Below are 254,200 nucleotides of genomic sequence, written 5' to 3'. Positions count from 1 at the left end.
AGCCCTGGAATCGTGTGGAACAGAATAAAGTGTGGTCAGGTTAAAACACATCACATTTGGTCCTTAAAAAACATTTCTCTCAGTTGGGCGCGGTGGCTCACACCTGTAATCCCAGCACTTTGGGAGGCCGAGGCAGGTGGAACACGAGGTCAGGAGATCAAGACCATCCTGGCTAACACGGTGAAACCCTGTCTCTACTAAAAAATACAAAAAATTAGCCGGGTGTGGTGGCGGGCGCCTGTAGTCCAGCTACTCTACTCTGGAGGCTGAGGCAGGAGAATGACGCAAACCCAGGAGGCGGAGCTTGCAGTGAGCCGAGATTGTGCGACTGCCCTCCAGCCTGGGCGACTCAGCAAGACTCCGTCTCAAAAAAAAAAAAAAAAAAAAAAAAAATTACTACAAACATTCAATTAAATGTTTCAAGTTGTCTGGTAAGGCATATTTTCATTATTTAAAAAAGAAACCTCAGCTGGGTGTGGTAGAATGCCTGTAATCCCGGCACTTTGGGAGGCCGAGGCAGGTGATCACCTGAGGTTAGTAGTTTGAGACCAGCCTGGGCAACGTGGTGAAACCCCGTCTCTACTAAAACTACAAAAAAATTAGCCAGGCATGGTGGTGGGTGCCTGTAATTTCAGCTACTCTGGAGGCTGAGACAGGAGAATCGCTTGAACCCGGGAAGCGGAGGTTGCAGTGAGCCAAGATTGTGTCATTGCACTCCAGCCTGGGTGACAAGAACAAGACTCTGTATTTAAAAAAAAAAAAAAGAAACCTCATGAGTCACATAAAACGTTACCTTAGAAGAGTCCACACTTAGGCTTTGGAGGTCATATGGCCTATTGTAACTCCTGTGTTGCTGCAGGGAAGTGTAAAGCTGTACATGAGCGACTGTGGCTATGTTACTAGTAAAACTATAAAAAGTAGGCAGTGGCCGAGTACGGTGGCTCACGCTTGTAATCCCAGCACTTTGGGAGGCCAAGGTGGGCGGATCATCTGAGGTCAAGAGTTCGAGACCAGCCTGACCTACTAAAAATACAAAAATTAGCTGGGCATGGTGGCAGGCACCTGTAATCCCAGCTACTCAGGAGGCTGAGGCAGGAGAATTGCTTGAACCCGGGAGATGGAGGTTGCAGTGAGCCAAGATCACGCCATTGCACTCTAGCAAGGGCAATGAGCAAAACTCCCTCTCAAAAAAAAAAAAAGAAACCAAAGTAGGCAGCATGCTAGGTCTGACCTGAAGCCTGTAGTTTTCTGACCCATCAACTAAACTGTCAAATTCTCTAGCACTTGAATTAGGACTATTTGTGGGTTGCATCACTTTCACTTGTTTACATATACCTGCACTTAGGAAACAAAATATTTAATGGCAAATGATCTTTTATCTGTGTAATGAATTACAGACCCTGTTTTTTAAAAAAACGAAATTAGCTTCTCATCTGAATCTGAAATCAAAATCACTTAAAATGTGTCTGCGAACTGCTAGTACTCATCAATCGTGACTATGTAAGTGAAAAGTAACTCTCTTGTGAGCTGCTAATGATGTGGACGCTATTATAATTTTTTTCCCAAGGTGGATTCATTAAAATACTGCATTTTTTTTTTTTTGGAAACTTTGAACTGAAAAGGGACATATTATTTAGAACCTCGTCCCAGTACCTGCAAACCCTGAGTCAGTGTTTGAGGGGAGTGCTGGTCACCATCGTCTCAGCTTTGAATCCCCTGTTCTGTGTTCTGCGTTGTGATTCTTGGGCTAGACCCTCTGCAAACCAGCAGGAAGGGGATTACAGCTTGGAGGAGAAAGCGACAGGCTCCCTGCATCTGCCTCTGTTGAGCAGTATTGTCCAGGCAAGTCTGCTTCCAGTGTGCAGTTTCCCCCATGCTCCTAGAATCAGCCTCAGCACAGCCCCTTAGAGATACAAGGGCCGGAGGCAGGCCTCCCCCATCTTCCCACTGTGCCCTCCTTCAGAATTCTAAATTCTATTCATCCCAATCTTTTCCCTTTGTTCCCCAACCCCTAAGGGATGGTATCTGCTCACTGTAGCTACTACCTCAGTGAGACTCCTGATTTTTTTTTTTTTTTTTTTTGAGATGGGAGTCTTGCTCTGTTGCCCAGAGTGGAGTGAAGTGGTGTGATCTCGGCTCACTGCAACCTCCACCTCCTGGGTTCAAGCAATTCTCCCACCTCAGCCTCCCTAGTAGCTGGGATTACAGGCACCTGCCACCACACCTAGCTAACTTTTGCATTTTACTAGAGACAGGGTTTCACCATGTTGGCCAGGCTAGGCTGAAACTCCTGACTTCAAGCAATCCACCCACCTCGGCCTCCCAAAGTGCTGGGATTACAGGCGTGAGCCACCGTGCCCAGCCAATTTTTTTGTTTCTTTTATAGCAGTACTTTCATTTTTCCTTACACAATGACATGTTGCCGGGGCCTGATGTTCTCACATAACGGTAAAAAAACAAAATGTGTTGTCATCTCAAAGAATCGAGAATTGCGTACAAGAAAACCTTACATAAATTAAAAGGATGAAAACATTTACAGATGGAAATGCAAACTGCTTCCAACTCAAGACAAGTAGCAGCTCATGGTGTTCTGGCAGGAAAACATCAGCTAAGAAAGGAAACTGGGTCCTACGGCTTGGACTTTTCTAACCCAGATAGACCGGCAAGATAGAAACAATTGGTTCAGGAGCCCTTACCAGGCTCTACAGAAATCCCAGAATACTCAGCTCTGACACATTAATACACTGCACAGATCGGAGACTGCTGGCCACACAGACTCACCAAGCCACCGACCTGTCTTCCACAAGCCAGTTCTTACCTTGGCCACGAAGTCACCAAGCCACATGTACTAAGGCTTGAAATCAAAGATATGTACAGGGTATTAAACAAATACCAAGAACAGTTAACTTGAATACAAGGTCAAAATCAGCAATAAGTTTTACAATCCAGTGCTGATACTGGATACAAACCTTAAGGACACATTTCTTTTCGAAGGCTTATTCCAGTTTCGTGAGGCTAGTATGAGGTGTGTGCATTTGCCAGGGACATGTTTTTGTTTTTGTTTTGAGATGGAGTTTCGTTCTGTTGCCCAGGCTGGAGGGCAGTGGCACGATCTTGGCTCACTGCAAGCTCCACCTCTTGGGTTCACACCATTCTTCTGCCTTAGCCTCCCAAGTAGCTGGGACTACAGGCGCCCACCACCACGCCCGGCTAATTTTTTTGTATTTTTAGTAGAGAGGGGGTTTCACCATGCTAGCCAGGATGGTCTTGATCTCCTGACCTTGTGATCCGCCCACCTCAGCCTCCCAAAGTGCAGGGATTACAGGCCTGAGCCACTGCGCCCGGCCTCAGGGGCAAATTTATACTTCAGAATTAACCTATGCAGCAAAAGCTACGCATCGGCTCACAGTCCGTTTAGAAGCATTTGTGGTAGACAATGGAGGGGCCCGACTTGTCTTACTCCTGCTTGCTGATCCACATCTGCTGGAAGGTAGACAGTGAGGCCAGGATGGAACTGCCGATCCAACCGAGTACTTGCGCTTGGGGCGGGGCACAATGATCTTGATCTTCATGGTGCTGGGTGCCAGGGCAGTGATCTTCTGCATCCTGTTGGGATGCCCTGGTATATGGTGGTGCTGCCAGACAGCACGTGTTGGCATACTGGTCTTTGCAGATGTCCACGTCACATTTCATGATGAGTTCAAGGTGGTCTTGTGGATGCTGCAAGATTCCATGCCCAGGAAGGAAGGCTGGAACAGTGCCTCCAGACACTGGAACTGCTCGTTGCCAATGGCGATGACCTGGCCATAGGGCACCTCACAGCTCTTCTCCAGGGAGGAGGAGGATGTGGTGGTGGCCATCTCCTGCTCAAAGGGCAACACAGCTTCTCCTTGTCACGCACGATCTCTTGCTCACCCGTGGTGATGAAGCTGTAGCCGAGCTCGGTGAGGATCTTCGTGAGGTAGTCAGGTCCTGGCCAGCCAGGTCCAGACACAGGATGCCATGGGGGAGGGCATAGCCCTTGTAGATGGGCACCATGTGGGTGACCCCATCTCCAGAGTCCAGGACGTCAGTGGTATGCCCAGAGGTGCAGAGGGACAGCATGGCCTGGATGGCCACATACATGGCCCGGGTGTTAAAGGTCTCAAACATGATCTGAGTCATCTTCTCTCTGTTGGCCTGGGGGTTCAGGGGGGCCTTGGTCAGTAGCACTGGGTGCTCACCAAGTGAGGCCATATGCAGCTCACTGCAGAAGGTGTGGTGCCAGATCTTCTCCATGTCATCTGTATTAGTCTAGTCTTGTGCTGCTGATAAAGACACACCTGAGACTGGACAATTTACAAAAGAGGCTTAATGGACTTACAGTTCCAGGTGGTTGGGGAGGCCTCATAGTCATGGTGGGAGGCAAGTCACGTCTTACATGAATGGCAGCAGGCAAACAGAGAGCTTGTGCAGGGAAACTCCCATTTTAAAAACCATCAGATCAGCCAGGCACAGTGGCTCATGCCTGTAATCCCAGCACTTTGTTTGGGAGGCCAAGGTGGGCAGATCATGAGGTCAGGAGATCGAGACCATCCTGGCTAACATGGTAAAACCCCATCTCTACTAAAAATATGAAAAATTAGCCGGGCGTGGTGGCATGTGCCTGTAGTCCCAGCTACTCGGGAGGCTGAGGCAGAAGAATCGCTTGAATCCGGGAGGCAGAGGTTGCAGTGAGCCGAGATCGCACCACTGCACTCCAGCCTGGGCAACAGAGCAAGACTCCGTCTCAAAAAAAAACAAAAATCACAAAACAAAAATGAAGTTTTGAGTTTGTAAGTCCTAAGTTTCTGGGTTCCAACCTGAATTAGTACCCACTTTGTGGAAGGTGATGTTATTTGCACCAAAGTCTGAGCAGCTGCAAAGGGGCCAGAGAAAATGACTAGGTAAATCAGGTATCTGTGAATAAGAAAATGTGATGGCTTTTTAAGTAAATTGAATTACTTAACGATAGTGAACAAAGACAAAATCCTATCTGTATCCTTTCCTGACATCAAAGGCTGAAATCAGAGAACTTTAATTGCAAAAACATTTAATAAGTCTGAATCCATAGACTGGCTCTATAGTTGACTGTTAAACTTTCTACACTTGGTATTTAATAGGCACCTAGCAGTAGATTAAAACACAAAAGGCATAGCAGATGAATTCTAATTGGTGGAGAGAGGTTAATTTTTAAAAGCTTACAGAAATTGCTATGGTAAGAAATATTAAATTAATACTAATCGCCTTTATTGGACCACTAATAATTCATACCTCACAACTGACCGGACGCCTTATGTGCAGAGTTGATTGTCTAATTACCTAAAACCTGAATTTAGAAATTGTGCATGGGCTGGGTGCAGTGGCTCACGCCTGTTATCCTAGCACTTTGGGAGGGCAGATTACGAGGTCAGGAGTTCGAGACCAGTCTGACCAACATGGTGAAACCCCCATCTCTACTAAAAATACAAAAATTAGCTGAGCCTGGTGGCATGTGCCTGTAGTCCCAGCTACTTGGGAGGCTGAGGAAGGAGAACTGCTTGAACCCAGGAGGCAGAGGTTGCAGTGACTTGAGATCATGCCACTGCACTCCAGCCTGGCAACAGAGCAAGACTCCATCTCAAAAATATATATATATATAAAAGAAATTGTGGCCGGGCGCGGTGGCTCACGCCTGTAATCCCAGCACTTTGGGAGCCCGAGGCGGGCGAATCACGAGGTCAGGAGATCCAGACCATCCTGGCTAACATAGTGAAACCCCGTCTCTACTAAAAATACAAAAAGAAATTAGCCGGGCGCAGTGGCGGGCGCCTGTAGTCCCAGCTACTCGGGAGGCGGAGGCAGGAGAATGGCTTGAACCCGGGAGGTGGAGCTTGCAGTGAGTGGAGATGGCGCCACTGTACTCCAGCATAGGAGACAGAGCGAGACTCTTGTCGCAAAAAAAAAAAAAAAAAAAAAAAAAAAAAAAAAAAATTGTGCATGAATCTCACCTTCTGAGATGTTACTCATTGCTTGCTTCCTTTCAGCAGCTGACCAGACTCCTAAACTGTTCAAAACATCTAAAAACGGAATGTTTTCTCAGTCGCTGGAAGAAACAAAAGCTTAGATCACAATTTTTGTAACAGGGAATCTATTATAGTCACTTTAAAATGATGAGATGTGATTAAAAATATTAAATTGAAATGCTTATAAATGAAATACACCCTTTCTTCCTGAAACGGGAAACTAAGAGTCATTGACATGTGGTTTGACTGAAAGATAAAGCCCAGGTCTATCCTACAGCTACATGAGAGCTCCTGTGGCTAAGGGTACATATAAAAAACTCTAAAAGAAATTTCTGAATGAGATGTGACTTTTTCCCACCACTTGGCTCTATGGTACTGGCAACTGATGGCTTACAAGTGATTGATCAGTTTGGATACTTAGCTGTAATGAAGCCTCTTGGTTTAGCAGTAGTAAGAAGACAGAAAAGCATCAAGAAATCTTAATTCCGACTGAGCCTACTTTAGTGGTGGAAAAAACACGTTCTGGATTGTATGTGTGCCAGGCAGTAACATATCCAGAGCTTCTGGAATCATTTCATACAATTTCCACTATGGGATAGAAGCTTTGAGATTAGCATTGCATTTCATTTGGTTGTGAATGGTTGAACATTATTGATATCTGTGCTTTCTGAACATTACTGCTGAGTTTCGATTCTTTCCCATGAGAATGGGTACATTTTCCTACTTCTAAGACGTCCCTTTTGTTGCATGTCCTTGAAAGTTTATACCCCATGAGAGCCCAATTTAACTAACCTTTAGTACAATTCACTGAGGCAAAGATTTGGCAGTTGTTAATTTTGTTTTTAAGATTTATAGGTTTGTGAAAGTACCTCCAAAAGAGGTAGGTGGCTGAAGCCAGTGGTGTTGGGAAAGATGTTAATGGCCTAAATTGAGCCCAGCTGTGGTGAATGCACATTGCCTTTTACTGAAAATGCAGTGGTTGAATAACCTTACTCCAGTAGCCTATCACCATGGAAATAAGGATAATCTGAGCAAGGTGGTGACCTCCACTAACAAACTGAAAATAAAATAAAATAAAATAAAGTAAAATACAATACAATAAAGTAAAATAAAATAAAATAAAATCACCCTGTAGTAACTTACTACCTCCTCACAAATTAAGTTTGCGCTGTCCAACAGCGGGAGGAATTCACTTGGTAAGAATAATTAAACACATAAAGGCAATGCCTAACCTCGTAACGCCACCTCATATTCCTTAATCTTTACCCGGCTACTATAAGACGGCAGAAAACACAAGCTGCAATTTCGTTATTTTCTCGTGTCCCTTTTTCAACAGAACATGGAATTTTTTTTTTTTTTTTTGACGGAGGCTCGCTCTGTACCGGGCTGGAGTGCGGAGACGCGATCTCGGCTCACTGCAACCTCTGCCTCCCGGGTTCAAGCAATTCTCCTAACTCAGCCACCCGAGCAGCTGTGACTACAAGCGTGCGCCACCACGCCCAGGTAATTTTTTTTGTATTCTTAGCAGAGACGGAGTTTCACCTGTTGGCCAGGACGGTCTCGATTTCTTGACCTCGTGTTGACCTCGTGACCCGCACACCTCGGCCTCCCAAAGTGTTGGGATTACAGGCGTGAGCCACCGCTCCCGGCCAAAACAAGGAAATTTAAAAGGAAAAAAAAAGTGACCTCTGTGATTTCAAAAACACAACCACCCATTTTTCTACTGTATTCCTGGTAAGCACACTCTGGAGACCTTGTGGCAACCACAGCCTCTGCCGCGGTGGAAGGCTCCCAGGCGGCCGCATCCCAGGGGACAGCGCGCGCAGGCGGGTCAGGCTCCGATTCCCATCTCCCTCCGGTCTTCGCTGGAACGACCCACACTACATCACGAACTAATGTCTTTCCAATTAACTTCTAAGTAGATAAATTTAGTAATAGGCGCTCAAGTTTTAAAAAATATTATTCAGGCCGGGCGTGGTGGCTTAAGCCTGCAATCCCAGCACTTTGGGAGGCCGAGGCGGGTGGATCACCTGAGGTGAGGGGTTCAAGACCAGCCTGGCCAACAGGGTGAAACCTCGTCTCTGCAAAAAATACAAAAAAATTAGCCGGGCATGGTGGCGGACGCCTGTAACGCCAGCTACTCGGGAGGCTGAAGCAGGAGAATCGCTTGAACCCGGGAGGCGGAGGTTGCAGTGAGGCGAGGTCGCCCCGCTGCACTCCAGCCTAGGCAACAAGAGCGAAACTCCGTCTCAAAAGAAGAATATTATTCAATAACTGATTTTCACATTTTTAAGAAAGACGTACTGAGGGAGGAAGACCGAATACCAAACATGCGCGCGCACACCGATCCCGAGTTCCGCAACCAACCTCCCCCGGGCGCCGCGCCTTCCCCGCATCACGTGACGGCTGTCGCCCGCACCTTCCATACTCTCAATATAGGGAGAGGCCGGGTTCCATCAGCAATGTAATAAAAACCATTGGTGAAGCAAAAAAAAAAAAAAGGCCTGACAACCCCTTATAACGTTTTTTCTTTATTTTTCTCTTTTATGTGGACAGGGAGCCTTACGTTGATTATATTTACCCTCAAATCTCTTTTCGAAATGCTTTTTAAGTTTCAGCATACTCCCGCGCTTAAGGAAATGGTTTCCCCCAGCATCCCCAGCCGGTGCGGTCTGAACCATTGGGAACTTCCCCGAGGGGGGCACCGGAATAGGGGCGGCGGAAAAGGGTAGTTGTCGGGCAGCGGCCCCTGCTTCCCCGTCAGACCTCGGAGTTGCGGTACTCGGACTGTGTTCCTGGGCTTGCGGGAGCTGGCGAGGCTCGGCTCTCCTCGCGGTGGAGGACGCGCTCGGACGGCGCCTGCACCCCCACCGCAGGGCTGGGTGGTGTTACGGCCCAGAGAGTCACGCGCCAGGGTCTCGGCGGGGATGTGGGGCCGCGAGTGAGTGTGGTAACTCTTGGTTCTGCCAGCTCCCCGAGAGCCCGAACCGGGGCTTGAGAGCCTCGCCACCCCGGCTGACGTTCCGGCCGTGGGCTCGGGGGCTCTGTGTGTGATCCCGCCTGTCTGGGACCCGCAGCGACCACCTACCCAGCGCAGTCAGGGGCGGGGCTGAGACCCGGAGCGGGACCCCGGCTGCCGAGTCCAGGTGTCCCGCGGGCCTCGATTCGGGGAGCAGGTCGGCGGGGGTCTGAGGGTTTGGCGGAGGGGCATGTCCGAGTTTGCGTTGGTCCCAGGTGGACCAGTAATGGGGGAGGGTTTAGGGCCAGAGTCCAGGGCGTCGCCGAGACCCTGAGATTTGAAGATAGGTTGGGGGCACGCCCATTAACCAAGTTTCTGGGGATGAGGACTGTGACCTGGGTTCAAACCCCGGGTTAGGGTCGTTGATTTAGTCTCATTTGATCTTGCCATGAAACGGGACTGTTTCCTTTTCCTTCTCCCAGGTTTTGTCTTCGTTCTGGAGGAGAGGGTGTGTGATTTCCTCTTCTCTCAGTTTGGCGTTCAGGAGGGTCCTCTGATAAGCTAATAGGGTAGCACCGTGTCCTCCAGGGAGGGTGGAAGACCGCGCTTCTCTCCAGTGGAGAGTACTGTCAGATGCGTCCTTGTCACCTGGAAAGAATGGATTGGCTTGTGGATTGACGTCCAAGGTGTGGTTAGCAGCAGTCTCTTCAAATGGGGACGCAGGGCAAGGAGGAACTTGCTGGAAGTAGGTTCTGGCTCTCCAGGCTTTGGCCACAACCAGTTTAGTGCCAGATTATCACCGTGGTCATCAAGTAATTGAGTAATAGTGGCAGGTGACACTGTTTGCCCTTCTAGTGTCCTATGTCAGGGAGCTCTGTGAATGGAAATCCAGGGAAACGGTGGAAATAGAGCCACAGTGAGAGTGGGTCTGAGCTGGCAGTCATCCCCTGCAGAACTTTTCACCCTGGGCTTGTTGGGATCCCAGCTGCTGACTTAATGAGGCTCCCCAGTGGGAGACTAGTTTTAGAAGCTGTGTGTCCACTGCTGGTTAAGATCCGTTATAGTGCCTTGTTTATCTACAGTGCCCTTACTTAGTGGCCTCTAATTCTCCGCGGTGCTATGAGAAGAGCATAGGAAGTAGGGGTGAAATGGGCCAGGGTCAGGGCGCACCACGGGTGGTGGTGAGGTCACTGTCCAGGTCTGGGACTCAGCTATTGTGGGAGGAGGACATGGACAGACACTCTACCACATCAGGGAATTTGAATACTGTCTTTGGGTGTGATGATGAAGAGACTGTCACCCAGGGGATTTCGGCTTCCCCTGTGGGTTCTGGAAAGCTTGCTGGAAACAGACTCGTGAGACATATTCAAATCAGTTTGTTTTCTTAAGCAAACACCTCCTAGAGATTGGGATTGACCAGTGAGTAAAGAATGACCTCACGCTGCCCAGAATTCTGATTCCATGTGTAATGCAAATCTTGAGAGGCGTCTGTTTCTCAGCTCTTGGGTGGTATTCAGAGAGGTCTAGTAACATTTGGTGTCACCTGGCTGGTGAGGGTAGGCCCCAGTGACCGCAAAGCTAAATGTTCTCTAGGGCATCTCCCTCTCTTTCAGGGGCTGCCTGGGTCTCTGGCGTGCGTGATCCATGGAGTCAGAGTCGGAGCTCTTGTCTGACAAGTGCTTTTTTCTTTTTCTTTTTTTTTTTTTGAGACAGAATCTCACTCTGTCACGCAGGCTGGAGTGCGGTGGTGCGATCTCGGCTCACTGCCACCTCTGCTTCCAAGTTCAAGCGATTCTCCTGCCTCAGCCTCCTGAGTAACTGGCACTATAGGCATGCGCCACAAGGCCTGGCTAATTTTTATATTTTGTATTTTGTATTTTTTGAAATGGAGTTTTGCTCTTGTTGCCCAGGCTGGAGTGCAGTGGTGCGATCTTGGCTCACTACAACCTCCGTCTCCCAGGTTCAAGCAGTTCTCCTACCTCAGCCTCCCAAGTAGCTGGGATTACAGGCACCCACCACCATGCCTGGCAAATTTCTGTATTTCTAGTAGAGATGGGGTTTCAGCATGTTGGCCAGGCTGGTCTCGAACTCCTGACCTCATGGTCTGCCTGCCTTGGCCTCCCAAAATGCTGGGTTTACAAGCATGAGCCGCCGCACCCGGCAATTTTTGTATTTTTAGTAGATACAGGGTTTCACCATGTTGACCTGGCTGGTCACGAACTCCTGACCTCAGGTGATCCCCCCATTGGCCTCCCAAAGTGCTTGGATTACAGGCTTAAACCACCGAGCCTAGCGAGTGCTTTTCATTAAAAGGAAAAACGAATAAGAGTAGCCTATGTTTTGACCTGACATGGTGGCTCACGCCTGTAATCCCAGCACTTTGGGAGGCTGAGGCGGGAGAATTACCTGAGGTCAGGAGTTCAAGACCAGCCTGGCCAACATGGCGAAACCCCATCTCTACTAAAAATACAAAAATTGGCTGGGCCTGGTGGCGCGTGGCTCTAATTCCAGCTACTCGGGAAGCTGAGGCAGGAGAATCGCTTGAACCTGGGAGGCGTAGGTGGCAGTGATCCGAGATTACAGCACTGTACTGTAGCCTAGGCAACAGAATGAGACCCTGCCACAAAAATAAAAAATAAAAAAGAATAGCCCATGTTGGTGCTGAATGCTGGGAAGTGGCTTGTCAACATTGCCTCTGGTTTCCCTCTCCTGCTTGAGAAGGAAACTGCCAGGCCTATGGCCTGAAAGGTAAGTTGGTGTGATATAGATGCTGCCAGAGCACACCCTTATAACCAAGAGTAAGAAAGATGGGGACTTGGCTGGGTGCAATGGCTCACGCCTATAATCCTAGCACTTAGGAAGGCCAAGGTGGGTGGATCACCTGAAGTCGGGAGTTTGAGACCAGCCTGGCCAACATGGTGAAACCCTGTCTCTACTAAAATACAAAATTAGCTAGGCATGGTGGCAGGCACCTGTAATCCCAGCTACTCGGGAGGCTGAGACAGGAGAATCACTTAAACCCAGGAGGCAGAGGTTGCAGTGAGCTGAGATCGCGCCATTGCACTCCAGCCTGGGCGATAAGAGTGAAACTTGGTCTTAAAAAAGGGAAAAAAAAGAAAGATGGGGACTTGCTCAGTCATCCAGGCTGGAGTGATAAAGTCACGGCTCACTGCAGCCTTGACCTCCCAGGCTCAAGTGACCCTCCCAACTTAGTCCCCCAAGTAGCTTGGACTAGAGGCATGCCCGGCTAATTTTTTTTTTTTGAGATGGAGTCTCGCTCTGTCGCCCAGGCTGGAGTGCAGTGGCATGATCTTGGCTCACTGCAAGCTCTGCCTCCCGGATTCACGCCACTCTCCTGCCTCAACCTCCCGAGTGGCTGGGACTACAGGTGCCTGCCACCATGCCTGGATGATTTTGTTTTGTATTTTTAGTAGAGACGGGGTTTCACTGTGTTAGCCAGGATGGTCTTGATCTCCTGACCTCGTGATCCGCCTGCCTGGGCCTCTCAAAGTGCTGGGATTACAGGCGTGAGCCACCGCGCCCGGCCCGGCTAATTTTTAAAAAATTTTTTTTGCAGAGACAGGGTCTCACTTTGTTACCCAGGCTGATCTCGAACTCATGGGCTGAAGCAATCCTCCTGCCTTGGCCTCCCAAAGTATTGGGATTACAAGCATGAGCCACTGAGCTGGCCTCAAGACCCTATCTCTGAAAAAATAAATACAGAGATCCTTGATCAAATACTGGGTTAGAGTGCTTCAGAGGTGCAAGAGTCATCTAAAATATCAGCTCCTGCTCAGAAGATGAGAGGCCTGCTAAGCCATTCAGAACCCTGGGGAGTGTCTACATCCTCATCGGAGATATACTTACTTGAGACTGGCTGTAAACTACTCCCATTATTTTTCATGCTACGAAGGCCTCTAATCTTAGAATTAGCTCTTTTTTTTTTTTCTCTTACCTAGAAAACGCCAGGTCTTCAAGGATGTCTGCCGCCACCATGCCTGACCCATTTGGCTGCAGCCTCGTGTGTGCTGGTCTGGTGTGGACGGTGGAAGTGTGATTCTGCTGAATGTCAGGTTAGTGTGGGTGCTCTGCAGGTGGGCTGAGACTTGGCCCAGGCTTGCTGTCCTGTGCATGTCTTGCTAGAAGGAACCTTGTTTCTCTTCCCTGATGCCTCTCAGAGGAAGGCGTGGCCTCCTTTTTCGGGATTTAATGCCTTTACCTTTCCTTTGGGTCCTGCTACCCCTTATTCCATCAGTGGTTGCCCCATCTCCTCTTGAGCAGTAGATTGTTAAGCCACTCACCATAGTGAGCCCTGTGGGCCCTTTATTGAAACTCCGTCTGTTTGGTTCCTGTGCCACTAGACTCGGGCTCCGGCCTACCCCACAGCTGTGGCTCCTGAACCTCTGCCGCCTCTAGATTCTGTCCCTTTCTTGGCAACAGCTCTCATCTTTCCGAGGGCAACTTCTCAGTCCTCTCATTTAACACGTGAATTTGGTGCCTCCTGTGTGTCAGGAAGGCACTTTGGAGGCGCAGTTCTGCGATGAGGAGCACTATGACTCAAAGCAGGGCCGGGGAGGATGGAGGGGTAGAGGGGAACTCTTCTGGTGGGCTGGCAGGGGGTCCTCTGAGCAGGGGACCTGCAAGTGGAGGCCGAGTGGTGAGGAGTGAGCCAGGTGAAGGTGTGTGGAGCATTCCTGACCTTTGTCCCCAGCCCTGCCCTCTCCTGTCCTGCAGCCTGCATCTTTGCTGAGTCCTCAGGGCCTTCCAGCTAGAAGTTCTGCTGTCTGTTAAATGCTGTACGTCTCCTCTCCCGCTGCCTGCCTGCCTCCCTCTCAGAGTGCACCTACAGAGCACCAGCCCTGCGTTCCCTGCCGGCCATACTCAGGGTCTCTATCTCTGACTCCCACACCTGCCTCACTGCCAGCCCAGCTAAGGTTCTCTTCAAATGTCTGTTTTCTGTCTGCCTCTGCCGTTCCCAGTGTGACCACTCGTGCTCAGCTGTATCTCAGGGAGGAGGACAGGTGCTGGAGCAGCTCGTGCCAGCTGAGCAGCCAACTGCAGAAACGTCAGGTGGGTGGCAGCATTCATGGGCACGCTGGAGAAATAGTTCCAGGCATGGGCCACTGGCAGGGAGGCTGATGGCGGCCCCCCCCGCCCCCCACACTGTGCACATTCTGACTTCGCTTCTTCCTAGAGTTAGCAGTTTTGGCAGGCCATGTCTTGTTTGTGTCCACAGCCTGCCTGTCAGGAGTGAAGACAGAACATCTGACTTTTGGATCCGTAATGGGGGTGGGGGCTCCCCAGAAGAGAAGAGGCTTTGAGTCCTGGCCAGTGTCCACTACTCAGTCAAACATTCAGAAACTTACATGATTCTTCATCATCCCAAGCAAGTCTGACTGACCAATGGGGCTTTCTGTGAAGGCAGAAATATTCTGTGACCTGGGCTGTTCAGAGGGGTGACATGAGTTGCGTGTGCCTAGCAAACACTCAGGACATGGCCAGTGAGACAGAAGGGCTGAACTTTTGTCCTATTAATGTATTTATTTATTTTATTTTATTTATTTATTTTTTTTGAGATGGAGTCTCGCTGTCTCCCAGGCTGGAGTGCAGTTGCACAGTCTTGTCTCACTGCAACCTTCACCCCCTGGGTTCAAGCAATTCACCTGCCTCAGCCTCTTGAGTAGCTGGGACTACAGGTGTGCGCCACCATGCCTGGCTAATTTTTTTGTACTTTTAGTAGAAATGGGGTTTTGCCATGTTGGCCAGGCTGGTCTCGAACTCCTGACCTCAAGTGATCTGCCCACCTCGGCCTCCCAAAGTGTGGGATTACAGGCATGAACAACCACACCTGGCCTTTTATTTAATTTTTTTGAGATGAAGTCTCATTCACTCTGTTGCCCAGACTGGAGTGTAGTAGTACAATCTCAGCTCACTGCAACCTCCACCTCCCAGGTTCAAGCGATTCTCCTGCCTTGGCCTCCCAAGTAGTTGGGACTACAAGCGTGCGCCTCCACTCCAGGCTACATTTTTTTTTTTTTTTTTGAGACGGAGTCTCGCTCTGTCATAAAGCCTGGAGTGCAGTGATGTGATCTTGGCTCACTGCAACCTCCACCTCCCAGGTTCAAGCAATTCTCCTCCCTCAGCCTCCCAAGTAGCTGGGTTTATAGGTGCCTGCCAACACGCCCAGCTAAGTTTTTTGTTTTAATTTGTTTTGTTTTTGTTGTTTTGGGGGTTTTTTTTGAGACCAAGTCTCAGTTTGTTGCCCAGGCTCCAGTTCAGTGATGCGATCTCGGCTCACTGCAACCTTGCCTCCTGGGTTCAAGTGACTCTCATGCCTCAGCCTCCTGAGTAGCTGGGACTACCAGTGCACACCACCACGCCTGGCTAATTTTTGTATTCTTAGTAGAGACAGGGTTTCACCGCTTCGGCCAGGCTGGTCTCAAACTCCTGACCTCAAGTGATCCACCCACCTTGGCCTCCCAAAGTGCTGGGATTACAGGCGTGAGCCACTGTGCCGGCCTCTCCTAGCTAATTTACATTTTAAATTTAAGTTGTCACACATGGCTGTGGCCACCATATGGACAGTGTGGGTCTGGCTGCATGTGTCAGGCTGTGTCACATGTTAGGCTGTTGGCTGTGGCTGTCCCCACTGTGCACCTTTGCTTCTGCGGTCTCGTTTCCCGAACTTCTCTGCCTGTCAGAACCCCATGACACACCCCCATTGTAAAGCCTTCTCTGGCTTTCCTGCATCCGTTAGGAAGGTATATGGATGCCGCCGCGGCCAGCCCTCTGCAGTGTGTGCGTGGTGTCCCTCAGACTTTGTGCCTGTAGCTGCCCTTGGCCTTTGCATGGCTCCGCCAGCATCCCAGCCATACTGTGGCCAAGCTTGGGGCTTCCCTTGACTCCATGTCCGCACCAGGTGTCCCGTTGCTGGCTCTGCCACAGAAACTCTCCAAAGGGCTCTTTCTACCCACTCCTGTGAGCTTTTTCTCCACCGGAAACTGTGTTAAGGTCACCTTTGACCTCATCATTGTTCTGCAGGTTACCATTCCCCCTTTTTAAAAGATTGTGGTGAAATAATACATGACCTAAAATGCGCCATTTGAACCACCGTTGGGCGTGCAGTGCCGTGGCATGAAGTATGTTCACAGTGCTGTGCAGCCATCGCCACCTTCCATCTCTAGAACTGTGCCCTGCTCTTCCCTCTCCGCCCCTGGCAGCCGCCATTCCGCTCTCTGTCTCTGTGGCTTTGAGGGCTCTAGGTACCTCATATTTAAGTGGAATCCTACAGTGTTTATCTGTTTGTGACCACTGTAGATCACTTGGCGTAATGTCCTCCAGGTTCAGCCGTGCCATAGCTCTGGCAGGGTTTCCTTCCTTTTTAAGGCCATGTGACATTCCAGTCCCACCTTGCTAAAGTAGTTTGTTCACCTGGTCACTGGGGTGACCCTGGAGCTCCCTTCTGGCCTCACTGCCTGAGCTTGGTCACCTTGGCTAGCTGTCCTCCCTTCTCCACCTCTGAGCCTGCAAGGGCTGTACTCCACAGAGGTCCCATGTGCCATCCCTGACAGCAGCGCTTGGCTCTGCTGCAGTGGCCCGTCCCCGTGAAGGCTTCGCAGGCACTCACTGAGCCTCCTTTCCTCCCCTGCTCACTCCTCCTCTGCACTCTGCACCCCCACCCGCACTGTGCCGCTTCACCATCTGCCACCCTGGCCCGGGCCACTGTCCCTTCCTGTTCAGATCAGTCAGCAGGGTGCCTCAGCTTGTTCCCCACCTCCACCCTGGCCCCCGCCATCTTTTCTGCACATGGGCATGACTGAACATTTTCAAGTGAAATTCACATTCTCTCATGTCTCATCAGAACCCCCAAAGCCTCCCCAGTCTCTGATAACATATCCAGGGTCTTTTGGTGGCCTGGAGGAGCTGTAAGATCTGCTTCCTAAAGCCTCCACCCTGTCTGCTGCTCCTCTCCAAACACCGGACCCTACATGCCCCTCCGGCAGTACAGCACCCACCCTGCCCTTCATCTCTTGCTTGGCCCGTAAGCCAGTCCTTCCAGGCTCCTCTGGTCATTCCCCACGCGGGCCTCTCGCAGGAAGCAGTTTTCCTGTGTCCGCCCCCCACCCCCTGCAGGAGGTAAGCTGCGGAGGGAAGCGTTGTGTCACCTAGTGCCTCGCCTCACACGGAGCAGGTGCCCAGCAGATATGTATTGGGTGGAGGACCCTCTCCCCGTGGCCTTTTATCTGTTTGTTCCCACGGGGTTTGCCATGTTTGGCTGCAGTTCATGTCACTCGAGGACATTCCTTCCCTGTGCCATTGGCTTTTCGACTCTGGCTCTGTCACAACTCCAGCTGTGCTATCACTGGTCCACATCGTCCCCTCCCCTGTTTCCTGTGACTCCGGTGGGAAGATCCTGTCTCTGTTCCTCTCCTCTCGCCTGCATCCAGTGCAGCACTGGGGCAAAGCAAGGGGATGGGGAACTGGCGGGTGGCCTCTCCTGGGCAGGCAACCATGGCACCCAGGTGCTCCCTGTGCTCCAGAGGGGCTGGGGAGGTTTCATGGGGTGAATAGGCATTGGTGAGCTGACATGTCCCCTGTCCTCCGCAGGCCTCTCGCAGTCTCCAAGGCACCATGAATGCCATCGTGGCTCTCTGCCACTTCTGTGAGCTCCACGGCCCCCGCACTCTCTTCTGCACGGAGGTCCTGCACGCCCCACTTCCCCAAGGGGCTGGGAATGAGGACAGTCCTGGCCAGGGCGAGCAGGCGGAGGAAGAGGAAGGCGGCATTCAGATGAGCAGTCGGATGCGTGCACACAGCCCCGCAGAGGGGGCCAGCGTTGAGTCCAGCAGCCCAGGGCCCAAAAAGTCGGACATGTGCGAGGCAAGTGTCTTTGGGGTCTTCGTTTTGCGATCCCTGCAGTAGGTGTGGGATGGACGGGAGGACCTGAGAGCAGTGGATGGAGCCTCCCAGGGTGACACAGACTGCTTCTCAGGGGCCCTTCAGTTCCTTCTGCTTGTCCTGACTGTAGCTTTTGTTTGTTTGTTTGTTTTTGAGACAGAGTTTTGCTCTTGTTGCCCACGCTGGAGTGCCATGGTATGATCATGGCTCACTGCAACCTCCGCCTCCCAGGTTCAAGCAATTCTCCTGCCTCAACCTCCTGAGTACTGGGATTACACGTGGCTGCCACCACGCCTGGCTAATTTTGTGTCTTTAGTAGAGATGGGGTTTCACCATATTGGGCAGGCTGGTCTTGAACTCCTGACCTCAGGTGATCCACTTGCCTTGGCCTCCCAAAGTGCTGGGATTACAGGCGTGAACCATCTTGCCCCGCCTGTGTTAACTTCTTTAACCCACTCTGCCTCCCTGCCATGGCCTTCATGTTTGTATTCACACACTCCAGCCTGTCCTGGAGGCAGGTCCCCAAAGACCCCTGTTCCCAGCGGAGTTTCCTGCTCCCAGCGGAGTTTCCTGCTCCCAGGACCCCCAGTGTTCTCGGCGGGTCACTCCATCAGCTCTCGATCTCTTGGGAATGAGTGTGAGTTTTCCCCCGTGGGCCACTTGTTTGTGTGGAAGACCTGGGTCAGGGCCCGAAATCAGGGCTGAGTGTCGGACCTGTCACTGCAGTGCAAACAGGAACCCAAGCTTGTTCTTTTGGTTCCGCTGCAGAAGCAGAGGACGTGTGAGAGCTGCGTCCATTGCTGGAAACGCCTGTGAGGAATGGGGGGTGGGGAGCACCTCAGACCGGGGAAGGAGGGCACTGCCAGGCCGCTGGGGCGTCCTTGAGCTGGTGTTGGGGTTGCCCTTGGAGGAATCCTGTGACATTGTGGGGAGGGGCTTGCCTGACGCACTGCCACGCAGTCTTGGGGTCGGGGCAGCTCCAGGGCGTGCAGCCTCAGCACCGGAGTGACGGTGGCTGCAGTGGGGCAGCGAGGCAGTGGGGCTGCCGGGGTGAGCTGCCACACCAACATCCTGGAGCTTGGTGCCCGGCCTGTTCTTTATTAGGCCTCTCGCCTGTGCTGAGGCCCCTTCCAGGTGTTATTTCAGAGCCAATGACAGAGGCTGGGGGGCAGTGGGTAATGCTACCACCACAGAGCCCCTCACCCTCCGGCCAGCTGCTTCTCACCTCAGCCTCAGTTTTGTCTTCTGTAGAATGGGGCTTCTCACAGACGTTATCTCAGAGGGTGGCACTTGGGATTGAATGAGATGGAGCATGCAGGGCCCTTTTCATGTTGTCTGCTTCGTAAGCGCTCAGCAAGTATCTGTTGGGAACAGCCTCTGGCAATCTCTGTGATCGCTGTGTTCTGTTTTCCTCTTTAGGAAACATTTAAATCTTCAGATAAGTATAAATCTGGAAGCCAATTATTTTTATACAAAAATAGCTTGAGTTTTCCAAGCTCAGATTTGCATAAACCTAAGAGTTTGTTGCCCTGCTTTCCAACTAACAGATTTACTTTTCCTTTTCATGGACAGGGCTGCCGGTCACTTGCTGCAGGGCACCCGGGGTATATCAGCCATGATAAAGAGACCTCCATTAAATACGTCAGCCACCAGCACCCCAGCCACCCCCAGCTCTTCAGCATCGTCCGCCAGGCCTGTGTCCGGAGCCTGAGCTGTGAGGTGAGCCTCGCGATCACAGAACCTGTCTCTGTGGGAGCCCACATGCTCCCAGGTGCTCTGGATGGGCTCGGAGTCAGCACTGCACAGGGAGGCGGGCACTGGTCCTCTCTAAGGGCAGACCCGCAGATCAGCACAGCACAGGGTACAGGATGCCTCCGTTGTCCAAAATTGCAGAAGAAGTCATGTTGGACTTGCCGAGCATTTTCTGAATGGGTGCTAGCTTTTGCACTTTAAGCACCAAACTTTTATTATTTGTCCTTTTATTATTAGTGTTTTCTTTTTTCCTTCTTTTGTGGCAGGGTCTCGCCCTGTCGTCCAGGCTGGAGTGCAGTGGCGCCGTCATGGTTCACTGCAACCTCAAACTCCTGGGCTCAAGCGATCCTCCAGCCTCAGCCTCCCAGGTGGCTGGGACCACTGGTGTGTGCCACCATGCTCAGCTGGGGATTTTTTGTTGTTTCTGTTAAGACAGAGTCTCACTCTGTCGCCCAGGCTGGAGTGCAGTGGTGCAATCTCACTGCAACCTCCACTCCAGGTTCAAGTGCTTCTTCTGCCTCAGCCTCCTGAATAGCTGGGACTACAGGCGTGCGCCACCATGCCCGGCTAATTTTTTGTATTTTTAGTAGAGACGAGGTTTCACCGTATTGGCCAAGCTGGTCTCGAACTCCTGACCTTGTGATTCGCCTGCCTCGGCCTCCCAAAATGCTGGGATTACAGATGGGAGCCACTGTGCCCAGCCTTTTAAAAATTTTTTTGTAGAGATGAGGTCTCACTATGTTGCCCAGTTTGGTCTCAAACTCAAGCAATCCTCTGGCTCATCCTCCCAAAGCACTGGGATTACAGGTGTGAGCCGCCACGCCCAGCCCTGTGTGTCCATTCTTGATGGATGTATTCCTAAGATAGGAAGCATTTTTGGTTAGGTGGTTCATTGCATCAACATCACCTTTTTTTTATTATCTCAGTCCTCATTCCAAGTCTCGGTGATGGTCCCCTGCTGCTCTCAGCCTGCTGAGGTGTGGATGATTTGTTCCTAAATTACGTCGCTGCTGCTGTTGCTCTTGACCCTTAGCTCTTAGGTCTTTGTCTGTTACAAAGAATTCGTCGGCCGGGTGTGGTGGCTCACTCCTGTAACCTCAGCACTTTGGGAGGCCGAGGCGGGCAGATCACAAGGTCAGGAGATCAAGACCATCCTGGCTAACATGGTGAAACCCCGTCTCTACTAAAAATACAAAAAATCAGCTGGGCATGGTGGCAGGCACCTGTAGTCCCAGCTACTCTGAAGACTGAGGCAGGAGAATGGTGTGAACCCAGGACGTGGAGCTTGCAGTGAGCCGAGATTGCGCCACTGCACTGCAGCCTGGGCAACAGAGCGAAATTCCATCTCAAAAAAAAAAAAGAATTCGTCGTTCAGTTACTAAACTTCCTTGTTATCAGTTTCCACCCAGTCAGACACACCGAGCTCCCTTGCTGTTCTCATTCAGTGTGGCTGTGTGCCTGCCCTCAGCTGTCTTCTCCTTTTAATTTGCTACCTCTGGTCTGCTAGCAGGCAGCTCAGCATGTCTTAGAATTGTGTGTTAAGGAAGAGTAAGTATGTTGTGAGGAGGGACCGAAGTCCTCTTAGAAGAAGAAAGTATGTGGGGCCGGGCGTGGTGGCCCACTCCTGTAATCCCAGTACTTTGGGAGGCTGAGGTGGGCAGATCACCTGAGGTCAGGAGTTCAAGACCAGCCTGGCCAACATGGTGAAACCCCCTGTCTCATAAAAATACAAAAAAATTAGCCAGGCGTGGTGGCACACACTTGGAATCTCAGCTACTCTTGAAGCTGAGGCAGGAGAATTACTTGAACCCAGGAGACGGAGGTTGCAATGGGCCGAGATCACGCCACTGCACTCCAGCCTGGGCGACAAGCGAGACTCCATACTGCCTCCCTCCCCCCCCAAAAAAAGAATAAAATGTGCAGATTTCAGTGCAGGGAGAGTGCAGTGGCTGCTTTGACCTGCTGGTTCTTCTGCATGCTCCGGGTGAGTAAGCTGGTACATTTGAGTCTGGGAGAGGTGTGACATATGCATGGGAGTTATTTATGGCTCAAGGTGGGAAAAAAGCGGTGAACCTTGTTGCTGGCCCTTGCAGTCCACGATGACAAGTGGCGTTGGCACCCTGACCACAGGAGCAGAAGAGGACAGTCTTTAGCTCTCATGGTCCCCACCGTGCCACTCTCCCCTGTTATTAACGCTGGCTGATTTGTGCCAGCTGACTGAAAAGTCTGAAGAAGAGGCTTTGATTTGGTACAACTAAGTGAGGAAAGGGCTATCTGAGTCGCTGGTGTCCCTCCAGGTCTGCCCTGGCCGCGAAGGCCCCATCTTCTTCGGAGATGAGCAGCACGGCTTTGTGTTCAGCCACACCTTCTTCATCAAGGACAGCCTGGCCAGGGGCTTCCAGCGCTGGTACAGCATCATCACCATCATGATGGACCGGATCTACCTCATCAACTCCTGGCCCTTCCTGCTGGGGAAGGTCCGGGGAATCATCGATGAGCTCCAGGGCAAGGCGCTCAAGGTGAATGCAGAGGCGAGATGCCAGGGTGGCAGGGGCCCCTGCACTGCAGGAGTCGCTCTGTGCTGAGGTTAAAGCCTGGAGCCCGGGTGGCGTCTTCCTCTCTGCTTGCAGCCGCTGCACTGTGTGAATTGTAGTCTCTCGGCTTCAGGGCTGGAGGTCGTGGTGAGGAGCCTCCCAGGCCATCCTGCCTGCTTTACTGGTCTCTCCTGCCCCCGCTGTCCTGGTTCTAGCTGAGCTCTGGTTTCTTTGCTGCAGTCAGACCTCTGGTATCTTTGTTTCCTCTGGCCTTTGTCTCAGGGATGTCTATTAATCCCATTGAGTTGCACCACCGAACGTAGGCTCGGTGGAGCTGTGGAGCTGCGGCTCAGGCCAGGCCAGGTCATGCTCTGGTAACAAACAGCCTCCGGATTTCAGCACCTTCAAGCCACAGGGCCTGTTTCTTGCTCATGCTGTGTGCTTTCCAGGAGAGCGGGGCTCTGCTTCCTGTGATTGTCCTGGCAGGCAGAGTGGTAGCTGTATGAAAATGTCGCCCCTAGGCTGGGTGCGGTGGCTTACGCCTGTAATCCCAGCACTTTGGGAGGCTGAAGTGGGCAGATCACCTGAGGTCGGGAGTTTGAGACCAGCTTGACCAACATGGAGAAACCCCTCTCTTCTAAAAATACAAAATTAGCTGGGCATGGTGGCACATGCCCGTAATCCCAGCTACTTGGGAGGCTGAGGCAGGAGAAACGCTTGAACCCGAGAGGTGGAGGTTGCAGTGAGCTGAGATCGCACCACTGCACTCCAGCCTGGGTGACAGAGTGAGACTCCATCTCAAAAATAAAAAAAGAAAGAAAAAGAAAAAATGTTGCTCCTTCTGCCCTCCAGAAGCATGGACGGTGCTAGGAGCCTTGTTTCTCTCAGCTTGTTGGCCAGAGCCAGTCACGTGTGCGTTAGCCAAATAGTGTACCCAGAAGGGGAGGCGGAGACAGGTGGGGAGCAGCACAGATGGCCACTCACGAGAATCCCCCCGGGTGCCTTGGGTCGCTCATTAGGAAGGGGACAGGAGAAGCTCAACTGATTCCTGTGCTCAGGTGGCTCCTGATCTAGCCGGGGGCGGAGCTATGCTGTTGGGAACGATTGGACTGGTGGCACCGTGTGTGCTCTGCACGGAGAGAGTGCAGTGGGACTGAGCCTCCAGGAGTCAGGTCCTGGAGGTGGCTGTGAATGAATGGGGGTCTGGGCTGCTGGCAGCTTTGGCTAAAAGAGGCCGTCCCTTCCCTTTGCATTTCAGGTGTTTGAGGCAGAGCAGTTTGGATGCCCACAGCGTGCTCAGAGGATGAACACAGCCTTCACGCCATTCCTACACCAGAGGAACGGCAATGCCGCCCGCTCGCTGACATCGCTGACAAGTGATGACAACTTGTGGGCGTGCCTGCACACCTCCTTTGCCTGGTAACGGGCGCCTCCGCTTTTGGCATATCCGTTAGTGTAGAGCAGTCACGATACATTGGTTGGCTTGTATCTGTTCTGCCACAGATTTGGGAGAATAGTGCTTAGCCGAGTTTTCTTGCTGCCTCTGCGAGGAGCGCTGGCCTGTGGGCACTTGTCAGTGAGCACAGATCTGGGCCGAGAGTCCTTGTTCTCTGGGCCTCTTCCCCTGAGTGTGCAGAAAAGTTACTGAGGTTGGCCGGGCGCGGTGGCTCAAGCCTGTAATCCCAGCACTATGGGAGGCCGAGACGGGCGGATCACGAGGTCAGGAGATCGAGACCATCCTGGCTAACACGGTGAAACCCCGTCTCTACTAAAAAATACAAAAAACTAGCCGGGCGAGGTGGCGGGCGCCTGTAGTCCCAGCTACTCGGGAGGCTGAGGCAGGAGAATGGTCTAAACCCGGGAGGCGGAGCTTGCAGTGAGCTGAGATCCGGCCACTGCACCCCAGCCTGGGCGACAGAGCAAGACTCTGTCTCAAAAAAAAAAAAAAAAAAAAAAAAAAGAAAAGTTACTGAGGTGGAACTCGCTTCTTCTTGGGTTCAAGTTATTCTCCTGCCTCAGCTCCCAAGTAGGTGGGACTACAGGCGACTGCCACCACATCCAGCCAATTTTTCTATTTTTGGTAGAGACGGGGTTTCACCATGTTGGCCAGGCTGTTTGCAAACTCCTGATCTCATGTGATCCACCCGCCTCAGCCTTCCAGAGTGCTGAGATTACAGGCGTGAGCCACCGCGCCTGGCCCATTTTTTTTTTTTAAAGCAAATCTGAGTTGTATCGTTCCAGCCATAAATATGATCATAATACCGTGATCATGTCCAACAAAATGGACAGACTCCTGAGTGTTCTCCAGGCTGCAGGCCTTTGTGCAGTTTCCCTTTTGTCTCACAAGTGACTGCGCTGGCATCGGAGCAGCACCCCAAGTCTCTCTGGTTTAGAACAGCTCCCCCTTGCATCCCCTCCTGTCCAGGTTCCTCCCATCTGTCTTTTGAAGGACCTTAGTCATTGGCTTATGGAACTGCCTGCATGCGGGATCTGGCTGCTTGTGCCCTGGTGGTGTTCTTTTATACCCATGTTTTCCTTAAACTGGTAGGATCAGGGGCTGGGTGAGCGTCAGGTTTGCTTTGTCCTTTGGCGAGAAGGCTCATAGCTGGCGCTGTGTTCTCCAGGCTCCTGAAGGCGTGTGGCAGCCGGCTGACCGAGAAGCTCCTGGAAGGTGCTCCGACCGAGGACACCTTGGTCCAGATGGAGAAGCTCGCTGGTGAGGCGGGGTGCTGTTGCCGGGGCCTTGGCCCAGATGGCCGTGGGGCGGTACCAGCTCTCTGCTCTCCTGGCAGGAAGAGCTGAGGGAGGGAAATGCGGCTCTGAATCAGCCCAGGAGGAGCCTTCGGGGAGCTCACCCTCTGATCTCGGTGTGATGGTTGTGATTTCCTGTCTCATTTGCCTTGACCGCTGTGTGAAAGAATCTGTTCCCCAGCTAGGTGGGGAAAATTCACAGGTGGGCTGTCCCTAGAGAGAACTGGCTGATTGAAGGCTTCTCGTCCCGATTTTGTGATAGCCAAGTGCTTGGCCTGGTTGGACCCAAGTTTTCCATCAAGGGCAGTGGTTCCCTGACCTCCCAGGTGCCTGAGCTTCCCCAGATTCCTGATCTGGGGCTCTGGGTCCTGTGTCTGGGGATCCTGGCACTGTGTCGCCAGCCCAGAAGCACTGGGCCAGTCTTGGCCAAGCTTTCCATCAGGGATGATTTGATCTTGGTGCAACAGATCTGTGGTTACGACCATTGTTGCACACCGTGAGTCATTAATAATGCTTCCCATGCTTCTGCTTGCAAATGACCGGCCTTCCAAACAGCTGGAGCTATTCCGAGGTGTTTCTGCAGGCAAGTGCAGGCGTGCCCTCAAATAAGCTTTGCCAGTGGACTCTTAGCAAGAGTGGAACCCGGTCAGGAAAGACAAAGCCTGGGAATCCACTCCCATGCCCTGTGGGTTGGCTGGCCCTGGAGCCATTTATTATAGTGCCAGTCATGTTTCTAGGCAGGTGCAAATGGCAAGGGCAGTGTCTTGGTGAGCTTTTTAGCACAAAGAGCTGGGTCTGTCGAAGCCTTTGTGAGAGCTGGAAACGCAGGTGTGCTGGGCATGCGAAGTGTGGGGTTTCGGGCTCAGGGCCTCAGACAGACCTGGCTTCGCATCCTGGCTCTGCTTCTCACGTGCACCCTTCCCTTTGGGTCTCGTGATATGAAATGGAGATGTCGTCATTTGTGAGGGCTCCATGAAGATTCATTGAAATGGCAAATACTCATTTCTTCATCTGCGAAATGGAGATAATAGTGCTGACGTCAGAACAGCTGAGAGGACTAAATGAAATGATGTTGGATGCAGCCATAAAGAAGAGTGAAGTTGGGCACTGGTGCATGCCTGGAATCCCAGCACTTGGGAGACCGAGACAGGCGGATTGCTTGAACTCAGGAGTTTGAGACCAGCCTGAGCAACATAGGGAGGTCCAGCCTCCACAAAAAATATGAAAAGTAGCTGGGCGTGGTGGCACATGCCTGTAGTCCCAGCTACTTGGAAGGCTTCATTGGGAGGATCACTTGATCCCAGAAGATTGAGGCTGCAGTGAGCCGCGATCGTGCCACTGCATTCCAGCCTGGGCAACAGAGCCAGACCGTGTCTCAAAGAAGATGGGAATAGTAGACACTGGGGACTCCAGAAGGAGGGAGGGAGGGAGGTAGGGAGGGGAGCAAGGGCTGAAATACTTTCTATCGGATACTATCTGGGCATATTACTTCCTGTGGTTCACTGTCTGGGTGACAGGATTCATAGAAGCCCAAACTTTAGCACCACGCAGCATACCCTTGTAACAGCCGCACACGTACGCCCTCAATCTAAAATAAAAGTGGATTGGGAGGCCGAGGCAGGCGGATCATGAGGTCAGAAGTTCGAGACCAGCCTGGCAGATATGGTGAAATCCTGTCTCTACTAAAAATACAAAAATTAGCTAGGTGTGGTGGCAAGCGCCTATAGTCCCAGCTACTCAGGAGGCTGAGGCAGAAGAATCACTTGAACCCGGGAGGCAGAGGTCGCAGTGAGCCGAGATGGTGCCATTGCATTCCAGCCTGGGCGACAGAGCAAGATTCCGTCTCAAAAAAAAAAGTGGAAAAAAAAGAAACAATGTGTAGATCCTCAAGAACTGTGGCCGACTGGGTGTGCTCCGTAGACACACTGTTGGCGTTTTTCTCACTGGTTTGAGTTTTCTCACCAGCAAAGAACAGCTGACGGTCTTTCTGTAGGTGCTTCTAAGAGAGATGTGTGGTGCCCTGGGCTAAGTAGACAGCAACTGAGCCCTCCCTCCCACCCCAGGGCTCCCAGAGCAGCAGGGAGCATGGGACCTGGCCGCAGCCAGGAATCTACACTGACTGGCTCAGCCCACCATGTGCCTTGGGCTGAAGTCAGGGGACAAGACTGTTTGTATTTGTAACTGTCCGTGTTGTCTGTCTTGCAGATTTAGAAGAGGAATCAGAAAGCTGGGACAACTCTGAGGCTGAAGAGGAAGAGAAAGCCCCTGTGTTGACGGAGGGTGTAGAAGGGCGGGAGCTGACCCAGGGCACAGCAGAGTCCTCCTCTCTCTCAGGCTGTGGGAGCTGGCAGCCCCGGAAGCTGCCAGTCTTCAAGTCCCTCCGGCACATGAGGCAGGTAGGCAGCAGGGGCAAAGCACATCAGGAACTCGGGAGGAGAGCCCAGCCGTCCCTGCCCACACGCCTTGCCTCTGGACCCTGCATCTTCAAAACCCTGCAGGAAGTGACTGACAGCCTCCTCGGTGGGTGGCTGGGGGCACGGGGCGTCGGGGGTATTAGCCCTAGGATCAGTGCTCACCTTTCAATGATGACCTAAGTATCTTCAAAGAAAAGCCCACATAGTTGGCATCCCATGGTCCTCTAATCCTCTAAGAACCTCCTAAAGGCATTGAACAGCACCATAATTGGTTTGGATGCAGCCTGGACCCTGCCCATTGAAAGTCATGGTCATTCTTGGCTGGGTGCGATGGCTCACACTTGTAATCCCAGCACTTTGTGAGGCCGAGGGGGGCGGATCACGAGGTCAGGAGATCGAGACCAGCCTGGCCAACATAGTGAAACCCCATCTCTACTAAAATATAAAAATTAGCTGGCCATGGTGGTGTGCACCTGTAGTCCCAGCTACTCGGGAGGCTGAGGCAGGAGAATCACTTGAACCTGGGAGGCAAATGTTGCAGTGAGCCGAGATTGCGCCACTGTACTCCAGCCTGGGTGACAGAGTGAGATTCCATCTCAAAAAAAAAAAAAAAAAGAGAGAACCTGCATACAAACCATAGTAGTAAACAGCAGCCAAACCATGGAATATGATTAATTAGAAGAAATAGGCAGTGTGTGTTTAGGGTGATGTATGTACATGTGTGCCTGCCAGACATGACAGAATCTAACAGCGTTGCCTCCGGGTATAGCGAGTCAGATGCCGGGAGAGAGGGGTGCGGGTTGCTGGATTACAAGGGCAGGCTGCCTTCTTACAAGATTCTCCTGTGTGTGTTTTTCCAATGAGCACTGATTCATCAGAAGAGAGTTACTTGTTTTGGAAAATGGAGTGAGACTGATTTCATGGCAGATGTCCTTGGGGCTTCTGGATGAAAACACTCATTCCATCAAAATCCTGCATTCGGCTGAAACCTTCCTTGTCCATTGCTTATGTCGATGAAGGTTGGAAGGGCTCTGGAATTCCTCTGGAGGTGGGACTGCGTTGAGGCTGTTGGGGTTTGGTGAAACGTGGTATTGTGGTCTCTCTCTCACACTGTGTTTCAAAGCTGTGTTTGTCTTCTTAGAAGCCATGAGACAGCAGGCTGGACTTTCCTAAGGTGTCAGTGTCACGGAAGTTAATAATGGGGTGTGGGGAGAGGCTGTTCTAGGTTAAAGAGTAAGGACAGGCCGGGTGTGGTGGCTCACGCCTGTAATCCCAGCACTTTGTGAGGCTGAGGTGGGCGGATCATGAGGTCAGGAGGTCGAGACTATCCTGGCTAACACGGTGAAACCCCATCTATACTAAAAATACAAAAATTTAGCTGGGCGTGGTGGCAGGCGCCTGTAGTCCCAGCTACTCTGAAGACTGAGGCAGAAGAGTGGCGTAAACCCGGGAGGTGGAGCTTGCAGTGAGCTGAGATCGTACCACTGCACTCCAGCCTAGGTGACAGAGCAAGACTCCATCTCAAAAAAATAGAAAGAAAAAGGGGCTGGGCGCGGTGGCTCACTCCTGTAATCCCAGCACTTTGGGAGGCCGAGGCAGGCGGATCACAAGGTCAGGAGATGGAGACCATCCTGGCTAACAAGGTGAAACCCTGTCTCTACTAAAAATACGAAAACAAAATTAGCTGGGCGTGGTGGCGGGCGCCTGTAGTCCCAGCTACTCGGGAGGCTGAGGCCAGAGAATGACGTGAACCCAGGAGGCAGAGCTTGCAGTGAGCCGAGATTGCACCACTGCACTCCAGCCTGGGCGACAGAGCGAGACTCCGTCTCAAAAAAAAGAAAGAAAAAGAAGGAAGGAAGGAAGGAGAGAGAAAGAGCAGGGAGGAAGGAAAGAAAGGAAAAGAAAAGGAAGGAAAGAGAAAGAAAGAAAAAGGACATGGCAACGAAAAACAATCATGGTCCTGTAGTAGCTCCTGGATCCAAAGAACAGCAGCCGTCAAGCAGGCAGGTGCCCCGGGCTTGAGCACGCGGCTGGATATCAGGTGCATCCATCCGGGCCCTCCTGGCTGCAGTCATGGTCTCAGCTGTGGAGATGCCCTTGTTCTCCTGGGTGCTGCCATGTCGAGGGCCCTATAGCTTGCTTTCAAATGGTTCAGCAGAAAGTGTCTGTAGAGAGAAGGTGAATATTGCAGAAGGTTAACATTTTTTTGCTGCAAATTTTTAAAAACAAAATTGGGAGAAAGATCTTGGAGCCAGAGCTTTGAAATCGAGTTTCAGTGCAAACCTGGAGCTTCTGTCTCTGCCCCTTTAACCCTGGGCTGGGCATCCTGGGCTGGGGATCCTGGCACTGTGTCACCAGCCTGGAAGCACTGGGCCAGTCTTGGCCAAGCTTTCCATCAGGGATGATTTGATCTTGGTGCTACAGGTCTGTGGTTATGACCATTGTTCCACACCGTGAGTCATTAATAATGCTTCCCATGCTTCTGCTTGCAAATGACCGGCCTTCCAAACAACTGGAGCTGTTTCGAGGTGTTTCTGCAGGCAGGTGCAGGCGTGCCCTGAAATAAGCTTTGCCAGTGGACTCTTAGCAAGAGTGGAACCCGGTCAGGAAAGACAAAGCCTGGGAATCCACCCCCATGCCCTGTGGGTTGGCTGGGCACCTGCCTCCCTGAGAAGATGAGTGGCTTTTTCCTGAGCCCTGTCTTTGCTCTACAAAGTTTTATGAACATGCAAATAAATAACTTAATGGGAAGGGAGAGAAAAACCATTTCTGCTAGTCACGCCGAAAGCCCTGCACTCTCTTGTTTAGGTCCTGGGTGCTCCATCTTTCCGCATGCTGGCCTGGCACGTTCTCATGGGGAACCAGGTGATCTGGAAAAGTGGAGACGTGGACCTCGTCCAGTCAGCTTTTGAAGTGCTTCGGGTGAGAACGTCTTTTCCTTAGGTGTGCGGTGCAGGGCAGTACTGGCCTGGTGCCTGGTGTCGGGTGGGGATGCTAAGCTGCACCGACCGTCCAGCGCAGAACCGCGTGCACCACGCCGTCTCCACCTGGAGCACAGTGGGCGTGGAGACCCGGGTCTGGCCTGATGATGTTTAAATCATCAGAAGGATGAGTGTGCCTAGGCCTGAGAGAGAACAAAAATGCATATGACACAGTCTTGGAAAAAGCTTCTTTGTGGGATGTGGTAAGAGACAAACATCTGTGCAGGCAAAGATTAATATAAGAGTTAACACCACAGAGCCAGGGGCGGTGCAAGCTGGTGTGTGACTGGCGGTCCAGACAAGAGTTAGGGACCTGGTGGTGGAGGACCACCCCCCTCCGCCCTCTAGTGGGCTGAGAGTCTGGGGACTCCTCTGGCAGGAGGGAGGGCTTGGACTGGGCTGCAGGAGGCGTGTGGGGTTTGGGTAATGGAGCATGGACAGCTGGGGCTGAGGGCTTCCTCACATCCTTGGTCTGAGTCCTGTTGTCCTCCTCAGACTATGCTGCCCGTGGGCTGCGTCCGCATCATCCCGTACAGCAGCCAGTACGAGGAGGCCTATCGGTGCAACTTCCTGGGGCTCAGCCCACACGTGCAGATCCCCCCCCACGTGCTCTCCTCAGGTGCGTGCCACCATGGGCTGTGGGGCCATGCCCTGCGCTGAGGGTCCCCATGCCTCAGGCCCAGAGTGGAACCAGATCTCTGTCATGGGTTGTGGAGAGGAGGCCTCATTGCAGGGCCAGCTTCCCCCATGGCTCTGGGCCTCCGTGTTCTGTCTTCACACAGGCAGCAGTGGGTGAGTGGACCTGATGGGAAGGGTGGCTGGCAGGGACTGTCGTCAGTGGGCTGCAGGTCACCATCCTGGGGTGGGAGGATGTGTCCCTGGCTGGAGGATCCTGGTTGTCCTGGTGAGTGGGTGCCCATGAGACAGAGGCCTGCTGAACGCTGGGCGTGAGCCGCCTGCTTCTGTGGGCCCCACCGTCCTCTCCTTACTCTTCTACTGTTCCCCTGTCCAGCCTTCTGCTCTCTTCCAGCCTTTTTCCTCCTCTATGTGCCCGAAGTCTTCCCGGCCTTCACTGGTGCGGTCAGGGCTCAGCAAACCCCTGGTCTTTTGGTTTGGGGGATATCCAGGGGGCAGCCCCCAGGGGCTCGTCAGTGACTTCCTCCAGCACAGCTGTGCGCAGCAGCTGCTGACTCACGCGTGGTCTGAGTGGAGCTGCCCTGAGCCCCCGATCAGCACCCAGGCTGGGTCCTGACTCCCTGCAAGACAGTGTCTTTTTTCTGGGTAGCATTAGAAACACAGGCTCTGGTTTCAAACAGACTTGAAATTCTTACCACTACCAGCAGGTTATTTAACATCTCCAGGCCTGTTTCCCCATCTGTAGAATAGGGTCATGGTGAGACCACCCTCGCAGGGCTGCCTAGTAAGAGGTAAATTGATGTATATAAAGTACTTTGTGATTATTGTAATATAATAAATTATTAGTTTAACTGAGGCAAACGTTAACCCTTAACTATACACAAATAACCTGAAAGGTTTTTAATACCAAAGTGTTGATCTGGGCCAGCCTTTTCACCGGCAGCCTTTCCCACCGACCTGAGATGAGCCGAGTGGGGCCTGTGGTGGGCGAGCGCACGGGAGGTGAGGAGCGCGGGGGAGGTGAGGAGCACGGGGGAGGTGAGGAGCCACGGACCTTGTGTTGTTACAGAGTTTGCCGTCATAGTGGAGGTCCATGCAGCCGCACGTTCCACGCTCCACCCTGTGGGGTGTGAGGATGACCAGTCTCTCAGCAAGTACGAGTTTGTGGTGACCAGCGGGAGCCCTGTAGCTGCAGACCGAGGTGGGTGCCCCCAGGCAGAGTGTCCTTTTTGTGAGAAGATGCTCCCGCCCCGCGCTGACGCCTGCCCTTGCTCTGCCCCTGCCCTTCTTCCCAGTCGGCCCCACCATCCTGAATAAGATTGAAGCGGCTCTGACCAACCAAAACCTGTCTGTGGATGTGGTGGACCAGTGCCTCGTGTGCCTCAAGGAGGAGTGGATGAAGTAAGCGACAGTGTGGGCGAGGCCCCTTTGCTTGTGACCCTGGAGAAAACCTGGAGCTGTTTCCAAAAGAGGAGCTGGGCCATGGCCACTGAGGGAGGAGCTGAGAGAAGAGGTTGGGGGCGGGGTTCCAACTCCAGGTCTGCCCGTCACTTCACGGTGGCCTCGGGAAGGTGGCCTCGGGAAGTGGTCGTCATCTCTGCCCCTGGCTCCTGCATGGGGAGGTGGGGGTGGCGCCTGCCTCAGAGAACGGTTGAGTCTTGGGCAAGGGCTCTGAGCTCACAGGAGGGTTCGTAATGGAAGCTGTCATCTGCTGTGCAATTAACTTCAAAACCTGAAAGCCCAGTAACCCATGCCCCGCTGTTTTTTTTTGTTTTTTTTGTTTGTTTGTTTGTTTGTTTGTTTTTGAGTCAGAGCTTTACTCTTACTGCCCAGGCTGGAGTGCACTGGCATGATCTTGGCTCACCACAATCTCTGCCTCCCGGGTTCAAGCGATCAAGTGATTCTCCTGCCTCAGCCTCCTGAGTAGCTGGGATTACAGGCATCCACCACCATGCCTGGCTAATTTTTGTATTTTTAGTAGAGACAGGGTTTCAGCATGTTGACCAGGCTGGTCTCGAACTCCTGACTTTGTGATCCGCCCACCTTGGCCTCCCAAAGTGCTGGGATTACAGGTGTGAGCCACTGCACCTGGCCCCACTGCTTCTTTTTTTTTTTTTTTAAAGCAAATTTATTTCCTCCTGCCTCGATTCTTGGTAATTTTTTTGGTCAAATTTATTAATCAAACATTGTCTTGATTTAAAATCAGGCAGTGAAGCTTAGGAGCAACCAGTGTCTTCCGTGAGGTTAAGGAAGGTTTTTCTTTCTTTCTTGGCATCTTGACAACAGCTTGAGGGAGGGTGTGGGAAGCGCACAGGCCCCATACCCGACAGAGGGCCGAGGGCCGAGCCCAGCCCCGACAGCTTCCCTTCCTTGCTGGGACATAGCTCCTTTCAGCAGTTCAGGAGCCGAGCCCACTGCCCCGAGCATGTGGATTCCAGCTCTGCCTGCACAGCTCCTGCTGGTGCCAAAGCCGCGTCGCCCCCGCTGGGCCCCCGTGACCAGGGCTTGGGGGATTGGGCTGTGGCGTCTGAGTGTTTTGTTTTCGTTCTCTTCAGCAAAGTGAAGGTGCTTTTTAAGTTCACCAAGGTGGACAGTCGACCCAAAGAGGACACACAGAAGCTGCTGAGCATCCTGGGTGCGTCCGAGGAGGACAACGTCAAGCTGCTGAAGTTCTGGATGACTGGCCTGAGCAAGACCTACAAGTCACACCTCATGTCCACGGTCCGCAGCCCCACGGCTTCGGAGTCTCGGAACTGACCCGCCCCACACACCTGCCCGAAGACGGGGATGGCTGTCCACAGACTCCTCCAGCCCCGCGAGAGGAACTGTCCCTTGAGTTTCTGAACTGCTGGGAGGAGCTGTGTCCTGGTAAGGAAGGGAAACCGTCCGGGCTTGGCTCGGCTCTCTGTCAGGTTTGGGGCCTGTGTGCTTCCCACACCCTCCCTCAAGCCGTTGGAATCGCTGAAGATGGCAGTGAAAGGCGGAGGGATGGTGGACTCTGTGTTCAAACCCCTTGGAGAGACGCTTAGGAGGATAGCTTGTCTCTCAGGCCCCTTGTGGACTTAGATCTCAAAACCTGTTGGAGAAACAGGTCCAACTCGGCATGCAGTCGCAATGACATATCCTCTCCCGAGGTTAACATTCAAGCGTTTCTATTTTGAAATTCAGCAAGAGTTTCTGGGCCTCATGTTTGAGTGTACATTTTGCTGCGTTGTGAATATTCAACACATTGCCAGCTCTTGGTCACTGAGTGATTGAGTTAGGGCTCCGCGAGAGACTTTGGGGAGTGAAGTGGACCTGTTCCGCATCTTCCGGTCCTCTGAACTGTGTGTTCTGAAGCCATGGGCTCATCTTCTGGGGTGTTCCCCTGCAGGTACTGGTGAAGGTAACCTGGGGCTTAACAATGGAGCCCCTGATGGTTTATTTTGCTCAACATAGGTTGCTGAGGGTCGGAGCAAGCATCTGACTTGTGCAGTCCCCTGGATATGGCGAGGCCCACCATGCTTTTATTCTGTGTCGCTTTTGTCTTTACTGTGGCTTTCAACATTTACATTTGGCTACCAATAACTGTTTTCAGAGGGTGGTGATTGAAAACAATTTCATCATCCCACTGTACTTTTTTGTTTTTGAGACGGAGTTTCACTCTTATTGCCCAGACTGGAGTGCAATGGCGCAATCTCGGCTCACTGCAACCTCTGCCTCCTGGGTTCAAGCGATTCTCCTGCCTCTGCCTACAGAGTAGCTGGGATTACAGGCGCCCACCAACACGCCCAGCTAATTTTTATATTTTTAGTAGAGACAGGGTTTCACCATGTTGGCCGGGCTGGTCTCAAACTCCTGACCTCAAGTGATCCACCCACCTCAGCCTCCCAAAGTGCTGGGATTACAGGTGTGAGCCCCTGTGCCTGGCCCTTTTTTTTTTTTTTTTTTTTTTAAGAGATGGTATCTTGCTGTATCATCCAGGCTGGTCTTGAACTCCTGAGTTCAAGCAGTCCTGCTTTAACCTACAGCTACAGGTACCCCAACTATACATTTTTAATGAGGATTCATGGCTCAGAGGGATTTTCTGGTGGTTTTGCTGATTTGTTTCTAGTTTTTTGTGTTTAATTTATATTTAACATGAAGACCAAGTTTATATAACTAGGTATCTGTATAACACAACAACATTGGAACACAATAAAGATGTATTTTTGTAAATTGTTGACTACATGGTTTATTGGTTTGATGCCTAATATTTATTTATTTATTTGTGCTCAGGCACAGGAAATACTATGGTTAAAAAATACCAGTGAGTGGACCGGGCACAATGGCTCACACCTGTAATCCCAGCACTTTGGGAGGCCAAGGCAGGCGGATCACAAGGTCAGGAAGTTTAGACCATTCTGGCTAATACGGTGAAACCCTGTCTCTACTAAAAATACAAAAAATTAGCTGGGCATGGTGGTGGGTGCCTGTTATCCCAGCTACTCAGGAAGCTGAGGCAGGAGAATCACTTGAACCCAGGAAGCAGAAGTTGCAGTGAGCCAAGATTGCACCACTGCACTCCAGCCTGGGCGACAGAGCAAGACTCCGTCTCAAAAAACAGAACAAAACAAAATACCAGTCAGTGGCCAATTCACATGTTTAAGCTGCTGTAATGATCATAGACAATCTTTTCCAAGTTAGTCGTTAGAGTTGGTGTTGGAGAGAAGCAAACACTCATTTATCCCAAGGACCTCTGTTGAGCATCCATGCCTATGCGCTTGGCATTTTGTTCAGCTTTAGGAAATGGCTCATCCCTTAATAATGGTATTTAAAGATATGTCCATCTGAGAGGAAGATGGCTGGAATCACCCTGGGTGACCATGACAATCCCTAAGACCGCAGGGCTCCCTGTGGTTTAGTCATCTACCCGAGTGGGAGGGGACCCCCTGGCCTGTGTGGGTCAAGGGAAAACTAAAGGAGAGATGACCACCCACTGTCCTCCCCAACTTCGGGTACAGATTCCTCTTGTTTCTCATGTGCATGGCATTCCTGGGAACGCGGTTCTGTGCTCAGTCTTTGCCAGTTGTCTGCCGGTCTAGTGGCTGAATCCACTTGGCAAGTAGGAGCCCAGTGTAAGTTAGCTCTGCATTCATGTCAGGGGCGTGTATGACCTGGATTCTCCATGTCTAATAAAGCTCGCTGGCGAGGGGGCAGGCAGGGCCCTACGCCGAATGGTATTTCTAGGCAGCTGTGGGCTTTTTCTCCCCACAAGCATGCAGTTCTTGAAGATTTTTCCTATTGGTCATGAGTGCAGAAGAGCAGGAGGCTGAGCGGAATCTATGCCAGCCCAAGACCAGGCTAGACTCTGCTGCCCTTGTGAAGGAATGGGGGTTCCCGATTTTGTAGTTTCTCACACCAAGTGGAAGAGACAAAACAAATTCCAGATCCTGAACCTTCCCCGTGTGTTTGAAGGCAGTCAGGGGTTTCCTGATTTTACATTCAAGATACTTAACACTCAGGGCTAGGCACTGTGGCTCACGCCTGTAATCCCAGCACTTTGGGAGGCTGAGGCAGGAGGATCACCTGAGGCCAGGAGTTTGATACCAGCCTGGCCAACATGCTGAAACCCCATCTCTACTAAAAATACAAAAAAATATTGGCCAGGCTGGTGGTGTACACCTGTAGTCCCAGCTACTCAATAGGCTGAGGCAGGAGAATCACTTGAGCTCTTATATATTTTGGAAATTAACCCCTTATCTGATAATATACTTTGTATAACCTTTTAACCTTTTAAAAAATAAATTGTATTGTGTATATTTAAGGTACACAACATGATGTTATGAGTTACATACACACACATATATTAAAATGGTTATTATAGCGGGCACTGTGGCTCACATCTGTAATCCCAGCACTCTGAGAGGCCGAGGTGGGTGGCTCACCTGAGGTCAGGTGTTCGAGACCAGCCTGGCCAACATGGTGAAACCCCATCTCTACTAAAAGTACAAAAGTTAGCTGGGCGTGGTGGCAGTCACCTGTAATCCCAGCTGCTCGGGAGGCTGAGGCAGGAGAATCACTTAAACCAGGGAGGTGGAGGTTGCAGTGAGCTGAGATGGCACCACTGCACTCCTGTCTGGGCAGCAAAGCGAGACTCCGTCTCAAAAAATAAAAAATAAACACAAATGGCTAGGCACGGTGGCTCACACCTGTAATCCCAACACTCTGGGAGGCCGAGGTGGGTGGATCACTTGAGGCCAGGAGTTTGAGACCAGCCTGGCCAACATGGTGAAACCCCATCTCCACTAAACATACAAAAATTAGCCGGGCATGGTGGTGGGTGCCTGTAATCCCAGCTACTCTGGAGGCTGAGGCAGAAGAATCGCTTGAATCCGGGAGATGGAGGTTGCAGTGAGCCGAGATCATGCCACTGCACTCCAGCCTGGATGACAGAGCAAGACTACATCTGAAAAAAAAAAATAAAAAGTAAAAATAAAAAACTAGTAACTAAATGTTGCAACACAAAGGATAAATGCTTAAGGTGATGGATATCCCATTTACCCTTATGTGATTATTACAAATTCCATGTCTGTACCAAAATATCTCATGTACCCAATAAATACATATAACTTCTATATACCCACAAAGTTAAAAATAGAAACTGAAAGACAAAAAATAAATAAAAATCAAATAAAGCTTCTCATTTTGTTGTCTGCCTTTGGTAGATTTCCAGCCATGAAGTGGCTGTTTTTGACCATTTCCCCCAGTTTTATTTTTGCTTATCCCTCTTTGGAGGGATTTGAGTCCTTCTTTTTACTTCCATAACTACAAGTCCCTCCTCCCATTATCGTTTTAGATGAGGAAAGTGAAGTTCAAAGAGATGAATCAACTTGCCCTAGACCATGCAACTAGGAAGCCTGGGAGCCAGCACTAAACTCAAGTGCTTGTTTTCTTTTCTTTCTTTTTTTTTTTTTGAGACGGAGTCTCGCTCTGTCACCCAGGCTGGAGTGCAGTGGCCGGATCTCAGCTCACTGCAAGCTCCGCCTCCCGGGTTCACGCCATTCTCCTGCCTCAGCCTCCCGAGTAGCTGGGACTACAGGCGCCTGCCACCTCGCCCGGCTAAGTTTTTGTATTTTTAGTAGAGACGGGGTTTCACTGTGTTACCCAGGATGGTCTCGATCTCCTGACCTCGTGATCCGCCCGTCTCGGCCTCCCAAAGTGCTGGGATTACAGGCTTGAGCCACCGCGCCCGGCCAAGTGCTCGTTTTCTTTGTTAAGAATTTTATTGGCCGGGCACGGTGGCTCACGCCTGTAATCCCAGCATTTTGGGAGGCCGTGGCGGGAGGATCACGAAGTCAGGAGATTGAGACCAGCCTGGCTAACACGATGAAACCCCGTCTCTACTAAAAATACAAAAAAAAATTTAGCCGGGTGTGATAGTGTGCATTTGTAGTCCCAGCTACTCGGGAGGCTGAGGCAGGAGAATTGCTTGAACCCGGGAGGTGAAGGTTACAGTGAGCCAAGATTGTGCCACTGCACTCCAGCCTGGGCAACAGAGTGAGACTTCATCTCAAAAAAAAATAAATAAATAATTTTATTGACGTAATCACTGACATACATTTTACTTATTTAAACCATACAATTTGACACGTGTATACCCGTGAAACCACCACAGTCAAGTTGATAAACACACATCCATCAGTCCACTTCCTTGTGGATTTGTTGGCCCCTCCAGGCTACACTGGTCTGCTTTCCCTCTGTCTAGTTTGCGTTTTCTAGAATGTTATGTAAATGGAATAATACAGTATGTACTCTTTCTGTCTGGCTTTTCCCACTCAGTATTAATGAAATTCATCCACGTTGTAGCATATATGAGTACTTTTTTTTTTTTGAGGGGGGGGACAGGGTCTTCCTGTGTCACCCAGGCTAGAGTGCAATAACGGCATGATCTTGGCTCACTGCAATCTTAGTCTCCAGAGCTCAAGCGATTCTCCCACCTCAGCCTCCTGAGCAGCTGGGATTACAGGCACATGCCCCCGCACCCAGCTAATTTTTGTATTTTTTGGTAGAGACAGTGTTTCACCATGTTGGCCAGGCTGGTTTCAAATTCCTGAACTCAAGCTATCCTCCCGCCTCAGCCTCCCAAAGTTCTGGGATTACAGGCGTGGGCCACTGTGCCAGGCCACTTCATTCTATTTTACTGCTAAATAGCATTCCCTTGTATAGATATACAAAAGCTTATTTACCTATTTACCTGTTGATGTGCGTTTGGGTTGTTCTAGGCACACAAGCCTGCCAGGAACACTGGTGAACATGTGCATGTGTTAATGGATCCCATCCTTTCTCCTAGGAGTGGGATAGCTGGATCATATGAAAGGTGCAAGTTGAATATTTTAATAAACTTTTAATTTAGAATAACTTGATTTACAGAAAAGTTTCGTAGAACAGAGAGTTCCATTTACCCCCACCCAGCTTCCTTTGTTAGCCTTTGACATTCCTTTCATGTATTTGTCAAAGCTAAGAAACTGACATTGGTACAATGCGATTAAGCTCCAGACTTATTTGGCTCTCACCAGTTTTTCCGTGAATGCCTTCTTTCTGTTCCAGGATCCAGCCCAGAACAATACATTGCCCATTTCCCTATGCCCCCGGGCCAGTGCCCTCAGCTGCCTTTGTCTCTTCCTCTGTTTATGCTTAAAGCAGGGCAGGCCTTCCAACAACGCCAGAGATCCCGTTGGGCTGGGAAAAAACCTTTAGGGGCCTAGCTCTGCGCTTGGGCATCCCCACTCTGCCACCGCCTCCAGTACGCTGGGTTCCAATGCTGCCTCCAGCCGTGCTGATTCCCTGATATCTGTGTTCCCAGGTCCTTCCTCAGCCTAGCCTAGCTGCTCGGGCGAAGACAGTGAAGGTGTGACCCCACATTTCCGGAGCAGCTCTGCTGTGCTCCAAGCGAGGAGAGCCGGGGTTGCTCAGGTTTATAGAGCGGAGGGCGGTCTCTGGCCTGGGCAGGTGACGGGTGCGCTAGGGCCCGTGGCCCGCAGGTGTGCAGGTGCTGCCTGGTGGCGCGGGCTTGGGGGCGCGGCTTGGCACGTGGTGGGAGGTGGGACCAGGGGGGCAGGGCCGGGCGCCAGGCTGGAAGGAAAATGGAGGGCGCGGCCTGGCCTTAGGGGGCCTGTGGCGGGGGGCGTGGCCTGGTGCGTGGAGGGAGGCGTGGTCACCCGTTGAGGGCTGGGGGTGGGCTAGTGGGAGGGGTGGGTTCAGCTTGGTGAGTGGCAGTTGTGAGGGCATGGCGCGGCCTAGCGCGTGGCCCTCGGGGGCTGGGGGCGTGACTTTGCACGTGGCCGTTGGCGGGGTGTGACGGGGGCGAGGCATGGCATGTGACCATGGGGGGCTGGGCGTGGCCTGGCACGTGGCCGTTGGCGGCGCGTGAGGGGGCGTGGCCTGGCGCGTGGCGGTCCGGGGCTGGGGGCGCGCAGACTCGGGTGCGGCGGCGTGCCCCTGGGGCCCGGGTCAGCAGCGGCATGGGGCGGTTGCGGTGGCAGGTGGCGGCCGCGGCGGCTATGGGCCTGGCTCTGGCCCTGGAGGCGCTGCCCGGGGTGCTGCGCTGGCTGCGGTCCAGGCGGCGGCGGCCGCGGCGCGAGGTGCTGTTCTTCCCGTCGCAGGTGACCTGTACCGAGGCTCTGCTGCGGGCTCCGGGCGCGGCGCTGGCCGAGCTCCCCGAGGGCTGCCCGTGCGGCCTCCCCCACGGCGAGAGCGCGCTGAGCCGCCTGCTGCGTGCCCTGTTGGCCGCCCGCGCCAGCCTGGAGCTTTGCCTGTTCGCCTTCTCCAGTCCGCAGCTGGGCCGCGCTGTGCAGTTGCTGCACCAGCGCGGGGTGCGAGTGAGGGTCGTCACCGACTGCGACTACATGGCCCTCAACGGCTCGCAAATCGGCCTGCTGCGCAAGGCAGGTAGGCCCGGCGGGGGTCCAGGCGGAGAAGGCCGGCCTGAGCCACGCGGGGTCCTAGGCAAAGGTGGACACTTAGGGGAGGGGGTTTGGGAACGGGCTAAGGCCTCATTTACTTTCCTCGTGGCGTTGTGGAGTAGGGGTGGTGTAACGCGGAGAAAGCAGAGCCCCCACGAAAGGTCTAGCAGGCTGCGCTGGCATAAGCGAGCCGGGCCCTCGGTGCCTCCGCGGTGGGGGCAGTTTTCTAAGTGACCTGTCCTGGCATGCTGGAAGCGGGTGGGCCTGCGTGTGCCGGGTTAGAGGCAGAGCAGGCTCCCCTAGCAACTCCCCGGGCGCCGCCAGCGAAAAACTTTTTCGGGACTGCTGCAGCCCGGGCTCGCCCTCCTGCAGGCTGCCGGAGACCCCCGGACGGCCTGTGGTGACCTGGATCCTGCTGGCCGGGGACCTGGACGCCAGGGTTGTGCTTGGACTTCCAGACTGAAGGGCTCTGGGGAGAGGCGGCCACCTGCTGCCGAGTGAACCTCAGGCCACCGGGCTCTGGGAGACCTAAACATATGTTCCAGAAAGCAGCGCCAGGACGTTCGTTTTCCCAGCTGCAAAAGGAGTGGAACACATATCTCGCTGGCGGGGGCACCTCTCTCATGGGGTGGGGACAGAAGGGACCAGGAAGTGTGAATATTTGGGATCCTTGTCCCGCCTGAGAATTCTCAGTCCATCCTGGCCCAGTTCCGCGGCCCAGCCGACTCTTGCCTTTTGTGCACCCACAGACTCTTGGGCGTCTCTCTGTCTCCATCACTCAGGCACCCAGAGAGTCACACCTGCATGTGCTCCCGCTGGAGCTCATCAGTCTGGTGGTCGCAGTGACTGAGAGACACGTGGAGCCTGGCAACTGTCCAAGCTGGGCAGTGGTCACTGCCGCCCGTTCCTTCTGCACAGCCATGGCCTCTCGTTGACTTGGGCCGCAGAGCAGCCTCTCCAGAGTCAGCCAGGGTCCCTGCCTGCCCTGGGTGGTGTGGGGCATGTTGCACCCCACGTGGAAGCAGAGTGGGGCACGAGCCTCAAGAGCTGTCGTCCAATGCGTTGGTGATTTTAACGGGAGGTTTGGGGACCTCCAGGCGTGCACAGTACAGTTCTGTTTGAGTTGCTTTTCGAGTCGTAGAAGCTGAGATTGGTGAAGACCCTTCAAGGGCCCCTAGACCAAGGTCCCATCGGATTCCCTCTGGGATGGCCTCCCAACATCCTCGCTGACTTCGAGGCTGTCCGGTGGCATTCATCTGTTCAAGGAATGTCCCCTGCGTGCCAGTATTTGTGAGGAGCTGGAACATCCTAGGGCACAAGGCCAGGTTCCCATGGAGATGCCAACTAAGTCACGAATATTTCATTTAGGGCACTAAGAAGGGCCAAGAAAATTTCATAAAGCAGGGTAAGGAGGCAGTGGTGTGGGAGGAAGTGGCGTGGGCCAGGTCAGCTGCCCAGGGGCAGTGACACTCAGGGCAGGGGCCTTGCGGACACGCGTGGGCTGTCCGGAGGGAGAGGCGTGCAGCTGGAAGGGGTAGCAGCACAGACGCCCTGGGTCACATACTGACTTCCTTGTGAAGAACGGCAGGGAGTCCTCTGTGGCCAGAGGTGGTGGGCTGCGGGGAGGGGACGGGGAGGTGGGCAGTGGATCCCAGCGGAGGCGGAGATGTCGGCAATGGTGGGGTTTTAGATTGCCCACCATGTGGAGGAATGTGTTTGGAGGGCCGTGCCGACAGGACGTGCTGGCGGAGTGGCCAGAGTGTAAAAAGGATTGGATCCCCGAGGTAAGGAAGCCACCAAGTCCCCATCCTGCCAGGCCCAATTCGGGAGGCACAATTAAATGTGAGTTCCATGCACAGGGAGTGATTTTTAAGTTATGTTCCCAGTACTCCGTGGGACACGCTTCCCTTCAAAGATGACTCTCTATCTGAAATTCCATTTAACTTGGATGTCCTGTATTTTGATTTGGAAAATCTGGCAGCTGTGTTCCATGGCAGCCTGTTTAAAACTTCTTCTTTTTTTTTTTTTTTTGAGACGGAGTCTTGCTCTGTCACCCAGGCTGGAGTGCAGTGGCCGGATCTCAGCTCACTGCAAGCTCCGCCTCCCGGGTTTACGCCATTCTCCTGCCTCAGCCTCCCGAGTAGCTGGAACTACAGGCGCCCGCCACCGCGCCCGGCTAGTTTTTTGTATTTTTAGTAGAGACGGGGTTTCACCGTGTTAGCCAGGATGGTCTCGATCTCCTGACCTCGTGATCCGCCCGCCTCGGCCTCCCAAAGTGCTGGGATTACAGGCTTGAGCCACCGCGCCCAGCCTAAAACTTCTTCTAACCCCCATTTCTGACGGCCTCATTCCTTGAGCAGGTCATGAGTGAGGCAGGTCATGAGTGATTCCAGGGGAGACAGACACAGGCCCTTCCCAGGAGGAGTTTGAAAGCTGGGAAGAGCAGAGGCGGGGATGCCCGGTTCTTTGGTGAAGGAAACGGGGGTGCAGAAGAGAATTCATTTGTGCGTTGTTAGGTAGGGCCCTTCCTGCCTTGGTGGCCGAGGTTGTGCCAGCAAATTGGGCTCTGCTGCCAGACACCGGGGCCTCTCTGAGCAGAGTGGGCACGGCTCTCAGCCTTAGCTGTGGAGGAGTCAGAACCTGAAGGCTCACACTCTGTCTTTGCCCTGGTCACCTCTGACCGGGTTAGTGACAGCTTCGACCGCAAGCAGTATACTGGCTGCCATAGACTCGGAGGTGTGGTCTCACCCAGACCACGGCCCGCCCAGTCCCCCACGGCCTGTGTGTGATGCTCTGGCCCCGTGTGTAATGTCCCCTCTGTGGTTCTCAAGGGTCCCTCCTGGGAGCTTAGCCGCCACCATTCTGTGAAAGCGTGGCGGGCTTTCCTGGCCCACCAAACTGGAAGCACAAAGCCAGTAGCCCCCAGGAACAGTCCACACTGGAGGCGGGACTCCTGCATGGAATGAAATCACCACCTTGTCCTTTCTGCAGGGATCCAGGTCCGGCACGATCAGGACCTGGGCTACATGCATCACAAGTTTGCCATCGTGGACAAGCGGGTGCTCATCACTGGCTCGCTCAACTGGACCACGCAAGCCATCCAGAACAACAGGGAGAACGTTCTCATCATGGAGGACGACGAGTACGTGCGGCTTTTTCTGGAAGAATTTGAGCGCATCTGGGAAGAGTTTAACCCTACAAAGTACACCTTTTTCCCACAAAAAAAGAAAAGTCACTGAAGCTGTGCCCCGCCTGTCTCCAGAGCTGGAGGGAAATCGCTTTCATGGCACAGAACTTGCCGCACCTCCAGGCAAAACCAAACCTAACCAAGAATGGGGCTGAGCCCTCCCTGCGGGCTGCCGTGCCTTCTGAGGGAGGGAGGCCTCACGTTAAACCAAATTCTCATCTATTAGAATACTAAGTTGAACGAAAGAAGGTTAGGAAGGGGAAATTTCTGTTATTTCAGGTCAGTTATTTTGGGCCAGACCTTTTCTTCGGCCCTTTGCCAAAATAACTTCAGTCACGACCTGCCATGGGTGCTTTCAGAGTGTGGTCCGTATCTCGGTTTGGAATCGAAGCTTCTGCCACAGCACAGAAAAGGCACAGTGCCTTTTCCGGGTGGGTCCCATTCCCTTCCCTGATTCTAAAAAAGCCCCTTCTGCTTTGGCTGACGTGGCCCCTTTCCGCATCTCCCTGAGAGTTCTTGCCTCTCTCCGTGTGGCACGACTGGGGTTGGTTGGGGCCAACAGTCTCCTTGTCCCTCACAGTCTGTCCCTGTCAGGGCTCGATCCTCAGAGCGGGGAGAGGAAATGGAAGTCAGGAGGAAGGGAAGATGTGAGTGTGCGGTGTGGGTGGCAGAAGCAGCCTTCGGGGCAACCCCGTGAGCGCCGTTGCCAGCAAAGGTTGGCTGTTCCCTTGCTTCCTTGCATAATTCCTCTTTAAAACCAGTGTGCCCGCCAGTGCCAAGCTCTGAAGCAGCCTGTCCGTGGGTAGTAAGTGCCGTGGTCCGTCAGGACTGATGGCCAGCAGCTGTTTCTTTTCTGTGAGATGGAGTCTCACTCTGTGGCCCAGGCTGGAGTGCAGTGGCGCAACCTCGGCTCACTGCAACCTCTGCCTCCTGGGTTCAAGCGATTCTCCTGCCTCAGCCTCCCGAGTAGCTGGGATTACAGGCGCCCGCGACAACATCTGGCTAATGTTTTTTTTTTTTTTTTTTTTTGGTATTTTTAGTAGAGACAGGATTTCACCATGTTGATCAGGCTGGTCTCAAACTCCTGACCTCAAGTGATCCACTCACCTCAGCCTCCCAAAGTGCTGGGATTACAGGTGTGAGCCACCACGCCTGGCTGGGGTTTTAACTTTTAACGTCCTAATGTTTAAGGTAATTGTGTTGTGTGTTTAGAAGTGACCTTACCTTTAACACCTGTGGAGTTAGTGCATGCACATTGCTGGCTCAGCGTAACCCATCACGGGACTGGAGGAGAGGAGAGGAGAGGAGGGGAGAGGAGAGGAGAGGAGGGGAGAGGAGAGGAGGGGAGAGGAGAGGAGGGAAGAGGAGAGCAGCTTCAGGCTGTGGTGTCTCCCACATCGGTGTTCTTATTTTCAGCTCAGGGTTTGCATTCCCAGGTAGAACAGGTGTCATATGTTGTGAAGTGTTCCAGGTTATTTGTTTATAATGTGTGTGTCATATATAGATAGCTCCAATGACATCTGAAGTTGTGACTTCACTCTCTTGTCATATTTCTGTATGATGAGCCCCAGGGCCCGTCCTGCGGTCTGCTGGCCATGTGCTTGGTCTCACCTCCCCAGCCCACGCTGACATTACCACCCAGAGACCCTTCAGTGCTGTGTGTTTTTGCTTTTTAGGGTTACTTTTGACTCACAGTGTTAGGCAGGCCAGCTTGGAAGTTAAGTTTTAAAAAAATTCAATTGAAGCTGTAAAGCATAATGTACAGATGGGAAGTCACCAGAGATTTGTTTTAGTTTGTGAATTCCCACAGTGTATGTTCTGAAAAGAAAATGGGAGAGTGTGTAAAGCATCTCCTGCAGGCGAAGCTGCGTGACCCTGGACTTCTGGCTCATCTGAATAAATGTGTTCTTATTCTGAAATGTGAGCACTGTGTGTCTTCGCCTTAGCTTGCTGCTAAATCATTCAAATAGGGGCTGCTCCTTGTTAAATACAACTTTTTTGGGGGGCAGTATACAGCTATTTAGAAACTGTTGGTCAAAGAACAGGTGACTCAAAGTAAAACTTTAAGCTGTTACTTGGGTGAAGGAAATAAGGTATACAGTGGTTCATTTTTAAGACAAAGTGCCTTGAATTGGCTTAGGTCAGCAAACTACGGAAGAAACGGGATGTGCTAGGCCCTTCAGGCTAGCCGATGCCTTCTTGTCGGCTCCCCCTTCTGCCCCCTCCCCACTTTCTTAGTTGCCCTCACCCGAACCAAAAAAGTTGAGTCTAAAAGGAAAGTTTACTGGCCTGCAAAATAGCTTACTTTGTCTGTTCCTACCAGCCAGCCTAGCTACTTAGGTCATAAGTCAAATACTTGAAGAGCTCCTAAGTGGACTAAGATTGCAATGCACTGCAGGCTGTAACAAAATGCAGCAAGACAGTCCTAAAGAAAACGCCTAAAGCCCCTGGCTGACAACCAGTAAGCACCGTCTGGGAAGATTGTGACCCCATGGTACTCAGCCTGTAAGGAAGGAGGAGCGTGCACACTAGGGGATACGTTGCTTGTTGAAACAGTGCCGGGTGTGCCTGCTCATTAGACACACGATCTTATTAAAAGCCTCTTTCACTGTTGTCCGGGTCTCTGAGTCCATTCTTTGGGTTTGGACGGGTGAGTTTGCTCCTCACATTGGGTGCCTCCTAGATTTCAAATATTTTCCAAATGTCCAGACTTTGGGGTGGTCTCTCTAGACCAAAAGTTGGAGCGAAGCTCAGTCCCCGCTGTTGTCCTGACTTGTGTGGCATGCACCCTGCCACCTGGGGACCTGCCCCACTCCCAGCACAGGTGGAAGGCATTCCAGTGCCATCGGTGGTTGGATGGATACAAAGTAACCTGGCCAAGCTGCCTACAGGAATATTTTAAGAAATGTGAAATTATTTTATTTCATATATGTAATACTTTCTTATTTTTATCTTAGCAGCAGAGGGAGATTGAATCTCACAAGAAGTTTCAGATGCCAGTTAGCCTTTCTTTTTTCCTGAGACTGGGTCTCACTTTGTCGCCTAAGCTGGAGTGCAGATGCACGATCATGGCTCACTGCAGCCTCAACCTCCCGGGGTCAAGGGATTCTCCTGCTTCAGCCTCCTAAGCAGCTGAGACTACAGGTGCAAGCCACCACACCTGACTAATTTTAAAATTTTTTTGTAGAGACAGGGGTCTCATGCCCAGTCTGGTCTTGAATACCTGGGCTCAAGTGATCTTCCTGCCTCAGCCTCCCAAAGTATCGGGATTACAGGCCAGTCACTGCACCCAGCCCAGTGGGCCTTTCTGAAAAGAACTGAAGTGAGATGTCCCTTGAGGGAACGGGGTCTGAGGACATGCAGTGCTAAAATCTCCCTCAAAAGTGGAGGCTGTTTTCTGCCCTGCTGCCCCAGCCATGGGTATAGAAGATCCTTGGGCCACACACAAAGATTGCTGTGCCAGTAACAGGCAGGCATGCCCAGGAGACCCTAGAACTGCAGGCCGGCCTCTGCTCCAACACCTGAGGCGAGTGATGCTGGAAGGCAGGGGTTCGCTGAAGGTGAGGGCTGGGCAGGGGGTTGTATAATGTCTGTGTGTCACCTGAAGCCTCTTTTTGCCTGTAAGATTATCTTGGCTCCTCCCAGAGGGAAACTTCAAAAGAAGTAATACGTTCCCGAAGTAGGCTCAACAGTCACAAAAGAGGCTCTAGGAAGATTCCCCTCTAACTGCCTTATTCTCCTGGGATGGCCTCTCATGAGTTAGTGGTTTGGATTCAATGTTGTTAACTATGTGGGCAGTGATACAGCTTGAGAACAAAACATGATGTACATGTTAAATATTAGCACAATTAAATTTAAAATACTTTAAACTCTTGCAACACTTGTGATTTTAAAAATTGTGATAGTAGCTGGCCAGGTGCACCATCTCACGCCTGTAATCCCAGCACTTTGGGAGGTCGAGGTGGGTGTCAGGAGTTCAGGATCAGCCTGGGCAACATGGCAAAACTCCATCTCTACTAAAAATACAAAAAATAGCTGGATGTGGTGGTGCATACCTGTAATCCCAGCTACTCGGGAGGCTGAGAAAGGAGAATTGCTTGAACCCTGGGAGGTGGAGGCTGCAGTGAGCCAAGCTCATGCCACTGCACTCCAGCCTGGGTGACAGAGCGAGACTCTGTCTCAAAACAAAAAATTGTGATAGTACCATACGCCCTTAACAGTCTGCCCACACTGTTGAATATACTTAGGTTGTTGGAATGAACCAATGCAATGATGCCATATTTTAAAGCACTATGTTGGTTCTGTAGGGTTTTTGTTTGTTTGTTTTTGAGACGGAGTTTCGCTCTTGTCCCCCAGGCTGGAGTGCAATGGTACAATCTTGGCTCACTGCAACCTCCGCCTCCTGGGTTCAAGCGATTCTCCTGCCTCGGCCTCCTGCTTACAGGCATGTGCCAGCACCAAGCTCAGCTAATTTATTTTTTTTATTTTTATTTTTAGTAGAGATGGGGTTTTGCCATGTTGGCCAGGCTCGTCTCGAACTCCTGACCTCAGGTGATCCACCCGCCTCGGTCTCCCAAAGTGCTGGGATTACAGGGGTAAGCCACCACACCCAGCCAGTTCTATAGGTTTTTAAAGCAACCCACAATTTTTTTTTTTTTTTTTTTCTGAGACAGTTTCTCTGTCGCCCAGGCTGGAGTGCAGTGGCACAATCTCGGCTCATGGCAACCTCTGCCTCCTGGGTTCAAGTGATTATCCTGCCTCAGCCTCCTGAGTAGCCAGGATTACAGGCGCCTGCCACCACGCCTGGCTAATTTTTTGTATTTGTTTTTGTATTTTTTTTTTTTTTTTGAGACGGAGTCTTGCTCTGGTGCCCAGGCTGGAGCGCAGTGGCCAGATCTCAGCTCACTGCAAGCTCCGCCTCCCGGGTTCCCGCCATTCTCCTGCCTCAGCCTCCCGAGTAGCTGGGACTACAGGGGCCCGCCACCTCGCCCAGCTAGTTTTTTATATTTTTTAGTAGAGACGGGGTTTCACCGTGTTAGCCAGGATGGTCTCGATCTCCTGACATCGTGATCCGCCCGTCTTGGCCTCCCAAAGTGCTAGGATTACAGGCTTGAGCCACCGCGCCCGGCCTATACATTTTGTAAGCTTTTTGTTTTGTTTTTCTGAGACAGAATCTCGCTCTATAGTCCAGACTAGAATGCAGTGGTGCAGTCTCAGTCACTGCAACCTCCGTCTCCCGTGCTCAAGTCATTCTCTCACCTCAGCCTCCCCAGTAGCTGGGATTACAGATGTGTACTGCCGCGCCCCACTAATTTTTGTATTTTTAGTAGAGATGGGGTTTCACCATGTTGGTCAGGCTGGTCTTGGACTCCTGACCTCAAGTGCTCCACCTGCCTCGGCCTCCCAAAGTGCTGGGATTACAGGCATGAGCCACCATGCCTGGCCTCTTAAATTGATCTATTGGTAGAATCAACTTTTTTTCCATGTTATCTGGATAAAAGTTTAGATTCCCACAAATTTCACCCATTTCATTCTAAAGGTTGTGAATACATTGTTTAAAAAACCCAGTTTTTCTTTTTTGAGACAGGGTCTTGCTCTGTTGCCCAGGTTGGAGTGCAGTGGCATGATCTAGGCTCACAGCAACCTCCACCTCCCGGGTTCAAGTAATGCTCATGCCTCAGCCTCCTGAGTAGCTGGGATTATAGGCAGGTGCACGCCACCATGCCTGGCTAATTTTTGTATTTTCAGTAGAGACAGGGTTTCACCATGTTGGCCAGGCTGGTCTTGAACTCCCGACAAGTGATCCACCTGCCTCAGCCTCCCACAGTGCTGGGATTACAGGCATGAGCCACTGCACCCAACCTAAAAATCCCAGTTTGTTATTTTAAATTTATTTAGCAGATCACAATCAGAATTTTAAAAAGTGAACAAAATAAAGTGTATATAGTAAGGGTGCACTATTTTGTTAAATTTCAGGTTGTTGGTGTGTGTGTATATTGGGTCATGATGTAAAATGCATTTTCTTTTTTAAGCAAAAGGTAAAATTTTATTGTAAATAAATCTATTAATAAGAGGGACAGGGATGGGGAATTACAGGACCTTGATTAATAAAAGCATCACCACTATCAGCACTTCTCATCGTCCCTTTAGCCCCTGAAGGCTTCTTTAACTGAGGCAGTGTACCTTAATTAGATTCTGGATGTAAAGTATTTCTTACAATGGCTTGTGTGTGAACAGGTAAAATCCAAATTTTTATGTGAAATACCATAATTCTAAAATGCTGAAAACTGGCCAGGTGTGGTGGCTCACACCTGTAATCACAGCACTTTGGGAGGCCAAGGCAGGTGATTACCCGAGGTCAGGAGTTCAAGACCAGTGTGGGCAACATGGTGAAACCCCGTCTCTACTAAAAACACACACACACACACAAACACACACACACACACTAGCCAGGTGTGGTGGCACATGCCTGTAATCCCAGCTACTTAGGAGGCTGAGGCACAAGAATCGCTTGAACTGGGGAGATAGAGGTTGCAGTGAGCTGAGATAGTGCTACTGCACTCCAGCCTGGGCAACAGAGCAAGTCTCTGTCTCAAAAAACAAAACAAAACAAAAAAAACCCCCAAAATCCACTGTAATTCAAAAGGAGGTAATGAGGCCCCGGCACTGTGTTCATGCCTGTAATCTCAGCAATTTGGGAGGCCAAGGTGGGAGGATTGCTTGAGCCCAGGAGTTCGACATCAGCCTTGCCCACACGAGGAAATCCCATCTCTACAAAAAACGCAAAATTAATTGGGTGTGGTGGTGCATGCCTGTAGTCCCAGCTAGTTGGGAGGCTGAGGTGGGAGAATCACTTCAGCCGAGGAGGCAGAGGCTGCAGTGAACCAAGATTGTGCCATTGCACTCTAACCTGGCTGACAGAGTGAGACCTGCTCAAAACAACAACAACAAACGCCGGGGGTGGTGGCTTACGCCTGTAATCCCAGTACTGTGGGAGGCCGAGGTGGGTGGATCATGATGGAGACCATCCTGGCTAACACAGTGAAACCCCGTCTCTACTAAAAATACAAAAAATTAGCTGGGCGTGGTGGTGGGCCCCTGTAGTCCCAGCTACTCGGGAGGCTGAGGCAGGAGAATCGCTTGAACCCCGGAGGCGGAGGTTGCAGTGAGCCAAGATCGCGCCAGTGCACTCCAGCCTGGGCGACAGAGCGAGAGACTCTGTCTCAAAAAAAAAAAAGGAAGTAATGAAACTGAAATCAACCCATTCTAGAACTGGAGGCTACTGCTCAGTTTGACTTTCGACCTGCATGCTTATTTGCAGATGTCTCTCAACTAAACAAAATCCCATTACACAGCATGCAAAGGGTGATGCAAAAATAGTTTATTATGATATAGTTTATGTAAAGTTAGGTAATATTTACAAAATAAAAATGATCAGCTACATCCAGGGAATCTAGCATGTCACACAAAGGAATAAATATTCTGACAAAGTAACACTTCAATTGTAGTGAATAGTTGATCACAAACTTTGTAAAAAAAAAAAAAAAAAAAAAGCCTCAAAGTCCCCCCCCAAAAAAGAGAGCAGCAGCTCAGCTAATCAGGCTTTCTTGAGACACTGGCCTGACAGTGGATGGCTCACCCGACTCCAGGCCTCTACTTCTCAGAGCCGAGCACTGCGCTGGAACCTGGGGAGGCGGTACTCATTCAGCCCTTTCTTCTGCACATGGCTTTTAGTCTGTTAAGCGTTACCATTTAGCATTAGGACAGAAATGAAATGCCAGTTGGAATTACACAAGCTGCTTCTTATCATGTGACAGAACGTTTATCAGAACTGCTGGAATCACAAGCTGCGGCAGAGGTGACTGAAGCATTTCCACTCCGTTCACATACAGTGCCCCAGCTTGGCACAGTATGTTTTGTCTTTGATAATAAATTGAGACATTGACCCTGACAGAAGGGCACAGTTTTGTGAGAAAAATCATTAAGAATTGTAATTACTGAGGAGCCACTTGGATGCTTTCTACCTTTTATAAATATCACCCTAGGAAAACCACATGAAGTAATTCTTACACTTAACTGGTTTTGAATCCTAACAGTATGTCAGTAGATAAGTTGTTAATACTAAAAGTAAATCCTAAAATCCTTTAAAATCCATTTTAATTGAAGCTTGTGATATAAACATAACACAGTAGTGAACTGAGTGTTCTTCACAATCTATTCCTAGCTGTCTATAAAACTAAGTATGTGACACCACTAACTTCTCAAGGGGGGTGGGGGGCGGGGAGTGACGGACGTGACTGTGAGGCTGCAAGCGCTGTGTGTGTGTGTGGCTGCGCCTCTGAAACACCCTTTCCTCAGGTGACCAAGCTGTGCCTGGGGAAGGCCCCCACTGAGGCCATGCCCGAGGAACATGCCATGTCCACCCCTTGGGACTTGGGCATCCTCCCAGGCCATCCTACAGTACTAGAGTCTCCAATTCTTAAGTATTCTGTGACTCAGTGTTTCCTTACCAATCTGACAAAAATACGTGTTGTAAAAAACAGCTGCATCGAAGTTCTGCAGCCTCCATGGAATTCTAGGATATGACCAAAGGGCTGGGGAATCCAAACAGCTCCGGTGCTCCACACAGAGCCCTGCCCAGTGAGTGGTCTTGAAGGTTCTCAGAAACTTCACATTTAGGCCCCGATCCCAGAACTGTGCCTTGAACCAAGTCTCCCTATGATAGCCTTAAATTACTGTGCAGAAGTCTGGTCAAGATGGCGCCATCATTTTCTTCATTTTCCTGATTTTCCTTGAGGACACTGGCTCTATCAAGAACAGGCAATATAGAATTATTTCAATGAAACAACGTATGGATACAGGGCTATCGTTATTTTAGATATTATATACTTTAAAACCATCTGTTAGATGACCAAATGTTTACCAAGATGCAGCAGTCATTAAAAACATTTCCTTATAATGCTGGGCGGGGTTCAACGGTGCAGTCAACCCTGTTCTCCCCATCTTAAAAAGGGGTGTCTAAGATTTTTTTAAAAACCCATACAAACTTTGTCACAAAAATCCCTGCAGTAACTTCTCAGTAATATTTACATTGCTTGCTCTGAATAATATACAGGTTATTTTGAAGAAAATAAACACAGTGCTTTTAAATACAGAGAAATTGCAAGCTACACCAAGCATGCAGTAGCTTCAATATTCACAAAGTATTGCATCCAAACACCTAAGGACTCGGACCCAAGACGTGTTCAGACGGAAACTTGTCCCATCTCTAGGGACGTCTAGTGTTGAGCTACTGACTCCCCTACCCTGCCAAGAGTCTTTTCTTTTGTTGAAGGATTTCAGAGAAGGGAGATGTGTTCTCTTTACAGAGAAGCAAGAATACTTGAAGCTCACAGTTCTGAAAAGAGCAAGAGAATGAACGGGTCAACATTTGAGAGAACTGGTAATGTTCCTTTCCATACTGGGTTTATGCCAGGCTTTCCTTTTAAAGAGCCTACAGCACCGTGTTACTAGCCTTCGGCTCAGGGTGGTTCTTACTGCCATCGGTTGTGGACACACGCCCTTGCTGAAAAGTGTTCGGCCCAAGTGTGTAAACACAAGAACTGTACAAGGGTACAACGAACAGCCCCCTCTAAGGGGTGGCTGCAGAACAACCTGCCATAGCTGCTGTGCAAGGAACGCCCATCTCAGAACGCTCTGTTGCTTGGCATTGAGAACAGCGGCGGCCTTCACCTTTCGATGTGAAGATGACCTTTTATGGGATGAGAAATCTACTGAGTTTACATCTTTAAAGCGGATGGTGGCATGGAGAGGCCCGGGGAGGGAAGGAGTGTGCTTGTACATGGCCAACCTCCAAGCCTGAAGTGCGTGGAAAACCCACGTTCAGCTGCTGAGTACCCACTGAAGACGCTTGCGCTGAGTGGGCTAGGAACCTCTCTTCAGAAGAATGCTGGAGGGCAGGAAAGCCCAGGAAGGTGAAAGGTGGGAAAACAGTGTGTAGATGCCTTAATTCTAAGGAACTTTTTAATAAGCAAGTTACCAGCAGCTTTCTTCCCAAATCCTTTCAGAAATGGGGCTGTTTTGCCCGCACCGAGAACCTTCGCTCATTTCAGCTGAAAGGAGAAAACACAGGGCTGATGCCAGCTTGCAGGAAAGGGGAAACGAAACGTCTCTGGCCTGTGTAACCTCTTAGTGCTCCAACATGGACCTTCCGGCAAGTTACAACCTGTTTAGAACGCAAATTCCTTGTACATCAGACCTGTGACTCGCCTAGCCAGGATTTTCATCTCACACCCTAAAATGAATGATGCTCCCAGGAAAGTGAAGCTTTCTCACCAACATGACAAATTTTCTTTAAAATTTCAACATCAAATTCCTTCGAAGTATAATATCATACGTTTCCATTCTTTATAAAACTTTGACAATACTTAATTTCTTTCTCCCTTAGTGACAATGGGGTCACAGGTTTTTTTTAAAAAACTCTATCTTATACGCCAGGCACAGTGGTTCACACCTGCAATCCCAGCAGCACTTTGGGAGGCTGAGGCGGGCGGATCACGAGGTCAGGAGATCGAGCCCATCCTGGCCAACATGGTGAAACCCCATCTCTATTAAAAATACAAAAAAAAATTAGCCAGGTGTGGTGGCGGGCGCCTGTAGTCCCAGCTACTCGGGAGGCTGAGGCAGGAGAATGGCGTGAACCCGGGAGGCAGAGGTTGCAGTGAGCCGAGACTGCACCACCACACTCCAGCCTGGGCAACAGAGCAAGACTCTGTCTCAAAACAAAAAACAAACCAACAAAAAAAAGCAACAAACAAACAACAACTCCCCAAAAAACACTGTATTTTATAAAGGAAGGTCTTATAAATTCCAAGCTTCTTTAGGACCATGTTGAGCAAACTCTTTTTTTTCAGGAACAGTAAATGTTGATGTGTCGCATTCTTTTCTAAGTGCGACTGTCTTAGAACTCAGGCAAGTCCGTGAATGAGTAGCTGGGAGAAAGGGGTATGTGGCCAGCCATTAAAGTCACCCAACATACAAAGGAGCAGGGGACAGCAGAGCTTCCCCTACACCCCAAATTAGGCTGTAGGTCATGTTCAAAGCCAAGTAGGCCGAACAGGATTACTTGTTTGTGTGGGGACCTGGCTGCCGACAGGGACCCCACACAGAGTGGCCTTGGCCTCCAGGGCCCTGCAAACACCTAGCGGGCTCTGGTGTGTTCCAGCTCTGTGGCACCCAGCAGCCTCCCAGGAGACGGCCAGGCAGGAGTGATGATCAGGATTGTGTTTCTCAGCATGTTTCCATGTACCCAAAAGTTAAGAGTCCCATCTACCTCTGTAGTAAAACAAATGGTAGTAAACACATTCGATAAAAATGTTTTTCAAGCCATCAGTTTTGTTTCCAGCCTTATCTGTCAGTATTCCTTTCAGGCACATTCTGAGATTCACAACTGTGTTCTTTAAACAGCCAAAATTCCCTCTTCTCCCTGTATGGCTGCATGAGCTGGAGGGTCAGAGTGACAGGAGCTGGTGGCTGCTGCAGAAACAGGTTCTTGCTGGGCCTTCCACATCACTAAGCAGGCTGTGGGGCCTTGGTCTCCATGCTCTTCTGCCTTCATACTTGCTGAATCTGAAGGCAAGATCCTCTCTGATGTTACCTCTTGTTCAATAAACCCACAAGTTCGCGATGCTGCTATCTCTAGTCACCCTGGGATGTTCACCGCATCACCCACTTAGCACAGGCCCATTATGACTCCCTGAAGCACAGGCCTCCAGCTCACAGGGCAGCGCACTGTCCGCCTCCACCCCTGCCCCATGATCCACTCGGACCCGGGAGGCTGTGGACAGTGCGTCCTCTGAAACGCTGGTCTCCACACCTGCTTGGGGCTGAGGCACCATGTGTGGATAAAGAAACTGACCAGCAGAAAGTGACTATTCTGCACGTGCAGGTGTGCACACAAGGTAATTACGCACATGCCCGCAAAAACTCACACAAGCCTCACTTTCCCATTCATATGTGGGGCACAGCTTACCGGCTGGTGCTAGCATACTACACATAAATACATTTATAGGAAAATAATTAAAATGCTGAAGTCTTATCTATTTGAACATCTTCCTCATCGGTAAAGCTGGGAAAGCTCACTATTGTGTGGGTGGTGCCAAGGAGCAGCCTGAGACCCCGCCCGCAGCTGCCCCTAAGACTTTCCTCTCCCCACACAGAAACCAGTTCTACTTCTTCACTGTTCTTCTTTCTTCTCCCTGGAATTCAGGGGCTAAGACCTTTCCAGGGTATTTGGATGCCTGCAGGAAGGAAACTGGAGAGAGGGCCCAGCCCTGTGCAGCACAATGCTCCCTGCTCAGTGTGGCACCAGTTGGGTAGCCATCAACATCTGTGCCAGTGTTGCCATCTGGGCAAGTCTCTGTTCCTGGGGCATGTCTAGGTGGAACATGAAGAACATCGTCATCCTTTCTCGCCTGGTTCACTATCCATCGCAGGATGGAGCCCACCAGCAGGGAACCCAGACTTCCTTGACCCACATGGTGGCTGTCCCTTGTGAGGGCTCTTCAGAAACGCCAGGGCAGGCCCAGGGCATTTTCAGGAGCTCTTAGCAAAGCAGCCTCAGTCCATTTCCTGGCAATACCCTACACTAAATCAGCCCCGGGGGAGAGGCCTGTGGCAGGGAGGAATACAGATGCCCAGCTGGCCTGTCTCTGACCCCTTACATGCTGCACTCATATTAATTTTCTAGGATTCCTGAAGTCCAGCCTCAAGGGATACGTGATGGAAAAAAGTGAATCAAATGCTCTTTTGACCTATGGGCAAACTTGCTTTAATTTAAAGCACTGTGAGGGCTGAAGGCAGAGAGATCCTGTCTCCAAGCATGGACTCTGCCCAGAACCCCCTGGAGGGCAGAAGGCAGGAAGCTGTCTGCAGAAGGGCCAGCGGGTCTGTCCCCGGGGCAGAAGGAAACCACACCAGGCAAGGCAGGTGGTGGACCTCAGAGAATGGCACGAAATCGTAGCACCCAGATAACAGGCAAAAACTCCTGTCTGGTCAGATCCTGATGCACACCAGGTCCCTGTCTGTCCTGGAGCATTCGTGTGTCCCAGCAGTGTGCTGGAGACAACAATGGGGCTGTGGGGGACAGTGGGGTCCCGAACGTTCCTTCTGTATATTCCCATTGACACAGAAAGGTCATAGTGCATTTCTCAAAGCACTGCTAATCTAAATGGTCAGGGGGGTCTGATAAGTGTATCTGTATTTGATATGGGGCCTTGCTCTGTTGCCCAGGCTGGAGTGCAGTGACGTGATCATGGCTAACTGCAGCTTCAACCTTCTGGACTGAAGCGATCGTCCCACCTCAGCCTCCTGAGTAGCTGGGACTACAGCTGCGCAACTGTGCCACCTCAGAGAAGTAGATTTTAAAACAAACCCAATTTTCTCTTGCTGTTAACAACACTGAAGACTAGTAGCAGAGGAGTGAAAGTGTGGGTTAAGAGCCTTAAAAACTTGTGGAAAGGGCTCGATGCCAGTGGAGAGCACTTAGCTATTCCAGTGAGAAGAGAGCACCTAAACCTGGGTCTTAAAACACATGAAAACTCCAGGCCTTTCTCCCAGCCTTTCTGCACATTGGGGGCGGGGCCAGAGCTCCACAGATAACCATGCTCATGACTTCATCTAGAAACTGAGCAACAGGATTTCTAGATTTCTACTCCCAAAGCATCCACACACCCACAGAGACCATCACACCAACTCAAGCATGAATACAAAGTGAAAGCATGTTCTTGGCATGAAAATCATCTGCTCACACCCCACCTTGCTCCTAAAGTAGCAGAACCTATTCCACCAGCCAGGGTTTATACTCCTTATCTTAATGGAATTAATGCTTTTCATGGGGCCATAATAGAGACTCCAATTTAGGAGATTTTCAAGAATTGTTGTAGAATGTTTTGTGGTAGTTAAAAAGGTCTTCCTCAAACTGTCAGAAAAAGCAAAACTGGTAGTATAGGTTTACTTTAAACAGGCTCTTTTAAAAGTAAATGTTGCAAGATAGGTTTCCAGAGCGCAGATTAATTAAATGAGAGTTAAGATCAGAGTCTGAATACACACTAATGTGCTGTTCTCATCAGATTCTGACATCCTCTGTACTTTCTTCTTGACTTAACAGGGGTGTCCTCTCAACCTTTTCCAAAGCAATGTGACGGTTTCTTCTCCAAAAGGTTAAAAAAAACCCAAACCCCCCAAACCTTCCCCCGCTTTGAATGATTCCTGGAGGGAATTCACTTTTTGCAATCAGAGTCTGAAACCTGGGCTGCAGGTCAACAATCTTGAGTAGTTATGAAAAGACCAGGGTTACTGGAGACCAAGAAAGGAACGAGCAGAGGAAGGAAGGAAGGAAGGAGAGGGGCCGGGGGTTTTGTGCAAGATTTAATAAAAAACAAACAAAAATAGGAATGGTTGCTTTCAACATTTTCCAGGTTGTGAAAGGTTTGCCACGATTCTCAGGGGTGTGTGGTTCTAAGCTGCATCAGTGGAACAGATACAAAATGCTGTCTTCCTCCCAGGCTGGAAGGCAGCGCACCTTCTCCTCTTAACAGCCAGACTAGCGGGTGAGGAGTCAGTGCTGTGACCCAGGCCAAAAGCTGGAGTGTCCGCATGGCTTTTTCTCTGACCAGTGGGGATTCCATCTACCTTGAGGCGTGCTGGCTGGGCCCTGTTTCCACACCAGCGCGTGGTGAGACAGAGTAGCTTATCAACAGGCTGCTGGGCCTTAATACTGACAGTGAGTGCAGCGGGTCACAGCCAAGAAGGGACTAACACAGATGCCCTCCCAGCCCCCACTGCTGGCCTAATTTTAGAATACCACGGAAAAGAGCTTTGATGAAGACAACAGGAAGTCAACACAGCAGAGTGGTGTGGACAACCCAGAAGCCAGCCTCACACATTCCATGCCCACAGTTAACGATGACAACAACAGCAATAATAATAATAAAACAAAGGTACAGGTGAAAAGCAGCGCTCGGGGTGTGCTGCTGCAAGCTGGGGAAGGCGCGTGCTCAACTTGGATGGGACACAGCTAGTCTTTCTTCAAGTCCCTGGATTCAAAGAGCTTCAACCGTTCTTGCACCGTCAGGCCTTCCTTCAGACTCTGGGTAGAGACAAAGCAGGAGGAGAAAATAAACACACCGTTAGACCTCCTGCACTGGACCGGACCGGACCGGACCAGACCAGACCGCTGGTGGAGCCGGCATCAGTCAGAGAGCCGGGTGCAGGTGCGGTTAGTGGGCATGCCAGGAGGAGAGGTCCCGGGAAATGCTGTTATTGGTGGAGGATGTTTTCCCCTTCAGAAAATTACTTGGATGAAAAAGGAAAAAAAAATCAGAGAGACAAGACCATGTGTTTAAGCAGCTAAATTCTGAGCTGAGGGCTCTTTAGACAAGCAGTGATCAGACGAATCCAGCCAGGGAAAACAGTGCAATGAGCGAGGAGACTGCCCATCCCCGTGTCTTGTCTTGTGTGTGGATTTGTCCACATCCAGCTCCAGAGAGACTCTTCACCTGACAGCCTCCGCTGAGGAGGACCAGATGCTCCAGGGCATCCCCAGCAGGATGGGTGTCCCGGGACAGGGCCTCGCTCTCACAGCGCCTCTGCAGCGCCCGCTGCCCTCAGACCCATTTCTGGCATTCCCTGATCAGAGGCCTGTGTTATGGGGATTTGGGAACACGCCAACATGTATAGTAAGATTTTCAAAACGTAAAACCAATACTCTGTTCACGTGGGATCTTGCTAAAGCTTAAATCTGTATGTCCAGAGACGAATGAGATCTTACTAACTGGGGGACAGAATATTTTCCATCTCATTCTTAGACTTTCTTCAATGATTCAATTTCTGAGTAAGAAAAGGAAGAGCACTTTTCAGAGAATGACTGGAAATGAAGGGCATTCCAGTACTGACTGGAAAGTGCCGTGGCTCCTCACTCATCTCCCTCTTCACACTAAGTGTCGCCGTCAGACAGCCCTGCCGACTCCCCATGGCTTACTCTTGCCAGAGCTGGTGCAGGTACAGGCTTTACTGAGAAATCAGAAGCTGAAGGGATGGTCTCTAGCTCAGGGTCTGCATGATTCTACCGGTTTTTTTTTTTTTTTTTTTTTTTTTTTTGAGACAGAGTCTTGCTCTGTCACCCAGGCTGAGGTGCAGTGGCCAGATCTCAGCTCACTGCAAGCTCCGCCTCCCGGGTTCACGCCATTCTCCTGCCTCAGCCTCCCAAGTAGCTGGGACTACAGGCGCCCGCCACCTAGCCTGGCTAGTTTTTTGTATTTTTTTAGTAGAGACGGGGTTTCACCGTGTTAGCCAGGATGGTCTCGATCGCCTGACCTCGTGATCCGCCCGTCTTGGCCTCCCAAAGTGCTGGGATTACAGGCTTGAGCCACCGCGCCCGGCCGATTCTACCAGTTTCAACCAAAAACCTGAGCAACGTGAAACTGCAGGCTATACCCCATCTACTGGGGAGTCTCTAGCTTAGGCTCAGGCACACTCTGACACCGTCCTGGAGGCCCTGGTGTGATGGACTGGGGACTGAGCATGGGCTGGCCAGCTTGAGGCTCCCTCCAAAGCTCAAGGGAAGGGGGAGCTCCAGGGTCCCCCACCCCACCCAGCCCTACCCAGAACAGACCTGCTTGTTTGTTATATTCTGGAGCTATGTGTCTGTGTAAATAAATAAACAATGTTATTTTTAAATAAATGGTTCTGCTGCTAAGCATTTTAAAACTCACTGGTCCAGGTGAGCCTCACCTCAAGCAATTGGTACAGCTTGATAATTGTGTGTCTGAGAGGGTTTCTTTGGAAGCTTGCCACAGAGAGTGGGTAGGGGAATGGGGAGAAAATCCATCTCCCATTCTGAGCCCAGATGTGCTTCAACACCCATGCCTGCTCCTAGGTGCCCTTGGGGTCCCTCCCCGCAGAGTGCAGGGTTCTCACAGCAGTCAGTCTTGCAGAGGACCTGTGTAGACATCTGGTCACCACTAAAGGGGCTGGGGCCAAGCCAGGCAGGCAGCCCGAAGCCTAAGTGCTACTCAGAGGCACGCCCCGGAGCATGGCTGGGGGATGTCACTGTCATATCCCGGTTCCTGCTTGCTGAGGACTTTCTGTCAGGACTGTAGTGAGTTTGGACACCCCTAAGGCCTTGGTTTGCTCCTTGCAGGCACTGCATGAGAAGCCCCAGAATTCTGCTACAGCAGGCCCAGGGGAGGGGAGCGCCCTGACAGCCATAGCACCCAGCATGCTCGCTGCTGGCTCCTGCCCCAGTGACAAGGGCAGAGCTCAGGCTCGGGTGATGCTGGGCTTGCTACAATTCCAAGGGTGGGAAGTAAGCGAAACCCCCTACGCTATTTCCAAACTGGCTCCGGGAGGCTTTCTCTCTCTTTACGTCCTCTGGATTCTCTCCTGGTGGCTGCTCAGCCCAAGGACCCCTGCACAGGTTCGGCTGCCGTGCCTGGCCCTCGGGGCTCAGTCAGCTCCCTCTGGGGTTCATCTCCCCCAGGCTGGTCTCTCCACTGAGTGCCTCCTGCAGCCCCGCATACTGAGCTGAGCACTAACACAGGGGCCCCTTAAGAACCCCAAGGGAAGCATTCTCTGGTCTCAATCCCAGAAGAGGCTATGCTGCTCTTAAGCAACTTGCTGGCTTTGATTTTGTAGCAGCTGAAACTTGTGGTCCTTTTCAGTGAGACAGGACAGAACAACAGAATAGAACGAAAGACACAGATCAGTGCACATCAGATGCCATATCAAAAACACCAATGAGAAGTACGGTTTCTGGGCAACTTCATTCCTGTCTTCTTAAAGGGTTGGGTGGAGTTTTCAGATATAGTTGAGGAAAAGGATGATACCCACCCATGCCTGTGCCTCCTAATGTCTCCTGGGAGCGCCAACAAGGCCCCATCCTGCCCCGTTGCACCGCAGACATCTGTGAAGTCCTTGGACTGGCCCTGCACTCCAAGGACTTTGTTATTACAGAAACCCAGCCAAGCCAAACATCAACTTAAAAACACATCAGGAGCACCCCATCCTGGGGTTTCTCTCCATCCTTTTCAGTCCTCCCTGGGGCCCAGACAGTCTGCTCCCTCATCCCTGCTCTGGCTGGTTCCCAGCCACAGTGAGAGGCCCCCACCCACTTACTGCACAGAGTTACTGTCAGGGGCCCGTGGGTGTCACACAGCCTCCCTGGAAGGGTCCTGTCAGTGACAGCTGGTCCCCTCCCCTGACTGTCACTTATAGGCATGGTCCAAAAGCCCAAATCACTAATAGTAAACTTCAAACTCCTTCAAGAAAAGCTCAAAGATACTAGCTAGAGTTTAGCCTCGAATTAGTAGTAGAATCTTCAGTAAGAAAACCATGAACCAAAAAACAAGTTTCCTTTTGCTAAACAAAATGTTCTTTATGTTTAAAGAAAAACGCCCAAGCTAAGTTTTCAATCAACCCTAAACCATATTTGGGTATAGGTGACTTAGGACTGTAGAAAAATAAAACCAAACTGACCAGGCTTAAAACCCTCAACTCTTTAGCCAAGCCTCAGGCTGAAGTCCCTCGGCCGGCAGGGTGCTGTGGGTACGCTTGAGAAAGGACCAGCATAAGGAGGAAGACATGGTTCTTGCTTTCCTCCACGTTCTCATTCCGAATGTATGAGATCAAGCCACTGAGCCAGCAACTACTCATTCTCAGGGTATCTCCCACCATGGGCCTGCCCCCACCTCCTCTCTGGGATAGAGCCTTCAATGGCACCTAGTGAGAAGCTTTTGTTTTATTAAAAAAGAAAAAAAAAAAAACAAAACTGGTAAATATTTTGCCCTTATTGCTTATAGTTATCATGCTCTTCTGAACCATCTTCACCAAGCTCTAGTCCTGGTTTATCCATTCCTAGAACGACCAGCCTGTTAGCCTTGACAGAGGCCACTAAGTGGGTCACTAGGTGGGCGAGCCCCTTGGTGATGGCAGACTTCTCTTGCCAGTGTGGACATCTGTAAACTACCTCGTGACAGAGGGCAAGACAGGTGTCCCCTGAGAGGGTGGAGGGAGTTCAGCCGTTGTGCACAGATTATCCAACATGCATATGCTGATGGGTGCCTGGCTCTCTGCCTGCCCACCAGGCTACAGGAGTGCCTCACTGCCAGGGTCATCTCTGTTAAGAGGTTAGAGTGCCAATTAACTCCCCAGAGCAGGTTAAAGAAACCTCACTTGGATTTGGTATGTTGGAGCAGGATGAATTGAAATAAAGTAACCATGACGCAGGCGTTTGCCATGGGGGTGTGAGCAGTGCATGCAGGCAGTGGGAGAGGCGGTTTACCTCCTGCATGGGCCGGGAAGCGGGTGCATTTCAGGTATCCCACGAGACCTGCTCAATTACGGACTGTCAGAGGAGAGAGCAGACATGAGACACACAACCAATCCCTCACACACGCGGTGCCGCTCCCACCTCTGCCCGCCCTCCTGTGCATGACTGGCTCTGGACAGCACACTGAATATATGCTGCTTCCTGGCTGGGGAAGGAGAGCAGGCAGCATCGTCTCCTGGAGGCAGAACCAGTGTCACAACAGTGACATGCAAGGAACACCACAGGCACAGCTGACAGCAGGCCAACACGAGCGGGGCTGGGTGAAACCCGGCCTCGAGGCAGGAGCCGATCATGCCAAGCACTGCTCTTCACAGCCCTGGCCTCTCAATGTCACTGCCAGGAGGTGGCTCTAAGACAGACAGAGCTCAAAGCCACCAGAACCAGCCCAGCAGGGTGAGCTTGGCCTGGCTGAGTGCTGGGCCCTGGGCTTTCGCGGCTGCGGCCCACAGGAGCACCCTTACTTCAGTTTGGGCTCCTCTCCCCAGTGTCCCTCAAGCCCTTCCCACCAGGGGGCTGGACCCCAGTCTCACCTTGGACCTGATGTTTCTGAGTTGCCGGGTGACACAGGATCTGTCTTTCTTCAAGAAGTCAGGATTGCTTTTAGATTTCATTATATCTGAAGTATATAATGAAAACAAACAGACCTGTTATCTTTGCTTTCTAAAACCCTATGGAACCTGACTGAATCCTGAAACATTTCCCAAGCTTCCTACTGCAGCATACTTAGGACACTTCCTTAAACAACTCTAAGGGAATTAAAAGCCAATAACCATAAAACATGCTAGATCTTTTCAGACCACCACAAAACACCAGCACAATGGGAGAATGTGTATGTGGGGCCCTGCCAGGGCTTCCTGCACTGTGACTGTAGCCCAGAACAGCATTCCCTCCAAAGTGACTTGGTCTTCTCACTCCACTGTGGGATCTCAATGCTGAGCAGACCCCTACCCCCATTATCCATGATTCTCCACCTTCCTCCTGGTAGCGCAGACTGTCTAAAGCAAGATGGTAAGGCCAAGGCCTTCTCATCATCCACCCACCCAGACAGCAGTCCTTTAGGCTTCTTACAAATGTCTACTTAAATACCTGTAACACAAACATATATTGAGTCATAACACACATCCTGTGCATGTGTGAGGTTTTTTGTTTTGTTTTCTCTATTTTTTTTTTTTTGAGACGGAGTCTATCGCCAGGCTGCAGTGTAGTGGTGCGATTTCAGCTCACTGCAACCTCCACCTCTAGGTTCAAGCGATTCTCCTGCCTCAGCCTCCTGAGTAGCTGGGACTACAGGTACGTGCCACCACGGAGAGCTAATTTTTGTATTTTTGGTAGAGATAGGGTTTCACCATGTTGGCCAGGCTGGTCTCGAACTCCTGACCTCGCGATCTGCCCACCTCGACCCCCGCAAAGAGCTGAGATTACAGGCATGAGCTACCGCGCCCGGCCCTCTTATTTCTTTTAAGAGACAGATTATTGCTGTGTTGCCCAGGCTAGAATGTAGTGCCTATTCACACGTGTGATTCCACTACAGCTCACCACAGGTTTTTTTTTTTCTTTCTTTCTTTTTTTTGAGGCAGGGTCTCATTCTGTCACCCAGGCTGGAGTGCAGCAGTGCAATCATGGCTTACTGCCACTTCCACCTGCTGGGCTCAAGTGATCCTCCCACCTCAGCCTCCTAAGTAGTGCTGGGACTACAGGTGTATAAATGCCAGCAGTCCCAGCTAGTTTTTTTGTACTTTTTGTACAGACAGGGTTTTGTCATGTTGCCCAGGCTGGTCTTGAACTCTTGAGATCAAGTGATCTGCCCACCTCAGCTTTCCAAAGTGCTGGGATTACAGGTGTGAGCCACTGTGCCTGGCCAGCACAGGAGTTTTGACCTGTTTCATTTTGACCTGAGCCAGTTCACCCCTTCTTAGGCAACCTGGTGATCCCCTACTCCCAGGAGGTCACCATATTGATACCAAACTTAGTGTGGATACCTGATCGACTTAGCTTTGTGCGTGACCACCCAGAACTCCTGGGCTCAAGTGATCCTCCCACCTCAGCTTCCTGGGTAGCCAGGCCTACCACCAAGTCTGACTACTCAAGGTATTTATGGAAAAATGGAGTCTTCCTCCCAGCATCTGTCAGTACCACCATAATCACTATTCCTTGCCTGACAGAAAAAAAGCTGATTTTTTTTGGGGGGGGTATTAGTGAGCTAGCACATCTTTTCCTGTTTGTGGGTCTTTATATAAAAATCAAGATGAAGGTGAAATGAAATTATGTATAATCTGGCCAGGTGCAGTGACTCACACCTGTAATCTCAGCACTTTGGGAGGTCAAGGTGGCTGGATCGCTTGAGCCCAGGAGTTTGAGATCAGTCTGGGCAACATGGTAAAATCCTGTCTCTACTAAAAATATAAAAATTAGCCAGGTGTTGTGGTACACGCCTGTAGTCCCAGCTACTGGGGAGGCTAAGATGGGAGAATCCTTGAGCCTGGGAGGCGGAGGCTGCAGTGAAATCACGCCATTGCATTCCAACCTGGGCAACAGAGCAAGACCCAGTCTCAAAAAAAAAATTACGTATGAGCTGAAAGTGCTTGATAAAATGTTAACTCTTTCATCCTCCCTGCCATCTATTTTTCACAGGGTACCTAAATGTTTTTAGCCAAGAAAAAAAAAGTCCTGCTGTTCATTTCAGAAAGCAGGGGGCTCCCTCCCATTCTCCACTCTATGGCCTTTTACAGATATTATAGTCAAATCCTAGGATCAAGCAGCTAGTGAGAGCTACTTCGGCCCAGTGGTTGAGTTCTTTAGAAAAATAAGACTTGTTATTACTTCGAAAATATTATGCTGATATTATGGGTTCTCCCTAGAGCAATCAGCACAGCATCCACTGCTGCGCTGGGGAGAGCATGGCCTGTCTGGGGCAGCTGTGTGAGGCTGGTGCTCCTGCTCCACTGGGATGCCTGGGTCTACAAGCATCACTGGGACTCTTCTGCCTCGAGTCAAGCACCGGGAAACCTCCATGACCAAACCCCCAGAAGCCCCCCAGCAATAGCCCAGAGGGCATGACCCAAGGACACACCGTATCCGGACACCGTGGCACTGTCAGGGGACTTTTCCCCCAGCGCTTCCGTTGCAGCCTTGAGCTGCTCCTTCAACCTGCTGATGTCACAGTCAGCCTTAGCCTTCGCGATGCTGAGCTCTGTGTAGATGTCTTTGTACTTGTCACTTGCGTACTTCTTGTCCTTGGGAGTGAAATGACAGAGAATGGTAGTTAAATCCAGGAAAGAGGAGCACGCACAACGTGGCCTGTCTCCCTGGGGACTGAATACGGTGGGGAGGCTTGCTTTGGGCAGGAGAGGAGGCTTGTTCACCTCTGTCTTCTAGAGGCAGAAAGTGGACAGAGAGGAAAAACCATGGGGCCTTAGGACACAGGCACAGCCATCAGGACGTGGAAGGATAATCTCCAGGCCCCGTGAGTGCAGGAGGCAGTTCCGGGATTACCCGACCAGCCTGGTGTGGCCCTGAGTGCCCAGGCCCCTCCCTTGTGGGCTTTAGCCTGGAAAACCGTCTCTGTGTCTTGGATTCCCTAGGTGACTGAGTGACCACCAATGATTCTGTCGTCTCCCCTGATTCCAGGTGTCCCTGGAGGAGGCTGGTGAAAGCCAGGAGGTGGCTCAAATGGAAGTCAAGCCTTGCCTCACTTCACAGGCCTTTTCTCTGGAACATTCCTCCCAAAGGACACAAAAAGCACATACACACTGATGCTGGAGCCAGGCCAGGCAGGTTGCTCATGTCCACGTTCCCATAGCACCTGCCTGCAGGCTGGTCTTTCAAGAGAACTTGATTTTGGAAAGTGCCTTCCTCACAAGAGTAAAATCTGCTTCAGAAGAATCCACGCTGAGCCCCAGCCTGAGTTCAGGAGGCGCATGTCACCTAGAGCCTGTTCCTGTACCCGCCCTCCTGCAGTGCGGTGGCCTTACCCGCAGTGCCGTCTGCAGCTCATCCTTGAGGGAGCTAATTTCCTGTTTCAGGTACTGTATTTCCGATTCCTTTACCCGCAATAAGACCTAAAATGACAGAGAGATTAGGGACCAATATTCAGGAGTAAATGAACCAGGGTCTCCAGAGCAGGCTGAAGCGTGCAGAGGGCTCTCCAATCACCAGTGAGCAGGGCAGCCCCGCAGTGCCCAACGCGGGGAAGCATTGTTTAAACACCGCTCACAGCTTCAGCCTCACATACAGAAACAGGAAGAGGAAAGAAACGGCCGTGATTCCTCCCAGTGCCAAGACTCCCTCCTCAGCCTGGGGTGCTGTGAGCTAGACCTGCTTGTCTCTGGGGACCAAGCCCGCGAGAATCAGGAAATGCTACCACTGACACTTGTGTCAGACTCACTCAGCCTCTCCTGCCCGCCTTTTTGGTAAAGCACTCATTTAGTACAAGGCACAGGCACAGCAGACAGAGGCCCCACACCTGGACTTGTGGCAGGAGCTGATCACACCAAGCACTGCTCCCTCCCAGCCTTGGCCTCTCAGTGTCGCTGCCAGGAGGTGGCTCCACTACAGAGACGAAGCTCGAAGCCACCAGAACCGGCCCAGCCGGATGAGCTCTGGCTGGCTGAGTGCTGAAATTTTAGCACATTTTAGGGTGAAATTTTAATTGAACGTGGAGAAATCTAAGTGCCTTCCTAAAAGGACACCCTATACTCCAGAATCTATCATTCTGACATAAAGCGAGCCTCCCTGACCTGAGCTGCAGCAGCCACATGGCTACAGAACGTGTCCTTTTGAGTGGTCAGTGTTTGCGGCATGGCAGAAATGGAGAGGAGTGGGTGGGGAGAGTGAGATGGGGTCAGGATCCCCACAGCCTCTCGAGGGCCCCGCTCGGCTAGTGGCTCTCACGCCACTTGGCAGCTCACTGCTCCTCACCACCTCCAGGTGACTTGGATCGTCCTGGACCCTGCAACTCCTGCTGTCTCAGGTCTGTCCCTCCCACAACCCTGTAAGGGGCCATGCCGCACTCCCCTGGGGCTCCTGGGTGCAGAGCTGAGTCAGGCAGGGCCTGGCTCCTGATGGTACCTCTAGTTCATAGGCATCCTTGCCCTGTGCAAGGGGTGACCCAGTGGCCTCCCCACCGCCGTCCCCAGTCAGCAGCGTCCGTAACCGTGTGATCTCTGCAGCCAGGCGGTTGTTCAGCTCCTGGGGGACAGCAACACAACAGTGACACTCCAGAGCTGCCTGGGGCCAAGTCGCATGACACGACCCGGGAAGGCCATTTCCCTGGGTTCTTTGTGTCTCTGTGGAACTGTGTAGGTGTGATCCAATTGATAATCCTTAATTCCTTTCTGTCACAATAACTAGTGTCAATCTGTTCCATGGCTGGTCCCATCTGAGCTCCTGTGGGGTCATCTTTAAGCCACAGCAGTAATGAGTGGACCCAGTCCTGCCTGAGTAGCCTCATACACAGCCCTGTGCAGCAGCCATACCCCTTGGGAAGGCCTCAGGTGAGGATGAGACTATGTGCCCAGTCCCAGCGGGTGTTTGTGCAGGGCGGGGTCATAGAGGGCTGTTTAGTTTGGTGCCCACATAAAAGCCAATATTGAACGAATCCTGACTCGAACCTTTCAATTAGCCAGGATTTAAATGCACCCCAATTAACTAAGGAACAAGCAAATTTTTATTTTTATTATTTTTTTTGAGACTCCTAGGCTGGAGTGCAGTGGCATGATCTCAGCTCACTGCAAGCACCGCCTCCCGAGTTCACACCATTCTCCTGCCTCAGCCTCCTGAGTAGCTGGGACTACAGGTGCCCGCCACCACGCCCGGCTAATTTTTTGTATTTTTAGTAGAGACAGGGTTTCACCGTATTAGCCAGGATGGTCTTGATCTCCTGACCTTGTGATCTGCCTGCCTTGGCCTCCCAAAATGCTGGGATTACAGGCGTGAGCCACCACACCCAGCCAGAGCAAGCAAATCTTAAGAAAAAAATCTGACAAAAATAAATGTGAGCAGTAAGCCTGACCCTGAACAGTGTCAGCTCAGTCCCTGAGGGACAGGATCCTGGAGGACTAGGATGACCCTGCCAGGCCCTGCCCAGAAACAGTGAGCCAGAGGTTCAGAGGAGCAGAGAGAAGACACCAAGACACCCGAGAGTCTCGGAAAGGGTCAAAGCTAGAGTGACGTCATGTGTATGCAGGTGGTGCACGTGGCAGTACAGCCTTGCTCTAGCTATCCGCGGTGACGATTCTGACAACACAGATGGCCACGCTGGATGGCAGGGAGAAGCCTTGGGGCAGGTGACCACTCTGTGGCTCAGGGACCTTCATGCCACTTTGAAAGTGAGGCCTGGCTCTAGCACTGGCTCACCTGACTATGGGTCTACCTGACCTTGAGTGCCCCTGACTAACCTTGGGCTAACCTGGCTGCAGGCTCACCTGGTTGTGGGCATTGAGCTCTTGGTTCTCACGCTGGCACTGCCGCAGGGCCTGCCGCTCGGCTTCCAGCGCCTGGGCCAGGTGGGCATTCTCCAGGCACTTCTGCGAGTACTGCTCCGAGAGGACCTCCAGTTCCCGCTGTACCGACTGCAGCTCCTCCCTGGGGAGAGGGCAGCACTCACTCCTCTGCCTGCTTCAGTAACAGGCCTCTCAGAGGCCGGTGTCCCTCCTTGACATCAGACACAGCCAAGCACAGGTCAAGCCTGCACAGCCTGTTGTCTTAATCAGCCTGGGTCATATAGAGCAAGGGATCCCTTACAGAGATGACCTCACCCTCACATCCCTCCCTGGTCCTTTCTCACAGTCTGACAGTCCTACAGCTAGCACTTCTCTGGAATGCCAGTCAGGACAGAATCCAGTCTGCGGCCACACAGACCTCCCATTTCTAGACTCTCTTCTGACTCAGAATTTGTTTTCAGTAAACCCACTTTCGAAGCCATCTGTGTCTGACAGCCAGGACCAGGCTCTACACAAGACTCAAAAAACCAAGCTTCCTGAGGTTGTTCTGCCACCCTGGATCCAGGAGGGCCATCTCTCATGCAGGTGAACCAGGGATGAGGGGCTTCCAGGTGAGCCACCCTGCTCTGACCGAGGTCAGCATGAGCCTCTACAGGGTGCCACTGACCGCTGCCAGCTCCTGAGGCAGGACCCCTAGCTTCAGCTATACTATAAAGGCTCCTGGTAGAGCCTGAGTGCCGTGACGTTCATGGTGGCCAATCTGTGGGCTCTTGGCTGTGTCAATTCTACCAAGTGAAAAAAGTTTACAGTAGTTACTCTAGTATTGTTCTATCCTTTTGCCTGTGCAGAGGGAATCAGCACATGTGTGGTTTTAAACCTCAGTGCTAGTTCTCACTTCTGCCCGGTACGACTAAGTCCAGCTGCCTAGCTCCTGGTGGGCTAGCGGGGCAGCTGTTGAGGAACATATCTGGGTGGTCGCTGGGATCAGCCCTGGACAAGAGGGGAATTTAAGATTTCGTTTGTTGCATCTCGTTCTTGGCATTTCAAGAAACAGTCTCTCTGAATAGAGGAGGCCCCACTTGGGCCACATCCTGCACTGGACAGGAGGGCATCTGAGTTGCTCCCAGCACCCATGGGCCCCAGGCCCCAACTTTTGGAGGCCTCTGCAAAGACACAGGAAGGGCCCAGCTGTGGCCTGGCCAGCCACCTTCCAGAGGCCCTCCCAAAAGCAGATGGGCAGGCCCAGCCACTTACAGGTACTGGCGCCGCAGGGCCTCAACGTCCGAGTTGACGCTGCTGATCTGGGACCGCTGGCTCTTCTCCAGCTCCCGCTCCATCTCCTCCCGGTGGGCATTCTTCATGGCTTCGATGGCTGCAGGCAAGGACACGGCCTCAGCACCAAGGGGTCATGCCCCTCCTGCTGGCAGGGGTGGGGGTGGGGAGCTCCATACAATGGAGTGGCACTTGCCACTGCTGATGCTTGCTTACTCAATCAGCAGTCGGATTTTGCATGACAGGCTGGCCCCTCATGAACCAATTCTCTGAGGTGGGCGCGGGCTGGGAGAATTCTCCATGAACTCCCCCTGGAAGGAATGCACGTCTGGCTTTTTTTTTTTTGGTGTTAGAAGAAAACCAAACTGATTAAATAAATGTCAATGTTAAATGCCAACATGAGTTTATAAAACAAGCAAGCTTTTGTGCTGGTGTATTTTATTCCTTGGAACTAAATTAACAAACCACTGAGGTGGCGATTACATAAAGAGAAGGCAGCACAAGGCACAGGGGACATGCTTGTTTAGGGCCACCTGCCGGTGAGGCTACATATCCTCATGCTGAGGGCAGGGGCACTCTGGCCAGAAGTGGTCCCACATGGACAGGAGTCTGTCAGGGGGTAAGTCACTGGCTGGACTGACACTAGTCAGTCTACTTGTTGGGACGGGAAAGTCACAGGTTGGGACAGCTCCTTGTGTGCAGCTGGCCACGACGGGGCTGTCGGGTTGAAGTGTGCGCTCTCAGCTCACAAACTCTCAAAAGGGACCTGAAATTGGCCTTTGCCTCAGAGTGAATAGTCAAAGAACCCTTCAACAATGAAGCTTACATCTCAGCCAAAAGGCAATTCAAAAGCGGCCATTCCTCTGAGTTGTGTGTCTGGCTCAAGAAAAGCTGGTCACCCTGCCCTCAGAGTTACCCTACCCCCCACCTGAGATGGTGGCCGCTGTCTCCTCGGCCAGGAGGCGGTCTTTCTCCTCCCGAAGTTTCTCTAGCTCCCGCTGGTGCTGCCTCTGCAGATCTTCAATCTTCTTCTGGTGCGTTTCTTCCATTGCTGCAAACCCTCGCTCGCACGTGGCCTGCAAAATGCAAAAGGGGCTTCATCGACTTCTTTACCTCTAAGTTGGGGCCCTTTTTAGTAAATGAGCCAGAAATCCCACCCCATCCAGGCCCAGCTGTGACTGGGCACTCACTGAGCGTGCTTCACCATGGGCCTCCTGAGCAGGATCCCTGAGGCTGTCTGGGGATTCTCAGTGATGCCATCAGAGCCTTCAAAAAAGGGTGTTTCTAGTCAACTCTACATCTTATTTCTGTGATTGTGCTGTGCCCCATTTCTTCCTGGAAGAAGTTGGTATGGTGGGTTGGGAGAGGCTGCTATGAAATGGAAATCAGCCAATCCCGGACCTTCCTGCGTTGCTGCCAGGTGGGTCCCATAGGAAGGAGGGAGGAGAGAGCATGTGCGCAGGGGCTGGCTGCGTCTGGTATGGAGGGACACAGTGAAAGGCCCGTAAAACAGGGATGAGGGACTTGTCTGCTGGAGGGAACCAAGGCCATTCCACGTATAGGGAGTGGCCTGGCGGGCACCAGGCTGGGAACCTCTCAACCCACAGTGGGTTGGGGGCACACACAGTCCACTTCTAGGAGCTGGGGATTGGGCTCTGCCACTAGCCAGCTGACAACCTCCAGCTGGTCACTTAATGCTCAGGTGTTGACTGAGGGAATAAGATGAGGCTACAGGATCTCCTTCCTTCTAGCCTGTGTCTTCTTTCTTTTTTTTTTTTTTTGAGACGGAGTCTCGCTCTATCGCCCAGGCTGGAGTGCAGTGGCGCGATCTCGGCTCACTGCAAACTCCACCTCCCAGGTTCACACCATTCTCCTGCCTCAGCCTCCAGAGTAGCTGGGACCAGGCGTCTGCTAAAAAACCACGTCTGGCTAATTTTTTGTATTTTTACTACAGACAGGGTTTCAACGTGTTCGACAACATGGTCTCGATCGGCCTCGTGATCTGCCCACCTCGGCCTCCCAAAGTGCTGGGATTACAGGCATAAGCCACCGCACCCGGCCCTTTCTTACTCTTTTCTTAAAGGAGAAGGGCACCAATGACTTAGTACCTCTGCTAACTCCAACAAGACAGGAGACCTGCTTTCCAAGCTCTCCTGTACCTCACTAGAGCGACACATGCATGCCCCAGGATGGGAGCAAGTCACACCAGGAAGCCCAGGCCTGGTTATCGGAGCTGCACTCACTAACAAAGCAGGTGAGCGTGCTGCACAGCTGCTGGGAGGGGTGCGTGTGCAGCTATTTTGAGCATGGAGGCACACACTTTCTGTCTAAATCCTTCACATGGTCTGCTTCAGAGAAGGGACTGGGCCTCTCACTGAGTTTTAAAAACTGGAAGAACGTGGCCACATTCCATTCGAAATTCAAGTGTGGGGGCTTCCCCACTCTGGGCTCACAGCCTGCATCACTTGGTTAATCTTCTTGCATGTGGATTCAAGAAAGGATACCAAGAGATCCTATCAGCATGCCTGGGCATCTTTCTCTGGGCCCACTTTTAGCGATGGCCATCTCTGAGAGCCTCAGGCAGTATTTCCAAACTCGTGGTCAGTCTGGACTTGACTGTAACCTATGTGCTGCTCTGGGCGAACAGCTCAGCTACTGCCACTATAACTGGGCATCCCACCCCCTCTCCCAGTGGCTCCACCTGGAAGCAGCTGTCTCTTCCTGCCACCCTCACACCTCAGGATGGCTGCAGGAGCTCGGAGCTCTGGAGCTCCTGGTCTTCAGACCCCACGTTTGAGCTCTTCTTTCTCCCTCCCACTTGCTTTGGTTCGTATGTGGCTTCTCGTTAACACATTTAACTAATAGGTCTTTTTTAATTAAAAAAAAAATATGGAATACTTCACGAATGTGTGTGTCATCCTTGCGCAGCGGCCATGCTAATCTTCTGTGTATCATTCCAATTTTAGTAGAGGTGCTGCTAAAGCGAGCACAACTAGTATTAATAGATCTTTTAGGTCTTTTTTTTTTTTGAGTCTGCTTGCTGGGAAAAGCCTTATTTTGATCTGAGTGCTTTGGAATATTAAGCAGGTAAGAGTCAAAAATCTAACAGAAGCACTGGGACATCTTTAAAGACCCAGTTGCTTCTTTGGAGAGAAACTATATGCTAAAAAATAACTGATCTTGCAAACAAATGTTAATTTAAGCCAGTCATTCCTGGGACCAAAAGAAGTTCATCGATGACTACAATTGTGGTGTGGTGGAAGCCTGTGGACATTAGAGGACGGCTGTTAGGCCAAGACCCTGTCCCCAACGACCCAAGTGGAAATCTGCATAAAGTGATGAAATCTCAAGGTGCTGTCTATTTACAAGTTCTGTATGTCTGCAGGGGTGGGTGAGAACCCCACACCTGGGCTAGAAGCTTCCAGGCACAGGAGGGGACACTATGCAATGGCAGCTAAGGCAGCAGGGAGTGGACAGTGTCCAAGCCCTTGGGAGGGGCCTCATCTTGACCTGCATCATCTGTTTCTCCCTGCTGGTGACACTGGCCCAGCACAATCTCTGGTCAGTTCTCAACATGAGGCAGTCCTCTCTCTTGTGATTTCTTGCTCACTGGTGGTATAATGGCACCTCCATGGGGCCTCGCCTGCACCTGGTTGGCAAACCTAAAGCAGCCTCGGTGTGGAGGGGGCTCTTACAGATGCAGACAGGAAGCAGGGCATCGCTGTGCCCAGGCCCTGCCCCTGTGGACCCTGCTGATTGTCTGGGATGCTGCAGGGAAGGACACTAGCAAGCATGTTTGGGGTCAAAGCAAAGGTTTGTGCAATTAACTTTTCAAGGTGCACCTGGCCCCATCTGGGTGCTGCTTTTGGTGAACTGACCACAGTGTCATCACATACACACACTTTCAAAAGATAGCTGTTGAAACCTTCTCACAACTCAGAATGGTTTTTAAAAGGTTTTGACTGATTTGGGGAAAGAATGGTGAAAAAGAGCTTCTCTGGCTAATGCCTGTAATCCCTGTACTTTGGGAGACCGAGGCAGGTGGATCACCTGAGGTCAGGAGTTCGAGACCAGTCTGATTAACACGATGAAACCCCGTCTCTAGTAAAAATACAAAAAAAATTAGCCGGGTGTAGCGGTGAGCGCCTGTAATCCCAGCTACTTGGGAGGCTGAGGCAGAAGAATCGCTTGAACCTGGGAGGTGGAGGTTGCTATGAGTTGAGATCACGCCATTGCACTCCGATTTGGGCAAGAGAGCGAGACTCTGTCTCAAAAAAAAAAAAAAAAAAAGCTTCTCAGCTCTCCAGAGGTGCTCGCTGACAACCTGTGTGTCTTGGTGGGGCCGAGTCCATCACACAGACGTGACGTGTGAGCTGCTGATTCCATTCAGAGCTACAGGAGTAAGGGGCTGGGAAAAACAGGTGTCCTGCCGGACAATGGCCGTGGGGATGTGCGGACAGGAGCAGTGGCAGCCGCATGGGAGTCAGAAGCTCGCTGCACAATGGTGCTGGCTGTGCGTGCACCCGGCTCTGCCACATGAGCGTGGGAGGTGCCACCTGAACATGGCTTTTGAGGGGCCTAGTCATCCTAGCCATTTACTGGGGTAGCTTCCTGAGTGGGAGGAACATAAGGGCACAGGTATCATGGTAAACTTTTGAGTCTAAGGGATGACGCTTGGCAGCCACACATGGTGGGTGTGGTCTGTAGCTACAAAGAGTGGGGCCAGAGAGTTGGACCTCCACTCAGCCCACCCCCACCCCCAGGCCCTGGCATGTCGCCTTTGTGCTCCAGGACCTCAGGGGTGGGGGTGCAGGGCAGTTCTGGAGAAAAGCTACTTGTAAAGGTCCTGGGGAAGGGGACAGGAATGGCTGGAGGCTGTGCTCAGTGGGAAAGCTCTTCTCACCAGAGCACACATCAAATGCCAGTTCCAGAGAGGGACCCTCTGCCCAACCGTGCTCTCCTAGGGCAATCAGGGGGAGATTGCCCTCCAACCGGGCCCTGGCTCTCCGGGGTGTTGCTGTGACTGCAAGGCTGTCCTCAGGCAGCTGCCTCAGATTTGGGCTGGGACTGGGCCAGGTGAGGTTCTGGGGGCGGAGTCAGGAAGGAGGCAAGGCTGGCAAAGGGATTGGGGACTACTCTCAGGAATACGGAGAGGCCACATTAGGAAGGCAGAGAAATGCTGGAAAGACTACATGCTCCTCTCCCACCAGGGACCTTGGCGGCCCTCCTGCTAGTTCTCCTGGTGGAGGACGCCGGGGGATGCCGAACAAGAGGCTAAGCCCACGGCCCAGGCCCTGCTGAGGCCACACCACGGTCAGCAAGCAGAGGGACAGCAGCACATCCCCTCAATTCTGCTTGCACAGTAGCTGAGCCAGACATCCCCACACCCACCCCGTTATCAAGGAGGATCTGCTTTGCAAACTGAATGGGGCGTTAAGACCTTAAGGCTCTCCAAGTCCCTCTGGTACTTCTCGCGCAGTGTGGCCACGTCGCCCTCCAGGTCCTTGTGTCCCAGCTCCTCCCGCATGACGTCCATCTGGGCCTCCAGCTCCTGGATGCGCTCTCTCAGCCCAGTCATGGAGTCAGCCTCTCCCTGGGTGGCCTGCCAGTCGGGGGCAGGGGCCGGCAGGGCCTTGGGGTGCGGCCCCTGGTGGAGGCAGAGGGTGTCCTGAAGGCACCTCAGGCTCTGCGAGTAGTGCTCCTGCAGGGTCCTCAGCTCCTCCTCATGGATTGTCTGCAGCTCCCGGACCTTGAGCTGGAACCTATCCTCCAGGGTCTGTATCTGCTCGCCATGATGCCTCTCCATGTCCTGCCTATCTCTGACCGAGGCATCCAGCTGGCTCAGGACCCGGCTGCGCTCAGCCTGCAGTGTGCTCTCAGTCCTGGTCAGCTGCTCCACCACGCACCGGATCTCCTCCTCATACCTGCCCCGCAGGGTGAACATGCTCATGCTGTGTTTGCTCTCCGCATCCTCCAGACACTGCTGCTGATGGTCTAGCTGGGCAGCCTTGGCCTTGAGCTCTGCATTCTCCCTTTCAACGATGGCGATGACATCCAGGTACTCGCTCTTCTGCTTGCGGAGAAGCTCCTCGTACTCCTCCCTCAGGGCCTGGGCTGCCTGTGCCTGCTCTGAGCAGGAGGACTCCCGGGTCTGCCAGGACTCCTTGCAGAGCTGGAGCTCCTTCTCATATTCTAGCCGGATTCTGCAGGCCGCATAGCACACCTGGGCCTGGATAATGGCATCCTGAACCAACAATGAAGAATATTGACCGAGGCCTCCAAAACAAGTGCTATATGAGAGACTCTGTGATGCCTGGAGAAGCTTCTGGCAATCTCTCAGCGATTCCACAGGTGGCAGAGATGGTAAGGCAGCAGCTATCTCCCCTAAGAGGCTGGCCTTTTCCTTCAGCTGCTGGGCAAGCTCCTCCTGAATAGCAACAAAGGCCCCAGGGCTCTGGTCAGACACATGGAAGGGCTCCTGAGAGCCGTCTGAGTCTCGGCCCAGGACTTCTCCTAAGGGTCTCAGGTCCCAGGACAGCTGCACACCATCTTCATGGCCCGCTGGAAGCCTGAGGGCTTCCAAGACCTGCTGCATCACTCTCTCAAAGTCTGGGGTTTGGTAGGCTCCCAAGATTTCCCCCAGCAGGCACTTGTGCTGCCGCAGGGCTGTCTGGGTGCCCCGCAGGGTCTCCTGGATGCTCTGCAGCCTGCGGTGGAATGACTCCCTCACTGACTGTGTGGCAAAGCTGAGCTCTGCCCTGACCCACGTGGCATTGGCCAGGATGGGGGCCAGGCCCTGTGGGATGCTCTGCTGCCCGTCTCCTGAGGCACCGACTGCCTCTCCTTCCAGCGTCCCCAAGTGCTTCCTCAGAGACTCAACCTGGCTCCAGAACTCACCGTCCACCAGCACCTTCTGGGCCCAGGTGTCTACGGGGGCCCCAGCAGATTCCATCAGTGGCTGTCCTGACCAAGAAATCTCATGGAGCATTCTGGAGACATCTGATGTTGTGTTCTTCAGGGAGTCTGCTATCTGGCTGATCAGCGAGGCCTCCAGAGCAATCTGGTCAGAAAGAAGCCTCACCTGCTCCTGCTCTGTCAGCTCAGGCTGGGGGCACTGCTGCAGGGAGGCAGGCTTCCCGTTCTCCTCGGTGCCACCTGTCTCCAGTTGTGCATGGGCCCCGCCAACGGCTGGGGCTGGCCAGTGCCGTAGGGCTTGGATGGCGCTGACTAGCGCACTCTCCACACTGGCCAGGGAGGCTGCACGTGCGTCCTGCTCATCCTCCTGGATGGCCCTAGGCAAAGATCTCAGTTGTTCTCGGCAATTTTCCAGGCACATCAGGGCCTGACTGTTCTTGACCTGGAAGTCCCCAAGCTCTCCAACATGCCCTTCAACCCTCTTGGCCCTCTCCTGCCTCTCCTGCTCCAGCTGGGAGGCCAGCACACCAACCTGGAGCAGGCTGGCACGGAGCTGCTCACGCAGCTGGGCCTCGGTGCCTGCCCACTGATGGTGCAGTGCAAGCAGTGCCTCACGGCTCTGACCCTGCTGGCTCTCCAGCCTCACGGTCACATCTTTGAGCTTTTCCTCTGTGACGTAGAGCTTGGTCTCCAGGGAGTGGATGATAGAGAGGTACGTGTCAGAGTCACCAGGTGCAGGCAGTACACTGGGTGCAGGCTCTGAGGACATGCTTTCTTCTGAGGGTGACCGGTCCTGGCTGGTGTCGGAAGATGTGCTGCTGGTCCAGGTCTTCTCGGACCCTTCGGGGTGAATGTATCTTTGGCACTGGATTGTGGAGAACCGGATTCTTTGCCTTTTAACACCAGGTGCCCCCTGGTCGAGTTTGGCTGTGCCCTGCTGATGGCCCTCCCTGTCAAGAACTTCCACTGACTTTGGGGGCACCATGCTGTCTTCCCTACTGGGGCTGCTGTCACCATATTCCTCCCCCAGAGGAGCCCCCAGGTCCTCGTCCTCATCCTCGAGCCTTGTGTGTGGGAGGCCCAGAGGGGCCCTAGTGACTTGGACTGGTTGGCCTGGGAGCAAAGTGCCATCCCTTTCTGTCTCTTCAGGGGTACGCTGTGGCTCTTCCATGTCCTTTGGAGATTCACTTGCAAATTTCCTTAAAATCTCTTCTTTTGCCTGGAGCTTAATTTCTGTTTCCTCTAAGCTGCTCCCCAAGGCAACCATTTTAACCAAAGCCTCATTGAGGTCCTGCTCCTTCTTCTCCAGAACCTTCTCATGTGCTTCCTTAATGCGCTCCAGCTCTTCCTCCTTCTCTCTCAGCAGAGTGTGCATGCTCTGCAGCTGGCTGGAGACCCTCTGGTAGGAGTGCTCCAGGCTCTGGTTGTCGGCCTCTCTTCTCCTCAGCTTTTCCCGGAGCTCAGCCACATCCCCATCGGATGTGGCCACGCGCTCTGTCAGCTCCTGGAACCGCTGCCTGAGGAGGTCCCGCTCATCGCAGAGGCTCTGCACGTGCTCTGCGAGCCTGTGCACACTGGCCTCTCGCGCCTCCAGCTGCTCCTCCAGCTGGTGCACCTGCTCACTGCCCTCGAAAGTGGCACTCAGCTTCTCCTTCTGCAGGGTCTCCACCTGCTGTGCCTGGCCCTGCAGCTGGTCTTCATAGGCGCTGGCCTTGTCTTCCACCTCCTTCAGGTTCTGCAGCAATGCCTGCTTCTCCTTCTCACAGCTCTCCAGCAACAGCTCGTAGTTTCTCTGCAGCTTCTCCTCCATCAGCCGCTGGGCCTGCTCACTGGCACCCAGTTGCTGGCTGAGGTCAGCAATGCGCTCTTGCAGCCTCTGGACCTCCTTTTGCCGGTCCCGCTGCAGCGCCTGCTGTGTCTCCAGGCCCCGTAGCTCCTGCGTCTTCTCCAGGAGCAGGGCCTCAGCACTCTTAAGCTTCTGCTCGCTAGCCCTCAGCTGGCTGCTCAGCGCTGCCTCGCTGTGTTGCCGCTCCTCCAGCTGCTCGCGGACCCGGCCCTGCTCCCGCTTCAGGTCGCCCTTGAGCTTGGCCAGCGCCTGCTCCTTGATGGCTAGTTCGGCGGCCGCATTGCTGAGCCGTGCCTGGAGGCTCCGGATCTCAGCCTCGTGGTGTCGGATCGTGTCCTTGGCCTCCCCATAGCTACGCTTCAGGGTCTGAATCTGGTGTGTAATCAGCTCCTGGCGCTGGCACTGGGCTTCAAGCTCACTTTGAAGGTCTTGGTTGACTCTATGGAGCCTCTGCCAGGCACCCGATGGGGAGGCGGCCACTTCAGTCTTAAAAAAACCGATTAAATACTGGTTAGTAACACTCGGGCCTCCCAGTTCTGAGTGTCACACCTCTGGCCAGGAACAACCACAGAAAGCTCCTTGATGGCTTTGGCTTTTATCCTTTGCACAACTTTTTTTCCCATTAAAAAAATCCAACAAATTATCTTTTTTCTTTCTTTTTTTTTTTTTTTTTTTTTTAGTAAGTAGCTGCTTCCAGGTAAACAGAAAACATGGACAATAACATCAGAAAACAGCTTTAACCAAATAGCTTCTAGGAGAAATAAACCAAACAAAACTGAATAATGGAACACACTGAGAAGCAAAACAAAGACTAAAGGACAAGAGAGCGCCAGGAAGAGGGACAGGCGGGAGGAGCAGAGCACCTGCAGCTGTTGTTTCACAAAACAAAAAGTATGCAGTCTTGACAACAAATCCTAAACAAGCGCAGGACGTAAGGTGTAGGTAAATGATGCCACTTCCTTCTAAGACAGGAGGAGAAGGAAGGAAGGTAACGCTCGGGAGATGTCAGCAAGGTGACATCCAAACATTTTCCTGTGGAAAGTGTAGTCAGTCCTCTAGAGTAACAGGAAGAACTAATCTCTACCTGTAAGAAGACAAAACGAGGGGGGAACAGAAACCATGGAGTAAAATACAATAATCAACAAAACAAACAAACCTTTGTGGAGTTCAAAATGAGAAAAAGTGAAGCATGCAAAAACAAAACACAACGTAAATGAAACAAAACTCCCCACACTGAAAGGCATGCAGAGACAGAACTCATTAATGTAGGGAAAAACAACACAAACAAGAGTGAGTTGAGCCCAGCCTAAGAATCTGGCCTGCCTGTGGCTCCCTCTCGGTCTGCTGGCCGGGGAAGCCACAGATGTGACACTCAGTTATGTTAAGTTCAAGTTACACTTCACGCTCAATGTCCAAACCATGCAAGCTCCTCCCAGCAGTTAGTGTAGCACCCACCCCAGCAGCTGGCTCCTGACCCTTAACCCCACAGACCCCCTGTGCATTCTGAGTCGTGATTAAAAGCATTTCCAAAGCATAAAGGGTGGTGAAAAGTCACAGGTTATTAGACTTAGGGAAAAGGTATTAAAGACCAGCTTTGCCCAGTGCTGACCAACAGGGGCTTCAGTGTAGGCTCATGCAATTATCCAAGTTAGACAAAGAGGCAGGTTCCTAGGTTAGCAATGTGCAACGTCCACTGCTAGTACAAGCTGAGTATCCCTTATCCAAAATACTTGGGACAAGAACTATTTCGGATTTTAAAATATTTGCATTCTACTTATTGGTTGAGCATCCCCAATCCAAAAATCCAAAACCTGAAATGCTCCAGTAAACGCTTCCTTTGAGCATATGTCAGCGTTCAGTTTTGGATTTTGGAGCATTTCAGATTTTTGAATTTGGCATGCTGAACTTGTATCTTTACCACCTGATTTGAAGTCAATTCTTACAGGCTGAGGCCCAATCAAGAATTAAAAAGATGCTCCTCAAACCTGGAGGGCAAGTGCAAATGACCTTGGCGGGGAGGCCCACCATCACCAGGTCTGAACTGGGCATGGCAATGACTATGGCGGAAGAGGCTGGAGAGGAGAGTCTAGGGAACGTGGGGCAGAGAGGAACAGAAGGCCCAAGGAGCACGCATGAGAAGAAACTACAGAGAGTCTGCAAAGAGGCAGACTATGGTCAGAGGCCAGCTGAGTGCCCATTTCACCTGCTGCCTGGGACGACTCAGACCAAGGTCAGCGCACTACGGTCTGGAAATGTAGACACTCAATACATGACAGAGACTCGGGGTCTAAGAGCTGGAAGGGCCCTCAGGGATCCCTGGGTCTAAGTCTACACAGGCAGTAGGCTGCCGCTGTAGAGGAGGGGACACATGCACTTGCTTTGGGGGTCAGTAGCAGGGCCAAGTCTTGAACCGAGGACCCTGATTCTAATGTTATACCCTCAGCCATTGCTGAGAACTCAGGCTCCCTGTTCTGGTACCCCATTTCACTTCTCCTGCAGTATTTATGTATCAATCTTCCTATCACAATCTCCCCTACCGCTCAATGGGGACAGGAGTATATCTGCTTCATGCCCGATACTTGGCACAGGGCCTGGCACACTGCAAGAAAGTCAGCAGACACAGGCCTGCCCTTGGACCAGGTTAGCTCCAGCCTTGTGACACCCCTATACCAGGGCTCTGTGGTACAGGATCTCAGAGGAGGTATCCCGGGGTTGGACTAGTAGTGGTAAGAGCCCCAAGTCTGCCTGCAGATGTGGTATAAACACAGATGGGAATGGGGTCCAGTGCTAGCTTTGTCACTGACTTGCTGTTGGTTGTAAGCAGGCACCGGACTTGCTGTGTGATTCAATGTCTTCAATCTGTACAACAGGCCCAATATTACTATAGTGAAAACTATGAGAAATCACATGCAAATGTATGGTATTCATAATAAATGTACATTGGCTACTTTCAGAGTCAAAGGGAAAGGGCACCACAATGATTTTATTACCAAAAAAAGTCCTTAGATATAGAGGTTTCAGGGAGATTCCCCAAAATGTCATACCAGGAGGGAAAAACACCACCCCCCGGGCCCCAGCACATTGAGAGTCCAGTCCTGTGGCAGAAGAGCCCAGGGGTGTGAGCTCCCAGGAGGCGGCCCCTGCTGAGCCAAGTTTTGCACACTCCTAGCCTGCCTGAGCATGAACCCTTCACACTGAAGCTCCTGAGCGCACCATGGGCCACAGCAGCCCCTCCACCCTACCTGCAGCACGTAGCCCTCACGGGCGCTCTGCTCCCGGCCCAGGGCCACCCTCAGCTGGTCCTGCAGGAGCCGGTTCTGCTCCAGAAGGTCTGAGGCCTCCTTCTGGCTCTGCTCCAGCTGTTGGCAAAAAGACATACACTTTTATGCAAAATGACAACGATAAACAAAGCAGCTGCCCAGCACAGACTCTTTCACTGGTCTTCCATGCGGCCCAAGAGTTTTGGAGTCTCCACATTTCAGCAAATGTGCTGATATGGCCTTTACCAGCAGCATTTGGAAGTGAAGGTTCCAATGCAAGCCATCAGTAACAATGACAGACTCCGTACCCTCTGGGGACCAAGGAACTACCTTATCCTTCTTACTCCAGGCAGCCCTGGGTGTCCACATAATTCCCACACCTGCTCAAGGTTCCAACGTGCACGCCCTATACAGGCACCAAGGCCCATAGGGGGTATTCATTTCTGAGAAGGGGGCTGTGTCCACTGGGGAACAAGGGTTTTGCATCTGTATCTAGAGGAAGACCACCCCATGGGGTCCTTGTGAGTGTCCTCAGCTGGTCACACAGGCCAGGTTAGGCTCTACATGGACCACTGCGAGTGGTGGCCTCAAGCAGGCCTCACTCCAGGGCCCACAATGGTCTCAATGGAAACCACTCCATTTGACCAGTTTTACATGATGGATTCCACAAAGTTCTGTTTGCAAAAACGGTTCCCGCAGTTCTCTCAAACAAGGTGTGGACACTCATGAGTAAGCTATTTTATACTCTTCTTGCTTTCAACAGCTTCAGCTACTCATTCATCCGTCCACCTCTTCCCCACACACCTCCCAGGTGCCTCCTGATGCCTGGCTGTGTGCAGGGCTACCCATCCTGCTTCCAGAGCTCGTGCTGAGTGGAGCTATGTGTGTAGTGGGCAGTCACGCCAGTGCCGCCCAGGTTGTTGCCAGGCTGTGCTGTGAGAGGCGGGGAGACCTCCTTTATTTTTTTGAGACGGACTCTCGCTCTGTCGCCAGGCTGGAGTGCGATGGCACAATCTCAGGTCACTGCAACCTCTGCCTCCTGGGTTCAAATGATTCTCCTGCCTCAGCCTTCCAAGTAGCTGGGACTACAGGCACATGCCACCACGCCCAGCTAATTTTTGTATTTTTAGTAGAGACAGGGTTTCACCATGTTGGCCAGGATGGTCTTGATCTCCTGACCTCGTGATTCACCCACCTCAGCCTCCCAAAGTACCAGGATTACAGGCATGAGCCACCACGCCCAGCTGACCCCTGACTTTCAAACAGTGAAGACTGACCCCCTCAGATTGTTGAACCAGTGTGTCACCTGCTGGCTGGTCCATTTTGGTAGCTTGAAGTAATGTGAGTTTCAACTGTTATTTTATTTCATCTTGCCTTTGTTATTTGTTAATGGATGAGGAAAATGAAAAAGTACAAGTATTAGTGCTGGTGATAACTCAGCCTCATACAGTTAATACAAAAAAGATCAGAAGCATAAGGCATACCCAAGTGGCAAATCTTTAACAAACTACTTACGTAAGAGAACATATTTGAAACACAGTGTTGAAAACTGTCCCTAAATTGAGAGTGAAACAGGGAGTTCCACAAAAACCGTAATGCTATACGTCCCTGGTTACGAGACTCCCTGTCCAGACATGTAAATCCACCGCTGTAGTTCTGCAGACTGCATTTCTGGATACATTTCAATGAAATAACATCTTATTTTATAGTTTGGGGGCCGGCTTGTTCATCTCTGTACCCAGGTGCACTGAGGGCCTCATGGAGGAGTGACAGTCACAGGGCAGCCTTCATCCACGGCCTACCCCACCTCACCACTGCCTTCTGCTTCACATCCTCATGACCTGGGACCCAGCTGTCATCTCCTGCTGGATGTCCCTGGCTTTAGATCTGATCAGCCATCCCCAAGCCACTGTAAGAGCACCTGGGGTTGATCTCTGCCTCCAGCTTTGACCTGTCCAAGCCAGGGCTGCCTAACGCAAAAGCCTCACCTTGCTCACGCCCCTCCTGCCATCGGGAGTCAGAGCGAGGAAACCACTGGGGACCTGCAACGCCGCCTGCCTCTCAATGGCAGTGGCCCGCACCATGGGATGAATTCCTCTGTGCCTGGAAGGCCCCCTTCCCTGTCCTGCACGCACTGGCACGCTCCCACAGCTCTCAGGTCTGCCTCAACTATGAGGACTCATCTGTGCGTCTGTCTCCCCTAGGGGTCTGCAAGTCCCTCGAGGTTAGGACTGTGTAGATGAACCCCTAAGGCCACAGCTTACAGCTGATGCTCTGGAAAGGCTGCTGGGAGCAGGGGGAGGATCTGGCCCCAGGCTATTACCTCCTTCTCCAGCAGAGAGGTCAGCTCGTGTGTGGAGAGCCGGTCACCCCCATCTTCAGAAGACAGGTGGACGGGAGCGATGGGCACCTGCTTCTCTTCCCGGAGAGGCGTGGTCTCCACCTGATGCCACCGCTGCTCGATCTCCACATGGACGTTATGCGTCTTGAGGTCACTCACAGGCAGCCCTGGGCTCCGGTCCACCTCCATGCGCAGGGCTACATCCTCAGTGCCTGGCCCGTCTGTGGCGTCGAGCATCCCAAAGCGCTTGCGGCGCTCCTCCCGCCTCCGTGCACGCTCCCGCTCCAGCTCCCCAGGCTCCACCTCAGGGCGCAGGGGCTCATGGGTGTCAGTGGGCCCTGCGCCACCCACCCGCTCCTGAGCCAGGGCCTGCTGGATGGGACGGAACTCAGCCCAGTCAAAGGTCTTGGAGCGGCCCTCTCGCCTCCGCTCCCGTGCGCGGCTCCTCTTCTGCTCAGGGTCCGGCTCCCCCGGCTCTGCCTCTTGCTTCTCAGTAGGCCTCGGGCATGTCTCAAAAGAGGAGCTGCTCTTGTTTTTTTCCTCTGGCAACGAGCTGTGGAGCAGGAGGATGGACATAAGACTGTCAGGGGTGACTCTGGTGTGGCCTGCCAGGCAGAAGCTGGCAATGCTGAGCCACGACCCAGCCCCTGTGGGCACCACATCCTTTTCTATCCTAATCCCTGAAGAGGTGCTGTGAGGGGCTCACTGGGGTGGCCCCTTTGCCAGGGTATGGAACCAGGGGAGTCCCAGGACTCCCACAGCCTCACAGGCAGGACGGGCCAGCCCTGCCTTGCTCAGGGCCAAGAACTGCATCAGGCTACACCTGGGCACAGCCACTGTACTCGCCTGGTGAGGCCTTGCCTCTGTGCATCCCTGGACTAGACAGTGGTAACAAAATGAGGGAAAACTAGCACTTCTCTAGAAGGGCTTACCTTTTAATAAGCAGGTAACATGATCAGTTTTTTTTTTTTTCTTTTTTTGAGATGGAGTTTCACTCTTGTTGCCCAGGCTGGAGTGCAATGGACGATCTAGGCTCACCACAACCTCTGCCTCCTGGGTTCAAGTGATTCTCCTGCCTCAGCCTCCCGAGTAGCTGGGATTTCAGGCATGTGCCACCATGCCTGGCTAATTTTATATTTTTAGTAGAAACGGAGTTTCTCCATGCTGGCCAGGCTGGTCTCAAACTCCCGACCTCAGGTGATCCGCCCGCCTTGGCTTCCCAAAGTGTTGGGATTACAGGCATGAGCCACTGTGCCCGTCCTAAATCTATGTTTTAAAAGCCCAATCCAGCTGCTGGTTACCCGCCACCTTGAGGAGGCAAGCAGCAGCCAGCAACGGGACATAAGCTGCGCAGGTCGTGCTCATGGCAAAGCCAGGTCTGCCAAAGGAATCCACCATGCCTAGTCCCCATCTGCTAGAAGCAGAGATTCCTGGGGAGGCCTCGTCTGCAGCAGCGGAGGAACAGGGACATTGCCGATGGCAATTTGTCAAGGAGGCTTGGAGTGTCTGAGACAGAGGTTTGTAGACTCTAGGGATAGGCCCTAGAGACTGCCAGCTGGTACGAGGCTGACTGAGTGGCCCTTAATCTCACCCAGGCCCTCAGAAGGCAGTTGCAAGCCCACCTGGGAACAGTGAGGGCCCAAGGAGGAGCTCCAGGGAGCACATGTGTTTCAATCAGGTCCAAAAGGAAAGGAGTCTTTAAAGAGAGAACCAACGAAAAGAGGAAATGGCTGCCATCACCACCTGGAGCAAGGGTCACCCGTCCAGGCAGCAATCGGGTGACAGGCAAAGTGCTTCAGAGTAGGGGGATCTGCAGGTGTCCACTGTAAGAGTACGCTAACATCTGGAGGAAAATGACACAGGGCAGATCTCTGGCCATGGAGAGTGTCAGGATGACACACAGGGCAGGTTGTGCACGGAGGCCCCCAGCCGGGCCCTGACAGCCGCCAAAGTCACAGCCACACCAGAACCTGCTGCACTCCCCAGGAGAAACCTCCCCACAAGGCTCCTCCAGCACTAAAGGCAGGAAGCGCCCTGCAACTTCCCCACTCCCACATTTCAAGAAGGCGACGAGAGCAGGATGAGGACAGCAGCTTCTGAAACTGCAGTTTCTGTTTTCATGCCTCCTTGTGATTTTGCCTGGCAGCACTAAAAAACTCACATTTTTCCTCAAATAATAAAAGCCTACACAGAGGAAGAAGAAACGCTGAAAACAAACTGGTAGAGGGTGAGCACTCTACCAGACTACACAGATATGCTAGATTATGAAGTAGTTATTAGGAGGCCAACTGCCAGGTCAGCTTTCATAGGAGAGCAAAACCCTTGTCTCCTCATTCATTTCCCTGGGCCCAAAGCCCCTGCATACAGGCAAGCAGGCACTCAAGTGTGGAGGCACCTCTCCTGAGCCGTGTGCAGGCACAGGCATGTGCACAGGTGCATTCCTGACACCTGCCCTGGGACATCCCAAAGCTGACTTCTTCCAGCCAGGATGGCCCATCTACAGCACCGAGCCCAGGCCTGGCGGGGAAGAGGGGCAGCAGAGGACCTCAGGCCAGCCACCCACATGCACGCCCACCACTCCCCGTCCTGGACCCCTGTGATAAGCTCTGTTTGCTGCCAACAGCCTAGGCAAAGAAGCTGGGGCCTTTCTCACTTTGCTCTGGGGGCTTCCTAAAGGTGCTTGGAAAAGAGTTCTTAGCTTGCCAAGCTTGGGTGTCTGCTCCTGATGGGAGAACCATGGAGGCAGTAGCTGAGGCCACCACAGGATGTGGCCACTGGAGGGCGGGGGAAAGCCTGCGGCAGCCCTGGGTGCCTCCTACTGGCTGTGCATGCAGAGGACTTGTCCCTAACCAACAAGCCGGCTCTCTGAACAGGATCCTGAGAGACAGAGGGCAACCTGTCCTGGCCACGGCCTCTTGACCTTACTAGACAGTGTTTGTTTAATAAATGAAGTCATGAACAAATGACAGACACAGAAAAGAGGACTAAAAAGAAAATAATCAATTAGGCAAAGAGGTATGGAGTCGGCAGGAAGAAGGCAAAGGTTTGGATACAGAACGTGTCTTTAGGCCAGCCACGGTGGCTCATGCCTGTAATTCCAGCACTTTGGGAGGCCAAGGCGAGTGGATCACCCGAGGTCACAAGTTCAAGACCAGCCTGGCCAACATGATGAAATTCCGTCTCTACTAAAAACACAAAACTTAGCCGGGCATGGTGGTGGGCGCCCGTAATTCCAGCTACTTGGGAGGCTGAGGCAGGAGAATTGCTTGAACCCAGGAGGTGGAAGTTGCAGTGAGCCAAGATCACGTTACTGCACTCCAGACTGGGTGACAGAACAAGACTCCATCTCAAAAAAAAAGAACATGCCTTTAGGTCAAAGCTTCCAAGGACAGCCCCTGCTGTGACACTGCCATACCCAAGCAGCCTAACCCACAGCACAAGAAATACATTTGAGATGTAATCTACATCACATGACCTGAGAAATGGCACCAGAGGTGCTCAGATGCATGGAGGCTCTGAAGCCTTGAGGTGGGAACAGCAGAGTTCTGGCCCTCAAAGGACCAGCCCCCACTCTGGAATCTTCCCTGCTTTTTTTTTTTGGGAGACGTCTGAGTCTTCTGATTCTCCACTTTCTTTTAAAATGAGAGCTAGGTCTTTAACCTTCAGGGCAGGAGGAAGAAAGCCCAAAGCAAAATCTGAGGCGCATGAACCACAGAATGCTAACACAGGAGAGTTTTTCAACTTGGCTGCACAGAAATCAAATAGACGTAGGAGTGAGGTGAGAAGGTGGCCAAGGCAAAGAAGTGCTGGGTGGCCTATGGATGCTGCACACAGGGCCATCCTCATGCCAGCAGAGCTCAAGGCCTGAGAGCACCGACTGTGGGGCTCAGGCTGGTCTGGCCAGGTGCCTGCTGACACAGATGGAAGATTCTCCACCGAAGCCCAGTTCTAATGACCAGCATACACACTACCCGCAAGATGAAAACGCCTGAGCTTAAAAGAGGAAAAGAACCGGAAATGTTTGTTCTGATGTGCTTGGGACAGGAACTTGAGCAACAGAAGGACACAGGAAGGAAGGAGCAGCAGACTGGGATGCACTGAGCTCAGGTCTCAGACTTCAGACCTGAGTCTGATACTGCCCTGGAGAGAGTGGCACCCACAGGATGCACAAGGGGCTCCCTGGCACCTTCACCATCCTACCTCGTCACATCCGGGGCAGTGGTCGGGTGCACGTGTTTCATGATGGTCTGGATCCAGTTCCGCCGAATCCCGGACGTCATGGCCGATAGGGTAAACTCGCCCTCCTTTGTCTACAGAGAAAAGATGAGGCACCATCAGTGACTGTCCCCTAGGGTACCTGCTGCCCTCTTGCCCTCCATCTCCAAAGAAGCTTCTTGCACTGGGTACAAAGTCCCAAAGGGAGAAAGCCTGTGACTGGGTGACCCTTCTAGGAGCGCCACATGTGCCCACTACTGGGACAAGAGGGAGCTGGAGAGCAGGAGACGGCAAAGCCGTGGGAGGGACGTGCATCTGTGGCAATGGTAAATCCAGTATCTTCTCTCAGTAAGGTCAGCTCACAGTTACCGAGCACCCACTACGCACCAGCAGCCTGCCCATTCAGATAGAGGAGGATGCTGCACCCCTCTCTCTCCTCTTTTTTTTTTTGGAGATAGAGTCTTGCTCTGTCGCCCAGGCTAGAGTGTAGTGGCGCGATCTCAGCTCACTGCAAGTTCCGCCTCCTGGGTTCACGTCATTCTCCTGCCTCAGCCTCCCAAGTACTGGGACTACAGGTGCCCACCACCACGCTCAGCTAATTTTTTGTAATTTTTAGTGGAGCCACGATGGTCTCGATCTCCTGACCTGGTGATCCACCCGCCTCGGCCTCCCAAAGTGCTGGGATTACAGGCGTGAGCCACCGTGCCCAGCCACTGCACCCCTCCTTAAGGAGTTCCCAGCCTTGGGGGAAGGGCAGAATCAGCAAGTGCTGAGCAGCAGTGGAGGTGGGGAATGGGGAAGGGCGTGCTTCTTGGGTGTGGGGAGTGGCACCTGCAGTCTGAATCCACACAGGCACATGGCATGATGGGGCTGGGGAGTGGTTAAGAACAAGGGGTATCAGGGTCTTGTTAGTGACACTGAGAAAAGGCAGGGATACCTGCTGGGTGGTTACTGCAGCTGTCCAAGTGATGAGAATTAAGGTGATGGCAGGGGATAGGGCAGCTCAGAAGTAACAAAAGGGGTATGGACAGTGTCTGGTTGGCTGGGTTGGGGAGCACCTAGGACAAGCCCTAGACTCCTGCTTGGATGAGGTGGAGTCTAGGGCTTGTCCTAGGTGCTTGTCCAAGGCAGCAGAGGAGGAGCCTGTTTTGGGTGGGGAACGGGGCAGCAGGTAGGACAAAGAAGCAAAGAGCACATGGCTCTGGGACATGACTGCTGTACCCCTGAGCAGACCTGCCTGGGTACCTTCAGAAAGGGGAGGGCCAGTGGCCTGCATGGAGCTGGAGGCCTGCTTCTGCACTTACAGGCACCTGCCCAATAGAAGCGAGGACTGCAGTCCTGAACTGAGAGCTGCTCACAAGCAGACTCAGCAGCCAGGTCAGTAGTGAAGCTGACGGCAGGATGCAATCATGAGGATGGTTTTCAGATGGGCACTAGTGGCCTGGCCAGAAGTCAAAACAGGAGATCATGCGCCAGCCTGATGTGTCACAAAGCACACCTGGGAGGGACCTGACCTGCCCCTCCACATGCCCGATCGAGACACCGCCACTGCTCAGCTCGGTCCTCCTTCATCAGTTCTCACGTCCACATGAGCTGAGTTGGGGGCCCCACCTTCTCCACCCCCAGGTGAGGGCGTTGCTGGAGTTTGGCCTCAGTGCTCCACATAGAGCCGTTTTCTCCAGCTGAATTTTCTTACCCAGCGGCTACCTAATGTTCTCTGAGAGCCCATCATGCCTCAAATGGATCACAGCCGGAATTCCAGGGGATCCCCCTGCTTTTGTGACGTCAGCTCTTCTGCTGGCTTCTAAGCGGGCGGGGCCTTGCCATGCTCTGGGTCCTGGTGCTGCCCTCAACTCTTACTCCCGGGTGCTGCTCTTACCTTTCTTGCCCAGCCTTACTGTGCCAGCCTGTTTGGCTCCTTTCTAATGGACCTGCATATCCTGCCAGACATGTATCATGAACGCACAACTGTCTGGCATCTTCTAACACCCTTCAGTGCTCTCCACAAAAACTGGACCAGTGCCAACCTGACCCTCCACCCAGCACTCTAGCCGCAGACTGGCTCTGTGCTCTCTGTGCCACCAAGTCTGGAGTCCAGTCTGGGACATGTTTTCACACTCAGCCCTCCTGCTGAGCCTCGAGGGATTCTCCTCCAGGAAGCCTCCCCCAGGAAGCCTTCTCCACACTGGAAGGAACTCCTCATTCCTTAGAACTCTCAGTAGTTGGGGTTCACAGAAAGTCATCAGGATAAGCCCTACCAGGGTGAAGTGAGGAGGGGTTGATCAGTGGGTGAGATTGGTTGGTGCCCTCATTTGTCACTAGGAGAGTGGGGTGAGTTCTCAGACTTCAGGTGTGCCCTGCCTGGAGGAAGCTGCTCATGAAGATGTGAGGTGGATGGCAGGAGAGGAGGCTCACCAGGCACTATGCCTGACTACCCCTCCCACAGGGGCTGAGGACAGAGGAGCCTCGACACTTGGGCAGTGCAGGCCACTAAGAGCAGGCAACTCACACCTAGCCCTGGTGCCAGGCTGTCAGTGCAGCCTCCAACTGTGACTCAGCTCCTTTCGCAGATGCCGGCATGCAGGAAGCCACAGCCAGCAGCCCAGTGGGCTGGCAGCCAGGATTTTCTTAGTAAATGAACACACTGGCCTTTGGGTCTATACTTCAGTCTCCCCTAAATTGGGTCAATCTGAGTCAGCCCCAAATACTGGATCAACTCTCAAAACAGCAATACAATTGAGTTTCTGGGCCCCAAAATGTGAAGGTATGACCCTGCTACAGGTGAGCCCACCAGAGTCTAGCCTTCTGTGAGAAACCAAGTCCCAGGGCCAGGGTCCAGCCCCACGGGGGCAGCTCTCTACTCATCACACTCTCCACCCATCTTAAAGCTCTTGCAAGTGACGAACTAACTTTACCCAAAGAGAGGCCTGGCTTCTGTCCTGGCTCCTGGGAGGGAACTTCCAAACCTTGGAATTTCCTAGATGACTAGAGTCTTCATTACTCATGGTGGTCCCCTGGGACCCCACCTAACACCATGCTGACAAGACAACTCAGGGTGGAGGCTGGCCTGGCCAGAAGCAGGAAATCAGAGGAAACCCATTAAATCAGAGGGTTGGGGTTTGGGCCATGTGAAGTAGCCGACCATGGCGGGAAGGGCTTTAGGTGGAGTTCAACCATGAGGACAATAACTCCATCAACCACAGCAGCTACAGAGCCTCCTAAAGCTCAACACCAGGGCTCAGGTGGGCTTCCTGGCAATGCTCTGCATGCTGTCCCACATCAGGGCTAAGAGGACACCGTGTCCCCAAGGATGCAGAAACTTTTGGCATCTGCGACTCCCCTAGTCCCAGATTCTACTCCACATGGCTCTCCTTTGGCTGGTTCTGACTTGTATACTTTTTCTACAATAAAACTCATTGTAAAGATACTATTTTCCTGAATTCTGTGAGTCATTCTAGTGAATTTTCGAAACTGAAGGTGGTTCTGAAAACCTCCAGACTCACAACTGGTGTCAGAAGTGGGGGAAGGACTGGGCATAGTGATTCATGCCTATAATCCCAGTACTTTGAGAAGCCAACGCAAGTGGATCGCTGGAGCCCAGTGGTTCAAAACCAGCCTGGGCAACATGGTGAAACCCTGTCTCTCCAAAAAACAAATAATAATAATAAAAATTAGCTGGGCATGGTGGCATGCGCCTGTAGTCCCAGTTACTCTGGAGGCTGAGGTAGGAGGATCATTTGAGTCTAGGATTTTGAGGCTGCAGTGAGCCATGAGTGTGCCACTACACTCCAGCCTGGACAGCAGAGTGAGACCCTGTCTTGGGGGAAAAAAAAAGAAATGGGGGCAGATGTGGCAGTCCGGAGGATTGTGCCCTTAACCTGGAGTCTGGCTGACTGCAGGCAGCCCTTAATCCACATAGTTTTGAAGAAACAGCCAATGAGAATCATTTTGTGTCTTGAGAACAGGGCAATGCCTTGTTCATCTGAGTACCTCACAAGATTTTGGGAAAAAATAGCCTTGTAAGTAAATGAATGAACAACCACATGAATAAGTGAGTAAAAAACTGATGTAAATAATTGACTGACACTTTCATTCTTATTCCCCATACCCTACATCCTTCCAACTGCCCCAACTCTAGCATTACAAAAAACAAAAGGAAAAAAGAACCTTCAGAAACAAAAAATCTTTAAGCAGTCTTCAGAAAAAAGATACTAACATCTAATGTACTGTTCAGATCACGAATTGGGGAAGAGGGTCAGGTGCCACAGGACAGAGGTGTCAAGGGTAGTAGGAAACACTAAGTGCTGACCACACACACTGCATCAGGCCTGTCCAGAAATGCCCCCAGCCCAGATATCAGGCACTCTGACACGTGTCCCTGCCTGTCAAGCCTGTGGCCCCACTTCCATCCCTGGGCTCACATGGATCTGGAAGCCATAGTTTCTCTGAACTGGATACTCCGTGACATCGTAACATGTAGACAAGTCAATTTCCCCATCCAAGTCAGCTGCCTGCAGAGAGAAATGAGAATGTCTTGAGATTTTTAGGAAGCAGAATCAACGCCTAGGTGAGCAAATTTCCGTAAGTGATTTCCTACACTGACTTTATTTTTAATAGTATACACATTGACAAGTGAGGATACTGTCTATCCTACTACTGTATGACCCAGGCCCCTCCCTGGGTGCAACCATACCACCATTTGTCCCTGTATCCAGCCAAAGATAGTCCACACCAGTGGTCCTCAAACATGCTGCTGTTGAAATCCTTTCACACTCTTAAAAACTGGGGACCCTAGAAGAGTTTCTGTTACGTGGATTTCATCTATTGATGGTATTTACCATGTTAGAAATTAAAATGTAAATATTTTACTATTCTTAAATTAAAAATATTTAAATATATTTTAATGTATTTAAATATATAAAATGCATATTTTATATATTTAATGTATATTTTTTATATCCTCTGGACTGCCACATCTGCCCCCATTTCTTTTTGTTTTCCCCCAAGACAGGGTCTCACTCTGCTGTCCAGGCTGGAGTGTAGTGGCACACTCATGGCTCATGGCAGCCTCGAAATCCTAGACTCAAATGTATATATTTAATGTATTTAAATATATAAAATATGTATTTAAATACATATGAAAAAATATACTAATAGAGATAAAAAATTCAAATATATTTGTTCATTTGAGAATAAAATAAACTCATTTTAAAGTAAAAATTTGATAAATCAGTGATAAGAGTCACACGGCTTTGAACTTTTGCAAATCTCTCTAACATCTGTCTTCAGAAAGGACAGCTGGATTCTTATTTCTTAATTCCATCTGTTCAATACAGGAAGGTTTTTTCTTTTTTGAGATGGGGTCTTGCTCTGTCACTCAGGCTGAAGTGCAGTGACATGATTTCGGCTCACTGCAACCTCTGCCTCCTGGGTTCAAGTGATTCTCTTGCCTCAGTCTCCCAAGTAGCTGGGACTACAGATGACCACCACCACGCCTGGCTAATTTTTGTATTTTTAGTAGAGACAGGGTTTCACCATGTTGGCTAGGCTGGTCTCAAACACCTGACCTCAGGTGATCCGCCTGCCTCGGCCTCCAAAGTGCTGGGATTACAGGCGTGAGCCACTGTAAGAAGGTGAAGGAGCAGCAGAAGTTACTAATTTTATGAAGCCTCAATCTTTAAATGCCCTTCACCAGACAATAAAGGAAATATTTTAATAGCTTTTTCAAGTAGTTGTGGCTGTTCTTTGACTAGTAGGCTCTTAAAGGTTAACTGCAATGTGGTATCTGAGTTCATGCCAATGAACTCTCTGTTCTGTGTTACATTAAAACCCATGCATGCTTTTGTAACATGTGGTATTGGTCACATGGAAAATATTAAGTTATGCATAGCTTCCAATTGTCTACACATTTCATTATGCAAGATCAAAATATCGCCTTTGCTAATACCACCACCTATTTCACCAGGAGAGTGTAAATAAACGGAAGTTCACGATGGTGAATACAAACTTTCCCAAGTTCTAATTTTTGGTTAGAAGCTCAAATTATATCACCAGCAACAAACTCTGTCAGTTGTTTTCCTTAGAGGAATGAGCTAACTTGGTTCATTTTCATGAAAATATATGCCAAACACACAAAATGAATGACTACAGTTTTGCCTACTAGTTGTTTTTCAAGTAAACATGGTGCTCCACAAAGCTGCTGCTAGTTCAGCTGGCAACTCAAACAATCACGAGTCCTTTCCACGAGAAAGCCTGCATACTCTGGTATGCAGCCAGGTGATGCTTAGTTTCCATTTCAAATCACAGAATATTAAAAAGATGGGCATTTAAAGATTGCGGCTTCATAAAATTAGTAACTTCTGTTGCTCCTTCAAGGACCTTTATTTATTTTAAAACCATTATTTATTTAAAATGTATGGCAGTGAAGAATCCAGTGACCACTGGTCCAGCTTGTTGTTGCAGCTGGGGCTGTGCCAAGTACTAGTGGCTTTACCTCCCGTTGCTTTTGCACCATCAGTGCAGATGGCCACATGCAAAAAAAAAGTCAATGATATCTTAATATTATAAATTATTTTAACCATCACTGCTCTCCTGAAAGGGCCTCAGGGACCCCCAGAGGTCTACAGATCACACTCGGAAGTGCTCTTCTATGCACACACAACCAAACACTTACACAGGCTCCTTACTTCCCCAACATTGGACACCACCAGAGGCCCACCGCCCACACTCTCCTACCCCTACTTCTTATCACTACCGCCTTTTCCCCTTCAGTCTGTAAAGATTGGCTCAGAGTATTTAATACATACTCTAGCCCTTAATGATGGGTATTTAGGCTCTTTCCAATCATCTGGCTATTACAAACGTGTGGGAATGACTAACCTGAAACACAGACGTTTTTCCGCATGTGTGAGTATATCTGAGGGATTCCTGGAGTGGAACTACTGGGGAAAAGGCGAAAGAGACTTGCCAAACTGTTTAGAAGAGGTTATTTTTATTTGTAGGTGAAGCCTCTTCTAGTTGGTCTTTGACCACAGAATCAGGACTGTCAAGGGGCCCAACAAAGCTCATCTATCATATCCTGTCTTTGTCCAGAAGGCAGGGCACAAGACGTAGTTCAATTCTTCCAACTCCATTTACCATGAAATCTCTTCGTGGAAAAAACAAAAGTTTTCATCCTGAGTTTTCAAATTTCAGTGTTCTTCAAAGAACAGAGAAAACAAAAGCTGCCTGAATCCACTCACTGAGCGCTTAATTCAGGGCCTTGACGAAGCCCGGCATCACAGCCAGAAAAATGATCACAAGGACAAAGGCTGGTCTTGTGCTCACCTTCCCACCAGGTCAGGACTGGGAAACCCAAGAGGGCAACATGGATACACCTATGGCAACGGAACACCACCGAAGGGCGTCGTCCTTAGAAGTGGGGACATTAGCCCGAGGGGAAGCAGATCTACTAGCCCCAGATGCCGCCTGGACCCCCCTCCAGCTGTCTCCACAGCAGAGGCAAAGCCCAGACACTCACCTCCTCAGCCACCGAATCCCTGTAGTATCTCAGGCTTTGATCGGCCAGGACAAACCAGTGTTTCTTCCACTAAGGGGGAAGAAAAGAAAAATGACTCAATTACCAACTCCTATAACAGCACACTTGCCACTCCATGGCGATGCGCATTCAGAGCCTGTGGGACCCACCCAGAGCACAGGGAAAGCAGGGGACAGGCTGGCGCCTCCTTGACAGCACATAGAGGACTCCGCTGGGACTGCAGGCAGCCATGCGCTCACTCCCTCAGGACGCTCACTAAGCTGCGACCCTCCAGTGAAGAGGCAGCACAGATAGCTGAGCAGGCCTTGGCTGTGGGCTCTACGACCAGTAGTGTGGCTGGTGGCCAGGCCGTGAGGTCCTCCATAACTACAGAGGCTGCAGACAACAGGCTGGGCCCATCAGAACAGAAAGGTGGCTGTGAAATGGCATCTCCACCTGCAGGTGGCAACCCACAAGCCAAGGCCATGTGGCCCCCTAACCAGCAGGGGTAACTAACCAGCTAGAGACCAAGTCTTCACTGTGAGCAGTAAGGAGGGGAACTTGAGTCTTCATGCCAGGCCAAGGGCATTTGATATGGAGGAGAAAGAAAGAGAATGTCTTGGGATAGCAGCTCAGGAAGCAGGAAGGGAGTACGAATGGGCTGGGCATCAGGGCCTCTTAGGTAACGACCCAGCAGACTTCATGCCTCCTTGGGAGGCCCGGCCTTCCAGCTCATGGCACAGGGTCAAGGTGGGCTGGCAGGTCCAGCCTCAGATGGCTCTTCCTGCTTGAGTCTGATGGCAAGAAATGTACCATGTTTGCTCCTTCCAGAGCTAACACTGCCACTGCAGCTGAGGGGTCTCGGGCATGAGAGTCCTGCAGTGCTAGGCTACTGTCTACTTAGCTGGCTTGCATGGAAACACAAGCCAATCTCACAGCCAGAGACTTTCTTTGCCCCTGGGGAAGCCAGGCCTCTGAAGAACTTTTAGGAAAGATTACCAGGTAGGGGCCAGTGTTACAAGGCATCCCTAGGGCCTGAGGCCAAGATTCCCTTGCCATCAGCAGACAGGCCTACCGAGCGCCCCTCCAGAGCACCTCTGACTGCAGAAATGAAGGCTGCGTGCTTGCACTTCTAGGAGCAGATGGGAGTCTCAGCCACAGCCCTGGTCCGTGAGACAAGGGGCATGGAGGAGGAAGGCATGGAGCCAGCACTCGCAGACTGGCTGGGGACAAGGCCAGCTCACCCTCACCCTGCCCCCAGACCCCTCACGGGCCATGGCAACCCTGTACACTCACCTGGCCGTCCTCATACTGCTTAGTCAGCCAGCCTTTCTTGAAATTCAGCAGGTCGGGCTGAGAAAGGGAGAAAAAAGAACAGCTCAGAGGAAACTCCTCTAGTGTCATGAGTGTCTGATGGGGCCAGTATTTCTGTCCAGATGAGGCGGGTACCAGGAAAGGGGTTTCTCCACCTGCCAGACAAGCCTGTGCAGCCCCCTCACCCTGGTGGGTGCTGCCTGCAACCCGCCTTCTGTAGGTGCACGCGACCTTGAGGAAGGAGATGCTGGGCTTGGCAGGCTGGCAGGAGAGAAGGTATGGTCTCATTGCCCTGTGAGCGGTGTGGGCTCCGGTCTATACAGGGCCCACTGCACAGGGCCTATCTGGGGGGCAGAAAACAAGCCCAGATGAAGAGTTACAGAACATTTTATTTGAAGGGAAACATCTGCAGGGAAGGCTGAAAGGAGAATTGATTCAAAAGTTCTTGCAGAAGCCACAGGAAGCCTGGGAAACAGAGACGTGCGGTGTTGAGGAAGCAGCAGCTGCAGCCCCGCTGAGACCCTCAGGCCATTTCTCCACCAGGAACAGGCTTGACCTGTATTCCCCACAACAAGCAGGATGGCAGACAGGGGGACAGCGCCCAGGCAAAGGGCTCTGTCCTTCCTCCACCTGTGCCACCCAGACACACCTGGGCCCTGAAGAACAGACTGAGAGAGCACTGCCACCTACAGCCCACCTGGCTGGCCCCACAGAGACATGGGTCACTCCACCTCTGGTCCCAGGTGCTGTCTTTTCTACAGCCATCTGAGCAGAAACCAGCTTTGGTGTCTTTTTGTATTATTCCAAGGAGTGACAGTGAGAATAGGCAAGAATTGTCACAACAGCTACCAGGACAAAGCATTCTGGGAGCCTCTGCTCAGAACCCTGTCTCTGTGGAGCGAGGGAGGAACCACAGTTGGCTGCTGCCTAGGTCTGGCTAAGGCTGACCCAGATAGATAAGAAGTCCCTCTACAGAGCCCTGTTTCAACCCCAACGTCCTGCCAAGCTGTGCAACTGTCCTTGCCGCCAGAGTCAGTTGAGGCACCCAATCAAAAGCAACACTATGAAATTAGGACACCCTACCCCAAGTGACCCTTAAATAGGGAGGTCCTCTCCTGCATGTTTGTAGTTGCCACTGTGGCACAAGACCTGAGACGTGGGACTGCCACTTGCCCCTCTCTGACAGCCTGCTTAACTTGAAGATCTTTCTTTTTTTTTGAGATGGAGCCTGGCTCTGTTGCCAGGCTGGAGTGCAGTGGCGTGATCTCGGCTCACTGCAACCTCCGCCTCCCAGGTTCAAGCGATTCTCCTGCCTCAGCCTCTCGAATAGCTGGGACTACAGGCGCACGACACCATGCACAGCTAATTTTTGTATTTTTAGTAGAGACAGGGTTACACCACGTTGGCCAGGATGGTCTCGATCTCCTGACCTTGTGATCTGACCGCCCTGGCCTCCCAAAGTACTGGGATTACAGGCGTGAGCCACCGCACTTGGCCTAGCTTGCGGATCTTTAACAAAAACTTGTAACTTCCATATCATGGTTGTGCCATTGAAGTCAAGCCTGCAATCTGACCCCGATGGCAAGGCCTATGCAGGTGGGTTCCCTGGTGGTGCTTTCTGCTGGGGACAGGAACTCCCAGATAAGTTAACAGAGAAATAATGGGTTTTGTTTGAGACACCTGAAGCAAAACCCAGACTGAAGGAGAAACCCAAACCCTACTCCTCTTCACACTCCATATTACACATCAATCTGTGGTTGGGAGCCCCCAAGCCCTGGGACAGGCAGCAAGGAGACAAGAGGCAGTGAGCAGGCCCCAGGCTCCCCTGGAGGCTGAAGACCGAACGGGGAAGAGCTGGGTCAGCATGCTGAGCTGGCTTTGCTCCTGTACCCTGACCACTCCTTCCACACCTCTGCTGTCACAGCTCTGAGGCCCATGGAGGACCCGGTGCAAGGTCTGCTCTTCCACTTGAGGCATGACGCAGAGAATGAGACAAGCTCCAGCAAGACGTAGCCTCTGCCTCCCAAGTGCCACAGAAAGCAATGCCCAACGCCAGAGGAGCAGAGGGTCCCCACTGCAGCCCTGCCTCCTAGAGTCGGGAGTCTGCCTGGCCAAGGTGGCCTCCTCCGCAGGGCCTCCTCCCAGAGCTCAGGATGCCATGGAGCTCTTGGTTCTGCTGGGACCAGAAAAGGGAAGAAACACAGAATTTGCGTTCGACGGCCTGTGGGTTGGTGGGTGGGGGTGCTCACGGACACGAGGGCCTGTGCACAGAGGGACAGCTGGCGTGGATGCATAGACAGAAACAGACAGTGCCTCAGAGTGACAGAAGCAGAGGAGCACGGCCTCCGGAGGACACGGCGCCTGGGCTCACCGTCACGGAGGGCTCCGTGGACCTCCTGTCCAGTGACTTGGCTCTTCGGTGTGGAGACAGGGGGGAAGCCGAGGCGTCTGGGAGAGGAGCTGGGGGGGCTTCATTGGTGAAGTCCTGTGGCAGAGAGCAGCCGCCAGTCAGCGCAGCCCAGGGCAACACGGGCAGGTGAGGGACGAGCTGGTGCCGTCCACCCCTCCAAGAGCCGCCAGGGCCTTGCTCCTGGCGAGGGGCAGTGATCTGCCTAGCCCCCACAGCAAGTCTGCGGCAGGACCAGGACAGGACCCGGGTCCTGAGATGTCCTCGTTGATTGAGCAGCCTTTTCTTTTGGATTCCCAGTCACTGTCACTTTCCTGGCCCCACCCCATCCCGTAGCTTCTCTGAGCCACAAAAGGAAGAGCCCTGGGCTCTGTGGCAGCAGGTGGCAAGCCGTGGGCCAGGCAGTGGGCACTAGGCACCTTGTGAACAAGAGAGAAGCCAGGAGAAGATGAGCTTGGACTTGGCCGGCTACAAAAGCAGCAGGCGGGTACCCAGGAGGATTTCAGAAGCCGAGTCTACCTTGGGCTGAGTGGAGAAACGAAGGGTGCAGCTGTACTGAAAGAAAGAGTTAGGAAGGTATGACATTCAGCCTTGTTGCTGGGCTGCCTCAGAGAGGAAGAGAGTGATCCTAATTAAATCTGGGATCTAAAATGTGTGAGAATATCCTTCAGCAGAGACGGAGAAGGCTCTGATATGAAGCTGCAGGAGACAGGCCTGCCCTCGAGAAGGTCACTATGCAGAGGAGGCAGTCGGAGAGCAGAAGCCTGGCAGGAGCACAACCCAGGCCTGTGTGGAGGGGACTCGGCGCATGGGGTGCATGCTGACCCACCCCCGAGCCACCCCTGAGGTGCTGCCTGGCCCCAGGAACTCACCCGCTTCCTAGGGAACGCCCTCTTCTCGCTGCGGCCCTGGCGTGTGTCGCTGGATGGCGAGGGTCCCACCGCATTGGTCTCCATGTGCTCTGCCTTCTCAATGTCCAAGGCCTCAAACTTTTCAATCACCTGAGACCTCCTGCAAGAGAAGACACGAGGCCCTGAGGTGGCAGTGAGGTGAGTTGTGAGGTGGCACTGAGCCGACTCCTCCCATGCCCAGCCTGCCTGGGCCTGATTTCGCTCAGGCTTGCACAGCACCGAGGTTGTCTAGACACGTGCTCAGCCAACCCGAGCTCCGCCTGCGCCCCTCCACGGCCCTCCCTCCCACCAGGCCTGAGCTTGCCCCTGCCCTCTGCCCCGCGCTGGAGGCCCCGCAGGCTCTGTGGTGTTGACCCACTCGGCATTCACACAGCTTGGCACCCAGCAGCCTCTCCTGAGCCACAGACATGATCAAAAGGCAACCACCACCTCAGAGGGCGGCCTCCATTCTCATTGCATCCCTCATGATCACAGTGAAGCCCCCACCCCAAAATTTAGCAAGAAAGAGGCCCAGGAATTAACATTGTTTCTGCCAACAGTAAAAGGAATCAAAGACCAAATTAAAACAAAAACAAAGCAGGCTGATTTCATGTGAGAGGGCTGGCGGCCTCCTCAGGCTGTCTACGGCTGGAGACGGAGCTGAGATGGGGGCGAAGCGGGTGGAGGAGGCGCAGCGCCACCCAGCGGCACAGCAGGAGAGCGCAGAGGCAAGACCTGAAAGAAAACAAGGCTGGGAAATGAATACACGGAAAAGCACTGCTTTTTCAAATCAAATAATGGTGAACCAAAATTATTCAAAGAATTAAAGAAGCAAAAACCCAACATAATCACTGAAGAGGGAGAGAGACCATGATTGTCCTCCAGCTGCAAGAAGTCACCCTGGTGGGGTCAGAGGTGGGGGACATGCCCGCTGAGGCTCAGCTCACGGTGCCGGGCCTGTTCTCCTAGGGACACCTAAGTTACCTGGCGGGGAGGGTGTCACTAGTGCTCTGGACAAGGATAAGAACCCAGAGGAAGTGGATGAAGGGCTTCCAAGCCTGGAAGCCTAATTATCTCCACAAGGAAAAGAGGAAACTAGATCAATTCCTGAGACCCCACCTCCCCCAAGAGGCCAGGTGCTTCTCAGGGAGGGCGAGGGAAAACCAGCCGCCTAAGATGTCTTCACCTCAGAGAGGAGGGCCCAGGGCTGGACTCTGAGGGCCCCGGGCTCTGCTTCCTCCCTGTGCTTAGACACAAAGTGTCTTCCTCAGCTCCCCTTCCTCCCTGTGCTTAGACACAAAGTGTCCTCCTCAGGAAAGAAGCCTGTGCCGTGCCAGCCTGCCAGAACCGGCAGCAGAGGCAGGCGCTGGGGTGGGGGAGCAGGAGAGGCCACGGCATTGTGAGAGCAGGAAGCTAAGGAAGCTGCTGGAGTTCCCGGGCACCCAGGGAAAGCTTGGTAAGTGCAGGCCAGGCGTCCACCACACTTGAGCCATTGTGGTGGGATCTTGGTGAGATTCAAGGCTCACCAACAGGCTTCAGTGCCGCCACTTCCCGGAGGAGGGCTCCTCTGCCCAACACTGGGGCCTAGAAAGCCCCAGGAAAGCAGTGAGGAGCTGCTGGGCTTGAACCCCATGCAAATCACATGCCGTGGTATTGTGGGGATCCAGACAGAGGAGTCATGGTGGAGAAGAGGAAAGGCACTTGCTACAGTTGCACTGCATGGGGGCCTGAGGAGATCCTGTAAGACCACAGGCTCAGGCACCGGCTGCCTTGATCTACTGGGCGAGGCGGAAAGTTATTACTTGGTGCCCTGGAAGCACTGGAGGTGGGACAGCAAGCACCTTACTGGTCAGCAGAGAAAACGGGGCCTGCACCCTGCAGCTCCAGGGTTCCCAGGACACTATGTGCTGTGCTGAGGGTAGAGGGGTTAGGGCTGCATGGGGAGCTGGCCTTGCTGCCAGTCACCAGCAGGCCAACCAGGACCACAGCTTCCCCCACTCAACAGCCAGAGGTGACTATCCAAGAAACACTCTGGACGTCAGAGGAATAGACACATCGAAGCCCAGAGCCAGTCAGGTTCAGATAGGCCTGCCTAGATGACTGTGGCTTGTCAAAAAACCAACCCCATAGTCCCAGCAGTCTGGCTCCTGGGAACACCTGTTGTGGCTGCCATTCCAGGAAGGTGTGGCCAATCTCTTGCCAATTTGGAGATTCTGCTCTAATCAACTAGGGGACAGGAATCCAACCAAGCACAGGGTGGGCTACTAGGGATCTAGTGAGCAGGCCTCGGAAAGCGACAGCAGCCAATCAGATGTCACCAGGGTCAGGAGAAAGGGATGCTGCAGTATTAGTATGCAGAACTGGCGGAGGGTGGTGCCAGCACCAGGTGAAAACCCATCCGTGTGGCAGTGCATGCAGAGTACAAAGCCCCCGAGACTGCACCTGTCCCAGGCGACAGGAGACAAGAACGAGTTCAAAAGGAGTCTCTCTGAGAAGAAGCCAAGCCAAGCAGGTATGCTGAATGCTAATTCTGTGGTCTGGCGCTAAACCAGGACGTGGCCGATCCTGCTCTGGAGCCACCACGACACACAGCCTGCTTGCCAGCCAGCATGAAGCCTCCCCTGCCCACCCACTGGCCTCCTCCTCTCTCTAGCAAAACCCTTTACTTATATATTTTCTTAATTGCTTAAAAGAGCACCCTTGGCATCAGTCCTGGGTCACAGGATGGGAACAGGGACTTCCCAGCTGAGGCCCCACTGGGATCTGCACCAGCTATCCACTGTGAGAAGACACTTACTCCCGAGCCTCAGTGTTCACGTCTATAACTGGGGTGGTAGTAACAGGTCCTCATCAGGCTACTATGAAATGTTAAGGCAGCCAAGTGCTTAGCAGAGCACCCCAGGGCACTGGGCAGGGGCTGGGAACCACTTGGCTGCCCTTCCTTTCCCTAGGAAGTCAACGTGTCATTTTCCTCTCAAGAGCAGCATCTCTGGGAGACACTTCCTTATCCTGGAGACTAACCTGCAGGCTCACAGGTCCTTTTCATCTGGGATGTTTGGAAGAGTGGGTGGGCTGTCAGCAATGGTGGGTGTTCGGAAGCAAAGGGGGCAGAAGGTAAAAAACTCTTCCCTCCACCTGCCCTTCAAGGCACGGGAGCTCATGGCTGCCTTCACCTGTCCCTTCCAGTAGTGTCTCTAACTGAGCTCGAGGTTGTGGTTGGGGAAGGGAGGACACTCTGAGAAGACTTCCAGAACTATGGTTTGAACCTCTTTTCTGGACAGTGAACCTTGGGAACCTAATGAAAACTACGGGTTTTCTTCCCAGAAGAGTGCCTAACCTTAATCCTCTTCTGGGAAGAATACTGTGAAAATGTTTTATTGAGGGGGCAGGTCATCATGGACCTCCAGAAGTCTATCCATAAACCAGGCTGAGGAACCCTGGTGTCAAGGCAAAGCCTGAGTTTACAGACGCAGCGGTGCAAACCTGATTGAAGGTGTGCTTGGGCACTTGGGTCTGGATCTGGGCTTCGAGGCCTCAGATGGCATCCAGTTCTTTCTCTAGTTCTCCAGGAAACTCTGGAGAAGGGCATGGCAGGGCATGGGCCCGCCTCTTCTTAGGCAGCAGTCAAGTTCTGCACCTGTGCCCCTTGGTCCCTGCCCTAGGTCCAGATGTCCAAACTCTGTCTCTCTCCAGCCAATCAAAGTCTTACAGGGCAAAAAGCAATGCTCCCCTGGAGGGCAAAAGCAATGCTGTTGGGTGCTTGGCTGCTTCACAGGTTGCCTCAGGCTTCCTGGGTGAGCAGGAAGCTCCCCAGGGAGCATGTCCTTGAGAGATGAACCAGTGCTGCCCCCATCTTCCTGGGCACAACTGTCTGCCTCTGAACTTCTCTCAATACCCTTTGCCCACCCTGGGACTGACAGGGTGAGGAGCGCCTCTGTCACCACATGTAGCTTTAGGGTCTCCCTGCCTCCATGCCACTTCAGAGAACAGAAATGGCCCAGGAGGATAAGATCCAGCCCTACAAGAACCAGGCAGCTGAGAACCCACCAGGGAACCTTAAGGCCCCAGTCCTAGGAGGCACTGATGTGAAAACTGCTATTCTTGGCCTCGACCTCTGATGGTCAGAAATTCTGCATTTGGCTACAAGAGCTGAGTTCTGGGCCCAGAGGGAAAATCCCCCTATGCTCTGAACAGAAAGCATGCTCCCCTCACAAGGGAGGCTTGGGGACTGTATGTGAGAGAAACAGTGTGAGTGTATATGCATGGGTGGAAGTGCATGGTGTGTGGGCCTGGGTGTTCAGCCCTCTAACCTGCTCCTTACCTCCGCTCGTTGCCAAACAGACGGGCCACCTCCTCCCTGCCAGGGCTCCGGGCCCGAGTTCTACGCTCCAGCCGCCTTCTCTCCACCTGGAAGGCTTCTCGGTGGCTGATCCTGATGGCCTTAGGGACGTCGGCCAGGGTGGCATACTGCCTGCTGGCTTTAAAGGCAAAGGTGCTCCCCAGTCTCTCTGTCCCCCGCCCCCTAGTGCTGCCAGAGTCCACGTAGGCAGGTGGCTGGCTGGCCACATCCAGGGAGCCGAGGGAGATGCTGCAGACCATTCGGTGGGGGAGTCGAGGACCTGGGGAAGGAAGAGGACCACCGAGCTCCCGGGAGGGCGACTCGGGGCAACTGTACCTGTGGTTGGGGGTGCTGGGGCTGGGAGGGGAGAGCGGCGGGGGCAGCTGTTGCTCCTCGGCCTTCAAGTCCTGTTTGGTCTTCTCCAGGGAGAAGTAGCCGCTCTCCACCCGGACTTTGCGGCCACAGTCCATGCGGTCACTACTCATGGCGCTCTCCTCTGGAAGACAGTGGGAGGGACGGGACGCACTCAGCCTGCTGGCAGCTTTGCTTTGAGGACTTTTTTTAAAAGTCCATGTAGGATCCAAGCAGGGGCCTTCTCTACTTTCCATCTCTAACGTCCAGCACAGCCCACTCAAGGGCACAGTCAGATGGAAAGAACCATGGATGGGAATGCAATATTCCGTGAATGCTTTTTTCTCTCATCCATCTCTCCCCTGCAGCTGGCTGCCTCTCAGCCAGACTGGCAGGCAGGCCCTGCACTTCTGGTCTGGGGGCTTGGTTGGAAGAGCAAAACTGTACCTCAGGACACAAAACAACCACCACCAACTGCTTCTCACCAACATCAAGGGGGAAGCTGACAGTCAACAAGCCCTTTAGTCTTTTTTTTTTTTTGAGACGGAATCTCGCTCTGTCGCCAGACTGGAGTGCAGTGGTGCGATCTCAGCTCACTGTAACCTCTGCCTCCTGGGCTCAAGTGATTCTCCTGCCTTAGCCTCCCAAGTAGCTAAGACTACAAGCATGCACCACCACGCCTGGCTAATTTTTGTATTTTTAGCAGAGATGGGATTTCAATATGTTGGCCAGGCTGGTCTCAAACTCCTGACCTCAGGTGGTCCACCTGCCTCAGCCTCCCAAAGTGCTGGGATTACAGGCGTGAGCCACCATGCCCAGCCCCTTCAGTCTTTTAGTGTATTCTGGGGGTGGGAAGGGGCAGGGGACTTCTACAGAAGGGAGACAGAGTGAACAGATTTTTGACATGGATAGGCCTGAGAGGAAGACTGAGACACCTTCTACCCAGAGTGCATGTAAAACATGCAGCCAGAGTGAGCTGGGCTGGCCCCAGCTGCTCACTTACTTTTAACAATCTAGACAAAATACAGATGGGAAAACCCAGCCTGTGTCTTACAAAGCCCTCTAGAGCCTGGGAACAAGAGAGGCAAAGATGGAAGCCCTACTCCTGCTCAGGCAATTCCAAAGTGCTAAAAGATAGGGCACGAGGATGCCAACTGCTGCCTCCCCAGCACCCCTTCCCCTCCTTTGCCAGGGGCCCAGGCAGAATGCGGATGGTGAGGGATGAAACTGACTGCTGCTTCCTGGGGCAGGATGCACACAGAAACACAATGGTGCAGTGACAGAGGCCTTCCCATCCACAGACCCTGCTGCAAAACGTTTTTGATTCTCCTGACAAGCAACTGGGGCTGAGAGAACAGGAGCTGTCTTCCTCCTTTAAAGATGGAATTTAAGAGCTAGAAGGGGCAAGGCCAAGACTGGAGCCCAGGAATCTCAGTCCATACCAGGCTAGATGGTCCCCACAGGGCTGATGGACAAAGGGAATGGAGGTCCAGGGCTTGTGACTGGGCGCTACAGGCCTTGGCTGAATCCCCAGGGCCAGCTCTGATGGGAGGAAGGGCCGTTCCAGTGCATACAGGCCAGCCTGGCCCCTGCTCACCTTCTTTGCTCTCCAGCCCAGGTTCCCGCAGGGAGCTGGCAGCAGTAGGCTGGCTCTGGCTGGGACTCTGAGCTGGACTCAGGCTGCTGCCATCTGGCTGGTCCTTAGCCCTCATTTCTTCCTGCCAGAGTGTGGACTTGGTGGTGGGGACTTTCTCAGCACTGGGGATGCTGCTGCTGCTGCTGCTGTTGCTGCTGCTGCTGCTGCTGCTGCTGGTGACAGCCACCTTGGCAGGCCCAGGCTCCTGGAGAAGGAGAAAGTGGTGTCTGTGCAGGTGCAGGAGCACACAGCTCAGGATGGGTCACGTGTCCTGGCTGCCCAGCTATAGGGAACACCAGGACCAACTAACTATACAATGTCAGGGGCCTGGAATCTTCAGATAGTGCCCCGTAACAGTGGGTCAGGCATTAACAGCGAGACCACAGTAGTAGATGTGGAGTCATTCCTAGACATTCAAGACTCGAATAAGGCGAGACAGAACAGAGTGTGGAAAGAGAGCACGCCCTCGAGACAGGTCCAGCATCATCTGTAGCTCCTTACGGTGAACGCAAGAACAAGTTCACAGCACCCAAGTCTGGGCCAGCCCTGAGGCCTTACCCACCATCTGCTTTTTGCTCCTAAGAGGCTAAAATGGAGTGTCCAGACGCTATGTGAAGGAAAGAGTTTTCAGATGCAAACTAAATGCTATGGTTTCAATATATGTGTCTCCCCACAACTCATGTGTTGAAATCCTAAGCCCTGAGGTGATGGTATCAGGAGGTGGGGCCTTTAGGAGGTGATTAGGTCATGAGAGTGGAGCCCTCATGTACAGGTTCAGTGCCTTCGTAGAAGAGGCCTCAGAGAGCTGCCTTGCCCCTTCTAACATGTGAGGACCAGCAAGGGGGCCCTCACCAGACACCCAAAGTACTAGCACTTTAATCTTGGACTAACCAGCCTGCTGTGAGAAAAATTTCTATTATTTATAAGCTGACCAGTCTGTGGTATTTTATTATAGCAGACAGAACACACAAAGACACCAAACACCCCACTTGAATCTGCATACAGGCACACACTCACAAATGCATATACACATTCATGTGCACATGCTCGCTCTCTCACACTCACAAGCTCACACATGCACAAGCCAGTAGCCCAGATGGAAAAGGTGTCAAACCCCAATCTCTCCAGGTTATGAAAGTGGTATTGCTCCGAGGGAGAAGTGTCTGTGGGGCAGGCATTTAGGCAGATGCAGAGTCCAGTCCCTGGGCAGAGAACCTTAACTCGACTCTGCAAACACAGAATCCAGACAACAGCAGGGCTGTGATCCCCAGCTGCTCTGCAGTGCCAGGTTACATCCTGAGCCCCAACAACCCTGCCCAGAGGGCAGCCAACAGGATGGCTTTGGCCCCTCTCCAAAAGTGAAGCACATCTCAGCTCTCTTGCAAAAGAGCATGATATACAAGTGCCCACCTCCCACTCCCATCCTGATGGCCAAGCCTCATTTTTAGAAACCCACCTTAGTCCCTCTCTGGCTTAGGCCCTTGGAGAGGGTTGCAGATGACACAGGTTCTTTATTGCATGTGTGCACACTTGCAGATGCAGCATCACCACCAGACTATTTATTAATAGCCTGGCTGGGCTCCAAACATCCAGTCTCACCCAGTGGTGGGGCACTGTCTTGGGTGGGGCTCTGGGTCCAAAGCTGTTGGTACTTTTGCAAGGATTCCAGGCCTCACAGACAGGATAAAGGCAGGGAGGCTGTTCCCACAGACCCAGGACGCACACCTGACCACCTACTCAACTTAGGGCTGCCAGCAGACAGACTCCCAGGCTGAAGGCTCCCCTCAGAAGAAGCCAGCTTCTCGGAAGCAAATAGTGAAGGTTTCTCCTGAGAAGTTTCCCAATGGCTCCAATGACCCAAGGGTATGCCACCCCAGGACCGCCTGTCCCTGTAGCAAGCACCGCGCCCTGGGCTGCTTACCCATGGGAAACCAGCAGCTGTACTGGATGCAGAACCACCCTAACTGCCCACCATGGCAGTAGCGCTTCCCCAAAACAAAGTTGCTCTACAGTCTTGCTTGCCAAGCAGGGCCTCTCTCTGCAGGGGTTTCAGAAGGCTCCCCACTTCCCTAGCAGGAACACGGAGCACGGCAACCAACACGAAGGAAGAATTCTAACTTGGAGTGGTGGTGGTGGCAGTAGACACCCCAGTAAAAAACAGGATTCTTAAAGAAGGAGACACACATGTGGGCCCGGTGGTGCTGGCTGGGCTCACACTGAACTCAGAAGAAAGCCGGAGAAAAGCAGAACCTTGTGGGCTGGGAGATGGAGCAGCGGGCCTCCTTCAGCTCCACCAGAGGAGTGGAGACCCGGGGCCTGCAGACCTGGCTGGAAACATAGCTCTGGGCTTCCCATCCATCTCCATCCTTCCTGCCCTTCACACTTACATGGGTCATCACTTCCTTCTGCTCCAGGCTTTCTCCTTTATTGCCTGGAGCCCATGCCTCTCAGGCTGCAGGCTTTGGAAACACTGGTCGGGGCCAAGCCCTTCTCCTCTCCCAGCCCTAGACTCTGTTGAGACTCCCGCCCTCAGCTGAAAGGCTGTCTGCTGCTCCCGCAGTGTGATCCTTGGCCCCAACTTCTGGAAGCAGAACCTTCCAGAAGGTCCCACCTGAGTTCCTCAAGGGCAGAAGCTGATTCTTATTGGGCACAACGGACAGCCACCACTTCAAGCCCTCCACTGGTTCAATGTGAAACTCTCCTGGACCTACACTGGGCCATGGAGAAAGAAGTATAGAGTCTCGGGCTTTCGCCTCTCCAGGTGCTCTGCAGGTGTGAGGTTTACCCCCAGCCCCACCCTAGGCCATGAGAATGCCTTTAGCATCAGGCTGCATGCAGAGGGGAGGCCTGCCCAAAGACCCCATCTCAACCATGGTCCTGCTGCTCCGCTGCAGGGTCCCCACGTCACCCCACAAGACTGACTTGACAAAGAGATGGCCCCTGATTAAAGTTCAAAGCTTCTGGAAACAAGCAGCCTCAAATGGGATGCTCTAGGGACCAAGGGGTACAAAGGAGAGACCCCACAAGGTTGTCTCAGGAGGGGCTGAGTGCAGGCTAGGAACCCTGTGCTCCAGACTCTAAGAGACCCTCAGGGAACCTACCTGAGGGTAATCTACCCACCCTGGGATCATGTGGCTCCTTCTACCAACAAAAAAGTTGACGCTTGGTCATGGGTAGCTGTTTTGGGGAGCTGGGTGTCATGGGGGAGGGAGAGCAAGCAAGTTCCCTGGCCTGGGCTGACAGTGGCCTCTGCACTTGGAGTTACCTTATTGAAGGCAGGAACTCTGCTTCTGTACTGTTTCCAAGGCATTACCATGGAAACGTAGCGTAACCCTAAACGCTGTTATTCTGCCTGTGATTTTTTTGTTTCTCTCAAACCGGGTAGCTTTGGGGGATTTACGTATCAACTGCTGTTCCCCAGCAGGAAGCTCCATTTTCAGTCCCAGGAACCACTCTGTATTTTTTGCCAGCTTCTTGCTAGCGACATCTCCTTTCCAGTGGATGTTGGCTTGGGTGTCCCCCACCCTCAACCCCAGAATGGAGGGTGGATGACCACAGGCTGAGAGTGGCCCAGGCTGACTCCATCAGCAGGAGGGCCAATACAGCAGCCCAGGGCAGGTACATCCAAGGGCAGCCCAAGGGGCTGAGAGGAGAAAGGGACCCAGGCTAGTGCATGCCCCCTGACCTCTGCAGCCTGTGGGCTGGTTCTCTTAACTTCTGTGGGCCTCTGGCCTTGTAATGCCCAAGGGACTCCCATCCCCACCCTGCTCTCTCTCAGGGTGACTAGGAGGCTCAGGACAAGGCAAAGCACTTGGGAACAGTAGCATATGGTACAGAGGCAAAGGAATTACATTTACTGAGAACCCATAATAGGTCCAAAACTTCCTTTCATGCTCACAACAATCTTGGCGATTAGGCAGCAACAGGCCCGCTTTGCAAGTTGATTAACTGAGGCTCAAAAAGGTTATCTCATTTCCCCATGGACCCAGGAACGTGGGGAGTGTGGTAAGGCAATGTAGGACCCTTCTATGCCCTGAGCCTTGCACACTGGCCAGGGAGAAAAGGAGGATCATGGCCTGTGGGGAAGGACGGAAGGACTGGGCCTTGAGGGACCACCCCAGCCAGCCACGCCCTGCTCAGGTCACATGGGAACTGGAGCAAGGGCCCCTGTGAGCTCCTCAGGGGCCATGCCACTCCAGGACTCTCCTCCCCATCCGGCTGCCTGCAGAGCCATCTGTGGGTGCAGAGTCCTTTTGCCTGTGGCTGCAGGCTGCCTGTGCTGCCCCTCCCCAGCTGCCAGCAGGATAGCGAGGGGAAGTGTCACAGCTGTGTACTGCAGGCTGACTGGAAACTTCCCTTGGGCAGCCCCAGAGCCACTAGCAGGCCATCCTGTCCCTGTTGTGGTTCCCCTGTGGCTCAGTGAGGATCTTGCAGACCGCAGCCCACAGCAAGGATGTGCAGAGGTGGTGACCGCCTCAGCCCTGGCCTGACTGCGTCCTCACCCTCTAACCTCCAGAGAGCCCTCACTTCTTCCCAAGCCCTGGCTCCACTGAGGGGATGTCACCTGGCAAACCCACTGCCTACCTGTGGTGTGGGGGGCTCCACTTTCCGTTTCTTCTTCTGGTTCTGCTTGTTGGTCCGGGGATAGACCATGAGCATCTCCAGCCACCTGGGAAGGGAAAAGGAGACATGTACCAGGTAAGATCCTGGCACTCGGGGACTAGGAGCCCCGGCCCTTGCTAGGGTAGTCCAGGTCTCTGGGCACCAAGGAGAGCAGGGCATCGTCCCCAGTGACAGACTGCTATGCTAGGGCTAGAAGCGCCCACAGAGCAAGTCTGGACGATGACCCTGCCACAACCACAGCAGGCTCAGGACACGACACAGACTCCATGCTGGCAGAGAGGCCAGGCCTAGCCATGGCCTCAGAGCACAGGACATGTAACTTCCATTACTGACCCTGTCTCCAGGGCCTGGACTTGCCCTAACACTGCTTTCCCAGAGGGGGCTTGGCGAGAACACAGATGAGCTGTGACTGGGAGCCATTTAGGGCAACAGAGGCAGGTGCTGGCCCTGAGGCGAGAATCTAGGAGCTATGCTGGCCAAGTTCCCACAACGGGTCCTCTTGAGGGACTAGAGTCGGGGGAGAGCTGAACTCCCACAGTCCCTGCAGAGGGAGGGTGCTGGGCACCCTGGCTTTGAGGAAGGCTGGGCAGAGCTGCCCAGGGACCCCGTCAGGGCTTGTATGTGGGAAGTTCACTCTGGATAGACATCAGGGGTACAGCAAGAGCAGGCACTGCCAGCAGGAGGACTCTGGATCTGGCTCTGCCTCCATCCCACCACAATCTTGGGTAGCTCCTGGCCCCTTAGGAGCTTTAATCTTCTCATGTCTGAAATCAGAAGCTAGATCGGATCATGGCACGACGACTACTTCCACCATATAGAATTTTACAACAGACAAAGGAACTAACAGCAGTCGCCTTGCCAGAGCTGCCTGCGAGTCCTGTAGGGGCTGGAGGACGGGGGTGGGAGGAGCGGAGGGCAGTGTAGGTCCTGCTTCTGAAGCCCCAGCTCCAGCCCTGGGCCTGGTTGTGCAAGGACAGCCCTAGTGTCCTCTCCAGAGTGGAAGGAGCCTCAGAAGACACTGCTCCAGGTCTTCCAGCACCAGGGTCCATGCTGGTCCTGCTGGCAGCCTGGGCCCAGGATTGGGGATGGGGGCGGTCTGTACTGCTGCACCCTGCTAGAGATCACACGGGCGCAGCACCCAGCAGCACACTGAGCCTGGGGCAGGAGAAGGGCTCGAGTCTTCTGTGCCCAGAGGTGTTTCTTTAATTTGAGGTGGAGGGGAAAGGAGGGGAAGGAAAAAAGGGATAGAGGAGGGAAGAGAGGAAGAGGATGGGGAGGAAGAGGATGGGGAGGAAGAGGATGGGGAGGAGGAGGGAGGGGAGGAGGGAGGAAGCAGGAAAGGAAGAGAGGGAAGGAGAAAATGAAGAAAGGAGGGAAGGACAGACGAACAGACAAAAGGAGGGTCAGTCAGAGTCACTGGCTTCTGAGACAGTCTCAGTATGGGTGTGCGGTTGACATCTGGTGGCAGCAGAGGCCAGGCTTAACGCAAGGAACCACAGCAACAGAGCTGAAGGGCCACCCTCAGCCCAGCTCAGCCCACAGCCAGTGATGCTCGATTTGCTAAGAGAATGAATAAACAACTGCATTGCCAGAGACCCAAGCCACAGGTCCTGTGGGTCATTCCTCCACGGCCCCAAAACAAGAAAGGAGGCTGTGACTATCTGCAAAGCCAGCAGACAGGCAGGCCTTCTGAGGGTCCTGAGCCCCTCTCCTCCCTGGTCACACTTCTCATTAAGGCTGGCTGGGAGCAGAGGTCCCAGGAGAGGGCCTCGCTCATACAACCTGGGGTGTTCACAGGCATATGGGGTTAAACATGTTTGCCCTTCTAGTCTGCCATGGCAGCGGCCACTTCTCCTGACCACTCTGAGGGACCGTGCCTGCAGAAGGTTGCACTTAAAACTTCCCTGAGGTGTGGAGCATGCTGGAGCTGCAGAACCCTGCCAGGTACCCCAAGCCCCTGCAGACTGGCCCAGGTTCCATCAGTCAGCAATGACTAATGGCCTTGCAGGATGGAACCTGGAGGGGAGGGGAGAAGGCTGCACCGCAGGTGCTCTGCTGACTATGTGGAGCTGCTGAGCTCTCCTGGGCTGGCTCCAACAAGCCCGGGACTCGGGAGGAGCCAGGACAGCAGGTGTCCCATGTGGCCTCAGTCCCATTACACACCTTAATCTCTGTTCAGACTGGAGTCTGTGGCTGGAGTCACAGAGATGCAGGGTCCAGGAACAGATGATGGACTGTGTCCTCTGCACTTGGATTTCTCAAGGAAGTCCAACAGGAAGCATCTAACATCACCCAGATGTGTTATAAATGTTAACAAAACAAACCCCAAGAAGAGAGGAGCGGGGTGAGTGTGAATATGGGACTGGTAGGTGCTGGGGCTCTCCAGATGGGGACGGCAGAGCCCAGATGAGTGGGTAAGGTTAAAAGGCAGGGCAGGGAGAAGGGAAGCCCAGACTTCACCCAGCTGAGCTTCCTTGCCAACTCCTACCCAAATCCCACCTCGTCTAAAAGAGCTGTGTAAAGTGTGGTCCAGCATCCTGGAAGTGGGAATTGGAAAGAGCTGCCAACTTCCTCTACCCAGGCCCAGGAGAGACCTGGCAGCCCACGCAGCTGTCAGGGCTATGCAGAGAAGACCTGGGAAGAAGGCTGGGTAGGACTGTCCCCAATCCACCCTGCTCCCAGCTGCCTGGCAGAAGTGTCTGCACCTCCTTAGGGACCAGCTTTGATGTGATCAGAGAGCTCAGACGCAGAGTGGCGCTCCAGAGCCTAGGGATGGGGTTACTGGGAAGAGGAGTTATAATGGGCAACAGAGGGAGCAGAGGAAGGGGGCTGTCAGCGAGGGCAGGACACAGAGCAACGGGAGAAGGAGGCAAAAGTACTTGTCCCCAGGGTGCACAGGCCACGCCTGACTCCCTCACATAGCTCAGCATCCCAGCTTATGGGAAGGTGAGGAAGTGGCTGCCCACTTTCATGAGAGGGGTTGCAGAGGCCCAGGATAGGCTGCCACGTGAGAACCTGCCTGTTGGACACAAACTAACATGGCTCACAACCAGGGCGAGGGGAAGCGGAAGAGCCTCAGGTAGCTTATCCTGGCTTTGGATATGCCACTGAGACACCACATGTGGGGCCCCAATGGCGTATGCACCTGGTACCTTGGTCCATTAATGATCTTGTCTATCCAAGCTGCATGGGTATGGCAAGCCTGAACATGCAACAGAAGAGAGCAGAAATAGGAGAGGGGCTTGGGATGGAGTGAGGACCTCTGGCAGGACTTAGGCTGCCTGCTGGAGGCAGTCCAAATGCAAAACATCACCCTCTCCTAATACCACATGGTACAACACGTACCTCTCTGGGCTGGTCCTAGAACCAACCCTGCTCCAGACACTCCCAGCCTGCTCTGGAGACCCAGAACTCCCATCCATCCCACCTGTTTCCCACACCCTCCCTGGGACCCAGCTCCTCTGGAAAGGGTGAGGGTTTCCTAGGGAAGCCACCTGGGCAGAGGGAGCCTCGGCTGTGTCCCGCCCGGCCAATAGCAGCAACAGGTGTTAGCCAGGAAGTGCAGAAGGTGCCCTTGGCCAGGCTCCCGTCTCCAGGCCCTGGGTCTCCTCGACTGTGCCATAAAGGTTCTTCAGAAGCCCTTGACATTCTTGATCATATGGTTCTGGATTAAGATCGGGGGAGACACAAGTTCTCCTCCAGCTCAGCTCCAGGTGCTCAGAAATGCAAACCTGTCTCTCTCCAGAGGAGGACTCTAGGGGAGAGCACACATCTGCAGAGAGTTCCCCCCGGGGCCCAGCACTGGCTCCCGGATGCCTTGCCACGTGACCCTGGACTTATGGCCGTGCTCACTCACCAGGCTTGGCCAGGCTGCAGCTGAGAGGCTAAAGCAAGGCTGGTGCTCCAAGTCATCTGTGTGTTCAAACCCAAGGGCTTCATATTCCTGATTCCCTCTACTCTGTACTGCTACAGTCAGCCTGGCCCAGCAAGCCTCAGGTTTACTTTCTCCCAGAGTTTCTTAGACTCATGTGCCTCCTTCTCAGCCTTAAGCAAGACAGGGATTCTTGGAGATCCAGTTTGTGAGTTCCTGTCAGGCCCAATGAGCCTGTCACCTGCACGGACCACATACAGCTTTTCACCACGGCCCAGGCCATGCGGGTAGCAAAGAATCCCCTGCTAGATTGGGAGCTCTGGGAAGGCAGATGCTGCCCTGGGCTCAGGAGCACTGTGCTCAGGCCCCTGGACTGTGGGATCTCTCAACCTGAGCCAGTCCGCCACTTTTGGGGGACCTGGGTGAGCGAAAGACTTATCCATTCTCTCCACTCACAGAAACCAATCCGTGCAGTGACAGCAGAGTGGCACGGGTGTGAGGTGCTGGGGATGTGACTGAGACACCTCCCACCCCCACCATCACTGAGGAAGAAACACGTGGACACAGCAGTAACCTGGTGCTTTCATAGGTGGTGGAGCCCACACCCTCTCTGGAAGGAGGAGCAGCCACCCCAGACTCGGGGAAGGCGTGCCCAGGTCATGCGCTTCAGGGACTGATCCCCTTCCGGGTGGAGGGGCAGGTGAGTTGGGGGTGTGGTGAGTGCAAAGGTGGGGAGGCCCAAGGAGGGTAAGGTGGCCAGAGCAAAGAGGGGTCCCCAGAGGCTGCAGGTGGAATGGCAGATGTCCTGATTTCTGCTTTGCTCAGCACATGGCAGTGCGGAGAACAGAGACAGAGCCCAAGAATAGAGACACGTGGGGAAGTAGACAACGTCGACATCACCACAGGGGCAGGCGGCCCATTTGGTGTTGGCCCCGCAGCAGGTGGTGGCGCCTTGTTCCACAGCACCAGCATACTCACCCACTGACGATCTCCTTGGTCTCTGCCCGGATGAAATGCTCCTTCTCAGGCGTCAGAATACACAGGGAGAACTTCTGGCCCGTGCGGCCCTCCCCATCCACCACGTCTGTGCACTGGTTCATGTTGATGGTGCCCTGAGGCAGAGTCGTGGGCTGCAAGAAGGCGGCAGAGAGTCACCCAGAGGCCAGCCAACGGGGCCATAGACGTCCCACAGCTCTAGGCCATTCCTGACCCTTACAGCCTGTGGGGCCTCCAGGCGTGCTCTCCCTCGCCCCAGCCCCACATCCTCTTCCTTTGCGCCCATCCCAGGGAGGACGGGGACAGGCCTGGCCTTCTCCAGCGGACACCGAGCTAAATACCCCTCCTACTTGGAAAGCAACATCCCACTTGCACTGGAGGGGATGTGCAGGGGAGGACAGGATGGGGACAGCCGGGGTGACAGGGGCAGCCGAGATCCTGGTCTCGGAAGGGCTGCTGATCCCACAGAGAAGCAAGAAAAAGCTCCAGAGGAGGCAGTTTCAAAATAGCAGGGTTATTTTTAGAGGCAACGAGGGGGCCAGAGAGAAGCCACATCCTTGAGAGCAGGCTGTGGGGTGGATGCACTGTGTGTTCTTTAGAGGCGGCCAAGGAGCACACCCAGCAGCCTGGCCCACGGCACCTTCCCAGGGCCAGTGCAGAGCCCAGCAAAGGCTGCCACGCCAGTTCTGGCATGGCAAACGGTAACTGTTTTTCTTACAGCAAAAGCTGTTAGACACTGAAATTAGGGACAGAAAACCAAAAGCAGGAAAGGAAGCCTTTAAGAAGTCCCTACTGAGGCGAAGGGCTAGGCAAGAGGACCTTTATGGAGATAACTTGTTTAGCCCTGTGCCCTCTGGCCTTTTTCTTACTCTCCCAAGGTAAGGATGCTTTGGGAGAGCAGATAGGTCGCCATGGCTACCACTACACCAGGGGTGCCCCTGTCCTTAACATGCTCCACACTGACTCCACCCCACTAATGGGCAGCTGCTGGCCTTTCCACCGAGCACCCCCAACAGCCCACCATTTCCTTGTTCTCATTCTTGAAGAAGCAGGAGATGCTTCTGATCCATCTGAGGGGTGGCCTGCAGTTGGGCTGCCTTCCACCCAGAGGTCGAGAAGGTTCCTCCCACTATCCAGCCTCAAGCTCCTCGCTGACAGTCAATGGGGGCTTGGTCTGAAGAGCAGGATGCTGGGTCTGGTGCCCACGCTGAGTTCAGACCAACCACTCTCCACACCCCCGACCTTCTTTCTTTCAGATACGAGTTAGATGCAACCTCCTGGTCCCTCCAGCTCAAGCTCCTGTGATCTTCCTGTTACTTCCTCTGACCTACTTGCCACCTCTTTCTACACCCCTTGATGCCTGCCTGCAGGAGTCAGACCCTAGGACTGCTGGCTTTGCAAAGCCCTTGCCTACATGGCTGCTGGCTCTTTTCTCCATGGTTAAATGCCCAGGTCCAAGAAGCCTTTCCTTGTGGGGTCTCTGGACTCAGCCATCCCCTGTGGGTCCAGCTCAGAATGGAGGTGGCACAGCAGGTGGAATGGAGGCTGGGCTCACAGGGAAGCCTCTTTCAGTGGTTTTACCCTTTCAGCACACACCGTTGGTATCCTGCCTCAGCAATGACCCTGGGGGGACACAAGGAGGAGCCACATTCAAGCCCAGCTCAGTGCTCTCCAACAGTGGAGTGGGTGTTAAGTCTTGAGGAGGAGAGGGTAGAGGAGGCAGCCTCAGACCCCATCTTTAAGTTAGTCCAGGAGGGCTGGATCCAAGCCCCTGCCACCTTCTGGTTGGGGAGGCCCACACTGAGTGCTATGGCCACAGCCACAGGACAGGTGGGCCTTCCTGCCCAAGGCAGGGATCCTGGCTTTCCCAATCCCCTCTCTCCAGCTCCAGCCCCTTTACTCTATTTGACAGAAGTTCTCATCCTGGGCATCCTGGCATGGTGGAGGTGCCTGTCTGAACCCTCTGGACAAATGAAGGGTTGCTCTGACTTCCCTCTTGAGCCCAACACCCCCATGTAAAAGCACACCCCACCCCCACCTCCTTAGACAAGGCATCTTGTCTCTCTGAGGTGGACTCTCTTGTTTGCTAACTGAGGAAACTCCATGGACCACAGTGAGGACTGGATGACATGAAATGGTAAAGTGGCCAGTGCACTCGTTACCAGAGTGAGCCAGAAGCCATCGTAGAGGAACAACCGTGGAGGCAGAGGGGCTTTCCTAAGGCGGCCCTTCCTCTCTGGTCTTTGACTCCCACCCTGGTCCTTGGGACCGTGGTCTCAAAATGCTGACAGTGCAGGCCCTGAATGAGCTGCCAGTCTACTATGAGGGTGCATGCGTGTGCACACACACACATAGAGATATACGTTAGATGGAACATAATGAAATTCCAAAGTTTTCTTCTCAAGGGATCATCCACTGGCCTCCTGGAGGCACAGGTCCCACTCTGAGGCCACGGTTCCAGGGTTCAGTGTCACCAAATTGCTCACTGTCCCTGAAGCCCACTCCTCCCTCTTACACAGTAACTGTTTGGGCACTTGGCCCCCAGCCCAACGAAACCCCTGCTCTGTCGCTGAACGTGGTTGTGTCTCAGCTTCACCAACTCAGTATGAAGCAATGCCTACCACCTCTCCACCTCTCTGGGCCTCAGTTTCCTCATGTGCAAAGTGAGGGTTCTACCTCCTTCCAAAAAGGATTTCAGAAGCATTAATAAAAGGCAAAAACATACCAAGCTGGGCCAGAACTGAAGGAAATTAGCATATATTAACTACCTGTGTGTCAGAATCTCACAGTTACACTCTCTTTTATGCCCTTTAAATATTACTTACTGTGAGGCGGGCATCACTGAACCCTATCACGCACAGAAAAAGGAGAGCAAATGGGGGTAAATAACAGTTATCAAAGAGGGGAAAATTTTAACTCCGGAGTCCAATCTATTTCCCCGGAGGAGGGAAAAAAAACTTCCTGCTCTTAATCAGATGATCTCATTTTTATTTAATCCTGATATTAATTTTTCGTTTTTTTTTTTTTTTGGAGAACGTCTTGCTCTGTTGCCCTGGTTGGAGTGCAGTGGTGTGATCTCGGCTCACTGCAACCTCCACCCCCTGGGGTGATTCTCCTGGGGGTGGTTCTCCTGCCTCAGCCTCCCGAGTAGCTGGGACTACAGGTGGCTGCCACCAAGCCCAGCTAATTTTTGTATTTTTAGTATTGTATTTTATAGTAATTTTTGTATTTTTAGTAGAGATGGGGTTTCACCAAGTTGGCCAGGCTGGTCTCGAACTCCTGACATCAACTGATCCGCCTGCTTCAGCCTCCCACAGTGCTGGCATTACAGGCGTGAAGCCACCACCCCTGGCCTAGCTTTTCTTTTTAACAACAGCTTTATTGAGATATAATTTACATACAATTTACCTGACGTGTACAGTTCAATGGCTTTTAGCATCATGTTCACAGAGCTGTACAGCAGTTAAGTGCAGAACATTTCCATCTCCCCTTGAAAAGCCTTGGAGCATTCGTAGTCACTTCCCTTTGACACCTGCCCCCACCTCAACAACTGCTAACCTGCTTCCTGCCTCTGTGGATGTATCTCTTCTGGATACCTTGCATACATGGAAAAATCTGGTTTCCATTTAGCATATTTTCAAGGATTTAGCGTATTTTCAAGGTTCCTCTGCATTGCAGCATGTGTCAGTCTTTCAATCCTTTTTACAGCTGAAAAACGTTCCATTGTGTGGCTATATTGCATTTTGTTTATCCATTCATCTGTTGATGGACGTTTGGACTGTTTCCATTTTTTGGCTACTGTGTATAGTGCTGCTATGCACATTCCTGTACAGTGTTCGTGTGCTCTCATTTCTCTCGGGTGTGTACCCAGGAGCAGAAGTGCTGGGTCAGACTATTTCCCAAAGTGGCTGTACCATTTCACATTCCCACCACCACTGTGTGAAGGTCTGGGACTAACTTTTCAAATTGTATTTATGTACTGCTTCTAACCAGCACTCTTGGAAGACAGGTCCAGGTCCGAGGACCTGCTATGAAAATAGCTCCCTTCGATTGTGGAGAGAAAGGAACGCTTATGCATTGCTGTGGGAGTAAAAATTAGTTCAGCCACTATGGAAGATTGTGTGGCAATTCCTCAAAGACCTAAAAACAGAAATACCATTTGACCCAGCAATCTCATTACTGGGTATATACCCAAAGGAATATAAGTCATTCTATTATAAAGACACATTCCTATGTATGCTCATTGTAGCACTATTCACAATAGCAAAGACATGGAATCAACTTAAATGCCCATCAATGATACAGACCAGGGAAAGAAAATGTGATATATACATACACACCATGGAATACTACGTAGCCATAAAAAAGAAGATAATATCCTTTGCAGGGACATGGATGGAGCTGGAGGCCTCTATCTTTAGCAAACGAACACAGGAACAGAAAACATAGCACATGCTGTCACTTATAAGTGGGAGCTAAATGATGAGAACACATAGACACATGGAGGGAAACAACACACACTGGGGACTTTCAGAGGGTTGAGGGTGGGAAGAGGGAGAAGATCAGGAAAAGTAACTAATGGGTATTAGGCTTAATATCTGGGTGACAAAATAATCTGTACAACAAACTTCCATGACACAAGTTTACCTATGTAACAAACCTGCACTTGTACCCCTGAACTTAAAAAAAAAAAAGGAAAAAGAAAACAGCTCCCTCCAAGTCTCAGTAGCGCAGCGTTTCCCCTCTCCCTGCTGCCGATGGGGGAAGCAGCAACAACAGCACCAGCACAGGCGCAGGGCGCAATGCTGCTCACGTTTGCGCCCATGCCCTTGAATACCAGGCACTGCTGCAAACTCTTCCCCTGCGTCCTCACTGAACATTCCGAACACACTATGAGGCAGGCAATACTGTCACCCCGCATTCAACAGACAAGGAAGCACATTGCTAAGAAGCTAAGTGCAGTCATGCACTGCACAACGGTGTTAGTCAACAGGGCCCTCTATGTTTTGCTAGGTTTGGATACATAAATACTTGCCACTGTGTTATAACTGCCTGCGATATTACAGTACATGCGTACAGGTTTATGGCTTCGAAGCAATAGACTCTACCACAAAGCCTAGTTGTGCAGTAAGCTATACTGTCTAACTTTGTGTTAGCGCACTCTAGAATATTTACACAAGGACCAAACTGCCTAAGGATGCATTTCTCAGGATGTGTGCCTGTCATTAAACAATGCAGGGCTGTAATTTAGATCTAAGGCCACAATGCTACGAAGTAGCCATGCTGGGATTCAAACCCAGGCACTCTGGTTCCAGAGCTGGTCCCCTTGCTGCTCTACACTCAGCAGCATTTCCAGGGCTTACAAGACTGGAGCAGACTCAACCAATGGCTCCTGGGAGCCCCTCAGCCAGCACCTCTCCCCTCCCCTGCCTCTGCCTAGGGGGCAGGACACAACCATCTATGTCTGGGTAGGCCTGAACCTTGTGCTGTGAGAGTAAGGGCAAATATCTAGGCTGTAACCCAAATCCAGCCAGAAGGAATGCCTCAGCTCTAACGCTGTCAGCAAAGCAGCTCTGATGAGCTCCCTGCCCTAATTCTATAACTCCAGAGGTCAGGAATCCAGGTTTCCTAGGAGGCCGAGCTTCACCTAGTTTTGCTTGATTTATTTTCCGAAAAAGAGATGGCCCTCTGTAGGTCATTGACTCTGCTATGTCACCAAGTTATGGGTTCAGCCCCCACATAGCCCTCCAGCTATCAGGAGCCTCTGGTCCTCTTCTAGGCTCCATCCTACCCCAGCTAAGAGGGCAGAGGTGCTACAGGTTGCAGATTGTTTAGGCAGGAGGACACAGGACAAAGGCTTCTCTCCAAAGAGATGAGCACACCGTGCTCCTCCTGCCTGTCCTCTGTCCACAGGCCCACAGGAGACTGGAAGCTCTGTGCACTGCAGCCAGGGTGTCTGTCAGAGGCCAGAGTAACCTTCCTGGGTTAGGATAATACTGCTACAGCAGCCTCTCCAACCAGGGACCCTCCACCACATCCCTGGCCCAAACAGGTGCACTTTTGGGAAAACCGGTCTTTGCTTCTTGTTGACCCCATGAGTGTGGGAAGGCAAGCTTCCAAGTCAGAGGGAAACAAGAGGAAAATAAGTAGAAATATGGTGAGGGGCCATTTGGCGTTACCGTCAGGAGGCCCTTCCTTCCAGGCAGCTGCTGTTACAGAACCAGTTACACGTGAGACCTGGGTGGGAGTCTTCCCTTTATCCCTTAATCCCTCATTCAGACTGGAAAACAGAGACTCAAGACACAAAGGCTCTCCACCAGGGCAAAGAATTACTCCCAAAATCTCAAGGTCAGAAAGGGGATTTCAAGGTGAAACCTGACTCCCCCCACACCTGAGGTCCTGAGACAGCATGTTTCACAAACTCATCCAACCAAGGCCCACAAGGAATACCGCATTCATACCATGATGAGCACACACACAAGTGCACACACGCACATGACATGGACAACGGTGAGTCAGTATTTCTACCACGTGCACGTATTTATTATTTTTTCATATGCACTGTGACCCATTTAAGGAGTATGAAAAGCTTTGCCTGCAAACTTTGGTGCTGAGTGGTCAACTCGCTCATCTACACTCTGGCAGGGACAGGTGGCTTAGCACATTCCAGGGAGGACACGGGGAATTGCCTTGCAGCAGAAGTCGGAAGTGCATCCACCATTTCCCGGGTGCTCACTGTGGCCGGGCCCTGAGTAGCTACAGGTACTGATGACAGCTTCAGGAGGCAGGGATATCACTGTTCTGACTTTCAGATGTACAAGCTGGGGCTCCAAGTGGTTACAGGACGTGGCGCTCCATGGTGCCACCCAGAACAAGTCTGGTCCTTGCACCTCTCTCCTTGGCATCTTTCCTCCCTGGACTTTGCAACTGTTTGCACAAGGTCATGCCTAAGTTTATCGGAGAAACTGTAGGCAGGGCCACCCAGCCTGGACCACGTGGAGACTTGCCCAGCCCGGCCCCTGCCTTCAGCCTGGCCCTTCACTGAGCTATGGCCTGATAAGGCAGCGCGCAGGCAGGAACACCAACCCCCTCTTCCCTTGGGCTGGTGGGCTGTGCTGCATACTTGGTCTGGCTGCTCGAGCCAGGTCTAAGGAGAAGTCCCTGGTTTCTTTGGAATCAGGAGGTTGGCTCCATAGTTTTCTCAGGAAGGAACACAGCCCTTGGGGAGCACCAGCTGAGTCCCTAGGTGCCCCCAGAACCCACATCCTGGGAGGCACAACACAGGAGCAGTGCTCATGGGGGCTGCGTGGCTGGTCCAGGTCAAAGGTGGTCTCTCAGCTCTTCTTGCTGCAGCCAAACTGCTTCTAGGAGCCTGATCTAACAAATCACAAGCCCCTCTCTTTTGAGAAGGTACTGGTGCCCACCCCAAAGGCCATCAGGTGTAGAAAGGGCACTTAACTCTTGACCCAAAGTCCCTCCGGGGCTGCAGACCTCTCCAGTGCGCAGCACTCTCCACAGAGAGATATCCCCAAAGCCCAAGTCCTCTGAGGAAACTGGACAGAGCCGCAGAAAGGGGGTCATGATCCCACGCAGACTCGGAGTAAGCAAAGCCTCTGCCTGGCCTCTGTGCCACACTCGGAGAAGCGTTAGGCCAACCACGCCTAGGGACTGACAAAAGGTCGCAGCAGGTACCTGCTGGGCAGAACTCCCTTCCCCCTTCCCAGTCATCACTGCCAGTCCTGGTGTATTCCACAGTCCTCATGGTTCAAAGGGCAGTTCCACAATCATCCTCCACATTGTAGCCTCCTGGGGCTGCATGGAACAGCCCCTAGGCTGGGCTGAGCCCTCATCCCAACATCCCAATGTCCTCAGGTGTCAGGTCTGATTCCCGGTCATATCATCTCCTTGGGAAGGCAGCCATGATTCTGCACCCTTCCCCACCCTTCAGGTGTCTCACATGAAACCTGCATGCTACAACCTGGCGAACCCCAGAGAGGGTCCTGCAGCCTCAGAGGGACTCTGGGCCAAGAGTTGGATGCCCATTCTACACCTGTGGCCTTTGGGGTGGTCACCAGCACCTCCTCAAAAGACAAGCTTGTGATTTGTTAGATCAGGCCCCTAGAAGCAGTTTGGCTACAGCAAGAAGGGCAGGGAGACAACTCCATGACCTGGGCCAGCCACACAGCCCCCGTGAGACTCCGAGGACCCTAGGCAGCTTTGGCCAGCCAGGGCTACCTAGGTTGGACCTACGGCACAGGCAAGGGAGACCAGCTCATGGGGCTTCCATCAGTCCAGGACAGGAGGGAGAGCTGGAGCCACAAACCACTGCTCTCCCAGCTGTTTCCCTCCGTAGAAGTTCTGAGATCTAAGGTAGACTCTGAGCTCTCTGTTTTCAGAGTTCTCTAGCCAAGAAGAGCCTGCCCTCGGAGTCAAGTCCTAGCTCCACACTCACTAGGCTCTGTAATTCTGGGCAAGTCACAAACTGTGAGCCTCAGTTTCCCTAACGTAAAATGGTGGTAAATATAGGTCTCATTTTGATTGTAAAATGGTGTAGCTATTGTGGAAAACTTCAGTAGTTCCTCAAAAATTTACAAAGCGTTTCCATATGACCCAACAAGTTGATTACTGGATATACACTCAAAAGAACAGAAGACAGGTACTCGAATGTGTACACAAATCATATTGTAGCAGCATAATTCGCGATAGCCAAAAGGTGGAAACAGCCCAAATGTCCATCAGTGGACGAATGGACAGACAACATGCAATATTCATATAATGGAATATTACTTTATTCAGCCATAAAAAGAATGAAATCCTGACACATGCTCCAACATGAGCAAACCCTGGAAACATCACACTAAGTGAATGAATCCAGTCACAAAAGTACACATACTGTGTGATTCCATCTTGGTGAAATGTTCAGAAAAGGCCAACCCATAGAGAAAAAGCAGAGGAGTGGTTGCCAGGGACTAGGGGAGGGGAATGAGGAGTGGCCTAATGTTTTCGCCTAGAGATTTCCCTTTGGGGTGATAATCTACCCCCTTCTGTCACAAGACTACAAACGATACTGCACAGCTGAAGCGGGACTCGGACTCGGGCTCAGGCTCAGGCTGGCATACCCGTGCTGTCCCCCGTTGCTTCTCAGTGCACATCATCACTCTCCTACCAGGCAAGGGTGGTGGTCAGAAGACGATGTATTCAACAACTTTCCCTGAATGCTTGGGAAGGAGGGAAAACAGTGTCAGGCATGTTCCGTCTCCTACCCTGGGGCAAGAGAGGCAGGGCTCAGTGGACTGAGGAGCTCTGGGCATCATGGGCCACCATCTCCTGCAAGGGGAGGGGGCACGTCCTCTACTCAAAGACCACGGCCTGGCCGGGCGCGGTGGCTCAAGCCTGTAATCCCAGCACTTTGGGAGGCCGAGATGGGCAGATCACGAGGTCAGGAGATCGAGACCATCCTGGAGAACACGGTGAAACCCCGTCTCTACTAAAAAAATACAAAAAACTAGCCGGGTGAGGTGGCGGGCGCCTGTAGTCCCAGCTACTCGGGAGGCTGAGGCAGGAGAATGGCGTGAACCCGGGAGGCCAAGCTTGCAGTGAGCTGAGATCCGGCCACTGCACTCCAGCCTGGGCAACAGAGCGAGACTCCGTCTCAAAAAAAAAAAAAAAAAAAAAGACCACGGCCAGCTACTTGTGCTAAGATGGATGATGAGGGCTCTTGAAAACAATGGACCAAGCCGAGGGGTCAATCCAAAGGCAGTTGAGTACCTCACAGATTCTCCCTGTGCCTCTCTGGCTCTTGCCTTGGAGCCCTGGGGAGCACCAGATGCCGGTTTCCCAGGCCACAATCCAGGGGAGAGCAGGGTCTGCCCCTCTGCTGAGCCCCAGGCCGACAGCACCTGGCCCCTGACGCTACCTGCAAAACATTTCTGACCCCTCTCCCCAGCTGCAGATGCACGCAGGGCAGGCCCTTTCCCACTGCCCACCAATACAGACTGGGGACTGGCAGGAGGGAGGCCTCAGACCTGTGATTCTGGGAGTTCCATGGGAGGCTTGGCCAGATGCGGCCAGCTGGGAACATCTAGTACACAGTGAAGAGGCCCACGGGTTCTACCCTCCTAGGCATAGCAGCACTCGGAGCCTCAGAATAGTTCAATAGGAACAGCCCCAGAACCATTCTTCATGAACCCAGATCTGGCCAGGCCATCCCCAGACTCGACTGCTCCAATAGCTCCCAGCCCAAGCTCTGCTCCCTGCACCAATTGCCCCACTTTGCCTACTGGACCTGCTTGCTGACCTGGGAGACCCACGGTTACCCACTGCACAGGACAGCCTCCTTTATCACTGCCCTGCCGGAGAGGCCTGCCTGACACATCTCCCCTCCTGGATCATTGTTCTGTGCTCCCTGAAGGGAGCCCCTGTGCAGAGGCCATGGCCCATTCACAGGTCTGCCCAACTGCTCTGTACACTAAGCTGTAAGGTGCTTGATAAAACTCCTTGTATTTATTTACTCTATACACCTAGGTCAGCACCTTCCAATATGTGCTTCAGTAAACATTTCTGAACAATGAAACAAGCCAACCCTGCTAGATTTATATTATAGATTTACTTATACATGTAATAGATATGTTTTATTTATAAAACAGAAACCACTGCTGGGCACGGTGGCTCACACCTGTAATCCCAGCACTTTGGGAGGCTGAGGTGGGCGGATCATGAGGTCAGGAGATCGAGACTATCCTGGTTAACACCGTGAAACCCCGTCTCTACTAAAAAAATACAAAAAAAAATTAGCCTGGCTTGGTGGCGGGTGCCTGTAGTCCCAGCTACTCGGGAGGCTGAGGCAGGAGAATGGCGTGAACTCAGGAGGTGGAGCTTGCAGTGAGCCGAGATTGCGCCACTGCACTCCAGCCTGGGCGACAGAGTGAGACTCTATCTCACTAAACTAACCTAAACTAAACTAACCTAAACTAAACTAAACTACACTACACTACTCAACTAAACTAAACTAAAAATAAAATAAAATAGAAACCATCAACTTTACCAAAATCCCATATTCATTAAGGGTTAACAGGATGATATGTGTGCAAAGACCAGACAGTGACAGGCTCTGCAGGGCATGAGGTGGTCTGGAAAGAGATGCAGGCCCCTGAGGAATGGCCTTCCCATGAACAACACCTAGGCCACCAAGGCCATGGTGTTGGTCTGAAGCCACCACTCCAGCCTTGGGCCAAGGACTCTGCTGCAATCAGCAGATGGTAAAGTTGTGGAGATGATGCTGCATGACTCCATTTACACGAAACGTCCACGACAGGCCAATCGATAAAGATGGGAAGCAAGAGGGGAGGAGTGGAGGAGGCAGCTAAGGGATGCAGGGTTTCTTTGGGGGTTGATGAAAAATGCTCTGAAATCAGATTGTGTTGGTGGTTGTATAACCATGTGAATATCCTAAAAGACAATGACTTGTACACTTCAAACAAAACAAAACAGAACACTGCACAGATAACAGGGAGAAACCATGGGCTCAGCACCAAGCAGGCCAGGCCTTTCAATAGGCCTTCAAGGCTCCATGAGGAGAGAGAGCTCGCCTCCCTACCAACACAGGCCTGGAAGGTTCTCTACACCCCTTCTCTCCCCTAATGTCTGGACATGGAAACTGAGGCCCAGGTTTCCTAACTCCTAGCCCACCACAACATGCCGCCTCCACCACAGAGGAAGCAGGAACCATGCAGCCAGGGCCAAAATCCCGAGGCCCTACCTTTCTTTCCCTCTACTGGGATGTGACAGTGGGTGTCACCACAGAGGCAGAGCTACTGCTCCCATCCCAAGTAGGCCCTCTTTTAAGATTCAGCTCTGGCCCTAGAGACAGTGTGGGCTTTCTGAGGCATTCATGGATTAGCAGGAGGGGCCTCCAAGATGCGCAGCATCTCCTAATGCCAGCAGCAACAGTGCAGTGTGGGCCTCGCCCCAGCCTTGATGCTGCAGTGCATGGGCTGGGCCTTCTGCTAGAAGGGACTTTGTGGGATGCTGAGGAAATGACCTGTTCAGGGCTTTCCCAGGGGCGTAGTTAGAACCACTAAACTACTTTTTTTTTTAAGGCAGAAAATAAGAAAACAAGGACCCTTTTCACTTGCTGCCAAGACCAGGAAGTTCCTCCTCACACCTGCTGTGCCAGGCTGGCCTGCTGGCTCCGGCCGCTGCCTGGGCAGCAAGATACCAGGGCCCCCGCCAAGTGGTCAAGGGCCCTCTGCCAAAGGAGCTTCCCTTGGGAGCCCTCACCCAGCGAAGGCCCACCTTCCTCCTAAAACTGGTGTGGGGGTAGATGGGAAGAGGGTGGGAGAGGCTTGGGAACTGGGGAAGAACAGCTTTTCAACTCCCTCACTCACCACAACGGTCAGCTAGCAGGATCCACCAACCAAGGGTGACGCTACACCATATGCAACAATGAACCTGAAATGGAGCAGATACCTCAATGCAAGAACAAAAGCTATAAAAGGCATAGAAGACCAAGGAAAAAAAGCCCAGTAACACTGCATTTAGCAACCATTTCTTGGATATGACGCCAAAAGCATAAGCAATAAAAGAAAAAAAAAAAAAAGATAAACTAGACTTCATCAAAATTAAAAACCTTTGTACATCTAAGGACACTACCAAAAGAGTGAAAAGGCAACCTAGGGAAGGAAAGGGAATACTTGCAAATCATGTATCTGATAAAGTATTAGTATCTAGAATAAAGAGCTCCTAAAACTCAACAACAAAAGACAATTAAAAATAGACAAAGGATGTGAATATACAGTTCTCCAAAGAAGATATACAAATGGCCAAGACACACATAAAAAGGTGCCTGACATCGTTAGTCTTTAGAAAATGAAAGTCACCTAGCACTTCAGAAGGCCAAAGCAGGAGGATTGCTTGGGGTCAGAAGTTCGAGCCCAACCTGGCCAAGATAGTGAGACCTCATCTCTAAAAATAAAAATTAAAAAATAGCCAGGTGTGGTGGTATACTCCTGCAGTCCCAGCTACTCAGGAGCAGGGAGGATCCCTTGAGCCCAGGAGTTCAAGGCTGCAGTGAGCTGTGATGGCACCACTGCACTCCAGCCTGGGCAAAAGAGTGAGACCCTGTCTCTTAAGAAAAAAAGAAAACAAAAGAAAATGCAAACCAAATCAGCCACAATAAGATGCTAGTTCACACTCACTAGGGTAGAGATAAGTTAAAAAACAGAAAACTGTCAGAGTTGGTGAGGTCATGGAGTAACTGGAACTGTGGCACAGCCACTCTGGAAAGCAGTATGGAGCTTCTTCAAAAAATTAAACTGGACTTTATAGATCTGCTGTTTCATCCAGCAATTCCACTTGTAGGTATATACCCAGAGGAACTGAACACAGGGAATCGAACAGATATTTGTACACTCACGTTTCATAGTAGCATTATTCACAATAGCCAAGAGGTGGAAGCAACTCCAGTGTCCACTAATAGATAGATGAATAAACAAAATGTAGTATGTACATAAACTGCCATTTAAATCAGTCATAAAAAGGAATGAAATTCTGGTATGTGCTATACTACGGATGAATCTCAAAAACATGCTAAGTGCAACAAGCCAGTCACAAAAGGACAGATACTGTATGATTCCACTTATGTGAGGCACCCAAAGTAGTCAAATTCGTACAGAGTAGAATGGTGGTTGCCAGGATGAGAATAGGTACTGGCAAATTTCTTTTAAAAAATTCTGTACCTGACCTATACCCCAGCTACCTTTCTCTGGCACTTCTGTCCCTGTCTTCATAGAAAACAAACTCTTTAGGGCTATACCGCTAGTGATGGACTCAGATGGGAAGAGCAGGCAGGGATACCAATCAGTGGAAGAGACTGCAGGACAGGGCCAGGAGCCGTCTGCAAGGGCAGCCCCAAGTTGCCACCCCCCAGGGCATGAAACAGTTCCAGCCCCAACCCTGGGGAGTCCCCAAGTGGACAGCTCCCAAAGCTCATGGGAGCTAGTGAGACCCCAAGTTCCATCCCAGGTATCTGAGCTGGGAGGGCTGCTGGGAGACAGCCCAGGGCTGAGGACGTCTCATTGGCCTCCTGTGGCCAGGAAGAAAGGACAGCGTGAGTTGGCCGTGTCACCAGCAGAAATGCCTAGCCTCTCCCGAGGCCCGTGTGCCTCTTAGTGGGGAATGCAATACATGCACAGCCTAAGGGCCGCCTCATCTTCCCTCCCTCCCCCTCAATGCCACCGGCTGCCCTGAAACACCTTTATCCAGTGGCACCAACCCACAGCCCAGTCGCAGCCCTGTCCTCAGGAGGCCGTCCTCCTCCCGCTGAGCTGGGCTCCCCTTAAAGGGGCAGAGGGGAGGAGGCTGGGAATAAGTGGAACTCAGTTCATGGGAGCGATGAACCATGCAGATGAGGGTCCTGAGTGAGCCCTGCAGGAGCAGATGGCAGGAGCCAGGGCTGTTTCACGTACAGAGGACGGGGGCAGCTGGGGAGGGGCTGGGGCTACAGGGCAGGGCCACCGTCCCCTAAATCCTTTAACTCCATGGCATCTACTGGACATCAGGCTTGGGGTCACAGTGATGAGGTAGACATGGTGCCTGCCTCAGACTTCATGATCCCAGGGGAAGAGAGGGCATACATAGCCGCTTTGAGATGAACACCTGTGGGATGCAGAGGCAAGGAGGCCAGGTTCGGAGGATTCAGATGTCTTAAAGGCGGCTCCAGGCACAAGGCTCGAGACTTGACCTGGGAGATCCCGACAGAAAGAGCTAGGCCCAAGGAGCGGGAGGGCAGAGACAGAGTTCAGCTGGAGATAAGAAAGGGCAGTTACCCAGGCCTTTCACACAGGCATGTTCTGTCCCGCCAAGCGTGAGGTGCATCACTGCCATCGCCTACACAGGGATACCAGTTGCAAAAGCGCAGCAGCTTGCCCAAGGTGGATCACACTGCCCGCAGAACCCGCACACCTCGTAACTATTAACATTTACCCAGCAGCTGCTCTGTGTGGTGCCGATGACCGTCATGTGACAATGAACAGAACTGATGAACCCTGGCCTGGACGACTGCCCTTCCAGAGCAGTCAGGCAAGCTAAACAAATACCGGGGTGGGTGTAGCATGCCACAGTGTAGCGAAGGACCTTGGTAAGAAGCCAGTAGATACGGTGGGAAAGGCCTCCTGGGGACAGAGAGTGAGCGCGCAGTGCTGGGGAAGGTGGCCCGCTCGAGGGAGCCTGCGCACAGGTCTGACCAGACATCACACTTAGAAAGGTCACACTTAGAAAAGTAGGAGACTGCCTGCTGTTGGCACCGCTCATGACGGCCGAGTCAGTCCGCAGTTACCACTTGGTCCTGTTGCCTCAGTTTAACAGGCAGAAGAGTCTGAATAAGTCCTACAACAACGGAACGTGTGGTCCCAAGAGGGACGCTAGTTTCAGCCTCCACAGCTGTTTCCCAGCACGGTCTCTCAGGGACCACCCATTGCCAGGTCTCCCTCCTCAGCAGAAGCAGAAAACATAGACCCCCTGGACACACAGGCCAGTAGGCAGGTGCCCAGGCTGCAGGGGAGATGGGAGAAAGCCCCTGGTGAGGCTCCCATCATGACCTGAGCCCCACTTTCCAGCTTTCCTCTCATGACCTGGGGCCCCAGTCCTGCCTCAGGACACCTGCTGGGATCTTCATGGCCGGGCTGCTGGTCTTCCCTGTCCTTCAAGGGCAAGGCCACTGGCACCCCCTTTCCAGGTCCTTCCTAGCAGCTTGACCTAGAGTGGCAGTGGCTTCATCTCTCTTTGAGTCTCTATGGTACCTTTTTTTTTTTTTTTTTGGTACTACTCCGTGTGGAACAGGGCTCCCCCACAGACACTGTGCCTAGAGGGTTTTTTTTTTTAACTTTTTAAATAACGTTTTAATTTCATAATAGATTTAGATTTACAGAAGAGTTGACAGAGCGTGTGAAGAGTTCTCCTACACCTCTCACCCAGTTTACCCTGTTATTAATACCTTACACATCAGTGCAGTGCATTTGCTACAATGAATAAACCAATACTGACCTGTTATTAACTAAAGCTCACACCTCATTCAGCACAACTTGATTCAGGTGGCCTCAGCTTGCATCTACTGTCCCCTCCTCCTGCTCCAGGATCCCACCCAAGACCCCACATCACATTAAGTGTCCTGTCCCCTGAGGCTCCTTTTGGCTGCAACAGTTTATCAGACCTTCTGTGAAACCTGACCTGACCAGTTTCTCAGACCTGACAAGGTGTGCTGTAGACTGCACCTCAATTTGGGTTTGTCTGATGTTGTTCTCATGACTAGACTGTGCTTATGTGTTCAAGGGAAGACAACCATAGAGGTGATGTCTCCTTCTCCTCCCACCCTTTCAAGGCTTCACGACTGATCACTGTTGATGATGACCTCGAGTGGCTGGTGTCGTGCCTGTCAGTTTCTCTGCTGCAGAGCTGCTCCCTACCCGTGTTCTCCGGAAAGAAGTCACCACTCAACACGGAATGGGGAGCTATGGCCGTCTCCTTAAGTAGCTGCATAAATTACCTGAAATTCTGCACAGGACATTTTGTTTCTTCTCTCTCATTTATTTCTTTCTTTACTAAATCATTTCCTTATGCCAATATGGACTTGTGGATTTTATACTTTGGATTATAATTTGTCTTAGTCTGTTTTGTTCTGCTATAAGGGAATACCTGAAGCTGGGTCATCTATAAAGAAAAAGACGGTTATTTGGCTCACAATTCTGGATAGCTGGAAAGTTCAAGGGTGGACATCTCATCTGGGGAGGGCCTTGTGCTGCTTTACTCAGGGTGGAAGGCAAATGGGCGCTGGTGTGTGCAGCGATCACATGGTAAGAGAGGAGGGGGGGAGTGAGAAGGAAGTTGCCTGGCACTCTTTAACAACCAGGTCTCCAGGAAACTAACAGAGCAAGAACCCACTTGCCGCCCCCATCTAGGGCAGGGCATTGATCCACTCATGGGAGATCTGCCCTCATGACCCAAACACCTCCCAATTAGGCCCCACTTCCAACACTGGGGAACAAATTTCAACATGAGGTTTGGAGGGGACAAACATCCATACTACACTATAATCCAACACTACAGTATTTATTTTGTTGCTCAAAGTGTTCCAGCTTTGGCCCCTGGGAGCTTTTCAGCCGGCTCCCATGTCCCCCTGACAAACTCACATTCACACGTGCACCTGTGCAGCCTCAAAGCACTTCCTGGCACTGCAAGGTGCTTCATGTACCTTTGGGGTATATTTCCCGCCCCAGCCCTAGTATCGATCACTTCCTTCAGAAGCCCTGCTTCACTTTTATTGGAAAGTGCCATAAAAAATCAAGATCTGGGTGGCAGGTGTGCTCATTGCTCTGCGGGTCTCACAGATTCTAGGCCCTCTCTGCTAAAGGAACAAGGAAACAGAGGTGTATATAACCTGGGCATACCACATATCTATAAACACTTCTCTCTGTATCCTTATGTATCTTTATTAAAGTCTCTATCAACTAAATACACTAATACCTCCGTGGATCACTCTAGCCTCCTTCCCTTGTCTGCCTGTTCCTTGTCACTGTGTGCAATAGTGGCTCCTGCCACCATTGCACACAGAGCCTATGCATGGCTCCTCTGGCCTCTAGGCTTGCAGACTCTATTCCACTGCAAAAGTGCACATTCCTTTTTACACCACTGTCTGGAAGTCCCTCTGGTGAATTCTCAGAGAAGAACCTGCAACAGTGCCCTATATACCCATGAGCTCAGCAGTGGGCAGAACAGATATCGATTGAATATTTTATACCTTTGGCATGAGTTTTTGAGACCTTTCCAAGGCATGTCTGGATAAGAAGGGAGGGGAACAAAGTGGCAAGGGTAAGGAGACAACACAGAAGGAAAGGGAGAGAAGGGGGCTCCTTAGCCTGTCTGATGGCTTTCAGAAATCTGCGCACCAGGGCCAGCGGGAGAAGTTGCGCTGGAGAAGAGGCAGCGCTGGCACACAGGCAGGTGGAGTGCTGCCGCTGGTGGCCTCGGATGGAGCTTCCTGTGTCCCAGCTCGCCTGGTCTCCAAGTCTGCCTGAGCCTGAGAGGAAGAGGGCACTGCCATGCCACATGGTATAACTGCCTTTTCTGCCCAAAGGCCTGCCACGCAGATCTAAAGAAAGCAAACTGCTGTTTGCTGCAGTGAGACTGAAAGCAACGCAGCTGTGAGGTCCACAACATTAACCCAGCCCCATCCCCAGCACCCTCCCAGTTACCCCTAAGGGAACTAAAGCAGGGAGAAGCAGCTTCAGGGAGCCCAGACCTCTCTAGAGGCTAGAGAAGAAGGCCAGCTGGCTTAAAATGGAAGGTTTTAGAGCCTAAAGCAATGGTTCCAAACTTTTGCTGAATAATGGAATCACCTGGGAAGATTTCAAAATAGACGTTCTATGCCCAGAGACTAGGATTTAAATTCTCAGACGTAAGGCTGGGGCATAAGAATTCTTAAAAGCTTCTCTAGTGATTTTAATGTTCAGCCAAAGCTGGGAACCACTGCCTCAAAGTGAAACCTTGATCTGTATTTGATGCCAGAGGCTTGGCTCCAATGGCTGTCTGTCTGTCCCAGGCTGGTCACCCAGCTGTATTAAGTCACTTACAGCTTTTTGCTGGGCCAAAGAGAGCCCGATGAAGGCAAAGACAGACAGAGGAGTGTGGAGACAAAATGCAGCTGTAAAGAGCCTGCTGGCAGTGGGGGTGAATGGACGCAATGGAGCTGTGATTATGATTCATAAAGTGCTTGGGGGCAGTACCCTGAAAGGCCATGCCAGTCACAAGGAAAGAAAACGAAAACCTCAGGCAGCCTGAGGGACAAGGCAGGAGGGAGGGCCATCCTTCTCCAGCAGGCCTGGGAAAAAGGGAGAGGTGGTGGCTGTGTCAAGCAACTGCTCTGTCTACAGGGAAATGGCCCTTGCAGGTATGTGAGGCGGGAGATGTGGCCAGGGCTCTGGGCAGGCCCTTGAGTAGCGAGCAACCTCTGTAGCCCTGGCCCTAAGCTGGCACACCATGGATTCTCACACATGCACCTTCCTGCCAACCACTTACAGACCCAGAAGGCAACAGGCAGGCACAGAGGAACCCGTGCAAGCTGGAAGCCCAAAGGACTTCAAATCACCTGCTTGGGAGAAACTCAAGATTCCAAACCAGCTAGAGAGATGGGAACTCAAGAATGAGCTCCAGACACAACAGGAATTTCTGGGTTTCCCCGCCATCAATCAGGGTCTCAGACATGAAGAGGACAAAGGAGGGTAGGGATTTCCCTCTAGCAGGGGATGTGCAGGACCAGCCTGGGCCTGCGTGCCAAATCCACCTGAATACAGGCCAGGTCACAGCCCTCCCTGCTGCCTCCCTAGACACTGAACTCCAGAGGAAGCTGCTGTGTGTGATGACGCAGGTGTCTCCCTGCACCAACAGTGTCAGGCTCACAAGGCATCTGCCAGCCCCAAACCTTCTAAGGACAGGTCTTTTGCCCAAATGCCAGATGCCAGAGCAACCTGAATAGCACCCAGCCTCTGTCTGGCTCCTGCTCCCCACATCTACCCAAACCTGGCAGCAGCCTCGAAGACCCCGCCCTGCCCAGGCTCTGAGGCTCCTTCCTGAAGACTCTTGGGGTTTGTCACTGGGAGGAATTGGGCCTCCTGACTGTAAGTCCAGAACCCTGAAAGAAGCACCCTGGTGTTCTCAGAAGTGATTCACAGAGAAAACCCACAAACACCAACCCACCTCCTCACTCTAAAGGGAGGGGCAGGGGGCTAGAGCCCATTAAATCCCGACACCCTCTAGGCTATCTTTCCAAAGGACAGGAGTAGAAACTAAGAATCAACCAAATATGTTGTAGATAAAACTTTCCTTGAGAAGGGGGTATGACATTAAGTTCCTCTTTGGTTTATTTTCTGCTTCCAAAGACTTCCCCACCCAATAAAATAATTATTAAGAACTGAGATCCTCTGCCAGCATTCCAGGAAGGCCAGCATCTGGGAAAGAAGTCCTTATCTTGGACGCTCTCATCTGCCTCTCTCCCACTGGGAATTCCCAGTCTGCTTCTCAGAAATCCAACTTGTTATGGGAGCTCTGCATCAACAGTGATGTTTGAAGACCCATCCTTCTAGCCTGCCACTCCCATCTTGTCCTTCCAAGGTTGGGAAAATGTACAGTTGGTCAGTTATGATGGCATAGTGGTGATTTCCTTCCATGTGTGGCGTCTTTCTTCCTTGTGTTCAGCCCTGACCCACCCATCCTCTGGGACTGATCTGCCTCCCAGACTAAATAGTTCTCCATTCTGGATCTCTCCAGTGGGCCTGGCCAGCCTTCACCAGTCAAAGCCACTGAGGGACTCAGGAAGATCCAGTTCTGGAAGGAGGAGAGGAAACACTCTGTGGATTCTGTCTGGTGGGCACCGTTCAGGTCTCAAAGCACCAAGCTCTGCGGAGGGCAGGCTCCGGAGCGCTCTTGCCACCCTCTCTCAGAAGTGGTGGAGGCTCAACTCTTTCAACATCACGGGTTCTGCCCACGCCAGGCATGGCGTGTTCCTGCTGCTGCCTGCCCAGGATCAAGTCCTCTGGGCAGAGGGGCTTCTACAAGTCGACCACAAAGGGTGAAGAAGCAGAAACACCAAGACACGGCCACAGACTCCCTGGAAAAGACCAAGAGTACAGGAATCCAGTTTCCCTTCACCCGTTCCGTCACTCAGTGGACAATGGGGTACTGAGCACCCCTGCTGTGTTGGACACAGGCAGGGCTGAGAGAGACATGGTGGTGAGGACACACCATGCCTCACTAAAACACTCTGCAGACGCTTCGCCCTGGACAAGCTCCCACGCCCACCTGGAGATGCCGTGCTTTGAGATCCCTCAAAGCCACTGAGGGACTCAGGAAGATCCTGATCATGGTACTGGCTAACAGGTGTGCTCAGTCTGTGAAAGTTCATCAAGCTGAACCTGTGATGCACATGTTTTTCTGTCTTATGGCTTACTGCAATAAAAGGTTTCTTTAACATGCCTCCCTTTGAGTAGCAGATGTCCTATACGGGGTGGGAACAACTATTTTAAAGATCAAAACCTTAACCTTACCCTAACCCTAAATAAAGATCAAAACTAGTATAAAGATCAAATCCTTGAAAGGAAGGCCCTGCCTAGGCCACCGGGCTGGTAATGGCTGAGCTGGAAGTAGGACCCAAATCAGACCCCCTTCACATAGTCCTGGAGTCACACTGTTTCCAGGGAACAGCCCTCACTGAAAAGCATCTCATTACAGGATAATCAGAGATAGCACCTCTCACAACACCACCAGTGAGTGACTGCCTGCCCTCCTCTGCCTCAGTGGCTGACTCAGTGGCCAAGGGACCCATCCATCTCTGAAGTGAGAGCTTTCCTACCCCCTTCTTAGGGGGCGAGAGCAGTCCTGCCCCAGTCAAGAGGAGCATGGGGGAATGGAAGGGTCCCTACCCGGTTTCAAGACCGACTCCGCCTCCCTAGGAGTGTGGATGTAAAAATATGTGTGACCCCACAATAGCAATGGGCAACCCTGGACTCTTAGGAGACTGTTGGCCAGAGAGCAGCAATAGGGGCTGCCTGGGGGTGCTGGCCAAGGCCTGCAGTGAAAAAGCCCAACAGCAGCCCTGTTGGGCCCTCGACCTGCCCTACCACGAGGGTGGGTGAGACATGCTGTGGGATAGCAGGCAGTGCTCCCTGCCCTGGGAGGAAGCAATGCCCATCCGAGGTTCCATCGAATGGAATTAGTGTCTACTGGAGGATGAACAACAAAAGTCCATTTGTAGGCTTCTGTGTGCAGTTTATATAACCCTAAAGTGGACAGGAGAAAGCAGCAAACACGCCCAGCGGATACCTGGGACCACTCTACCAAAGCACCTGGAAGCAACAAGGCCCCTCTCAACTCTACCACATGCCAACCACCCTTCCTAAACCAAGAAGAACACCAACAGAGAAACTTGAACAAGTGCCCACACTGGGCCCCAGAGTGGGCTCAGGGAAATAATGAAGAGGGGGCTTAAGGACAAAGCTGGTGGCCCCTACCACTGAGCCACAGGCCCATGCTTTTGTGAAAGAGGGAAGGGAGACTGGAAGGGTGGGTGCTCCGAAGGGAGGTAGCGGCTCCCTCCAGCAAGCTAGCTGGCACGGCACTGAGACCTCGTGGGTGGCTGAGGGGGAGGCAAAGGGCAGACGCAGCGGAAAGAAAACAATCGGGGCTCTGTCTGTCTGTGACGCAGGACAGGTACTCTGCTAGCAGCCAGGGGAAGGTGACAGGGACAAAAGGAGGATGGAGAAACGGTTCTGTCTTCATGGCTCCCCACCGGGCTTGAACGCTGCTGCCGTGGACTGGTCAGGAGGAAGGAAGGATTAAAGACACTGCCACCCAGCCAGCAGAAACAATCCTTGCCCACCCTTCATGCCACATCTCCTCTACTGGCAGGACACAGAAGCAATTCTCTACCAGGAAGGGGACAATGAATTCTGTTAGTTCACCAATAACTCACTCACGGCCAAAGGCTCTACGCGGCAGCACCCCATGGTCATGTGGCCTGGCACACTGCTGTATGCACATCCAGAAAACAGTTGCTCACATCCATGCGCCAGGAGCGCTGGCACCATGTTAGATGGTGCAGGAACATGGTCACATAGCAGTGGGATGACTCAGACTCTCTAGGCCTCAGTTTTCCTCATCTGTATAATGGAGGTAAGCATGAGGCCTATTCCATAAAGGCTGTCACGAGGATTAATTGAGAATGTTTACGAGCACTTAGTGTCTGTGTCATGTGAATATCTGACACAAATAAGACAGACATTATTCATTATCATCTTAGTTTTACTTCTGAGGAAATGGGCTCACACGCCATTCCCAGAGCCACCAGGGACACAAGAGTTCCTTTCCTTTGGGAAAAAGCTAAATGATGACTGTTCCGAGAAAACACTTGGTCTCCCATCCTAGGAGATATCTCATTGCTAAAAAGGAACAAAGAGGCTTTACTTGAAGGTTTGGTTCTTTCAGCTTAAAATAAAGTGAGGGCATCAAAAGTGAGAGAAATCATGTGCGAAGGGCCATCATCTGAGGCAGGATGTAGGACAGCATTTTTTAAACCAATCTGTTTTCCTGCAGAGAGTTATGCTTCCATCTTTTTCAATACTCTTTCAGCCCCCACCCCTGATGTCCTGATATAGCAGATAAGAGAGGGAGATCTTATCAGGAAGGAACCAACATCAATGCTGACAACCCACTGGAAATTACTTAAGAGACAGAGCAGGGGCCTGGGAGGGGCAGTTTTTTAATAGCAAAAGCGTCTGTCTCTTGCAAAAACAAATCTGCTTTGGTCAGTGCATGAACTTCAACTCTTTCCATGTAAAAAGAGAAGGCCAAACAGAAGGATCAAAGCACAAGGTGAGCTGGTTAAGCTCCACCAGGGCCTCCAATTAGGCAGCTTACTAAAAATAGCAGCTGCTGCTCCCAAAGCGCCACTGCAAGATATCCTCACGGCCGCTGGCCCTGGGGTCTGAGCTGCTTTCCAGCAGTGCTGATGGGGACACAGGGCTCGGGACAGGGCCAGCTCCTAGTGACAAGCCTGATCTCCGTAGCTCCACACATCACCAATGCTTTTTTTCCATACTTTCACCAAAGTGCATCTGACACAACCTCCTCATCCTACTAAGACCCCATGGGCAGACAGTGGAAGTGATTTAATCTGTGGCTGCCTGAACTGCCTGGGCCTTCTGACTTGGTCCAGTACTCACTCCACCACTCACCACTCTGCCTCAAGGGAGACAATGCCTTGGCATGGAGGAAACAGGCCAGCTGTACCTGGAGGCTGGCACAGGAGTCTTTCAACCCGAGCACACTCACACTTGTGTCAAAGTACATGAGGTCTGCATGCAGCATCAACTCTTGGAGCCCATGCCAGACAGAAGTGGTTACAAACGGGATAAACAGAGGTCCACCCCCAGACGGGTGCACGTTTGGCTGGGTAAGGGCAGGAAGAAGAATTACATGGAGCTGCCTGTCCACAGTGTCGACATCAATGTTGTCAAGCAGGCCCCTAACCTTTGAGATGTTTCCTTCAGAGACCTCTGTGGACAGGTGTCTACTAGCTGGGCTGGAAGTGCAGAAGACAGGGAGGGTAGGTGTGCTGCCAGTACATGCCACCTGGGCCACAGAGTGAGGGGTACCTGTGTCAGGCCAAGCCTGGCCTCTCTTGGGGGTGTGCATACCAAGCACATGGGACATGAGACATGGCCATCTCACTGACTTCTTAATGACCCTGAGGAGGGGGCTGTCACCACTGCACAGCTGAGAAAGTGGCTTAGTCAAGGCTGCTCCACTAGTGACGGGTGGACCTGCTCGCATACTCCACATATGTCCTGACCATCACCTGCCCCATCACAAGGACCTGGCAGAGAGGAAAGCCTGACAGCTCCTCACTGCACCAGCCCTCAGTCTCAGCACTGAAGGGGCAGCAGAGGGACTGGCTTTCTTGGCATCTCCCACAATGCCTGGCACAACATAGAGCACAAATCAGGTGCTCATGTAGGTCAAAAGAGAGGCAAGGGCCTTGTACACTTGGGGAGCTGATGGCACAGCCCCCTTCCTGGCCCAAGGCCTGGCCTTGACTATGGGCAATGGAGACAGGAGTGGCCCATAAAGACAGGAAGGGAGGCCGGGTGTGGAGGCTCATGCCTGTAATCCCAGTGCTTTGGGAGGCCGAGGCGGGAGGATTGCTTGAGTCCAGGAGTTTGGGACCAGCCTGGGCAACACAGAGAGATCCTGTTTCTATTTTTAAAAAATAAAAACAATAAAAATATATATATATATAGGAAAGGAAAGCCTAGAAGCCAGAGGACTACACCCACCTGGACATTTCCTCTTCCTCAGCCCCCAGCTCCCTGCAGGTGACATTTGAGCCAAGGGTAAGCCAGCCCTCCTTTAGGCGAAGCCTGACCTCCTGGACATCAGGATGGGGAGCCAAGGGAGGCAGGCTTTCTGAGCATGGCTTCAAGGGAGACCATGGCCTGGAAAGGGCATTTGAACTGCAGCTGTCCGAGCAGTCTGCAAACCTGCCACAGGAGCCACAGCAGTACCTACAGCTATTGGCCTTTTCCGTTCTATTTCTAGAACTCCATCCTCAGGAAACAATTCCCCAGGAAGGAAAATACATACACAACTGAAGTCCTCACTGCTGTCTACACTACTGTTTAATGTTGCTGAAGGTTTTTCTTTGAAGTAACTATATATATATATATGTTTTTTCTTTCTTTAAAAAAATTTTTTTTTAGAGATGGAGTTTCACTCCTGTTGCCCAGGCTGGAATGCAGTAGTGTGATCTCGGCTCACTGCAACCTCTGCCTCCCGAGTTCAAGTGATTCTCCTGCCTCAGCCTCAGCCCAAGTGGCTGGGATTACAGGCGCCCGCCACCATGTCCGGCTAATTTTTGTATTTTTTAGTAGGGATGGGGTTTCACCCTGTTGGCCAGGCTGGTCTCGAACTCCTGACCTCAGGTGATCCACCTGCCTTGGCCTCCCAAAGTGCTGGGATTAAAGGCGTAGGCCACCGCGCCCGGCCTTTTCTTTCTTAATATCCGGATATAATATTACTGAAATGTTAAACTCCGCTTCTTAACCAGTTGGCAGGTGTCACTGGGCCTGAGACCAGGAAGATACTTTCTTGAGGGTGAAGCGAAGCTGTCCCTTGCTTAGAGGGTCACACAAGCACAGGAGGACTTGGCAAAAGGTTCCCCTACCTTCTCCCCAACTCTTAAGATAAATTCTGAGTGAAGAAGAAGGGTGGCAGAGAAGATAGAATATAGCGCTCCACTGAGTTCTGGTTTAAATCCATAGTCATCCTAAAAAACTGTTCTTATTCTCCCCATCCTACAGATGAGGAAATTTAGGTTTAGTGAGATTGCAACACTGCTCAAGGTTAGCTAATACAGTGGTCCCCAAACTTTTTGGCACCAAAGACCACTTTTGTGGAAGGCAGTTTTTCCAGGGCCGGACGGAATGTATGGATGGTTTCAGGATGATTCAAGCGCATGACATTTACTGTGCACTTTATTTCTATTATTATTGCATACTCACCATAATGTAGAATCAATCAGTGGGAGCCCTGAGCTTGTTTTCCTGCAACTAGATGGTGCTATCTGGGGGTGATGGGAGAGAGTAACAGATCACTAGGCATTAGATTCTCGTAAGGAGCACACGACCTAGATCCCTCGCATGCGAAGTTCAGAGTAGGCTTCATGCTCCTATGAGAATCCAATGCTGAAAGAGGTGGAGTTCAGGCAGTAATGCTCGCTCGCCTGCCGCTCACCTCCTGCTGTGCAGCCTGGTTACTAATAAGCCATGTACCCGCCTGGGCACTGGGGACCCCTGAGCCAACAGATGGCAGAACTGAAATACACACACACACACCAATTTATGTATTTTCTGACAAACTGCTTGAAGACAGACTAATCCAATTTCGTTTGACTGGTTCGACAAGGGGGAAAAAGCCCAGCTTGAAAAGAGCTGTGAGTATGGCCTCTGCACCCTGGACTCACTGGGTCAGCCGTGCCACGTTCTCCAAGCCAGACTGAATGTGGTGATTCAGGAGGGGCATTTAGGCACTCTGGAAACCTTGGATCTCAAGTCAGAATCTCTTTGGGATGGTGAAGGTAGAATTCCAAATTAATGTATTTCCAAGTCAACTCTAAACCTGTACCCTTCTATTCAACCCTCCATCCAGGACAGCTATAGTGCAGGGGTGGAGCCTGGTCAGAGCCACTGAAGGACCTCCAAAAGGTGGGCCTCCCCACCCAGCACCATCCCAGGAGAAGACCACCACACAAGGGTAAGTGTCCCCTCACCTGCCGCGAGTGACATCAGGTGGAGATGTCCCACCTGGAAGGATTCTTCCTGGAGAACATCTTTTCATCTTTGTGCTTACCTATTTTCACAAAATTTGTACAAGACATACGTTAGTTTTATAATTGGGAAAAACACTTGGGAGAGCAGACCATTTTCATGGCATTTGCTCTCTTGCATATAACCACTCCTCTTGACTTGAGATCAAATCCAATCTTTATATATTTTTTATTATCTGCTTTTTTTAGAAAAGAGACAGGGTCGGCCGGGCACGGTGGCTCAAGCCTGTAATCCCAGCACTTTGGGAGGCTGAGACGGGTGGATCACGAGGTCAGGAGATCGAGACCATCCTGGCTAACACGGTGAAACCCCGTCTCTACTGAAAAATACAAAAAAAACTAGCCGGGCGAGGTGGCGCGCGCCTGTAGTCCCAGCTACTAGGGAGGCTGAGGCAGGAGAATGGCGTGGACCCGGGAGGCAGAGCTTGCAGTGAGCTGAGATCCGGCCACTGCACTCCAGCCTGGGCTACAGAGCGAGACTTCGTCTCAAAAAAAAAAAAAAAAAAAAAAAAAGAGACAGGGTCTCCCTCTCTGTCTTCCAGTCTAGACTGCAGTGGTGCAATCAAGGCTCACTGCAGCCTCCAACTCCCAGGCTCAAGCAATCCTCTGGCCTCAGCCTCCCGAGTACCTGGGACAGGTATGCACCACCACATCCAGCTAATTTTTAAAATTTTTGTAGAGACAGCAGTCTTGCTATGTTGCCCAGGCTGGTCTTGAACTCCTGGCCTCAACTGACTCTCCCACTCTGGCCTCCCGAGTCACTGTGCCTGGCTCTTGTCTTCATTTTGGCTACAGGTTTGCTTTACTTTAAAGACTCTTAGTAGGAAAATTCAAACTTGCAAGAAAAGTAAACCAAAGGAGGACTTTTCACATTTCCTCATGGGTTTTCACAAAAAGATGTGACCGCCGGTTAAGTGAATTTAGATGCAACTCAGTTACCCTATAGGGAGGTGCTGGACCCTACAAGGCTGCAGGACTTGTTGACCCAGCAAGAGCATGGAAAGAAGGGGACTGCAGAGGAAGGGGAGTGTGTCCAGGGAGGAGGGAGGGAAAAGCAAATGGCTTTCAGCTGGCTCTTCTCGGCTGTTATTTGCAATATATGTGCCTTTGACATGGCTATTTTTGGGTTTCTGAGTGGGGGAAAACGAAAGAAAAGAAGACTTTTGCACAGCCACCCTTCGCCCTAACCCCCCCCCCCCGCCACCTCCTCCAAAGCCCCTCTAGGGGATGGTGGAAGCAGATCCTTGCGTATTCTTCATCCCCCACCCTACCCCCCTGCTTTTGGAATATCTGTAGGCCTCACCCACGTGCTTGTCTCTTTATACAGAGCTGGGAAAATGTGGAGATAAATAAAGCCTCTATTAGGCAGGCATCCAATGCTGGGGGGTGGGGCAGGGAGGGGTCTGAGGCTCTGTCCCAATCTAGGAATGCCTGAGAAAGCTCCAGGGGCCTCAGGCAGCCTGGAGGTTGGAGGCTTCCCACAGACTCCTTTCGCCTGTGCTGACCAGGCGTGGCTGGGGCTTGGGAGCCCTGGGAGCCAGCTTCTTTCCCACCGGGGACCCACAGCAGGGCCTGGCTTCTCTTGGCCATCCATATGCAGAGGGGAGAAAGGGGTTCTTGCTCTTTTCCCCTTCCTTTTTTCTCCTGGATTCCCTCCTCCGAGTTTGGGCCTGTACTGATGCCACACCAGTCCTCCAGACCCAACAAAGGCAGCCCTACCCTTTCAACTCTGGAAACTCAGCCTTTCTTATTTATTCCATTCTAAGCCTGGGAAGAGGGGGGATCTTATTTCCTCCCCCAGCCGAGGGTCGGGGGAGAGAAGTGGGCTCTGTGGGGACAGGCCTGGGTGGGAAGAGGCTTGCAGATATTTTTAGAGACATGGGAATTAGGCAGGCAGGGGCCTTCTGGAGCCAGAAACAATTCCAGTCCCAATTCCAAAAGGCCAAATGGGTGCTGGAGAGTGAGGGGCTTTGGAGGTGGAGCGGGCAGGCACAGGTTCTGGGGAAAGAGGTTGAGGCTGAGTGCTAAGCTCCCTGCCGCTGCTTTACCCTTTCTTCCTGCTGCCTAGTGGTTTCCTTGCTTATCAAAAGCTGGGTGAATGCCACTACTTGGCAATGGGACTCTGGTGCCTGGCCCCAGCAGAACACCCCCAGTGGCCCACTCTTGGCAGAAGCAGCACAGGGAGGTAACATGGCAGGTGGATGAAGGCCCATCACCCCCGGCTTCCTTTGCTGCTGGCTCTGGTTTGATAGTGGAAGAACGAAACAGGATCTAAAATAAGATTTTTCAATTATCTGCAGGCTTCCAATGGGTCAGGCTACCTCAGTTCTCAAAGACCACAAACCTAGTCTTAAACATCTGTGTGCTGCCTCAACTCAAAAAGCCTCTCTCAATAGCCTCTGGAAAAGTCAGACAAATCTGGGGGTAGGATGTGGAGAAAGGAAAATGGAAAGGAAAGTGAGAGACCCCGGGTGCCTCCTGCTGCTGTTGGGAGTGGGCCAGTTCTAGAGAGAGGTAACTATCAGCTGTCTCAAACATGCTTGCATCTCTGCACTGGCAACTTTACTTCCAGGAATGTTCTCTGAAGCACTATATTAAAAAAGTAAAAATTTGAAAACAACTTGGATGTCCAAAAGTACATAATAAAGGAATCAAATACAGCCACCCAATGGAATGCGGTGTAGCTATTAAAGATCATGCATAGAAGGATAGGAAAGGAACTGTGAGACAGAATTTGTTCTGTTTTTTTTTTTAACAGACAGGGTCTCCCTCCGTCACTCAGGCTGGAGTGCAGTAGTGCAATCCTAGCTCACTGCAGCCTGGAACCCCTGGCTTCAAGCGATCCGCCCACCCTGGCCTACTACAGTGTTGGGATGACAGGCAGGAACCACCATGCCTGGCCAGAATATTCTTATTAAAAATAACTGGTTTACTTAAAAATTCTTGTTTTTAGTTCTTACATAAGCACATAAATATACATCATAAGAAAATAGATACATAACCACAATATGAACTGATTTTTACCTCCAGGTGGGGTTTAATGGGCAATTTTGCTGCATGATTTTGTTTCCCCAAATTTTCACCATGAACCTATTTTACTTCTGACATTAGAGGGGGAATCACTGCTTCTCCAGCCCCATTACTTTGCCTGATCCTGCCTTTTGCATGGGGCACTCCCTCCCTACTCCACACCCCAGAATGTTGCTAGATTGTTCTTCCCCAGGGAGTTGCAAGGCTGCCAGCCTGGCTACGACAGCCGGGCAGGCACATGTGCCTGTCTCAGCGCTTATGCTCCCTGAGATGGCTGGCCCCTTGGTCTTCCCAGCCATCCAACGAGATTCTAGAAGACAAGGACGCTTTTTCGTATTTATTTTCCACCTTCAAGCCTCTCTGAGGCACACAGCAAGGCAGCAATGGGTGAATGAATCCAAGCTCCCTTGTGGTTTCCCTAGGCCCCAAGGAGAGTCACTGAGAAGACATCTGGAGTGAGGAAAACGAAAACATATTAGTGCTCTGTGGCCCTGGGTAAGGACAGGGCTGAGCCCCAGATATGCCTGATATTATTGCTCAAGGCAGCCAGAGTACCAGCTGTGGAACCTGCCCAGTCAACAACAAGGGCCTTATTGTTAGTCCCAGGTAGGTGACTGGGCCCCATCAGTAAATGGCCTTATTCACCAGAGGGAAATGAGATAAACTGTCTCCTCTCCCTCCAACCTTTCTGGAACAACAGTCATCATTAACCCTTGGGATTCCAACCAGAAGAATCTGGCATTTCAACTATTTATGAAAGTACCTTTTCCTCATAAAATTTGCTCCAAGGTACTGGAGCAAATTATAGATGGTACATTTAATGCAGGAGGCCAACACACACAGGTCCCCGGCAGGTCCCTGGCATTGACACTGACACTGACACACACACACACACACACACACACACACACACACACACCGCCAAGCACATAAAAAGAGCTATACAGGCCCAGACCAACAATATGACCCACACAGGGGACAGTGTGGGAAAGGAAAGGGAACAGTGGCACGGAAACGGGTGGATGTGAGGCAGGCATGATGTGCCCATGGTGGACACCAACATGTGTCGACAGGCTGCGGGCCAGTTCCTGACACACAGAGGGGCCTCCAGTTAAACACAGCTGACTTAACACACCAGAATGTTCAATTTCCTGCTAAAACCCTAATTAATATGACCATAAAGTGTGTGTGAGTGTGCAGGGGAGGTATAAACTCTCACGGGGAAAAAGCTGGAGAGGAGACAAGAGCAGATATGAGATATCAAGTAAACTTTGAGTGGGAAGTGGCTGGATAACATGGAAAGTGGCCTGGTGGCACAGATGAAGCTTCCTGAGGACAGCCAGGAGGAGGCAGGCTGGCACTGCTGCAGACACCAGAAAGCTCAGGGCCTGGGGGCAGAGGGGACTCAAACAGCAGGTGCAGGGCTGAGAGCAGGACTGATCAGCACCCGTACAAGGGCAGACAGATCCCAGGACTTGGCTCTGGCCAGAGAATCCTACCTACTGACCAGCACCGAGGGTTGCCCTAAGAGGGCCCTAGAATCAGGGGCAGCAGGCACAGCTGAGGGGGCAGGGGAGGCAGGGGTGAAGGACTAACAGCAGGAAAAGTCCAAGTAAATCTGCATCCTAAAAGTTGAGTCCCTCATCCCAAGTCCTTCTGCTGCCCATAGGTCTCCCTAGACTGGAGATGAGAGAACTATCAGGGGAAACCAACTAGCCCAAGAGAAAGACCTCCTAAAACTGTCATTCTCCATGTAATGGAGATGAGAGGGCTTGCACCTGGGGACATTCTAGGGTCTCTCCCAAAACAAACCAGTACTCTGCCTGCCTGTACTTCTAAGGCAAGGCCTACCAGTCGATATTCCTACACGCACCCCATATACACACACAGCCTCCTTCTGAAGGTCACCACTCATGTGAGAAAGCTCAAGACCAAAACAAACAGAAAGGGAACTAGGAGAATGAAAGACCAGAGACAGAATACAACTTCAAAATAACTGTAATGATTACAGAAAGTACTGCACCCATGAAACACAAACAGGATGCTACAAAAGAGGACACATGGAAACAAAAAACAAGCTCTAAGAAATTAAGAATTCAATAGCTGGAATCAGATCCCAACAGAAGGGTAAGAAGGCAAGGTTAATGCGCTCTCAGGCACAACAAAGCCACACAAAAAGACAATAAACTTCGAGAATCGAGTCAGAAGGACTAATAGCCAAATAACAGGAGTTTCAGAAGTAAAGACCAGGAAAAATAAAAAGAAATTACCAGGATGGGCACAGTGGCTCAGGCCTGTAATCACAGCACTTTGGGAGGCCAAGGGGGGCAGACTGCTTGAGTCCAGGAGTTTGAGGCCAGCCTGGGAAACATGGTGATACCCCCATCTCTACCAAAAATACCAAAATTAACCAGGCGTGGTGGCACATACCTGTAGTCCCAGCTACATGGGAGGCTGAGAAGGGAGGATTACTTGAGCCCAGGAGGTTGAGGCTACAGAGCAGTGATAGCGCCACTGCACTCCAGCCTGGTGGACAGAGCAAGACCCTGTCTCAAAAAAACTGGCTGGTGCAGTGGCTCAGACCTGCAATCCCAGCACTTTGGGAGGCTGAGGTGGGCGGATCTCCTGAGGTCAGGAGTTCCAGACCAACCTGGCCAACATGGCAAAACCCTGTCTCTACTAAAAATACAAAAAATTAGCCAGGCGTGGTGGCAGGCACCTGTAATCCCAGTTACTCGGGAGGCTGAGGCAGGAGAATCATTTGAACCCGGGAGGCGGAGGTTGCAGTGAGCCAACATTGCACTACTGTACCTGGGTGACAAAGCGAGACTCCATCTTAAAAAAAAAAAAAAGACTAGAGAAGAGAGAGATGATGAGTTTAAAAAAAGAAAAGAAAAGAAATAAATTACCAGAGAAAGAAAATACAAGACACATTCTGGACTAGAAGGTCAGAACTTCCCACACTGAAATATACACAAGCCTCTAGCTTAATAAAATAAAACAGATCCACACCAAGGCATATCTTCGTGAAATTTTAGAACTCAAGGGATAAACGGATAAAGAGAAGCTCCTAAAAGTTTTTGGAAAGAAGATTCGGTTTATTTGCAAAGGATCAGGAATCAGACCCTTGCACATGAACTTCTCAATAGCAATGATAAAGTTAAAAATGAACACCACCTTCAAAATTCCAAGGGAAAATTAGGTCCCATCTAACATCTTACAGCCAGTCCAGTTGCTGGTCAAGAGTGTGTGCAGGACAGGCATCCTGAGACAGGCAAGGCCACAAAACCTTTCCTCCCTGTGCATTTCTCAAGAAGTTTCACCAAATGAAGTAAACCAAAAAACAAAAAACAACACAAAAACAAACAAACAAAATGGGTGGGAGAGAAGCGGGGGGAGAAAGAGGCTTCCCAGGATGATGGGGAAGGTCAAGCCCAGATGGAGTGCTATGCAGCAGGTCCAGAGGACAGCCAGAGCCAGTCTGGAACACGAGGACGGCCAGCTCTGTGAGCAACATTACCAGGAAAAACAAGGGTAGTGGGGTAGGGGCAAGGAGCCAGGCCAATGAAAAAGCTATGGTGTATAAAACCAATAGATAATATCTTCTAAAACTCAAGAAGTATCAGTAAAAACCAGTTATTTACAAACACAGAGGTAGGCACTGGAGTATTCTGGCTAGAAGAGCCGAAATGGCTTCCTCTGGGAACAGGACTCAGGAGTAAGAAGAAATGGAGCAGTAAACTCTTTTAGTATAAGTTTTGTGGTTACATATCTGACTTTATGAACTACTGCACGTATACTATTTTGAAAAAAAAAATTAAAGCCCCTCAATGCCTTTAAAATTCCCATCTGGCCCATTTTCAGCCTTCACATATATCAGGGAGGACAGTAAGATCCAAGGGTAACTACTGAATGATAGGGAGATAAATGGGTACATCTTATGTAATCCCCCTGCCCCGGAAAAAATAACAACAAACTACCGCCCCACTATCACACCAATAAGAATACAGAATAAGTTTTAAAGGTCCGAGAGACTGCTCGCAAGGTCCTCAGGTCAAGCAGTTTGCACTTCTCTTTCAGTGTGTTCATACATTAAATTCTTCACTGGAAATAAAGATTGTTTCCCTAAGTCCTAAGTCAAACTCCTCAGAGAGGGCATCCACTCAGGAGAGTTCATGCAGGAACTATATGGAGATCCTTTCCAAGCCTCCAAAGTTGTTACAATTCAAACACTTGACTTTGGGGGAAATATGATGTTTCAACCAAATGACCGATGTGTTCTAAAATTAGGCAAATGCTTTTCTCCCAGCCAGGAAAAGGCTAACAATATATGAAGGAAACCAGCATGGCCAAAATGGCCACCTGTTTATTCAAAATTCAAATGTGTTACTCTAAGGCTAAACTTCTATACAACAGCCCTCTTACCCCTCCCCACCCTTCAAACTACTGCACAGGCCACCTCACAGCACCCAGGACTTCTCAAATGGCTGGTGAGTGACAGAACAAACAGTAAATGCACACTTGCATGTCTATTCCTTTCCATCGACAACTGACCCCTGGTGGGACTGGGGCACTCTCCTCACCCAGTGGGGGCCACGGCAGAAGGGCGAGGCTGTGGTCCTAGAACACAAGCCGGATGTCCTTTGACATTACCTACACCTGTCTTTCCCTGCAGAGTCTCTGTAGGAGAGAGAGAGAGAAAAAAGGAGAAATGACCCTAGGAGGAAAACTTTACTCCCCTTTCCTGCTCTGGAAAGGACAGGGCTTGCATTTACTTCAACAACAGACACACAGTGAAGGAGCTCAGCGCAAGGTCTGATCCCGTGGGCTGAGGGAGACAGAAACGTGAACAGAAGCAAGCTACGAGAAAGAAAAGGGTGAGGGAAGCCTTTGGGAATTCCCACCAGCTGTGCTCTAGCCTCTCCGTCCCCCACTCCCATTCTGCTAAGAAGGGAGGGACTAAAGATTAGAAGTGTCCACCTTCCTAAGCCGACCCTCAAGGATGCAGCTGTCACACTGACATATCCTGCACAGCACAGTGCCTAGCACAAGTCAAGCAGATGACCAACCAGTGTGCACCTGACATATATTCACAGCCACTCTCCTTCCCTAAGATTCTAGCGCTGGGCATTTAACATGACTATAACACGCTTCAGACCATGAGAAAGAGGAAGCTGAAATCTGGCCACATGGATGATGTGAATGACTCTGACACCTGTGGCTCTAGCCATCTGCCCCACTTTGTAGCGCTTATGCCACCCATCTTTGTGGGGGGAGAGGATGTCATGGGGAATATGATGGAAGAAGCAACAAGACGCTACAGACAGTCAAACAAAGCAAGCCAGGCAGGGCCCAGGGAGGTAAGAGGTTTTTCCCACAGAGGGCCCTGGCCTGACGCTGGGCTCCACCTCCCCTAGTATGGGTCACCATAGCACCACCTGAAAACAGCACAACTCCGTTTGCAACAATATTCAACTGGACCTCTCTCCCAGATGTCGATGTTTATAATAGAATGCTGCCAGGTCCACTGGAGTGGGGCTGTTTTCCTAACCTTTTCTTGTGGAGCACAAATAGTATTCTCTTCTCCATCTTGGAATGGAGGCCTCAAGAAACAAGAAATCCAAGGCTTTCTTGCAACACACATCCCACCTCTCCCACTGCAAGTCCATGTCTCTCATCACAGCCTCTCGCCCTCCCCCTTCTTTGCATCCTCGGCTTTTCCTGGGGGCGAGTCGCACCAACCCTGCCTCTTTAAACAGGGCTGGGAGGACCACAAGGGATATGGTGTAGTGAAAAGGGCTCTGGACGAGGGTTGGCTGTCCAGCCATAGTTCTGGGACAACGAGCCGCATGACCCTGGACAACACATTCCATTCAGCCCGCAGTCACCCAGCACCTGCTACACGCGCGAGCATCTGCTGGGCTGGGCCTTGAGGAGTGTCTTAGTTGCTCACTGCTCGCTGACAACTGCCCTGTTCACACCAACCCAGGCAGGGAGGGCTGCTGCACAGAGGCAAGCGGCATCTGTCCCTGAAAACCTACTGGGAGTGACAGTGGGGACCCTGCCTGCCCTCTGGGTCTCAGTTTCCTCATCTGTCAAAGGTGAGGGCTGGACTAGATGATGTCCCCAAAGACCCTCCTTCCCAGACCACCCCACACCTACTGTTCTCATGGCCCCTTCAGATACCGCTAGAACGGCCTCTGGGTCCGCTGCTGGGACTAGAATATAAGGTCGTCCTGGGTGGGTCTCTTGCTGAAAACCCACTGGAAGTCAGGGCCAGGCAAGCATGCCCTCCATATCCAGGTGCAAGTCAAACCCTCTGCCACCACTGCCCCCGAGATCGTCAAACCTCAGCTGTCTTGGGGGATGAAGTCAAGAGGACTCCTGGCCCTGTGCTCCCCCATGGCCAGCATGCTCCACAAGTGTTGGCCACCTGACAGCATTAGTGCCCATCACCTGGCAGAGGTGTAAAAACCTGCTCCAGTTTATCCTGGCATAGCTGAGATCTTCAAACATTAATCAGGTAAGGCTCCAAAACCTTAGGCCAGGGGGTGTCTGGGTCCCAGCTCACAGAATGGGAATGGAGCCAGAGCAGCTCCACTCACCAGGTCTCCAACCTGTGGCTCAACACAAGACCCCCCGCTCTCCCAGAAAAACCCTGACTTTGGGCAAGTTACTGCTCTCCTCATGCCACCACTTTAAGGATTAAATGCAACCACAGTGAGGACGCTAGCACTGTGGTTTGTGTGTGATTACTTTTTACCTCTACACTGATCAGAGGCTTGCTGGTTCCAAAAACTGTACTCAGTATCTGGAGGAAGTGAGCCTCGGACTTTTGCCCCGTGATAGCCACCGCGCCCTGCAGATGGCCAACACCACTGATGAACCCCAGCACCACTGCTTCTCAGCTGGGGCCTGGGTATCACAAAGCATTCCTCCGTCACCAGGTGCAACCATGGTGGGCTCAGAGGAAGACAATGACTCACTGCTTATTAGACTTTGTGGAGCAGCCTGTCTACCACCCTTCCATCAAGGCAGAGCAACAGACAGAAGCCCAAAAGCAAGCATTAGCTACCTGAGGAGGGACTGAGAGTGGGGGACGGGTTGGGGCCATAAGACCCTTCTGCCCCCGCAGGACAAGCCTGCCTTAGTGTAGCTGGTTGGAGGTGGGTCACAGCTGGGACAGCACAGTCCTTTAGAGCCTGTTGCTCCAGGGAGTCTCTCTCCTCCTCCACCTGTTCTGTCCCTGTTCCTTCACCTTCGTGTCCCACGGTCTTGGTCTGCAACACCATGCCTGTCTGCACCTCACAAGTGAGAAATAAACACAAAACCAGTCTCACCACAAGACGACACTGCTCAAGGACAAGGAGTGTTTTCTGTCTCCCCACCTCCCCCTTGGGCTGAATCAGTGAAGAGGAGGCCAGGCGTGGTGTCTACTGCGCTCTACACATTGAGGGGCTCACCTTCCACGCTGACTTGAGTCAGGGAAGCCTTCAAAGCTCCGCAGTGCCAGGTTCCATGCTGCCCCAACCAGGGCAAAAGCCACTTCTCCATCGCCCCCAACTGTGGACAGGGCTGGCTCTTCTAGGTCCTTTCCTACAATGACATTCCCTGATCCTGCTTCACACTGAAAACACAAATGCTCTGGAAGGGGGGTGATGCTGATACCCAGGTGGGGACTATGCCGTCCATCAGGGCAGTTTCTGGTGGCCCCATCTTCCTTTCCCTGTTTCTCGTGCCTATACCTCACACCTAGCAGCAGACCCCACAAGTCCTGCTGAACTCCCCAGAGCCTAACACTGGAGCATTGGTAATCCCAGTTACTCGAAAGACTCAGGTAGGAAGATCACTTGGGCCCAGGAGTTCAAGGCTGCAGTGAGCTATGACTGTGCCACTGCACTCCAGGATAGGTGACAAAACAAAACCCAATCTTTAAAAAATAAAAAATGAAAGAAAAAGGCATCCAGATTCTGATCTAAGAGGGAGGCAGAGGAAAATGCGACAAAGAGGATAAGGAAATGTGATGGCAGGAGAAAGAGACTGTAGTTGTGACAGGAAGAGGCCACGAGCCAAGGAAGGCAGGTGACCACTGGAGTCTGCAAGCAGTGGAGAGAGGATTCTCCCCTGGGACCTCAGGAGGACGCTGCCCCGCCCACACCTGGACCTTAGCCAAGTGATACTCTTTTTGGACTCTCAACCTCTAGAGCCATCAGAGAACAAAGATGTGTTGTTTTAAGCCACTAAGTTTGTGGCAACTTGTTACAGTGGCCACAGGAAACAAACACACCTGCCATGTTGTGTGCTGTGACCGGCACCTCCAACGAAGGAAGTCACCCTGGAGTTCGAGTCTGACACACTGCTGGCAGATGTTTGCCGTACCTGTGTGTGGCTGGACCAGCCCTCAGGCTAGTACATGGCACAAGGTGAAGGACACCTCCTTCCTAAGGTCCCTGTGCTGCTGACCTGCATCTCTGAGATCCCACCAGTGCAACCGCTCCGGATTCAGAGTGTTTTCCACACCATAAAGGACATTTCCTTCCTGGCCAAAGAAAAGATTTTTCTGAAAAACAGTCTTGCAGAGGCCAGGAGAGGTTAAGACACTGACATATTACATTGCCTGCCACAAGTGGTGCCCTACGTGGATCAGCTCATCAGACTGTTTTCAGACATGACATATTTCCCAGAAATGCCCCAGGCAAAAGACATGGCCAGGCAGGTGGGGATCTGAGTAGGAGGCAGAGCAAGGGGACACCTAAAAGGTGAGAGTGGAGGGGATATGCCCCTGGGGGACTTTACAGTCTGGCACCACACTGCCAGCCCTGTTTGTGCAAGTGTGTGAGCGCTGTGCAAACACGTGAACACACTAGCACCAGCCACGTGGCTTTGCTTTTTCAACTCTAAATGTTTTCTGTTGCAACTCCCATGAAATGACTTTTTTTTGACAGTTCTTTCCCCACTGCTGCTTAATTAGTTTCCTAACCAACTATTCCAAGCTTTTCACTTTCTTAATACCTAAAGTCATTTCTCTCTGTGTGGGAGGGAGACGCCCAGTGCATTATCACGAGCCTTCACGCTGCAGGGCACCGTCACAGCTGCTGCAGAGAAGTCCACCCACAGCTCTGAAGATAGCCCAGCAACGGTGCCAATCACAGCCCATCTTCCCGGCTGCCTCCCCAGTGCGGGGTGTGGGCCACAGAAACCCCTTCACCCTCACAACAGCTCTCGCCACTCCCATCACCTCCTCCCACCACTGAAAGAGCTGTGCATATGGCAAAAGTCTGGACAGAGAGCACCTAAGTGGACAACTAGGTAGAACCCCTCTTCAGCCCCTTGATAATTAATTGTGGGTGGCCAGCAGTCGCTCCACTCAGGCAACACAGGGAAGGCAGAGAGAGAATGTGGGTATCTCATTATAGCCCTGAACACAGGCGGGCAGCTAATTCCTATTTTGCTGTCCCTGACTCACCACTTATGTAACAGGAAGGTAAGCGCACGGGACAGTCCTGATGAGACAGAAAGGCACTCACTGGGCACCTGAGGTCACTAAATCGTCTCAGTGCGGCCTGAGATTCAAAGAAGGGGGGTTTTGGGAGTGGCCTATCTGAAATCTTTACATTAAAAACTCAAGCAGGAAAGGGTTGGGGAGGACAGCTGCCCAATTCGCCAGCCAGCCAACATGCGCCCTGTCTAGGTAGGCAGACACCAGTGCTGCCTAGAGGCGCTCACCGTCCTGTAGAGGGAGATCCTCGTGGAAGTAAGTGCACGGTGTTCCCCATGCTCTGACAGGTGTCCTGAGGTTGGGAACACAGGGAGGACTTGAGTCTGGCCAGGGCCAACCTGTGTCTTCTCATGGCTCTCCAGAAAGACCCAGGGTGACCTGCAGAGAGGTCCCTTCCTCTGATTCTCTTTGCCTGCTCACTCTGGCACGTTCTTCTCCAACTTATTCCCTCTACAGGGCTCAGCCATCCATGTACGACTCTAATACTGGAGGTGCAGAACATCCAATACTGGAGACACAGAACATCCAAACTGCCCCACACAGGGCCAGTCCCTTCCCTCTCACTCTTCCCCGAAGGGCAACTCCCAGGCTCTAAGTCGGGACAGGAGATTCAGGGACCCGGCTGCTTGTCCACATCTGTGGTTCAGTCACTCACGACCCCTCCCCGTGGCTGAGCTTCCTCACCACAAAATGGAAGGTCTGGATCAGGTCACAGCGGGAACTCCCGACTGTCACCCTCAGGAGTCGGCTGTTTTTGGTCCACACAGCCCCATGATTAACCATTGCTGGCTTCCATTCCCTGATTCTTTCAGTGTGGGAAATGCCACTTTGGGCAGAGATGCAAACAACAAGAAAGCTCCCGAAGGCAGAACCTGCCGCTGCCTAACAGATCTGGGTCCAAGAGTCTTACAAGACTGGGTCCCAAGCCCTTCCCGGACCTGTCATTAGCTCTCCTCCCCCAACCTCCCAACTATGATAAAAGGAAGAGAGGGGGCTTAAAGTTCAGCCACCAGTTTCCTGAGAACAACATCCATCTCGAAGGTCCCACAGAGGTACAGAGAATGCTCTGACCTCTACGTGCTCCATTCTAATGGGTGAATTTTCATGAGTCACCGTAAATTACACTTTAGGGGAAAAAAGTGAGTGTCACTTGTCAGCAAATGGCTCGGAGCTTCCCTTATGACCCCTACCCTCCACTTTCACAGCACTTAGGAAGTGTTTCCATCCCACCTGGGTTCACCCGCACCCAGACCTGGCTCACTCACCTTTAATGTTTCAAAATAAAATCTGGCCACAGATGCTCTAAGGCAAAGTGGCCTACAGGAAGCTCAGTCCAGCAGGGCCCTCCCTGTCCCACTTATTATACCACCAACTCCCTGCTGCTGAAAGAGCATCACACAGATTCCACTGGACTGGTTCAGACCTCACCTTCCAGTCAAGAATCTATCTTTCTTCATTTAGGAATTCATTGTTACAAATAGGCAACATCCCAATTGTCATGACCAAATCAAGACGGGATGGGGACTCATCTAAGGCTCTGTGCCCAGAAAAGTCAAGTGGGGCGGGATGCAGGGGTTAAAAAAAAACCTCAACACCCTGGAAGAACCTTCTCAACACCCTGGCTTGGCCTTAATTTCTGGCATCTCGTGGCTATGCCAGCCCTGAAAGCCAGTGGACTGTGCCCCAGGCTCGGACACTTCTTATGAACACAAGCCCCTGTGTGCCTGAGAGTTCACCTATAAACGTGGGCGTTGCTCACTCACCAGTCACCAATGGCAAAGAGCTTGAAGACATTGACTGCTGTGGGAAATCTTTAAAAAATAAATGTATTCATTTGGAAAAATAATCAAATGACTGCATAAGAAGAGGTGCCTTTCCTGAACGAGCCTGTGATCTGGGCCTCTGGGCACCTGGATAATTCTGCAGAGAAGGAGGTTGGTCCGATCTGGTCAGTGTGTGTGTTTTTTTTTTTTTTTTTTTTGATATGGAGTCTTGCTCTGTCACCCAGGCTGGAGTGCAGTGGCTCGATCTCGGCTCACTGCAAGCTCCGCCTCCTGGGTTCATGCCATTCTCCTGCCTCAGCCTCCTGGGTAGCTGGGACTACAGGCGCCTGCCACCCCACCCGGCTAATTTTTTTGTATTTTTAGTAGAGACGGGGTTTCACCGTGTTAGCCAGATGGCCTCGATCTCCTGACCACGTCGTGATCTGTCTGCCTCAGCCTCCCAAAGAGCTGGAGTTACAGGCGTGAACCACTGCGCCCGGCCGTCAGTATGTATTCTTTTCTGCAGCTGCCAGAGGCAGGGGTTGTTGATAAGGGAGAGGTCAGAAATATTCCAAAACTTCAAATAAAGCAACATATCTAACTGTATACATTTTAAAACTTGTATTAAGACTCCGTTCAGAATTCCACTTAAAGACCGAAGTCTCTCAACCAAAAGTCTGAAAGCACCTAGGGACCCCGGGAGAATGTGATGCATGAGGAGGGGCTGGAGGGCTGCCTCCCCCATTAACAGCCCCTCATACTTTGCTCATGGGGCTCATGTAAAGATGAAAACACACCTGAGTCCAAAGTTGTTTTTTAAAATGATCTGATTCTGAAAACACACAGCACAGAACTGAGTGAGGAGCAGAGCAGAGGAGGGAAGAACACAGGGCTTCCTGTGGTCCGAATAGCCTAGGAGGTGCCTACACAGGGAGAGAGGGCCTGGGTGACCCCACAGTCACTGACCCCACCCCAACAAGCCCTCCCTAAGGTACTCAGGCTCCATATACCACACAGCAGGACCTGCCTCCTTCCCCTTGCGACCAGGACCTCATGGGAAAGCACAAAGGCCAGGGCAAGGCTGAAACATGACAGATTTAAAGTTAAATCTGAAAGTACAAGACTGACCCATAAAACACATTCCTTGGTTCCCTGTTTTGCCCCTTCCTGTCCTTTAAACATGAAGGGTCTCCAGGCCTGAGGAAGCTTCTCTGCCTCTCAGACAGTTACAGGCTCTACGTTCTTATTGTTCTGATTTCTATAAATCTCTCTGAATATATATTCATATGCCCATGTTGTAAAAAAGGCAGGTGGACCCTACAACGTTGCAGGCCTGCCGCTAGCTTGGTTCAATCGCATTAATAAAGACACAGGTCAACTACTGCAGTTGGGTCAGTCTGCAGCAACAGACAAGCCAGAGGGTTAGGAAGGATGCTGAGAGCCCTGCCTGGCCTCCAGCAAGCCCTATTTCCCGCCCGCATGAGGCAACAGGTGCTGGTGGAGCGGCCTCTCTGAATGTCAAGGACAAGATCACTTGGGGAAGGAAAGACACCATCCCTCTCAGCAGGAGTCTGCCTTGCCTACACATCAAGGTCTGTCACTCACTAGTTCAGACACCTCACAATCTCTGTGGGCTGAGCTCAGTCTTTTCAATTGTGAAATGGACATAGTATCTACCATTGTGAGGAGCAGGACAGAAATGGGCAGAAAGTGCCAGCAAGGAGCCCCGGCTGGGCACATGGCTCCTCCCGAATCTCTGTGATGAGTGGGAAGGCAGACAAGTGCCACCTTTCTCCTCCCAGAAGACTTCTCTGCCTCCCCAACCACCCACCGCCTTTAAGAGCCTACACATCATGGTTCTGCTAGGGATTTAGTCTGCATGTGCTTATATGGGTACTGAAAGGTATGAGCTTCACCACAGAAGGGGCCTTGTATGGCCTAGTGTCCTCTCAACTGCTCTGTTATGGACACAGCAGCCACTATGGTTCCCAAAGAATCAGATACCCGGGAGGTGCCTCAGCACCAAGGAGGAGCAGATGGTTCCTCTCGCCTGCCTGGGAAAGCTCTGAACTAGAGGACACAAAGTCAGAGCTTGAAGCAGCGGTTATCAAATGAAGTGGTTAGAAATCACATGGACTTTGGGAGGCCGAGGCGGGCGGATCACCAGGTCAGGAGATTGAGACCATCCTGGCTAACACAATGAAATCCTGTCTCTACTAAAAATACAAAAAATTAGCCGGGCGTAGTGGCATGCACCTGCAGTTTCAGCTACTCGGGAGTCTGAGGCAGGAGAATCACTTGAACCTGGGAGACAGAGGTTGCAGTGAGCCAAGATCACGCCCCTGTCTCTCTGGTGACAGAGTGAGAGTCCGTCTCAAAAACAAAAACAAAAAACAAAAACAAACAAAAAAACACGTAGAGTGGTTATTTAAACTGGTTTCCCAGCCTCGCCCCGCAGATTCTGATGCAGGGCAACATCTGCAAAAAAAAAAATGGCTTGGGGAGCAACGGGAACTGGGCGATTAGCTGCAGAAAAGGGAGAAACCTCAAATGACAGATCCTAAAGACAGCAGGGCTCAGTGGTAATGCCCCTCCTCCTAGGCTCTCACAGGCCCAGGCAACTTTGGGCTGCTCATGGCTTTAACACTACCAAAAGTAGCAGAAATTTGTCAAGAGCGAGGTGAGCAGAGGTCCCAAGAACAAGGCAACCTCCTGGACCTCTCCTATAGGAAGCAAACTCAAAAGAAGCCAGAATCCTAACCTGTCTGCACTTGGAATGCTCTGAAGATCCTTTGGACCAAGCCTATTTACTTTATACACAAGTACACAGGCACCCCAAATTAATTTATCAGGCTGGATCTTCACATCTTATGGAACTGACAAACTCCCAGGTTGTCCCTGAAAAAGGCACATATCCAAGAGCTAAAAGTGTTTTCTCTACTATGTCTGAGGATATGAGCTGAGCTGAGTCCTTAGCATGGCCCCTACAGTCAGGCAGCTCTCATCTCTCACGACGCTCAAGGACTCTCCAGGCTAGGATGGAGCAGAGCTCCACACCTTGCAGGCCGGCCCTCAGCACCATGCCTGCCACAGAAGGTGGCCTCAGTCTCTCTATGGCTTCCATGTGTGAGAGGCTCGGGGTCAGCAGACACGGTCCAAAAGCATTAGACCTACCATAATCAGGAGGAAGGAAATTCTGACACCAACCCAGATGATCTTTCAGGACCTTACGCTGAGTGAAATACACCAGTCACAAAGGACAAACACTGCACGATCCCATTTATGTGAGGTGCTGGAGGAGTCAAATTCATAGAGCCAGAGAGTAGCATGGGGGTTTCCAGGGGCTGGGGAAGGGAGTTATAGTTCAATGGGTGCACAGTTCAGTTAGCAAGTCAAAAAGGGTCCTGGAGAGGGACGGTGGTGGTGGTTGTGCAACAATGTGAATGTACTTAATGCCACTGAACTGCACACTTAAAAACGATTAAGATGGTGAACTTCCTGTGTACTTACCACAGTTAAAAACATTCTAACAAAGCATTTGATGAGCTTTTTGCCTTGGAGAGCAGGCCTGTGAGAATCCCAAAGCCTCATGGCCTGGCCTGCTCCACCCCAAGCTCCCGGAGCTCCCATTCTCCTTCTAGACCTGGAGCTCTTCCCAAGAGCCTTCTAGTGACATCTGGTGACATCCACACCTCAGCTTGACATCAGTCCCCAAAAACTCAGTGGCAGAATTAGGTAAAATCCTGGGCAGCATTTTATAGGCAGAGAAACAAAGGCAGAGGACAGAGGCAGCAATCCAGGTTTCTAGACTGTTGCTTCATCCACTCCTGAAAAAACAGGGGCCCAGCCAAACCTCTCAGGCTCTTACTTGTCTGTGAGGCAGCCTGGACCCCATCTCACCTCAGCCTGCATTTGAAAAATTTCTTTTCCTTTTTCGGGAAATTTGCCTCTCTTCCACACCCACCAGTTACAGGGTACGTGGGTGTATCGAGAAAGAAATTTCCCAAAAAAGGAAAAGCGATTCCCCAAAGTAAGTCCCATCTCTGGGCTGCCTGGAGAGGCAATGGTCAGCCTCCGGAACTGGATGAGGTCCAGCAGCCCCAGCCCCTGCAGAAGTCCCCGAGCAGAAAGGGCTTCCTGAAGCCACTGTCCCCAGATCCAGGGACTGCTGCCTTCCTCCTCCTCCTGCACGCTGTGACCTCCTGATGTCCATCTTCCTCTCCAGGTCCCAACACAGTGGGGCTGAGGTAACTGAATTTTCCCCATCCCGGTTCTCTGGAGCTCTTGGGAGGTTTTCTCCCTTCTGCTGAGTAATCCCTAAGGGTCACTACATCCGTATATCTCCCTCCGAGGAACACCCCTTATCCTATCTTCTCTCTTTTCCTACCTACCCTCTGTCTTAAGGTTTTCAAGCTGGGAGCAGAAATTATGCAGCAAGGCATTTACAAAGTTGGTAGTTCAACTCCACAAACATTTACTGCCTGGCTAGATTTGTGCCGCCCAAACCCCATGCTAGACAATGGGGAGAAACACCAAGAATTATCAGGGGCCCATCCACAACAACAACAACAACAACAACAACAACAAGAAGTCAGTCTAGTTGGCAAGGTAACACTCAAATGAAATCAAACGGTAACACTGTATAAATGTCAGCAACAATTCGAAACAGACGGTGACTGAGTGTGGAGGGCACAGACCAGCCATTAAATGCTACAGTTTATTATGTGAGCCTGGGAGGGTCAGAGGTGGCCAGGGGCTGCTCAGAGCTGCTGCTTTTGAAGACAAATGCTGAGATAGGGCTTGCTTTGCAACATCGTGGTCTGAGGGCACCATGCAGGGAGTGCCACCTATGTGTTCCCTGGTATACACACACACACACACACACACACACACACACACACACGCAGTTCTGCAGGCCCTGTGGTTTGCCTGGTGTGCAGGAGCACCCCACAGGCCTCTCCAGATCAGAAACAGGCCCACCCCATTCCACGACTGGCACTGTACCATCAGCAAGCTGACTCTGCGCCATCATCCCCCTCACTCCCAGGAAATCTGACAGGTGAGTCCTGCGCTGTTTAAGAGCAGAGCTAATAGCAAATCACATTTACATTTTCATTTTTAAAAATAAATAAGATTTTAAATAAACCCTTGTCAAAATTGCTCAGTTTCTTGGCCTTGACACTGTGGACATTTTGGGCTGGAGCCTTCTTTGTTCTGGGGGCTGTTCAGTGGAGGAGATTCAGCAGCATCCCTGGCCTCCACCCACTAGATGCCAGCAGCAGCCCTGCCCCAGTTGTGACAATCAAGGATGACTCCAGACATGGCCAGTGGCCCTGGGAGGCACGACGCTGAGGACCACTGGTCTATTTCCAGGCACTCACAAAGGAAGCTTCCAGCTTGGCTTGAGTTCACCCACACATGAGCCTGCCTGAAATGGAGTTTTCCTGCTCCAGGTCTCAGGATCCTGCCAGCCTGTTTTGGGTGGGACTCTCAGCTCAGGGTGGCTGACCGTTAAACTGGAGCTCCTGGGCCATGGGCTGTCTGCTCACCTTGGGGAGTGGCTCTGAGGAACAAACCCTGATGCAGAGCACTGGGTGCTGGAGAAATCCTTCCAGCCTCTGCCTCCTCCCACCTGGCTTCTACCCAACTGCCTCCTTGCAACCTTCTCCTGTGACCTTCCAGATACAACAGGGAAACCCCTCCATGGCCTCGACTAAGCAGAGCAGTATTTACTAATGGGCTCACTGGGTCAGTCTCTCCAGCTCCCAGGTCATCTGCCAGAAAGCAGCCCACGGCCCAAAACTCCCAGCTCTGGGCCTGCCCCCATGCTCTCGCTCAGTCCAAGTTTTCCCTGGGGCTTCTTTCTTTCCCCACATCCCCGGCACAGTCCCACCTCTCCCTGAGCACTCCATGAAATAATACGCAACTCATATCCAGGTTGCTGGGAAACCAGTGTCGGTGCTCCTGGCTAGGCGGCCTCAATTATCCAGAAGCCACGCCTGGGAGGCAGCATGTGCTCTGCACTTGTGCCAGCACCAAGGCGTCCCCAGGAGCTACTCTCTTTGTGCTTGTGCAACTGAGCCAGAGGGAATAACGGATTTTGCTTGACTTTAGTTGACCTAAAGAAAGATTTCCTGACTGAAATGATCAGTCCCCAAGGAAACAGTGCAGGGAGCTCTGTTTTTTTGGGATGGTTCATGACCCAGCCCAGCCTGAATATAATCCAGTGACCTCTTGAGGCTCCTCTGATACTGTTGAGTCAACTGCAGGACTTAGCCAGTCAGCCAGCCACAGGGAGGCAAGGTAAACCTCACAGCTGCAGGAGCCCAGCTGACTCCAGGGCTACTCCCTGTGTAAGGGCTAAGCCAGGAGAACAAGAAGTGTGAAGTCTATCCTCCAGGTCTGCTTTCTTGCCTCAAAGGAATGGAGTGTCCAAATGCATTGTCTCCCTGCTCCTACTTCCAGCCAAGTCCACCATCGGTGCTCACCTCTAATCCACTACCCTGGAGCACAGATGTTCCCACAGCAAAAACCCCCTATGCTCTAATCATGATGTACAAATATGCTCACCAGAAAGAATGAAAAGGAAGACAACTCTTTTTAAGAAGGAACCAGTGAGGTGACAGTTGATACAGGATTACAGTATCATCCTCTTAATTCACCCCAGAAACAAAAGTAGAAAAAGTATCACATCACAAAGGTTAGGACTGGAGTACAAACACGCCCACTTCTGGTCTTTGCACATGTGAGCTATAATGACTACCCAAAAATCCCAGGCGCCCCCGCCACCCCCTCCCGCAGTATGGAAGGTCCCTAGAGGGCACAGTTATCTCCACTCATACTTCCAGAGTCTGTCTCGCCCCTGCAGCAAAGAAACGAACTCTGGGTAGGATAGGCAGGGGCTAGTGAGACCAGACTTTCCAGGACAGTCCCAATTTTACAATGCTGCACATATGTGCATACAAACATTCACCCACCAAGTGGAACTGGAAAAGGCAATCAAATCTCCCATCTTCAACCCTTTACAAAGTTTGGAATGCAGTCCTGCTTTAGATTAATTAGGAGACACTAATCTCCTTTACAGAAAAAGTCAGGAGATAAAATGGGTAGAAAAAGAAAAGCCAGAAATTCCACCTAGTTGATTTTCAGGTTTGGCCTCTGGGGCAACAGCAGCAAACACTCATCCAGCCCAGTTAGTAGCTGGAAAACCAGGGAGGTGGGGAGCAGGAAGGAGCCTGTCTGCCTGGTTTAGTGACCAGAAGAACGCTGACCCTGTGACCAGGAGGCCTCTGAAGTCAGCTCAGAAAACTATGCCAAGCTCAAATGAGACAAGCAAAACCAATTACAGTCTCAGAACTGAGAGGCAGCCCCAGGACTAGGCACGTGAGGACATGGGCCAGCCCCCGCCCCACACCCACAGGTCCACAGCCTGCAAACGTCCTCACTGTGACCCAGGACTTTGCCCCCACTTTCCCCTAACCAGGAGTGCTCCAGCCAAGTCCACACTATTAGCCTTGAACAGAAATGACTTCCTCCCTCACTTCTTTCTCTCACTCAAGACCACAGAAGATGATGCTTCAAACCAAAGGTCTGGGTTTTTAAAGCTGTCTCCAGCAGGTGCCACAAATTCTTCAAAACATTCCACACTCCCAAACAGACACAAGTGAGAGCACATAGCTGCTGTGCTCTCACACAACAACGCAAGGGCACTGTAATGGAGGTACTTGGTGAAGGCTGGGGACAGGGAGTAGGCAAAGATAACACTTACCATCTCATCCAGGGCGTAGCGCAAGAGGCCGTGCTCGTAAAGGATGAAGAACCGTCGCTGCCATTTCTGCAACGGAGCACAAGGAGGGTGGTTAGGAGGATCTGGGTCCTGGCCCCAGAGCTTGGCTTCTGGAGTTCCCGTGTCTGACAAGCCCGTATCTAAGGAAGGTGGCTCCACAGATTCCACTTCTGGGGCAGGTGGCAGGAAAAGAGGGACCCGAGGTATAAGAATGTTGATTCATCAGCCAGGACTGGGCTGGGAGAAAGGCCCAAATCACATGAGTGATTGAGGCTTAACAAGAAGCTTTTTTTTTTTTTTCAAACATTTGGAAGCTCCTCAGGAGCAGAAACAATGTGTGGTTACCTTTTTGTATTCCTGATGGTGCCCAGCACAGAATGCATCACATGATATGTGTCAATATTTGATGAATGATCTGACATGACATGGAATAATCCAGGAATGCCAAGGCACGGATTCACCACTTCTGAAAAAAATCTGGGAAACTGCTACAAAAGGGGTTGTTCTGATGATCCACTGGCAAAGAGGACGCACGAAAACAGCCAGGCTCCAGAATTCACTGAGGTGAAACGAGCTAATGAAAATCAAAACACAGGAGCAGCAAGACCAGTGGAAATAACTCCAATATCCAAGGAGTGATCAAATGGCACAGAGCGTCCCCCGCTCTACTCTCCCTCCAAAAGCCAGACCACTGGGAAATGCCCACAGTGGTCAGATGCCGCCAGGAGCTGAAATGAAAAGGACTATGAGGTGTATGTCTTCCTTTGTGTGGGGAGAAGGGCTTTGTCCATAATGCGAGTCTGCTGGCCCAGGTCATGAATGACAGGCACAGCTCCCAGCCCCAAATCATCACAAGGGTCCATGACCTATTTTCAACATTTTAACAAGCCCAATCCAGCCTGGGCAGCATGCTGAAAGCCTGTCTCCACAAAAAAACACAAAAATTAGCTAGGCATGGTGATGCACGCCTGTAGTCCCAGCTACTCAGGAGGCTGAGGTAAGAGGATCACACAAACCTGGGAGGTCGAGACTGCACTGAATCAAGATCACGCCACTGCACTCCAGCCTGGGTGACAGAGCAAGACTCTGTCTCCAAAAAAGGAAAGGGAAAGGGAAAGGGAAGGAAAGGAGCGGTAGCACTGTAAGAAAGTTTGTGAGGAAGGAGAGTTTTGTAACAGGAGGAGAGGGGAGGGCCCAACAATACTCAAAGTTTAACTGGCAGTAAGGCCACAAGAACTGACTATAAAAGCACACCTTTCTGCTTTGGGTCAGGGTTCTCATTTATAATAATGACTCCTGTCAGAGGCTGGAAATGGCAATTGTGTACAACCTCAATATAAAATAGGAAAGGGAACTACTCCCTGGAAACTGCAGTCCAGCTGGACCAGTTATTCCTGAGTCCTCCTGTGTGGGTGGCATGAACAGGGACTCAAAGGGCCTTGCAAAGAGGCCCTGTAGAGGGCTGGTCTATGCTGGGTGTGTAGAGGAGGCCACCTGAACATGTTTCCTAGGAACATTTCCAAGGGCCTTATGTGCTGCCTTTGAAATCAAAACCCATTATAGAAGAAATCCCAAAGACCAGAGACACAATGCAAGGCCTGTGGGACCAGAATACACAGCCCAAGGTCCCTACTCCAAAGTGTAATATTCAGGGTGGGGAAGGGGTGGGCAGCAGAAACTAAGAAGAGGAAAAGGACCTCCCAGGGACGGAGGGGGCTGAGTAGAAGCAATTTATAGGGTGCAAGCGGCAGCACTTTAGTTTGTGAGGAAGGAGAGTTTTGTAACTGGAGTCAAATACAGAGGGGCTTCCTGGCAGAGAAACAAACCACAGGTCAGGCCAATGGTGGTACCAGCTCTAGCGGGGCCCCGCCCTGGGCAATGTACATTTTAGTAAGAGGTAAGCCAAGGCCTCTGGGCCCCCAACCCTTCACTAGTGCTAGTGTGCTGAACCCCTGGCTCACGGGGAAGAGAGGTACTACAGGGACGGGCCTTGGCATGGAAGGAACTGGGAGCTGCTCAGCATAACGCAAACTTTTAACCACTCTTTTGCCTCTTCCATTTGACTGTTCCTACAGTCAAGCTGACCCATAAAACAGGCAACATCCACATGAGTGCTCCTCATTCTGAAGGGAGCACTACACATAACTACATATAACTGAGACCTTTTCTGTACAACATACAACTGCGCCAAATGGGGAAGCCCTGCTGATCCTGCCATCCCAGGATCCACTGTTCAACTCTCCATCTCCCTCTTCCACTCTCCAGTTCACCCTTAGATGGGTCCCTTCTCTGGTTCGTCCCACCCTGAGAGTTGGCTCTGATGCGCTTACCCGAGACCGGTGCACCGGGTTGTCAAAGTCAGTCCCATCTGGAGCCAGGAGCAGCCAACCGCCATAAATGGGCTTTGCCTAGAGGAGAAAAAAGAGGGCAGGTCACCAGCGGCCTTCAACCCAGAAGAGAGAACAGGTCAAGTTAACAGCAAGCACTCGCTGGAAACAGACGTTGCCTCTGCTCTGCAGAGGTCATAACGCTATTCCCACCGCAGTGCATCTGTGGCTGCTTGAGAGTCAGAGGCTGGTGGGGATTCTGCAGCATCCAGGGTGGAGAGCACACAGGCCCTGGCAGGAGTGTGAGAACCTGGAGAGTACAGGATCCCTTAAGACATGCTGTCTCCTGCAAGCTACTGATCAAGCCACCAAGATCAGGAAAAAATGACATTTTATTCAACAAATATGTAAGCATCAATGTGTGCCAGGAGCCAGGAAATAGGACATGAACAACACAGTCAAAAAGCCTCATGCTGAAGACACAAAACAGGGCCTGAGAAGAGACTGCTTTTGTGATCAAAGCCAGCTCTGGCCAAAGAATGATCAACTGACTGGCTGTGTGGCTGCGTGCAGAAACCCTTTCAGTTCAAACTCTCCGATTTGAAAAGTGAGAGTGATGACAATTCTACCTAAACCTCATGACTCTGATGTGAGGACTGATGAGATAATGCAATCAGTAAAACCCAGCACAGGGATGTAAAACTGTGCTGCCACCTTGGAAAAGTCTGGCAGTTCCTCGGAAAGTTGAAGGCAGAGTTACCAGGGCCCAGCAATTTCACCCCTATGTATACACACCCAAGAAAATGGAAAACAGGGGCTCAAAAACTTGCACATGAATGTTCATAGCAGTATTATTCACACTTGCCAAAAGGTGGTTAACAGCCCAAATATCCACGGACAGACGAATGGATGAACAAAGTTTGATGGATCCACATAAGGGAACATTATTCAGCCAGAAAAAGGGATGAAGCACTAACATACAACACCGAGGAACCCCGAAAACATGATGCTAAGTCAAAGAAGCCAGACACAAAAGCCCACATATTACAGAATTCCACTTACACAAATGGTCTAGAATAGGCAAATCCACAGCACAGAAAGCAGATTAGCGGTTGCTAGGGACTGGAGGAAAGGAAATAAGGAGAGACAGCTAGCAGGTATGGGGTTTCTTTCGTGGGTGACTAAAATGTTCTAGAATCAGACAGTGGAGATGGTTGCACAACATTGTAAATATGCTAAAACTCACCAAACTGTATACTTTAAGAGAGTGAGTCCTAAGATAGGTGAATTATATCTCAATTTAAAAAGCTGCATGAGCACAAAGAACACTGAGCAGTGTCTGGCCTGTGAGGTCTCAACAAATGTGAGGCATTGCTTTATTTTACCATCCACAGAGTCCCCACTCCCCAAACCACGGGTAGGAGCTCAACACGGGGATCTAGACAGACACTCTGGCTCCATCTCCTTCCTCAGCCACACCCAGCTGGCGAGAACGCACTGGAAAAGGTACAACCAGGCCCATTTATCCAGTCCCTTTCGGAGGGAGGTAACACAAATTAAAACACAAGTTCTCTGACTGCTGCTTACACACGCAGGACCCCTCATGGGCCCTGCTGATGTGCTTTTTATTCAGTGCTCTCCAAACTAGGAGGCCCCACCACACTACCTCATTTGGTAGCTGCAGACTGTGAGTCAGAGAGGGCAGGCCACATGCCAGAGGCCACACAGCCTCCAGGCTGAACCAAGAACCCCTGTTTTCTTGGCTTCTTCTGCAGGGTCCTCAAGGTCCCCAGGAGCACTGGCTTTCCTCATGAATGGTGCAAGTGGAGCTGTGTGCCTGGGGTCGGGGGAAAGCTGCAAGGACAGGAGAGGCTTGCTTTGATACAACAGGGGATGGGTGTTGGCTGCAGACATAGTGCAGGAGGGCTAAAAGGTGTGTGGTGGAGATCCCACCTGGGAAGGCAGAAGTAAAGGCAAGGAGAGATCTGTGCTCTCTACAAACTCCAGCTGTGCCCAGCAAGCCTCCAGGTGGGCACACACGCTTGGCGTCTCCACACCCCATCCAGAAGCACACATCCTAAGCAGACCCCACCCAGAGGCGTTGCACGGGAAAGCCAGAGTTGGACAACTCCCTGTGTGTATCCGGACTCTGTGACTCCCAGCTGGGCCTCTTGCTGGCCACAAGTGCCCACCTGTGAGGTCAGAGGCCAGCCTGCCAAGCCATTCCTCCATCTCCATCTTGACTGTGCACCACCACCCTCACCTCTGGAGGCAGGGTTTGGGGTGTTGTCACATAATCAGCTACATTTACCCGACCTTTCTCTAGGAGGAACTGTGGGGAGCCGAGGGATCAGCATCTGTTCTATCAGAACCCAAGCCCTGGTCTCAACCCAGACATCCTCAGCAAACCTCTGCTCAGGACCCCCACGTGCATGGCCCTGGGTGCTGCACACCAGGGAGCCTGCAGCAGCCACCTTGCTGGGCTGTGACTTCCTGATACGGATCACCACAGAGGGGACTGATCCAGGTGGGCAGGTGGGGCGGACACAGAGCAGAGGGCGAGGTGCAAGGTCTCCGGGTGGAGGAGCAGGCTGAGACACAGGTGACACCTCATCCAGCATTCATCAAAGCAATTCCAGAGTGATGGAGAGCAGAGGAGTGGCTGCCTGGGGCTGGGGAGGGGGGGAAGGATGGGGGTGACAGCCAAGGGGTGCAGGGTTTCTTTTGGGGATGATGAAATGTTCTAAAAGTGACTGTGATGATGGCTGCACATTTGTGGGAATATCCTAAAAATCATAGAACTGTATCATTTAAATGGGTTAAATGCATGATGTGTGAATTTCATCTTAACAAAACTGTTTAAAAAAGCCCTGAAGAAGGTAAGGACTCCATAGATACACGGGGAGATCTGGGGTGGAGAGGACTCTCCGGGCAGGGGCGCAGCTGACACACAGGTGCAGAGGCAGGAATGAGGGAGCCATGGGGTCACAAGTAGCCATCTGTAATTACTGAGAACTCACTCCTCAAGCCCAGGGAGCCAGGGACAGGACCTGGCCAGCTATACCACCGCCACTCTTCCCTCTCACAGCCAGCCACGTGGGCTGCGCAGCCTCTCCCAGCCTCCTCAGCTTCGCAAAACCTGGCCTTCTCTACCATCCCTCAGGGCTTCCTTGAAATGTCCTTTCCTCAAGGGGACAGTCCTGACCCTCCCCCTCAGTCTCTAATGACTCACTTCTGCCATTACCGTCATTGCATATCACAGAACTAATTTCTACCTACCATTTCATTATGTATGTAATTACATTGCTATGACATGACTTGCCCCCCACCCCTACCTCAGAACCTTCACTCCAGAAAGGCAGGAATGGGGTCTGCCTGGCCCTGGCTGTGTCCTTGATCCTGAGGTAGGTGTGCAGAGGGAGTGGAGGTGAGTGCCCGCTGGCTTAAGCCAGCAGTGGGTGCATGGTGCCCTCTCTGAGCTTCCTTCTCCTTACATAACCTAGGTCCTGACTCAGACAACCTGTTCTCATCCCCCAGGCGTGGGAAAGGCCTCCCAGGAAGAGCTGCTGCTCCTCTATGTCTCAGACTATCTAAAAATGCTGCATCCTCCCCCACACAGCAGACCACAGTGTCTGCAAGTGCAGAAGTGCCCACGGGCAGAGGCTCCCACGCACGCCCACCTGCTCCTGGGGCAGCGCCTCTAAAAGGCCCTAAGGTATTCTCTTCCAGAGAGCCCTGTAATAATCTGAAACTGGGACACTAAAACAAAACAAACAGCCCAAAAGGCAGCGGGCAGGAGGGAGTGTGCTCTGGAAACACTGAGTGGGTAGGCTTAGCTTTGCTGCTTTCTGGCTGAGCTGGTGGGCCCTTTGGAGGGAGGCAGGAGAAGCAGGTATCTGTTGTTGACATGGGGGATCTGAGCTGGGCTGTAAGGACCCAAAGGATGGGGTCCGAGTCCTGTTTCAAGCAGCTCTGCACACAGGGCCCCTTTCTATGCAGGTCTTCCCAGAGGATGCATGTGGCTCTGGATCCCATATAAAAGTGACCACATGAGAGACTCCCCTGAGCTACCTCCTCTCCAATTAAACTCGGCCTTCACTCATGACCCACACAAGTTGGAGGCTCCACTTCTGGTTGGCCTCTAGGAAGAGACTGCTGGTGGTCTGGGTGTGCCTTCAACCTGAAGCTTTTTCAAAAACAGTGCCTTGAAACTTCTGTTTCCTGGACGATGGGGCAGATGTAGATTTCCCTATTCCTCCTGCTAAGTACAACCAAAAACCTGGGGCCATCATGTACAAGACAAACACAAGAAGACTCTGAAAGGTGGAGAAAAAAAGACAGGTGGGCCAAGGACCCAGGACCCAAGGAGGGACACTGTGGCGACTCTCCCAGACTTTCTTTTTGTCTCACTATCCCGGAGTGGGTAGAGGAGAACTGGCAACCTGAAAATGCCAATGGGCACACAACCAAAAGAATCAACAAAAAGCTACTTTCCATAGCTGAAGAAACCAGAAAGGAGCAGCCCAGCAAGACAGAAAACTCTTAGCCAAGAATTGCCCTACTCTGGCCAAAAGCTATGGGAAAGCCAGCATGCCACCCCAAGTGAGCAAAGGTTGGACTTCCACCTTTACGAGGTGCCCCACATCCCAGCCAGGGTGGCGTGAGAAGACACAAGGGCCTTACATCCCACCAAGAGCAATGAGGACCCTTCCTGCTCCGTGCTAGTGTGTGTCAGAGGGTGCCCAGTGGAGGGTCAGGGTTTTTTACCACTGCCCAGCAGGAAGGCAACCCATGACGAGGAGCCTCCCAGTTCAGGCATCAGTGGAGGCCGAGGGGTGGACTTCTGTCTCCATCTGAGTAACTAGGTGGTCATGGTGACTCCCTTCCCCCACGGAAGCACTGTCAGAAAAACCCACTGAAATAGAAAGTTCAAATGAGACCCAGAGTCACCCAACAGAATACAAAAACACTTCATTTCCACCAAAAATTATCATCATACCAAGAACCAGGAAGGTCACAAACTGAATTAACAAAGACAACCAAGAAATGCCAACACCAAGATGACAGCCATGCTAGAATTATCCCACATTTAAAGATTTTAAAGCACCCATGATAAAATGCTTCAACAAGAAATTATGAGCACACTAGAATTAAAGGGAAAGACAGCAAAGAAATACAAGCTGTAAGAACCAAACAAAAATCCTGAACTTGAAAAATAGGGTAACTGAAATAAAAGCTCCTGGGTGGGCTCGAGAGCAGAAGGATTGGGGGCAAGGAAAGAATCAGTGAACTGGAACACAGAACAACAGAAATCATCCCATCTAACAACAGAGGAAAAACAGGAAAAAATGAATAAATAAAAGGGAACTGTGGAACTGTAACAAGAAGTCTAACATTCATGTCATCAGAGTCCGCAGGATAGAACGGAGGGTAAAGCAGAAAAAGGGCTCAAAGAATGGCTAGAAACCTCCCAGATTTGGCAAAAGTGGCAACCTACACCTTCAAGAAGTTTAGTGAACATCAAAGGATAAACCCAAAGAAATCCAGACCAAGACATATAATAATTAAACTAAAGAAAAACCTAAAAGACAAAGAAAGACAAAGACAAAGAAAAAAATCTCAAAAGCAGCCAGAAAAAATAAGACCTTATAGTTTTGAGAAAACTAAGCAGAATGACAACAGATTTCTTATCAGGAACCATGGAGACCAGAAGGAAGTGGCACACTACTTTTCTGATGCTGAAAGAAAACAACTGTCAACCTAGAATCCTATAACCAGTAAAAATATCCTTCAGGAATGAAAGGGAAATCCAGACCTTCTCAGATGAAGGAAAACTAAGAGAATTTCTTTGCTGACTTACCCCTAGCAAAATGGCCAAAGGAAGTTCTCTAAACAAAAAAGGAATCATAGAAGAAGGAATCCTGGAACATCTGAAAGGAAGCAAGAACACAATAAAAAAGCGGGGAGGGGGTAAGTAATTAGGCTTTCCTTCTCTTGAGTTCTCTAATTGTTTCATGACTAAAGCAAAAACTGTCTAATGTGGTTCTAAAGGTATCTAAGGGAAACACTTAAGACAATCATACAAGGAAAAGGTAAAGCAGTGGACAGATAGGTACTCTCTCAAACTGGTAAAATGACACCACCAAGAGATTGTGACAAGTTATGTATATATAATGTCATATCTTATTATAACCACTAAAAAATATATACAAAAAGATACACTTAAAAACTATTTATATTTTGATATATAAATCAAAATACAATTCTAAAGAAAATGTTCAAGTAACCCAAAGGAAGCAGGAAAAAACAAAACAGAAATAATAACCAGAGACACATTAACTATGCTCTAAGTTATCCGTAAATATTTTAAATGTAATATTTAAATGATCTAAATACTCCAATTAAAAGATTGATAGAGTAAATTTTTAAAATAATTCAACTGTACACTGTCTACCAAAAACTCACTGCAAATATAATGATGTCAGGCAGGTTGAAAAGAAAAAACTAAAAATGATACATCCTGAAAATATTAATCTAAGGAGAGCAAAGTTGTTATATGATCAGATAAATTACATTTCAGCACAAAGAAAATGACTAGAAACCAAGAATATTACATAATGATAAAAGGGTCAATTCACTGAGACATAGTGAGCCTAAATGTTCATGCACCTTTAAACATCAGAGTGCAAAATAACGTGAAGCTAAAACTAATAGAACTAAAAGGAAAAATAAATCCACAAATATTGTTGGAGACTTCAACATTCCTCTTAATAACACAACTAAAGCAGTCCTAGAAGGGAACTAATGTAACCATGATGCTCACATTAGGAAAGAGGAAAGGTCTCAAATCAATAATCTAAGCTTCTATCTCAAGAACCTAGAAAAATAAGTACAAAATATACCAAAACCAAGAAAAAGAAGGAAATAATAAAGATAAAAGTAGAAATCGGGCTGGGCGCGGTGGCTCACGCCTGTAATCCCAGCACTATGGGAGGCCGAGGCGGGCGGATCACGAGGTCAGGAGTTCAAGACCAGCCTGACCAACACAGTGAAACGCCATCTCTACTAAAAATACAAAAATTAGCTGGGTGTGGTGGCGTGCACCTGTAGTCCCAGCTACTCGGGAGGCTGAGACAGGAGAATTGCTTGAACCTGGGAGGTGAAGGTTGCAGTGAGCTGGGATTGCAACACTGCACTCCAGCTTGGACAACAGAGCGAGACATCTCAAAAAAAAAAAAAAAAAAAAAGAGATAAAAGTAGAAATCAATGAAATTGAAACAAAAAAATCAGTGAAACAAAGAGCTGGTTCTTTGAACAGACTGATAAAATTGATCAACTTCAGCCAAGCATAGTGGCTCCCACCTGTAATTCCAGCACTTTGGGAGGCTGAGGGGCGGATTACCTGAAGTCGGGAGTTCGAGACCAGCCTGACCAACATGGAGAAACCCTATCTCTACTAAAAATACAAAATTAGCTGGGCGTGGTGGCGCATGCCTGTAATCCCAGCTACTCGGGAGGCTGAGGCAGTAGAATCGCTTGAACCTGGGAGGCAGAGGTTGCAGTGAGCCGAGATCGCTCCATTGCACTCCAGCCTGGGCAACAACAGCGAAACTCTGTCTCAAAAAAACAAAACAAAACAAAACAAAACAAAACAAATTCCAAGACCAAAAAAGAAAAGAAAACACATAAACACATAATGGCACAAATTATTATCAGAAATAAAACAGGGATAGCATTACAGATTCTGCAGACATCAAAAGGATAATGAAGAATACTAACACAATTCTACAAACATTAATTTGACAACATATAGGAAATGGACCCATTTCTCTAAAAAACACATAATTTAAATGATCGTGTAACTATTAAGGAAACTGAATATGTAATTCCATAACTCACAAAAAAGAAATCTTCGAGCCCAGATTATTTTACTGGAGATTTCTACCAAGTGTTTAAGGAACTAACAGTAATTCTATATAATCTTTAAAAAAAAAAAAAAACAACAGAAGAAACACTTTCCAATTCATTTTATGAAGCTAGTGTTACCCTGACACCAAAACCAAACAAAACTACATGACAAAACCCCAACATTTTTTAAAAATGAAAGAACGAACTATGGACTAATATCCCTCATTAATATATAGTAGTTCACCCCTACTCCATCCACAGTTCCACGGTTTCCCTTACCCACGGTCAACCGCAGCCTGAAAACATTAAATGGAAAATTCCTGAAATAATTTGCAGGTTTTAAACTGCATGCTATTCTGAGTAGTGTGATGAAATCTTGCATTGTCCTGCTCCATCCTCCTGGGATGTGGATCCTCCCCTTTGTCCAGCGCATCCATGCTGTATACTCTACCTGCCCCTTAGTCACCTAGTAGCCGTCAGTTATCAGATGGACTGTGGTGGTGTTGCAGTGCTTGTGCATCCAGCTAGCATTATACCTAATGCCCCCAAAGCACAAGAGTAGTGATGACAGCAATTTGGATATCCCAAAGAGAAGCCATAAAGTGCTTCCCTTAAGTGAAATGGTAAAATTTTTCAATTTAAGAAAAAAAAAAATTCATATGCTGAGGTTATTAAGATGCACAGTAAGAATAAATCTTCCATCGCTGAAATTGAGAAGGAAAAGGAAATTCATGCTAGTTTTTCTATCACACCTCGAACTGCAAATGTTACAGCCCTTGTGTGTGATAAAGTACCTAGTTAAGATAGAAAAAGTATTTATGGCTGGGTGTGGTGGCTTACACCTGTAATTCCAGCATTTGGGAGGCTGAAGCAGGAGGATGGTATGAAGCCAGGAGTTTGAGGCCAGCCTGGGAATTGCAAGACCCTGTTTCTACGAAAAAAAAAAAAAAATATATATATATATATATATATATATAAATAGCTAGGCGTGGTGGTAAGTGCTGGCAGAGGCCCAGCTACTTGGGAGGCTGAGGCATGAGGATCACTTGAGCCCAGGAATTCGAGGCTGCAGTGAGCTATGCTTGCACCACTACACTCTGGCCTGGGCAACAGGGCAAGACCCTGTTTCAAAAAAAAAAAAGATGAAAAAAGTACTGGTGGGTTTGATACGAAGGGGTATCTAGGTTGTTTCCAATCAGAAATGTGTTCCGACTGAGAGCAATCAGGTTCAGTACCATCTGTGGTTTGAGGAATCCACTGGGGCTGTTGGAATGTATCTCTTGCAGATAAAGGGGGACTGCTATAGATGCAGAAATCAACAAAATATTAGCAAACAGAATTCAGCAATATATTTAAAGAATTATACACCATGACCAAGGGGATTTATTCTAGTGAAGCTGGTTTAATATTCAAACACCAACCAATGTAATCCAATCCACCAAATTAATGCTCTACAGAAGAAAAGCCACATGGTCCTATCAACTGATGCAGAAAAAGCATTTGACAAAATCCAACATCCATTCATAATTATTTTTAAAACCTCTCAGAAAGTAGGAATAGAGGGGAACCTGCTCAACTTCATAAAAGCATCTCTAAAAAAACCTCCAGCTAGCATTATACATAATGGGGAAATGCTCATTGCTTTCCCTCTAATATCAGGAACTAGGCAATGATGGCCATCTCAGAATTCTTATTCAACATAGTGCGAGAATTTCTAGCTAGTGCAATAAGGCAGGAAAAGGAAATAAAAGGCATACAGATTAAAATTGAAGGAATAAAATCTTCACAGATGACATAGCTGTCTGTATAGAAAATCTCAGATTCTACAAAAAACTCCTAGAACTAGTGAGTTCAACAAAGTTGCAGGATACAAGATCAGCATACAAAAATCAACTGTATCTCTATATGCTAGCAATGTACACACGGACACCGAAATTAAAATACAATACCACGTAAAATTGCTGTAGAAAAGAAAGAAATACTTAGGTGTATATACAACACAATATGTACAGGAACTGCTGAACACTATACAACACTGATGAGAGAAATCAAAGAAGATCTAAATAAGAGAGACATAATGTATTCATGGACTGGAAGATTCTAAGATATCAATTCTCATCCAATTGATATTCAGTTTAACACAATTCCCATCAAAATCCCAGCAAGATATTTTGTAGATATGGACAAGATTATTCTAAAATTTACATGTAAATGCAAATGAACTAGAGTATTTTTAATTAAAACAAATAAAGAGGGTATAATCTATTTACCCAATTACAAGACTTACTATATATCCACAGCAATGAAGACTGTGTGGTATTAGTGGAAAGTCAGACACATGGATCAATGGCACAGAAGCTAGCAATAAACCAACACAAATATGCCCAATTTTGACAAACGTGCAGAAAGAATTCAATGGAGGAAAGACAGTCTTTCAACAAATGGTGCTAGAGTGACCGTTCATCCACAGGCAAAAAAAAAAAAAAAAAGAAAAGAAAAAAAAATTATCTCAAGCTAATACAGAAAGTAATGTTATACAAAAAAAAAAAGACAAAATGAAACAAATTTAAATGGATAAACTGGACTTCATTAAAATTAAAAACTTTTGCTCTGCACAAAGTCCTGCTAAGGAAGATGAAAAGATAAGCCACAAAGTAGGATAAAATATTTTGCAAGCATCTTTTTGCAAAGGACTAGTATCTAGACTGTACACTAGTATTTAGACTACATAAAGACCCTCAAACTCAATAGTGAAAACACAAAACAATCCAATTAGAGTAAGAGCAAAAGACACGAGAAGACTTTCTACAGAAGATAAATAGCATGAAGAGGTAGGTGTTCAATACCAAAAGCTACAGGGGAAATGCAAATTAAAACCACATGAGATGTTACCATACTCCTATCAGAATGGCTAGAAAAACAAATGGTGACAACATCAAATGCTGGCAAGGTCACAAAGTAAGTATATCTATCACTCATATACTGCTGGTGTGAATCAGTTGGGCAGTTTTTTAAAAAACTAAACATGCAACTACCATACAACCTAGGAACTGCACTCCTGGATATTCATTCCAGAGAATGAAAACATACACTTACACACAAACTACATGTGAATGGTTACAGCAGCTTTGTTTGTAACAGCCCAAAACTGGAAACAACCTAGGTGTCCCCTCATACCACGGAATGTAAGTCAGCAATGAAAAGCAAACTACTGATCCAAACAACAACCTGGATGAATCACCAGAGAATTCTGAGTGAAAAAAGCCAATCTCAAAGGTTAGGGTTAGGGTTGTATGATTCTCTTCACATAACATTCTTGACATGGCAGATTTATGGAAATGGAGGATTCCTGGGTGGCTGGGCTTGGGTTGATGGGAGGAGAAGGCGATGGAGACACTGGGTACTTTCTGCATTGTAGTCAGTATCCCAGCTGCGATGCCATACCACAGTGTTGCAGAAGGTCACCATCGGAGGACCTGGGCAAAGGGGTACATGGGATCTCTGTTATTTCTTACAACCACAGGAGAAACACGATTATCTCAACATAAGTAGTTTAATAAAAAAGGAAAAATAGTGGCACGCACCTGTAGTCCCAGCTACTTGGGAGGCTGAGGCAGGAGAATCGCTTCAACCCAGGAGGCAGAGGTTGCAGTGAGCTGAGATCGTGCCACTGCACTCCAGCCTGGGCAACAGAGCTAGACTCCGTTTCAAAAAAAAAGAAAAAGAAAAACAAAACTCAGCCACTGTGGCCTCTGCAGTCAGTCCTCAGGGGTCTATGGTGGATGGCCACAGGCCTCCTCCAGTGACGTCTGTCTGCCATGGCCCTGAGCTGCACCGCGTATGCTCTGCTGGCCTCTCCAGCTACTTCCCTGGAGGTCACGCACATCCCCTCTCTCAGGGGTTCTTCTGTCCCTTCCCCTCACAACCCTCCCCAGGCAAATCTGGGATGCATGCCAGGATGAACCCAACTGTCTCAACTCTGGGTTGCCCAACTGCCCCAAGCAGGCAGCCAGGAGCAAGGGATGGAAAAACATCTCAGCCTGCTATACCTGGTGTTGTCAAGCTGCCAACACTGACGCTTCCCAGACGTGCACAGGTCTCTGGACACAGCCACCCCATCACAACTAGCCCACACAACATTCTTGGCTCTCACTCCACGTGGCCTGTGGCTCCAAGAGGAGGAAGGAACAGTCGGTGACAAGATCTCTAACAGTGGTTAACCCAGGTTTCCTGTCCCCTTGGACTCACCTGCCCTTAAACTGCAGTGGGCGAGGAGAAAGGTAGTCAGACACGTTGAACAATCTGGCACCAAAGAGGGCAGGCCTCAAACAGTCGATGCAGACAGGTGAGTCTCACCCTTCTCACCCCATCACGTCCTGCCACCTCTCACCTCCCATACACAAACATCTTCTACTCCACGGAATAAGGATACACTGCCCCATACACAGACCCCTCAAAATCCCACACCTCCTTCAAGAACACTAACCGGCCCCAAGGCCACATGTATTCCTTCTCTCTCACACCACCACATCTCCTCGCTGGGGACAAGAATCCTGCCTCATCCAGTGAAACACCCAGTACAAAGTTGGGCTCCAATGACCAAATAAATAAAACATGTGAACAAGTCTACGGGTATACTTATTAGTCCTGGGCGAGCCAGGCTGCAGCTCTGCCTCCCACACCCCAGCTCCCAGGTCACTAGGACAACGCTGGTCAGCACCCAGCAGTGATGGACCATCAGCACTGAGACACAAGTAGACACGAGCCAGGGCCTGCCCCCCAACACGGCTAAATCCAACTTGTACTTCTCCTTTCTTGAGTCCAAGTCTCCAGTTGTGCCACTGTGTGCACTATGCCACCAAGGATAAGAGACAGGGTGTGGACAAAGCTGGCACTCAGACAGCAGCACACGGCCCCATGCAAGAGCCATGGTGCTTCCACACTCCTGATACAGTGAGCCCACGTCCAGAGCCTGGGCCTGAAGAACTCACACAAGAGAGAAGCAAACAGTCTCATTCCTGATGTGGGAAGAGCTCAACACCCAACAGAGAAACAGTTTCGAGAGTGACAATACATCCACTCCCTAACACACTACCTGGCCATTAATTACCAGCGAGGACGAGGATTCAAGATGCTCTCCAGGGCACCACCCACACTATCGAACGCAGCCAGCCTGTCCTGCACAGGCCTTCATGGCTCTGCTGCTCTGTCCGCTGGTGAATGGCACCCCCTGGAAGTGTGCAACAGAATTTCTCCAGCAGCTGCCCTGAAGCTGGCACCACTCAAGGCTCTGCAAACAAAAACATGAAGCACACACGCCTCCCAAGGGGCTCATGGTTGGTTCTGTTTATAACACCTGTAAGGATGGACAAAGATTGAGAGTTGATGAGAAAACAGCTATTGTGCAGACTGCTGGGATCAGCAGCAGGTTTGGGGGCTTCTGCTTGATTTTACCATTTTTGTAATGTAAACGCCACTACACAGCACTTATCAATTATTATTTAGGGGAGGGGAAGATGTCTGCCTGACTGAGCATGCAGGACTTCTGATATAACCCTGGCAGAGTGGCTTCAATAGGGCAGGTCTTGGTCATTCCTGGCAGAACAAGAAGTAGGTGCAGTTAGGGAACCCCTACACTCTGGGCTCCACCAACAGGACCAGGTATTTAATGTACACTGGCCTGGGAACGAGAAGGCCAATTCAAGTCTTGGCTCCACGACCTACTTGATGTGTGGCCCAGGGCAAGGCAGTATCTCTGTGATTCTCAGTTTCATCATCTATAATAGAAAAATACACACATTCCTTCCATACCATTTTTTATTAACAAAAAAAAAATTACGTCAGACACAAGTATACCCTGGATAACTGCACAATCAAGAATGCCTCAAGGTCAGAAAGATACACCCAGCACTTACATTGGTACTCAAACCAAAGCAGTGTTCACGGGAGTGCTCCACAGTGGAAGCAGCCAGTGGGAGCCCCAGAACAGCACTGGTTAGTCCAAAGGCAGCCGGGCTCCTGCTTCTGAGGGTGGGGCAGGCACCCAAACCCCACACGGGCTCCCTCATACCTCACACCAGGCTCCACCCTAGACTCCAAGCAGAGCGGTCATCCCCAGGAAAGCTCTTCAAGAGGAAAAATTCCACACAGTCCTGAAGAAGGACCCACACCTGTGGGGGCTGATGCCCCAACTCTGGGCAGATTCTTGGGGCAAAAACTTATCTGGACCAAAGGTGGGGGTGGGGGCTGCACCCAGGCACTGGGTGGGACAGATGGCCCCTCACTGGAGTCACTGAAAGATCCATAAGCAGGATGTGTGCAAACTGTGGCTAATATATCCTCTGTAGTTTTCAGGTTGATTCTTGCCCTTTTCTTTTTACCAAAAGGGTGTCTGTGGAAACACTTCCATACTCATAGCAAATAGGCTGTTTAATAATGTTTTCTGCATTTCAATTCCAAAGAGAAAGGATACCTGGGTAGCAGCCGTCTGGCCCTCTTTCTAAGCTTGTAAATCATGGGAGACTTCAAGGTTGCCTGTCTTTTCTGGGACATTCTGATGTAAGTCAGTAAAAGTCAGGGGTGAGCACACATCAAAGTCCCGTCTCAAGCCTCACCCCTGACAAGACTTTGTGTGTCCTGTGGCCACCCAGATGGACTGTGAGAGGATCAGTGGCTCTGAATCCAAGCACCTGGGGAGGGAAGCTTCTTGGCAGAGCTGTGCCCACCTGCCTCACCCACAGTGAGGTTAGCACACACCTCTGACCATGCTCAGAATGGGGGCTTCTCTTTCAGAACAAGCCTGCCAGGACCGACGAACACTGGTCACCACTGCAGACCCCTCAAGAGGCCACAGGCTTGTCCCGGGTTGACCAAACTATGCTAGAACTACTAAAAGTTGTCCATGGGGCCTTGAGCCCTGGAGAATACTGTTCTGTTGCTCTACAGCCACAGCTGTGGACCCAAACTACCGTCCTCAATACAGGCTTCAGCACAGGCTTCCACGAACAGCCAGCCACCGTGCAGGTATTGAAGATGGAGCTACAGCCCCTGCAAGTGTTTCAACATCATCAGGATCCAGAGCCGTGCCTGGGGAGGAAGCCCAGCTTCCGAGGGAGAACGCCTGCTCACCAGCTGGCAGGAAAGCATTCTGCGGGGAGGACACACATCCCAGCTATGGGAGCCCGAGGGCAGGTCTGCACTCCTCCCTGCTGGCACTGGAGCTAACCCCAGGACTTAAGGCATGTGAGCTCTCATGACCTCCATTTTATACCCCAGGAAACTGTAGCACACGGAGACTCAGTGGTCTGTCCAAGGCCACAGAGCCAGGAAGTAGTAGAAGCAAAACAGGTGCCAAGGCTACCTAGCTCCACACTGGCCCTGGCCCATGGGACACTCCTTCCCAGTTTAGCAGGCCACTCCAGAAGGTAAAGGGTGGCACAGGTGACGGGCATGTTCCCCAGTGAGACGTGCTCCCAGGGGTAGGGGTCTGGTCCTCACCAGCACAGCACTCAGTTCTGCCCCACATCCATGCAGCTGGGGCCATGGCCCGGGGAGGCTGCAAGTGGGGGCTTAGGGACCCAGTGGGGCCCCAAAGCACATTGCCCATGAGGCACACATGGAAGGAAGAGCCCTACAGCCTTTACTTCTGGATGAGCCAGCCACAGACCACCCTTCCGCAGCACACAGCCTGGTCAGCCGCGCAGGAGTTCAGGAAGCTGGCAGAGATTGGGGGCTGTCCTCCAGAAGGACTCTTTCCTACCTGTGCAAAGACATCAAACCTGGGTGCAGGCTACCACCTCCACCCACCCCAGGAAAAGCTGGGCCAATAAGCCACCTACTTCAGAACCTCATCAGTAAGGTGCTCAGTGTAATTTATTGTCTTAATTGGGGTAGTTGGGGAAGGAAAACGGATTCTGCTAATTATGCCAGGACTGCTGGTCCCAGGACTCAGAACAGCCATGCCCACCCCAGCCCCTGCAGACTGCAATTGGCTCACCTCCCAACTGGGCCACTCCCGCCCCCGCATTCTGCTGCTCTCTATGGAGGCAGGTCAGGGATGCCCCTGATGTCTACCAGCCTCCGCAAGGCCACTGATGCAAAGATCGCAAAGCCTCTGGGAACACCAACAAGGAGACAAAGGCACGAAAGGTGGTGCAAAGGGAAAGGAACTCAGCATCATGCTGGGGAGCAAAGGGGAGGAGTTTGGGAGACTTCCCTGGGAGTGGGCAAATGACAGACTTCAGAAATGGAAGTCAGGGGACACCACCTATGGGAAGCTGACACAGCCACAGCCAAGCAGGCCCCCAGGCAGCAGCGCAGCCTGGAACAATGAACTGCACTGCCCCTCCTATAGAGGCCAGCAAGCTCCTCAGGCCCATGGCCCAACTTAACCAGTGTTCTGCAAAGGTGGGAGTCCCAGAGGCCCTTTTTGAGGTCCCTGAGTCAAAACCATTTTAATAAAAATACTAAGACATCCTTGGACTCCTCTCTCACTCTTTCATGAGTGTACAGTAGAGCTGCCCAAAGGCGACACAGGACATGCTATGGCCACAGACTGCAGAAGTTCTGAGAACCCAGCCGTTTTTCACTATGACAGACAGTAAAGAGCTCTGCAAAGAGTCAAAAATGTGGGGCTTTTCAGCAAATTTTTTGTTTTAGAAAAGTTATTTTTCAGAATATATGTTACTTATGTGACTACATAATAGGCTTATTGTTACTTTTAAGTGAATTCATGAATAGTTTAAACTTTTTCAGTTTTAACTTCTAATACAAGAAATACCAACGGACATAATCCAGGTAAACTAAAGCATTCTGAGGGCCTCAATAATCAAGAGCATAAAAGGGTCTGGAACCCAGAAAGTTTGAGAACTGTTGGCCTAGCCACCCACTCCCCTAGCACATCCCCACCCCTTCTGCACCTTTGTTGGGGAGCAGCCCTGCTGATCCCACTTCTCAGTTGCCATGCGCCCAAACACAAACATGTGTTTAAGTCTATCTCCTGGTTTCTACTCAAGAGTCCTTTCTATCCAACAGCACTGCATTAAAAGGCGACATCTAACCCTAGACTTGCTCCTGGTGGCTGTGTTACATACGGTCCATCTGGAAATGAAACAGACTCCAAGGCACAGGCAGACAGGAAAACCTTTCTCTCAACAATGCGGACCTCTGCCTTGGTGACGAGGACAGGAGGAGGGGCTGCGACAGAGGCAACACCTGTTTTCCAGTGGACCTGGAGCCCTCCCTGGGTCCCCACTCCCCACAGCCGCTGAAGCTCTCCTCCCTGGGTCCCCACTCTCCACGGCCCCTGGGGCTGTCTTCCCCAGGTCCCCACTCCCCACAGCACTGGAGCTCCACTCCCCGGGTCCCCATTCTCCACAGCCCTGGAGCTCTCCTCCCCGGGTCCCCACTCCCCACAGCTCAGGAGCTCTCCTCCCTGTGTCCCCACTCCTCACAGCTCTGGAGCTCCCCTCCCGGGGTCCCTACTCCTAATATTCCTGGGTCCCCATTCCCCATGTGCTTAGATCTCCTCCCTGGGTCCCTGTTCCCCATGGCCCCTGGAGTCCTCTCCCTGGGTCCCTGCTTGCAAAGAGAGGCCTGAAGGACCACAAACATAAACACCTTTACTGTGCCATAGGAATAATATCCCTGAGCCTGTGGAGGAGTCAGAAAAGCAGGGGACTCCACTGCAATGTGCTTCTGTCCGTGTTCCCTAGAACAGCTCAACCAGCACTGTCGTGAAGGGCAATGCCTGAGCTACCCAATTGGGCCTCGGCTCCCACCCCTAAATCATCCCAGGTCACCTCTGTGAAAGGGATACCACTGGGGAGGGGCGTGAAGGATGCTTTGACTGGATGTCAGTGTTCTCTTTCTTAAGTCAGGTGGCAGGTTCATGAGCATTCATTTTTATTATTCAGATGTATACTGTAAATGTATGCTGCTTGTATCCTTTTGTGTACATCCAATATTGCATTCTATTAAAAAATATGACTGCAAGTATTAGAGTACATCAGTGGTTCTTCAAACTGTGAAGATCCCCGGAGGTCATGCTTCAGGGGCCACCTCAGGTGTAGGATGGGGCAGCGCGTGGGGGTCAAGTTGGTCTCACAGCTGGTGCCATTTCTCTTCCTGGGCTTCAACATGAGAACATTCACGCATCAAATACGTGAGCTCCATGTTTCATTTCAAGGGGGTGGGTGTTCTGCTGCCAAAAAAATAAAGCTTGAAAACTGGTAACAGTGATGAACAGCGCAGCAAAGGCCTTTTCCCTCTAGCTGGGCCCAAGGTCCTCTGGGGACCACTGTGGGTCTCTGTGTGCCCTCTGCCAGCAGCTCCCAGCACCTAGCACTGGGAAGGCACCACATCTCCCTGGGGTCGCCAGCCTTCAACTCCCATGCCCCACAGCCCCTCTTCCAACAATGTTTAAGGATTAACTTGCCTCTTTCTTGGCAGCTCAGCTGATCTTCAGGTCAGACAAAAAGGGAAGAAAGAAGGCGTGAACCTCCGAGTAGCTGAGCCACCCCTGCACCTGCATGGCCCCCTGTGCTACTGCCTCATAGTGGCACTCGTGTGTGCCACTCTTGAGGGATGTTCCAGGAACCCAGTTTCCATCCCAGACTCCTCTGTGAAGAGCACCAGGCTCTGGGCGGGCACTATTTGGGACCCACCCATAGCCCTCCCACCCAGTAGTCTGCAGGGCTGACATCTGGCTCCAGGTGCTGATGCCAAATAGCTCACTGACAGAACGGTCACAGGCCAGCAAGTCCTCTCCTGGGGTCCACTCAAAAGAGCTGAAAAGAGGTGTTCAGACAAATGCCCGCACACCTGTGTTCACAGCAGCACTATCCACAACAGCCAAAAGGGTGAAGCAATCCCAGTGTCCACCATCCATACAAGGAATGAATTCTGACCTGTGCTACAAGGTGGATGAACCTTGAAAGCATTAGGCCAAATGCAAGACACCACAGACAAAAGGGCACATATGGTATGGTATGATTCTGTTTCGATGAAATTTCCAGAATAAGTAACTCCATAGAGGCACAAAGCAGATTTGTAGTTGCTGGGGACTAAAGGTGGGGGAACTGCTTAATAGTTAAGGTGGGGGGGGTTCTTTTGGAGCAACGGAAATGTTTCCAACTGAAGAGGGGTGGAAGTTGTACAATACTGTGAATGTGCTAAATGCAATGGAATTGTACATGTTAAAATGGTTAATTTTATGTTGCGTGAATTTCACCTCAAAAAAAAAAAGACCCTGAAAACCAAGAAACCACACACACAGTTCACCCCATCATAGCACGGGGACAGCAGGGCCCACAGCTGCTGGCCGGCTATAAACTCTCCCTTGACTCCCACTGGGCTCCTGGGCCCCCTCTGCCCACACGCATGTCCTGAAAGCCCAGCCCCAGCTCCCCACTGTACTCCAGCTGGAGGGGGAAAGTGACATTTTAAAAGCCTCTTCCCTGTTCGGTCTTGACAAACAGCTCATGGCCACAGGATTTTTGGAACATGACGCCATTCATGGCAAAGGGAAGAGAGCTGGAGAATGCGTGGGGACAAATTTCTGGGGCAACATCTTTGCGGGGAAGAGTCACACCCTGTTCCTCAAAAAGCCGTCCTTCCCATTCAGAAACAGGTAGGACAGAAGCATGGTGGAAGGAGGAGCAAATACGAGACAGGAAAGCTAAACGAGGTCAGCCCCACCTTTCCCTGCACGTACCAAGGTGGTCAGCCCCGCTCCTGGACACTAGGGGTCAAGGGGGCCACACACAGCCAGAGAGTGATGGTCTCAAGGCCGAGCTCAGTCCTCTCGGGTCATGTGGAGACCGGGAAGGCCTGGAGTCCCACAGCTGGGTTTCCTCCTGGCTTTGCCAACAGAGGAGCTGCTCTAGGCATATTATACTACTTCTCTTTACCCTTCTCTTATCTCCGCCTTCTGACGCTGCTGGAAACATAAATGAGCTAATAGTGGCCTGGCACAGGGCAATTCCTGTCAGCTATGAATACCACCAACAGCGCAACAACACAATGCCAGGGCAGGCCACCCTTTAGCAATTTCCGTATAGGAAAACCTCCACACCATAGAAGGCCGGGTGCTAGCTGGCTGGGCCCCCAGGAAGAGGACTCCTAAGCTCCCAGGCTCACGGGGTTTCCAGGTGGGAAGGGAGATGTGGAATTGAGAAGTAGTGGGCTGTCTGCCGAGGTGACATCTGTCTGTTAGAAGAGCTCGTTCTCAGGTTCAAAAGAAGAGACTCCTCTTGTTTAGATCTCACAGAAGGGTCCCCTCAGCAGAGGCTCCCTTTCCTGCAAGGGTGAATGACTTGGAAAGGCTGGGGGTGGGGTGGACAGAGAGGCTGGAAGGACCTGCCTGCCAACTGAGGGGACCCACTCAACACTGGTGACCAGGAGGCCATGAAACATCCTGGCCAGATCTCCCAGCCACCCAGTGATTTGGGACTAGACCCGGCTCCCCAGCTCTGGGCTCCTCTCTACCTTCCTTGGGCATTTCAACCAGGCCCAGCACAAGGATTTTCCTTCCCAGACAACTGCAAGGCAGTTGCTCCACGGATATGAGTGGGATGTGCATGGCTTCTCTTAATCTTCTCCCACACTGCCCATGGCAACTTATATTCCCTTCAAAGAAATTCCTAAAATTAGGATCTGCTCTGCCCTTCATGGGACCTGCATGACTTCTCTGGGCTTGATAGGGGCACAGAAGTGGCCTCTAATGTTAAATCCTAAGCTGATGACGCCTGGCCCCTTCACTTCCTACCCTCTAAAAAAATTTTTGTTTTTTTTTGATACAGGGTCTCGTTCTGTCACCCGGGTTGGAGTGCAGTGGCGTGATCTCAGCTTACTGCAACCTCCACCTCCTGCCTCAGGCGATCCTTCTACCTCAGCCTCCCAAGTAGCTGGGACCACAGGCATGTGCCACCATGCTTGGCTATGTTTTTTACTTTTTTGTAGAGACAGGGTTTCCTGTCTTGCCCAGGCTGATCTCGAACTCCTGGGCTCAAGCAATCTGCCCACCTTGGCCTCTCAAAGTTTTGGGATAACAGGTGTGAGCCGCAGTACCTGACCTAAAAATTCTTAAAATCAGTTCAGTCCTTACACAGCAGGTCCTCAAATAATGTCATTTCATTCAACATTGATTTGTTATAACAATGTTAAGAAAAAAAAAAAAGAATTCCTGCACCCACTGTCTGTGTGGAGTTTGTGTGCTCTCACAACTCTGTAGGTTTTCTCTGTGTACTCTGCTTTCTTTCACATCTCAGAGATGTGCACATTCAGTAAACTGGACATCTAAGTGGTCCCAGTCCGAGCAGGTGTGGGTACCAGTGTGTCCTGTGATGGAACAGCATCCTGTCCAGGCTTTATGCCCTGGGAGAGGCTCCAGCCACCGATGACATTGAACTGGAATAAGCGAACTGGAAAATGAATGAATGAATATAGGTAACTGCCAACTAAAAAGTCATCAAGTCTACGATGATCACACAAATACATGACAATAAACTATGCAGTAAGAAGCACTCAGCGAGCCCGCCACTTTTGTTCTTGTTTTTGAACTTCCTGGTGGTAGGAGGTGTGCCTTACAACTTTCACTTTGCAGACATTTATTCCTTGATTTAACCACCACCATGACTGTCGTCACTCACTGATTCACCAAAACTTGGATAATGATCTTATTTTTATTCATCTTCCTGAAATGTATGTAATAGCTCACATATATTTCCATGTTTAATATTAGAAATATTTTGGATCTTTATTTAGAAGTTTGGTTATTTTTTTGTAACCTGAAATATGCCATAGAAACTTAAATCTTGTTTATATCAATTAGCTTATGATAAAATTGGTTTGGTTGTGTGTTGTTCTGCTTACAGTAGCAGTTTCCAAAAGCCTACCAACAATGGTGAGGACTTACTGTACTTATTCATTCTGAAAAATCAAACACACAGAAGGCAAACTGACTACTTCCTTCCAGTCTTCAAGGGGCTGACATGAGGAAGCTGCTAGGGTGGTGCAGAGCAGCTCAGTGGGAGAGGAGACAGCCTGAGTGTCTGTTTAATGGGCATGGGCCTGAGTTTCCGTTTAATGGGCATGGGACACACAGAAACAGGTTTGAGGGCTCGCTCGCCCACAAAATCACAGTGGAAGGTCCCCTTCCTGGGCTGTTTTCTCAGCAGGAACCTAAGAGGGATGGGGACCTGGCGCTCCCTGCACTGCCCCTGTCCCATCTCGTCCATGGCCTGGCCCATGGTGGACATTCAAGAGCGGAAGGGCCAGCATGCTAAGTGAGAGCTTCCCAAGGGCAAGATCCGTGTCCCACACAAGGCTCCATACTGCATGGTTTATTGCTGATAAAACGGACCCCATTTACTAAGCACCCACCATATAACCCAGTATTTCCAAACTCTGCCCTTGCCACAGATCCTGCGGTTGCTGAGGACTTTGCAAGCATCTTCCAGCATCCTTATGACGACTCAAAGCCATGGGCACTATTATTATAATCCCCCAGTTTTCAGATGAGGGGTACAGATGCCTCAGTTCTAAGTAACTTGCTCCATCAGCATGGAAAATGGAGCTAGAATGGAAACTCAAATCTAGGCTCGCCACCATTCCAATTCCCTTGCCTGGGCACACTGAAATGAAAAGTGGGACTGTGTCAGATTTCTAGGTCAGAGCAGGTCCCCAAGCAGAAGCCATACAAATGCCCTGAACCACCCCTCCTGGGGCCCTGAGGCTCCTGAGCCCCAAGTGGCTCACCCAGTCCTGATAGTGAGGCTCTGGGTATGGCATCAGGAGACCCAGGAGACATGGCCCCTTTCTCTGGCTCAGCTGGGGCTCCCTGCAGCTGCTCCCCCTTCCCTTGGCCCCTTTATGGGCAGGACCATGAGGAGGTCAGAAATCTTGTGTGGAAAGTGCACCATGGTTGCTTATGGGTCTGTTAAAACCAGTGCCTCAGAAACTACAGAGATCAAGGACAAAGCTATTTCCTGATTCTGAATTCCTCTTTCAGGGGAAAAAATTGTGCTTCCTGTTCAGAGCTTTGCCAAAGGTGTGGTTGCTGCCTAGGCCAGTAGCCCATGTTGGGGAAGTGGGGCACCCCGAGGCGGAGGAGAGGAGAAGACCTAGGCGATGCCCTGCACAACAGCCTGCGCCATTCACACACACACCCCACCACACACTCAATAACTAAGGAGTCCAAGTTGGGGCAAGGCCCTGTTCCTGATAGCAAAGGTTAACACTTATCAGAGACAAGGTGGCCAAACAGGACTTTGGAAAAAACCATGCTGGCCTTCCTGTGACCTAGGCAGGTGGCTGAACCTCTTCTGCTGAACCTCTCCAGGTCTTGGAGGCTCCATCTGCTAACTGAAGACAATTCCTCACCTGCATAATGTGGGGCAAAGGCGGGGAGGACAGGTACAGACAGCCCCAGCAGGTCCCTCTTTCCAGGGGTAGGAATTAGAGAAGTCCAGGAAACAGCTGTGATTTACTCTGCAGCATTGCAATATACCAATCTCCCTACCACCCATCTGCCCCGAGCCAAACAAAAACACTAAGGAGTTTACAAAGCAAAGTGGCCTTCCCAAGGACAGGGAGGATGAGTCTGGAGCCAGGGTGGACTCTGGCATGGGAGCCTCATGGAACTGAGCTCTGTATCACGGCCCCATCACTGAGCAGCTCAGTGACCTTGAGCAGGTCACTCGAGCTCTCTGAAAACTCAGCATCCCCTCCTCCGAGGGAGGCCTTGCTGCCACCAGCCCTGCTGGCAACGCTTGCCTGCTGAGGTATGTGTGAAATCACGGGCTATGATACGATATAGTAGGTAGAGATTCAAAGGATCCAGCAAGCCCATCCACTCAGAGTCTTGCTGCAAGGCAGCTCTGACACCAGGGCCACCTCTGGCACAGCATGCAACCGCCAAGCTGCGCCCAAGGGGAAGCAGCCAGATGGGTTACAGGCTCCAGGCAAAAACCAGGCTGTGGTTTCATGTGAACTAGGATGACCCTGACTGAGAAAACCAGTGAGTGGTTTGGAAGATTCCAGTTCCAGCTTCCAGAGACAAAATGTCAGTGAATCAACCCCCCAGGTTCTCCTGCCCCCAATGGAAGTGACAATGCCTCGAGAGTGGTGGGTAGGGCATGGGGTTTTCAATCCAGAGCAGCTATGAGACTGCCTCAATTGCTAAAACTGGAAAAAGGAAAAAGCACAAAATCTAGGGCAGAGTTTTTGAACCTGCCCCAAGTGGCCCCAGAGATGACCAGAGGCCCTCCCCCTCCCCGCCCACCTGCCCCCCCAGGATGGGAGGCCAAGCTCCAGGCTTTGGCTGCATTGCCCAGAGCCACGCTGCTTTTGGTGAAAGCTTGAAAACCATCCACCTCGTCCAACTGTGTCATTCAGCTGGGAAAGAGTGGCTGGGGGAATGAGTTTCCCAGGATAAAAGAAGAGCCCCTTTTCTTAGGTCAGATGCTTCCAAATTAGCACCCAATGATCATCCATGTCCAGTAGTAGCATGTCTTTCCCTGCGCCTCGCTGCCACGCTCTCTCCCACTTTCAAGACTAAGTGGCAGCTTGGAACAATTTAAACATTCCGAGTTGAATTTCTTTATTGCTGCTAAAGAGCATGAGATTGCCCAAAGAAAGGCTACTTCCCCCAGAGGCGGCAGCCAACGTGCTTCCTGGAACATCCCTCACCACATGGCGGGTTCAGGAACTCCTCCATTCCATCAGCACACTACTCCTCCCCTGCAAAGAGAAGGCAGGCACCCGCTTTACAGGTGGGAGACATAAGTCACCTTCCAGGGTCACCCTGCACATTTGTGTCAGGAAGAGAACACAGGCCTTGGACTATAGTCCTTCTGCATGGCAAGGGAAACAGAACTCAGAGGAAAAGGTCAGGTAACAGGCTAGAACCCAGGGAAAAAAGCTAGGGTGCAACTACATAATACTGGAACATTGCATGTCCAGTCTAGAGGGGGATACGGCAGCCTGCCCCCCAAGGTCCTCACCTGCTCCCCCACAGGACAGACGTGAGGCCCTGGCCAGGACCCTCCTCCCTTCTCCCCATAAACTCTGCCTGTGGGCAGGGAGTGGGGATCACAGCCCAGAACAGAACTTCTAACACACCAAAAGATGCCATCAAAGACATGACAGTCAAAGAAAGAAACTTCAAAAGTTGGCAACAGACACCAAGGGCCAAGGAGGAGTGGGGACACAAAAAGGAGTAAGAAGTCCCAGAGAAGCAGCACTCCAGAAACCTTCCAACCCAGGGCCCAAGGGAGGGAGGAGGAAACTCACCACCAGCTGTGGCACCCCAGGGCTGCCGCCAGGACTGTAGGCAGCAGCCACACCACTGGGTTACTAAGCAGTGGGAAAGTGGCTGGTCTGAGCTGAAATGTGCTGTAAGGTAAAATGCGCACATCATAACTTTTTTACATGGTGAAATGACAGTATTTTGGATATGTCTGGTTAAATAAAATACAATTAAAATTAATTTCACCTCTTACTTTTTTTTTTTTTTTTGAGACGGAGTCTCACTCTGTCACCCAGGCTGGAGTGCAGTGGCAGGATCTTGGCTCACTGCAAGCTCCACCTCCCAGGTTCACACCATTCTCCTGCCTAAGCCTCCCGAGTAGCTGCGACTACAGATGCCCGACACCACGCCCGGCTAATATTTTTGTATTTTTTTTTTAGTAGAGACGGGATTTCACTGTGTTAGCCAGGATGGTCTTGATTTCCTGACCTCATGATCCACCCATCCCGGCCTCCCAAAGTGCTGAGATTACAGGCATGAGCCACTGCACCTGGCCCCTCTTTTCTAGCGGGTGCCTGCCGCTAGAAAATTTAAAATTTCCTATGTGGCTTCCATTAGAGCTCTAAATGACAGGGCTGGTCTAACTGAGGGGTGGCACACTGTGCCCCTGTGCCAAATCGGCCCATCACCTGCTTTTCTAAGACCCCAAAACCAAGACTGGCTTCTACGTTTTTAAATGGCTATATCCTACACAACCTCCTCGATTTTTGCCTACTGGCCTGCTAAACCTAAAATATACAAGATTCCTTTGAGTATAAGGCTCTGGGATTTGATGAAAGCTTGAAAACCACTGACCTGGTCCAACTGTGTCATTCAGGTGGCAAAGAGTGGCTTGGAGAAGGAGTTCCCCAGGATAAAAGAAGAGTCCTTTAAAAAAAAAAAATTGCTGGCCGGGCGCAGTGGCTCAAGCCTGTAATCCCAGCACTTTGGGAGGCCGAGACGGGCGGATATCGAGGTCAGGAGATTGAGACCATCCTGGCTAACACGGTGAAACCACGTCTCTACTAAAAAACACAAAAAAACTAGCCAGGCGAGGTGGCAGGCGCCTGTAGTCCCAGCTACTCGGGAGGCTGAGGCAGGAAAATTGCGTAAACCCGGGAGGCAGAGCTTGCAGTAAGCTGAGATCTGGCCACTGCACTCCAGCCCAGGCGACAGAGAGAGACTCCGTCTTAAAAAAAAAAAAAAAAAAAATTGCCAAGCCCTGGTCTAGACTCTAGAAACAATCAGATATTCACTACAGGTGACACAAGGAGCAGAAGACAGGTGTGTGTGTGTGAGAGCGATTCTTGTACAGATAGTCCCTGACTTACAATTTTGACTCTGTGATAGGTCTGATGGGTTTACCTGGATGTATCCCCACCATAAGTCCCATCATAAGTCAAGGAGCACTTGGAAGTGAACAATTCAGTGGCATTTAATACATTTCACAATGTTGTGCAACCAGCACTTTTATCTAATTCCAAAACATTTCATCACCCCAAAATAGAACCCCAATCTCATCAGAAGTCATTCCACATCGCCCACCCAACCCTCAGGCTCTGGCAACAACCAATCTGCTTTCTGTTGCTACAGATTTACTTGTTTTGGACATTTTACACAAATGGAATCATACAGTATGTGACACATGACCTTTCATGTCTGCTTCTTAGCACAATGTTTTCTAGGTTCGTCCATGCTGTAACACGTCTCAGTACTTCGCTCCTTCTTAGAACTGAATGATATTCCATGGTATGGATACACTATGATTTGCTTATCTACTTATTAGTGAATGGACTCTTGGATTGTTGCCACCTTTTGGCTATCGTGAGTAGTGCTGTTATGAACACACCTGTCCTCAATTCTCCTGGGCACATACCTAGGAGTGGGAATGTTGGCTCATGTGGTAGGTTCTATGCTGAACTTTTTGAGAAACCCCCAAACTGTTTCCACAGCAGCTACACCATTTCACTCCCACCAGCAACGCGTAAAGGTTATAACTTCTTCACGTCCTCGCCAACATGTTATATCCTTTTTTTTCTTTTTTTTAAATTCTAGCCATCCTGACAGGTATAAAGTGATATCTCACTGTGGTTTCCATTTGGGTTTCACTGATGACAACGCTGAGCATTTCTCATGGTGCTTGGCCGTTTGAAATGGGACTTTGTGTGTCTGAGATTTCTGACACACTCCCTGCCAAGCAACACACCGACTCCTGTTACAGATCTTCTACAAGGGGGGATGCGAAATCTCCCCATTGTTTCTGAGATACACATTAAGTCAAATCAGTAAGTCCTATGCCTTAGAACTTCTATGAATGTTTACAGGAACAAAGGGAACCTGATGAAATGCTTCCCTAAGACCTCATCCTGGCCCACACCCTCTATGTCTGAAATTCCCACCCGAGGCCCCCGCAGCCTTGGCAGTGTGGGGTATGGGCACAGCGAAGGCAGAATCATACCAGGAAGACTAAGAACTCTGGGAGAGATCAAAAACAAGCTCATTCCCAGGTGGGAAAACAGAGGCCTGAGCAATGAAATGACCCAGCCAAGGTCCCACAAAAAAACAGGGCTAGACAAAGAACTAGAAAGAAGCTTGCAGGCTCCTTCCACAGAGGCAATGCCTGAAGTTACACAGTCAGCAGGAGAATGAGACGTCACCCCCAGATCAACACCTGCTGGGAGCCCACATGGATGTAGAAGCTGAGCACCCTGGGTTCCAGACCTGCTTCTCCCACTAACACCCACCCCTCTGATTCACCTCCTGGCCTCTGCACCTGCTCCCCTTCTGCCTGCCCACTACATGGGGGCTCCCTAGGTTGGTTTCTCTCCTTTCACTCTATGCAGCCTCCTGAGTGCTCACACTCACTCCCATGATTTCAGCAACCACCTCCACATCCAAGACTTAAGAATTCCAACCCAGCCTCCCTCTGGTCAAACTTACCACATTATTTTTTACCCCTCCCCATCCCCCCATTTACTCCAAATCTGTTCTTCTCAATCTCTGTTAAAGGTACTTCTAAGTACCTATAAAGGTACCCCAGGTTCCTCAACACCCACCTCTGATCAACCAACAACATCCTGTCCCTAGAGTCTGATTTCTTCCATCCTCATCAGCACTGATCTGGAGAGAAGGCATTGATTGTAATTTACCTACTTTAATAGCCTCCAGTAGATCTTCTGCCTTTAGCCAGAATTATTTTCCTAAAAAACAAGTCTGATAGATTAAAAAGCTAAGCATAAAAATAGCTATAAAAGAATATGAGAAATTATTTTACGAATCTTGGAAAGTAGGCCTTAAACATGACATTAAAACTACAAACTATAATAAAAAAATAAATAAAATTAAAAAAAGACAACTGCATTCATATTATGAAAAAGAAAAACGACCACACATAAAAGACAAGTGACATTCTGGGAAAAAATACCTGCAATACATGGCAAGCATCGGACTAGTATCTAGTGCAGGGTCAGCAAACCATGGCTCGCAGGCCACACATCACGCCAGCTGCCTGTTTTTGTAAATAAAGTTTTTAAAATTTTTTATTATTATTACTTTTTTGAGAAGGAGTCTCACTTTGTTGCCCAGGCTGTAGTGCACTGGCGCAATCTCAGCTCACTGCAACCTCTGCCTTCTGGGTTCAAGCAATTCTCATGCCTCAGCCTCCCAAGGAGTAGCTGGGATTACAGGCATGTGCCACTGTCACACCCAGCTAATTTTTGTACTTTTAGTAGAGACAGGGTTTTACCATGTTGGCTAGGCTGCTCTTGAACTCCTGACCTCAGGTCATCCGCCCACCTCAGCCTCCCTAAGTGCTGGGATTACAGGCGTGAGCCACTGCACCCTGCCGGTAAATAAAGTTTTACTGGAACACAGTAACTCATTCGAACTCATAACTCATAACAAACTCATTCGTCAATGTGTTGTCTACAGCTGCCTTTGTGATGAGACGGCAAAGTCTGCACAGTTGTCACAGAGACCATATACTCCACAGAGACTAAATTATATTTGCTATTTGGCCTTTTACCAAAAAAGTTTGCAGACCTCTGACCTAAAGCACTTATAGAAAGCCCCTACAAATCAACTGGGGGAAAAACTAACCTGACAGAAAACTGGGCAAGCAATACGAACAGGCAATCCACAAAAGAAACAAAAATACTCAGTAAATAGTATTAAAAAAGGCTCAACCTCGCCAGTAATCAGGAAAATTATTAGAGAATTAAATCATTTGATAATATCCAGTCCTGGAAACGTTATGACACAGCCTTTTTTGGAAGGCAACTTCGTGGTATCTGAAAAAAAATTAATGCGCTTGATGTCAACCCAGCCATTCTATTTATAGGTATCTGCCCCCAGAGAAATACTTGCATTCATGCGTGCACGCACACACACCCAAAAGTATTTATAAGGCTGTTTGCCGAAACATTCACTGTATATAACAGCAAAACCCGTAAGCAACCTTGATGTCCATCAATAAGGAAACAGGTTAAATTATAGTACACTCCTAAAGGCCCAAAATGCAAAATGGTTCTGACATCTTTATATGCAACACCATGAAAAGAACGCTAAGACATGCTGTTAAGCAGAAAACAAAAAGCATGTCGCAGAGCAAATACATGCACACAGTTCAGGATAAAAAGGTTTAACTGTATATCTGAGTCCATATTTCGCTGAGAAATGCACAGGAGAACTGGAGGATAAATGACACTCTGTGAACAGGGGCCTGGAACAAGTAATAAAGGATGGTCACTTATCACTTATCCCAGACTACTCCGAATTCCCGTGAGGAGAAAAAGGCAAAGAACTCCTCTGCTCCAAGCCAGCATTCTCAAGGCACCTCCTGCAACATAACCATCCCTGACATTATTGTCCTCATCACGTGCTCATGGCGTGGCCACTGTAGATGTAGACCCTGAACAGGAGTAGGGAAACTAACATTGGCTTCAGAATCCTGGCTCCATCCCTGAACTGGGCAAGTAGCTTCCCTTCTCTGGGTTTCAATCTTCTCACCGGTAAGAGGAAGTGGTTACATTAGTTGATCTCCAAGTCCCTTCCAGGTCTGATGCCATAATACAGTCCCTGCAAGAGGTTTCTGTGCCTCTCTAGGGGAAAAACAAACAAACAAAACCTACAGCTGAGGAAATAAACCTCAAACCAAAAGGCTCAGACAAATGTCTGCTCCTGCGAAGATGACATCTCAAAAGCAAAAGCCGGCCAAGGCTACCCACCACCTCTCTGGGCCCAGTATCTTCTCCTCTTAAAGAGGAGGTGCCCTCGATGGTGGCTGATGTATCTTCCAGCTTTGACGGTCTAAAATAAGCTCGAGGCTGGGAGGGGCAGCAGGAAGCAGGGGCTTGGGGGAGACTGATGGGAAACGATTGGTTGAGGTTTTCTAATGGAGCCATAAGGATGAGAGTGAGAGGCTGGGGGAGGGCCGGATGCAGAGAGCAGCAGAGAAGTCTGTTGGCAACAGCCCTGAGTCTCCCTCCTCTCTTTTCAAGAGCAGTTTCTTCCTGAAAGATCCCAGGAGGTAGAAGGCTGGGCTAATCTCTCCCAGCACAAATAACCCCACTCATTATTTCAGAAACTACCATTCCAGTTGTGCCCTGAAGGTCTCAGGCCTGTTTCAAAACCCACAATTCAACTTTGAATACAGTGAGAGTACAGTATTTTAAGTTTGCCTCTCCCCGTGAATCCAATTAATAATCAACAGATTTTTAAAAATCTTAGCAGACTGGACTCGAACATGCAGATTCCATCCTAGTTTATCCAAGCTTAAGAATTCGCAAATAGCCCCTATGAGGTGTAAATTTACCAATTTTGGCAGTTGCTTAGAATAACCAGGAAACTTACAATCCTCTCTCAGAACAACCCTTGCCCAGAAACTTCTTAAAGTGACAGGTTTTTTTGGTTTGTTAAATTGTAAAAGAAAAAAGTTTCATAAAATATCGTTTCTTGCTTTTCACAAATGCTCAGTGAAGGAGGTAAGCTGGGGACCAGGATTGCTAATTTACAGATAAGGAAATTAAGATACAGAGGTAAAGGGATTTGTTCAAGGTCACACAGCTGGAAGTGACAACCAAGACTTGAAGCAAAGTCTCCTAACAACTCCTCATCGAATAAACTGTTCCCCCCAAAAAAGCATCCAGATGAGAAGGAGGAATCAAGTTCTCCTTTATACTCCAGAACACCCTCCGAGGTAAACGAGTTCAACCCATCCCAAGCTGACCGTCCTTAAAGCTCTTGGTATCTTAACCATCTACGACTTTGCAGCCTTGAGTGTTTGGTTAAGCTTTTGAGGTTTAGATGAAAAGAATCTTTTCCTGGCAGTTGGAAACCTGACCTCAGAGAAAGGCCCCAGGCCATAACCCATGCCCCACCACCCTACTCCAGTCGGCCATGTAAACTAGTCAAACCCTGGGTGCACTGAAGTGGCATTAAAAACAACCAGGCCCGTTCACTCGTTTTCAGTCTAAGGGGTTCCTCTGCGACAGCAGTGGCTACAACTAGGTCACACTGGACTGGAATGTGAAGGGACTTCCCCTGGCTTCATTCAGGAGGCTGAGAGAAGGCTCTGAAGAGGACAGAGATGATGGCTGTGGGGAGGGTACCCAGGCACATCCAAAGGAGGTGTACACAAGGCTCGGAATCCTGGAACACTAGGAGTTCAAAGAGCAATCACTGCAGGGGTTCCCAAGGGCCACGGTGACCGCAGCCAAGCCTCTTGGAGCCTTTCATCAATACGAATTCCCCATCTCCCAAATTACTCCAGAGCGGGGGCCCCAGAACTCTGTGTTGGGCTGTGACTCTAATGCACGTTTGGGAGCCGCAAGTAGTTCAAAGCCCTGTTTGACAGATAAGGCTGGGAGTCAGAAATCAACTTTCCCCAGGACCCACAGGTCTCCTCACCCCTCGGCCAGTGACCAGGGAACTGGTCCCAGCTCCCCACTCAACTACGGCCTGCCAGCCTAAGTTCAAGAACAAGACCCTCCTCGCCAGACTTGGACACCCTTCACCTCTCTCCAGTCCTTGACAGTGACTTTGATTCAGAATCCGGGCAGGCTGCGTCCCACTAGACGGAAGCCCACAGTCCTTCCCAACAATCCGACCCCCGGGCCACTCTGGCTGGACAAGTCCAAGACCAGTCCCAAGCCGGACTCTGAAGGGGGTCCCGTCAAGCGGCATGCAATCACTAAGCGCTTTGTTCCTACTAAGCGAAACCAGGCACTTTTGAGTCACCCAAAAAGCATGAATCACACAGCCGGGCAATGGGAACGGGAAAGGATGTTATTTTTCGGCATACTCGAGGATTTTCCCTTTGTCCCAGCTCTGTCAATGCACTTCCCGTCCCCGTCCCCATGCCCCAGGACTCGCGCATTTCCCTGCTCCATTTTTATTTTCCCTGCAGCCCTTGGCGGCGCCCCTGCCCCCGGTCCGCGGTTCCCAGAACAGAGGTGTCCCGGCCGGCCCCGGTCGCTCACCTGCGTCAGGTCCTCGTCGTTGAGCAGATGCGACTCGCGGGGCTTGAAGCAGTTTTGACACTTGCTCTTGTTGAAGATGTTGGCCTGGAATTTCCTGCACGGGTTCTCCTTGGCTGCCGACATGGTCGGCGCGGCGGCGGCGGCGGCGGCGGAGGCGCAGGCCCGGCCGGCCTGGCGCTCCCGGCGGGCTCGGGGCTCAGCTTGGCCGCCGCCGCATCCCTCGCTGGCCCCGCCGCAGGCCCGTCCCGGCCTCCTCCCCGGCCGGCGGCTCGCTGCACGCGCCGAGGCTCCTGCGCCGCCCGGGCCTCACAGCGCGCGCGACGCCCCGCTCCCGCCCGCACCGCCGCCGCCCGGCCGCCGCGGGCCCATGGACGCGGCCTCGGGCCCGCTGCTTCCCGCTGCGGCCCGCCTCTCAGGCGCCGGTCGCCCGCCGGCCCGGCTAGTCCGCGCCGCCGCCGCTGCCCTCGGCGCCCCGCGGCCGCTGCAAATGGGAGCGGAGCGCCTCACGCACTACGGGCGGGGCGGGCGGGCGGCCGGGCGCGGGGAGGCGCCGGGGCGTACGGGGCGGGGCCGCGCCCGACGCGATCGGCAGCCCCACTGGCCAATGGCGGTGGCGCGCTCTCGCTAACAAAGGAATCTCTGGGCCAATAGCAGTTGGGGGCGGGACCGAGGGCCGCCGAGCGCAAGGTAAGTTGTGCAGGCCGGGAAGGTGGGGGCGCCGGCATGGGACGTTCAGGTTTGGTGGACTGGCGCCGAGGCCGGCCCGGCTGACAGCTGCAGGGTCCGGGAGGGGGCTGTAGGGGAAGGCGGAGCCGACCTCCGGCTGCCTCTCGGCAACCCCCTTGCTCCCAGGCTCGCCTTCCCGCGCCCATGCTGTACACCCAACGGAGGCATCTTCCCCAAGCCCAGCTCGGAGAGGATTAGTTTAGCACCTACTGTGTACCAGGCCCACTCGTAGGAGTCATAGTTAGCGTCGGGAAGAGCTGGATACTGCTCCAAGGGCTCGCTCATTAAAGTTTCACAACCTCTCCATTCTCATCCCCATTTTACACAGGAGGAGACTGAGGAGCATAGAAGTAACAGCGGGTAATGTTTCAAGGGATGACTAAGAGAAGATGTCAGCGGACTTGAAGAGCTGTCAGCTCCATTAGGGGAGATGAGCGAAGGCTGACTCTCTGCCAGGTACTGAACTAGGCATTCTTTCCCCTATGATGTGCTTGAGGAAAAGAAGGTTCAGACACCTGGAATAATTTGTGTAGGATCACTCTGTTAGGAAGGGGCCAAGCTGTCACTCCCATCCTCCGTTGTCCAGCCTCCTGGCCAAAAGACAACCTGGAAAAGGCTGTCAAAGGCTCAGGCAGAAGGTTGCAGGAGCCCAGAGAGGGGAGAAATGCGCTCTTTAGAAAAATTCGGGTGGCCTCAAGGAGGAGGGGGAGGTTTAAGTGGACAGTGAGAGGGTCGAGTGTGGCTGTAGGTGGAGATAGGGGAAGGAGCAAGAGGGATTGGGAGAGGGCTCTATCACCCAGGCCTTGTATTCCAAGCCCAGGCGTGCACATGTCATCCCACTGGCAGCTGGGAGTCATGGTGAGTCTTTAAACAGGGGAGTGAGCTAACCCAGCCTTCACAGAGGAGGTGACATTGGAGCATGTGGTAGTGGCAGCCACAGCAGCTGTTGCTCAGGGAATGGGGAGGTTTTAGGAAGAGAAGTAGCAGATGCTTCCAGAGCTGTGTATTTTTCCACGGATCATCTGGTAAATATCCCAGGGAGGTGGATTTCAACTTAGTGTAAGAAAATGCTTTTCCTCCAAAGGGAGCTGTGGGAAAGCAGATCAAAGTCTTTGGCAGCCTAAGGGGGAAAGCCCAGCTCCACCCGGCAGGACCTCTGTGGCCTTTGGCAAGTCCCTTAACCTGCCTGGTGCCTCACTGACCTCATCTACAAAATTGGCATTAATTAATTAATGTGAACATTAAATGATACAATGCTTGTTAAGTAACATAATGTTAATTGGTGAATCTAGGCAAAAGGTGTTTATTATATTATTCTTACAACTTTTCCGTTGCTTTAAATTTTTGCAAAATTAAAAGGGGGCGGAGGACTGATAATTCTGCCCTGCAGAGAATACTCAGAAACTGATAGGAGAGGTGGCCACTGGGGAGGAGAGCTGGGTGTTTGAGAGGTGACCTACTTTTAATTTTCATTGCAATCCCTTTTGTTTCTGCTGAATTTAGTATCGTGTGCATGTACAACTTGTTTTTATATATATATATAATTTTTTGACGTCCTACCCATGCCTCAAGGCCACCTCCCTTAAAGTGCTCAGCATGTTCTTCTCCGGTCAGTAGGCACATCCAGCACCTGAACTGGACTGGAGGGGTCCACAGTAGGGGTGCAAAGAAGAGTTTCATTCAGCGACTCAGAGGCTGCCTGCCCAGCAGAAGCCCACACTCCAGCAAGTGGAGATAAACAGAAACAGGAGACAGACAAGTTCAATCCAGGGTGTTGTGGGGGCCCACACAGGGCACCCAGCCCTGTAGGCAGCTTCAGGGAAGGCTCCTGGAGGAGACAATGTCTCGGCTGAGTCTGGAGCTGAGTAAAACCCAGCCAGAGACAGTGAAAGCAAAGACACCTCAAACTGGGGCACCAATTACAGAGTCTCAGGCCTTGAAACCAAAGGGTGTGTTCATGAACAGAAGCAGCTTTCTATCACTGGATAGTTCAGAGAGGCGGGAGTGACCAGCACTGAGAGGCACTGGGAGGAGTAGCGGATGGTGCAAGCCTAGCCTCTTCAGGGAGACAGATGTGGTTTTTGTTGTTAAACAACAAGGCTCAGGACATATCAGGAACTTGCCTGTGGTCACAATTATAGATCTACAGGTGAAGATTTGAGCCCACACAGGCCAGCACCGGAGCTGCCTGGGCCAGGGGCAGTCATCAATTTTCAATTTTTTCGGCTGAGCACTTAAGTAGGGGCTGCTGATCTGGAGAATGAATCAGAGGTGAGGACTAAGAGAGCTGCAGAGGAGAGAGGGTAGCAGCCTGACCAGGATAGGGTCGGTGGGAGGCAAGGGAATGAATTTGAAAAATGTTCAGGAGGTAGAATCAATTAGTTGTCCTCCTCTCCAAAACCCTTAGGGTAGGGTGGGGTCTTGGTTGCTACTCCATTTCCCCTGTCTAGTTCAGTGCCTGGCATAGAGCAGGGGCTCAAAAACACTCCATGGGGGCCAGGCGCGGTGGCTCACGCCTGTAGTCCCAGCACTTTGGGAGGCCAAGGAGGGCAGATCACGAGATCAGGAGATTGAGACCATCCTGGCTAACACAGTGAAGCCCCATCTCTACTAAATATACAAAAATTAGCCGGACATGGTTGCGGGCGCCTGTAGTCCCAGCTACTCCGGAGGCCGAGGTGGGAGAATGATGTGAACGCGGGAGGTGGAGCTTGCAGTGAGCCAAGATCACGCCCCTGCACTCCAGTCTGGGCGACAGAGACTCCATCTCAAAAAAAAAAAAAAAAAAGAGCAAACTGAAAACACTCCATGGGCGAATGGTTGAAAAGCCATCATTCCACCTTGTATTGTAATATCTCCTCCAGCAGATTATGGAATCCATACCGACAGGGTCTGTGTCTTATAACCTTGAGTTCACTTTCCAGGGGCCTAGAATAGCCCCTGGAACTTCACTTCTCGTGAAGTTCAATACTCAGTGTAAACATGTAAAGATTCACTGGGCTGTACGCTTTTTTCACTGCATTGTGTACACCTCGATGTATAGTGGTTATCTCAAATAAACAAACAAGCAAGCAAGAAAAGGCCGCTCAGGTGAGCCCCAAATGCAGCTAAGTCTTGGTTTGTGGCTCTGACTGCCATCCTGGGACGTTTTCCCTGTGTCCTGTTAGGGAGCAGAATTTACACACACATAACGTGAGGTAACCACTATTTTGATCTCCATCACCATAGATGAGTGGAATCCGCTGCGAGCTGTGCCTGGCTCCTCTCATTCAACAGTATGTCTGTGAAATTCATCAATCCACACGGCTACTGTATGTATCAGTACTTCATTCTTTTTCATTGCTGCCTGGTAGTCCCTTGTGTGGAAATACTACAATTTATCTGTCCATGCTCCCGTGGGTAGGCATTCAGGATGTTTCCAGTTTGGGGCCATTATGAATAATGCTGCAAATATCTTTGTGCTTGTCTTTGGTGTACATAAGCACTTATTTCTTTGTTTCTTTTTTTTTTTTTCTTTGATGGAGTCTCGCTCTGTCACCCAGGCTGGAGTGCAGTGACAGGATCTTGGCTCACTGCAAGCTCTGCCTTCTGAGTTCAAGCCATTCTTCTGCCTCAGCCTCCTGAGTAACTGGAACTACAGGTGCCCACCACCACACCTGGCTAATTTTTTTTGTATTTTTTTTTAGTAGAGACGGGGTTTCACCGTGTTAGCTGGGGTGGTCTTGATCTCCTGGTCTCGTGATCCGCCTGCCTCTGCCTCCCAAAGTGCTGGGATTACAGGCGTGAGCCACTGCACCTGGCCAAGCATTTATTTCTATTGGGAATACCCAAAAGTGGGGATGGCCAGGTTTTGGGAAGTGAATGTTTAACCTGATGGGAAACTGCTGAACAGTTCTCCACATCTGAGAGCTGGGCTGTCATCTCACCCTTTTTCTGCTAATCATTGATAATACACTTCATCTGGAGGAATGTGTGACTGCTACAGGTTTCTAGAGCCTCCCATGGAATTGTGTGTCTGTTGGAGTGCACGAATCTATTTTGTCGTCGTTGTTGAGACAGGGTCTTACTTTGTCGCCCAAGAGTGCAGTGGTGTGATCTGGGCTCACTGCAGCTTCGACCTCCCAGGCCCAAGTGATCCTCCCACCTCAGCCTCCCAAGTAGCTGGGACTACAGGAGTGTGCCACCTTGCTTGTTAATTTTCCCGTAGAGACAGGGTCTCACTATGTTGCCCAGGCTGGTCTCAAACTCTTGGGCTCAAGAGATCCTCCTGCTTCAGCCTCCCGAAGTGCTGGGATTACAGATATGAGTCACTGTGCCCAGCTGAAGAATCTGTTTTTAAAATATTTCTGCTAAGCAAGTTTTGGAAATAGTGGGTGGAACTGTGGTTCTCAAATCATGGGGGATTAAAAAAATTGCTACTCTGGAGGCCAGGCGCAGTGGCTCATGCCTGTAATCCCAGCACTTTGGGAGGCTGAGGCAGGTGGATCACTTGAGGCCAGGAGTTCGAGACCAGCTTGGCCAACATGTCAAAACTCATCTCTACTAAAAATACAAAAATTAGCTGGGCATCATGGTGCAGGCCTGTAATCCCAGCTACGTGGGTGGCTTGAACCTGGGAGGCAGAGGTTGCAGTGAGCTGAGATTGTGCCACAGTACTATTATCTCTGGGTGACAGAGATAGACCCTGTCTCAAAAAAAAAAAAAAAAAAAAAAAAAGATTCCTATTCTGGTCCATTCCCAGATATTCTGATTTAACTGGTGTTGATAAAGCCTCCTCGGGGGATTCTCATAGCCACACGGGAGTTTGAACCACTGGATAAAGGGTGGAAAGGTGATGGCTCTGGCGTGGTGTGTCTCAGCCAGCTATTGCTGCAGAAAACCACCCCACTCCACAAAGCAGAGTGGCCTGAGCACCGTTTTCTTATCTCTCTGGTTCAGAGAGTTAACTGGGCTCTGCCCAGCAGTCCTGCTGGTCTTGCTTGCTGTAAGTGTGGCTGCATGGTAGCTGGGTGAGGTCACTGGAGGCTGGACTGAGACAGGGCTGGCTGAACCTTCGTCCTTTCCTTGCAGCCTTAGAGCCTCTCCTTTTCCCATGGCCTCCCCTTCTGCTCTGCATGCAGCACCTCAGTGTTCCCCAGAGCAAGGAAGCAGAAGTGCCCGTCCTAAACGCCAGGCCTGGCACTCGACCGCATGCCATTAGTCAGCACGCGGCACAGGATGTCCCAGACTCAAGGTGGGGGGCCCACAGGGGCATGAGCCTCAGGAGACGTGGCTCACTGGGGCCTCCGTTGAGACTAGCTACCATAAATAGTAGCCATGTCATAGGAGTATTGTGAGGACTAAAGAAATTAATATATGTGATGTGCTTAGAACAGTCCCTGAAACACAGGGTGAGCTCAAGAACTGTCAGCATGTATTAGTGTGCCTATAACCCCTATGCCAGGGGTTGGCAGATTTTTTCTGTAAAGGGCCAGATAGTAAATATTCTAGCCTTTTCAGGCCGTATGGTCTCTGTCGAAACTACTAAGCTTTGATATTGTCACGTGCAAGCATCCATAGACAATACATAATGAAGGGGCGCAGCTGTGTTGCGATCAAACTTGATTTACAGTAGTAAGTGGCAGGCCAGACTAGGCTGTTTCTTGGGTCCCCCCTTTTCCTGTTGCTCAGGCCTCCCTCTCCTGGACAGTCTCTCTGAAATGTTGGTCTCCCTGTCCCAGCCAGCACCTGTCAGCACTAAAGAAGTCATGACGATCGAGCACTGACAGTGTGCCAGGCTCTGTGCCATGTGCTGGGCATTCGTCACGTCTCACTAAGTCCAGCTGTCCTCATTTGAAATTAGCTCTGGCAGCGCTGGTGGTGCCTGATGGGAGTCCTTAATGCCCACCCCCCATCTTCCATCAATCCCCTGAAAGCCACCCCAAATAAATATATACTTAGTAAATGTAGCTTCAAGAAAAATCTCCTAGCCCCGTTCCAGTTGCTACCCCAGAATTAGTATTATCCCCAACTCACAGATAAGGAGACTGAGGCACGGACAGGGCAAGTATTCAAGGTCATACAACAGTAAATGGTAAGACTGGGATTCAGACATGGGCAGTATCTTCGTGAGCACTGCTCTGCACAACCTCCAGCCCAGGGAGCTGCACGCAGCCCTGACTGCGTTGGGGGCTGGGCCCCAGCCTTCCCTGGAGGCAAGACCACAAGATCTCCCAGGCCCTTTCCAGCTGTGACTCCGTGAGGCTTTTCTACAGCAGTCATCAAATGACCATAGTCTCCAGATGTGCACTAGGAAAGAATGTAGTGCACTGGACACAGAAAGTCCACCGGAAGGGCAAGTGGGACATGTTATTTAAATTTTAAGTGTGTGACCACTTTGACATAGTGATTCCACTTCTAGAAAGATAGGTTGTAAAATCGCTTACACGGGTACACAGATGTTATGTACAAGGACGTTCATTCCATCATTGTTCTTAATAGCAAACATTGGAGATACTCCAATTGTCTATCATTAGAGAATCGGATGAATAAATTATGGTTCTTTGACGTAAGGGAGTACCATGGAGCTAGCTGTTAAAGACTGAGATAGTGTTGACGTGGCCAACCATCTCAAAACATGGTGAAGTGAAAAGCTATTGGAGAAATGGTATGCATTGTAGTAGCTCATCCTTGTTTTAAGAGCATGTGTGTTAGCAATATTCACAGTTAGTGTTTGCGTGGGTAAGGTCAGGGGCACATACACCTAACTGTTTATTGCAGTTAACCCTGGGAGGTGAAAGAATGGGGACTCACATCTAAGCTAGAGATTTATATCATGTTTAAATTTTTTTTTTTTTTTTTTTGAGACGGAGTCTCGCTCTGTCGCCCAGGCTGGAGTGCTGTGGCCAGATCTCAGCTCACTGCAAGCTCCGCCTCCCGGGTTCACGCCATTCTCCTGCCTCAGCCTCCCGAGTAGCTGGGACTACAGGCGCCCGCCGCCTCGCCCGGCTAGTTTTTTGTATTTTTTAGTAGAGATGGGGTTTCACCGTGTTAGCCAGGATGGTCTCGATCTCCTGACCTCATGATCCGCCCGTCTCGGCCTCCCAAAGTGCTGGGATTACAGGCTTGAGCCACCGCGCCTGGCCATGTTTAAAATTTTTAATACAAGCTTTTGTTTTCTTACTAAGATAGAGAAAATCATATAATGAAGGTGGATGTATCCATTACCCTCTTCCATATCAATTCAGGACAAGTCTTATTTCAACCACACTCCCTTATCCACTCTGTGTGTCTGTAAAAGATAATAACTATTTTCAAAGAGTAGCCACAATACCATTATCACACCTAAAAAACAATAATTCTTTAATATCATTAAATGCCCAGTAAGTGATTTCCAGTTATCTCCTAAAAACAGAAATTATTTTTGTAATAAGAAAAAAAGGCTGAAAAAGATAAAATTGTCAATCCAGAGAGTAGATTAGTACAAATTTCCTGGAGCTTTGTTTAGTGATACTTATCAAGAGCCTTAACAATGTGCTTACCTTTTGCCCTAGTCATCCCAACCTGTGAGTTTATTCTAAGAAAAAAAAAAAAATTGAAGAGGTATACAAACATTGTTCACTAGAGTGTGCAGTGTCTGTTACAGAGAAGTTGTTTGAAAACTATTTGTTGAGGCCAGATGAGGTGGCTTACATCTGTAATACTAGTACTTTGGGAGGCTGAGGCAGGAGGATTGCTTGAGGCCAGAAGTTCCAGACCAGCAATACCCTATCTCTACAAAAACATTTTTTAAAAATTAGCCAGGCATGGTGGCTCATGCCCATAATTCTTTTTTTTTTTTTTTTTTAGACAGAGTCTCGCTCTGTCACCCAGGCTAGAGTGCAGTCGCATGACTTCGGCTCACTGCAAGCTCCGTCTCCTGGTTTCATGCCGTTCTCCTGCCTCAGCCTCCCGAGTTGCTGGGACTTCAGGCGCCCGCCACCATGCCCAGCTAATTTTTTTGTATTTTTAGTAGAGACAGGGTTTCACTGTGTTTGCCAGGATGGTCTTGATCTCCTGACTTCGTGATCCGCCCGCCTCGGCCTCCCAAAGTGCTGGAATTACAGGTGTGAGCCACTGTGCCTGGCTGGCTCATGCCCATAATTCTAACTACTTGGGAGGCCAAGACAGGAGGATTGCTTGAACCCAGGATTTCGAGGCTATAGTGAGCTATGATCGTATCACTAAAACTCAAGCCTGGGTGACAGAGCAAGACCCTATCTCAAAAGAAAAAAAACCAAAAACACAATTTTTGTTGAATTTGAAGTTGAGCTCCTGCTGTGGTTTGCATGTTTGTAAAAGAAAAGCTGAAAGTCATGGAAGTGTGTGACATGAGGGTACTGGCTGAATAAATGAGGTCAGATCCATAAAATGAAACATTGTTCTGTCATATAAAATCAGATTATAATAATACACATAGATAACCATCCCTTCCAAGAGGTGGAGCTTCATCCTCATCCTCTAATGGACTATGGAAAGAAGAAAAACAGTCCTTTTATAGTGAAGAAACTCAGCAGACGCTCCCTCAATATCGCTGGTGGTGAATCTTGTGGCTATTGAGTACCCCCTGACACAATGATAGGGGCGCCTCATCTCTGTGGTCTTTTACCCCAAAACTAGCAACCTCAGTCTCATGAGAAAAATATCAGACAAACCCAAATGAGGGGCATTCTAAAAAATACCTTAGCAGCACTCTTCGAAAGTGTCAAGGTCGTGAAATATAAGAAAACAGTCAGAACTGTTAGGAACCAGAGGAGCCTCAGGAGATGACGGAGGCTGAATGCCACGTGAGATGCCCGATGAGATCTTGGAACAGAAAAAGGGCATTAGTGGGAAACTGGCGAAATCCTGATAAACTCTGTCATCCAGCTAATAATGTTTTACTAATGTTAGCTTTTTAATTTTGACAAATGTAGCATGGTTATGTAAGATATTCACATTAGGGGAAGGTGGGGGAAGAGTATGGGAACTTTGTGGAACTTTGCTGTAAATCTAAAATCACTAAACAAAAATTATTCAAAAAATCAGGGTGTAGATATTTATTAGCCTAAAAATGTATTCACAGCATATTAAGGGGAAAGTATTTATAGCCTCACATAGTTTTTGCTGAATGAGGCCGTATTTGTAAAAACACTAATAACAAGGTGTATGTCTACATGAATGTGTATATATGTACATGTAGGCTGGGCACGGTGGCTCATGCCAGTAATCCCAGCACTTTGGGAGGCCAGGGTGGACAGATCACCTGAGGTCAGGAGTTCGAGACCAGTCTGGCCAACATGGTGAAGCCCGGTCTCTACTAAAGATACAAAAAAATTAGCCAGGCATGATGGTGCGTGCCTGTAATCCCAGCTACTCGGGAGGCTGAGGTAGGACAATCTCTTGAACCCAGGAAGTAGAAGTTTCTGTGAGCCATATATATATATGTGTATATGTATATGTATGTGTGTATATGCACATGTACATACACGCAGGGACACGAGGCTGCATATGTATGTGTATGTGCATATCTAACCATTCATGAACAATGTTTGTGTACTTCTTTTTTTAATTTTTTTTTTTTTGAGACGGAGTCTCCTGCTGTCGCCCAGGCTGGAGTGCAGTGGCCAGATCTCAGCTCACTGCAAGCTCCGCCTCCCAGGTTCACGCCATTCTCCTGTCTCGGCCTCCCAAGTATCTGGGACTACAGGCGCCCGACACCTCGCCCGGCTAGTTTTTTGTATTTTTTAGTAGAGACGGGGTTTCACTGTGTTAGCCAGGATGGTCTCGATCTCCTGACCTCGTGATTCGCCTGTCTCGGCCTCCCAAAGTGCTGGGATTACAGGCGTGAGCCACAGTGCCTGGCCGTTTGTGTACTTCTTTAATTTTTTTTTTCTTAGAATAAATTAATGGGTTGGGATTGCTAGGGCAAAAGATAAACACATTGTTAAGGCTCTCGGTAAGTATCACTAAACAAAGCACCAGGAAAGTTGTAGTAACCTACTCTCTGGATTGACATGTTTTTCTTTTTCAAGACATGCAGGGAAGCATGTAGTTCCAGGGTTGCACACTCAGAGGCCTCCAGGGCCAGGCAGGTGACGGCAGTGGCCTCAGTGAGCTGGGGTGTCCGTGCCCCTACAACAGCTCCATGGCCTCGGTCGTAGCCATCTGTCCTACAGGATTTGGGCCTAGTCGTGACGGATCTTTTAATTTTCCAAAATAAACCGGAAATCAAGGTTGTTACACAAATTTTCAGTGCCCACTCAGCTGCGGGGAGGGAGCCTTCAGGGTCACACAGCCAAGAAGAAGAGGCCTGGAACTCGAGGCAGACAACACAGGCCGCAGGCTGGGCTGTCCCGGCCCTGGCCCCACCATCTGCACCAAGCCTGGAGGACGGCCAGCTGGCCGGGGCAGGGGGAGGCGGCAGCCCTTCCGGCCTGCGTGCCTGTGTGCGGCCAGGCTGGGGAGTGGAGGTTTGCTCAGAGTCCACAGGAATGGGGGCTGACACTTCTAGTTCACCAGATCACTTCAGGGGCTGTGACTCGTGTGTGTGTGTGTGTGTGTGTGTGTGTGTGTGTGTGTGTGTGTGTGTAAGAGTCATGGATATATCATCTCCTTATGTGTCTGTGTCTGTGCGTGTCTGGGGGGTGGTCTGGCTATCTCTGAGGGTGTCTCTAAAAATGACCATGTTATGTATCTACATGCATGTTGGCTTGTTTATCTGGGAGTCTGTGCCTGCATCTCTGACTTATGAATATGCATGTGAATTATACAGATGAATCCATCTTTGCATATCTGTTATATGATCTGTGAGATGATGGTACCTATTTATGTGTGTTTGTGGGCAACTGGGCTATCTGGCTGTACCCATTGCATATATATCTGGGCTTCTATGTGATTGTCTGAGTGTCATTGTGTGTGTGTATCTGTTCTGTCTGATTGAGCTCTGTATGTTTGCATGTCTGTTGTATATATGCGGGTCTATGTGTCCATATCTATATGTGCATGATTGGGCTTGGCAAGTTGCTCATACCTATAATCTCAACACTTTGGGAGGCTGAGGCAGGAGGATTGCTTGAGGCCAGGAGTTTGAGACCAGCCCGGACAGCATGGTGAGACCTCTCATCTCTACAAAAAAAATTAAAAATTAGAGGCCAGGCGCGGTGGCTTATGCCTGTAATCCCAGCACTTTGGGAGGCCGAGGTGGGCAGATCACAAGCTCAGGAGATCGAGACCATCCTGGCTAACACGGTGAAACCCCGTCTCTACTAAAAATACAAAAAATTAGCCGGGCGTGGTGGCGGGCGCCTGTAGTCCCAGCTACTCGGGAGGCCGAGGCAGGAGAATGGCATGAACCAGGGAGGCGGAGCTTGCAGTGAGCCGAGATCACGCCACTGCACTCCAGCCTGGGCAACAAAGCGAGACTCCGTCTCAAAAAAAAAAAAAAATTAGCTGAGCATCGTGGCACACACCTGTAGTCCCGGCTACTTGAGAGGCTGAGGTGGGAGGATCGCTTGAGCCCAAGAGATTGAGAGTGCAGTGAGCTAGGATGGCGTGACTGCACTTCAGGCTGGGCAACAGAGTAAGAACTTGTCTCTAAAAATAAAAGTAATAAAAATAATAAATAAAATAAGATAAGTGCATGTCTGTGCCCATGCCTCTGCACGAGTGTGTGTCAGTGTGGATAACTGTGTGTTGTGTCTGTCTAAGTAGGCACATGTGCATACGTGTGAGCATTGGATGCTGGGGTAGTCAGGGTTCGAGTCACTCACAGTCAGCACCTGCTCCTCACTTCCTCATTCCTGGTTCCTACAGGTCCCCACAAGAAGCATGTCGGGCCCAAGCACCCCCTGCTCCCTCTGAACCCCAAGCACAGGCACGAGAGGGTGAGGGTGGCCGACTGCAGGACCCAGGCTTGGAGGACCCTGGAACCAACTCCTGGTGCACGTGCCACAACCATAAGCCTGCCCTGGCCTGGCTCTTGGGAAACACTTGCCCTTGGCCAGCTGGAGAGCTGTTGATTTGGAACACAGCCCCACAGCGGCCACCACTTTATCCCGCCCCCAAATACTTCCGAAGGCCATTTGTTGCTAGGAGACAGGTACAGGAGCCTGCTTTGATGGCTCTCTAGACACAGACTCCGGGGACAGGAAGCCCGTCTGGCCCCCTTCCTATGAGATGGCTGGGGAGGCTGGGGGTGGGCATCGGGGATGAAGAATAGATGGGGGCAGCTTGGGCAGAGTAAGCAGCAGGAAGTCTCAGAGCCTTAGGACCAGAGGGGCCCTGGTACCCCTTGGTCAGGATGCTGAGCCCAGAGAGGGCAAGATCCTGCCTTGAGGTCACACAGCAGCAATCCCTGGCAGCTCTAACATTTTGAGAACTCTGAATTTTGAGAAATTCAGAGTTCATGGCCCTAGGAGTCATTCATTTACCCATTCATTCATTCATTCATTCATTCATTTAGCAATTACATATTGAGCATCTACTGTATGCCAGGCCCACTTCTAAGCCCGAGCATACAGCAGTGGACAAGACAGAGGTGATCCTCACTTCACAGAGCTGATGCTTTGGTTAGAGAGACAGAAAACAAGTGAAGTAAGATCATGTCACTTTGTGTTAAGGGCTAGTAAATAAAATTACAACACGTGGAACATTGGAGTCGCTCTGTCCAAATGGTGGCCACTAGCCCCATGTGGCTGTTTGAGTTTCAAGTAATTGGAGTAATTGAAAATTAAGAGTCGGCCGGGCGCGGTGGCTCAAGCCTGTAATCCCAGCACTTTGGGAGGCCGAGGCGGGCGGATCATAAGGTCAGGAGATCGAGACCACAGTGAAACCCCGTCTCTACTAAAAATACAAAAAATTAGCCGGGCGCGGTGGCGGGCGCCTGTAGTCCCAGCTACTCAGGAGGCTGAGGCAGGAGAATGGCGGGAACCCGGGAGGCGGAGCTTGCAGTGAGCCGAGATCGTGCCACTGCACTCCAGCCTGGGCAACAGCGTGAGACTCCGTCTCAAAAAAAAAAAAAAAAAAAAAAAAAAGAAAATTAAGAGTCTAGTTCCTCCATTGCAGTAGCCACATTTTAGGGGCTCGTTAGCCACATGGGGCTGGTAATTTCTGACAGAGGCTGGTGACAGTGGACAAAGAACACTTCCATGGCAGAAGGAGCTGCAGACAGGGCTGGTGTGGGGAATGGACAGAAGGCTGGGGGCTGGGCAGCCGAGGACAGCGACATCTGGGCTGTCCCACTGAGAAGGGGTGGCCACATGGCGATGCACCGGAAGGAGGGACAGCAGGTGCAATGTTGGCCAGGTGGGGATGTGCTTGGTGTGTTCAAGGGACAGAAAGGACAGAGGCATCGAGGAGAGAGGAGAGAAGGTGGGGTTGGGGAGGTTAGCGGGGGCCTCTGGGGCCTAGGTAAGGAGTTTCTGCTTTATGTGGAGGGCATCAAGAAGCCATGGGGAGTGGGGTTAAGCAGTGGAGTGGCATGGTTTTAACAATATATGGAGAATGGATTTGTGGCAAGTGGAAGGAGGGAGCCCTAGGGAGGAGGCTATGAGGCTATTATGTCACAGAGAGGAAGGTGACTGAGACCTGGGTGATATGGGGGCAGGAGATGGGCAGCAGCCATCAGAGCCCAAGCCTCAGAGTTGTGGATCCAGCTGTGCCTGAAGCTACGGCTTTCTTGATCCCCCACTCCCTTCTTCCTCCTCTTGGTTGCTAGGCACTGACTTGAACACCCCTCATGACTACCACCCACCTATCCCCTCCCTTACAAAACCCCCGACTGTGTCTCCTCCTGTCCCTGTGCAGAGCGTTCAGATGGGACCTAGGCTTCCCTCAGTGCCCTGGGTCCAGTTTCTTTTGCAGGGCTTTGCCCCTTTCATTGCATCCCAGGGTTGATAAGATAGCCCCATCTAGTCACCTTGGGGTCCTGGAAAGATACCTTAGGCCACCTGGTGTTTCACTGACTTTCCGCACCAGGATGCTTTCCCGGAGCTGTGAGCAGGAGGCAGGAGGAACCAGCTGTCTCTGGGTCTGGGGGGTGGGAGCAACCAAAAGAGAAGGCTCAGCTTCAGTTGCAAAGTCCCCGGGAGGGACTTTGGTTCGTTTGTGGGAAGAACTTCAGCTCTGTAGAAGGGCCGATGTCATCTTCATGCATTCCTGCCTTCACAGTGGAGGGGATCCCCTAGGGCCCTAAGAATGAGGTAGAAAATCTGCTCCCTAGGGTGGGCACTGAGAGGCGAGCTCTGCTTCTCAAACACTGGGCACTCATTCCTCCTCACGACCTTTGCAGCTGCAGTTCCCTCTGCCTGGAATGCTGTTCCCCCAAGACCCCAGGTGGCTCCTTCTCCATCTTGCTCCGAAGTCTTCTCCTGAGCGGTGAGGCAGATTTCCTGATGAGCACGGCTCCCTTCTCGGAAGCACTTTGTCCCCTGTACTAGAACGCCAGCTCCACAAGGGCAAGGCGGTTGTTGATCTTATTTCTCTCTGTCCCCTCCTATCTGACACTGTGCCTGGCACATGGTGGATGTTCCCAGGAAGTTTCTGGAATGAGCAGATGTCTGGGGTGAGTGTGGGCAGGTAGATGCCATGCATACGGAGCCTGCCAGGCACCAGTGGGCTCAGACTCACCCTCTCACTGCACCCTCCCAATGGGGATCCGGACTTTGAGGCTTGGAGAGGTGAGGTCACTCACCGAGGTCGCACAGGCAGTATGTGGTGGGCCTGGTCTGGAGAGGCCTGGAGGGGGCTCTGGAGGGGTGGAGGCTGGGCCAGGACCTGGGGACAGACTGCCTTTCCACATGACAGCTCTCCATCCATCCACAGGCCCTGTTTCCCTTGCCAAGTCCCACCTGGGGCATCCCTGACCACCTAGGGTCCTCAGGTACAGTCACCAATGCAGGGGACTAGCCTGTGGCGCACAGCAGGAGACCCTGTAGCCCAGATTCACACAGCAAGCGAATGAGGCATAGCTGAAAAACGTGCGCATGGTGGCCTCAGTCCACACTGGGTGGACCCAGCCCTGGACAGGCATGTGGCTCCACCCATCACTGGGCAGGCAGCCCTGCCTCCTGAGTGCACCTGCCACGCCCGGGGCTTACGTCAGCTGGGGGGACTGGGGCAGCCTCTCTGAAGAATGCAGCTCATTGTCAGCGATGGGGCAGGATTCCTTCACCATGGCCACACCCAGAGGCAAGTCTGTCCAGGCGGACAAGGGCAGCTGAGTGAGGTGCCCAAGGAAGGCTGACCCCCTCTGCCCTGTGATGGTCCAGCAGCTCCAGGAAAAAGGACCAGAGTATCCATTGCCACCTGACTTTGCAACCACACGCATGTGTGACTTTTATAATGAGAGAAAAAAAAAAACACATGTTATAAAAACAACTTCTGTATGACTTGCCCAATGCCAGAATTATTCTAAGCATGGACTCTTTTTTCTTTAATTTAAAAAAATGTTTGAGATAAGATCTTGCTCTCTCACCCAAGCTGGAGGGCAGTGGCGTGATCATAGCTCATAGTCTCTTGGAACATCCAGACTCAAGTGATCCTCCTGCCTCAGCCTCCTAAAGTTCTGGGATTACAGATCTGAGCCACTGCACCTGGTTTAAGCACCATATCTTGATCCTCACAACAACTCTCTGAAGAGGAAGTGTTATCCTTACTCACATTTTGCAGATGGGGAAACTGAGGTCTGGGTAACTGGAAGCCAGGAAGCAGGGTACCAGGATTCACACCCACTATGGCTTAGTGTCCTCCTGGCTCCTGAGCAGCACCACACACAGCCCTCAGAATCGTGCACACAACCCTCACTCTGGAACCATAGGGTAGGGCTGAGAAAACTGGGCGTGAGGGTTGAATTCCACCTACCTCTCCACAGGGCCTGGTCAGAATTTGCTCAAGATCTTTATTGAACAAACGACACAGCATACCATGATGGCAAAAAGGCCAGGCTCTGGTTGAATTTCAAGAACAGGCAAAGGCGGGTATTGCGGCTCACGCTGGTAATCCCAGCACTTTGAGAGGCTGAGGTGAAAGGATCTCTTGAGCCCAGGAGAACAGCCTGGGCAACATGGAAAAACCCTGCCTCTACAAAAAATACAAAGATTAGGTAGGTGTGATTGTGTGCCCTTTGTAGTCCTAGCTACTTGGGAGGCTGAGGTGGGAGGATCACTTGAGCCTGGGAGGTTGAGGCTGCAGTGAGCAATGACTGCAGCACTGCACTCTAGCCTCGGCAACAGAGTGAGACCCCATCTCAAAAAATAAATACATGCATGCATATATATATATATATATATATATATATATATATATATATATATACATTTTGGCTGGGTGTAGTGGCTCATACCTGTAATCCCAGCACTTTGGGAGGCCAAGGTGGGTGGATCACAAGGTCAGGAGTTCAAGACCAGCCTGGCCAACATGGTGAAACCCCGTCTCTACTAAAAATACAAAAATTAGCTGGGCGTGGTGGCACACGCCTGTAATCCCAGCTGCTCGGGAGGTTGAGGCAGGAGAATCGCTTGAACCCAGGAGGTGGAGGTTGCAGTAAGCTGAGATCGCGCCATTGCACTCCAGCCTGGGAGACAGAGCATCTCAAATAAATAAATTAATTAAAAATAAATAAATAAATGTTATTGTGTATATTTACGGTACAAAGGCTATATCATATATAAAGATAGTAAAAGTATAACTATAATGAAACAAATGAACAGATCCATCATCTGAGATACTAATAGTGGCCCGTAGTTTCTGCTTTTATGGCAGGAACAGCTAAAATCTACTTAACATGAATCCCACGCACTGTGCAACTTTCTTACCTGTTATTCCCATCCTGTGCATTAGATCTCTAGGCTTGTTTTATTCTTTGTGTGTATTTGACTTTTTTTCTTCGATTCCACATATAATTTCTTCTTCTACTTCTTTTTTTTTTTTTTCTCTGAGACAGAGCCTTGTTCTGTGGCCCAGGTTTAGTGCAGTGGTGCAATCTCAGCTCACTGCAACCTCCGTTTCCCTGGTTCAAGCGATTCTCCTGTCTCAGTTTCTGGGTAACTAGGACTACAGGCATGTGCTACCGCACCTGGCTAAGTTTTGTATTTTTAGTGGAGATGGAGTTTCACCATGTTGGCCAGGCTGGTCTCAAACGCCTGACCTCAAGGGACCCTCCCACATCGGCCTACCAAAGTGCTGGGCTTACAGGTGTGAGCCACTGTGCCCGGCCTAATTTTTTTCAATGAATAAGAAATGCAGGCTCGGGAACCTGGCTTAAATCTCTGCTACTTTTGGCGAGGTGACCTTGGTTTCTCTGCTCCTGTTTCGTCACGTGTCCGTTTGGGGGTGATCCTACTACTGTAACAACAATGGATTATCCAGAGCAGAAATGAGGCGCCAAGCACCCAGCGCCGTGCCTGGCACATAGGAAGTGTCTATGAATTGGTAGCAATGATTGATAATGAGATTTACACCATGAGCCACGAGACATTTACCTACAAATATTAGCCAAGCACTGCGTGTGCCAGACCCTGGGCTGGGCTCTGGGGATAAAGCAGGAAACAGAACAGACCCAGCCCCTCCGCTCAGGGAGCTGACATTCTAGTGCCTTTGCTGTCAGCCACAGCTCACTGTGACTTACACACAGCTGCACAGCTAGAAGTGCTTCAGGGGACCCAAGCCCGGCCCCTCTGCGGGGGAAGCATATGCTTTTGCTGCCTGTGCTTGGGGCATTCCCGAGGTCCTGATGGATAGTCCCTGCCCAGCCCAGGGCTCCTGTGCCTGTCACTTCCAGAGAGGTGGGACAGAAATCCTAGAAGCTCAGAGCAATGAGGTCGTGAGTTAGTGAGTGACACCCACTGCTGGGCTCCAGGAGGGACAGCCTCTCTGCAGGGTCTCCAGGGGAGCCAGGCCCACAGCGTGACCCCACTCATTAACGCAGGTCACTTTGGCCTCCCTCCCTCACGTCTACCTCCTCCCTCCTCTACCAGTGTTTCCTGGGATCATATGTCCCCCAAAACAACTTGTCCCCAGCCCTTATTTCAGAGCCTGCTTTTAAGGGTGCCCCTTAACAGAACCGGCCACGGGCCATGTGGGGTGGCATATCAGAGGGGGCAGGGATGCCCGGTTGGGGATGTGGGCCCGACTAGATAGGAGCCCTGCTCTTTCTCAGGAAGGTTCTGCAGAGAGCAAGGGGTCTAGCTCTGGACTTGGTCAGGTCCTGGCTTTTGGGGTTGCTCCTGGCTGCTCTCCCAACCCTGAGTCCCTCGGGAGGCCGTGCCACAGAAGGGAGGGGGCTGGCTTTCAGCAGGACAATGTGGTTGGCCCTTACCCAAGGGAGAGGGGCCTACACATGTGGGGCATGGGGGATGGAGTCAGGTACTTCCCAGCAAGCCTGGCTGGGGCCCTGCTCGAGGAATGGGTGCCTCAGGGTGTCCTGCTGCCCGCCTGCCCTGAACTCTGGCCCCAGGCTCTGTTCTTGCTAATAGCCTCTGGACAGCAGGCAGAAGCCCAGAGCTCTGTGGCCTTCCCTGAGCTCTCCGAGGCCTGCCCTGGCTCCCCCTGCCCCCACACTTTCTGCTGTGCTTTACACTTGGGGTCTTGGGGGCTTCGTGGGCAACAAGGGCCTACCAGCTTTTTCGGGAATTTAGCACTGGGGACCACAGGGCATAGGGAGGGTAGGATCAAGCACCTGGGCAGGGAACAGAGCCATCTCGGATGGCCAGGGAGATGCTGCCAGCCTGGATCCCAATGTCACGGACGCTCTCAGTACATCCTTCTTCCCACGAATCCCCAAATGTTATCAATAGCCACAGCAACAGGAGCAATAATGATCTCTCTTTTTGTGGAGATGGGCTCTTTACAGAGGTCATCAAGTTAAACTGAGGTCAGTAGCGTGGGCCCTTATCCAGCATGACCCATGTCCTCATAAAAAGGAGACATTTGGGACTGGGTGTGGTGGCTTACGCCTGTAATCCCAGCACTTTGGGAGGCCAAGGTGAGCGGATCACAAGGTCAGGAGTTCCAGACGAGCCTGGCCAATATGGTGAAACCCCGTCTCTACTAAAAATACAAAAATTATCCAGGCGTGGTGGTGTGCGCCTGTAGTCCCAGCTACTTGGGAGGCTGAGACAGGAGAATTGCTTGAACCTGGGAGGTGGAGGTTGCAGTGAAGCTGAGATTGTGCCACTGCACTCCAACCTGGGTGAAAGAGTGAGACTCCATCTCAAAGAAAAAAAGGGGGGAAGTTGGCCAGGCGCGGTGGCTCAAGCCTGTAATCCCAGCACTTTGGGAGGCCGAGACAGGCGGATCACGAGGTCAGGAGATCGAGACCATCCTGGCTAACACGGTGAAACCCCGTCTCTACTAAAAAAAAAAAAATACAAAAAACTAGCCGGGCGAGGTGGCGGGCGCCTGTAGTCCCAGCTACTCGGGAGGCTGAGCCAGGAGAATGGCGTGAACCCGGGGGTGGAGCTTGCAGTGAGCTGAGATCTGGCCACTGCACTCCAGCCTGGGTGACAGAGCGAGACTCCGTCTCAAAAAAAAAAAAAAAAAAGGGGGGGGGAAGAAAGGGTGGGGGAGAATTTGGACCCAGAGAGGTGCATAGAGGGAAGATGAGGTGAAGAGATATGGGGAGAAGACAGCACTGCCATGCCAAGGAGAGAGGCCCAAAACAGAGCCTTCCTGCACAGCCCTCAGAAGGGCCCTGCCCACAGACACCTTGATCTAGGATTTATGGCCTCCAGAACTCTAAGAAAATCGCTTGTTTCGGTCACCCAGTCCGTGGTACTTTGCCACAGCAGCCCCAGTAGACTAATGCACATTTTTATTGTGATACGATCCACTCGCCAGGTGCGGTGGCTCATGCCTGTAATCCCAGCACTTTGGGAGGTCAAGGTGGGTGGATCACTTGAGGTCAGGAGTTTGAGACCAGCCTGGCCAACATGGTGAAACCCAATCTCTACTAAAAATACAAAATTAACCCCGGTGTGGTAGTGGGTACCTGTAGTCCCAGCTACTCAGGGGGCAGAGGTGAGAGAATCGCTTGAACCCAGGAGGCAGAGGTTGCAGTGAGCCTAGATCGTACCATCGCACTCCAACCTGGGTGACAGAGAGAGACTCTGTCTTAAAAAAAAAAAAAAAAAAAAAGAGAGAGAGAGATGCAATCTGCATACCAGAAAATTCGTTCATTTAAAGTGTACAATTCAGTGATTTTTATTCTAGTAAAAGAGTTGTGGCCGGACACGGTGGCTCAAGCATGTAATCCCAGCACTTTGGGAGGCCGAGACGGGCGGATCACGAGGTCAGGAGATCGAGACCATCCTGGCTAACACGGTGAAACCCCGTCTCTACTAAAAAAAAAAAAAAAGACAAAAAACGAGCCGGGCACGGTGGCAGGCGCCTGTAGTCCCAGTTACTCAGGAGGCTGAGCCAGGAGAATGGCGTGAACCCGGGAGGCAGAGCTTGCAGTGAGCCGAGGTCCGGTCACTGCACTCCAGCCTGGGCGACAGAGTGAGACTCCGTCTCAAAAAAAAAAAAAAAGAGTTGAGCAACCATCACCATGACCTAAGTTTAAAAGATTTTCTTCACCCCAAAAGGAAGCCCTGTACCCACTAAGTGATCACTCCCCATCCCCTCCCGGCAGTCCCTGGTAGCCACTCGCCTGCTTTCTGTCTCCATGGATTTGCCTGAGCTGGACATTTCAAAACATGGGATCAGACAGTCTGCGGCCTTTTGTGTCTGATTCCTTCACTCAGAATCATATCTTCGAGGCTCATGCACACGGTGGCAAGTCCACACATCATTCCTCTCTGTGACTGAAAAACAGTCCGTTGTATTGATGATCCATTCATCGTTTGCTATGTCATACAATTTTATTTTAAAAGGAGGATCTGAAGCATGGCAAATGTTCACATTTGTTAAATTCAAGTGGTGAGAACATGGATATTTGGTATATTTCTTTATATTTTTCTGGATGTTTGAAAGGTTTTATAGTTTTTATGTTAATAAATATAATTTTAAAATATGTATTGGAGGAGAAAGGGGAGTCTCCAGGCACAGAAGGGAGGGGAGTTGCTGACATGCTAAAGAAAAAGATGGGTCTGGTGTTAGGAAAATAGCAAAGGATTCCTGAACCTTCTTTCCCGACTTCCTCTTCCCAGTGTCACAGGGACAGGGATGTTACTTAGTAGCCTCAGCCCGTGAGGCTGGGGACCTGTCTGTGGTATTCTCAGCTCCCTTCCCAGCAGGGCCAGGCCCAGAGGCAGCGCTCAGGGAAGGCGTGGGATATTCCCTGAGAGTGGGAAGGGGCCGCCAGGCTGCTGGGTTGGACCTGGCTCCCCAGCCACTGCAGCCTTCCCCTCTCCCCACCAGCAGGCTCAGCCCCAGCCCCACTTCAGTAACCGCCACGTGCATTGATGGGGAACTCACTGCTTTAGGAAGTGGTCACCCCTCTGCTGACCACCAGGGAGGGGCGCCCATGGCCCCTCCTACTTGAGAGACAGTCCAGTGGCGTGCCCAAGGTGAAAGGCTCAGAGGACAGATGTGTCTGGGGACATGGCGTGATCTCACCTGTCGCCACTGACCTGTGCCTGGTACTGGCCCTGGGCCAGTGTTTCATTCTCCCAACAGCTGCAAGAGAAGGACTCTAAAGACCCCATGGAAAGATGGGCTCTGAGGGTTACAGTGCTGGCCAGAGGTCCCATAGCCAGGACCTGAGCTCATTCTGCACATGATGCGCTCCTTCTTAACTCATCACACCCAGCAGCAGACCCAAGGCCCTGGGACCATGAGAACTGCCTCTGCCCGGGGAAGACCAGCTCACCTGGTCTTCAAGCCCCCACTGCCCTAGCCCGGGGTCGGTTACTTGCACAGCACCCCTGGACAAGGAAGCTCTGGGCCTACCAGCTGAGCTAGATCTGTCAGCCCTTTTGTTTTTAGAAGCTTCTGGGGGGCCTTGTGGCCAGGCGTTGAAACAAAGGTGTCTGTGTTTCCCTAAGTCCATTTGGATTTCATCCTACTTGCGTTTCACAGGAGGGAAAATCTACATTTTTCATCCAAGATGATGCCTTATCTGACAAGCATGTGCTGTGATGGGACTGTAGGTGCTGTGGCTGAAAGGCACCCCCAGGTCTAGAGAAGAGGTTGTTTCAGATTCCCCTGTGAGCTGGAAGTGGTGGGAGGAGAGCAGGCTTCCTTATCCCAGTGTCATGACCAGGCCAAGCCAGCCCTGCACCCTCTTCACCAAGGCCCTGCCTAGCTCTGCTCCCAGGGTGGGCTGGGCTGGGAAACAAGTCAGGGGGTCCATAGTACAGCTGGGGGCCCCTCCTTCAGGGGAAAGGCACAATCGTGCTTCTCAGGAACCAGCTTCAGATGGAGCCCAGAGGGGTGGGAGGGAGGGGACTGGTCTTCCCTCCTACCACACTGGCATTCTTTCCTCGAAACCTTGCAAAATATGACTGTGCGGCTCCCTGCTGTGGCCCAGCACTTGTGGCATCATTGAAATGCCAGTAGGGGCTGGCACCGGGCCGCCCACGGCCCCAGCAGGCACTGTCCCTACTGCCCTGGGCTATGAGGAGCCGAGCGGGTGGGCCCCTCCCACTTCGTCTGAGGCTCAAGAATGCTGTCATCTGGCCACCCACAGCTTTATCAGTGTGGCCTTTCTCAGGATCACTGGGACAAAGGGCGTGGGCGTCTTCAGGACTCTGGGGGATTCTGGGAATGTCTCCGCCTTCCCAAATCGCCAGTTCCCGGAGCAGGACAGGAACCTCACCCACCTCCTTACTAAAGGAGAAACTGAGGCCCAGAGCGGGGTAGGGACTTGTCTGAGGTCATGCCTGCTTTGTTGGTGAGAATTGGACCTTACTTACCATTTCTGGGTCACAGGCTCCTTTGACAATGTGAAGGAAATTCTAGACCATTACTCCGATGCCCAAGGGCCAGGCCTGCAGTGTCGATGGCTGGTATGGCCTGCTGAGCACGGGCTTTGTCTGGAGCCCATGTCCCCCACCTCTGGCTCACTGTGGCCCTGCAGGGCACCCAGTCGTCCAGTGTTTCAGAGGAGCCAATGAGCCATCTTTCTGTGTGAAAACTACTCATGTTCAAATGTTGGCAATGCATTAAAAATGTAAAACTAGGCAGGGTGTGGTGGCTCATGCCTGTAATCCCAGCACTTTGGGAGGCCAAGGCGGGCGGATCACAAGGTGAGGAGATTGAGACCATCCTGGTTAACACGATAAAACCCCCTCTCTACTAAAAATACAAAAAAATTAGCTGGGCGTGGTGGCGGGTGCCTGTAGTCCCAGCTACTTGGGAGGCTGAGGCAGAAGAATGGCGGGAACCCGGGAGGCGGAGCTTGCAGTGAGCTGAGATGGCGCCACTGCACTCCAGCCTGGGTGACAGAGGGAGACTCTGTCTCAAAATAAATAAATAAATAAATAAATAAATAAATAAATAAGTAAAACTGTTGTGTCAGCCCAAGTAAACATCTGTGGGCCAGTTGCGGGCTGAGGACCACCAGGATGGGACCCTTGCTCTCGACTGTCTTCCTAAGAAAAAGTACACACCATAGCATGGGCCTGGGAAGCTCATCACCTAGGCAAGAGGCCTGTCACCTGAAGCTGGTGGCCATGTGGTTTCCGTGACAGGCACTGGTGGAGTTGACAGAGTTCTGGGCAAGGAGTACCAGTCGCAGGCTGGCCGTCAGGCTGGCTTGCCCAGACTTGCCAGGAGGAACTCCAAGGAGCATCTCCTTCCAGTTGAGGAGCCTGGAACCCAGAGTGGTTGAACAGGCTGGCCAGGCCCCCCGCCGAAGGAGCCAGGGAGTTGGCAGGAGGTGAGGTCAGAGTGGAGGTGGCTCCTCACTCCAGGCTGTGGCTTGAGGAAGCAGAAGAGGGTGGGATCCAACCTTGTTCCTGCACTTGACACTCAATTCGTTGAAGCTCAGTGGTCAGTTCACGTCAGAGCTCAGAGTGACTCTGGGGTGCGAGATGACTAAGTACCCACAGGGCCCAGGCTGGGGGCACAGCCTCCCCGGGGAGTCAGACGCAGCCAATTCTCACTCCTGGACAGGGAGGTGAGCACAACATACTAATAACAAGCTTTGGGGACCCTGGAAGCGGGGGCTGGGCCGCCTGGCCTTTCACCTGCTTCCCAGTTGTGCATGAGAGGCCATAATCACCTCCTTGTTCAATTTCCTTCTCCCTTCCCCCCCCCAAAGTTTCTTACCTGACAGACTGGGGGCAGTGTGGGGTGGTGAGAAGAGAGCAGTCTGGGGACCAGGTGCACCTGTCTAGGTACAATTCCGGGCCACGGGACCTCGGGCCATTCCCTTCCCCTCTCTGAACCTGTTTCCTGAAGTGTTAAGTGGGAAGGGGCAGCGGAGAGTGGGGCATGAGGTAACCAATGGAAAGCCACATCAGGGCCGCTTCACGCCCTCTCCCCTTCCCAGGTCTGTTGCAGTGAAAATGGTCACAGCCCAGATGTCGCTCTCCCTTCCTCTGGTCCAGATCCCAAGTCCTGACTGCAGGGGTCTGCTAAAAACACAAATGGAGTCTGGCCACCTTCCACCTCACCTTCTCCTCTTGGCTCCTCCATGCCCCCAGAACCACACTTCGTTGCCCCCATGGCTACCTGGCCCTGAGGCCTGCCCCCCCACCCCCGTCTCCTGCCTCCTTTCTCCCCACTGCCAGCCTGTACTCAGGGCCTCAAAATCCTCATTCTTTCCTGCCTCAGGACCTTTGCATTCACCATGCCCCAACCCAAGCTAGTCTTTGTAGTCTGCCCCCTCCAAGTCACCTTCCCCAATCCCCCAAACAGTCTCCTCTGTCCTTAGCCCACAGAGCTGCCCCTGTCAACCCAGCCTTGAGTTCCCATCTCCCTGTGTGTCCACTTGGTTCTTATCTGCCCCTTGCCCGACCAGGATGGAAGATCCATCAGATCAGGCAGCAGACCCCTCCTGCCCATCCCGTGTCCCCAGCCCCAGACCTGGAGTCTGGCATTGGAATGTTCAGCAACCATGAATGAATTCTGGAATCTATATTGGTCCTTAGACGCGCCAAACACTCTGTCTTGGGCTGTGGCCCTGGGCGAGTCTGGTGTGAGCCCTGTCTAGGGAGGGGCCCTGGAGGGGGAAAGCTGCCCGATGGTCCTCGCCTGACGACACCTGCCCCTGAGCGTGGACGTGGGCCCTGCAGCTCTGTACCCGGCCAGACAGGTTCGACAGGATTGCTGTGGACAGGACTCAGCCTCTGCTCAGAACGGCCAGTCCCTCACCTGCAGCCGGTTACCTGGTACAAGGTCTGAGGGCTTCTGGCCCAGGAGGTCTGGCTGAGCCTCTCTCTCCCTGGCCTGGGGGCTGTTCCTCAGCCCCTCTGGCCTTCGGGGCCCGCCTCACCATCCCTCCAACAACACCCACCGGGCGTCTGTGATGCGTAGGGGCTCTGCCTGGAGTTGGGGGTTCAGCGGTGAGCGGGAAGGATGGATCCTAGCCTTTTGGGGGAGTCATAGTTCAGGAACGTCAGGTGATATCGAGTGGCTGGGGCCTGAGAGTGGGGACACATGTCTCTGGGAAGAGCCCTGGCTACGGTGGGCTCCCCCAGCCTGAGAGGAGGATCTCAGCTTATGTGGAGAGCTCCAGAAAACACCAGTTGCTGAATCAGGAAATGAGGCAGGAAGTGAGGCAGGCAAGAGAAGGAGCCAAGACAGGCTGTGCCAGGGAGCGCTCTGGGCACCTGAACCTCCATCCCTGGGGGAGGATTCCTTCCCGGCGGGGTGGAGGGGGTGACAGGGAGCACTGCGGGTACATGGAGCTCCCTCCTTGGGGGAGCAGAACATACCTCAGAGGCTCCCCAGCCCGGCCAGCCAGCTGGGGTGTTGAACCCAGTTCTCACTGGGCATTGGCTGCCAGCTGTTCTGGGTTGACGGTGCTGGAGTTGGTTCTGTGGTTCCTCGTAGGGTGCAGTGTGTCGCAGAGAAAGCCCCAGGCAGCCAGAAGCATGGCCCATATCCCTGTGGCCGGGCCTGGGGTGTGGGTGCTGGGACAGCTTCTGCCACAATCTCTAAGGCCCTTTTCATGGCCATGGAAGGAGCGCTCACTCCCACATGGTGCCACGGCCTGCCCGCTAGAAACACCAGGGCCACCGCAGTGTTCCCAGGTGCACTTGGAATAAAAGCCTGCCAGACCAACGAGCGGGATCCCGCCTGTGTCCACCCCATCCTGTCTGACTGCTCCGGCTCACATTCTCTGTCCCCGCCAGTCTGGAGCCACACTTCCTTGCAGCGCTGCAGCTCCTTCCAGCTGCACGGACTTCCCTGGCCACTTCCCCTGCCTAGAAAGCTCTTTGCCCGCTGTTTCCATTTCTGCCAGGTCTTGGTTACGGTTTTGGTTGGAGAACAGTCTCTCCAACCAACATCCCTGCACTTGAGACCCTCTCCCTGTGGCCTCCATGCTCAAAATGCTCATTCTCTCCTGCCTCAGGGTCTTTGCACTTGCCATGCCCCAACACAAGCTAGTCTTTCCAGGCCACCCCCTCTGAGCCACCTCCCCACTTCCCCAAACAGGCTCCTCTGTCCCTGGCCTGCAGGGCAGTTATGGTTGCCTTTGCATGTGGAGTCGGTTCTCACTATGGCACGGCCCTGCTTCTAAGCTGGGGAATCCAGCCATTGAGGAGTGCTTGCCAAGAGAATGAACGAGCCCTCAACAGTGATTCAGATAAGGGTCCTGGGTCCACAGGTGTCCCCCAACACAGTGTGTGGCCTGCACCCCCCCCCCCCTGCACTGCATCTCCTTTGTCCACTGTGGTGGTTGGTCCCCAAGATCCCCAGGGGCTCTGCTGGCCCTCACCTTTGAAGCTCTGGTACACAATTATCAAGGGAGACCCGCTGCCTACACTCCCAGAGCTGAGAGCCCAAACAAGCTCTTAAATCAATCAGTGACATCATCTTCCAAGTGAAGAAAGCAAGACCCCTGGCCTAGACACGAGGACAGGGCAGAGGCGGCTGCAAACGCCCCTGAGCTAGCTGGTTAGGAAGGTCACTAGTTGTCTGGACCTGGAAGTTGAGGAACCCTCAGCAGGAAGATGGGAACGACATCAACTCAGACCCTCCTCTTTGGAAACTCAACCTGGTGAGGGAGAATGGATACATCAAGACTCCTTACACCACCAAAATCAACTCTGGCTAAGTCCAGTTAAGGTAAAGCAAGCAAGGAATGTGCCAGGAAGTTATAGGTTAGCTTACAGAACCAAAAGAAGAAGTAAAAATTCACATACTGGAAATAACTGGTTTGGATATGATATTTAGGTAGCAGAACCAATGGGAAGCCCTTGGATGAATGAATTCTCTCTGCTTTTATCCTCAAGTCACTCTACACAAGATCCAAATTTCCTTAATATATAAAGAGTTCCTACCAATCAATAAGACAAATAAAACTGCAATAGAAAAAATAAAACAGAAAAAAAGTCCACAAGTATGGACATGAACAGGTAGTTCACAGAGCAGGAAGTAGAAATGGCCTTGGAGCTTATAAACAATGTTTAGCCTTATTTATAATCAGAGAAGTGTGAATGGAAACTATAGTTCAAGACCATTTTTCACCTATCGGATTGGCAATCATCCAAAACTATGATAACACTGTGTTGGCGTGGGTGTGGGAGACACGCTCTCTCGTACATTACTGGCGGGAGTATAAACTGGTAAAGCCACTATCAACATTTTTTTTAATGTACATGCCTTTTGATCTGAAAACTTACTCCTAGAAATTTACAGGGACACTTGCAAATGTGCTGATGGCCCTAGTACAAGGATATTTATTGTGGTATGTTTTTCTTGTAATAGCAAAATTGGAAAGAATCTAAATACCCATCAATAGAGGACGGTGAACTCTATAATAATGTAGCCACTCAGTGAACTCTGCAACTGTGAAAAAGAAGAATGACATAGCTTTACACACTGCAGCCTGGAATGATCTTCCAGATAGACTATCCCATGAAAAATCATGGTGCATGCGTATTTGTGAAAGCCTCCATTTCTGGTCTCTGAATTCAGAACGCTCACCTTTGTCTTGTGTGGCTACTGTCCACTCTCCACAGGTAGGTCACAGAAGCATGACCCCTCGTACCTTCCCATGCGCCCCTTTCCTGGCCTGAATGGCCTTGGTTTGCAACTGTCCACACCTATGACTCTTTGCAGCAAGACTGTCATCAGGCTATTGGAGTCCCTTGGCCCTTTCTGCAGAGAGCTGGAAGTGTCCCCCTGCCGCAGGATGGCCCTTCACTAATGACTGACACATGTATCCTTAGCTCAGGCTGGGAAACGGAGATGTGACTCCACTCCACAGTCTGCCGAGGGACCTGCTTCTGTGGGATTTTGCCTGGGGTCACAGCCTTGCATGGCTTCTCCCCTCTCCGTCAGCGACCCCCATTCCCTTACTGCTCTCCTTGGGTGCCTGTCCTTCATCAATCACTGCCATACAAATCAGGCTCTGCTTCTGGGGAACATGACCAAGACAGCTGCTCCCTTACCCTGCACCTTGCTTTTTGCAAGCAGGTTGTGCCTGCGTATGCAAGTGTATGATGCAACGTGGGCACCGTGGTTCTTCCCGTTTCACAGGTGAGGGACCTAGAGCTCCACGGCTCACCTTAGTTCCCACGGCTCACACTTAGGAAGTGGCAAGCGGCTTTGAAGCCAGGTAGTCTGGCTCCAGGGCCAAGCTCACATCCACTGTTATATTGAAAATAGCCTAGAGAAGGAAAGCTCCAAGTGCAAGGAAAATCTGCATTCTCAAAGCAGGCCAAGCAGGGAAGATCATTTATTTTCCCAAAAGATTCTTTTCTGTGGTCTTCCCTTCATAAACACAGATCCCACTGTCAGATGTAAATCCTAGAGCTAGAAATGGGACATTCAAGGTAGGCAGAGCTCTTGGGAACAGCACGTTTGCAGAGATGGGAAAGGAACCTCCCACTGGTTTGGTTTCTCCATGGCTACGGGCAAAGCCTGCCTGCTCTGCATCCGGGGATCTTGGTCAGGTGTTGGAATCAGTGGGTGGATTTCCGGTACATTTGCACTGTGTCCTAGAGAGCCTCTATGCATTTCAACTCGGATTTGCCTTCACCACCCACATGCAGCCCACAACCGCAGGACCCCACCCCTGGCCCTGAATCTCCCATGTCCTGGTGCCAAGCAGGTGAGTCAGCCCAGGAGGAGGAAGGGCTCCTGGAAGCCAAGCCCATGCTGGGGTGCCGAGGAACAACTTTCCTATGCAAGAGGTGCCTGAACACCCCCTGATGATCAAGCCTGAGCCCCCTCACCTCCCCGAAGTGTGGTAGAGGAAAGACAGGCTGGAAAGAGGTGGCAGTCTTCGCCCGCTGTGATTGAGTTTCTCACTCATGCCACGTTTTACATAAGCTGGGGACCAGAGGACCACAGGCCAGAGGTCTCGGTGGGCCCAGGGCCTTGGAGGGGCCTGGATGACCAAAGGGTCCAAGGCTTAGGCCCTGGCTCTGCATGGGGAATCTTGGGAAGGATGGAGGCCCACAGCCCCTACCAAGGAAGGAGCCACAGGCCAGATCTTTTGCACAAATTCTGCCTGGGTGACAGAGTGAGACTCCGTGCTCCTTGACTGTCCCTCCCCACCAGGGCCCCAGTGACAAGACAGGCAGGAGCCTGTGTCCATTCATGGAACCAGCATCTTGAGGGGGGCCCTGGCCTGAGCGTGCTGCTGCAGGGGACCCTCATGCTGGATGGCTGGCCACTCAGCAACCTTTTCTCTGTGGGGCAGGGATGACATCTGAGAGCCATCAAAGACGGTCAGGTAAAACAAAGGCCGCCACGGAGGAAGCTGAAGGCAGAAAGAGATACAGAGAAAATGGGATACGCTCAGCTGTGCTTTGTCAGGGCCCTGCAGGGACATTGGCTCCTGAAGGGGTGAGAGACAGGGTTCCCTGAACTTTGACACTCTGTTCTTCTTGAGGCCTGGCTGGCCCTGTGGCTCCTCAGAGGAGTCTGGGTGCCTCCTGTCCCTAGTACCTGACAAGCCCCAGGTAAGAAGACCTGAGTTCACTTGTGCTGCCACTTATAACCTGATGGCCTTGGCACTCTTGCAGGGTCCGAATAGTTGCCCTTTCCACCTGTTTCCTAGATTTTCCACACCAACCAGAAGCTCATATTCAACCCTACAGCCTACAAGTCAGCCAGGGGCCTTTGGCCACATGTACTGATGACGAGAATCACTAGATTGGAAGCTGCAAAAGGGCAAGGACGGTGTTTTGTTCCCCGCTACCCCCTGCACCTGAGGCCCAGCGAGGATTGCTGCTCGGATGAAGCAGAGCGAGTGTTCGTGGAACTCTTTGCAGAAGCCATGGGAAGCCCTTCCTGCGCCTTCTCAGGTTTAGTTCTCAGACAGCCCCCCTTTCCAGATGAGGAAACAGAGTCTAAGAAAGGAGAATAAAATTGTCCAGAATTGGTGGTGAGGCTGGGATTTGAACCCCATCCTGTTGGACTCAACACTTCCTCTGAAAAGATGGGAAAAGGGAGCTGCCTACTTCTGGCTTCGGGAACTGGCAGAGAGGAGCAGAGCTGGGCCAGATGCGTCACCTCCCAAGCTCTGCTGCACCCAAGGGTTTCCAGGGTCCTCTTCCTCCATTTGGCTCTTTTCATCTCTGGACTTTCCTACCTTCAAGGATTGGACTCCTTGCAGGGAGCACAGAGCAGAGAACAGAGGAGGCCCATCTGAGGAGAGTGTGCTGGAGCAGATGGGGCACACAGAGAGCCCCCAGACCTCAGCCTCACCTGGAGAGCGCCTCCCTGCAAGCTGAGCCTCTGTGTGCCCAGAAGTGACATAGGCATTCAGGAAAGGGACTGAGGGAGGAAAGAAGGAGCCATTCCTCTTCCCAGGGGCGCCTGCCCTGGGTTCCTGAGGGAGGCTCCGTGTTTACATCTGCAAAGGCCAGTCCCAAACACGCCAGAGTGCAACGCCCTCCCTCAGACCCAGGGCCATCCTCAGAGCAGCTGGGAGGCAGCCTGTCCACCCCTACAGCAGGCAGGTCGCCCAGGCAGCCTCCTCTTAGAGCTCCTGAATTCCGGAGCATCAAATAGAAAAGTGAAAAACAGGCTGGGTGTGGTGGCTCACACCTGTAATGCCAGCACTTTGGGAGGCTGAGGCGGGCAGACCACTTGAGATCAGGAGTTTGAGACCAACCTGGCCAACACAGTGAGACCCTGTCTCTACTAAAAATACGAATAAATAAATAAGCCAACCATGGTGGTCCACACCTGCAGTCCCAGCTACCGGGGAGGCTGAGGCAGGAGGATCATTTGCATCCAGGAGATGAAAGTTGCAGTGAGCCAAGATCGCGCCGCTGCACTCTAGCCTGGGTGACAGAGTGAGACTCCGTCAAAAACAAACAAACAAACAAAGAATGAGAGAGAAAATAAATACGATAAAATGTTTTTTTTTTTTTTTTTTTTTTTTTGAGACGGAGTCTCGCTCTGTCGCCCAGGCTGGAGTGCAGTGGCGCGATCTCGGCTCACTGCAAGCTCCGCCTCCCGGGTTCACGCCATTCTCCTGCCTCAGCCTCCCGAGTAGCTGGGACTACAGGCGCCCACAACCGCGCCCGGCTAATTTTTTGTATTTTTAGTAGAGATGGGGTTTCACCGTGGTCTCGATCTCCTGACCTTGTGATCCGCCCGCCTCGGCCTCCCAAAGTGCTGGGATTACAGGCGTGAGCCACTGCGCCCGGCCGCGATAAAATGTTAATAATGGGTGAATGTAGGTGAAGAATATGTGGCAGGGTATTTTTTATTCTTGCAAATTTTGTGTAGGTTTGAAGTTATCTCAGAATAGCAAATGTAAGAATGATTCCTGCAGACACACGAGTGATTTCAGCTGCTCACAGGGCTCAGGCAGGAAGCAGATCTCTCGCCCCCTCTGATCCGGGTCACTTAGTCCAGTCCCTGAAAGCAGTGGATGGACAACCATGCCACCCTCTTTCTTCAAATACGCCTTGTTTTCTATCCTGCCCTTTTTGTGTAGCATTAGATCATGAGCATTTTCCTGTGCTATCAATATCCTCTAAAACATGTCGTTTCTTGTGGCTCCCTAGTGTTCTACCCATGATTTCCTCGGTTGCTCCGCCTTGGTGGAATTCAGTGATTCTTCTGCCTTTTCACCATTGTAAATGATGCTTTCATGAACAGCTTTGTAAGTTCATCTGTGCTGTACCTCTAACCAGTCTCTTCTGGAAGAGTCTAAGGAAGGAGACGGGGCATGGACCACTGACTTTTTTTTTTTTTTTTAACACAGTCTTGCTCTGTCGCCCAGGCTGGAGTGCAGTGGTGCGATCTCAGCTCACTGCAAGCTCCGCCTCTCAGGTTCACGCCATTTTCCTGCCTCAGCCTCCTGAGTAGCTGGGACTACAGGCGCCCGCCACCTCGCCCAGCTAATTTTTTGTATTTTTAGTAGAGACTGGGTTTCACTATGTTGTGTTAGCCAGGATGGCGTTGATCTCCCAACCTCGTGATCTGCCCGCCTCGGTCTCCCAAAGTGCTGGGATTACAGGCGTGAGCACTGCGCCTGGTTGACCACCGGCTTTTGAAGGTATTCTGTGGGTCCTGCCACGCTGCCTTCCAGCATTCCAGAAAGGTGGTCCCAGTGAACAACCCACCAGCACGGGGCCCCGCTCCACGGTGCCCCAGCAAGGCCAGTGTCCCTATACAGCAAAATTAAACCATTTGCCAACTCAAGGCACTCCAGATGGATCTCTCTGTTTTCTTTGATGACTGATGTGTCCATTTTTGTTTCCTTCAGTGCACGAAGACTGCGCATTTTCCCGGGACTGTCAGGGTGGTTTTCTTACCAACGTGTGGTGGTTGTGAGGATTCAATTGAGTCGATGCCTGCAAAGTGCTGGCCCAGCACAGGAAAAGCACCCAGTGCTTGCTGGCTGTTTGCCATGCCACTGCCCGGGTCACAGGCTGGGTCTGCTGCTCGCTGTCAGTGCCACTGTAGCCAGGCTGCTCACCCCACTGAACCTCAGTTTCCTTCTCTGTGAAAGGGGAGCACCTTCCTCACAGGGCTGTGGCGGAGTGAAGGCAGGTAAAGCACTTAGGAGGGCGCCCTCCCAAGCCTGGCACACTGCAAATGCTACTGGGATTTGCGTAGGAAGGAAATTGACCCTTTGTCCTATTTATTGCCCATAGTTTCCTTCCGGAATCCGAAAGTGGAGTGTGGTGTGGCTGGCAGAGCAGACTGCCCAAGGGAGCCAGGAGGAGGGGAGGAGGGAAGGGGTGGGGGCGGTCTCCTCCAAGGCTGCTGTAATGCTGACCTAGAGACCTCCAGAGTGGGGCATGTCCCACACTCAGCTGGCCCTGCTCCTGCCACCAGGCCTGGCACACATCGGGTGTTCCCTGAGCCACGTCGAGGAAGGAATGTCTAACTCTTGAAAACAGTCTAGAGCCATAAAGATAGTCCTGGTTGGACCCAGACCAAACCTCAAATTGGTCCCAAGGAAGATTTCACAACTTCCTTTGTGAGATGCCTCTTAGCGTCGCCCAGCGCGGGTCAGAAAGTCCTTCTTGAGAACTAACCTCAATCCTTCCTGCTTGCCCTCCTCATGCTCGGGAGAGGAGGCAGCAAGGAGGGAGGGACAGGTGGGCCTCTTACCTCAGAGCCCAGATGAGGTCCTGAGAAGGTGAGGCTGGGCCCTGACTCAGCTTCAGCCCACACTATTTCCATTCCCTTCCGGTGACTCAACAGGGGAGGGGCCCTGGGGCCACTCACCTCTGTCTTCTCAACCTGCAACTCCCCCCACCGCTTCCTGGATTCCTGTGACGTAGGAATCCCTCTGGTCTGTGTGGAGGAACCCAGAGCAACTTGAGCCAGAAGTGGATGTCCAAGCCGGCATGAGTCACCCCTCAAAATCAGGACCAGTGAGGGCTTGAAGAGGCCACACCGTCTCCGGTAGCCTGGCCACTTCTCACTTCTCTGGGAAAGTGGCCTGGAGCTCGCATGGCATTTGGGCCCAGCCTCTGCCTCTGACCTGCACTGCCCCCTGTGTCACCCGCCTCCAGGGTGACCCTCGTCCTGGCATTCAGACAGCTCCACCCACTGCTTCAAACAAACCTCTTCCACCCTGGTTCAAACATTAACCAGCTGTGTGACTTTTTAGAAGCCCTTCCCGTGTTTAAAAACCAAGCTGGGAGGATGCTGCACCGCTGCCATGATGGTTCTCACTGAACCGTCACAGGAAAAAGCATTTCTTGCGCCATGGCTGTGTGCAGAACAGGCTTCCCACGGTTGAGTCCCCCAGGCCCCCAGAGACGCTGCCGGTGAAATGCCATCAGCCTCAAGCATGGTTCTTGGTACCCAGCCCTGGTAAAACCATGTGTCTCAGGCCTTCTGAACCACAGTGCCCAGAGCTCTGGCTGGGTTTTGTCCCAGGGTACAAGACTGGCCAACCCCTGGCTGAGCTGGAAGAATAGCTCCCTCAGCTGGCAGGGACCTGCCCCTGTTGCAATTTGGACTAAGTAAATACTGACAGGAGCAACCTGCATGCCAGGCCAGGAGGGACAGACGCAAACTCTACCCTCACAGAGCTTAGAAGCTAGGGTTGGAAATCATGGGAAAGGGTCAGACACCCAAGAGAAACAAGTGCTGTTGTCCATCAAAAGTAAACTTACTGCATTCTATAAACTAAAAACAAACAAATGTTCTCCTGCATTGCATAGCAAAGGAAAAGACCAAATGACTCTGCCATGCAACAACTTAGATCAATCTCGCAGATAAAGTTGGACGAAAGAATCCAGACGCAAAAGAGCATGCACAGTATGGAATTCAAAAACAGGTAAAAGTCATCTATGGAGACAGAAGTCAGGGTGGTGGTTTCCTGGTGGGGCTGGTGGAGGATGGGGTTATTGACGGGAAGGAGGCACCAGGGAGCTTTCTGGGGTCCTGGAAATGTTCCATGTCTTCATCTGGGGTGTGATGACGGGGTGGACACATTTGTTAAAAGGCATTGAGTTGCACACCAACATTTGTGTGCTTTGGTGTAAATTTTGCTTCCACTTTAAGAAGAAGAGGAGGGAAGAAGAACCCATGGGGAGACCAGCTGGGATACCTTGCTGCTGACTTGCAGGCATTGCCTTCGTGCCCCATGATTGTTGGGCCATTAAGGCCTCCTGGCAGCCTGGTAGACCTAGAAGTATCTATGCCAATAAGACACAGATTGTTGGCTCCACCCCCAGTTTCTGAGTCAGGAGATCTAGTGGGGGGCCCTGGAATTAGCATTTCCAACAAGCCTGCAGGCCATGCTGAAGCTCTGGCCCAGGAAGAGAAGAGACGGTAGAACGTGGTGCTGGCTACAGCATGTACTGTGAGATCCCTCCAAGCTGGGAAGGACCCAGGTAAGTTCACAGAGGAGGTGCCCTTGAAAGATCAGTAAGATCTGAAAATGCCCAGACAAGCAGGAACTGCTGGTTCCAGGGAAGGAAGTTAGTATAAGGCAAAGCAGAGAGGCTGGGAAGTGCGGCGAACAGCATTCCAGGCCTCAGGAGGGCAGGGCTGGCAGACAGATGTCTGAGTCCATTTTGTGCTGCTATAACAGACTACCTGAGACTGGGTCATTTATAATAATCAGACATTTATGTGGCTCATAGTTCTGGAGGCTGGGAAGCCCAAGGACATGGTGCCGGCCTGAGCCCAGCATTTGGTGAGGGCCTTCTGGCTGCCTCATCCCATGGTGGAAATCAGGAGGGTGAGACCAAACTCACAGTCTCAAGGTCTTTTATAATCAGCATTAATCCATGCGTGATAGTGGGCACCTCATAACCTAAACACCTCCTATTAGGCCCCTGCTCCCAATACCATTGCACTGGGGGTTAAGTGTTGAATACATGCCTTTTGGGGGACACATTCAATCCACAGAAAGAGGACATCGAGGCTTCTGCTTAGGAGGTTTTGTTCTGCAAGATAAAGCTTGAAAATAGGAGGAAGCTCCAGAAACATGGCCCTCCCCCACCCCCACTGTGGGATTATGTTCCAAAGTCAGAAAGTGAGGCACAAACCACGTGTGGTCATTTACCTGTGACAGCCTGTGATTGGCCTATGAAGGTAGATAGCCTAGCTCAGGGCTAAAGGGCTGGAGCAGATGCTGAGTTCACTGGCTGAGAGCCGGTAAAGCCATCCGTGTGCATTAAGCGCTTATATTGGATGACAAACCTGGACAAAGAGCCCTCCAGCCCTTCCCTGTAACAAGCAGGAGCCGGGCAGAAGGGCAGAGGTGCAGCACAGCTGGGTCCAATGTGGGGGGCAATGTGGGGCAGGGCCAGGAAAGGGGCCTGCAGCTGTTGGTAGGCAAGCAGGTAAACAAACCCATTACAGTGGAGGTGTGCTGCTGACCGCCTTTCCTGCAAGCTCATGGGCCGCCTTCACAGCACTTTCCCAGCTGTGTTTTCAGTGTAATCTTACAACTATTCTGTCAAAACACCATGTTAAACACTAGTTGAAAAGTCACTGTGCAGAATTACCATATAATCTAGTAATTCCACTTTTGGGTACATACCAAAAAATATCCCAAAATACCCCCAAAATAATTAAGATCAGGGTCTCCAACAGATATTTGTTCACCCGTTTATAGCAGTATTCTTTACAACAACCAAAAGGTGGAAGGCACCGAAATGACCATCAATAAACAAAATGTGGTCTATGCGCACAATGAAATATTATTCAGTCTTACAAAGGAACGAAATTCTGGCACATGCTACAATATGGAAGAACGTGAGGACATAATATTCCATGAAAAAAGCCAGCCACGAAAAGACAAACTCTATATGATTCCATTTACATGAGCTAAGGGAAGGGGAATAGGGAATTACTGTTCATTGGAGACAGAGTTTCAATTTGAGGAAGACGAAAAAGTTCTTGAGATGGACGGTGGTAATGGCTGCACAACAATGTGAGTGTGCTTAATGCCACTGAACTGTACACTTCATGATGGTCAAGATGGTAAGTTTTATGTGGACGAAAAGAACATGCTGTGTTTGGCCAGGCGTGGTGGCTCATGCCTGTAATCCCAGCACTTTGGGAGGCCGAGACGGGCGGATCACTTGAGGTCAGGAGTTCGAGAGCAGTCTGGCCAACATGGTGAAACCCTGTCTCTACTAAAGATACAAAAATTAGCCAGGCATGGTGGCATGTGCCTGTAGTCCCAGCTACTCGGGAGGCTGAGGTGGGAGGATTGCTTCAACCTGGGAGGCAGAGGTTGCAGTGAGCCAAGATTGCGCCATTGCGCTCCAGCTTGGGTGAAGAACGAGACTCCACCTCAGAATTAAAAAAAAAAAAAAAAAAAAAGAACATGCTACGTTGGTATTTAGGATCTAGTTTTAGCTACGTCTAGCAACAATGGCTTTAACAAGATGGAGGTTCCTTTCTACAGCACACCGTCTGGTGATGGCACAGCAGGGCTGTGGTAGCAACTCTGCTCCATGCAGTCATACAGGGATCCACCCTCCTCTCTCCCATCCCTAAGGTGTTTCTCTCGTCCATGTAGCTCAAGACAGTGCACCATCATGTCCACATCCTAAACAGTAGGGTTAAGAAAGGCTGGAAAAGGGCTTGCCCTCCCACTTAATAATTCTTTTTAGAGACTGGGTCTCACTTTGTCACCTAGGTTGCAGTGCAGTGGCACCATCATAGCTCACTGCAGCCTAGCCTGGGCTCTAGCAATCCTCCCACCTCAGCTTCCTGAGTAGCTGGGACTATAGACACATGCCACCATGTCCAGCTGAATTTTTTTTTTTTATTTTTTTTTTATTTTTCGTAGAGATGGGGTCTCGTTATGTTGCCCAGGCAGGCCTTGAACTCCTGGCCTCAAGTGATCCTCCTACCTCGGCCTCCCATAGCTCTGGGATTACAGGCATTAGCCACCATGAGCAGCCAACTACCACCTCCCTTGAAGCACTGTCATTTGGGGCCTCTGTTCTAGAAGGGGGTGCCGTTGCTGCTTGGTGTGTTGTCCATCCCCTCCACAGGATGGCAGCTGCATTTAATCTCTGGTGGCCGCCATGGAGGTGCTCTTCTCAGGTCAGCCTTCGAGAGAGAAGCCTCTCCAAGAAGTGCAGTCAGCTGACAGCCTCCAGCTACTTGGGGATCCTCCACCACATTCAACTCATCCTGCCCACCCTGGGACCCCACTACTGGCCATCCTTGCTCCAGAGACCCCTGGGGCCAGCTGAGATTCCCCCACCCAGCTCTTCAATGGCCCCTGTCCTTCACAAGCATTGTGCTTGGTGCGCTTCAGGCTCTCCCTGACTACTCTGCCCCTCGCCCCTTTCTCCTTTACAGCTCCTTCTCCTAACACAGTTCTTGCATTTCTAACTCCAATCTGTTGTCTACTTCCCAGGGGACCTGAACTGACAGTTTTGCCCCAGGTCATACCCCCAGCACACAGACGAGTGCCTACCACATAGTAGGCGCTCAACAGAATTTCCAAGTGAGCACAAAAAACACAGTGGGCAGTCAATACGTGTATGTTGAACTCAGCAAATTGCAAAGCAGCTGGGAAATAGCCGTCGCCGGCTTCCCTGAGCGTGGCGCTCCCGCAGCCGCATCAGCTGCGGTGCTTTGCCAATGCGAACAGGAGTGGAGAGTTAGACCCAGGCCCACTCCAGCTGCTGGGCCCCTTGCTCAATGCAGCCCCTTCCTGCCACCTGCAGAGTGGGGTTTTCCTGAGCCCACAGAGGGCACAGAAGGAAACATCTGCTCCCGGCCATACAGGTCTCGCTGGCATGGGTACCCAGAGAGTCCCGGTCCCGGGAGCCAGGAATAACAAAGAGGCTGCCAGGGCCAGGCCCCTGGGACTCTGGCTGAGGGCAGAGCATGCCTCTTCGGTTTGCTGGGCAGGAGGCTGATTGGGCTAAATGGGCTTTGTTGATGCTGACCCTTTGTTCCTCCATGGTGGCTCTGTCTGAGGAGTGTTTTGGAGGCTGTTCCTTCTCCCTGCTTCCCCTGCTGCCGCCCCAGAGACAAGGAGAGCAACCTCCCAGCAGGCTGCTGGTTTGTAAAAGAGTCAGGTGTGAGAGGTTGCATCACGTGCTCCTCTGGACTCATGGTCTGCAAGGACGTATGACAAGTGTGGCTGTAGGTCGATGAGCTGTGTGCGGCTGGTAAGGAGCAGTGGATGAGCCAGCGGGAGCAGCAGGTGGCCCGGGCCCCAGGGATGAACATGGGGGAGCTGGGTCTGATGTAGGCAGGAAGGAGACGTCAGCAGCAGCAGCCCTGGGGCATCGGGGCACGGGGTACGGGGGTGGAGGCAGAGACAACCCAGAGATGCCTGGATGATGCATTCTGCGGAAATACCAATCTCAAATCCAGGGCTGGGCCTGGCTGTGGCTTGGCCTGGCCAGGGCTGGTGAGCAGCAGGTGTGCTGACTGCAGTTGAGAAGCCATCGGTGTCAGACCAGAGTCCCGGGGCTCTGCACCTGAGGCTGCTGCAAGAGGAGAGCGATAGGGGCTCAGGCATGTCGAGGAGTTAGGTGGGCATGTGGAGGTGGGGTCCAGGAAGGGGACATGAACACAGCAGGTCTTGGAGCTTTCTCCTTCAGGGGCAGGAGCAGGAGGACGGCCACCTGGCTTCACCACGAAGGGCCCGAGAGCACGGCATGGAGGGAGAGGCAGATCTAGAGAGAACGCCAGCTGGTCTGCGTAGGGAGGCAGAGGAACAGGTTGAAGAGGGAAGAATTCCTGACACAAACCCCGAAATGACAAAGGAAAAGAATGACAAATCCAATTACACAAACATGAGCAACTTCCAAAGACCAATCACAAAAACTAATCACAAAGTCCCCACCAACACGGCTGAAAGTAAAACAATCAGCCAAGAAGAAATATTTGTCACCTGCAGACCATGGCAGACACAGGATTTTATTTTAAAGCACCCTACAAATCACTAACAAAAAAGCCCCAAAGAAATAGCAATCTGGAAAAGGACACAAAGAGGGAACGTGCAGAAGAAGTGCCAGCAGCTGCCAAACCCATGGTCCACAAAATCCTGGATCAAACAGGCAGGAGACGACATGACAAGGTGCTACTCTCTGCCCATCGGGTCAGCACAGATTTAAAAACAAGGACCCGGTATTGCCAAGGGAAAGAGCCCTGTGGGTGAGGGCGTCAATTGGGCAATGCCTGTCAACTTCTAGAATAATCATGTGTGCTTCCCTTTGATCCAAGAATCCCGCTGGGGGGAGTTATTCCTGTAGAAATGTTTGCTCAGGTGTGTGAAGATACCTGCGTAGGACTTTTCATCTCAGCATTGTGTGTGATGCTGATGCCACAGCGTGGTGCCAAGACACCTTCTGGAGAGGACCCGGAAGGCCTGGCCAAGGGTGGGGGCCATGGTGCTGTGGTCCCTGTCCAGAGGATGCCTGGCTGGTGCAGGGCAAGAGGGAGGTGGTCCTGGAGGCAGCGTTGCCTTGATCTAATCACAGGAGCGCACTGGACAGGGGTCCTGTGTGTGTGGGATCGGGGTCCCCCAGGCCCCATCTGCCCCCTCATGCCCGGTGGCATCAAGCAGTTGTCTTAGCCACTCTGACCTCCACATCCTCCTCTGTGAAACGGGGTGTGATGGGACTCCCTCTTGGGCTCCTGAGATCCTGGCATGTGTTGCTGTGTGTCAGGCACAGTTCTAGACCCCCTACCTTCACTGGGCTTAGGTAGCCTCCTACCAAAGGTGGATGAGAAGACACAGAGAGGCTGAGCAATTGCCTGAGGTCACACAGCTGCCCAGTGGCTGCAGAGGACACAGCTGGTGTCCCATCCATCAGTCACCCACCCTCCCCATGCAGGATTTGCCTCTTCACGTCTAAGCCTGGGACACCTGAGCAGGATCCTTGGGCTGCTTCTCCCAGCTGCAAGGACGGGCAGGCTCCACAGCTGGAGGCCTGGAGAGTCCCTGCCCCAGGAGAGGGTCTCAGCCAACAGTGGCTGTGGGGGTGGTGGACAACTACTCCAGCCCCTTGCTTCTCAGTGGGGCAACCTCTGGGGCCTGCTCCATGCTGTCTCCCAGGGCTCCCCGCAGCACGGAGCCTGGCGCTTCACTGGTAACTGCCTTGATAACGCATACTTTACTGGCTTCTTCCCTCCCCTGCCTCTTGTGCCCTCCTCTGTGGCTTCCTGCATCTCCCAAACCAAGCACTTGCTCTGGAATCCTTGTCCCTGGGGTCTGACCCTGAGCCCCTGCCCGAGACAGTGGCAAAGCTAGAGTTGGATCAGACAGCTGGGCTCCAGAACTTACCTTTAAAAAAATTTTTTTTCCCCAGCTACTCTGGAGGCTGAGGCAGGAGAATGGCGTAAACCCGGGAGGTGCAGCTTGCAGTGAGCCGAGATCGCGCCTCTGCACTCCAGCCTGGGTAATGGAGGGAGACTCCATCTAAAAAAAAAAAAAAAAAAAAGCAGGCAGCCTCGAACTCCTGGGCTCAAGCCATCCTCCTGCTTCAGCCTCTCCAAGCACTGGGATTGCAGGTGTGACTCACGACATAATCTGTATTCAGTGGGGCGCCTGGACTGGTTTTGACCCACTGAACTGGTTTGCAAAACCCCCACCCGACACAGTCTCTGGACGTTTTCCTACATTGTGACAAGGGGCCGCTGCCAGGGAAGAGTGAGGGACCCTTTACCCTCTGTGACCCTCTGTCCCTGGGTCAGAGCCTTAAATTTATTGCACCCACCCGCCCCAGGGACAAAGTCCTCTGCACAGGGCGGGCAGCCAGCCCCTCAACCAAGGCCTCAGGAAGGTAAAGGAGCCGGGTCCACCCGTGCCCACCACCAGACTTCAGTCCAGGGCAGGCGGCCCAGGGCTCCTCTCCGCCCAAACTAGCTCCTCCCAGCACCACCCAGAACCGGGGGCGGGGCGGGGGGCGGGGCGGGGGGGTGGGGGCGGGTGGTGCAGAGGGGCCCAGCGCCTTGGTCAGCGGCGCCACCTGCTGGTGACCGCCTGGTTCTCTGCAACATTCGGGCTCCAGAACCTTAATTTTTTTTTTTTTTTTTTTTTTTTTTTTTTTTTTTTTTGAGACGGAGTCTCGCTCTGTCGCCCAGGCTGGAGTGCAGTGGCCGGATCTCAGCTCACTGCAAGCTCCGCCTCCTGGGTTCACGCCATTCTCCTGCCTCAGTCTCCCGAGTAGCTGGGACTACAGGCGCCCGCCACCTCGCCCGGCTAGTTTTTTGTATTTTTTAGTAGAGATGGGGTTTCACCGTGTTAGCCAGGATGGTCTCGATCTCCTGACCTCGTGTTCCGCCCGTCTCGGCCTCCCAAAGTGCTGGGATTACAGGCTTGGGCCACCGCGCCCGGCCAATATTTTTTTTTAATAAAGAGACAACAGGGTCTCACTTCGTTGTCATTCAGGTTGGGGTGCAGGGGTCAGGCAGCCTCGAACTCCTGGGCTCAAGCCATCCTCCTGTCTCAACTTCCCCAAGCGCTGGGATTGCAGGTATGACCCACGCAGAATCTGCATTCTTTTTTTTTTTTTTTTTTTTTTGAGACGGAGTCTCTCTCTGCCGCCCAGGCTGGAGTGCAGTGGCGCGATCTCGGCTCACTGCAAGCTCCGCCTCCCGGGTTCACGCCATTCTCCTGCCTCAGCCTCCCGAGTTGCTGGGACTACAGGTGCCCGCTACCACACCCGGCTAAGTTTTTGTATTTTTAGTAGAGACAGGGTTTCACGGTATTAGCCAGGATGGTCTCCATCTCCTGACTTCGTGTATCCACCCACCTCGGCCTCCCAAAGTGCTGGGATTACAGGCGTGAGCCAGTAATCCCATTCTTATTACTGGGCCAGAATCTGCATTCTTAACCATACTCTACAGAAGCCCTTCGTTGAGAGGATGCGGTAGGAAGGCCCTCCCTACAGTGCCCAGCACTGCGAGCACCTTCATACACGAAGCTGTTACTGCTGCTCCTGTCTCCCAAGATCTTATGTGGTCCCAGGCAGCCTGGAGGGCATCCCTCCCTCGGCGAGGACCAAGAGTTCCAAAAGGACACAGACACAAGAGGCCTGGGTCTCTGAGGTCCTCCAGGGGCCATCCTTCCAGTCCCAAGCCCTGCTTGTCTCACAGTATTCCTCACAAGTGGTCTTTTAGTCTCTACTTGCATACTTCCAGGGACAGGGAACTCATCAGCTCTCAAAACCACTTGAGCCAACATCTGTCTCTCACTGGCTTGGCTCTGCCATCTGGTGAACCTGGGAGGTGGAGCTTGCAGTGAGCTGAGATTGTACCTCCGCACTCATGCCTGGGCAATGGAGGGAGACTCTAAGCCAGTGAGAATCCTGCTGGCTTGGGAGAGCAGGAGGCCCAGGTGCTGTAACGCTTGAGCTGTCACTGTCAGTCCCTTGGCCCTTCCTGGGCTGCTGCCCTCCAGGTGGGCACAGGCAACTTCATTTCTTCCTCCTCCGTCTTTTTTTGCAGAGAACAGATTTGAACATGGAATATTTTTAGGAAGAAGAGTTTCTGTTTCAAAAACCTGCCTTCCATGGCTGCACAGCAAATCTGAGGAATCTCTTTTGGGCCCTGGGTTTCAAATTTACATTACAAGCAGAAGGTTCACATTGCTGTTGCTAGAGAGTGGGCTCATTCCATGATGGTGGTCACCCACGCTTGCAGCAGATGCTTAAGATCTGAGCACTGGACATACAGGCCCTGGGAAGACAGAGAGACTTCCTATATGGAGCTTACTGTCTGGGGGAGCCGACCACCTGACCATTCCATGGGGAAACAGACCATCACAGCAGGACAATAGCCTGCAGGAGGGGTGCACAGAACCCTGGCAGCTCATCCTGGGGAAGGTGCTCTAGTCTGGGAAAAGTCTTCTCAGAGAAAGGGGTCTGTTTTACTTTTACTTTTTCATCGTAGGAAGAGTGCACAGTTTAAGTGTTCAGCTTGATGAACTTTTACCCATGGGTGCACTCAGGCTCAGCCCCCAATGCAAACTGGACAAGACCAAGTTCATGCCCAGCCCCGAAAGTGCTCCTTTGTCCCCTCCCATCCAATACTTCCCCTGAGAAGTAACCATTCTTCTCAGCCCTTGTGCCATAGATTATTTCGGCTTCTTTTTGAGCTTCCTAGTAATGGAGGTTTGTGGATGGTGCTCTTTTGAGTCCGGCTTCTTCACTCAACAATGACATCTGTGAGATCCTCTCAATTGTTGCATGTGGTCGGAGGTCATTCCTTTTCATTGCTGTATAGTATTTCATTGCATGAATACACTGTCATTTGTTGATGTGTTCTGTTTATGGATATTTGGGTTATGCTAGAGAGTGATAGTTTTTGGCTGAGTGGAAGCTACCTTGCTATGCAGAGGCAGAGAGGATAGGGAGGAACATTTGAGAAGGCAGGAACAACATACACAAAGGCCTGTGACAGGAGGGAGGCTGCCTGGGGCCCTGAAGGCCAGTGTGGCTGAGGGGCGTCCCTTCCTGTACCCTGCTTCTAGGCTGCTGTGTTCTGAGTGCCTGCTGCCTTGGCCTGATGTGTGGCCCTCCACATTCATTCCCACCTCCTCCTTCTGTGCCTTCCTGACCTGCAGGGGCTGGGAAGCTGAAGGCTGCATTTCCAGATCCCTTGCAATGGCTTCCAGGTATGCCTTAGGATCCACTAGTAAACATGCTCAGGTGAGACCAAGGAGGTGGGGGTGGGGGCATCTTTTTGCAGCTCTGGGCTGTGTTCTGCCACCCAGAAGGGTCACAGGAACGTGGAAGTGTCTAAAGCAGTGTTCCAGTGTCTGGTCTTGAGCTGCCCAGTGGCCCTGATCCCAACTCCCTGCATCCCACGAAGACAGTGGTGCTTCAGTGGCACCCCTGATTCCTACTTCCTGGGCAGCTTGGTTCTGCTGGGCTCTGGGAGCCATGGGGCAGGGGCAACCCAAGACCTCTCCTCCAGCTCACCCGGGGATTTTCTAAGTGCTGGATGCCTGCATCAAATCCTAGCTGCTGAAATACCTGGAGATATCACTCATACCCATTATGATGGCCACTGTAAAAAAATAATAACAAACGCTGACAAGGATGTGGAGAAATTGCAATGCTTGCATATTGTTGGTGGGAATGTCAACTGGTGCAGCTGTTGAGGAAAACAGGAAGGAGATTACACACACACACACACACACACACACACACAGAATTACCATATGATCCAGGCATCCCACTTCCAGGAACATATCCCAAAGAATAGAGAGCAGGTAGGTCTCAAAGAGATGTGTGCACACCCGTGTTAACAGCAGCCTTATTCCCAATAGCTGAAATGTGGAAGTGGTGTCCCTTCCACGGATGTCCCTCCACGGATGAATGGAGAGGCGCACCGTGGGACATCTGCACAGTGGAATGTTATTCAGCTTTCAAAAGGAAGGAAATTCGGACACATGCCACCACATGGATGGACCTTGAGAACATTATGCTAAGCTAAATAAGCCAGTCACACAAAGACAAATCATGTATGATTCCACGTAGGTGAGGCACTAGAGTAATTAGATCCCTAGAGATAGAAAGTAGAATGGGGGTTGCCAGGGGCTGGGGAAGGGGGAAGGGAAGTCAGTGTTTCACGGGGGCAGTTTCATTTCTACAAGATGAAAGCGTTCTGGAGAGGGACGATGGGGATGGTTGCGCAACAGTGTGAATGTACTTACTGCCACCAAACTAGACACTTAACAATAGTTAAAATAGTACCTTTTGTTTGTTTGTTTTAAGATGGAGTCTCGCTCTGTCACCCAGGCTGGAGTGCAGTGGCGCGATCTTGGCTCACTGCAAGCTCCGCCTCCTGGGTTCATGCCTTTCTCCCGCCTCAGCCTCCTAAGTAGCTGGGACTATAGGCGCCTGCCACCACGCCCCACTAATTTTTTGTATTTTAAGTAGAGATGGGGTTTCACTATGTTAGCTAGGATGGTCTCGATCTCCTGACCTCGTGATCCACCCGCCTCGGCCTCCCAAAGTGCTGGGATTACAGGTGTGAGCCATCACACCTGGCCTAAAATGGTGACTTTTATGTTCTATGCATTTTACCACACGTAAAACAAAACCCCAGACTAAAAACCAAAAACGCCCAGAGAGATTTCTCTGCAGAGCTTTTCCTGTGTGTTATCCGGTCAGCTGATGCCCCATCCGTGAAAGATGGGGACAGAGTCAGACCCATTTTACAATGGAGAAAACCAAGACTCGGCCAGAGGAAGGAGGAACCCAGTAGGTAAGCAGCAGAGGGGCCTGGACTTTGGGTCTCCCTCCTGATCTGTGCTCTTTCCACCATTCCCATCCCCACGCCACCCCGCCCCACCCTAAGGAATGGTCCTTCAAGGAGCCAGCGTTTCCCTCTGCCAGGAGAAGGACGAAGCCCACCCACCCCAGCAGATCCTCAGAAGGGAAGGCTGCTCCTGCCGTCCTTGGGACAGACACTCCCACTCATGTCAGCCTGCATGGGGTCAGGGGTTCAGGCCCAGAGTCAGAGGGGAGGCTGGACTGGTTTCGAGCCACTGGACTGGTTTGAAAAACCCCACACTGCACAACCTCTGGAAGTTTTCCCAGATTGTGAATAGGGGCTAGGCAAGAGTGAGAGACGCTTTCCCCTCCTGTGCCCCTCTGTCCCTCGGTCAGAGCCCTGAAATTCATTGCACCCACCCGCTCCAGGGACAAAGTCCTCTGCACCTCTGCACAGGGCAGGCAGCCAGCCCCTCGCCCAAGGCCTCAGGAAGGTAAAGAAGCCAGATCCACCCATGCTCACCACCTGCCTTTGGTCCAGGGTTGGCGGCCCAGGGCTCCACTCCGCCCAAGCTAGCTCCTCCCAGTCCAACAAGGAGCCTGGTCGGGGGGGGGGGGGGGGGCGGTGCAGAGGAGCCCAGCGCCTAGGTCAGGGGCGCCACCTGCTGGTGACCATAGGGAAGTGCCAGAGCCTGGTGCTGTGTTGCACGCTAGGCAGCCACTAAGGGGCAGCAAGGGGCGTCACCCAGGAGGGCTGTTAGGCAGGAGGGCTCTCACCCAGCAGGGCTGTCACCCAAGAGATTTGTCACCAGGGCTGTCACCCAGGAGGGCTGTCACCCAGGAGGAGTGGCCGCCCATCCACAGGTGCTGAAGGGCCTTTAGATAAGGCCTCCTTCAAGCTGCCAGGGTGTCCTGTGGCAGCCATCACACAGTGTCACAAACTGGGTTTAACACAACAGAAGTTTATCCTGTTAGGCCAGAGTCCAGGATCGAGGGATCGGCAGGTTCCGCCCCTCCTGTCCCCTTCCCTGGCTTCTGCTGGTGGCTGGCAGCCCTCGGTGTTCCTGGGCTCTGGATGCAATCTCTGCCTCCGTCTTCACATAGCCTTCCTTCCCGTTTCTCTGTCCAAATGTCCCCTGCCTTATAAAGATACCAGCCATTGGTTAAGGCCCTCCCTAATCCAGCAAGACCTCATCTTCCCTTGATCACATCTGCGAATAGACTGTTCCCAAATCAGGTCACGTTCACAGGTGCTGGGTGGACATGACTTTTGGGGAGGTCCCTACTGAACTCAGCACAGAGGCTCAGCTCAAACACGGCCCCCTCCACGCAGCCCTGCCCCACCCCCTGCAGCATCCTCTGTCCTCTGAGCCCAGCAGGGCGCTGTGGGCCGCTGGATGGGCCTGCACCACACTGCACCTGGCTTGCTGGTTGTGAAGCATTTTCTCTCTACATCTACCTCACAGCACACAGCTGAGCGGCATCTCCTCGTGGAGGCTGAGCCCTCCCCTCTGGAAGGGGACCCTTGTTTTGATCTGTTTTCAAGGCACTGTCATTGATGTGTGGGCCTAGAATACTCAGAGTGGAGTTGGGTTTTACAGGTTGAAGCCTGGAAAGAACTGTCGGGTTTCTGGGTGTAACATCTGCTCCGTGACACAATGTACAAGAGGGAAGAATGGAAGAGGCTGTGATCCCAGCTGCTTAGAGAAAGGGCTGCAGTTGCAACGGTCAAAAATGGTAGCCCAGTTGTCCATGGTGTCGATTTCTTGGAGACAGGTGCATCCCTGTCAGCCAGCGATATGAGAAACCATGTTCAAGATTGTTTTGATTCGGCCGTGTGCAGTGGCTCATGCCTGTAATCCCAGCACTTTGGGAGGCCGAGGCAGGTGGATCACCTGAGGTCAGGAGTTTGAGGCCAGCCTGACCAACGTGGAGAAACTCCGTCTCTACTAAAAACACAAAAATAAGCCAGGCCTGGTGGTGCATGCCTGTAATTCCAGCTACTTGGGAGGCTGAGGTGGGAGAATCGCTTGAACCTGAGAGGCAGAGGTTGTGGTGAGCTGAGACTGTGCCATTGCACTCTAGCCTGAGCAGCAAGAGCGAAACTCCATCTCAAAGTAAAAAAAATTAAAATAAAATAAAAGATTGTTTTGATTCAAGTGCTTATGAAAAACAGGGATGGGTAGGACAGGGTGTGGATTTCTGCCCAAAGCACTTCCTATGTGGGACCAGCAGGGCAAATGGCTGTGGACTAGCATGCAGCCAGCCAAAGGGCAACTGATGTGCGGAGATGTACTCCTGAGAGTCAAGTGCTTAAAATGCGAATCAAATGTGGGAAGTGCCAAGAAATGTTATATCAGGACATCAATCCAAATTTGGAAATAGAGGAAAGGTGGGCAGTGGGGAGATGACTTATTGTTGAGCCACACTACCCCAGCCAGGAGAGGAGGCCTTGGGGAACCCCTCTTCTTTTTGTCACACACACAAGTATGTTCATAGTATATGACAATTATGGTGATATTGAACAATCATCATTAAAATGATATCACCTGTATCTATTGATGACATTTCATAGTCTTCATGAAAGCCATTTTAAGTGGCTGCAAAACATTCACCCTACTAGGTTGACCATGACATTTTTGTGTCCCCTATTTCTGGGTGTTCAGGGACTTTCTAGCTTTGGCAATTCAAGGTGATACTCAAGTGCATGTGTCAAATTTTGCCCACATTTTGGGTTATTTCTTCTGGGTGGATCCCTAGAAGTGGAATTCCTGAGTCAAAAGGAGGGAGGACTTTTAAGTCCCTTGATTAGCAATTTCAAACTGGTGGGCCAGGGCCAATTTGGCTGTTAGCTGAGTTTCATTTGGCCTATTCAAGTTTTTTTAATGTACATACAGTTTTTTGTTTGTTTTGTTTTTTAGATATGGTGTCTCACTCTGTTGCCCAGACTGGAGTGCGGTGACGTGATCATAGCTCGCTGCAGCCTCAAACTCTTGGGCTCAAGCAATCCTCCTGCCTCAGTCTTCATAGTAGCTGGGACTACAGGCATATGCCACCATGCCTGGCTAAGTTTTTTTTAAATTTGTGTAGAGACAGGGTCTTGTAATATTGCCCACACTGGTCTCAAACTCCTGGCCTAAAGCAATCCTCCTACCGCAGCCTCCCAAAGCACTAAGATTGCAGGCATGAGCCACCCAGCCTGTACACACATTTTTAAAAGTAAGATTTCCTGTCAGAATGCAGATTTACAGCTTATCTTGGAAAATCAAAGCTGCCCAATATACAATTATCAATGTAATCCACTACATTATGAGAATGAAGGGAGAAAGTCAGATGATCATCCTAACTGATGCAGAAAAGGCATTTAACAAAAGCCAGCATCTTTTCATGATAAAAACATCCAACAAACTTGGAACAGAGGAAACTTCTTTAATGCAAAGAAGAACATTTGTGAAAAACCCTCAATGATGAAAGGCTGAAAGCATTTACTCCAACAGAGGAACAGGATGGGATGCCCAATTTTCATCACTTCTGTTCAGCATAGTACTGGGATTCTAGCCAGACAAATTAGGCAAGAAAAAGAAATAAAAGGCATCATATGAAAAGAGAAGAAATAAAAGTATCTATTCACAGATAACATGATCTTATATAGAAAGAGATCACTGAAAAACTATCAGCCCTAACAAAGGAATTCAGCAACATTGTGGAGTGCAAGGCCAACCCACAAAAATTACTTGTATTTCTATATGCCGGCAATGAGCAATCGAAAAAGAGAGTTAAGAAAACAATTCCACTTACAATAGCATCCTTAAGAATAAAATTCATAGAAATAAATTTAACCAAGGAGATGAAAGACTTATACACTGAAACTTATAATACATTGCTGAAGGAAATTAAAGAAGACCTAAATGCATGGAAACTTAGCTCGTGTTTATGGACTGGAAGACTTAATATTGTTAAGATGCAATACCACCCAAAGCAAAATACAGACTTGATGTGATATCTATGAAAATTCCAATGGCTTTTTTTGTAGAAATGGAAAAGCTGATTCCCAAATTGCTATGGAATTGCAAGGGACTGCAAACAGCCAAAACAATCTTGAAAAGAAAAAAGGACAAAGTTTTGACAGACTCACACTTCCTGATTTCCAAAACTTACTACAAAGCTACAGCAATCAAAAGCCTATGATACTGGCATAAAGACAGACTTATGTAATGGAATATAGACATATAGACAATGGAATGGATTGAGACAATGCAGGCATATAGACAATAAAATAGATTAAGAGTCCAGAATTAAGCCCTGAGATATACGGTCTGTTGATTTTTGACAAGAATGCCAACATTGCTCAGTGGGGAAAGGCCAGCCTTTTCAAAGATGGTGCTGGGACTATTGGATATCCATAAAAACGAATGAAGTTGAATCCTTACCTCACACCATTTACAAAAATTAGCTTAAAATTGATTAAAATTGTAAATATAAGAGCAGAAACTATAAAACTCTTAGAAGGAAACATAATGGTAAATCTTCATGACCTTGAATTTAGCAGTGGTTTTCTAGCTATGACAACAAAAGCTCAGGCAACAAAAGAAACAAATAACATGGACTTCACTAAAATTAAAAATCTATATACAGCAAAGAACACTATCAAGAGAGTGAAAAGGCAACCCACAGAATAGGAGAGAATATTTGCAAAGCATATAGCTGATAAATATCTAGTATCCAGGATAGAGGAAGAACTCTCACAACTCAACAACGAAAATCCCAAATAACCCAACTTAAAAATGGGCGAAGGACTTAAATAGACATTTCTCCAAAGAAGATATTCAAGTGGCCGATAAGCACAGGGAAAATTGTACAACATCATTAATCATTAAGGACACAAAATCAAAACCACAGTGAGATACCTTTTCACACCCACCAGGATGGCTATAATTTTGGGGTGGGGGAATAACAGGTATTGGTGAAAATGTGGAAAACTTGGAAGCTTTGTACACTCCTGGTGGGTATGTAAGCTGGTGCAGTTGCTGTGGAAAACGATGTGGTGGTTCCCCAAAAAGTTTAACATAGAATTACCCTGCATTTCCACTCCTAGGTGTGTATCCCAAAGGAATTGATAACAAACACTTGTACACAAATGTTCTCAGCAGTACATTGTAATTGCTGTAATGGCCGAAAGATGGAAACACCCCAAATGTTCACAGTTGATGAATGGATACACAAAATGTGGTCTATCCATAATGGAATATTATTCAGACATAAAAAGTAAGGAAATACTGATACATGCTATGATGTGGATAAATCTATAAAAATATTATGCTAAGTGAAAGACGCTAGACATAAATTTCATATGGTATGATTCCATTTATGTGGAATGGCCAGAATAGGTAAATCCAGAAAGACAGAAAGAAGATTAATGGCTTTCAAGGAATGAGGGAAGGAGGAAATGGGGGGTGACCGCTTAATATGTACGGGTGTCCTTTTACTGTGCTGAACATGTTCTAGAATGGGATACTGCTGATGGTAGCACAACATTGTGAGTGTATTAAGCACCACTGAATTGTACACTTTATAATACTTAAAATGATGAA

The 254,200-nt window shown here is 51.3% G+C and overlaps 3 protein-coding genes, 2 long non-coding RNA genes and 1 other non-coding gene across 30 annotated transcripts; 3 read left to right on the top strand and 3 right to left on the bottom strand.

Moving 5' to 3' along the window:
- Positions 1–4,816: 4,816 nt before the first annotated feature.
- LOC144335355 (uncharacterized) lies at positions 4,817–8,431 on the bottom strand. The gene is made up of 3 exons (XR_013406155.1): positions 8,328–8,431; positions 6,009–6,103; positions 4,817–4,938 (listed from the first exon to the last, which is right to left on the bottom strand). It is a non-coding gene; the product is annotated as an uncharacterized LOC144335355 (long non-coding RNA).
- A 489-nt stretch (positions 8,432–8,920) lies between these two features.
- Positions 8,921–35,145, top strand: FLCN (folliculin). 16 transcript variants are annotated; one of them, XM_077968613.1, is made up of 15 exons: positions 8,921–8,964; positions 12,942–13,055; positions 13,962–14,052; positions 17,590–17,862; positions 18,041–18,517; positions 19,453–19,599; positions 21,930–22,151; positions 23,425–23,585; positions 24,791–24,882; positions 27,123–27,313; positions 30,140–30,253; positions 30,808–30,931; positions 32,018–32,149; positions 32,244–32,349; positions 33,504–35,145. In XM_077968613.1, exons 5-15 carry the CDS (start codon positions 18,512–18,514, stop codon positions 33,703–33,705), a joined length of 1,497 nt encoding a protein of 498 aa, XP_077824739.1. In that variant the 5' UTR covers positions 8,921–8,964; positions 12,942–13,055; positions 13,962–14,052; positions 17,590–17,862; positions 18,041–18,511; the 3' UTR covers positions 33,706–35,145.
- Positions 35,146–40,168: 5,023 nt separating this feature from the next.
- On the top strand, positions 40,169–46,671 carry PLD6 (phospholipase D family member 6). The gene is made up of 2 exons (XM_015118731.3): positions 40,169–40,857; positions 43,863–46,671. Exons 1-2 carry the CDS (start codon positions 40,293–40,295, stop codon positions 44,108–44,110), a joined length of 813 nt encoding a protein of 270 aa, XP_014974217.2. The 5' UTR covers positions 40,169–40,292; the 3' UTR covers positions 44,111–46,671.
- An 11,801-nt stretch (positions 46,672–58,472) lies between these two features.
- On the bottom strand, positions 58,473–202,193 carry MPRIP (myosin phosphatase Rho interacting protein). 10 transcript variants are annotated; one of them, XM_077970465.1, is made up of 28 exons: positions 201,682–201,792; positions 180,501–180,611; positions 180,145–180,392; positions 174,869–174,938; positions 169,012–169,089; positions 166,664–166,729; positions 117,660–117,811; positions 112,772–112,856; positions 108,149–108,392; positions 106,183–106,696; positions 101,844–101,982; positions 100,936–101,049; positions 98,547–98,603; positions 97,254–97,322; positions 94,156–94,245; positions 89,720–89,829; positions 85,502–86,072; positions 83,161–83,277; positions 76,598–80,404; positions 72,086–72,233; positions 71,140–71,257; positions 69,868–70,027; positions 68,513–68,632; positions 67,417–67,503; positions 66,516–66,678; positions 63,976–64,061; positions 63,398–63,460; positions 58,473–59,206 (listed from the first exon to the last, which is right to left on the bottom strand). In XM_077970465.1, the coding sequence occupies exons 3-27, from the start codon at positions 180,327–180,329 to the stop codon at positions 63,428–63,430; spliced, it is 7,383 nt and encodes a 2,460-aa protein (XP_077826591.1). In that variant the 5' UTR covers positions 180,330–180,392; positions 180,501–180,611; positions 201,682–201,792; the 3' UTR covers positions 58,473–59,206; positions 63,398–63,427. The 10 variants fall into 10 exon arrangements, with proteins under 10 accessions (XP_077826591.1, XP_077826595.1, XP_077826590.1 ...); XM_077970469.1 differs by having other exon boundaries at positions 106,537–106,696; XM_077970464.1 differs by lacking the exon at positions 63,398–63,460.
- On the bottom strand, positions 74,041–74,147 carry LOC114673366 (U6 spliceosomal RNA). Its single transcript, XR_003724070.2, has one exon. It is a non-coding gene; the product is annotated as a U6 spliceosomal RNA (small nuclear RNA).
- Positions 202,194–231,448: 29,255 nt separating the features above from the next.
- Positions 231,449–235,137, top strand: LOC114673069 (uncharacterized). The gene is made up of 2 exons (XR_003723638.2): positions 231,449–231,571; positions 232,526–235,137. It is a non-coding gene; the product is annotated as an uncharacterized LOC114673069 (long non-coding RNA).
- The last annotated feature ends 19,063 nt before the right edge of the window (positions 235,138–254,200 follow it).

This window comes from Macaca mulatta, chromosome 16 (assembly GCF_049350105.2).
Source record: "Macaca mulatta isolate MMU2019108-1 chromosome 16, T2T-MMU8v2.0, whole genome shotgun sequence".
NCBI lineage: Eukaryota > Metazoa > Chordata > Mammalia > Primates > Cercopithecidae > Macaca > Macaca mulatta.
This window is presented reverse-complemented; position numbering and strand designations above follow the sequence as displayed.

Excerpts from the sequence above, each read along its gene's own strand:
- FLCN (XM_015118671.3), top strand. The coding sequence starts at position 17,614 with ATGAATGCCATCGTGGCTCTCTGCCACTTCTGTGAGCTCCACGGCCCC. Across the intron at positions 17,863-19,452 it reads AAAAGTCGGACATGTGCGAG|GGCTGCCGGTCACTTGCTGC; the intron begins GCAAGTGTCTTT and ends TTTCATGGACAG. Across the intron at positions 19,600-21,929 it reads TCCGGAGCCTGAGCTGTGAG|GTCTGCCCTGGCCGCGAAGG; the intron begins GTGAGCCTCGCG and ends GTGTCCCTCCAG.
- PLD6 (XM_015118731.3), top strand. The coding sequence starts at position 40,293 with ATGGGGGGCTGGGCGTGGCCTGGCACGTGGCCGTTGGCGGCGCGTGAG. Across the intron at positions 40,858-43,862 it reads CGGCCTGCTGCGCAAGGCAG|GGATCCAGGTCCGGCACGAT; the intron begins GTAGGCCCGGCG and ends TCCTTTCTGCAG.
- MPRIP (XM_077970464.1), bottom strand. The coding sequence starts at position 180,329 with ATGCAGAAAGTACCCAGTGTCTCCATCGCCTTCTCCTCCCATCAACCC. Across the intron at positions 101,983-106,182 it reads CTGTTTGGCAACGAGCGGAG|GAGGTCTCAGGTGATTGAAA; the intron begins GTAAGGAGCAGG and ends CTTCTCTTGCAG. Across the intron at positions 70,028-71,139 it reads GCCCTGCGGCGCCAGTACCT|GGAGGAGCTGCAGTCGGTAC; the intron begins GTAAGTGGCTGG and ends CCCTCTCCCCAG.